At 45.3% G+C, this 288358-nt stretch overlaps 7 protein-coding genes across 17 annotated transcripts in view; 2 read left to right on the top strand and 5 right to left on the bottom strand.

Moving 5' to 3' along the window:
- TMEM140 (transmembrane protein 140) overlaps window positions 1-11328 on the top strand; it is a 16369-nt gene extending 5041 nt beyond the window's left edge. The window contains exons 1-2 of one of the 2 annotated variants that reach the window (XM_084787038.1): window positions 151-405; window positions 9911-11328. In XM_084787038.1, the coding sequence (XP_084643164.1) occupies window positions 9934-10491 (558 nt within the window). In that variant the 5' untranslated portion in view covers window positions 151-405; window positions 9911-9933 and the 3' untranslated portion in view covers window positions 10492-11328. Of the gene's footprint in view, window positions 1-150; window positions 406-9910 lie in introns of those variants that run through there. The other variant, XM_084787039.1, reaches the window with a different exon arrangement.
- On the bottom strand, window positions 11166-14931 carry CYREN (cell cycle regulator of NHEJ). 2 transcript variants are annotated; one of them, XM_084787041.1, is made up of 4 exons: window positions 14746-14931; window positions 14025-14277; window positions 13332-13426; window positions 11166-12152 (listed from the first exon to the last, which is right to left on the bottom strand). In XM_084787041.1, exons 3-4 carry the CDS (start codon window positions 13395-13397, stop codon window positions 11886-11888), a joined length of 333 nt encoding a protein of 110 aa, XP_084643167.1. In that variant the 5' UTR covers window positions 13398-13426; window positions 14025-14277; window positions 14746-14931; the 3' UTR covers window positions 11166-11885. The 2 variants fall into 2 exon arrangements, with proteins under 2 accessions (XP_084643167.1, XP_084643166.1); XM_084787040.1 differs by having other exon boundaries at window positions 13332-13407; window positions 14746-14927.
- Window positions 14932-17246: 2315 nt separating this feature from the next.
- WDR91 (WD repeat domain 91) lies at window positions 17247-48876 on the bottom strand. Of its 2 annotated transcripts, none has more exons than XM_084787806.1 (15): window positions 48692-48876; window positions 47382-47561; window positions 46439-46645; window positions 44563-44646; window positions 43402-43532; window positions 42340-42505; window positions 34290-34448; window positions 30616-30809; window positions 29700-29850; window positions 27623-27717; window positions 27337-27505; window positions 24056-24164; window positions 23292-23404; window positions 21358-21555; window positions 17247-18375 (listed from the first exon to the last, which is right to left on the bottom strand). In XM_084787806.1, exons 1-15 carry the CDS (start codon window positions 48812-48814, stop codon window positions 18211-18213), a joined length of 2244 nt encoding a protein of 747 aa, XP_084643932.1. In that variant the 5' UTR covers window positions 48815-48876; the 3' UTR covers window positions 17247-18210. The 2 variants fall into 2 exon arrangements, with proteins under 2 accessions (XP_084643932.1, XP_084643933.1); XM_084787807.1 differs by lacking the exon at window positions 48692-48876 and adding an exon at window positions 48431-48562.
- A 9241-nt stretch (window positions 48877-58117) lies between these two features.
- On the top strand, window positions 58118-80060 carry STRA8 (stimulated by retinoic acid 8). Its single transcript, XM_084784714.1, has 10 exons — window positions 58118-58199; window positions 58626-58783; window positions 65413-65610; window positions 70233-70308; window positions 70932-71016; window positions 73442-73660; window positions 75204-75489; window positions 75919-75992; window positions 77813-77924; window positions 79950-80060. Exons 3-10 carry the CDS (start codon window positions 65419-65421, stop codon window positions 80022-80024), a joined length of 1119 nt encoding a protein of 372 aa, XP_084640840.1. The 5' UTR covers window positions 58118-58199; window positions 58626-58783; window positions 65413-65418; the 3' UTR covers window positions 80025-80060.
- A 10499-nt stretch (window positions 80061-90559) lies between these two features.
- Window positions 90560-143872, bottom strand: LOC311600403 (solute carrier family 23 member 1-like). Its single transcript, XM_084787036.1, has 12 exons — window positions 143702-143872; window positions 138354-138500; window positions 136297-136454; window positions 109244-109403; window positions 104145-104326; window positions 103126-103246; window positions 102243-102399; window positions 100982-101235; window positions 93345-93509; window positions 92948-93056; window positions 92769-92864; window positions 90560-91256 (listed from the first exon to the last, which is right to left on the bottom strand). The coding sequence occupies exons 1-12, from the start codon at window positions 143741-143743 to the stop codon at window positions 91003-91005; spliced, it is 1845 nt and encodes a 614-aa protein (XP_084643162.1). The 5' UTR covers window positions 143744-143872; the 3' UTR covers window positions 90560-91002.
- Window positions 143873-160891: 17019 nt separating this feature from the next.
- LOC311599667 (uncharacterized protein) lies at window positions 160892-178668 on the bottom strand (the record flags this gene model as incomplete). The annotated part of the gene is made up of 4 exons (XM_084785682.1): window positions 178241-178668; window positions 176229-176456; window positions 162701-162859; window positions 160892-160986 (listed from the first exon to the last, which is right to left on the bottom strand). Exons 1-4 carry the CDS (start codon window positions 178299-178301, stop codon window positions 160892-160894), a joined length of 543 nt encoding a protein of 180 aa, XP_084641808.1. The 5' UTR covers window positions 178302-178668.
- An 871-nt stretch (window positions 178669-179539) lies between these two features.
- Window positions 179540-287711, bottom strand: CNOT4 (CCR4-NOT transcription complex subunit 4). 8 transcript variants are annotated; one of them, XM_084788102.1, is made up of 13 exons: window positions 287455-287711; window positions 237800-238065; window positions 235800-235997; window positions 228003-228089; window positions 227143-227244; window positions 226156-226281; window positions 222183-222316; window positions 214182-214239; window positions 211078-211327; window positions 209380-209589; window positions 209095-209244; window positions 181619-181831; window positions 179540-180907 (listed from the first exon to the last, which is right to left on the bottom strand). In XM_084788102.1, exons 2-13 carry the CDS (start codon window positions 237971-237973, stop codon window positions 180606-180608), a joined length of 2004 nt encoding a protein of 667 aa, XP_084644228.1. In that variant the 5' UTR covers window positions 237974-238065; window positions 287455-287711; the 3' UTR covers window positions 179540-180605. The 8 variants fall into 8 exon arrangements, with proteins under 8 accessions (XP_084644228.1, XP_084644226.1, XP_084644227.1 ...); XM_084788100.1 differs by having other exon boundaries at window positions 209095-209589; window positions 287455-287710; XM_084788101.1 differs by having other exon boundaries at window positions 209095-209589; window positions 222192-222316; window positions 287455-287710.
- Window positions 287712-288358: the final 647 nt, after the last annotated feature.

Here is a 288358-nt window from a genome sequence, read left to right as displayed (position 1 = left end):
TGTGGTACAATCAGGATCGCCTCCTCCCCGGCTCGCTGCTCAGGTAGTTTGCGGGCTCCAAGTGTGGGTCATGTGTTCCCGTGAGCAGCAAGGAGTTGTTTACGCGCTTCATTTCTGAAAAGTCATAAGACACGGACAAGTTAAAAAACGAAAGTGAAATCAGCTGATAGTGACATCAGTCAGCACAAATGTACCAAAGTTCAGAGGGCTGTTTACTTGAACCCCGCAGTGAACGCAGACAGGCGGGACGCAGCTGAGCTGAGTCGGCTTGCAGCCTCTCTCCTTTGCCCTGGTTTCTGGAGCCTGACATTAGAAAGCAGCCCAGGAGGGAATCCACTCCCCGACGCTGCTGATTTCCTGTGTCACCTTTTTGATGAGTAGTCGTGGGCTCTGGCCTTGGTTTTCGTAAGTACCTTCCCACTGTTCCACGGCGGGGGCAGAGGTGCTGTGGCTCACATACTTTCCGTTCTCGCAAGGCAGTACAGGGGGAAAGCTTGCCTTGCTTGTGTCTGTGGCTTCCTCTCTCCCCGGGGTGTGTTCAAGCCTTTACCTCTGTCCTGCCCTCATGCTCTTAAGCATCATTCTGTGTATCTCTGCCTCAAAAAAACGAGGAAGGTGACACTGGTCGATGCTTAGAGAAACACTCTGGCTAGCTGCAAGCAGCCGGGTCTTTGCGCAGCTTGTAAGCAGTAAAAAATACCTGTGGCTTTGGAACACACTGTTCCTCAGGAGGAGGCAGACAAAGAAAAACAAGTCACTCCAGCTACACTGACACCAAAGCTTGGAAACACAAAGGAAAGATCTGTGTTCTTGGATAAAGGAGCATTATTTTAAGACCTTAAGTTATAGACTGTTTTTTTTAACCCCCAAAGCAAATTCATAGGGACAGGGGGAGGGGAGGTTGTCCCTTGGAACAGATCTTGAGGTGCTTTGGTTTTGTTTTTAGTTTTTTTGAGCTGATTAATAACTTCCATTACACTTCTTTATCTGTAAAATCACAGAACTTGTGGAATGAGGAGAATCAAAGAGGAAAGAGGAGTCTTTCTTTTCAGCACAAGTGAAGTGCATTTTCAGTATATTCTTCCTCCCCGGGCTTCCTAATCTCAGCTCTGAGACTCAGCACCTGAAAGAGTGTCACACATCTCCTTTTCTAAGCTTCTTATTTCAGTCTCACATTATTGACTCTCTAAGGCTGCGGTGGCCTGTTTTTTATGAATCTCACTGTTCACAAACAGCACATAATGCTGGCAATATCCTAATGTAAACTTCACCCAGAAACACCATAGTGAGCAAGCATTAGGACTTTAATTCCCTCGTCCCTCTCTCCCGTGCGTCTCTCTATAGATGACGTACCAGCACACGGGCTTATGTATTGGCCGTCCCAAAAGTTGCTTCACTGTCCTGATGCGCCATAATTGACCTCAAATGCTGGGAACCAAAGCTGCCACCCCTCTTTATGCCTGATAGTGTGATGACTCACCCTGTGTACAAATCAGGGGGTCCGTTCCTGATACTGCTTTGGGATGGGTCTAAACGTGGGTTATTAGGGTCAAAATATAAACAAGCCCTAAATTCAGAGTCACCATATTAGAAAGCCAGTCTTGTCATTTGGAGAGTCACCGAGGGTGTTAGCTACAGTGTTTAGAGAGAAAAGTGTACCTTGGAGGCATTAGGAAAGATAGAATTTTTTTCATGTTATTTTCATTCTTTTGTAAATTATTTGTATCCCCTCATCCATGTTTATGCTGTGCAGTGTTTTTCTTAATGTTTGTATGAATATTTCATATATTAAGTGTTTTAATCATCTCATATTTATTGTAGATATTTTCCATGTTCATTGACTTAATTTTGTACTGGTTTTGCTAATGCATAGAAATCTCCATTTTAAGAAAAAATAGCTAAGTCAGTAATTTTCCTTGTAGTTTTGGTTTTCTTTTAGGTTCAGGATCTGCTTTCTCATTCATAAATCAAAGTTTATTATTCCTAGATTTTATTTTACACTGGTTCATTCTGAGTCCATGTGAAGTTCATTTGGGCATATGGCATGAGATGATGTCCTGAAATAGTTTGGAGTTTTGTTTTCTTTTCCTTTTTTTGGCTTGTTAATAATCAGCCATTTTAACATTAGCTGGTTAATGGAAAGCTATCTCTGCCCTCAAACCTGACATCTGTGGCACATACAGCTCTCCCCAGCCCTTTAATATGGAACCATCACATATTCCTTCCAGCTTCTCTCCCCTTCGCTTTGCCCTGTTTATTTCCTTCCCAAAGATTTTCAAAATTATCTCCTTAAAAGTCTATGTAGTGTATGTCTTGCAAATAGAGCACAAGCTTTGGGGGGGAGGGGAAGCATCTTGTTTGTCCCATGGTCTGATTTTCAGGGCCCCTGGCTCAGGGACCCCCCCAAACACATCAGTAGTGGGGTCAAGAGATGAAATCCTAGCCTGAGGAGAGAATTCATCTCCTCAGACTTGCAGGGAAGAGTGGCAGAACTCAAGAATCAGAACCAGGTCCTGGGAAGCCTGGTCCTCAGCCCATGAGTTGCTGCCCCTCAGCCTGAGGCCTCCCAATACACAGCGATGGAGATGGGGGCTCATTTTTAAGGATGGTTTTGGTTTTGTTTGTTTGTTTGTGGGGTTTTTGGGTTGTTTTGTTTTGTTTTGTTGTCTCCAAAGTTTCTGTAACCTTTGTTCCCTGCTGGGTTATCTTTTACCCAATGCTAATAAGCAGCAAAACAGTGGAACAAATAAGTTAATATTAAAGGAGCCATTTAGACAGTTACTTCAGTGGCTTACTGTCTGTGTCTTAGCCTAGACCATGTTTCTGGCTTTCTGTCACGGTCTCCTGGTATAGTCCTATCTCTGCTGGCCAAGCTATTTTTATTTATACGGCAGACTGATCATGAAACCAAATATTACAGCATTCCATAGAGGCCACCTACACAACTAAACACACCCAAGCAACAACACTGCCCTAGCCCATTTTTGAAAAATTAGGACACGAGCTCATATTTCTGCCAAAGGAAACACAACATATTTCCCATTCTCCTTCCTTTTTATTCCTGTGAGAGCCACACCTAAGCAACAAATGGTAATCTTAAACAACTTTAGCCAAAGCCAGTGACTCCCTCAGACAAGGGAATGGGCACCTTTGTTCCGCCTTCACTCACTACTCACTACACACTGCACCCTCTGCCTCCACCTAACTCTTGCCTCTGTTTCCCCTTCTCCCTCAAAATCACTGCTTTAGCCTCAGGATCATAGTACACGTGTGTACTTAGCATGTGCCCGGTACTGGTCCATTCATGGGAACACTAACTCAATCCCCCACAGCCCCATGCCGAGCCAGGAAGGAGCGACAGGAAAGGGACTTGAGTTGGTTGTGGGAAGAATGTTTTAGCTGAGCCAGAGGACAGTGGAACCAGTCAAGAAGATGAAAGAGGAAGGAGCTTATGAGAAGTCACGTGCGTTGCCACTGACATCCAGTCAACCAATCCTGACATCAAGGGGATGCTGAGTGTGTTCTAGATGCCATGAGCACCCTTGGGTGCTGAGGACAGAACAGAAAAAAATTAGATAGATAGATAGATAGATAGATAGATAGATAGATAGCTGAACATGGGTAAGGGATGGCACAGTTGGCTGTTGTTTGCCATGAGGACCTGAGTCTGATACTCAGCAGTCACATAAAAAGTCACGAGCACACAGTGGCCAGTGTTCGTAACCCTGGCACTTGGGTGGCAGAGACAGATGGATCCCTGCGGCTTACTGGGCGGCCAGCCTCACCTAATGGGTGGTGTCTGGGTCAATGAAAGACCCTGTCCCCAAAAATAAAGTAGATGGCATTCCTAAGGAAAGGAGGACACACCAAGCTGCCCTCAGGCTTCCACACATAAATGTGTACTTACACACGCAGGAACACACACATAAATGTGTACTTACACACGCAGGAACACACACATAAATGTGTACTTACACATGCAGGAACACACACATAAATGTGTACTTACACAAGCAGGAACCACACACATAAATGTGTACTTACACAAGCAGGAACCACACACCAGAACAACACAAGGCAAGCAAACCGAACAACAGAGAAAAGTCTTTGCTCCCCTGGGGTCAGGTTCAGCTGGGGTGACGAGTTTATGTCAGGGGCCATGCGTGCTGACGAGGATGGATGAGAGCTAGGCTGGGCTCATGGGAGAAGAGGATGTGTAGTTCCCAGAGTGCTAACCAAGGACTGTGTCCCTACAGACAGGCAGACATTTGAGCAGAGCCCTGAAGGGGTCGGGTGACAGTGACAAAAGTCCTGAGCTTGCCTTAAGTTTCCAGAAAATACCAGAGAAGCCACTGTGGTGACTGAGGGAGAAGACAGCCAGAGTTCTAGAAGTCTGAGAGGTAGGGTGTGTAGTGACGTATGGAGTGTCTTGGTGCTGAGGAAACAGAGAGAAGGCCAAAATATTTTTAATGCTGCCCAAGGAAAGAGAGCTCCTGAGTAGCAGAGGTCCTTCACCCTACTTGGAAGCTTGCTCAGGCCACATGAGCACCCGCCAGGCAGAGAACACGACACTGTTTACCAATAAAGGGACCAAATGTTAGCTATCTAGTGGGCATACTGCTGGAGAGAGTATGCCGACTCTGGGGACTTAGTCGACATAAACTTTATTCCTGTCTGCACAGTAAAGATTTTTGAAATGAATGGGCTGCGATCTCACAGGTGGTGGAAGAGGTGATGCCAAACCAAACCAAACCAAACCAAAACCCAGAAAAGCCAGAAACAGCATAGGGTTGTCCTGTGAGGTTAGCCTAGAGGGAGAAGATCAAGTTCACGGGGACGGAGTTAGGGACCCAGGCATTCATGTGGAGTCTGGGGAGTGGGGGAAGCTAGTGAGCCCTGCTCTCTGAAATCTAGGCCTGAGTTCCATGAGGAACTGAGGAAGGATCTGTGAAAGTTGCTTGTTTGTTTCTGTATAAGACAAAGAAGAGAAAAAGGCGTTCACGGGGCTCTCAAATGTGGGATTAGAACATGCAAGCTAGAGCAGTGAGGAGGGCTAGTGGCAGACAAAGTTATAAGTAAGCGTGTGACCAGGAGAGGCCGCCATGTTTACAGTGATGGAAACAGGTACCAGGTGGAGCTAGGCATGGAGTTGATGCTATACACCTTCCCTGTGGCAGGGAGCAACAGGCACTGTGAGCGGTCTGGAATTTCATTCTGAATCTTCAGCTCAGAGCAAGTGGTGCCTCAGCCATCCTAAGTAGAAAGCGAGTGTCCAAGGCAACTGTCTCACTGCTCACTCCATCCTTCTCCAGCGTTCCTCACAGGCGGAAGGCAGCTCGTCGTAAGAGCTGTGACTACAAAGCTATGCTGTTGAGAAGTTCGCTACTTCACTCATTTCTCATAGCTAACTGCTGTGTGTAGGTTCCCAGGGCTGGAGAGACGCTGTCATCAACCCTCAGGAATCCGGAGGGTTTTTGAAACAGTCTTCAGAGATCTGAGCGCTCTCTCTCTCTCTCTCTCTCTCTCTCTCTCTCTCTCTCTCTCTCTCTCTCTCTCTCTCTCTCTCTCCCCTTTAAAATGATTCTGACAAGAAACTAAGAGTGAAATTATTAAGTGGTCATGCCCCTTTCAGCCCCATTCTCCACAGGGATAATTCTAGAACTGCTTAAACAAACAAAACAAACTCAATCTCAACCTCCTCTTGCTAGTTCCAAAGCTAGGAAATCAGGCAGAAATCACAGCCTCCTGAGGCTGTTCTCACGCTGTGGCCCTCAGGGCTCAGTGCTGGGGGCTGCTGTAACAGGATGACTCTGCCTTATGGTGGCACAGTGACAAAAAAAAGCCTGCAGAGCACTCACATGGACCAGAAAATTAAAACCCAGGATGGCTCTTTTTCAGCAGTGTTGGGATCAAAGCTAAGGCCTTGCACACATTCAGAAAGTTGTTGTTAAAAAGCAAAAGAGAGAAAAAAAAAAAAAAAAGCAAAAGAGCTCCACAGGAGACAAGTGGTCACTACACATGAGAATGCTAACTTTACTGTCTGGGAAGGAAGCATTGAGTAGCAGTGACTCATCAATATCCAGGAGTAGATGATTCGAGAATATCCAACACTTGAGAGGATGAGGTAAGGCAGGCATTTGCCAGCAAGCAGCTCATGCCTCTACCACAGCTGCTGAGGAGGCTTGCTTTCCCCCAGTGCTCAAGACCAGCCTGGGCAGTGTAGTGACCTCATCTCAAAAATAAAGTGGGATTAAGAAGTTAAGCTGGAGCTCAGTGGATAAAGAGATAATTGCCAAGGCTGGCAAGTTCTACTCTCTGCATCCACACGGTGGAAGGAAAGAGCTGACTCTTGCCACCTGCCCTCTCTCCCTCACACATGTGCTATGGCCCACACACAGATTTTAAAAAGTGTACAGTCTTTTAAATTAAGCTGCTAGAAGGATAAATCTAGTCTCAAACATTTCACATAGCATTATCTGCAAGCTTATGAGGTAAATGATAAAGAATAAATTATTTTTTTTTAAAAAGACTAGCTTTAACAGCTCCAGGAAGCCCTTAAACACCATGGGAAATAATTGGCAGGACAGAACAAGACATGTATGCTACAACGACACAGGCGGCTGTGATCCTGACTGCCGAGCAGAGAGGAGACCAGCTAACTGGTCTCTTTGCCCAGAGTTATAGACGCCTTGTAATCTTCCTCCACACTCTGACGTTTGATAGGTTTCTGAAACCGGCACGCATTCCTCTACAGGAAGAGGTTGTCTAAAGGTGGTAGACGTGACTCAGCAGTCTCTAGAGCACCTTGCCCTTTGAAGGAAGCTCTGGCTTCTGTTACAGGAAACCAGGGCCCTTCCGTGCTGAGGATGGGGTTGCCAGGGCTGTGAGAAAAACAAGAGCACAGGGAAGGAGCTAGAAGAACATCATGGGTCTCCAACGAAATGTAAAGGTGCTGTGTGGCGAGGGAGCGAAGGGGTGGGGGCTGGGCACCAGCCTCGGAAGTCTACATTCCCAGCAGGAAGCCAGAGCCAGAGGCAGGAACGCTAAGGATGCTCTGCCCTCTTGCTGAGGTGTAACACACACAGTGTAAACCTGAGGGTGGCACAGGCCATTTTCATTAAAAACAAACAACCAACCAACCAACCCTACCAGGATAAAAGAGATGAAGGCTGTCCCTCAGGAATGCTGCATCCTATACATTCCAGCTTCTGGCCCACTCAAGGGAGTTGGAAAGAGGCTCGACCACAGGGAAGCAAGTGCAGGGGGACAAACAGACCTGAACCCCAGTAAAATTCAAGTTCTAGGACATTCCAGACAGTAGAGAAGCTCAAGTGCCAGGCATACCCTCCCTTTGAGGGCAGAGCAAAGTCGGAACAGGCCTCCTCCACATGCCCGGCGCTTGCTCCCGTTCCTCCAGTTTCTCACTCTCCACTGCAAACGCTTGGAATGTCAGGTGTGGTGGTACATGCCCATAATCACAGTGTTTCAGAAGAGAGGGCAAGAGGGTCATGGGGTGTGAGGCCCAACTTGTTCTTATTTCAGAACCAGCAAAACAAAACACTGAGCCACCAAAACCTTCAGTGGGTCAGTTGAGAAGACACGAAGCCACAAACAAAGGCTCCTGGTACCTGCCAGAGGCTGTGCTGCGGTGGCCATAGCCTCCTCTGGGAAGCCTAGTTCACTGCCTGACAGAGCTTGAAGGGTAGTGTTGTTTAACCTAGACACACGATTCAAACAGGAGCCTCCCGGTTCACATCCTGCCTGTTTCCTGGGCAGGGCAGGCTGGGCAAGCCTTATTTCCTACAGCATCTCTGGATAAACAGGGGTCCCACACCCAGAAATCCATGCAACATCCTGAAGTACCTAACCACTCTGAAAACACACATACAGACTTCGCAAAACTTCGCTAAGTGGGCAAAACCATTCAAAAGATGTTGGGAATTTGTCCATATCATGGCTACATGCATCCAAATTTCATCCTTCGAGCTCAGGGACAGGGACTGGAGCTGCCTTTTACAGTCTTGACGAATCCTTCTGTACTGAGCATCACTGCTTCAAGAATTCCTAGTACATTCAAACAAGGCATCCCCTGGCCCTACCCCTATGGGCCTTCAGCTGCTTCTGAGATGTCCCTGCTGGCCTTCTTTGGAGGGGAAGCCACCATGAGAGCCAGGAACTTGACAGGCTGCTCTGCAGCTGGATGGTATAGGTAGAGTGTGGGTTCAGACGTCAGGGTTCTAACTGTACCTGTCTACTGCCAGGTGGCTGCTAAAACTGCCCAATGAATCTCCACTGGACCATCTATTCAGGGCCTTTGAAAAAGTCCCTCCTCCCTCCCAATTCCCCCACCCCACCCCTTTAAGACCGAAAGTATTCTTTCTCTCTTAATTCCTTTGTGTTCTTGTAAAACCAATGTGATACACAGACAGAGACCAAAGTCTCTCCTCCATTGTGTGAGAGGAGCTGATCTACAGGGTCTGTGGTGTGGAGCTACCAATGCTGGGCTGTACCTAGCTCTATGGATTAGGCCCATCTGGGCCTTGGTGCTTGTGTCTCACAAGGTTGCCAACTCTGCATTCCTAGTCACTCCTGGTGTAAATACTTGTTTTATTCCTGAGTAGAAAATATTCATATAGAAGCCAGCATGCAGACTACTACTGCTTTAGAGGCAACTGGGAAATTCCTTCTGAATACAAACATAACAAAAATAATGCGTGTAGTAAAATAGACACTTCTGTGTACATCTAACGAGATGGCATTAGCAAAGTTTCTGTGGATCCATCTGGCAACGTATAGTAGGATCACTAAGACAGCGAGACAAACAGTTTGACTTCAATGTGTGCATGCGTGTGTATGTATGTATGTTTGGTTTTGGGTTTTTTTGAGACAGGGTCTCTCTACATGGCTCTGGTTGTCCTGGAACTCATGCTGTAGACCAGGCTGGCCTCAAACTCTGAGATCCACCTGCTTCTGCCTCTGAGTGCTGGGATTAAAGGTGTGTGTGGCCACACTCAACCTAGGAATTAAACATTGTGTAACCACTAGCCAAGTTCTGAAGAATATTCCAAGAACTATGAGAAATGGCCACAACAGTCGGTGAAAATCATTGTATTTACCAGTATGTCTTAAAAAAGTGGTCACATAGGAAAAATATTTGTGGGAATATGAACAGTGGTTTTACCAGGGTGGTAAGATAAAGGCTTATTTAAATTTTTTCCTTTAAGAAATATTTCCTGAATTTCCTAAAATAGATTAATGTTGTTATGGGGGCAGACAGGCATGTTATAAAATCAACAGTGTACATGGTGTGATTTCATCACAGGAGAGATTCAGTTCCCAAAATAGAGCAGGAGACACAGGCCACTGATCTTCTACCCAGGCTCACATCCAACCAACCGAGCCATGGAGCTTTGCTGACCGTGCACACCCAGACACCGATTTGACTGACATATAGCCTGGTTGGGGAGGTTTTTTTGTTGTTGTTGTTGTTTTGGTTTTTGTTTTTTTCCCCCAGTTCCCCAAGTAGCTGCCAGCAGCAAGGTGAAAGTTTCCTCCAGCTGCAGCTCCAACTAACTGCAGGCTTGCCCAGGCCCCTCCCCCCAACTCCACACCCACCCCTTGGAGGATCTGAGCTACTTCCTCACAGCCCTCCCTATGGCTTGTGGTACCCACGCCTCGGGAACACCGTTAACCTGAGTGAGGGTTCTGGCTCAGGCCACTTCAGGCTCTCCCAGCTGCCTGGGAAAGACAGTTCTTTCTGACCTCAAACCGGCGGGCCACAGAGGATGTGTGAGTGGGACCAGGCTGTGACCTGGGACTTCCTGTCTGGGTGAGGACAGAACAAACAGGAGCCTGTAAGCACGAAGGGACGAGGGAAGGGCGGGATACTCACTGCTGTGACCTTTTCCAGGTCCCTCTGCAACCGCAGAAGAAATGGTTCTCTCCAGGCCCTGGCGGGGCAAGTGGCTGCCCTTCGTGGGCATCATGATCGCCGTGGCCGTGGCCCTCTCCCTGATGTTCTACGCTCTCCTCTGGAAGGCTGGCAACCTCGCTGACCTACCTGACCTGAAGATCGGCTTCTACAACTTCTGTCTGTGGAAGGAGGACATGGGCGCCCTAGAGTGTTACAACTTCCCTGAGCTGGAGGTGCTGGGCATCCCTCAGGTTGGCCTAGCCCTGGCCAGGCTCGCTGTGTACGGGGCCCTGGTCCTCACAATCTTTGTCCCTCTGCCTCTCCTCCTTGCCCAGTGCAACAGTGATGAGGGAGAGTGGCAGCTAGCTGTGGGCTTCCTGGCGGCATCCTCCGTCCTGTTGGCCAGCGGACTGAGCCTCTTCCTCTCCTACGTGTGGAAGTGGCTCAGGCTCTCCTTCTTGGGGCCTGGCTTTCTAGCCCTGTGCCTGGCCCAGGCCTTACTCATCTTCTTGCTTATGGCCACAGTTTTGTTCCCTCCACGGAATAAGAAGGACGAGAGAACAGTTATTTCAGTCTAAAGGCTCATGGGAGGACCACAAGGGGTCAGCTCCAGCTGTGCTCCAAGGAGCCAGAGAACCTGTGGCTGGGCGGGTCCTCGCAGCCGCCTTGCTTTATAGCTTATGTTGATCTCAAGCTCAGGAAGATGGAGCCCCCCTCCCCCACCCTGCCCCCCACTGAGCAGAAGGGCTGTGGTGTCAAGGAGCACAGAGGCAGCTTGGATGGCTGGGGCACCTGCAGCTTCTTCCTGTCAAACGGTCTTTTCTTCATGACTCTGGAGGACTCTGAAGCCATGTAGCTAGCTCACCGGCACACGGATTCCCACTTTAATCGACTGTCCTGAGCGATCCTCACTATAGCCCCAGGAAGGTGGGAGAGCCTGATGGTCAGAGCCAGATTTCCAAGCTAGAGCTCTGGGATGGTTATGGCGACCAATGGGAGGCTCAGGAAGCTTCTGGCCCTCCAGTGATGAGCCACGCACCACAATTCTGGCCCTGAAGGTCCAGGAATGAAGCACAGGGCACAAAGAAAAGCCTCGCTGGCTTTGCGGGGTCCCCCTGAATGGGCCCCTGGACCTGACACCGGACGGGAATCAGCTGCCAAACCATTCTTGTAACCCAAGGATGCAGATGCAAACTGTGCCGATGCACTGAAGGTGAACAGGACTGAGTAGTCACCAAAAACACACGACACATCCCCTCACCTTACCCAGAACTGGAAAGGCGGAAGCGCCACTCTTATTATTGCACTGGGGCATCATCACATAGTTTTCAGTGTCTGTATAACAGAAAACCCACATTGCAACGAGTTCTTTGTTCTGTGCTCATCAAAAGCCAGTGAATACAAAGAAACATCGACTCTGGTGTCACCTTTTGTCCTCAGCGTCTCCTGTCCTACTCTCCCTTACGGGCTGTACAGGGACCAAGGTGGCGGCCCCAGGTGGAAGAAAGGTGACAGGTGGTGGGCAGGGCCTGTGTGGCTCACCAGTCTGATGGAGCACCCTGTTCCTAGACTGGCGGGGAGCTGTGGGCAGCTGCCAGCCTGGTTGGTTGGAGGGGAGGAAGCTGAAGTGTGTCGTGATACAGACTGTACATAGGCCCCTCTTTCAGGTGAGACCTGGCTGCCTAACTCGAATTCCAGTGTTCTCAGCCACTGTATTTATCTTTGCTTCCAGCAAGTGGGCCCAAGACATTTTTACTGGTACCTGAGTAAAACACAGGGTTGGGATTCCAGAGGGCAGGACAGGATAAGACTCTAATGTGATACAGTCCTGCATCCTGCAATGCCTCCCCCCACCAAGTCAGAAAAGCCCCCCAAGAACCGTGAAAGCCTCCTGGGCCTGGAAGTTGAGGGCAAAGCCTGGTTTTTGTGGGTGGCGGCGGCAGTTCTCTGCAGAAACAGTGAACAGTTCAAACTAACTGAAAAATATCTCCCTGACATACTTTAAGGCATCGTCTTCCTCTTTTTCCTCCTTTGGACTTCTGCTATGGGGAGGGTTGGAAGCTTCTGGCTCCTGGGGAGAGCTGAGGCCTAGGGCAGGCGAGCTGTCCCCACTGTCCTCTTCCTCACTGCTGCTCCCAGGGGAACTGGTGTGAGGGGACGCGGAGCAGGGGGCGGAGAGCTGCAGCTTATCAGCGGCCACCAGAGACGGCTGTTCCCTGGGCTTTTCCTGTTTTCGACCCTGCAGAGCAGAAGAAACGGCAGTTTCAAAGCCAGCAGCTTGTTTCCCTGAGGCACCAGTTTGTCTGACAACACTGTGAACATCCTCTGAGCCAACCGCAAAGCCAGCACAGCATGTGACCAGGCAGGGCTCTCCCCGCCCCGCCTCATGGGCACTCACACTTTCTTCACCCCACACCTCAGGATCAGGCCTTGCTGGTGACAGCGTCAGGCCTAGGCATGAGGAGGAAGGGCTGAGCAGAAGGAAAAGGGACCCAACTGAAAAACATGGCTGGAATGGCAAGGCACAAGAACACCAGGAGGCCGGCCGTGGTGGCGCACGCCTTTAATGCCAGCACTCGGGAGGCAGAGGCAGGTGGATTGCTGTGAGTTCGAGGCCAGCCTGGTCTACAAAGCGAGACCAGGACAGCCAAGGCTACACAGAGAGACCATGTCTCATTAAAAAAAATAAATAAATAAAAACAAAAACCAAAACAAAAAAACACCAGGAGCCCCAGGCTACAAAACGTGCTTCAAGGCCTAGCTGAGCCCCACGACTAGCTGGCCGCAGAGCCTCAGTTTCCCGGGGATAGCAGTGAGTCATATCACCTCAGCCTGGGTCACCATGAGCACTGAGAAGATGCGACGCTGCCTTAAAGCACATGGAAACTGAGAGTTCTCTGCGACTCCACGGCAGTGCCGCTCTTACGCCTTCAGGAAGCCAGGAAACTTCCGCAGCCTTCTGCTGAGGAGGGGAGCACTCCCTTTCTCAACGAGTAGCCTTCCCATGAGCACTGTGCCCCCACATACATATCAGTATAGTTACCCCCGGAGCCTGCTCTCCCTCACTCCCCACACCCCCCTAGTCTCCAAAGCTCACACGGGGAACATGGCTGAGAGGAGCGAGCAAGAGGAAGAAGTGGGATCCTGAGGCAGCCTAAGAACGCCTCTCTTGCCAGGAGCATGGACCTATGCTTGCTTTTTTTTTTTCAAGACAGGGATTAGGGTTTCTCTGTGTAGCCTTGGCTGTCCTGGACTCACTTTGTAGCTGAGGCTCGCCTCAAACTCACAGCGATCCACCTGCCTCTGCCTCCTGAGTGCTGGGATTAAAGGCGTGCGCCACCACACCCGGCTTCCTGTGCTTGCTTCTACCCATGAATCATCGCCAGCCGCAGGGGCAGAAGATGCAGGCCGGTGTTACCTCAATCAGGATCCCCAGGGCCACGTCTACCATTTCAGCTTCATTCATGCAGTACACGGTGTTCATGGGGGCGGCTCTGAAAGACAGACGCAAAGCTACAGCAGAGGACAAAGGGACTCACGAGGAGGTAGGAAAAGGAGGTACCCCCTACCCTGTTCTTCCCCACAGGGGGTCAGGGTCCCCCAGGGACAGGGCACAGGACCACCCACCCTCCATGGATTCCCTCACAAAGAACTGGGAACGGGAAGGGGATGATGGCAGGGTTCCCCCCTCCTGCTTGATAATGGCAACCCAAAACACTCCTAGCCCTGATTACCAGCGTTCACCTAACCCATCCACAGCGTCAGACTTCTTGACTGACTGTCCACAAAGCTCTGTCCACCGGAAATGCAGTTCGACACTCAGGTGTCTAGATTTCAGACTCACTGATCTTGCGTTCTTATGGTTTTTGTCCCCTGTGAGGAGCCTAGCACTTTGGACAACCGGCTCCTGAGGGCATGGTTTGTATACAGCGCTCACTGTGCCAACGGCTATATGGCAGGACCTCACCAGCACAGAGGCTCACATGGTGTTTCTCTGTGAGGGGACAGCTGAGACCTCAAGGCACTGCTGTCAGGATGCCACCCACCTCACTGCCCGGCCCACTCAAGCCAGGACAGCTACTAAGAAGACCCCTGACCCAGGCTGTCCCACCTTGTCGCTGCCCCAACACGCACAGCCGCCATCTTCCTCCTCGTCTTGGGTGCCTTCACTGGCACCACCTTTCTCTCATTCACAGGGGCTGTCATCCATGCGGGGAGGACCCTCTTCTTGGTCTCAGATTTTAGGGTTTCCATGGCTACAGTTCTCCACATTCAGTGACTTGCTTCTCTGGCATGGGACCAAATCTCACATCCTCTTGTCACACCAGGCTTCTGTGTCCCCAGTGGGCGCCGATCTTTGATGCCTGCAAGGAGGAACCAAGTCAGTAGATTCTTCTGTAAGTCAAAGCTTTTTCGGGTATCAGCAATAATTACTGTTCAGTGTAGGGCAGGCGTGAGGTGACCCTGAGGTGAACAGAGCCCAGAAGGCCAAGCTATGTGTAGTGTGTCAAATGAGGGAAGAGCAGCAGCTAGGACAATGCGGCCTGCAGACAAAGCTCTGTGTCCCACACAGGGAGCTGGGCCTACAAGAAATGCTTTCCTGTCACCTCTGCACCCCAAGAGGAAGGAAGAAAGGCGACTCTGGTCTCCTTTTCCTCTGCACCCCAAACAATCCACGACAACCTCTGTCACTTCTGACAACAAACTTCTCAGCTCTACAGTGATTGGTTACTAAAACCCTCATCGAGCCGTCAGCCAGATGCTGCCCGCCGCAGGGTCCCTGAAGCTCAGTGCCGTGGGGTCAGGCCGGGTGGATCCCTGGAAAATCTCACCCAGAAGGCACAAGCCGGGACCTCGTGCGCTACCCGGGAGCTGGCCGCGCCGCTCCCTCCCACCCGCAGAGGGCGCAGAGCCGCGGCCTGGGGACAGGCCCGCAACCGGAGAGGTCCGCACGGCGTCGCGGCTTCCGGAGATTCAGAACTGCGAATCCTGAACACATCCTACCTCCCGCCCCTTCCGGCCCCTGCGCGCTCCCGACACGCGCGCTCCCGACGGGCCGGCGCAGAGGCCTCCGGGTGCCCCCTGCAGACCACGGGCCTCATGCTCAGGCTCTGGGTTCTGTCCGCAGCTGCAGCTGGGGGGGCCGCTGTAGGATCTTAGAAAGTGCTCAGAGTCAGTAACTAGGGGAAAGAAAGAGGTCCTGCCAAGGGATCCCCAGGAAACCAAGTTTAACACGCCCCAAGAGACAGGAGGCGGGGTGCCTGACAGTTCAGGAAGAGAAATCGAACTCTAATTTACTAATGTTTTATATTCAGGTTGGCGGTCCTAGGTCTCCTCTGAAGAAGTGGAGGAGGCGCCACCAAGCTGCCCAGGTGTCAGAGGGGGCGAGGAGGACGGACAGTGTTCAGATAGACTCACTCCTGATTTAGCGCAGTCTGAGGTGGTCGGGAAAGGCGCCCAGGGAGACAACAACTGTCACGGGGAAGGTTCTTGTCTGGCATGCTTAAAGCAAAGGGAAACTCAGATCTGATTCCGTGTGCCCCCAAACGGAGAAATGAAGTCTTTGTTTTCTCAATGGCCTTCCCTGTCTCTTCTTGAATGTTTTTCTCTCCCTCGCTCCCTCCCTCCCTCTCCCTCAGATATTCATTCATTTATTGATTGATTGATTTAATGTATGTGAGTGCTCTGCATGTACACCTGCATGCCAGAAGACATTAGAGGGTATAGATGGTTGTGAGCCACCATGTGGTTGCTGGAGATTAAACTCTGGAAGAGCAGAGAGTGCTCTTAACCCCTGAGCCATCATCTCTCCAGCCCCGAAGTACCAACTCTCAATGGCATAAACCAATGGCTTCCAATACCCCAGAGAGCCCTTGAGGTCAGCTTTAGCTGCTCTTGAGCCAGGCCAGATTCCAGCCTTTCTGGGAAAGCAGGCCCTGGCTGTCAAGAAAGCAGCACTCGCCCTCACCTCACCATCCAATGGGGGATGGAAGGGCAAGTTTCCTTTCATTCTCGCCCCCCCCACGCCTCCCACACACACACCAAGACAGGGTTTCTCTGTGTAGCCGTGGTTGTCCTGGACTCCCTTTGTAGGCCAGGCTGGCCTCTGCCTCCCAAGTGCTGGGATTAAAGGTGTGTGCCATCACCCTCAGCTTCCTTTGATTCTTAATAATTTCCCCAACCCTGCACATTTCTTAAAACTTCTCCATGACCACCTAGCAAATAAAGCTTAAGACCAAAAACCTGTGTGTCTGCACACAGAGCCTGTTTCACGGAGAGACCCCAGGAGGAGTCAGGAACCAGTCTAGCAGACTTGCCTGTGCTGCAGATCAAGTTATGTAGTTGTTGGATACAGTAACAAATGCCAGTGAGCTTCAGTTAGTCAGCCCACATGTATTTATTGCTGTACTTCCCCAAATGCCGAGTTCCTGGGCATTTGAATGCCACAGAAGGGGACCTGGGATTCAGGACTCTGAGCACAGGAAGCAATGTGGATTTGCACCTGCCAGGCTTTCTGCATAAGCCAAGCCAGGTTCTCAGCCCCTGGGAGACTGGCTCAGGGTCTGCAGTTTGACCTGTCTCCTGGTCCTGCTCCATGTCACCTTCGCCCATGAGAGTAGGGGAGGAAGCCTTCCTATGGCTCTCAAGGATTCCAAACAGGCGCTCTGAAGGAAGGGCTAAGGGCTTGAGGATGTGTGCTCTTCCTGGGAGGGCCATGGCAAGAGGAAAAGGTTCTGGGGTGTTCCTTCTGCCTCTGAGCCTTAAAACCACCCCAGCAAGGTGTGGGGAGTACACCAGGAAGAAAGATCATGCCACAATGCAGAAAGAAACTTCAAAAGGAAAAGTTAAAACCATGGGCTCTTGACTCTAATGAAACCCAGGACCACAAATCTGTTGTCCAAGATCAAGTGTAGAAAAGGCAGGGCAAGAACTGATGTCTTTATGCCAGTCTGGAAATAAGCAATAGATAACTATGAGATGGCTTGTCATGGAGCCCGGCCCCCAGAGTTTGATCCTCCAAAGCCACATAAAGGTGGACGGAGAGAATCGAGTGTACCAAGTTATCTTCTGACCTCTGCTGTCATGTGCCTCCCACCCCCTACACACACACGCACACACACATACACCCACACCCACACACCAAAAATAAATAGGTAACTGCTATCTGGTTTTTCCTATATAGTTTTCCTTGAGCCCCACGAGGGAGCCCAGGCTCGTACACTCCTGCTTTTCCCAATGTAGGCACCTGGGAATGACCACACCCCAGGCCCCAGAGCCCACAAGTAGACTGGAGCCCAAAGAAGCTATCAAATGATTGTGCCAAGCAGTCATGTTCATGGAAACGGCATTCATTCCCTAGGTAGGTAACAAGGTCACCCCTGCCAAGTGTGGGAGGCCCAGGCCCAGGCATACCGACCCCACACTGCCTCTTTCATGAGGCTGGCCTTAGCAGAAGGATGGAGGGCTGACAATGGAGGATATCTTGTTCCTCCCCACTGTGGGAGAGCCTGACTTTTCAAGGTCCTCCCAAGTGAGAGAACAGAACACAGGAGTGTAGACGTAACTGATCCAGGCTCAGCTAAGCTAGGCAGAGGTGCAGGCAGCTGGTATAATTCAAGCTCAGAGATGTCAAGCTGGAAGAAGAAGGAGAGAGCCACTAAGCGAGATTGCTGGGCCCGCCAGACCCTGAGGGAGAGGGCAGCTGGAGGCCTCTGGAGAAGCCTCTTCCCCAAAGTCGAGCGCATTCAGGTTTCACAGAAGATGCTCTGATCTGGGCTACATCTCAACTCTGACAAGGCCACAGGGAACCAGATAGGGTTCTGCCAGAAACATGGCAGCCAAGGCTAGTGAGAGCTGAAGTATAAGAGCCAAGGCAGGGAGCCATGGCTATCACTAGGGCCAAGTGACTCACACATTCTAGAAAAAGACACCAAGTGACTGTAAGAGCATTATCTCTTATTTTTCCCCCCTTAAAAAAATGAAAATAAGCAATTATGTACAAATACTGTCAAGTCCTCCTGGTCTTTGAGCACAGTGTGCCACTATGGCTCCTCCTCAGCATCTGTCCTGTGCCCTGGAGCATGGCCTGCTCCAGCCACGGTTCAGAAGTCTCTGGAAGCACATGCAGCCCGCTGCACATCGCCTCCTCCAGGAGCTGCATCTGGATGACTGAGCCCCTTGGCGGTCTTTCCCTGAAGATCCACAGCCCTGGCAGTGTGGAGCAAGAAGCAGGCCTGTCCTTCCCTGTCTCGTCTCTTCTGCGACTCTGTTTCCAATGTGTCGCTCCAGGCAGGCCATCAGAGCTTATGGGCCAGGAGGGTAGTCAGCTTGATCTTGCCGTCCATGGAGGCCGTGAGGCACGTCCCACAGTCCATGGCGGTGCTCCAGTCCACAGTGACCACAGGGGCCCGGTGGCCACCCAGGCTCAGACAGCTCTCTAGAACTTTTTCGTCACTGCCCAGCTGCAGGACAGGAGCGAAAAGGCAACATTAGCAAACATCACTCACATACACACACACACACACACACACACACACACACACACACACACACTTACTTCACTTAGTGTCCAAAAACTACCTTGAGCCTGGGAATGCACACCCCAATCTGAGAATGTGCCCAGCCCACACCCCACCTTTCTGGAAAGCCTGTTTATACCTTTACTTACCTGGTTGTCATCAGTCTACCTCAAGTGGAAACCAAGACCCTGAGATGCTCTTCAGAAGACGGCATTTTGCTGCCTTGACCTAGCTATGGGCAAGCGCTCCTACATCTACTGCCTGTTCCCATGGTATCATGGTATCCAATCATCAATCAGCCGCCAGCTGCTGGCTGCCTCCAGACTGTGCACCTGTTCATTCATTCGAGGCACACTTCTCACTGTGCGCACGCAAACTTGGGGAGGGCAGCTCCATTAGCTCTATGGCCAGCTCCATTAGCTCAGATGGGGCCCGACACAAGAAGGCCTTGATGATGTGTGAACAGGGCTGCCCTCCAGCACCACACCCCCAACTACAACTGTGCACACGTGTGAAGGGTCAGATGCTGATGGGCACCGGGAAACAGCAACAAGATGACTGCTAGCAACACTATTCTGTACGACTCCTGTGAGCAAGGCAGCAGAGAGCATTTTGCCTTCATGACGAGATCACTGTCAAAGCCATCAGTGAAACTGGTTGTGGAAAGCGGAGATGGAGTCTGAAGTTTAGCAGATTCCCTACGTAACTAGAACCATCCATGACATGTAGGAGATTACAGGGGAAAAATCGGTCAACCTGTGTCTGATTATAGAGAGAGAGTCTGATCAGGAATCACAAACTGATGGGGCTAAAGGCTGCATGATTTAAAATAAAATGCATATACAACCATTCCTCCACATAGACAGCAAAGAACAGGTCTCCTGGAAGTCGGCTAAAACAAGCCTTAAAGGGGAGAGCTAAGCCCGGAACCTGTAGTGTCTTACAGTGTCTTGAAGGAGAGTCCTACATGAGAGATCACGCAGCTAACTGCAGAGGGGAGGGTGAGAACACAGCCATGCCCTCGGCAGAAAGAGGAGCCTGACTGATGGCAAACCCAGGACCCAGCAGGCATCAAGTCGGTGCGACACTCCCTGTTCCTCACCTCAGCACCCACTCAGCCCACACGCAGAGCCCCTCACTGGCCTCTACCAATCCTGGGGCCCAAAGCCTGCCCTCTTCTATGTTTCTGACCCTTCTCTTGCCAGTACAGACTTCAGCCTCCTTCTAGGTCTTCCAGAGAACTTGGGGTGCCCCCACCACCCCCGTGTTCTCCTCTGGCGACTGCTCAGGGCGTAGCTGTCTGCCACCTACTTTCAGTGTTGCCTAACTTGTGCAGGAGCCCCTGGAGAACACAGACCACACTTTCCATCTCCTTGGTCCACTCCACAGTACAGAGGTGCCCGGCCTGGCACGTAACTGCTGCTCAAAGCCCAAGCTGCTGACTGATGAGCACTGGCATTGAGACCCTGAGAGGACACCTTAGAGGACCCTTTAGTCTCACAGCGTAAATACTATCGGTAGAGACACAAAAGAGCACTGAAAGCAGAAGATGAACTCAGCACCAGACACAGCATCATCGTGGGCCTCGTCACTCACCCAGTGGACAACACGAGTAAAGGGGACGGTATTTGCAGCAGTTTCACCAGGGGACAAAAGCCCACATCAAAACTGAGCAGCTCTGACTTTAGGGGCTTTGTTTTGGTTGATGGTTTGGGGGTTTTGTTTGCTTGTTTGTTTGTTTGTTTGGTTGGTTGGTTGGTTTTTCTAGACAGAGTTTCTCTGTGTAGCCTTGGCTGTCCAAGACTCACTCTGTAGACCAGGCTAGCCTCGAACTCACAGGGATTGATCTGCCTGCCTATGCCTCCCAAGTGCTGGGATTAAAGGCATGCGCCACCACTCCTGGCTTTGGTTTTTGTTTTGTTTTGTTTGTTTGTTTTTTAAGTATAAACAGGAACAAAAACAATGTGGACAAGCTGGCAAGAATGCTCAGTGGGTAAAGAAATTTGCTGCCAAGACTGAGGGCATGAGTTCAATTCCCAGAAATCACAATCTCCAGAAATCATGTGGTGGAAGGAGAGAACTGACTCCCGCAGGCTCTCTTCACACACACACACACACACACACACACACACACACACACACACACACACACACCATGCACGTACCTACATACAAAAGTAGATAAAGACAAAATTACTGCATCCTTTAAAAAAAAAAGATGGCTCAGTGGTTAAGAGCACCTGCTGCTCTTGCCAAGGACTCAAGTCCAACTCCTAGCACTCATATAGGGTTTCACTTGTAACTCTAATTAAATGACATCTTACACTTTCTTTATGGTACCACCATACACAGGTGCATAAATACATACAGGACACAAACACACACACATAAATAAAGATAAAATACGTCTTTAAAAATAAAATCAAAACCATGTAGACAACTTGCATCCTAGCTTGACAAAAGATACCCACAAATTTCTGTCTCAGATGTAGACTTTGGTATACTTGACCCATAGGCCTCCCATAAAATAACCTTTTCTAAGTCAGTGATGAAAGCAACGTAGCTGGCTCAGACCCATGAGGTGCACTTCCCTGCCCACATTTACAAACCATTAGCCCTAGTTTATGACTTCGTTAGTATGTATGATTCCCAAGGAAAAAGACAAGCAAAGGGCAAAATCTTGTCAGCTGCAGGGCACTAGGCCACACACAGCTTTGCAGGGCACAGGACACAGGGCCACCACACTCAGCTATGCAAGGCACGGGGGCACAGGGCAGGGGACCACACTCAAGATATACAGGATACGGAGGCAGGGGCTCATACTCAGCTATGCCGGACTCGGGACACAGTCACTATCAGCTCAGATGAACCAAGCTGACCTCTGGAGAAACCCCTGCCCAGAAGTCCTCTTCCGCACCCGGTTACCTTGTAGATGATGCCCCCTGAGGCAGAGCACGTCAGCATGTAGTTGCCTTCTGAGTCGAAAGCAAAGAGCCGGCCCCTGGGAACTTGAACCTGCTTGTAGCCACTGTAGCCAGACAGGACAAAGGGGCCGGTGGCATCCGAAGGGAGGCTGTACTCAGACACCATGAGGCCACTCTTGTGGATGTTCCACTGGATGAACTGCAGATACAAGGCAAACAGGGACCCCCTCAGATAGTCACACAGAGGCCACTACGCAGACTCCCTCAGAGCCTCAGCCTCAGTGGTCACGACCCAGGCCTGGGAAGTGGAGCCAGGGCCAGCCCAGGGCAGTGATTGGCCAGTTCCACAGCCTTGAAAATGCCTTTCATGAGCAGGAAGCAGCACAGGGCTGTGGGGACCCGTTTACTCCTCAGTCTACTCCTCGCACCAATACGATTTTCCTCAGGGAGGAAAAATCTAGAAAACAATCAATAACCTTAGGTTTAATCCTCCTCTTTTCTCCAGTCTGCGTGCGTGCGTGCGTGCGTGCGTGCGTGCGTGCGTGCGTGCATGTGTGTGTGTGTGTGTGTGTGTGTGTGTGTGTGTGTGTGTGTGTGTTGGGAAGGGGGATGTTTCTAGTCACCTTTATCATCATCACTATTATTTCCTGTATTTATCAGAATTAGGTCCCAGTTGGATTTTTCGGACCTTAGAACAAAGTATACGGGGCAGGTGGACAGATTACAAACATATCCCAGTTTCTCGGTAGTACCGTCAATCACATGCTGAGCGATGTGTTTGGCATTCTGCTTGTGATATGGACAGCTAACAGCCCGTACTGTAGACAGGCCACTCTGCTTCCTTGGGAGGCCTACCCACATGCCAGGACATGCAGCTTTAACTTAAAAGCCCGACACAGAGTTTTCAAGGAAGAGTTGAAACAGGACACGGTGGTGCACACCTATAACCCCATTCCTAGGGGAGACTGAGGCAAGAGCATCTTGGAGCCCAGGAAGCTGAAGCCATCCTGGACAACACACTAAGATGCAGTCTCAACATAACTTAAGTCAATAATACATAAGTAAATGGATACAGTTAGGTGTGGTGGCTCACATCGTTATACCAGCACTTAGGAGGCCGAGGCAGGGTAGCCCCGTTTGAGGCCAGCTCTGGGCTACAGAGAAAGATATGATCTAATAAACAGACCAGACAAAAATTGGTTTTGTAGCCACTGTTTTCAGTGGAGAATACGAACAGTGTAAAATCCCATGGGTTCAGGAGGGGATATGAGACAGCTAAGTCCTTCTGCTACTGTGTCTAGCCCCATCGTCGTTCCAAGACCACTGCCATTCCCACTTCATAACATGCCCTTCCGCAGAGGAATCTACAAAGGACGTCGTCTTGCGAGACGGGGTAGAGATGGGGTGGGGGGTGGGGGCAGGGTGGGGTGGGGCTCCTTTTTACATCTCTGGGCTCTGCTCAGGCCTGTTTCCACCTAGGATGCTGACTCCAGCCCCTCGGCAAACCCCGTGCTTTGTCTTGTGACCGTGACCCAACCACACTCACCAAAGAATATCTTCCCCCAAACGCACTCTGCCTATGGTAGGATGAGTCACTTTGCCACAAGTAGGAAGAAGGACATGGGACGCCCATCTACAAAACTCACTGAACACCACAAAGATGCCTTGAGACAGACTTCTTGTTTGTTGGTTTGTTTTTCAAGACAGGGTCTCTCTGTGTAGTCTTGGCTGTCCTAGACTCACTTTGTAGTCCAGGCTGACCTCGAACTCACAGCGATCCGCCTGCCTCTGCCTCCTGAGTGCTGGGATTAAAGGCGTGCGCCACCACGCCCAGCTTGAGACAGACTTCTATGCCTCCTTATTTTACAGAACATAAAATGGAGGTCACAGGGCTCACGGACACTCCATCCACCACTCAGTGGGGCTGGCACCTACCTTGCCGTCCTCTCCGATGCTGTACACGGCGTTCTCGTCACAGCTGAATTCCACAGAGTACACCTCCCCGCAGTGCGCCTTCCAGCTCATGGCGCACTCGTGCTGCTGCATGTCTGAGAGAGCAAGCAGTGCTGAGTTCCAGAGCACACCTGGTGAGGCCTCCGTGCCCAGCGGGAGCCGGACCACACCCCCCGCCCCCACTCCCATGACAGCTGCTCTAGAGACCAGGGGCCCCCTGGACCAGAAAGTGCTGACCCTGCCAAGGCCACCAGCCTCTGAGCAGTCAGCTTCCTGGGTCAAAGGGAGCACTGGGGATCCTTAGGGACAGTTAGGGTTCACCTGGGGTCCTGTATGTGTGTAGGAAGACATAGGAATCCTTCCTACCAGACCTCTGTATCCACCCCAGGGCACCTTGGAGAACTATTACGTAGGAGTTACCTCGTCCCATTTTAGAGCCTAGGCCTATCTCCTTGGAACAGGGGACAAAGCACTTTACAGCAAGTGAACAGGGCTGCGATGTTCTCCTGTGGCCTCCCGCATTCCACACAGGTGACAAGGTCAAAGGACCACTGAGCCCTGTCCCCTGCCCCGTCCCACACCTACACACGGTAAGCACACAGGAGGTGACTGCTGTGGAGGTTTTGAGAACGCTAACCAAAGTCGAGCTGCAGAACACGCATTTGAAACGGGGCTTTCGCAATGGCCTCAGCAGCAGCCGGGTCATTTACAGAGGGGACAGGAATTGCCATAGCTCACTTATGTACCAAAGAGCCGGATGACGCCATCAGCCGCCCCCGTGACCAGCAGGTTCCCGTTGTGGTTGAAAGCTGTGCAGTTGATGGCAACGGGCTCCGGGTCCAGTGAGAACTGAAGCTGTGGGTACAAACAGACGCCCCGTTAGCAGAAGCGCCCAATGAAGGCGCGCGCTGGAGCCCCTACCAGGGCCTGCTCCTCCTGAGAGGCCATGCCACTGCGCCTGCAGACAGTCTAGTTTCGGCACTGAGGCCATAATCCATGCCCGGGCAATGATGAGTAACCCACATCCCAGCAGCCCACGCTTTCCTTCCCCAAGTGGACCCCAAGCTAAGTCTTACTGGACAAGCCTGTTGCCTGCAGGAGCTAAGAGTCCATCAACTGCCTTTCACTACAGGTAGCCGTGAGCGACAGAGGACACACACTGCTAAGACTCCAAAGAGCCGCATCCTTGGTGCAAGACTGAGCTAGAACTTCATAGAAAGTGCTAAGAAAATGCACCTCTCTGCCAAGCAAAACCACAGGCTGCTGTGGGTTTATATCTAAAATGGCAACCCTGGTGCTGTCTGAGAATGGATTTCAAAGTTGTCGGCTACAGGTGGAGCCCTGGGCACCTGGCAGAAGAGAAAGCAAATCTTTTCCAGAGAAATGCACCTCCCCCACACAATGAGGCTTGTATCCCCAAGGACAAAGGGCCAGAAAGGGGAACCTGAAACAGAAATTCACAGGACACGGGCAGACAAGGGGCGAGGAGCAGGAACCGGCAGACGGTTCAGAACTCCAGAGCTTTCCAAAGGGAGACTGGATCATGACCAAGCTGACCTGTGAGGATAGCGCAGCACTGCTGGGACTGAGAAACAGGGCCCGAACTCAATGTCCCCACATGCTCATAAGAAGATTGGGGACAGTGGGGAGGAGCTGCGCTCTGCTAAAGCTGATGAAATGATGTCAAGGAGACAGCAAAATGAAATAAAAGAGGAGTCCTAAGAAAATCAAATTGGTGTTCCAGAAGGCAAAAAAACCAACAGAAAACAAACAAACAAACAAACAAACAAACAAACAGAGAAATGTTAACACTGGAAAGAATATGACTAAGAATTTTCCAGAATGGGACAAAACCACAAATCCTCTCATTTAAGAAACAAAACAAATCCAAAGCCACAATTTTATTTGTTAACTGAGGCTGGACATTTTATTTTATTACTGTTAATATTTTCAGAGGCAGGGTCTCACGTATTGAGGCTAACCTAGAACTCCTAATTCCCCTGCCTCCACCTCCCAAGGGCTGAGGGTACAGGCATGCACCACCACACCTAGCCAAGAGTTTTAAAAAAATGCTTTTTAGCTTAGAAAATCCACATCGAGATACCCAGATAAGATCTTAACAGCCACAGACAGAGGTAGGTGGGCTGCACCTAGCCCCAACCTCTTCGTTTCAGCACAGGCTGCAAGAAGAGACAACAGAGCCAGAGAGCTGGAGAGTGGACCTGCTTCCAACTACAATACAGAATTCTAAGAAACTATGCACCCTGCGATTCCACACACATAAAGTTCGAAAGCCTGCCTAGAAGCAGAGACTGTGCTCTGTGTGGGTATATACCCATGTGCTAAGGCACCTGTTAAACTGTCAGGAGACAGCAACCCGAAGTCCAAGACAGGATCCCTGTGAAGGGAGAAAGGCGGGTCCATGAGCCGAAGGACTGATGGGACCAACGAGATGGTTCAGAGGGTAAAGGTGCTTGCCACCAAGCCTGACGACCTGAGTTCAATCCCTGAGACCCACAAGGTTGAAGACGAGCCCACCGGTTGTCCTTTGGTTTCCACATGAGTTTGTGTGTGTGTGCGCGCGCGCACACACACACACACACACACACACACACACACACACACACACACACAAATAAAATTAAATAATTAATTAAAATAAGTACCAGTAGAGCATGGCTTTAATCCCAGCATTTGGGAGGCAGAGGCAGGTGGATCTTTGTGAGTTCGAGGCCAGCCTGGTCTACAGAGCTAGGTCCAGGATAGCCAGGGCTACACAGAGATACCCTGCCTTGAAAAGCAGAACAAAACAAAACAAACAAAAAGAGGAAGCACTGGTGAGATGGTATTTCTAGTGATGAGCAGCTCATCTTATTGCTTTTCTCTTTGTACTACATCCTTTTTATGTAGTCACTATTTAAGGTAAAAACTGAACCCCTAAGTAACCAGACAGGTTACAAACCCCACTAAGAATATCAGCGGACTGCAAGAAGCCAGTAAGGAAGATGAGGACTAAACAGGTACAAGGACAGTGGCAGAGGTCCCCAGAGGGGCCTTCAGCTGTTCCACCAAGGGGTCCCACAGAGCATGTCCCTAGAGACACAGAAAAAGGGTCAGCTAGGTAGTACACTTCGGAGGTGGCACTGGCTGTGTGGGCAGAAGGGAAGGAGGGTTCTGGAAAGACACCCAACTTCTTTCTTTCTTTTTCTTTTTCTTTTTGGTTTTTTGAGACAGGTTTTCTCTGTGTAGCCTTTACTGTCCTGGACTCACTTTGTAGACCAGGCTGGCCTCGAACTCAACAGAGATCCACCTACCTCTGCCTCCCAGAGTGCTGGGAAGACACCCAGCATTTGAATGAGACATATTTGGCAGGGAATGGAAGGTAAGGGTCCAGGTGTGGACTCTAGGCTTGAGAGGCCTGTCAGATGTCCCCAGGGGGCACACGGCTATTTCTGCAAGCAGAAGCATTTAGAAATCGTTGTCTTTTAGATAGGCGCCCTCCAGGCCTGAGGGCTCCAGGAAACAAGGTGTGCAGCGTGTGTAAAGAACGCGTTACTTGTGAGCACTGAGGAGCCTCACTTAGCTACTTCACTAAGCACCACTGCTCTAAGCAAGTTAACATCACTTCCCTCTCCAAGGCTGTGGGAACAACTGTCAACACTGGTCCTCTGGAGGGAGCATGCCCTCAGCTGCTGGGAGGTCGCCATGTGCCAGGCTCCTTGCCGGCTGTCACCCCTGTCCTTCTGCCTGCTCCTGTGGTTCACACACAGCTTTGCATTCCTAGTGGGCCGTAGAGAGACCAGAGTCCTCTCCTAGAATGTAAGCTGCCCGGCCTGTTGGTGGGTTCCGGGTAACCTGAGTCACTGGCACAATTCTCTTGTTTATATGTCCAAACAAGGCATGATACTTTTGAACCTTTGAAACTTGGAAATGTTCCTAAAAATCAAATTCCTCAGATCGAAGCATTAAACAGGGTGCCCTCTATGTAGCATGCCCAGCCCGGGGAGACCCACAGGCGGTGCCGTACCTGCTGCTTCATGGTTTTTGTGTCCCACAGCAGCAGCTTGCCGGGAACCTGGTTCATGCCTTTGCTGCCAATATCCGGGGCCAAGGAGTCGGCCTGGGAGGCGAGGCTCGGAGCTGCGGCTGAACAGACGAAAGAGGCCCCATTGGGGCTACAGGCAAGAGACAGGATTCTGCAATACATACAGGTCGGGGTCAGACAATCACCACCACGGCCTCTGAGGTGAATCCCACTCCGGGAGGTGGGGCCCACAGAGCCACCTCAGCAACCTGAGGAGGCTCCCGCTCACCTGGGCATGTCATCGCTGATGCTGATTTCACAGAGGTTCTTCTTGGCTTCTGTATCATAAAGACGCACTGTCCCCACACCGCTGCCCAGCAGGAGCTGGAATGAGAAGAGGCTGGAGGCTGAGGAGGACAGCACAAGGGACAGGGAGGACTACCACAAGTGTCTGTCAGGGAGGACTAGCACAAGTGTCAGGGAGGACTAACACAAGTGTCAGGGAGGACTAACACAAGTGTCTGTCAGGGAAGACTACCTCAAGTGTCAGGGAGGACTACCACAAGTGTCTGTCAGGGAGGACTAGCACAAGTGTCAGGGAGGACTAGCACAAGTGTCAGGGAGGACTAACACAGGGAGAGAGGTCAGGCCCACTCATCATATGGTATAAAGCTGGGCAGGCTGCATGGGTGAGCTCCTTATCCACTTTTCCAGGCAGCCAGGGGAACTCTGGCTACAACAGAGCTCACTTAACATGCCGTGAGGAGGGGCTGGAGAGATGGCTCAGTGGTCAAGAGCACTGGCTGCTCTTCCAGAGGGCCTGGGTTCCATTCCCAGCACCTAGACAGCATCTCACGGCCACTTAGAACGGCAGTACCAGGGGATCTGATGCCATGTTCTGCTGCCCCAAGCACCAAACATATGTGCGGTGCACAGACACACATGCAGATAAACTGTAAAATAAAGATTAATTTTTCTTTCTTTCTTTCTTTTTTCCCTCTTTTTTGAGTTCTGAGACATGGCTTTTCTATGTAGCCCTGGCTGTCCTGGAACTCGCTCTGTAGACCAGGCTGGCCTCTAACTAGAGGGATCCATCTTCTTCTGCTTCCCAAGGGTGGGGACCACCAGCTGATTAATTTTTTTTTTAAGAATGTCATGAAGACATCAAAACCAACCAGTATTTTGCTGTGAAAGAAGGTGGGTATTGCTGAGGTAGGACTTCAGTAGAAGGTGATTAGACCACGGGGAGGCAGGTGAATCACCCTTAGGGGAGATTAATGATGGGCTCAAAGTGAACACATTCTCTCTTTTGAGAGTTGTAAAAGCAAGCTTTGCCCCTAATTCCCTTTCCGGTTTCTTTCCCTCTGACATGAGCTCCAGGCAGAGCGGTTCTGCACGAGAATAGGGCGGATGCTGGAACCATGTTGTTGAACCTACAGAACTGTGGACTACATAAACTTTTTTTCTTCATTAGATACCCAGCCTCAAGTATGTTGTTACAGCAACAGAAAACAGATTTATATGGTATCTGTAGAAGAGGAGAAACACTCAGAAATATTCTGGCTGGTGACCTAAGACCCTTCGATCTTTCCATCCTTCCTTGCAGCTTTAAATCTCATCTGTTCCAACCCTGCCTTCTTGCTCCTACTTTCTCTGCCCTTCCCTAGGTGCGGCTCCGGTTAGTCTTGGGGCTTCGGTGATTGTTCTGTTTGCCTTTGCAGAGACAGCTCTGGCTCTGGTTCCGTCAAGGCCTCCGGAAGTAACCCTCTGGGGCCTTAGGACTCATTTGGGTAAAAGTGTAGAAGAAATAACAAAAATTAATGCCAGGGCAGCTCAGGTCTGGGGTATCCCCAGGAATATTAGCTAGGTGATGGCCTCAGCACCAACGTGGCAAGTGCACACCAGTTCAGGGACAGCCCTGCGATGAGCGTCCTGCGAGGACAATCCCTTCCTGTGTTTTCGACACATTTGTAGAAAGCAGCACCTGTCTCTGGGGTTATAAGCAATCAATTTAACTCCTTAACTGCAAACCCTAACTCAAAAAGGAAGTTGAGTACGAAAGTGAGCACTGAGACACGCCTGGGCCCGTGGGAGGCACGAGCTAGGGCACAGCCCTCTCACCAACGTAGGCTGAGGCTCTTAGGGCCGGGACAGGCAGGTCTCAGCAAAAGAAGCACGTGTACTGATAATGTATCAGAAACAAGGACGGAGTGAGGAACGGGGAGCCAGGGTCTCCTGAGGCAGACCAGCAGACAGGATAGCCCCGGCATGGCGGAAGGGGAGGAGGCTCAGCTTACCTCCTCAGCTCACCCAGCCAAGAGCTTCTGAGAGCTTCTGAACTCTCTGCATGCCAGAGTGTCACTTACCAGTCTGTCTCGCTTGGTGGCCCACTCTAGAGAGAGCAGCGGTGACTTAGAAATGGAGGACGCTTTGGTCTGCAGGATGGGGTTGAAGGACCACACCTTGATGACCCCATCCACGTCTAAGCTGGCAACTCTCCTCCCTGAGCAGTCCACTCTGTGACAGGACGGAGTCGGGCGTTAGTGTCCCGGCCTCAGCCTCCCCGGCCAACACTGATATCACTTTCCCAACTTCCCAGATGCATTAAAAACAATGCTCAAGGCCTGTACTCAAAGAACACATGCAGACCACTCTAGAATCATTCAGGGACCGTCCTTCTGATAAAGTAAAGATGCTCATTGCGTAAGCCTGGGGAACTGACTTAGCTGTCTGGAGCCCACGTAAACGTGGAAGAGCCAATTCCCAAGAGCTGTCCTTTGACCTCTATGTGCACGTGTACATTTACACGCACATACGCACACATACACACAGGAAGAAATACATAAACAAACAAATAAATGGAATGCCAATACACAATGTGCCACTGGGAGGCTGTGCAGTGAGTGCAGGAGATGAACAGCCGTAGATTCCCAGAGGGTGTGGCCTCAGGGCACCTGCCTTCTGAGATTTGGAGCTCTCCCGTTAGGTTCAAGATCAACCCAAAGTCCAAGCACAGATCAGGGCTATTAAAACAGGAGCTGCCTGTGCCTTGAGGGCACACTCCCTCAGGCGGTGCTCTTTAAGGCCATGTTTTCACTGTGTTTAAACACAAACTAACGCATAGTAAACATTTCCACACAAGTGTGGACATAAAACGAATAAAAGCTTAACGGTCTGAGGGAAACCATTACAACAGCAGTGTCCAGCAAGACTCTACTGAGCCTTTCAAGGACACTTCGGGCCACCAGCTAGAATCCCAGCCCCCCCCACTCCCGGGCCCACCTGCAGTGCATGATGGATGAATGGTGCTCCCCATACTCCTCCTGGCTCAGCACTATGAAGGGCTGCTCCGGGCGGCCTCCCTCAGAGCCTGCTGTGGACACCCGGGTCAGCGACTCTACCGGCCCCGTGTAGAGCTCTAGGCAGGGCTCAGCCTCTGGGCCACAGCCTTCCGGCTTCTTCTCTGCACACTGTGACTGGCAAAGCAGGGACACGTCAGCTTTAGAAAGGATCTCCGCAATAGCAACATCCCGGTGACTATGGGTAGTCACTGCCACATGGGGTCGGCTCTAAGCTTGAGAGCTGTACACACAGCTCCCCTGGGAAGCGTTAGGGACCTGCTTCCTGGAAACCACAATCCCCTCCCAGGCCCTGATTTGGGGGAGGGCTGAGCCTGCCCTGTCTGATGGGACTTGGCACGGCTGGGTCCTGATGCAGGCCAAACAAAAGGTGACGTCTCAGTTAGGGTCACTACTGCTGTGATGAAACACCATGACCAAAGCAAGTTGAGGAGGTTTTATTTGGTTTTTGCTTCCACGTCACTTTGCAAAATAGATGGAAATCAGGACAGGAACTCAAGCAGGGCAGGAACCTGGAGGCGGAAGTGATGCACAGGCCAGGGAGGGGTGCTGCTTACTGGCTTGCTCTTCATGACTTGCTCACCTGCTGCTTCCTTATAGAATCTAGGACCACCTAGCCTATATCAATCATCACTGATTAAGAAAAATGCCTTATAGCAGTGGTTCTCAAACCATGGGTCACAACCGCCACAAGGGTCACATATCAGATATTACACTTTCGTAACAGTAACAAAATTATAGTTATGGAGTAACAACGAAATGATTTTATGGTTGGGTCACCACAGCATGAGGAGCTGTGTTAAAGAGCTGCAGTGCTGGGAAGGCTGAGGACCACTGCCCCACAGGCTCGCCTACAGCCCCATCTTATAGAGGCACTCCCTCTCATATGGCAGCAGCTTGTGTCAATCTGTCATCAAGCCAGCCAGCACAACTGATTCCTTGTCAACTTGACACACAAACACATCACTGCTAAGCCACCACCTTTCCTTTCTTGTTCACTGCCAAGATCACATATTAAGACATCACAATATAAGACATTACATACATTTAAAAAGTCCACAGCCTTACAAATTCAAACACTTTAAAGATATCTAGTCTCTTTTAAAATCCAAAGTCCTATAAAACTCCAAAATCTTTTTTTTTTTAAGCTTAAAAGTCTCTCAGCTGTGAACTCCTGTAAAAAAATAAAAACAAATTAAATACCTTCTTACCTCAAGAGGCAAGAACCAGCACAAAGTCATGAGAATCTGAACAAAGCAAAACCAAACTCCAACAGTGTAAATAGCTCAATGTCCAACATCTGGGATTCACGCATGATCTTCTGGGCTCCTCCCACGGGATCTCTCAGGCTCCATCCTCTGCAGCACACACACATATACACACACAGCTTGTCTTCTAGGCTCCGGCAGCCTCCACGCCAAGGCTGCTGTAGTTCTTGGTGGTCATCCATGCTCCTGGCATCTCCAAAACGCTGAATTCTTCTGCAGCATCTGGGCTGCACTTTCCCCATAGGCTGTCTTCATGGTGCCAAGCCTCAACTTCTCGGCATGATCCCGCCAATGCCTGGGCCTCCAACTGCTACTGAGGCTGCACCTTCCCCGATGGCCTCCCCTGGCCTGTCACAGGGCCAAGCCTCAGACTCTCTCCATGATCCCCTTCATGCCTTCAAAACCAGGACCACCTGGGTGACTCTTACACTACCACGTTCAGCTGCCCGGACAAGGCGCAACCTTGGCCGCCTTTGGAACACAGCGCCTGTGTGCTGACCCTCAGGAACACTTCCCAGAAGATGTGACCTCAGTGAGCAGGTCTCTTCTTAAGCACCATGAGTTTCTCAGCTCCAGCTGTGACCAGCGTCACTTGTCCCAGTAAGACAAGGGTTTCGCGTCAGCGGTTCTGGTCTCTTGTGAGTCACAGCTCACTCTTCAGCCCACAGAATCTCAATTCAAAACAGCAAATATACAATTGGCCCTGCTAATCTTTAAGTAACTCTCAGACTTCCCTCAGGCACATCACAAGCCAGGCCTCCATGTCTGCTCTGTCCTCAACACTCATTCCTCCCAAGCTCCCACAGAACAGCTCAGCAAGCTCTGGACACTCAATCGATCTTCTAGCCCAAAGTTCCAAAGTTCTTCCACAGTCCTCCCAAACACAGCATGGTCTGGTCTGTCACAGCAACGATCCTAGTACAAACCTCTGCCTCAGGGTGACTATCGCTGTGATGAAACACCATGACTTAAGCAAGCTGAGGAGGAAAAGGTATATGTATTTGGTTTATGCTACCACATTGCACTGTTTGGCATCAAAGGAGGTCAGGACAGGACCTCAAGCAGGGCAGGAACCTGGAGGCAGGAGCTGATGCAGAGGTGATGCAGGTGAGCTGCTGACGGCCTTGTTCTCTGTAACTTGCTCCAACCTGCCAGCCAAGAGTGGCGCCACCCACAAGGGCCTGGTCCCTCCCCCATCAATAACTAATTAAAAAAAAAATGTCCTACAGGCTTGCCTACAGCCCAATATTATGGAGGTGTTTTCTCCATCAAGGCTCCCTCCTCTCTGATGACTATAGATTGTCATCTAGCCAGCACAGGTAGGGAACTGAGCTAAATGGGGGTTGACTGTGGGTCGGAGTGGCTCACAGCTTACCCATAATTTACTTCCAGATGCTCTTATCATCACCCCTCTGTGAGAACTGGACTGAGGCAGAAGCTATCCATCTTCCCTGAGAGCAACCGCTGGCAGAGGGGAGAAGCTGGGTGTGAACTAGACCTGTCAAAGTGAAACCTGGGCCTGACAGTGCAGCCATGACAACTCACATATCCTCCTAACATGGGGACCAGGGAAACTGAGGCCAGTGGCCAGGTATGAAGAGAGGCCTGAGGACCTTAGCAACAGCCCCGCATCTGCCTCTCTGTGACACCGAGTGTCCTTCGCCATGATCCTGCAGGGCTCAGATGAACCCAAGACTTAGGGTGCACTGGCCACCTGGAGGCTCTGATACCCTTCCAGTTATCCCTCAGGGTTAGCAATCCCCTAACGGAGGAGCCTAGGGGGCGAAGGGGCTGTGGCGGGATGCCAAAAGCAGCCCGAACACTCCAGAACACCACAGTATGTGCTTGCCACCACCAGGCTGCTAGCACAAGGGCAAAACTGCCTTGAAATGGGCAAGAGGACCAATGGGGAGGAAGCTACCAAGAAGGTGAGGCGGCAGGTCGCTGACACCATCAGGAAGAACAGATGCAAGCTCTTCCTAGAGCAAGAGATCCTGTTTCCAAGGCTCCCAACAGGGAAGATATGGCTACAGCATCTTACATGGCTGGCAGCATAACAGCCACACAGCAGGGACTCCGGGGGAAGCCGAAGAAAGAGATGCTGTGTGGGCCACTGTGTCAGACTCTGAGGAGATCAAGTCTCAGGCTCTGGGCCATGCTGCCACACACAGGTCACCCATGGGAAGGGTGCTACCAGGAGAAAAGCAGGCAGAACAACCCAAATACCACAGTGTGATAAAAAACCCAGTCAGGCCAGAGCAGACCCTGGCTGACTGCAGAACTCAAGAGGAACCAGAGGATTCCCTCAGCAGCCCCGGGCACCCTATACCTGGGAGGAGGAGGTAGAGAGCAGCTCCCTCCTCTCCTTGCCATGGTCCTGCAGGCGCCGCTGTCGCTGCTGTGTCCAGCTGGCCTCCCCAGGGACTGGCCCGCTCAGAAGGCTCTTCCCATCCTTGGCCCCAGGCACTGGGTCCTTTCCCTTGGTAGCCTAGACGACAAGAGGCAGGCTGTGAAAAGTCTCTTTCAGGCTGTCCAGTAACTGCACTAGGAAGGATGCGAATGCAAAGGAGCAACTTCTCTCCTCAGTAGGCCCCAGGAAAAGCCCTCCCAGGCTGGCCTGGGCAGGGGGTTCATACGAGCCAGGCCTGAAGACTGAGCTTCTCGGCTGGGCATGGTGGCACTCGCCTATAATCCCAGAACACTGAGAACCAGAGGCGGGCGGACTGTTGTGAGTTTGAGGCCAGCCTGGTCTACCAAGCAAGTCCAGGACAGCCAAGGCTACACCAAGAAACACAAATAAACAAAATTAAAAAAAGACTGAGTTTCTTCTTGCTAGGGCACCTGCTAGCCTCTGCCTTCACTCTTGCCTAGACAGAGGCAGAGATAATCCCCCTTTGAGCCAAAAGAAATAATCAACTCTTGTTATAATGAAGGAGCCCAGTTCTTATAAGCATGCCAGGTCCTACACTGGGTAACATCGGCATTTATATGTATCAACATTTGGACAATATTAAACACACACATACACACACACACACACACACACACACACACACACACAAGTGCCAGTCTCCTCTATGGTGAAAACGAAACACAATACAGTCTGTTGTTTGGGGTCAACTACAGGACTAAACTGGCAATGGTGAACAAATAATAAATAGGCAGGGGGTTGGGGGTGGCACGCAGTGGCACAGCACTTGCCTAGCAGGCAAGAAGCCTTGGGTTCAATCTCAAAAACAGCAAAATAAAACAAACAAAAGCCAGGACCACTAAATCATTTAGTTTGAAAATGACTAAACTACTAGACATTATTTTTTAACAGAACTATCTAGAAACTCGAGGATGTCTGTGTCAGCTAAATTAGAAAGGAAAGACTGAAATTTTTTTCTATACAAAGAGCAATAAGGTCCAAACTTGCAGCAAGGGGATAAGTCTAGTAATCCCCATCTATCCACGACAGCCCATCCCTTCCCACAAGATACAGGAGGTGAAGACAACTGTGAGCAGCAAGTGCTAAGTAAGGCAGGGTAGCGCCCTGGAGGGCCAACCCTCATGACACAGGCCACCGTGCTCCTACCTACTGACCTGGAGGGCAAGGAGTAACTCCCAAAAGCTGTCCTCTGACCTCCACACCTGTGCAGCAGTGCATGCTGCATGTCCGTGTGTCTGTCTGCCTGTCTGTCGTTTCTCTCCCTCTGTCTTACACACACACACACACACACACACACACACACACAGTGCGATTCCATTTTATACACATGCTGGCAACCGCTCCAGGGCTAGGCACCAGATGCTGCTGGCGAGGCTGTGGAGAACCAGGAACTCTCATCCGCTCCTGACGGAAATATGAAATGATAAAACCCAAAAGGAGATAGTGGGAAAGAAAGAGTTCTTTACGTTATCTTTTCAACTGGCCTGTGAGGTGGAAAGTAGGTAAGAGCAAAAAGGCTAAAACATAAGTGAAGGTAAGCCCACAGTACAATGAAACAAATTCCAAAATGCTGGCCAAGATTTCCTGTATGGATAGGACAGGAAGTTAAAGTGATGGAAGATGCCGGGAGAGCTGTGCACTCACTAAATGGTAAACCTGCACAACAGGAGACTCAGCCTTTTTGAGAGTTTCTTTCACCCACTGAGCCTCCCTCACACCATACTCTCACTCATGTCCTCACACCATGTCCTCACACTTCACACTATACCCTCAAACCATGTCCTTTCACCATGTCCTCACACCTCACACCATGTCCTCACACCATACCCTGACACCATACCTTCACATCACGTCCTCATACTTCGCACCATGTCCTCACACCATACCTTCACACCATGTCCTCACACCTCACACCATGTCCCACCATACCCTCATATCATGTCCTCATACCTCACACCTTGTCCCTCCATACCCACACACCATTTCCCACCATGTCCTCACACCACATCCTCACACCATACCCTCACACCATGTCCTCACACCTCACACCATGTCCTCACCACACACCTCACACCATATCCTCACACCTCACACTATGTCCTAACACCTCATACCCTGTCTTCACACCATGTCCTCACACCTCACACCATGTCCTCACACCTCACACCATGTCCTCACACCTCACACCATGTCCTCACACCTCACACCATGTCCTCACACCTCACACTATGTCCTCACACCATGTCCTAACACCTCACACCATGTCTTCACACCATGTCCTAACTAACACTTCACACCATGTCCTCACACCTCACACCATGTCCTCACACCTCACATCATGTCCTAACACCCGCAGCAGCCAACACCCTGCCTGACTAATTATAATGAAACCAATGAGTGCAGGGCTGATGGCTAGATGAGGCCGCAGGAGCAGTGTCTGCAAGGACAATTCCGACAACAATCACTCCCATTCTATTACAGTCTGGGTGTTCCTTAACCAAGCTGAAGACCAGAACTGTTTGGTTTCATTTTGTTCAGGTCTCAGAGTATTTAGAATATCTTGGGATGTGACTCACGTGTAAACATAAAATGCATTTATGCTTCACATACATCTCATACACACAGCATAGAGTTAATCTTATACAATGTTTTTAAAGGGCTTGCCTATCATGTGCACAGCCCTGGATTTAGACGCTATTACTGAAAAACAATTAAACAAAAACAAGCTAACCCACCCTCAATACTCTGGCTTCCCCATTCCCAGACTACCACTGCCTGACCTGTACGAGCAGAACGTCTGAGCAATCATTACGCTGCCTATTTTGTTTACCAGAACGTAAAGGAAGTGGGAAATGGGCTCGCCACGGACTTACAAGAAGAGCTGGCTGGCTGTGCTCACGTGATAAAAAGACTCCACCAGGATGTGTGAAGAAAAGGGGATCCTAGCGCAGTGAGGCAGGGGCTGTGGCTCTGAGTGTGTATCTCAGCGTGTCCAAAGAAGAGATTTTAAAGGGAAAGGGCCCACAGGTGTGGGACGGCAGATCAGAAGCAGGAAATGCTGGCCACAGGACGTCCAGGAAGAAAGCAAACTGTTACAGATAGAGTGGTGCATCCAAGTCATAAAGGGTAACGCAAACCTATCCGAAGCTGTCAGAGATGGCTTAGCCGTGCAACCTGAGGACCTGAGATGAGCCCTATGACCCACAGTTTACAGATAAAATGCAATTAAGTAAAGCCTGGCATGGAAGTGTGTGCTTATAATCTCAGAGACAAGAGGCCCCTGGAGTTCGATGACCAGCCACTCTTATTTAGTGCGTTCCAGACCAGTGAGAGACACCATCTCAAAAAAAGGTGGATGGTGCCTGAGGAATGACACCTGAAGTTGTCCTCCAGCTTCCATGTACATACACACGTGCACTCACACACATGTGGACTCACACACACATGCATACACACACACACAGGCACTGGCACACACATGCATACACCCACAGGCACCTGCACACACAGGCATCCACACACATGTGCATCCACACACCTGAGCACTCACACACACATGCATACACACACACATGGGCACCCGCACACACATGAATCTACACACACTTCATTCGACACACAAAGTATTGGGTAAGCTAAATTACAGGTTGTGCAGAAGCCCTGACAATAATAGTAAGACATGGCTAACAAAGAAAGGAATGGGTCTATTATGGGTAAAGATTGCACAGCCGACTGATACCAGGCAAGGCGGAAGCACTTTGCATCTGCGGCTCTTCCCCACCCATCGTCACACATGGAGAATTCCCTATCAACCGTGTTCATGACCGTCCCCTCCAGATGAAAAGAAAGACACATGCCAGTCTGCTTATAAACCTTAAGCCCTTCCGCGGAGGGCAGGATGGGAAGCTGGGCCGCTCAGTTTCTAATCTAAGGATTAAAAATGTACCAGTGGGTGTAGATGGGCCCTGGGGAGATACGCGCAGTGGGAGGACATGTCTGTTCCTAAGATGGGCTTGGGAGAGATGGTATAAGGAAGGGGCCTGTTCAAGTGGGGAGCACTGCCGAGGACGAGGTCGGCCATGGTCACGTGCTTCTTCAGCTAATGATCCGAAACCACGGGAACAGTTGCCGAGAGGCAGGCACCACGCAGCAGCCACACTGCATCTCTACACGTGTCGCCTGTCCCATCTCTGTGTTAGCCATGGACCACTGCCTCACGACAAGAGGAGGTAAATGGTTGAGAGGGAGGCAGCGCTTTGTAACTCTCCTCTCTGCTCATTGGCCCGTTATGTCAAATAAGCAGCAGACTTTCTACTTTCAGTGTGTGGTGTTGAGGGTTGCCCAACTCAAATGGCCACGAATGCATAATACAGAGGCTGCAAGTTCTCCGGTGAGTCAAAGTCCCCTGTAACAGTCCCCTGCCCCAACCAGTCAATGCAGAGCACCCAGCAGGAAGACCCAGAGAGATGGAGGCGGGAGGGTAAAAGCACTTGTCACACAAGCCTGATGGCCTGATTTACATCTCCAGAGCCCATGGTGGAAGGAGACAATTGGTTCCTGCAAACTGTCCTCTGACCTCCACATATGTGTCATGTGTGTGCATTCATGGGCACATACACAATGATAATAATAACAATAATAGTATATTTTTTTAATCTTTAAAAAGAAAAAAAAACCAGCAGGAAATAAAAAGGGATCCTTCTGTCATGTGTGAGGAGGGTAGGGAGGTCATCCAATATGTTACCATGCTGGGGCCCCCAAATAAAACTACAAATGGGTATTAACAATGGGCATACAGTAAAACCAGAGGCCTTTCAACAAAAGCGTCATTGATACCAAGAGAACCACGGGCCTAAGTGTGACGTCTCAGCCACTGCTGAGGAAGAGCAGGCAGCACCCTTCTGCTCTAACCGTGGGGGTCATGAGATACCAATATGGCAGGTGTCTGTGGAAGGCAGCTGTCCATAAAGCACTTCAGTAAACAGGCGAGCATGTGTCTATCTATAAATGTGCAGCACAACTTAAAAAGAATGTTTTCTGTGACATAATTCATCACTGGAGGTTTTAAGGACTAACCTCATTAAAAAAAAAAATCCTAACTAGCATTGGGGCTGGAGAGATGGCTCAGTGGTTAACAACACTGGCCACTCTTGCAGAGGACACAGGTTAGGTTGCCAGAACACACATGGGGCCTCATAACTACCTATAATTCCAATCCTGGGGTGTCCAGGGTAGCCAACACCCTCTTCTGCCCTCTGCAGGCACCCCAGGCCTGTGTGTGTTGCACATAGGTACACGCTGGCCAACACACAGAAAACAAAAATGGACTTTTAAAAGGTCCTAACAAGTGGACTCATACAACATTCAAATGGCCTCAGTTCTCTCCAGTCTACCTGCAAGTTCTATCTACCTGGCTCCCAGCAGTTCAGGAGAGGTGATTTGCTCCTTTTGGACACAGACACTTGGTGACACTTGTCAATGTCGTGGTAGATACAGGAGGAATCCAAAATTCTTCCTAGAGAGCTGTCTCTCTTTGGTGAGAAACAGGCCTCGCCTGGAGGCCAAGGCCATCCAGAAGGCAGGAACTGTAGACAGGCGCCTTTCCCAACCCCGCCCAGCTCCCTGGTCCTCACTGCTGGTGCCAGCAGGGAGGAGGTAATTTGCAGAGGTTGAAGGTGCTTTGCTTTGTGGCAGTCAATTAAGGCTACCTCTGTAATAAGGTAATTGCCACCTGTGCCCCAGGGCTCACTAAATGGGTGCGAAAGGCCCAAAACTACCAGGGAAGGCTACAGCAGAGTAGAGGCCCCACATGCCTGCTGGTTGTTGACATGACCTGTGGGTTCTTGCTGTTACAGATCCCTAAGGACCTTGGGAACTGTGATTTTACAGTTATGTCCCCCCCCCCTACTCCCAATGTTGCCTCCAGATTTCTACTGAAAGCCTAGAGAGTGTGTGTTCACAATGGTGTGAAGCCCGATGTGAGAGCTCTGCCCTATAATCACAGCACGTAGAAAGCTGAGGCAGGGGGACTGCCAGTGTTTGGGACCAGACTAAGCTATACAGTATGGGACCCTATCTCAATATTATAATAATAATAATAACAACAACAACAATAATGATAATTCTACAAATGTTTTGGGAACAGTGACCATAATTTCTATGACATCACAAGCAGGCAAAATTTACAGTGCTATCTGTAAATGATATTTAAAGTAGAAAACTCTAATAATTTTATATGTTGCTCATTTAACAATAAAATACCATTTACATTTCTATGTGTTCATCCTTTAACAGCAAAAAAGAAAGAAGATGCTGGGCATGGTGGCACATGTCTGCAATCCCAGCACACAGGGAGGCAGAGGTAGGTGGATCTTAAGGTCAGCCTGGTCTACAAACACAGAAATCCTGTCTCAAAAGAAAGAAAGAAAGAAAGAAAGAAAGAAAGAAAGAAAGAAAGAAAGACAGACACACAGAGAGAGGAAAGAAGGAAGGAAGGAAGGAAAGAGGGAAGGAATAAATTCTAGGTTGGCCATGGTTAGAAAAGATTGAGCCTAACATGTGCAAGGCAAGCGAGTGTCAAGCCCAGTGTCTACGCCTCCCAAGTCCACAGAAATATGCTACCACACCACAGGAAGCACCCTCCACATTCTGCATTTGACACTGGTGAGAGAGAAATCTACCACAGTATCTAGACATCAAGTGTGACAAAAAGACAGAGACATTATAAAGTCCCCAGAGTGAGGAGCCCCAGATGTGTGTGTGTGTGGGGGGGGGGGGTTATCAAGTCATGGCAACAGGAGCAAACAGATAGTGGGGTGCCAGAGAAGCTCAGCACAGGAGGAGAAAGGCTGCTCTACACAAGAAGCCCCACTCTGGAGGACAAGCTAAGGTCTTGTTTTTGGCTCACATTTATACTTCCCCTCAGAATTTGTTCAAGGATGTTTTTCAGCTGGTTAACAACCAATCTCCCCCACACGGTGGCTTTACTTCTAAGGGGATGAATGTCCCCTGCTTTCTCACAAGTCTTTTTCTCATGCCCCACTTGTGATCTAAACAAAAAGCATGTTTATCTTTCCTCCACATGAGGTCTAAAACTCTGTGTCTATTAAACTTGCAGACACCTCGAGTATGCCACACCCCCACTGGGTGTCTCCAAAAGTGGTTAATTCTGACAGACTCCAACATGACAACCCCTCAGTGGGACTCCTGGCTGCTCTGGACATAGCTGGCATCAATGGCCTCTTACCATGTAACACCGAAATGAAGATCGACAGAGTCAGCAAATGCCAACATTTAAGTGAAAGCCACGGACTTAAGGATAGCTCTTTAATTTACCATTTGGCCAGACATTCGTCTGTATCACTCAAAATTCAAATTTCCAAAACCATCAGAATTCACACCAGAGCTACCTAAACACTCAAAACCCCTGGGTGTTCATAGGAAACCTAAGCAAGGGGACAGAGCCCTGCTCCCTGCTGCCACCTGACACTTCACTACTGGAGGGTGACAGACTTGGAGTTGTCACAGAGGCCCAGGGGAGCTGTAGGACAAAGCTATTCAGGGCTGGGAAGCCAAGAGCCAGGGTCTGAGGTTTGGCAAGATCCACTGTCATATGTCACATACTCTGCCGGCCACCTCGACAGCACACCCTGCACTGCCAGCCAGAGGCAACATGGCAAACGGGTTTATCAGGTGGATTTTTCTAGAGGGTTCCCCCCCAATTCCTCCTCTACAGTTTTATCTCTATGCTCATTCTGCAAAGATATCAGTGGTCTGTAAGGTCGCTGAAGGGGTGAGGGGTTTGGGGGAAAGGAGAAGGAAATGAGAAATGAATTTGGGGTCTCATGTCACATCCAGAGAGTTGGGGCTAAGAAGAGGACCCATGTGCAACAAGGAGTCCCGGTGAAGGTGAGAAAGAGACAACGCAAAGGTGGGGGCCCACACTTACCTGACTGCTGAACGGCTCTTTCTTGGCTGAACTCTGAGCCTGAGGGGGGCCTTGGGCAGGTGACAACCTTGAAGGGCTCTTCTTACTCTGAGGCAGCAATGAGGACAGGAAACCCACGCGCGGAGACTGGGAGAGGGAGGCGGTCCTCTGGCTGCACACCAGTGCGCTGGCCAAGTGAATACACCACAGCATTAGGGGCTGGAGGGGGACGAGAGGATCCAAGAACAGAACTGCTGGCTGAGCTTAGTGACAGGGACCTTGGCTTGGTTCTAAGACCCGGGCTCTTGGAAGATGGCTTGACCGTTTCCTGAACAAAGAGCCAGAAGCTCATCTTGCCCCAAAAGTGAAGTCTGTGGCTCTTCTTAGAGAGACATAGGAAAGCCCAGAGCTGCCCTGGCCTATGGCTGCTGGCCACAAGTGCTAGTGAGCACCTGACTGTGCAAGACAGGATGGGATACAAGACTTAGCATGAAAACAAACACACACAGACCCATAGGGGAGCTCATTATGTGTGACTGCCATTTACTATGCATTGGAATAGCTTGAGAATGAGGTTAAATAAAATATGCCACGGAGTTGAACTCTGTGTGTCTCCTTTTATTTTCTCTACACATCTAATAAATCTTCTCATTACATCTCTGACTGGCACTTGACTTCCAGCTACAGAGCTCAGACTTCTGCTTCAACCGGCTGTCTTTTTTTTTTTTTTTTTTAAAGATCACTCAAACTTGTCTCCCATATTGCCTTCCTCTTTACACCCTCCTGAGGAACATGGCGACCTATAGTGACTAGTCCTTCCATTCTATGAAGCAGCTTCCCTGGACCCCACCACCAGGGACCCTGACACTGCTGGGCAGTTCTCCGTCCCAGGAGAATAGGGACCTCACGCATATATCGTGGAACCAGCTGTGCCAAAGCCCTCTCCCGCAATTGTCCCTCAGCCGACACGGGGCACCGCCAACAAGGAAGCCGGTGTGAAGCTCACACCACACAGAGATCAGAGGACAGGAGAGTAGAGACAGCAGCCCTCCCTCCAGCCCATAAACCCTCAGGCACACTTACAGCTCTGAGTCCCCAAGGCGGTCCATACTGGAGACATAAGGTGGCAGCTTGTGCTGGACCAAGGCGTCTTCTTCCTCCTGCTGTTGCTCTTCCTTCTTGAGCCGGTGGACTTCAGCTTGCAATGCAAAGAGCTATGGAGGGGCAAAGCCCAGTTAGCCAGCGACCTCCCATGACCTCCCCTCTACTGAAGGAGCTTCCTAGACCGTAAAGAGCCGTAAAAAGCACGTCTGCTCATCAAACAATGGGAAAATGAAAGAGCTGCACCTCATAACAGACTTCTGAGAGTCAAAAAAAAAAAAAAAAAGCTGAACACCTTCGACATCCAAAACCTCTGTGGCTTTATTTTTTATTTATTTATTTATTTATTTTTAATCATTTAATTTAATTCCTTCTACCTCACTTGTTTCTTCCTGAATTCACTAAAGGGAAATCCTGCTTTGACGTTTAGAATCTACGAACTGAGCCTTTGAAACTTGCAGAGAAAAACACATTTTTAATGATTATGGTACTGCATCCTCCTTAGGCCTTGCCTGAAGACAAAGGCAACAGCCAAGAATCTCAAACCCCTTCCCCCCAAAATAGCTTATAAGCTTCCTTTTCCAAACAACATCACTGACAGAGAGCATCAAGCTGGGGAGAGTCCTTGAGCACAGGCGTCCCGGAGCTCTCCTTTTATCCAGTGTGTGGCTGAATCAGAACAATTTTACCTGGCTTATAAACAGTTCACGTGAGGCTACATAGGCTGAAGAGCAGGAAGACAGAGAGGTGGCTCCGCAGTTAAGAGTGAGTGCTGCTCTTACAGAGGACCCGCGTCAGCCAGACCTCACGTGTGTAACTCCAACTCCAAGGGTCTGACACCCTCTTCTGGCCTGCATGGGTACCCACACCCACATACCACACATGAAAAAAGCCAAGTGTTGCAAATGCACACTGCCTTTCTCTTCTTACAAGTCTGCCCTTGTCCCCATACTGCTCGCGTGCCACCCCTGACTGCAAACATTACTCTCACCTCTGGTTAGCACATCTGGAGCGGCCCCCAATCCCCAAGCGTAGTGATTCGCTTTCATCTGAGAACCTCTTCCTCTATACTTAACCAACTCCCCACGGCTACCCCAAAAGCAGAAGTGCTTCCCCAGAGAGCAAGCCCTGCTTAGAACGAACCTTCTGGCGCAGAGCCTCGTTTTCTTCTTGGACCTGGTTGGTCCTCTGGCACTCTGCATCGAAGTTCAGGATCACAGGGACCGGTGTGCAAAGTTAAAGAATAAATCTCTGCCCGCCACGACTCCAAAGTCCGCCCCAGCCAGACCTTTACATCTGACACACAGGGAAACAGAACTGGCACTGTGGACAGGAAAGAGGCTCCTCCAGTCGCTAGGCCTGCTACTCCAGACCACCTGACTCTTTTGGACTCAAGAGACACATGACAATCTGCCTGGCCAGCTCTTACGTAAGACATAAATCCAAACATGGGCATTCCCCCCCCCCCCAGTGTCAGCAGTAAAGAGCTGGTATCGGTGGACCTCACAGTCAAGGCTTTAGAGAGGTCCGTGCCCACGCCCAGCTAAAAGCATTGCTGGAAGCAGAATCTGCTGCTGAGCTTTTCCCTCTCCCTGGCAAAAAATTTAAATAGCTAAATCGCTCTGTAGATTATATAGCCACACACCAGCCCGTGAGCGCCCATAGGCCAGCTTAGGGTACTAGTCTTTCCCAACGGCTGCCCAGAGTTCCGATGGAAGCACAGAGCACAAAGCGGGTAGGGCCTGTCTTAGGGCAGCAAACTGTTAGCTGCGAAGTGCATGACCTAGTTTGCAGGGTCATGACCTGTTTTGCACTGAAAAGCTAATGAGCAACAGGTTCCAGCTGCCCTGGAGGGCCCATGTGGTCATGCTAAGTTCTCTGGAAAGGAAGAAGAGGAAGGAGGAGGAGTAGAAAAAGGCAGCTCTGCTAAAGGCTGGTTCACACTTATCCATGATATGGAAGGGACAGCAAAGGCAGGAGCCTCCATCAGAAAATGTCCCTCCCAGAGGTCAACACGGCTGCAGTGGGCAGGCCTCTACCACACCCAAATTTATCAATGCCTCACCAGGCAGTGCCGTTTCAAATGAGACTGTCTACTCCCCTAGATTTTCAGGCTAGAAAGCACGAACAATGACACTTATTCTCACATCAGATCTTGGGCCTTCAACAATATAGTTTTTGGCAGTGAGTTACAGTGACTTTTTTTTCTCTTTCTCTCTCTCTCTCTCTCTCTCTCTCTCTCTCTCTCTCTCTCTCTCTCTCTCTCCCTCCTTCCCCCTCCCCCCCGCCCCCCCTCCCCGCCACCTCTCAAAACACCCAAATACATAGTCTTAAAGCTACTATATATCTAGCAAGTTGAGGCACCCTGAGGTCACTGTCCACTGTCCCGCAAAGTACTCCAAACACAAACTCAGGCAGGAAGCTGAAGACCAAGAAGTGTTTTCATCTGCCACCAAACCCCAGTGAAGGCAAGTGACAGCGCGCGCACACACACACACACACACACACACACACACACACACACACCCCTAGAAACATGCACAGAGAGGGTACTCTCAAGGCTGGCTGCTCTTTTTTTTTTTTTTTTTTTGGTTTTTCGAGACAGGGTCTCTCTGTGTAGCCTTGGCCGTCCTGGACTCACTTTGTAGACCAGGCTGGCCTCGAACTCACAGTGCTGAGATTAAAGGCTTGCGCCACCCCACCACCACGCCCGGTCTTAGGCTGGCTGCTCTTAACCCTTGAGTTGACTGACTGGGCCAAGTAGCAGCAGCCAGAATTGCCAACTTCCCTGCCCACACATATCAGCTACTACTGACAGCCCAGATGCAGAACTAAGAATTATGACTCCCCGGACTCCTGACAAGAACACCCACAACAACAGCCCCTCACATGACACATGTCAGTGACCTGTGGGTATTCTGTGTAAGAAATGGCTGCACCACGAGCAGCAGCCACTGATCACAGTGTCTGGGGACCTCAGACCATGGACACAGTCACGGGCAGCAGAAAAAAGGATATGCATGCACTGAAACAGGACGCTCAGGAAGTTGTGCAGAGAAACAATGAAAGTGTCGGCCCACTGTCGAGAAAAGTAGGTAGCGAAGGTGGGGTTGGTGTCTGGGGACGGCAGGAAGGGCAAGACGAACCAGTCCTTCCATTCAGCCTGGTTCTGGAGCTCTGCGGCCTGCTTTGCGAAGAATTCCTGCGCCTTATCGTTTCTATTTGTCTGCCAAGATACAAAGGGGAAAGAGGCAAGTGTGCAACAGTAGCTACAAACTCCACAATAGGAAAGAAATCATCACCGTTTTTGACACCGAAGTTCTGGGGCTGCAGATGGCTCAGTTGGTAGAGCATCTGTCTCAAATGCACGGAGCCCTGGGTTCGATCCCCAGCGGCAAATAAAACCAGGCACACCTGTGTACCTAGCACTTGAAATACAGAGGCAGGAAGATCAGAAGTGCAAGGTCATACTCAGTTACATATCAGGTTTGAGGCCACCCTGGGACACATGAGACATGAATTCTGTTTCAAAAACAAAATTAAACTGAGGTTCTGGTAACAAATGCCATCCTAAAAACAAACCCCTGGTTGATGTTCAAATAATCTGAATTAGTTCTCCAAATCAGCTACATTTTGGGTTGTTTTTTCTTTGTTTGTTTGTTTTTATTTCCAAAACAGGGTTTTTCTGTGCATCCCTGGCTGTCCTGGAACTCACTCTGTAGACCAGGTTGGCCTGGAACTCATAGATTCACTTCCCTCTCTGCCTCCCGAGTGCTGGGATTAAAGGAATATGTCACCACCACCCGGCTACAGCCACGTATTTTCTATTATCCAAAAGCTTATATTCTCTAAAATGCTACACAAGTTTCCATGCTTAAAACCAAAGATCAGATGATGAACAGACAATGAGACATGGGGAACAGGGAACAGGGAACAGGGAACCGGCCCAAAACAAGAAGTACCTGGATCGTGTAGACAAGATAAAAGCGGAACAGGCTGGTTTTCAGCTTGTTGATAGTAGGTCGGTATATGTCCTCCAAGCGGCTGAAGAGCCTGCGTTCCAGGTAGCTCCAGTAATCCCGAAGGGCGGTTAAGTCATAGACCTGCATCAACTGCTGCAACTGGTCCACAATCTTGTCCACCTAGTGAGAGGCAGCATCGTTGGTCAAAACAAAAGGAAAACTCCCACCTCACTAACCGTAATACGGTTTCGTCTTCTTCCCACGGCTCCCAGATGTAAAAACAGTATACACCTGCCGGCAAGCTACAGAATGTCCAAGATACACTAACCTAACAGCTTCCAAATTATTATCGGCTTTGGCTCCAGGTGTTGGGTCTCCTTGACCAACTTGCCGATGTCACTTTTCAACTGCGGCCTTGATTGCCTCACATTATAAAAATAAATAAGAGCAAACAAGCATGAGACAATGCCCAGGCTCCTCCTCCCAGTCTCACAATTTCAGGATTCCAAGAAACACCCAGCCAGCCAAAGGCAAATCACACCAGAGCAGACAATCTGAAAAATGTTTTGCCTACCGGTCTGCAGCAGGCAGATGCTTTGCTTTGCCACCAAGTAACCACTAACCTGGCATGGCAGAAACCAAAATCCTACCTTCCTTCCAATGCCCCAGCTACCTCCCCAATCCATCTGACCAAGACCAATTTAACTCTGTACATATGAACATACAAATCATAAGCAAAGACGTTTCAAGCACCTTTCAGTGAAAAATATAACCAGAGAAGTTTGTGTTTTTAAAAGGTGCAGAGAGGTCTTTCTGAACTGCAGAAAGAAAACTGCCAATGATTCTTTGTAATGCCAAACTATACAACCCACCCACCCCCTCCCAGAGACCTTGAACCCAGCCAGCGTTCCGGGTGCAGCCCCCTTTGTCCCGGCTGCTCCAGAGAGACCCAGTATTTGAACATTTCTTTCTTCTGCCACAACTCAGCCTTGCGCTCAACCTCGGCTCTTAAAGCGGCACAGCCACGCCGGCCAACCACGGGCCAGCACCTGCTGAGAGGATGGAACGGCGTGAAGCCTTGGACCAGGAATCCGGGACCTGAGTCCCGATGCGTCTGACTCGCTGAACAACTTCAGGCAAGTCACGGCCCATCCCCGGCCTCAGTTCCTCCCATGTCAGCGAGGGCCAGACTCCAGACGTCTACAGTCCCCAACCACGCAGTGACAGCGCCGCCCTCGCCAGGGAGGGCAGTGTTGGAGCAGGAGGCCCGCTCCCCCGAGCCGCCTCCGTCGCCCCTGCGGGCCACTCACCCGGAACCCCTTCTCTTTGTCCGCCTTGATCTCGGCATCCAGCTGCCGCAGTGTGTGCGTGAAGCCACGGAACAGCAGGTACTCCCGGACCAGCTCGTCTGTGCGCTCCACCGCCTCCGCCATCGCTGCGCGCGCGCTCCGCTTAGGGACCCCAGAGAGAAGGGCGGAGGGGCGGGGCCTGGCGCGACGGGGCGGAGCATAGAGCGGGCATTTCGTACGTCACGCCACGGTCAGCCTACCCCCCGTGCGTCCCGCCTCCGCCGGCGCCCCGCCCCTCCACCCCTCTGACCCCGCCTCTCATTCTCAGCTAGGTCCCTGTAGTGCCTGTCTCTGCTCCCTGTAGTTTTCTGGTAACGCCACCGAGTGTCACCAGAGATGATGGCATCGTTGCCTCGGTCCAAGTACAGTAGGGCTGGACCTTGTGAACGTTCCAGATAGTCACGGGGCGGGAAGGGAGCGATGTTGCCAGCTTATTGGCATGACACTGCAGAATCTTTTGTCCTCTGCCCTCCTCTTACAAATAAAGAAAACTAGAGCCCTAACAGGTAAAGTGGCCAGAGTAATGCCAACTCCCAGAAACCCTACTTGCTTCCCTTTTTTTTTTCTTTAACTTTTCTGCGCGGGGGGGTGAGGGGGTGGGGGAGTAGCGGGGGCGAGGGTACTGAACCCAGGACCTCAGACATGCTTGGCAAGCAGGCAAGCATCCTAAGGCTGAGGGGCAGCCCCAGCTTTCTGTCGTTGGGTTTAGGTTTTTGTCACACACACTATTGCTCACACACGTCAAACTTACATTCAAAACTCCGCACCACCAGGCCAGGCCTATCTAGCCCTGAATTCCTGAATAGGAAGAGTTAACTAACTATGTGGCCTATGGTCCCAGTTTCTTGGTTGTTTTGTGTTTTCTTTTTAAAAATTGTACTTTTGTGAACATTTTTAAAACTCGGGCAGATTGTAAAACAACTTGCATTTGTTTTCTCTGAATGACTTTCAGTTCCACTTTTCTTTTCTTTTGATTTTTAGAAAAGTGTTTGAAAATTTTAAACCCAGTTGAAAAATTGGGTTGAAGTAGAGGCATACGCATTTTGCCTTATTTCTTCATCTTTGAAATGGCAATGATAATGTCCACTTTGCAGAGTCATAATGAATAGTTGATAATACAGTGCATGAAAGCAGGGCATGGTGGGGTATACTCCGGAGATGGAGCCAGGCGGATAGATCTCTGTGAGTTCAAGGCCAGCCAGGGCTACATACACAGACTCTAATTTTCACAATCCTACTGTCACTGCCCTCCTCAGAGCTGAGGTTGAAGTTACTTATGGGGACATCCAGCTTGTCACAAGGGTGCTGGGACCCAAATCTGGTCTCCATGCTTGGGGAGCAGCAGTCTTAACTACTGTGCGAGCTCCCCAGCCTCAATGTGAAGTTCTACAGTGACTGAGAAGCAGCCTTTCTGTGCCCTCTCTGCACCCTGACTGCACATCTTGCTCCAGCAGATTCCTAAAAGCCACACCTCCCAACACCATCATGTGGGAAGGATTGTAGGCTTTGTGAAAGCAGTCTTGGTGGGCTTTGCCCTTGGACACACCACGGACACTCCCTGAGATTAACCTTGAGATAGACTGGGTGGAGCCATCCTGGGCCTGGAATTCAGGAAGCCGACCTGGGGACTCCACCTGGACTATTGTGCCTCTGATCGACCCTCAATGAGAGAAGGAGACCGCCCCTTGCACGTGAGAGACAGGCAGGCGGAGGGGACAGAGAGAGGAGCAGCAGGGTCAGACCGGGCTTGAGCGCTCGTAGATCGGGAAGAGGATCAGCAAACAGGCCAGAGACACCTAGGGACCTGTCCTGTGGAACAGACACCAGAAGGCTCACTCTTTTTTCCCTTTAACCTTTTTTTCCCTTTAACCTTTTTTCCCTCTTGTGTAAGCTAGTTGGGTCGTATAATAAAGTTTAATTGGTAAGAAACAGAGCCAACACCATCACACTGGGGATTAGGTTTCAACATAAAATGTTCAGAGCGTTAACAGTTGACTTCTTACTGAGGCCTTCTCTGGCTACCCTGTACCAAATAGTATTCTTCTTGTCCCCCATGCCTACTTGTGTGTTTGTACCTAGAACTTACAACCATCCTACAAAGTCAGTGTTTTCCTCATTTAATGAACTGTCTGTCTCTCCATCAATTAAAGCATAAGCTGGATACATGAAAAGAGAGATTACCATCTGTCTTGCTTACTACTATATCCTCAGAGCATAAAATAGCATTTGGCTCATAGCACATGCACAGTAAATATTTATTGAGGGCAATGTCAGTGAGGGCCCAGCCACCTTCAAGCGAGGCTATTCTTGGAGAAAGCTGAGGAAGCGGAGATCCTGCCTCAGGTGGGAACTAAACCAAGGAGGTTTGAGCAGGCAACATGGGGACCCAGAACATGGCCGTACTATCTCACCCCCATAGAAGCATCTGATATCACCTTTATACTGATGGAGGCCTCCCTCCATCCCAGGCCTCTCTGCTGAGATCCCTGGGACCTTTCTATCCTGTAGGTGTCTCTAACTGACAGCACTAGCTCAACTCCAAGGCATTGTGTGGAGACTATACATTCAAACCTGTCCTTGATGCTCGCAAAACTACAGATAAAACAACAGCAACGTACAGTGCAGCACTCATACTGTAAGGATTTGACCCAGAGAAAGAAGACATATGTCTTTCACATTTAAAAACCAATGCACGGGCTGGAGAGATGGCTCAGTGGTTAAGAGCACTGCCTGCTCTTCCAAAGGACCCAGGTTCAATTCCCAGCACCCACAAGGCAGCTCACAACTGTCTGTAACTCCAAGATCTGACACTCTCATACTAAGGCACATTAAAATTAAATAAAATATTTAAAAACAAAAAACAAAACCAATGCACATGGGCTAGAGAGATGGCTCAGCTGTTAAGAGCACTGGCTGCTCTTGCAGAGGACCCCAAGTTCAGCTCCTAACGTTCATATAGAGCTAAATGAATATATCTGTAACTTTAGTTTCAAAGGTTCCGGTGACTTTTTCTGGCCTCAGTGGGCACCAGACACCACTGTGTGCAAACATACACAGTGCACATACATCTATGCAGGGGCACATTCTTGCACACGAAAATAAAAATAAATGAGCCCTTTTTAAAAAGTTAGATTCAAATGTTTTTCATAGAAACAAAAACCTGGGAATAATCTAGATGTCCTTTGACAACATGATTTATTTATGGAATGTCTTTGAAAAAGTGAAATTTAGACTTAAAGAAAAAGTGCTACTGGTTAACAGTCTGGGACATGAGAAGCCAAGGGGTGCCTTCATTAAAAGGGCAATGCAAAGGCTTCCTATGGTGGTCTGCATTTTAACTGGATGTGGACACGCGTATGTGTGATAAAACACACATACAGACACAAAGAGATCTCACTGTCGAAGGTTGGTCTGATGTATTTTAATGCTAATTAATAAAAGGCCATCACACCTGGGCAGGGCAAATGGGATAGTCGTGGCTAAGGTTCCTGGGCTGGGGGGGGGGGGGGGCAGAGGCAGAATCTTGGGAGGAAGAAGAGAGACCTGAGGAGAAGAAGGTTGTGCCATCACGGGTTAGGAGGAGGAGAAGCACATGGCCGGCATGCATGGAGATTTGGCCCAGATGAAGAACATTAGCAAGTATAAGGGATTATGGATGGGAGGTAGCTTGATAGAAATTATCAGAGGCAGATGGCATGGGAAGTAGTTTATGGGATTAATATCTGCCCTGCCCCAGATTAACTAAGGCTATTTTAAAATATAACAGGTGTCTTATTTTGTCTTCCCTGCCCCTCCCCCCCCAGAGCTGAGGACCCAACCCAGGGCCTTGCGCTTGCTAGGCAAGCGCTCTACCACTGAGCTAAATCCCCAACTCCTATAACAGGTGTCTTGATTGATTGCTAACAGGTAGAAAATACCAACATAATAATAAGTATAGGCCTATTATTAGGCCCTATTGGTAATATAACTGCAATATCTCCTATAATCATTAACTTAAAAATATCAATATTGGGGGCTGGAGAGATGGCTCAGAGGTTAAGAGAACTGTTTGCTCTTCCTCAGGTCCTGAACTCAATTCCCAGCAACTATACGGTAGCTCACAACCATCTAGAATGAGATCTGGTGCCCTCTTCTGGTTTGCAAGTGTACATGCAGGCAAAACACTATGTTAATAATCAGGCAACAATGCAGCCACCCTTGAAGGTCCTGATGACGGCGGGAAAACAGGCTACCCGACACCACCCCCTTGCCGGCCAGACTCAAGCCCTGTCACCTGTGCACCTTCTGCGCATGCGTATGTAACCCCCTCCCCCCCTCCCCCTTCTCCCCCCCCTCCCCTCTCCCTCTCTCTGCTCCCCTCTCCCCTCTCCCCTCTCCCACGTGTGTCTCCTGAGACGGTCTCTGTATTCCCCTGTTAAACCTCGGTACAGCTTTTAACACTGTCTACATAATAAATCTTTTTTAAAAATATCAATATCATGAGCGTGCCATTTTGCTTTATTTTGTAAGATGTTACCAATGAGAAAACCAAATAAAGATTGCATAGGTCTCTCTGTATTATTTATTGGGGTTGCATACTAATAGTTACTCTTAAAAAAATTTAATAATAGGCATGTATATGTTTGTTTGTCCTTGTGTTCACCCATTCACAAGTGCCCATGTTTGTCGAGGTCAGAGGTCAATGGGGTGTGTCTTCCTCAATTGCTTCTTCACCTCATTTTTAAAATTTTATTTATTTATTTATTTATTGAGACAAGATTTCTCTGTGTAGCCTTGGCTGTCCTGGACTCACTATGTAGACCAGGCTGGCCTCGAACTCAGAGTGATCCGCCTGCCTCTGCCTCCTGAGTGCTGGGATTAAAACTATGCACCACCATGCCCAGCCCGGCCAATCCCATTTTTTTTTTAAAGATGGGGTCTCTCACTGAACCTGAAACTGAACCAGTTAGCTAGACTAGTTAACCAGCAAGCCCCAGATATCCTGCCTCCACGTCCTCAGTGCTGGGATTCCAAACATGTACCACCACACCTGGCTTTTCATGTGGATGCCAGGGATCTGAACTCAGGTCCTCATTTTTGTACAGCAAGCACTTTACAAACTGACCCAGCTCCCCATCGCCATTAAAGGTATGAATTCCAGGAGCAACCCCATTACTTTAGGTGATATGTTTATGCTCTCTTCTACACGAACACACAAAAACTATTAACTATTATTTGTTGTAGGTAATAGATATGTTATATTTATAAGTGGTACCATAATTGTTATATTTTCTAATATTGTTCAAATTCCTTACTATAAATATATATTCAGCTTAATTATAAATATAATAAATGAAATACTCCATAGGAGCATCTCCATTTCCCACGATAGCTATATCTCTTTTTTTCTTTCTTTCTTGAGAGCGGGTTTCAGCACATGGTCCAGGCTGGCTCAGAATTCCATACATAAAGCATGCTGTTCTTGAACTCGCAGTGATCCTCCTGCCTCTGCCTCTTGCCTGAGTACTGCAATTATGGGGCTAAACCACCGTGCCTGACTCTGACAGCTAACTCAGTCAAAGCTCTTACCTAAGCCCCCACATTTTTACACATAAATAGCTGATAAACTAAAGCTTCCCATTTTATCTGTGTACATCTGTCTCGTTTGACCACAGTGGTGTGGGGAGTTGAGCAAAAGGCTTCATGTGCCCCAGGCAAGTGCTCTACTGCCAAGCTGCAGTCCAAGCCTCACGCTGGACTCTGCTGGGAGCCTCAGCCTGGATTCTGCTAATAGGGAAACAGACTGCTTTCTCTCAGATCCCAGACTGTTATCAAAACGTCCTGAGGATCAGGTCAGGCCAGAGTAGGAATCTGTCACTCTCTTAATTACCCCCGCCTTCCACCTCAAAGGCAGGACTCACCACTAGTCTACCGAGGGCAGCAAGCCCCCAATAAAGCTGTTAGGGTTGCCTTCAAGAACTGAGTCTATGAGTTTATGATCCTATAAAACGTATTACTTTCATTATAGAAACAATCTGAGTCTCCTAAGTTAATAGGAGACTTTGCAAAAAGCTCTCTCTGTGGAGGGCATCAGCCCTGTCTTCCAGGCCCCCCCCTCCTCCCCACCCGCAGTACTCTGGGCAGAGGTGCTCCCCCCTCTGCTCCTCCCCTCCCATTCCTTTTCCAGGAATCTCTCTTTCCCTTTGCCCTCCCGTCTTCACACCCCATCCCACTGTCTGTCAAGAGCCGCTCTGCTCCTTGGGAAATTGTCTGTCCCTTTGTATCGGGATCTGGGGACAGTGGCCCCTAGCTAGTGTATTCCACTGTCCTGTGAAGAGGGCAAGTAAACTAGTTCCCCATTCTCCAAATCCCCAAAATCACCCCAGCTTGCTCTGTGCCTTCAAGGCTTCCTTATCTTGTGCAACTGAAAAAAAAAAAACAAAAATCTTTCTCTCAGGCTGGAGAGATGGCTCAGTGGGTTAAGAGCACTGACTGCTCTTCCAGAGGTCCTGAGTTCAATTCCCAGCAACCACATGGTGGCTCACGACCCTCTATAATGTGATCTGATGCCCTCTTCTGGCCTGAAGGTGCACATGCAAGCAGAGCACTGTATACATAATAATAAATAAATAAATCTTTTTTAAAAATCTCTCTCTCTCCTCTCTCTCTCTCTCTCTCTCTCTCTCTCTCTATCTCTCTCTCTCTCTCTCACACACACACACACACACACACACACTTTCTCTCCCTCCTTTCTTCCTCTTCCTCTTCCTCTTTCTCCTCTTTCTTGCTCTTGGCCATCAGAGTCCCAGGCTCTCTAGCCTCTGGACCCCAGGGCTTAACACTAATGGCTCCCTCTACACTCAGACTTCAGTCTTAATTTGTCTTTTCTTTTCTTTCTTTCTTTTTCTTTTTCTTTTCTTTTCTTTTCTTTTTTTTTCTTCTGTTGTTGTTGTTTTGTTTTTTGTTTTTTTGAGACAAGGTTTCTCTGTGGACTGGCTATCCTGGACTCTCTTTGTAGACCAGGCTGGCCTTGAATGCATAGTGATCTGCCTGCCTCTGCTTCCCGAGTGCTGCAACTAAAGCCGTGCTCCACCAGGCCTGGCAAACTTTCAGTCTTGAACTGACATTTATTTCAGTGGCTCCTCTGGCTCGAGGCCTTTAGACATGAACTGAACCATGCTACTGGCATCCCAGGGTCTTGAACCTGGAAATGCCATGTCATGGGATTTCTTAGTCTTCATAATTATGTGAGCCATGTCCCCTGTTAAGTCCCCTTACCTACTTATAACGTTATCCATCAACTCAGGAGCCATCACTCTTTGTTTGCAGGATTTAAAAAAAAAAAAAAGATAGAGTCCTGGGCCTCCACACTTAAACAAATGAAATGGCTAGAAACCAATCAGAGAAAGATGGCTCAGCTGTTAAGAGCACTGACTGCTCCTGCAGAGGACCTGGGGTCAATTCCCAGCACCCACATGTAGGCTCACAATTGACTGTAACTCCCAGGGAATCTGACACCCTCTTCTGGCATCTGCCAGGCACATAAGCAGGCAAAACGCTCATACACATAAAAATTCTTTAAAATGTTAGTGTTTTTAAAAGCCAGGGGCCAAAGGACACAGAACTGAAGTGACCCTCTGAGTTAGTCTAACACAGGGGTGTTGAAAGGCTTCTGGTCCAGAAGGTGCTACCTGGATCCGGGAGGAAGGGTTGCTCTTAAACTGGGAAAAAGGGAACACAGTGTTTCAGGGTCGGACATGACACTGCAAGGATGAGGACATAGTCCAATGGACATATACTGGAGAGGTGTATTTTTAAATATTCTTTTTTTAATTGTGAGTATATGGTGTGTATGTACGGGTACCTACAGATGTTGGGTGTAGGTAGGACAGGAGCTATGTTACTTAGAAATAGAGGTGACAGAGGCTAGCGACAGTAGGGATATTACAGAATCATTGATGCTGAGGAGTGGCCCAAAGATATCATTTTCTTTTTAATTTTTAAATTTTTTTTCTTTTCTTTTTTTTTTTTTTTCAAGACAGGGTCTCTCTGTTTTAGCCTTGGTTGTCCTGGACTTGCTGGCCTCAAACTCACAGCAATCCACCTGCCTCTGCCTCCTGAGAGCTGGGATTTTTGTTTTTATGGTTTTTTGAGACAGGGTTTCTCTGTGTAGCCTTGGCTGTCCTACACTCACTTTGTAGACCAGGCTGGCCTCAAACTCACAGCAATCTGCCTGTTTCTGCCTGCTGAGTGCTGGGATTAAAGGCATGGGCCACCACGCCTGGCAAAGATCTCATTTTCAGTAAAGAAACCAGGCTGCCACCAGTGGGGTTAGAATGACCTCATCCCAGAATTATATTTCTTCCGAGTGCACAGATGCCTTCACTGGTTCCCGCACTCTCAGCAGCCCCAGCAGCACTCCCGGAGAGATCTGAGCGGAGCCAGGAGAAAGATCACAGATACAGGCCTGGGGACCACCCAAGAGACATCCCTCGGGTTCTCAGAAAGCCACACCAAAGGCTGCCTGAAAGTCAAAAGGGATAGGGCATGACTCAAGCAGAACTTTGAAGGAAAATGCTACATTTTAATTTGCCTCCAAGAGAGTAAGAAGCAGCTGCCCTTTGAATGCGCCTCATGTAACAAGTTTTTGGCAGAGAGCCTTGCTGCCGGACCTGTCCACAACATTTTTTTTTCCTGCATCACTCTGGCAATTTGCTACAGTGTCTTCCAGTCCTCCAGCTCCTGCTGCAGGGCCACCTCCCTACTAGTTTGGAAGGGGGATGGTAACAGGGTCTCCATTGGTCCCCACTCCTGTACCTCAAGTGCCAGTTCTGTTTCCTGTCAGGAACTAGAGCCTTACTTCCAAGCTCAGGTTAGGAGCCAATTTGAGGTAATGAATTGTCCTTCTCGACTTGCCTGCTTCTCGACTTGCCCGATTGCTGTGATTACAGCTGTGCCCCACCATGCCCACTGGACAGTTTTCACTTAGTTGTTTAAAATGTTACAATCCAACAAAACCATTTGAAAGACCACGTTGTGACTCAGCAGAGTCAATTTTTAAGGCACCCTGTCGCATACTTTAGATAGGGCCTTCTTTATAGCCAATCACAGTCACTGTGAGGTAGCTCCTGGATTGGAATATAACTTCTGGTAGCACTAAAGCTCTGGCTGCTTCTGCTACTTCAGGTGACCTCCGTTTAACCCCTGGGGGGTGGGGGGCGAGGCGGGAGGCGGTGACGAAGCCCCTCACCTCAGGTCAGACTGCAGGAGGCGCCCTCTCTCCTACTCGCAGGGTGAACCTCTCGCCTTCGAGGGAGCTTTTGCTGGCTTTCTTTGCTCCACAAGTGTATGGTGGCGCACCTAGTGTGCCAAACTGGTGTGGTAGCGTCGGGACCATTACAGAAATCTCACGATACAAGAGAAAGAGAGAAAGAAAAAGAGAAAGAAAGAAAGACTTAATGATAACAGCATATCTGATTTGAGGTGGAAAGTGAGTCGTCTCCTCAAGCTGGAGGAAACCTGTCGCTTGCTACATCCACAATTGAACACTTTCTCTCTTTTTTCTCTGCATTTTAATCCAACCTTTAATTCTCCATTCCCCTCTTCTATTCCTCTCATATCTTCGTTTTTTCTTCCTTTCCCCTGAGACAGGGCACTGCTACTGGGACCTCGAAGGTAACTTCTCTATCCCTCAAGAGAAAGTTCTAGATGGCTTTGCCCGGGTTGAGGGATGTAAGAAGCGGCGCTTGGCGCCCAGATGGGGTGAAAAGGTCAGCTCGCTCCTTCTACACGCTCGCACAACCTGGGGCAATTTGTTACAATGTATCCATCAGTGCCCACGCTCCTTCCTCATTGGCCCATCATCACGCGTCCCCATTGGTTGTGGGGTAGTGACAGGGCTGTGATTGGTCCCCAGCTCACTTTTCTGCCCCCCGGCAAGCGCCTCTCTTCACACTCCACGAAGGGCAGTCTGGAGTGACAGACCCGTCAGGGCTTCGAGCGACTTCCTGCGCGGTCCACGAGCGGCGGCGAGGGAGCAGCGGTGCAAGGTCCACAGCAGTGGCCTCGCTAAGGGTGAGTGCTTTCCTAGCAACTCGTGTCCTCGAGTGGAAGCGGGTGCTGGTGAGTGTGTGGACTGATTTAATGAAGGGTGGCCGCTTCGGGGAATATTTAATCTGTTCGCACAAGTGTGTGTGTGTGTCCGGCAATTCCCTGAGAAAGTGTGCATGCCACCTGTGACTCCTAGAGCAGGTATCTGTGTGTCACTCGGGAATCCGAAAGTATCTGTGTGTGTCACCCGTGACTCTGAGAACATTACGTGTCTCACTCACTATTCTTAGAGCATGTGTGTGTGTGTGTGTGTGTGTGTGAGAGAGAGAGAGAGAGAGAGAGAGAGAGAGAGAGAGAGAGAGAGAGAGAGAGAGAGAGAGAGAACCGCGATTCCTAGAGTATGTGGGGGGCGGGGAGAGTGTTCATGCACGACTCCTAAAGGATATATATGTATGTGTGTCACCCAAAGCTCCTAAAGCGTGTGGGGGTCACCGGCAATTCCTAGACAGTGTATGCGATTCCTAGAGCATGTGGGCGCGGGGAGGGGGTCACTAGCGACTCTTGGAGGATGTCTGTGTGCCACCCGCGGCTCTGAGAGAGTGTGGGGCCACTGGCGCCTCCTAGAGGATGTCTGTGTGCCACCCGCGGCTCCTAAAGCGTGTGGGGGGCGGGGTCACTGGCGACTCCTAGAGAATGTCTGTGTGCCACCCGCGGCTCTGAGAGAGTGTGGGGTCACTGGCGACTCCTAGAGGATGTCTGTGTGCCACCCGTGGCTCCTAGAGCGTGTGGGAGCCGGGTCCCTAGCGACTCCTAGAGGATGTAGTGTGCCACCCGTGGCTCCTAAAGTGTGTGTGTGGGGGGGTGGAGTCACGGGGGACTCCTAGAGGATGTCTGTGTGCCACCCGCGGCTCTGAGAGAGTGTGGGGTCACTGGCGACTCCTAGAGGATGTCTGTGTGCCACCCGTGGCTCCTAGAGCGTGTGGGAGCCGGGTCCCTAGCGACTCCTAGAGGATGTAGTGTGCCACCCGTGGCTCCTAAAGTGTGTGTGGGGGGGGGGGTGGAGTCACGGGGGACTCCTAGAGGATGTCTGTGTGCCACCCACGACTCCTAGAGCGTGAGGCGGGGCGGGGTCACTGGCGACTCCTAGAGGATGTCTGTGTGCCACCCGCAGCTCCTAGAGCGTGTGGGGAGCGGGGTCACTGGCGACTCCTAGAGGATGTAGTGTGCCACCCGCGGCTCCTAGAGCGAGGGGTGGGGGTCACTGGCGACTCCTACAGGATGGATGTGTGCCACCCACGACTCCTAGAGCGTGAGGCGGGGCGGGGTCACTGGCGACTCCTAGAGGATGGATGTGTGCCACCCATGACTCCTAGAGCGTGAGGCGGGGCGGGGTCACTGGCGACTCCTACAGGATGTTTGTGTGCCACCCACGACTCCTAGAGCGTGAGGCGGGGCGGGGTCACTGGTGACTCCTAGAGGATGTAGTGTGCCACCCGCGGCTCCTAGAGCGTGTGGGGAGCGGGGTCACTGGCGACTCCTAGAGGATGTCTGTGTGCCACCCGCGGCTCCTAGAGCGTGTGGGGAGCGGGGTCACTGGCGACTCCTAGAGGATGTCTGTGTGCCACCCGCGGCTCTGAGAGCGTGTGGGGAGCGGGGTCACTGGCGACTCCTAGAGGATGTAGTGTGCCACCCACGACTCCTAGAGCGAGGGGTGGGGGTCACTGGCGACTCCTAGAGGATGGATGTGTGCCACCCGCGGCTCCTAGAGCGTGTGGGGAGCGGGGTCACTGGCGACTCCTAGAGGATGTAGTGTGCCACCCGCGGCTCCTAGAGCGTGTGGGGAGCGGGGTCACTGGCGACTCCTAGAGGATGTCTGTGTGCCACCCGCGGCTCCTAGAGCGTGTGGGGGGCGGGGTCACTGGCGACTCCTAGAGGATGTCTGTGTGCCACCCGCGGCTCTGAGAGCGTGTGGGGAGCGGGGTCACTGGCGACTCCTAGAGGATGTAGTGTGCCACCCGCGGCTCCTAGAGCGAGGGGTGGGGGTCACTGGCGACTCCTAGAGGATGTAGTGTGCCACCCGCGGCTCCTAGAGCGTGAGGCGGGGCGGGGTCACTGGCGACTCCTACAGGATGGATGTGTGCCACCCGCGGCTCCTAGAGCGTGTGGGGAGCGGGGTCACTGGCGACTCCTAGAGGATGTCTGTGTGCCACCCACGACTCCTAGAGCGTGAGGCGGGGCGGGGTCACTGGCGACTCCTAGAGGATGGATGTGTGCCACCCGCGGCTCCTAGAGCGTGTGGGGAGCGGGGTCACTGGCGACTCCTAGAGGATGTCTGTGTGCCACCCGCGGCTCCTAGAGCGTGTGGGGAGCGGGGTCACTGGCGACTCCTAAAGGATGTCTGTGTGCCACCCGCGGCTCCTAGAGCGTGTGGGGGGCGGGGTCACTGGCGACTCCTAGAGGATGTCTGTGTGCCACCCGCGGCTCTGAGAGCGTGTGGGGAGCGGGGTCACTGGCGACTCCTAGAGGATGTAGTGTGCCACCCGCGGCTCCTAGAGCGTGTGGGGCGGAGTCACTGGCGACTCCTAGAGGATGTCTGTGTGCCACCCGTGGCTCCTAGAGAGTGTGTGTGGGGTCACTGGCGACTCCTAGAGGATGTCTGTGTGTTACCCGCGGCTCCTAGAGAGTGTGGGAGTCACTGGCTATTGAGAGAGAGAGAGAGAGAGAGAGAGAGAGAGAGAGAGAGAGAGAGAGAGAGAGAGAGAGAGAGAGCTATTCGAGACTCTTAGAGATGTGTGTCACCCATGTACCTTATAGCGTGTGTGTGTGTGACCCGCAACTCCAACACATTTGATGATGTTGGATTTTTTCTTCTTTTACCAAAACAAATAGGCATAGGGAATCAAATACACTATGGAGCATATTGTACCATCCTCCCTATTGTGTGATAATAAGAAAGTCCCCCACTCAAATATTTTTAAGAGATAATTTAAAATTAAAAGAATTGAAAGCTTTTCTGGAACTTAGAAAAAGAATGAGACCACCTATATTTATTTAACATAGGTAATTTTATAAATTAATTTAGTTTAGTTGCTTGTTCATTAGTTTTGCTTGTTTGGTTGAGACAGACAAGTGTCACCACATCTGGCTTTGGGGAACTTTATAAAATGTTAGTTCTGAGTTGGTATCAGGTAGAATTTGTATAGAAATTTTGGCTATGAAAAAAAAGGTGTTTTTTTTTGTTTTGGTTTTTTGGTTTTGGTTTGTTTGTTTGTTTGGCTGGACAATAGTGGCACAGATCTTTAATCCCAGTACTCAGGAGACAGAGGCAGGTGGATTTCTGTGAATTCAAGGCCAGTCTGGTTGACAGAGTGAGTTCCAGGACAGCCAGAGCTATGTAGTGAACTCAATCTTGAAAAGACAAAAGAGAAAAAAGAGAAGAAAGGCAAAAAAGCAAAGCACCATGTGGTTGCTGGGAATTGAACTCAGGACCTTTGGGAAAGCAGCCAGTGCTCTTAACCTCTGAGCCACCTCTCCAGCCCTGAGAGAGCAGATTTTCTTAACACACCTTAATCTGTGAGGACCTTTAAAAGAAAAGGCTTTAGGGTTCGTTCTGTGGTGACACTTGGGCACAGTCAGGAAGTGTTCTATCACTAAGCTACAGCCCCAGCTAAGATACTTTAAAGGTTTGTTTTATGTTTAGTTGTGCACATATGTGTTTGTGGAGGTGCTGTATATGGGGTAAGTGCAGGTGGGTGACAGTGCCCCTAGAAGCAAAAGGGTGGGACGCCCTGGAGCTGGAGGTAGCAGAGACTGACAATGCTAGGAATTGGACTTGGGTCCTCTGCAAGGCCAGCAAGCACTCTGAACCACTGAGCCACTAATACAGTTTATATATATACATATATATATATATATATATATATATATTTTTTTTTTTTTTTTTTTTTTTAAGATCACTACTTCCTAGTTGAGTGGGCACAGACACACTTGCAATGCCAGCATTCGGGATGCTTTGGCGGGAAGAGTTTGACTTCAAGGCTGTCTTAGGCCGGGCAGTAAGAGCCTGCCCTCCACCTACACAGTCACTGATGGATCAGAGCCTCACACTGTTGCCTTTCTGCTCGCTCTCCCATTCCTAGCACTGGGTTAACTCTGGACCTGCCTTCTCTTTCCCTACCCCCAGGAGATTTCTGTGTTGTTGTTTTTTTTCCTGTGTGGGACCACTCCAGGCAAATCACAGTTGCTTATTGATGTGGATCCAAGTGAATCACTGTCGCATCTGTGGGCTCACAGGGCAAGATGTGCTTAACCACGCCAGCTTTAGAACCCGAGCTCTGCCCTGGAACCGTGTAATGATGGAAGGAGAGAACTCACTCCATAGGACTGTCCTCTGACCTCCACACATGTGTGCCCCCCTCTCTCTCTCACACACACACATTAATAATGCTAAATCAAAAACAAAATGTAAAAAACATCAGCCTGGCCTCGCGCCGTGGCGCGTGCCGTTAGTTCCAGCCTCTGAGAGCTGAGACAGGAGGTCTCTGTGAGTTCAAGACCAGTTTGGTCAACATAGGGAGCTCCAACCCAGCCCCCTCAAAGTTTGGCCAGAAAAGTCTTAACCTAGGCTCCTGACAGGAGACACAGAAAACAGAATTCCAGGTCGGTAATAATAATTAGGAGAGACGATCTCTGGGGAGTCGCCGAAGTTCTAGCTGGGTGGTGACTGGGGGCAGCGTGCAGGACGCTGAAAAGCACTCAATTGTTCTTTGCTGTCTACCGCGGCCTTCATCCTCCTCCTCACGCAGAGTAAGAGGTCCCTCTCCCAGCTTCCTACCTAGCTCTGACCCGGGAGGAGAACGTAAGGTTGACGGAGGGTAGCTCTGATGTTGTGCACTCTTTTTGGTTTTTCAAGACAGGGTTTCTCTGTGTAGCCTTGGCTGTCCTAGACTCGCTTTGTAGACCAGGCTGGCTTCGAACTTACAGCAATCCTCCTGCCTCCGCCTCCCGAGTGCTGGCGTTAAAGGCGTGCTCCATCACGCCTGGCTTTTTCTCACTGGACCGTGGAAGACTGACATCCGCGGCAAAAGCAAGTAATGAGAAAGTCTTCCCCCTGTGGCGGAGACAAGAACTGCCGGTCCCTCCAGCGTCCGCCCCGCCCCACCCCCCCACCCCGCGCGCTCTCCCGCCACCCCCCCCCCCGCCACTCCCCGCGCCCCCCCCGCCCCCCACTCCCCCCCGCCCCCCACTCCCCGCGGGCCCCCCCCCGCCCCTCCGCCCCGCAGCCACGCAGACTGTCTAAGCTGTACCTTAGAGGGAATCCAAATCGTGGGCATCGACAGTGGGAAAGCTCAGATTTCCTACAAGTCGAGAGGGTTTGAGTGTGATTGTCCCATGACTCATGAGACAATTGAAAATCCTGGGAAGATTCTAGGACCGCTCGCTCACCTTGCCTTCATCTAAGCGGTGACTCCTATTAGTTTCTCCTCCATTGCTTAGAGTAGACTCTTTTCTGACACTGTAAGCGAATGTCACAACGTGAGGAGCCAACCACCTCATAAAGACCATGCCTCTGGTTACAATTGCAACTGAATTTCAGCCTGAGTTTATCAATCTCTCCCTCCGAGTGATTGAGACACGCTAAAGTTGGTCAGTCTCTCACCAGGCAGGGACCCCCCTGTGCTAAAGCACTGAGCTCAGTGAAGGGCAGGCATGGCAGGAACCTAGCATCCAACACTGAGCACCGCAGCACAACGGGAAAGATGATCGGGCGGGGGGTGGGGGGTGGGGGTGGGGCGGGAGCTCTATGCAGAAGGGTGAGCACTCTGGAGAAATGGACAGTGCTGGGGTGAGAGGCCTTTGACCAGGGCTTGAGGGTGTGGCTTGGTTGGTAGAAAGCTTATCTGGGTTCACAGAGGCCTGGGCTCTACCCTCAGTACTGCATGACGCCGGCTTACGGTGCACGCCAGGCATCTTAACACTTGGGAGGTAGAGGCAGGAGGATCAGACGTTCACGGAGATCTTCAGCTACAACGTGGGTTTAAGCCCAGCCTGGACTATGTGAAACCTCTTGGGGGGGGGGGGGAGAGGGAGGAAGAGGAGGAGGAGAAGGAAAGAAAAAGAAAAAGAAAAACCTTACATAGAATCACTCCACCAAAGGAAGGGGTCCTACTTTGAAAACTCGTGCCTCTTTCTTTCTGGGGAATATAGTACACGCAAGGAAAAGTTCACAGACCCACAGTGGACATCTTGATAAAGCGTCTTTGTTTTGTTTTGTTTTGTTTTTAATTGCCATTTGTAATCACTCCCTATGCTAAAGAAGGGTCACTCTTAAGGTTTCACACAATGTGGACCCCCAGGCTCTTCAGCTTTAAACACACTGGGTTTTTGAGATCCAGATGAAACCTTGGCTACAGAAAGGAATGTCTGGCGAGCCCCTGTAATGTGCTGGAATCTTGCTGGGGTAAGCCCCAGTGCCCCCCCAACCGGGAGTCCACTGTAAATGGTTTGTGAGTTTAGGAGGCAAACTTCAGGAGGACATTTGGGGTCACCTGTGCTTTACTGTGAGTGAGAGCGACCTTCTTTCTGTCTGCTCTGTCTTCCTCAATGCTGTATCTTTATTATTCGGGGCTAAAAAGAGATATATTATGTTGTAGATTATAATGGCCACCCCTGGAGAAGGCAACCAACCCAAAGATGAAGGGGCACTCCAGCCACTGATGCGGCTGCTGCAGCTTGAGCGCCGGGTGGCCCGCAGACGCCTGTCCCAGGCCCGCCATCGAGCCACCCTGGCCGGGCTCTTCGGCAAACTTAGGAGTACAGTTTACTGCCAGTCTGATCTCACAGCCTCCAAGGTACAGGGACTTGGGGGCGGTGAAACATTTCTCCACTTGGCGGGACTTCGGAAGGAGGGAAGGGCTGCCCTAGAGCTGCCTGCCCTGCTGCCTGTAGGCAAACTGTCAAAGCCGGGCTTCCCTGCCCGCCTGCAGCAGGCAGCCTGACATAGGAGGCAATTATGGGCCAGAGGGAGGCCGTATGGTTACTTGGTGAGCAACAGTCAGCTTACAACAAATGCTCCAGGACCCTGTACATCCATCTACACACACGCGCGCACACACACACACACACACACACACACACACACACACATGCATGCACACGTACACACGTACACACACACACACCATATCCACATATACAAGCATACACACATGCCTGTACCACACCACACACTAACACTCATGTGCAGGCTCAATGTATCTGTATCTCCCAGCACACACTATCTTTTCCTGCTCTTTTCGTTGATGCTAATGTTTGAGGCAGTCTCCAGGTAGCCCAGGCTGGCCTAGAACTTTCCAGAGAATAGGCCAGCCTTGAAATCACACTTTCCTCCCTTTGCCTCCCCAAAGCAGGGTAAAGACCATTACCCCAGATTCTTTGGTCAAATTATGCAAGGTTTATTTCTGTCAGACAAGGCTGTCTCCATAAAGTGGGGTTTGAAAACACAGCATTGAACACAGGAAAGGGAAGGAACAGTTTTTATATAGTCAACACTGGGAGATTTTCAAGGGTGGGGGTGTTTCCAGAGGAATTTTGGTTACGTAGGAACTTGGCTGAACGTTTTAAAATTATTTGGCAGCACATCTTCTGAGGATATATTCAAGGTGTGAGTCAAACACCAGAGGGTAGAGATCATGTCAAGTTTCAGAAACGGGTTAAAAAGCACTGTTGAGTTTAATTTTGCAGAAAACACAAATGACCTTGTTTTGACCTTACAGCAAAGTGGCCTCCATTCTTAAGATGGAGTCAGGCTGGTCCATAAGATGACAGGTGTGCACCAGCCGGCTCCTTTCCTTCTCAGCTATCCTTTTAACGGCTAACAAACAGTCCACTATTTTAAAAACAAAAACACAGTACACTCTTTAGCTGGCAGAGATTGGAGTGAGGCCTGGGTAGATGGGGTAGTGGCAGAAGAGGTCAAGTCCATGTGGTGAGAGCATCACAGGGGCTACAGTGAAGAGGTCCTGTGTTTCCTCACCTTCCTCACAGAGGCTGGGGGCGGGGAGAGGAAGGGAGGGGGAGACAGGGAGGGAAGGCAAGGCCAAAGAGAAGCTGTACTCCCACTCCAGGCCTGAGTCTCTTCCCACGTCTCGCTCTCTGAACTCTCTGTGGCCCTGTACGCAGTCCTAGCTAGGTAGCTTCCTTCCCGGGCTGGTCCCTTCAGCAGAGCAGCAATCATAAACTTTTAATGTTTCCTGTTACATTTGGGATGGGGGCGCAGGGGGAGGCATAGGAGGACAATGTAGGAGAGCTCCTGAGCAGGCCCAGGCCTCTGTGAAAAAATTTAAAAGGCAGCTCCTGGCCACTTTGCACAGTGCTCTGACGCCTGTAGTCTTCTCAGCTGTAGGAATCCCACACAGACCTCCCCCCCCCAGGCCGCCTTTGGAGAAAGGTGGGAGGCTGGAGAGTAGGGAAGGAAAGCAAACTTCAGAACCTCAGGGAGCAGGCGTGGGTCCTCTGCTGGGAAGCAGAGCTCTCCCCGGGGTGCATCCGCTTGCTTTGTGCTTCCGAGAGGCGTAGAAACCTAAGTCCCTGCCAGTGACTAGTGGAGAGGTGGGCACAGGCTAACAGGATGGCCAGCCGTAAAGCAGGCATCCGGTGAAGCAAGGGGACACTAACGGCTCCCTCACAGGTCTTGGTGGCTCTTCCAAGACTCCCAGGAAAAGATGGACGTTGCAGTCTTGCCACCATTTCCCAGAATGTCCGGCTGTCTATTTCTCACATCCCTGTTCACACCGTTCCCATTTTACAGACCAGGAGACTGAGGCTCTGAAAAGTTAAATTGCCTGTGTTGAATGGCACAGCCACAAGGGCCTCGGAACCCCGCTGTCTGGTGTTTTCTTTCTTTCTTTTCTTTCTTTCTTTCTTTCTTTCTTTCTTTGTTACTTGAGAGACAATCCGGGCTTCTGCATAAAAAAAAATTTTTTTTTCCTCTATGAGGCTGACGACTAACAAACATTTTTTTAGGTGTTTTCTTTTGTTTTTTAGTTCTCCAAGACTGCCATAACAAGACAGCTAACATGGGGTGGAGGTGCCTAAGACAATTCAGTTAATTGACAAGGTCGGGGTCCCACCCCCCTCTGACCACCTCAGAGGAATCCTTTATGCCTCTGCTAGCTTCCCTAGCCACGCAGCCACGTCTTTCTGCCTTCTTTCTGTGTCCCACTGTTCTATCTCTGTCCACATTTCTCCTTTTCATAAGGACATTGATCATACTGAATCAGGGACCGGGCCAAGAACTCCATTTTAGCATGGTTACCCTATCCCAAAATAAATAGCCACCATCATTGCTGCCAGGGGTAGGGACCAAAACATGTCTCTGTCTTTCTGGTTGGGGTTTGGGGGGGAAGATAATTCAATTAGAACAAAAATCCTACAGTGAGCCTATGAAAAGCACGCTGAAGGGCAGGAGAGAGTCCCATCCCCAGACCCCTCATGGCAGAGTGAGAGGAGCAGCCCCTGGCAGTCATCCTATCGTCCCTACATGGGCAATGTGACACACCCCATCATAAAATAAATGTTTGAAAATAGAAATGAAGACTAGAGAGATGGCTCCGAGGTTAAGAGCGCTGGCTGCTCTTTGAGAGGTCATGAGTTCATTTCCCGGCAACCACCTGGTGGCTCACAACCATCTATAATGAGATCTGGTGCCCTCTTCTGGAGAGCAGGCCTACATGTAGGCAAAACACTGTATACATAATAAATAAATCTTTTTTTTTTAATAGAGTTAAAAAAGAATGCAGTGAAAGAAATAGAAATGATATTACATGAAAAATACTCTAGAAAAAAATATCAATATCAATGTGTCTCACTTGCCTGATGCAGTAGGACTTTTACACGTCGGGGAGGGTGTATCTCAGGTGGTAGATTGCCTGCCTAGCATGAAGCCCTGTAAAGCCAGGCACCGAGCACGCCTGTAATCTCAGCACTCTGGAAGAACCAGAGGTCCAGGATGATTCTTGGATACACACACAGTATGTTGGAGTTTACCCCGGGCTACACAAGACCTGCCCTCAAAGAAAGAGAGGGAGAGAGGCCAGGGAAGAGCTGAGAGGTGCTTTTGAGGCCAGGCAGGCCACTGGCTCTGCAGCACAGTGCCAGAGCCGCAGACTGATATTGCTGCTCTAACAAAGCGCCCTCTTGTGGGGATCTTACGAAGCGCAGAAATGCAGCGCCTACAGCTCTGGAATCCAGAGTGTCTAAGTTCAAGGTGCCAGCTGACTTAATGTCCGGAGAGGGCTAGCATGTCTGCTTCTCAATACAGGGCATGCCCTCTATATGAAATCTCGCTGTGTCCTCTCATGGAAGAGGTGAACAGACTCCCTCGGGCCTCTTTTCTCAGGGGTCTGCTCTCATCACAACTGCCTCTTCGAAGACCCCCCCCCCCGCCCCGTTGATTATCTTCGGGTGAGGGTTGCGTTAAGCATATGCATTAAAAAGACAAATATGTAGACCCAAGTAGCCAGAGGATCATCTTGTCAGTGGCGTGTATAGGACAAAGGGCGGGCAGGCAGGGAAATTTTCCAAATTCAAATTCACAAAACATTTGCTATTTTTTAGAGCACATGAAATATGTTTAGATCACATAAAATATTTTAAATATTTTGTTCTTTAAAAAAAAAAAACAGGGTCTCATGTATCCTAGGCTGGCCTTGAACTCAATATGTAACTGACCTTGAGCTCCTAACATCCTCCTGCCTCTACCTACTGTGTTCTGGGGTTATAGACTTGTGCCACTATACCTGGCTACACAGAGTATGTGAATTTAGCAGCTAAATATTTTGAGAAAAGGCTATTGAGTTGCCCGTGGTCGAACTTGAGCAGAAGTCTAGTGGGCTCTTATGCGAGCCTGAGGTTGACAGTCAGCCTGCTGAGCCTCCTGGTCACAGTGTCTCACCCGCAAGCAGCCCATGCGGACATCCATGACGCTGCAGCCACTGCAGTCCTGTCCTCAACACGGCTTGTTTTCAGACACTTCGATATTTCAGTGAGCATCCATTTACAGACTGCAAGCACACCTCCATGCCTTCTATGCATTGCAGCAAACCTCCACCCCGCAGACAAGGCCAAGGATCCGTCCTGCCGTGAAGGAACATGGCCTCAATCTGAGAAGGCTTTTCCTGGGTCCATTTTTTTAAAAAAAATAGTCTCGCCCAGCATGGTAGCACGCGTCTTTAATCCCAGCATTCAGGAAGCAGAGACAGGCTGATCTCTGTGAGTTCGAGGCCAGCCTGGTCTATAGAGTGAGTCCAGGACAGCCAAGGCTACACAGAGAAACCCTGTCTCGAAAGAAAAAGAAAACAAAAACCAAAAAATAAAAAAATAAAAAGAAAATAAAATGCGCCGCTTAAGAGGAAAAAAAAAAGTCTCAGCAGCGAAAGGCTGCCTTCCCAAGCATGTCTGTCTGTGTCCTCAGTGGCAGGTACTGAATAAGGCGAAGATCCATATCCAGGGGCTGGAACAAACCTTGGATGCCATGCTGAAGCTCAAAGGCAAGAGACCCCCGACCCCCACCCCCAACCCTGACCCCCAACCCCACCCCCGACCCCGACCCCCAACTCCACCCCCGACCCCCAACCCCCAACCTCACCCCCACCCTCAACCCCGACCCCCAACCGCACCCCTGACCCCAACCCCTGACCCCCAACCCCACCCCACCCCCGACCCCGACCCTCACCCCCGGAGCAGGCTGCCTCAGGCTTGCTGCTGGAGGCAGAGGCTGGACTCCGCTCAACCCGCAGATACCTTACATTAGGACACGGCGTGTCGGTCGCTGTGCTTGGGCACGGCTGGCTCCCATCCCAGGGAACACTTGCAGCCTGGCAGCACGGGCATGGGTCCCCAGGCTGTGTGAGCTCTCTAATGGGACACTGCTAAAGGTACCTGACCTCGGCTTTGGGGACCAGAGAGGAGGTAGACCAGTTCTCGGCCTTTATGTCTCAGAAGTGGGAAAGGGACACCTCACTCTCGAAACCTGGGAGGGTCTAGGTTTTCTGTGCCCGCCCCCCTGCCCCCCCCCCCCAAACCACCATAGAATCCCTGAGCTAGGCGGGCAGGAGAGACCCGAAAGGTCTGGGTTTTCTCTTTATGACTCTCACCCTCATCTCCCTGATAGGAGCCTTCAACCTGGAAGATGGGAATGCCAACACCTTAGAGGAGGTCAAAGAAGAATATGCCAGAATGTACTCTGAGATTGACAGGTAAGCCCTGGCCGGCACCAGGAGCCGGAAGCAGACCACCGTAAGCAAGGCCGTCGGGGGCTGCTGCTCACCCACTTACAGCTGCCTCCTTCCCAGGAGAACCCCATTCTTCCTTTAGCCCAAGAACGTGGCTTGCAGAGTCGTTCTAAATGATCCATGCTCACTACAGAAACCAGAAAAGGGCAAAAAAGCATGAGACCTCTCTGAAAAATCCATGTCATATGAAAATGAAGACAGTACCAACTGTGGCATTTTCACATCTCATGGAAATAAAAGCCAAGTTAGGCTTCTCAAAGACAGAGCAGCCACGGTGTCTTAGGGGAAGGACGGGTGTTACAGGTGCAGAAGAGTCCTGGCTGAGTCATAGTCAAACTTGAGCAGAGAGAGTCTGGTTTGAGAAATGCCGTTCTGTTAGTTCCACTGTTGGTTACTTTTCTCCCCACTGTAACTCGGATGCCTGAGATGGCAGCTCAGAGGAGGAGGCCTTCCTTTGGCTCACAGCGGCAGAGCGCTCAGTCCCCCCAGGACAAGCAGGATAGTGTGGCAGCAGGAATGTGTGAAAGAGGAGGCCATTCACCTCACAGAAGACAGAGAGCAAAGAGAGGGATAGGAAAGGTCCAGGCCAGGGGTCCCGCTCAAACTAAGGCACCAGCCAAGGACAATACAGGCGGTAAACTTTAAACCCCTACCCAGAGCTAGCCAATGGACAGGACATTCTCCACAGTTGAGTGGAGAGTGGGGTATTACTTTCACACGTACTCTGGTGCCTCATATTTGACCACGTCCCCTGGAGGGGGAGGCCTGGTGGCACTCAGAGGAAGAACAGCAGGTTACCAAGAAGAGACTTGATACCCTATGAGCATATACAGGGGGAGGAAGTCCCCCTCAGTCACAGTCATAGGGGAGAGGAGTAAGGGGAAAATGGGAGGGAGGGAAGAATGGGAGGATACAAGGGATGGGATAACCATTGAGATGTAACAAGAATAAATTAATAAAATATTAAAAAAAAAAAAAAGAAAGGTCCAGGCTAACCTGGTCTACAAAACAAGTACAGGACAGCCAAGGCTACACAAGGAAACCCTGTCTCAAAAAAAAAAAAAAAAAAAGAAAAAAAAAGAAAGAAAGAAAGAAAGAAAGAAAAAAGACAAAGAAAGGTCCATGGATAAGATACACCCAAAGCCCCACCCCAATGGTCTACTTCCTCTAGCTAGGACCTACAATCTCAGTCTCAACACATGAGATTTGGGGGTGGGGTTGGGGGGGGGGCTTCAGATCCAAACCGTAACTGAAGTCAAGCTCTATTTTGAAGTTTCTCGTTGCCTGTGCTCTTCACGCATGTTGTGGAGGTTTGTTCTCTGCTCTGCCTTGCAGTCAAAAGGTGACGTAATGCCCCTTCCTTACACACAGACCCCTTAGGTTGAAGAACTCTGACAGCATCTTGAACTTGGGGGGGGGGACCTGTCAGGACCCTGTTGTCTCAGGGGCCCCATGGCATGTCCATCTCCAATGGCCTGATGTATGTCCAGGTTGACCTCTGATGAGTCCCACAGTGCAAGCCATGTTTTCCCTGTCCCAGAGAGGACTGCAAACTGCTCTGTGTTGCAGCCTATCAAGAGCTGCCTACATGAAGTGATCCTGTGGTCCAGGGTTTTTGGAGTGTGGATGCTTAGAACTTTGGCTTTCTTCTCTGTACATTTTCCCTCCCGTTTCCAGAATTTTATTTTATTTTCTAGGTCTATTTTTTTGTTTTATTTGTATTTTATATGGATGGTGTTTTGCTTGCATGTATGTCTGTGCACTGTGTGCATTTAGTATCCTTGAAGCCTGGGTGCTAGACCCCCAGAACTGGAGTTATAGATGGTTATGAACAGCCATGTGGGTGCTGGGAATTGAACCTGGGTCTTCTGGATGAGCAGTCAGTGCTTTCAAACATCGAGCTATCTCTCCAGTCCTGTTTTTCACTTTTTTTTTTTAAAACAATGAATGTGTCTTAGAGCCTTTGGGGAAAATTATTAACTATATATTACTGGATATAAAAATATTTCATATTAATTAAATCAACAACATAATATTAAATATTAACTATATTATAGCCTAGTGGAAAAATTTGTTTAAAAAGTTAATTATACCATGTAAAGACATTTAAAAATGTGTCAAGAAGAACCACCTCTAACCTCCCTCCATATAGACTTTATCATTAATTTTCTTGTTCACAGAAAAATAAAATGAGATAAGCATGTGGATTTTCCACTATAGCCTGTGAATGTGGTAGATGTGCCAGACGTCTTGTATTCCTAAGGGCTATTTGGTTATTACCTATATATTTGGGTTGCGTGGTTAGAAAAGTTGTGTCATGGGTTTCTGTGTGTGCATATTCCCTGGTGCTATTTGCCTAGCACCGCCTCGGTTCTGTGTTCTCCCGCAGTGCACTCCTAAGCATCTCCCCTCAGAACAGCCCAGCATGGCTCCCCACTGAGGCCGCCCCAGACGCTATGGAAGGAGTCAGGGGTGAAGAGAGAGAGGAGGAGGACCACCAAGAAGAGGAGAAAGAGGAGGAGGAGGAAGAGGAGGAGGAGGAGGAGAAGAAAGTGGATCTCTCGCAGTCCTCTGCCACTTTGATGCCGGACCTTGTGGAATTTGAACGGTGGGAACAGCTGGCGTGGACTGTTTCCTCACACAGGGCGAGTCTGTGGGGAAGGGGATGGATGCTCCAGCTGGGCCTGTGCGGCAGCCTCCCAGCATGCCGGAGTCAAACCAGGTTCCCAATCACCAAACTGCAGGGTTTCCTCGAGGGAAGCACCCGGCTGCAGATGGCTCAGGGGCTGAGCAAACACTGGGAAAGTTACATCTGTGTAGCAGATACAGCTTTTATGTAGAATGCGTGTTTGTCTGGGGTCCCTGGGCAGAGTGCTGCTGACACCAGTTGTTAAGTACTCACCCCTCCTTCCACGACAGACACAACCAGGCCACATCAGATCCTATAAAAAGATGGTGGCTGGCTTGTCCAAACTTCTAATGCCTCCTCCGCAGACCCTCCAGTGGCCATCTTGGCTTCCTGAGGCAAAGGCAGGAGGCAGGAGGTTCACTCCACAGCTGAGTCTTTTCTTCTTTTTTTTTTTTTTAATTTTTATTAATTTATTCTTATTACATCTCAATGGTTATCCCATCCCTTGTATCCTCCCAGTCTTCCCTCCCTCCCATTTTCCCCTTACTTCCCTCCCCTATGACTGTTCCTGAGGGGGATTACCTCCCCCTGTATATGCTCATAGGGTATCAAGTCTCTTCTTGGTAACCTGCTGTCCTTCCTCTGAGTGCCACCAGGTCTCCCCCTCCAGGGGACATGGTCATATGTGTGGCACCAGAGTACGTGAGAAAGTCATATCCCACTCTCCACTCAACTGTGGAGAGTGTTCTGCCCATTGGCTAGATCTAGGTAGGGATTTAAAGTTTACCGCCTGTATTGTCCTTGGATGGTGCCTTAGTTTGAGCGGGACCCCTGGGCCCAAATCTGCCTATCATAATGTTCTACTTGTAGGTTTCTAGGACCCTCTGGATCCTTCTACTTTGCCATTCTCCCATGCTTCTCTCATTTGCTCAACCATGTTCATAGCAGCCTTATTCATAATAGCCAGAACATGGAAACAGCCTAAGTGTCCATCAATAGAAGAGTGGATAAAGAAACTGTGGTACATATACACTATGGAATACTATTCAGCTATTAAAAACAAGGAATTCCCGAAATTTGTGGATAAATGGATTGAGCTAGAAATGATCATAATGAGTGAGTTAACCCAGAAGCAGAAAGACTCAAATGGTATATACTCACTTATATCTGCATACTAGCCCAAGGGGCATGTCCCACGAAAGCCTTCACTTACCAGGAAACTGAGTCTTTTCAAACTCGAAATTAAAGCAGGACTGTTAGCAGGGCCAGCCTCTTCATGGCCTCAAAACGCCCCCCAGAGTGAGGAGAGCCAAAGCAGCCATGCCTTGTACGAGGCAGAGTACTTCAAAAGCAGAAGTCGGAGTGACATCACTCTGTGGACTTCTGCACTCGTGGGGCCAAGGGAAGGCAGAGACAAAACTAAGCTGTCGGTGAACCAGGGAGTGGTAGCCATGTCTGGGAGCTGTGACCCGATCCTAAGGATCCAGCTACGGGTCTGAGGGACGCACCCCGTCTGTTTCAGGTACCTCAACTTTTACAAGCAGTCAATGGATCTCCTGACCATGAACAGCGTCATCTCCCCTCAGGAAGCGACTCTTCCCATCGTCTCTGCGGCCATCTCCCACCTGTGGCTGACCCTCTCTGAGGAGAAAAAAGCCAGCCTCCTGCGGGTGTGGGAACAGCAGCAGAGCAGCTTCTCCGAGCTCACTGAGGCCTGCCTGGAGATGACCTATGCAGAAGACAGTGTGAAGGACAGTGGGGTGGACAGCCAAGGAGCCAGCTGCTCAACAGAGTCCACCCCAGAAGAGGTGGGCAGACCCTGTGGGACAGTGCTTTGCCCTGACTTTCTTGATGCCCTTCAGTGGGTGACTCGTGAGAAGTCTTGTATATGTGCCTTCCACTGTGAGGATTAATATGAGTTTAACGTAGGGAGGGCCTTTCTAGCTCAGATCTGTGGGACAGGACACCAAGCTGATAAACAGGGGAGCATGGGCCCTTCCATGGCCGGGGGTGGGGGTGGGGTGTGGAGGAGAGCAGTGGTCCCCGGCTCTTTTTCTTCCTCTCTGTAACTCCCTGGGGAGATCACTGAGCCAGAGACCTTGAGTTTGAGGCTAGACTTTTGACACTCACGCCCTTTCAGTGTGCAGGATGTTAAGAAGCTCGCCGGCTGCCCCATGGCCCAGTAGCCCCGCGCGTGCAGCCGACTGCTGACACGGTCACTCTGTGCTTCCTTTCAGATCCTCTTTGAAGATGCTTTCGATGTGGCAAGTTTCCTGGACAAGAGTGAGGATCAGCATATGTCTAACATCAGGTGAGGAGGCTGGTATAGGAAAGAGTGTGAGACTGCACTCGGGTGAGTGCGTGGCGTAGTTGTGAACACAGGTGAAATGGTATGAGTGTGCATATAAGTGTGAGACTGTGTTAGTGTAAGTGCGAATGGGTGGGCACGAGTGTGTCATCCCTCGGGTCTGCAGCTCCTCTTGAGGAGACAGACACAGAGCCCCAAGAGGCAGGAATCCATCCGCCCTGGCCCAGGGCTGGCACACATCCAGCCACATTCTCAGGGTTCTTCTTGCCAGGTTGTCCCCAGCGTGTCTTGGTTCTGCAGTTGCCTGCTCTGGGCAGTCACAGCCCTGCTCCCGGTCTGTCCTGACACAACACACCTTAGAAACAACAGACACTATTGCTCAAGGTTCTGGAGGTTGGATGTTCAAGGTCAAGGCAGAAACAACATCTGGAAAAGGGCAGTTCTCTGTAGATGACACCTTCCCTGTGTAAGCAGATCTCTGGAGGTCCGTTTAGTAAGGGCCCTGACTCCTTTGCACCGTTCTGTGGGGTTAATGAGCTTCTGTCATTCAAACTTGTAGAAATATAAGTTTTGAGGGAAATGCTGGTCTATGAGGCAGGCAATAGCAGCCAACCTGGCAGAGATGAGGCACAGAGAACCCAGACCAACTTAAAAATAAGTTTTGAGTGGGATCTCTGAGATATACAAAGAGGGAGGCTGACAGAAACAAAGGAATGGGGCGGGGAGGAAAGAATAGCTGCCCCGAGGTGAGAAGATGTAAAAGTGGCATTTAGAAAAGCTCTAACGATGGGAGCTGGGGAGATGGCTCAGAGGTTAAGAGCACTGTCTGCTCTTCCAGAGGTCCTGAGTTCAATTCCCAGCAACCACATGGTGGCTCACAACCATCTATACTGGGATCTGATGCCCTCTTCTGGAGTGCAGGTGTACATACAGATAGAGCATTCATAAACAAAAAATAAATAAGTAAACGTTTAAAAAGAAGAAGAAGGAGGAAGAGGAAGAAGAGGAGGAGGAGGTTCATACCAGACACGGAGGCACACGCCTGTAATCCCAGCACTCTGGGAGGCAGAGGCAGGCAGATCTCTGTGAGTTTGAGGCCAGCCTGGTCTACAAAGCGAGTCCAGGACAGCCAGGGCTACACAGAGAAACCATGTCTCAAAAAGAAAAACAAAAACAAACAAACAAACAAAAACAAAACAAGAAGAGGAGGAGGAAGAAGAAGGTCTCATTCTGCTGAAAAGACAAAAAGAAACCTTTTAAAATGTCTTTTCCTGCCTTCCATAGGAAAGGGTTCCTGGGCTACCCGGAACCTCCTTCTAGGAGGAAGTGAGGGCAGGTCCACCTCACGGTATTAACACCTCTGTACTGCAAGGCACTGGTTGCACAGGGCTGCTCCCAGAGACAGACAGGAGGAAACCCATAAAACACAGCTGCTGTTTTCGTAAAGCTGAGGGCGGGAAGAACCCTGAGTGAGGCCCACTTTCAGGCTGAACCCACTCAGAGTTGGACCCCTTGCGCTGCCTCAGATGGCCCCAGAACCACAGGCCCTGCTGCAAGAGACCGAGAGCATGCCTCAGCACGTCACAGCTCAGAACACTACCATTAAGACACAAGAGGCAGGCTTGCCATAGTCACTTCCCAGGCCTCCCAGATACGGCATTTCAGTGAGGTGGTACACACGTCCCAGGAACAGCCCTAGGCTACTTGAGAACTCAACTGGGTGCTTAAAGGTTGCACAGGGAGCCGATGTTTAGGGCCCGGGTGGTGGCAAGCCCAGGTGAAAGGTTAGGATTCTAAACGGTTTCTGTTTCTTCTACTGTCAGCTCTGTGTTTTCCAACTGCAACTCAGAAAGTGTGGAGGAGAAATTTCAGCTTTACATACAGATTGTCGAGTTTTTTAAAGGCATCTGCTGTGTTAACACTCCGTTAAAGCAGGTAAGATGGAGTCGGGGCCGCGAAACCTCTGCCCATCACCTCTAGTGGGGAGGGTACCCTAGCCCACTCCGACTCCAGCCACCTCAGTGGCTTCCAGGCTCCCTGCCTCCTGTGCAATGGAGGATACCAGGGAAACTGAAGAAAGAGGCAGAGGCATGTCCTCCAGGACACTTAAGCACAGGAGCGCTTAGAAGCGAGGCCAGACCCCAGGGGCTGGCTCCTAGCAGGCACCCAGAAACATTGTGTGAGCTCTGTAGTCTTCTGCGAGTCTGCAGGAGTATTTCTGGTCAGCTTTTGAAGGCCAATATCTCTCTGAAAACTGACACTGTACCTGGTGGTGACATAAGTCCCAGAATCTTGGTTAGGAGGCTGTTCCTGAAACTCTCATTGTGGGGTGCTGTGACTGCACCACCAGGGGACAGGGCCTCTTCAGATGCACAGCCATGACCTTTCTTTTCTGCTGACCTAGCAAGACCTAGCTATTTGTTTAACTTAGTAATATAGCAATGACAAACATTTGCAATGAGGACACCATTTCCGTGGGCAGAGGTATCCTTTGGCCCCTTTCTCACTGGGTCCTCCTTTCTCCCTCCTCACACCACGTTCAGCTTCCACTCTTGAGGCCAGTGTCTGACCCTGCACTGTTTTCTTCTTCCCACCAAGCCTTGCATACCCATCCTGTAGCAACCAGCCCACACTTTCTGTGGGATGCAATTAAATTAGTACTTAAAAAGTACGCTTTGACTTTACCCCTCCCAAGCATCACCTTACGGTCTCATTAGCCATCCATAGTCAGCTTTATGAAGACGAGGTGTAGCGTAGAACTCATGCTTTGAAAGTTATGGGGCAGGAAGCCTTGTGCGCCTGTAAGCCGGTGGGAAAAGGGAACTTTCATTCCCTTTCCTGTTGCCCCTCCAGCGCTCGGCTGCCCCTTGTCATCTTCACGGGACAGGAGGGTTTGGATGAAGCTCCCTGTAGGCTTTCACACTGCGCTCTCTAAACACTGACTTAAAGTAGCAGAGATTCATGTCGTAATTCCGGCGGCCAGAAGCCTAAAATGGAGGGTTTACAGGGCAAGACTGCTCCTGGGAGCTCTAGCAGAGTCTTCCCGTGCCTTGCTAGTGCTCAGTGTCTCCAGAGCAGGCGGGGGCGGGGGGGGGGCTTACAAACCCCACATCTAGGTGTCACCCTTGGGAGGGCCAGCTCTCCTTACATGGTTGACTGCTATTAGGCTCCGTAAGGATCAACCTCGATCTGCAGGAAATGGCAAGGGTCGTTTTCCGCTTGGCAGAGAGAAGGAAATCAAAAACCCTGTGTTTGCTTCTAAGGAAAGAGACAGTAAGAGTCCTGAGAAGCTGCCTGGCATCTTTGAAAAGATGCTAAACACGCTTGGTATTTTGTCTTCCTTCCTTTCTCTTCCTTCCTTCTGTTCCTTTCCTTTAAGTATTTCTTTATAACAGGTAGCCCATCTACGCAGTATGAAATTCGAAACCTATCAAGAGATATTCAATAAAATCTTAGTCTCCCTCCTGTCCCTGCGCTTGCTTACTGTCATCCCACAGTGCTGCCCAGAGGCAACTCCCACAGCCGCTTCCTGCACACCCACTCAAAGGCAACACAAATGGCTGTCTCCTAAGGAAGTGCCTTGCCCTTAACTCCCCTCCTAGCAGTCTGTACCACAGATAAGGACCACCACATTTTTCTTTAAAGCCAGCCCCACGGCCCATTGCTGGGTGCATGATGCTGTAAGGTCTCCATATTCTGTAAGCAAGCATTTAGATAAAGCTTTAAGATTTTTCCCTCTGTTATGGGTGTGTGGAAACCCCCAGCATGGGGTGGAAGGCACCCCTTCCTGCCCTTCCTGGAAGTCAGAGGGTGTTTTATTGAACGAAAAGAGAATAACCATGCCTCCTACCTGGCATGAGGCTGAAGGTGAGAGGGAGGAAACTGGAGGATGCTGGGATCTTCTTATCTGCCCGGAAACCGTTAGTCCTGATTTTCAGCCTCTTGTTTACTGATCTGCAGGAGCCAGATCCTCTGGTGGATGATGACGTGATGCTGCTGAAGTGCCTGGAGACCTTTGATGATGAAGATCTGTGATGCTGAAGGGCTGGGAAGGAAAAGATTGAATGGGGGTGGGGAGGGTGCGGGCAGGGGTTTCGAGATTGAATGCTCATAGCTAGAGTTACACCACGGTGTCTTTCAAGACTCTTTGAGAACGACTGTTTCCAGAAGCCTTTTTGATGTTCTTAGTTTCTGGTTACCATAAAGTGTTATGAGAAGCATGCACTCGCCGTGTGGTTTGTTTGTTTGTTTGTTTGTTTGTTTTTGTTGTTGTTGTTTTGGGGGTTTTTTTGTTTCTTGGTTTTTTTTGTTTTTTGGGGGGGGCTTGTTGGACATAAGGGACGAGCGTGTTGCAGGACATAGACTCAACATGTCCCTATTCAGAGATAGCTGGAGAGATACCGTGTATGGCCCAGGCCCAGGCCATGAGCTTTTCTGGGAGATGATAGGCAGGATCCGCCCCTGTGGGTGACGTAATAGCAAGTCCTCTCAGCATGTCCTGGACTCAGGACTCTGCTGTGGTGGGTTCTCCAAAGCCCTCCAGCCCAGTTGCTCATCCTGTGTGTCCTGCGAGCCCAGGAACACTGGTCAGCTCAACCCTACACTTCGGGGCCACAGGATGGGACTCAATATTCCTGGTGCTTCTACTTCAGACTGCCCAGCTGGGTGCTGCAGAGACAGCTGGTGTAAGCGCTTTGGGCTGAGGCTCCTGGCCAGTGTGTGTGGATATCCTTGGGCTTGCACGTTAGCAGTGAGAGGGAATTTTGTGTCAACTTGATTAGGCTATGATACCCTTTATTTGGTCATACATCATTCTAGATGTTTCTGTGAATGTACTTTTTTTTAAAAAAAAAAAAATGAGATTGCCATTTAAATCAGTAGATATAGTATAGTAGATCATGCTCCCCAGTGCATTCAATTAAAGGCTTTAGTAACAAAAGAACGGTCCCTCAAAGGGGAGAGGACCTCCATGGCAGCTCTTCCTCACTAGGCAGACCCCACAGTGAATGTGGGAATTGTACCTCCGTGATAGCATGGACCAGCAGGGCAGAGTAAATCTCTCTCCACCTGTCTGTCCACAGACAAGTACATCCAGCTGGTCTGTCTCTCTGGTGTGCTCGACTAGAGAGTCTCCCTAGTCTCCTAAGATCCTGACACTAAGGTGATCTAGGATGCCTCCAGGTCCCTAGCTTTCACTAGAACCTTCAAAGAATCCCACTGCAAGTGTACAAGGGTCAGAGCTTTGCCTGATACTTCATGGCTTACAAATGACCGAACTAACTGGACATGGTGATGCACACCTTTAATACCAGCACTGGGGAGGCAGAGGCAGGTGGATCGCTGTGAGTTCGAGGCCAGCCTGGTCCACAAAATGAGTCCAGGACAGCCAAGGCTACACAGAGAAACCCTGTCTCCATAAAACAAAACAACAACAACAAAAAAAAACAGACAAACAAACGATCAAACCAAAGAGGCAGTAGGGGGCGCTTTCCAGATATCTAGGCAGCCAGGGGCTTTCCGCTCTTTGGTGGTCTGGTTTACATTGGAAATAAAAGAGAGTTGCTTAGCTACCTCCAGTCATTTTGCAAGCCCAGAATAGGCCAGCATGAGGAAAAGAAGACAGGAATGTCCCCCAGAGGAGCGCAGCCTGCCATGCTCTAAGCAGCCTTGCACCACTCTGGCCAGCCCCTCCCTCACTGCCCCAGGCCTGCCTTCATCCTCTTCAGTCCCAAGCTATGACTTCCTGGAGCAGAATGTGTCAGGAGCCCCTATGCACAGTAATGTAACAGGATGTTGAGGTACCCCTTGTCTTCAGAGCCATGTGGAATGATGTCCCCACTGTCATCTTCAAGCCCAGCATCCCTCTGTGCCCCTGCTCTCTCCCATAGACCCTTCTGGAGGTTACATAACTAGGGCGGAGTCACTGTGTCTTTGTTGCTTCCTCCCTGCCGAGGGACCATTCTTACATCAGTCAAGAGTCTTCTGATGGTGACTTTTCAGTGGGGTCGTTGTGGGGTGGGGAGGCAGGGAAGGGAGAGAGGTTACTCTAAGGATTGGTCACACGGCTGTGGGGCAGCAGGACCTGCAGGTCTGCAAGCCTTAGCCAGACAAAACTTACTCCCCAAACTCCATTCCACACTATGGCTTTCGACTTCCTGGATGCGCTCCACCCACACTCTCATACTTGCTGCTCCATAAAGCTGAGGGATTGTAGGTGTCGACTGCATCTTTCACGCGCCTTCCTAGGCTTCCTGTAAGTGTTTGCTTGCATGGCTGTGTGGTGCACACAGTGCAAGTTGATGGCCAGAGCCAACAGTCAGGAGTACCCTGTGGGATCTGTGCTGGTGTTGTTTCAACGGTTCTCTCAGGAGGTGGGGCGTCTGTCTCTTCCTCTGTGTGGCAGGAGCATCAGCAACGGGTGTGGCTGAATCTGCAAAACTAATAAGAAGAGAGTATCCAGTTGCCGTACCACCAAGTATGTTTCTGATTGGAGGAGAAATGTAAAAATCTTACGTCCTCTACTAAAGAATTAGGATGCCGTGGGAATATGAAAACAGCTCCTAGGACCCACAGCACTGGCCACACCTCCCCAGCTCCCAGATTCCTGTGCTGTAGATTGTAACCTCATATGGAGTCACCAATGGCAGGGTTCACATAACTTGAATGTGGGAGAGGTTAATCTCTCTCTCTCTGCTCTCTCCTCTCTCTCTTTCTCCTCTCTCTCTCTCCCTCTCTCTCTCTCTTCTCTTCTCTCTCTCTCTCCCTCTCTCTTCTCTTCTCTTCTCTCTCTCTCTCTCTCTCTCTCTCTCTCTCTCTCTCTCTCTCTCTCTCTCTCTCCCTCTCTCTCCCTCTCCATGCACATACACATACACACACACTGGCAACAGGGACATGGCTCTGTAGTTACAGTGTTAGTTGCTTTTGCAGAGGATCCCACATGCTGACTCACAACCACCCATAACTGCAGCTTCAAGGAATCCAGTCTCCTCTTCTGAACTCCCAAGGGCCCCAAGCACACCTGTGCCACACATACATACATGCAGGCAGAGCACTCAAACTCACATACATAAAGCACACCAGTGGCACACATACACACATACACGCAGAACACCTAAACTCACATAAAGTAAATCCATACAAAATTTTGAAACACTAAGAGGCTTCCGAACACGAGGTGATAAAAGTTCATTTGAAGTCACATAAGGGCTCTGAGGTGCTTCTGGAAGTGTCCAGCCATATTGTATCGTGTGGCTTCACTGTCGTTTGGCCTCTGAGCACTAACTACCTGCACACGCTGCCCTGCACGTTCCATCACACCGGCAGCATCAACAAACACCACCAAAAATACTTCCAAGAGCGTTATGTTATGAATTTCACTACTATCCCAGCACTTGGGAGGCAGAAGCAGGTGGATCACTGTGAGTTCAAGGCCAGCCTGGTCTACAAAGTGAGTCTAGGACAGTCAAGGCTACACAGACAAACCTTGTCTTGAAAAAAAAAATTCTGCTCTTATAGAAATACAATTCTTTAATTATAGAAAACAAGTACTTTTAATATTTTCCTATTGTCATTCTTCAACTGTATCAGATATTTATGTCTTTAGATTATGTTGCACAAGAATATTTGAATTTAAAAGTTGGTATTTTCCAGGTGTGGTGTCACACACCTTTAATCCCAGCACTCAAGAGGCAGAGGCAGATGGATTTCTGTGGGTTCAAGGCCAGCCTACTCTACATAGAGGGTTCTAGGGCAGCCAGAGACACATAATAGAGACCATGTCTCCAATAGATAAAAATGAAAATTGCTACTTGAGTTGCTGACTTTAGGGTGTGTGTGTGTGTGTGTGTGTGTGTGTGTGTGTGTGTGTGTGTGTGTGTGTACATGTATAGTGAAATAGATTCTGATTTAGAAATAGAACAGAATTTCCAGTGATTTTTGAAATGGCCTTAAATATAACTCCTGGCACTCTGTACTGTGTTTATATAGAGTGACATTCTCAACATTGATGATTACAAAATCAAAATATCATTCAACTCTGAAAAATATTGAAGCTATGCTGCACTCTGCAGTTTTGACTATTCATGAAGGATTCAGTTCTTTATGTAAAGCAAGTGCATCCATCTCCTCAGTATGCACCTTATCTTTCATCGTTAACACGCTGTAAAATTAAATGTACATCAAAGAATTGTTCTAAGATAAAAATTTCAGTGGCTTATTAAAAGTAAAAAAAAAAATAGAAGTTCAAGAGGCCTTGTCCTAGATCTTGCTAGGTGCTAATGATGAAGGCCCAGGACGAACGTGATGGACCAGGGAGGCTGGGACACTGTAAGTACCACAAGACCTGAAGACAGTCTACAGATTTTGACAGTGACCTTGGTCACAATGCCACAGATCAGCAGTTTCAGAGCACAGATGGTGTGATGTGGGAGGTAACTGGGCTGAGGGTGGCACTGAGAGAGTGCAGAGGCTGCCTCTAGTTGGACTAACTCTGCTTCTTCTGGCGCAGGTTTCACCAAGGTCATCACCCAGTGCTCACCCCACCCACGAGCTCTCACACACTAGTTAGCTAGTCAAGGGAGAAACACCACTTGGATCTACTCTGACCGAGTCTTTACAGAAGCACACTCTTGTGAAATGTCCCTCCTGCTTACTCTTTGCACCAAATTCCATTGTCCCTGGAGCCCTAAACCCCTGTGGCTGAGGGAGGCCCGGTGTTTTCCAATAGAGGGACTCAGTCCTGCATGGGCTTCCTAGTGACTGTGCTTTGAGGACACGCTTGGAAAACCAAGGCTGGCTGGCTGTTGGTGAGAGCATAGGGAAGTCTCAGAAGGAGAGGAAATGGCCTAATTGGGACAGGATGCAATGGCTGAAGCGATGGGGGATGTCTCTGCCCTTTGCTGGCTTGCAAGCTTCCTGGGCTCCCTCCAAGAAGCTAAGCCTGGCTCCTAGGTTTGCAACATAATTATTAATGCATGGAAGCCAGGGGCAGACCCTGCTACTTCAAGCCAACCATGCCACACCACTCGCAGTAAATAGGCTTTTAAAATGATAATATAATTTATAGCAGATTTGTATGCTTGCATAAAATATTAAAAATTAATGATACAAGAGGGAGCCCTTGAGCAGGAACCGGAAAATGCGCTCTGTATGCAGGAGAAAGCCAGCTTAGAAGAACCCAGCATTCTTTCAGAGGGACACCTGGGGATACAAGTCCAGAAAGTGGGAGGTGAAGAGACGCAGACATTTGTATGGTTCCCTGGAGATTTCTCAGTGAAACAGGAGGCTGTCCCTTGGGCAGGACAAGGGACAGAATGGAGAAAGGGACATGGGGGTGGAGGGAAAGCTAGAGACTTGAATTGACTTGGGAAGCAAGTTAGGGCCCACATGCAGTTCATGGTTGTGAACCTATGACCATGGGTCCAAGACCAAAGACGCCAGTTGTCTTCTCTCCAGGGACACTGTGAGCAGCAAAGAGCCAGCGAAGAATGGTTCTGATCAGTAAGGAGATTTAGCCAAGGGGCTGGCATGACGTTAGCACCCCAAGATCATTAAGAATGAAGATGGGGGTGACTAGGTGAATTCAGATACTCTAAGGAAGATGTTAACTCTTATATGACTTTCTCAGATTTTATGTAGATACACACACACACACACACACACACACACACACACACACACACAGCATGAAAGTTGGAGCAAAACTGTCTAGGAGAACAAAGGGGGCTAACAGGAGAGAAGAAGAGGAGAGAATGAGGAAGAACTATGAGGGAGAATGTATTCAACATACAGATACACTTCTATGAAAGTGTCCTTATATATTACAATACCATTATCAATGAATATACACACACAAGGAGCAAGTTTTTGTTTATTTTTTTGTTTTTTGTTTTTTGTTTTTGTTTTGTTTTTTTGGTTTTTTGAGACAGGGTTTCTCTGTGTAGCCTTGGCTGTCCTGGACTCACTTTGTAGACCAGGCTGGCCTCGAACTCACAGTGATCCACCTGCCTCTGCCTCCTGAGTGCTGGGATTAAAGGCGTGCACCATCATGCCCGGCAGGAGCAAGTTCTTAAAAATGCAAGAAGGTGACTGGATTGACCTTGGATTCTGCTTGGATAAAGAAGAGGGAAGGGACAATAAGTGAGGGGTGGGGAGACGGAAGATGCAAATACTGAAAGGGATTCTGGACTTGGGGAACCTAGAAGTCCTGATCAAGAAAATCAGGAAGTCAAAGAATTGCTCGAGAAGCTGGAGAGATGGTTTAGTTGTTAAGAGCACTAACTACTCTTGCAGAAGATTGGAATTCAGTTCCTAGCACCCATATCTGTCAGCTCACAACCTCCTGTCGCTACAGCCCCAGGGCATTTGACACCCTCTTCTGGCCTTGGGTACTCACGCGTGTAAATAAATAAATAAATAAAAATATTTATCTAAAAAATGCTTACCCAGATCTAGCCAATGGACAGGACATTCTCCACAGTTGAGTGGAGAGTGGGGTCTGACTTTCACACGTACTCTGGTGCCTCATATTTGACCATGTCCCCTGGAGGGGGAGGCCTGGTGGCACTCAGAGGAAGGATAGCAGGTTACCAAGAAGAGACTTGATACCCTATGAGCATATAAAGCGGGAGGAAATCCCCCTCAGGCACAGTCATAGGGGAGGGGAATAAGGGGAAAATGGGAGGGAGGGAAGAATGGGAGGATACAAGGGATGGGATTACCATTGAGATGTAACAAGAATAAATTAATTTTTAAAAAATTTAAAAATACATTTATTTGGAAAAATAAAAAATGCTGAAAATTGGTGAGTATAGAAGACACAGATGAGGGCAATCCAAAGTCCAGCCTGAGGGACTGGGAAGGACCATGGATGCTCAGGCACACAGAGGTCACGAGGCAAGAAAGGTGGACCCTGTGCATAAAATGCCACCACGTACCAAGACAATTTTTGCAAAGGGAGCCAGTGACCTGAACATTCATGTCTTTGGGGAAGGCGGGCCGGTGTGGAGCTGTCAACGGAAAGGGATATGAGTAGACAGTCTGACAGTGTGAGGGTTAACGCAAAAGAGCGGAGGTGTCAGGTGCAACCAGGAGCAAACGTTCTCAGCTTGACACAGGCTGGAGTCATCTGAGAGGAACAACATTCCAGCTTAGAACATCCCTTCAGAAGATCCAGCTGTGGGCAAGCCTGTAGAGCATTTCCTTACTTAGTGAGTGATGAGGGAGGGGCCAGCCCCTTGTGGGTGGGGCCATCCCTGGGCTGGTGGTCCTGGGTTGTATAGGAAAGCTGACTAAGCAAGGCATAGGAAGCAGGCTAGTAAACAGCACCCCTCCGTGGCCTCTGCATCAGCTCCTGCCTCCAGGTTCCTGGCCTGTTTGAGTTTCCGTCCTGACTTCCATCGACTGTGAAGACTGATGCGGAAGCATAATCCAGTTAAACCCTTTCCTTCCCAAGAGGCTTAGGTCATAGTGTTCCATCATAGCAATGGCGACCCTAACTAGGACACCATCGTCTGCTTTCTGCCCATTCCTCAGCCTCCATCAGCTTGACAAAGGCTACATCTCATGCGGTATCTAAGATGTTGGCAAAAAGAACAATACTACCAATTCTGTTAAAAACGATGGCCGGATTTTTGTAGGCTGACTACACATATGAAAGAACGGGAGGTGGAACAGCAATGCAAATGGAGGGCTGGCTGACTGTGGACCTCTGCTGACAGGGAAAGGGGCCTTGAACCAAGGAACACAGGCCCCTCTCGATGCTGGAAGAGCTTAGGCAGGAAGCATCTCCCTTGCAACTGCCAGAGGACGCAGCACCGCCCACAGCTAGAGTCGAGCCTCGTCAGACCTACTCCAGGCTCCTGACTTTCAGAACCGTAGAAGCAGCCGTGTGGTGGTAGAACTTCGTTAGGCCAGAAACCATGCAGGAACAGAAAAAGACCAAGTCCTCAAGCTGAACGCTTAACAAAAAGCAAGTGCGTGGGCCCCACACATGTGCTGTGCTCAAAAGAGCGAGGAACCAAGCTTCTGTGGCAGTCTCACTTCACCACTGCACACCTGTATGCCTAGCCGTACACCTGTATGCCTAGCCGTACACCTGCATGCCTAGCCACACACCTGCATGCCTAGCTGCACACCTGCATGCCTAGCCGCATACCTGTATGCCTAGCCACACACCTGCATGCCTAGCCTCACACCGCATGCCTAGCCGTACACCTGTATGCCTAGCCTCACACCGCATGCCTAGCCACACACCTGCATGCCTAGCCACACACCTGCATGCCTAGCCTCACACCTGTATGCCGAGCCACACACCTGCATGCCTAGCCGCACACCTGCATGCCTAGCCGCACACCGCATGCCTAGCTGCACACCTGCATGCCTAAGGCCATCATCTTTAGCTTTGATGGGGGGGAGGGTGTCAGGGTGGGGGAGGCAACAGGCAAGCAGCTGTAGGCTGGGAGGGAGGGAAGGGCAGGACAGGCACCTCCAACCTATGATATTGTCATCTACCCAGCTGGAGTTCAATGGCGAATGGTGAAACCAAGTTTGTTTGTTTGTTTGTTTTAAAAATCACACAAACAACAAAAAAATACAAATGTTTTAAGTGAGCTTATAGTTTTGTGTCAGGCCGCACACAGAGCTATCCCAGGCCACATGGGGCGTGTGCATGATGGTTAGGCCCCTCTGCCTCTTTGAGTATTCCCTAGGATCCCTCCTATGTTTCTGGGGCTGTTTTCTTGTTTCCTTCCCTCCTTTTGGGAAGCAAGAAATAAATCTCACCCTTCATTTTCTTTCTTTTAAAAACACGATTTTTATATTTATTTGTGTGTTTGTGTATATGTGTGTGGTGGTGGTGGCGGTCAGAGAGCAACTTGAGGAAGTCAGTTCTCTCCTTCCGTCACGTGGGGCCTGAAGACGGAAGTCAGCCTCAGCAAGCGCCTTTAGCTGCGGGGCATCTGGCTGGCCCCTGGCCAACTCCATGTTCCGAGTTCAGCTTTTCCAGTGGCTAAAAGGCCCCGGGAGCATCTCAGACTTTCGTGGTATCACCACTCCCTCACTTCGGTCACTTTGAAGCTGGAAATTCACAATGTTGTTGTTGAAATAGGATCTCACTATTGTAGCCCTGGCTGCCTGGAACTTGCCGCGTAGACCAGGCTGGCCTCAAACTCGCTGAAACGTCTACCTCAGAGATGTCAGGTGTGCGTTTCCACATTCAGCCTGGAATTTCCAGTTTTAGGTGGTAATCTTTCTTCCTCTTCCCCTCCCCCGCCCCAGCCGTTGTGATTCTGAAGTACTGTACTAATTGTTTTAGGGGATTGTGGCTGTTCTCTCCGAAGGGGCCTCCGTGGCAGTTCCAGAAGCGACAGGATGTGGCTCCATGTATGACAACAAGAGTCCTCAAGAGTGGCCTTTCCACCCCCACCGCCTGGTAATCATGGTTGGGATCACGCATCCCCATGTTTTTGAACTCGTGGATGAATGCTCAATCCCCAAGGTCCCTTCCCTATCCGCGGCAGCTGATGCCCTAGCTCAGCGCTCTGCCCTTCAGAATCCCACAGATTTTTTCCCCTCCTGGAGAAATGCTCCTGTGTTACTCCAGATACCCAGAAGCTTCGACCCAATCCTCCCCACCTGCTGATCTTTCCTCATCTCAGAGTCACTCAGAGAGTGAGGCTCTTGGGAATTTAACAGCGAAAATAAGCGGAAGAGAGAAGGCAGAGCTTCCGGGGCCCTCCATAACGTTGCCTTAGAGCAGGATGGATGGTGTCTGAATCTGCACACACTCGCCCCCTCCCAGCACACTTTCTTCCTGCTCAGTTTGATCATCGATTGGGCATCACCAAGCACTGATGGGAGTCAGTCAGTTCCTCCCACCCACTGCCGAGCAGACTGCCGACCTCAGCCCTTCCTTCTGAAGGTGGATTTGGTCCAGCAAAAAGAGTTCCTAGTGGGAAAGGTAGAATTAAGAGAGATGACTGACCCATTCTCTGGCTCATATGACTTAATGTCTATCAAAATTTGAAGACCAGAGCCTGATTCCCCCTGGGAAACAGTCGAGGGTTCTGATGGCTCCTGCAGCGTCTCGGAGCCTGAAGCCCTGCTCTCGAGGAGGGCCCGGTGCCTCCCTGAAACGGGTCTGCGGTCCACTACCCCATGGGGGTGAGGTCCAGGCAAAGACACTGAGGAGGAGCAGGAAAGTATGGCAGGCCTGTGGGAAGACTGAGGCACAGCAGGCACCCCAGTAGCCATGGGTCCTGTGTTAACTCTACCGAGATGTCCAGGCCACACGTCCTCAAGCTGGACACGTGCTGGAGGCAGGAGTCAATGTGTCAGGGGGGATGTTCCTATTGCTTTTTCACCTCAGCCTTGAGGAAATCAGCTCCAGGGAGAGTTGGGAGGCCACAGGTCCCCACCTCTGGGGGAAGGGAGCCAAAACAATTGTGTCAGTGTTTGTTTGCCTGTTTTTCCTGTGCTGAGGTTTGAACCTGGGTCCATATATATGCAACACAAGTTCTCGGTCACACAGCTACGCCCCCAGATTGCTTTTTACTTTTTATTTTGAGACAGGCTCTTGCCAAGTAGCCCCAGCTAACCTTAAAGTCAGTTTGCAGTGCAGACAAGATTGAGTCTATGGTCCTCTCGAGTAACTGGGACTACAGGCTGCCTGGCCCCATCACCTTTCAGTGAGCATCCTGCCCTGTTCCACCCCATGCCTCCTCCTCTTGACCTCACCAGAATATTGGCCAGTAGAGTAGAGACGCAGGTATTTATGTAGATCCCAGACCCATCATCCACACTGGAGCTAAAAGACGGCAGAATGACGCTGAGGCCAGCTCCATCATGTTTTTCACTGATGCTGTCTGGCCACCAGTGCCCGGGTGTGGGAGGTCCTGGGAAGGACCCCTGAGTGCCTATATGTGAACAGAGAGCCCTGCATTTTGCAGGCTCTGCAGGTGCCTGGCGGGGGTGGGTGGGGAGATGGGGGTGGGGCAGGGGGGGTGCGAAATTGTCTTCACATCTTGGTGTCAGACACAGTCCACAGATGCTTTCCAGAAGTCTGGGAACACAGAGTGAGCTGGCTTGCTCCCACCTCGTCCCCGCGGTGGTCTGTCCTGGGCCAGAAAGGAAGGATCTGGGCACAGGAAGATGTGCAGAACTTGGTGCCAATCCCCCAGGGAAGGGCGTAGACCTTTGAGGCCTTTGGCGTCTCCTCAGAATCCTCATGGATTTGACTCCATGCCAAAAGGCCTCTTTCCTCCAGGCTACCTGAGAAGTGGACAGCAAAGAAGTCAAGGCTGGGTCTCGACTGGGGGCACAGGTGCTTCTGGGGCCCCCGTAGGTGCGCATGCAGCCCCTTGGCGGCACCCAAGTGTGCGGCAGTCCCCTGCTTGCCCTTCCGCTCCTCCTCCAAGCCTCTGCGGGAACCACAGATCCCCTCTGCACGGTAGGCAATCTCAGAGCCCCTACTCATGTGGTACCCAGCCTTAGGCTCTGCCACGGAACCTCGGCGTTTCCCTCAGCTCCCAGGAGTGGACCTGCCCTCGTGTGCTTGTGGAATGCAGGCACGCTTTATGTTTGGTGGGGAGTGCAATGTGGAAAATGGAAAGCATAAAGCAGGTGCAGTCCCGGAAGTCCTTAAGAGAGGCTGGGGGTGGCGGGGGTGGGGGAGGGGGGTAGGACACAGAGGAGAGATGTGGGTGTGGATGTCTCCCCAGAAGCCACGGAGATGGATCTCTATGTTCTTCACTGTCAGCCTCCGCAGACCCTGCACCCTCAGCTCATCCCAGGCCTCGTTATCACCCCCCCCCCCCCCGTTTCCTCTATTAGCCTGTGGGTTTCTGGAAGGCAGGGGCACGGCTCACTTCTCTGGATATTCTCAGTGAGCAGCACCTGCTACATTCGTAGTAGACGGTTAGAAATAAAAATGAATGAATGAATGAGGGAATGAATGAATGAAGAGTGTGTGTGTGGTTTTCCCCACCAATTAACTTATTGTAGATTTAAGAGAGCCAAAGGCATCTCTTTTTCCTTTTGTGTCTGGTGTATCACCCATTTTAGGACCCTGCTAGGGCTGAACGGTATCCCTTGAAAAGTCATACATTGACAGCCTGCTCCTGAGGGTGTCAGCAATTGTCAGTACTTAAAGGGGTGAGGAAGTTACAAGGAGCCTGTTGTTAGAGGCCTCCGGTGCTCGCTTGCCTGCCTGCCTGCCTGTTAGCTTTTCTCTTTTGAGATAAGGTTTCATGCACCCTGGGCTTGCATGGAACTCACTAGATACTTGGAGATGAATGATCTGGAATGCCCGGTTCTCCTGCCTCCACCTCCCGGCGCTGGGGTCCCAAGTGTACACTGCAAGTAGCTTATGCATTGTGTGGACAGAAGCCAGAGCTCCGGACAATCCAGACAAGCCTCGACCACCAACTAAACAGTACCTCACCCCCAGCCCTGTCGCCTTTACCCAAAATGAGATTGCGGCGCACAGAGAGACTGCAGGAAAGGCAGCACAGAGCAAAGGCACTGTGAGGCCCCTCTGTAAGGCAAGAGGAAAAATCCTATGAGGAAGCAGCCTGACTCAGAGTTCCAGCCTGGGGGACTGAGAAGAATATGCTGTTTTGCTCACCCTATTCTGTGATGCTTTTCTGGGGGCAGCACAAGCTCACTAATCCAGGCCCAGGGACTACTCAGGGTGATCGGTGAACAGGCTGACAGAAGCTCTCCCACGGCCCCAACACCACCCAGATGCCCACAAGCTCAGCTGTGGGGTGCCTGCAGCCTCACCAGGGATGGTGTTGTCCAACACGAAGCCCAGAAATCCGCCAACAAACATGCCTGTGGTCAGGAGCACCTGCACCACCTGATCCAGCTGCAGGATCCCTGGGATGGGACAAAAGTGACAGTTGCAGGGACCAGCTCCCCAGCGGGTGCAGTGACAGTCCAGAGGAGACAAACGCTCTCACCTGTCTGCAACTTCTCGGGGTTCTTGTTCACCCAGTTGGGGACGGCGAGCCCACAGTAGATGGAGAAGCCAAACACAAAGAGGTTCCTGGATGAATTCATGTCCACATACTGTGGGAGAAAGGACCCCGCTGAGTTCACAGGGCCACAGACACCTTTACGCATGCGCACTGTGTCTGGTTCGGGGTCTGGGATTAGGATGCAGTTGTCTGTTTCTTTCTTGTGGGGGGAGTGGGGTCAGGGTGGCTCCTAGGACCAGGGATGCCCCCCTCTCCCTCTCTCCCCTCACCCTTAGCCCTCCCTCCTCATCTCCCCCCTTTCCCCTCCTCCTCCACGCGGCTCCATCCCTTGGACTCCTCTCAGGGTTGGGTGGCACCGCTGTTCACTGAGGAGCCTCACCTGAAGGTTGGAGATCCCCACGGCACTGATGACCCCAAACATGACAAGGAACATGCCTCCAATCACAGGGGTAGGGATGGTGGCAAACGCTGCCCCGATCTTCCCGAACATGCCCATCAGGAGTAGCACACAGCCCGCGGCGATAATCACCTTCCTGCTCCCGACCTGCACACCCAGAGACACCGGGCAGGAGCACCAGGTCAGGAAGACACCCTGGAAGCCTGCTCCTTCATCCCTCACACTGCTGTAGTGAACCGGAGAAGTGGCGCCATCTCTGATCCCCACCCCCACCCCCACCCCCAACCCCACCCCCACCCCCACGGCTCATACACTGGGCTAGAGAGAGACAAAGGAGGGCCTTGGTCCTGGCCTCAGCCCTCACCTCTCCGCCCTGTCTCTCTCCCACCTCTTGAACCTGTCACTAACCTCTCTGAAAGTCAGCTTCCACATCTACCACGTGAGATTAGGGATAGCGCACAGAGTTCAGTACAATAAAGGCATGTGAATATTTGGAATCATATATGTCAAACACACGGAATGGAATGCCCAATAAAGAGGAACTGGTCTTTGCAGGGGACAGAGGCGTAAGGCTCTGTTGCAGCATAGCATACCTCTGTGTGCTGCTTATGCTTGGCCCAGTCATGACGGATGTCTCGATTTCCTTACCACAGCATATAGTCCTCCTTAAAACTCCCCACGCCTACTCCTTGCCCAAAGCACTACGCAGATACACATCACCAGAGACACCGGTCACAAAAGGCCAGGGCAGGAAGGAAATCCAGAGGATGTCCTGTCCACACTTCTCGTTCTGTGGAAGAGAATACTGAAGTCCAAAGGAGAGAGAGAGAGAGGAAGCCACACAGGAGCCCCACGAAATGCCAGGGCCTCCTGTGCCCAGCACAGCAGAGTCATCGGCCCTCTAGGTTTTGTTTCTTTGTTGTTGTTGGTTTGTTTGCTTGTTTGTTTGTTTTTCGAGACAGGGTTTCTCTGTGTAGCCTTGGCTGTCCTGGACTCACTTTTGTAGACCAGGCTGGCCTCGAACTCACAGCGGTCCGCCTGCCTCTGCCTCCCGAGTGCTAGGATTAAAGGCGTGCGCCACCACGCCCAGCAGCCCTCGAGGTTTTATCCATAGGACGACACAGTTGCGGCTGTGTAGATGTGCGATTAACACAATGTCACCTCAATTCCTGTGTCATCCGACGCTCTGGAAATGGAGCATGTATGCTCTCAGCAGGAGGGACATGTGCCACCCCGCACCCCACCCCACCCCCCACCCCCACCTTCCTGCCTCTATGCCAAGCCTTCCCTGGGACTCCCCGGAGGGCTCTATCCCTGTGGGACCGTATGTTAAAATAAATCTCTTCTCCCTTAAGTTGCTCTTAGCCACAGTGTTTCATCACAGCAACGAAACGTGACTGACACAGACCACGCGAGCACTGCGCTAGGAGGCATGGCCAGCCACGAAAAGTCAAGTAGTATGTCTCCATTCACAGAAGCTCTCCAGGGCCCTCAGATCCATGCGGACAGGAAGCAGGAAAGGTTGTCGGGCTGCGGAGAGGAAGAGCTGGGGGTAGGGGGAGGCAGAGAAGAAGACTGGGGAGAAGGAACAGGAAAGAGAGCAAGAGAAGAGAAGCAAGGATGGGCTGGAGGAGAAGTGGGGCAGCGCCAAGGGCTGCACAATTCAGTACGCTTAGTGCTCCAGCACTGTGGGCTCACTGATTCCAGCACTCACAAGGCTGAAGCAGGATAAAGACATTTGAGGCTAGCCCGGGCTAGCCTGGGCTACATAGTGAAATCCTTTATCAAAATAATAGAGGGGAATAATGTCAAAACATATTATATGTATGAAATTGTATATAGTAAACTAATTAAAACATTTTTTTATCCAAAAAACGACCACACTAACCATTTGGAAATGGTTATAATGGTAAGTTTCATGTTTGTGAATTTTTACTACAGTAAAACAAAAACAAACAAACAAACAAAAACAAGAGAAAAAATAAAAATTAAAAAAAAAAAAAAAACCAAGAGAAACCTTCCTTCCCTTCACTAGAGGGTTTTAAAGCAAGGTCATGACGCGAACAGATCCACATCCTAACAGCAGCCTCCAGAAGAGGCACTTCATTACAATTACTCCTTAGATTTTTCTCAACAAGCAATTGCTGCAGACTATGATGAACTTTGATTTCTCCTTTGTCTGTACAGAGGTTCACTTAACATGCAGAACCTATCTGTACTGGGAGTTTTGGTTTCTTTTAAAACCCAGTTATGGCTGGGTTTTGACACACACCTTTAATCCCAGCGCTCGGGAGGCAGAGGCAGGCAGATCGCTGTGAGTTCAAGGCCAGCCTGGTCTACAAAGTGAGTCCAGGACAGCCAAGGCTACACAGAGAAACCTTGTCTCAAAAAAAAAATCCAGTTATGTTACATGAATATGTTTTTGTTTTAATCCCAGGTGTGGGATATGGGGCTGCTCCAGACTGCCCACAGCAGCAGACTGTTTGCCTCATGCGGGCTCAGAGAGGCATGATCTTTGCCAGCAGTGGATAGTTTAATTCTGGGGACTTTGAGAGGGAATAAATGCCAGAGCTCAGAAAGGAGATGGGGAGCTTCAAGGAAGAAGGGTGCTGCTCCCCCTGCTGCTCCCCTGCTGCCTCTCCTGCTGCTCCCCCTGCTGCTCCCCTGCTGCCCCCTGCTGCCCCCTGCTGTTCCCCTGCTACTCCCCCTGCTGCCTCCCCTGCTGCTCCCCTGCTGCCTCCCCTGCTGCTCCCCCTGCTCCTCCCCTGCTGCCTCCCCTGCTGCCTCCCCTGCTGCCTCCCCTGCTCCTCCCCTGCTGTTCCCCCTGCTCCTCCCCTGCTGTTCCCCCTGCTGTTCCCCCTGCTGCCTCCCCTGCTGCTCCCCCTGCTGCTCCTGGATGCCGTCATTGCAGTTTGATGAGAAGTTGGAGCTATCCTGAGATGAAGATTGGATTTACCCCCAGGAACCAGATGACCCTAACCAACAGGAAGTAGCTAAAGAGAACTCCTCCTCCTCTGCCCACTCTCCATCTTCTCTCCTACCTGTGTTGGGGTGTTGGAAGGGATTGGGGTGATGGGAGGTAGAGGTATAAAAACCCCAATACAATAGTTTAAAAACAAAAACAGCGCTAACACCGTCTCACACATCGTTTCCTGTCTCCAACTGGAATCGTCTTTGGTGTTTTTTCAAGACACGGTTTCTCTGGGGTCCTGGCTTTGGGGGGGGGGTGATTAGAGACAAGGTTTCTCCGTGTAGCCTTAACCTTCCTGGACTCACTGTGTAGACCAGGCTGGCCTCAAACTCACAGACCTTCACCTGCCTCTACCTCCCCAAGTGCTGGGATTACAGGCAGCGCCACTGCACCCGGCTAAGAGATGAAAATCTTCAGAGATTCCCCTGGCTCATCTCAGTACACGGCTTATTATGCCATGGAACCGGCTCGGAATGCGCACACAGGACACAGAGAAAGCCTTTCCCTCCCTCCTTCTCAATCGTTCTCCCTCTCAATCTAATTTTTCAAAGGTACCACTATGTATCCCCACCCCCACTATGCATCCCCACCCCCACTATGCATCCCCACCCCCACTATGCATCCCCACCCCCCGCTATGCATCCCCACCCCCCGCTATGCATCCCCACCCCCCGCTATGCATCCCCACCCCCCGCTATGCATCCCCACCCCCCACTATGCATCCCCACCCCCACTATGCATCCCCACCCCCCACTATGCATCCCCACCCCCACTATGCATCCCCACCCCCCACTATGCATCCCCACCCCCCCACTATGCATCCCCACCCCCCACTATGCATCCCCACCCCCGCTATGCATCCCCACCCCCCACTATGCATCCCCACCCCCGCTATGCATCCCCACCCCCCCACTATGCATCCCCACCCCCGCTATGCATCCCCACCCCCGCTATGCATCCCCACCCCCGCTATGCATCCCCACCCCCGCTATGCATCCCCACCCCCGCTATGCATCCCCACCCCCCCACTATGTATCCCCACCCCCGCTATGCATCCCCACCCCCGCTATGCATCCCCACCCCCGCTATGCATCCCCACCCCCCACTATGCATCCCCACCCCCGCTATGCATCCCCACCCCCGCTATGCATCCCCACCCCCGCTATGCATCCCCACCCCCGCTATGCATCCCCACCCCCCACTATGCATCCCCACCCCCCACTATGCATCCCCACCCCCGCTATGCATCCCCACCCCCCGCTATGCATCCCCACCCCCCACTATGCATCCCCACCCCCGCTATGCATCCCCACCCCCACCTGTGTGAGCAGGAGAGGCTGGAATTCTGGTGTGTAACGGCATGAAAACACTAAGCTAAGCTTCCAAATAGTTATATTGGTGAGTTTCTGTTTTTTGCTTTTCCCACAGTCAGAAAATAGTTTTAAAAGATATTTTAGTGTCAACTAAAGTCCACCAATGCAGCAAACAACGAACAGATTAAGAATTTGCTTATTCTTCGCTTTCCAGACTGAAGAGTCATCAGAAATACCGCCTTAGCAGTTGACTGTGCATACCACAGGTACAGACAATGGGTCTGTCAGGTTCAGCCTGTCATGCCAAAGGTCTCAATTAGGAGGACAGTCATCCCCAACCCCAGCAGCATGTGAGTGTGTCATGGAAACCCCAGTCACCTTTGGCCTCAGAACTGACATCTAGACAAACAGCCATGACATCCTAGAGAAGTGCCAGGAGCTCTGTGGCTTTCAGCCTGATCTCCCAACACACACACACACACACACACACACAGATACACACACACAGATACACACACACAGAACAGACATACACACAGACACACACACACACACACACACACAGAACAGACATACACACAGATACACACAGACACACAGACACACACAGACACAGACACACACACACAGACACACACAGACATACAAACACACACAGAAACATACACAGACACACAAACACACACAGACACAGACACACACACACAGACACACACATACACACAAACACACACAGAAACATACACAGACACACAAACACACACACAGACACACACACATAGATACACACACACAGAACAGACATACACATACACACAGACACACACACACAGACACACAGACACACACAGATACACACACACAGAACAGACATACACACAGACACACACAGACACACAAACACACACAGACACAGACACACACATACACACAAACACACACAGAAACATACACATACACACAAACAGACACACACACAGACACACACACACACACAGACACACACACACACACACAGAGACACACACACACAGAACAGACATACACACAGACATACACATACACACAAACACACACAGACACAGACACACACAGACAGACACACACATACACACAAACACACACAGAAACATACACAGACACACAAACACACACACACAGACACACACATAGATACACACACACAGAACAGACATACACATACACACAAACACACACACACAGATACACACACACAGATACACACACACAGAACAGACATACACACAGACATACACAAACACACACAGACACAGACACACACACACAGACACACAAACACACACAGAAACATACACATACACACAAACACACACACACAGACACATACACAGACACACACATACAAACACACACAGACGGAAACACACACACATACACACAAACACACACACACACACACAGAGACACACAGAACAGACATACACACAGACATACACAGACACACAAACACACACACACAGACACACAAACACACACACAGACACACACAAACACAGACATACACAAACACACACAGAGACACATACACAAACACAAACACACACAGGAACGAACGAAACCATTGTTGCAATGCCCGAAAAGGCCACAGGAGGGAGTGTGAGCCCATTAAAGCAAATGGTCTTTGCCCCGTCCACTCTCAGGGTTAATACAACCTCCTACTTGATTCTTAGCTTGCCTTGTACCTGTCCGTCTTTATTTCCTGCTTTTTCATCTCCCCTAAAAGGCCTCAGCTTAGAAACTATGCCCGCCAAATTTTGTTTTATTTATGAAATCTAAGTTTCTGTTCTCCACAGGATTGTTTCCTTTAACGGGAAGAAAACTGCTATTTCAAGGGTATCCAGCCCGCTGACTCTGACCGCCTTGGGAGAAGACCGAAGGCTCCAGGGTTGAGAGCAGCTGTGGAGGTGACTAGGGCTGAGGATTTGGTTGTGGATTTCAGCTCCAGCGGTAGCACAGGCCACTCGGGGTTCAGGGGTGCAAGGCCTCCAGGCTGCACACTGGGACCACGGAGGGAGGCATAAGACAAAGCAAGTTGGGACAGTGGCAGAGAGAGAACATTATAGTTTCCCACAGTGGGCAGAGCTCGTGTTGGGAACCTCTGCTAAGGTACGCTGAGATGTGGAGGGCAACACACGCCATTCTTTCAACATCCTGAGGACTCCTCCCTGGCATCCCTAGTAGGAAAGCAGAGGTGGGGGGTGGCGGCGAGGGGGGAAGAGGGGGAGGGTCGATGTTGAAGAGATGTTAAGTCAGAACTGGGCTCTAGAAACCAGACAGCCAAGTCATGGGTGGAGGAGAGAAGAGCAAGGTCCAGGTAAGAGAGACTGAGACCGTGAGGCCACACTGTGCAGGGGACAGTGACTCGGTGACACCAGGCAGGGAGCAAGGAGGACAGGCAGCGTCCCTGTAGAGAAAGTAGATGCCAGGACCAGCGAGAAGTTAAAAGACGACATGGGTGGCAAGGCAGGTTTGCTAAGGCAAGCGCTGCCGCAGGAGAATGGAGTGTGTGTGTGCTTCCGTGGCCTTTGAGAGAGTCAGGAGCCCTGGGGGCCTAAGGTGGGTCTAGCTAGGGGCAGCTGAATATTTAGGGCTGGGCTAAAGACCCACCATAACCAAAGAAGAACAAGCATTGACCTCAAGATCCTGACCCCTGCAGAGCTAGCCGTGTCCTGAGTCCCTAGGCCAGTGGTTGTCAGCCTTCCTAACACTGCAACTCGTTAATACAGTTCCTCACGTTGTGGTGACCCCCACCCCCACCCCAACCATAAAATTATTTCATTGTCACTTCATAACTGTAAATTTGCTATTGCTATGAACAGTAATGTGTATATCTGATATGCCGGATATGTGGTATGCCAGCCCAAAAGGGTTATGACTCAGGTTGAGAATCACTGTTTTAGGCCATGAGTATGCAAAGAGACTTTGCAGAGATGCCTGAGCTGGGCATGATGAGTCAGGCACAATCTCCTGCATCGCACTGGTGGTCCAGCAGAACTTCACATGTGTTTGTAAGCAGACCACTTTCCACATCTGTCACTGGGGAGGACGGAAGAAGGGGCCACAGCCTAGGGACAGGGCAGCCTGTAGAAAAGGCACCCCCCCCCAGGAGTATTTCTCTGTCCACACCTCTGCTTGCGCTCCCTTCAATCCTCGTCTCATTTCTGACTGCCGGATCAGCAGGGTGACATTTGTCTAAAAGCCAGTCCCCGTGACCTCTCCAGCTACGAGAAACTACTTTGCAGAGACCCAGCCTCCCACACCGCCCCCACCAGAGCCTCCATCAGCAGCCTTACCCTGGTGATGCCCAGGGCCCCGACGTTCTCGCTGTAGGACGTGGTCCCATTTCCGGTGCCCCAGGCCCCTGCCATCAGGCAGCCAAGGCCCTCAATGCCAATGCCTCGGTTGATGGCATGCTTCGGAGGAGGCGGGGCCCCAACCAGCCGAGCGCAGGCGTGGTAATCGCCCACCGACTCTACCATGGAGGAGATCACTCCAGCGATGATTCCGAAGACGCCAGCCAGGCTGATCGTGGGAAGGCCCCACTGTCCTGTGGAGGTAACGCAAGGAGAATGGCTGGGCGGAGAATTCTGCTAGACCCTAAGGCTTTTTTTTCCCCAGACCGGTCTCCTGAAGCCTTTCAAGCCTGGGAAGTCTGGAGGCTTGGGCAGCTCGGGCCCTGCCCTCCTACCTGGAAACCGAGATCATCAGGCACAAGACGGTAGAAGTAGAGGCTCCTTCAAAGCAAGCCTCGGAGCTGTTGGAAGCTAGAAGTCTCTCCTAGAAAGACATCTTTATATCCACAAACCAGACAGGCCCATCCTTCAGCTCTGGTTATTTTCATATACTTCATGGTGAGACCAGAAGTGGCCTAAAGGAAGCTATGGTCTCCCCCAAAATATTCTACCTCAGCCCTAAGTCTCCTTCAGGTGAGCTCCCCTAAACCTATCAGAAGACCCACAGATCTTCCTGGGAGTCAAGGTCTCTCTCTCATCTTCCCAATTCCCCAAGGCCAAGGGGTTCCGGGCACCATGGAGTAGGGTTAGGGTCTTAGGCTGGCTCTGAGGAAGCTCTTGGAATAAGGACTTTTGTCCTACTGTTGCCAGGGGCTTTTTAGACAGCCTGGGCTTAGTGGGTAACGTGTACAATCCCAGCTTCTCAGGAGGCTGAGGCAGGAGGATCACACGTTCAAGGGTTGCCTGGACTGCTAAGTGAACTCAAGGTCAGCTTGAGGAGCTTAGCAGTACTTTGCCTTAAAATAAAAAGTAAAACAAGGCTGTATCTCAGAGATCTGGTAGCTGTGGAGCGAACACGGATCCCCACTATCTCTCTCTCACACACACACACACACACACACACACACACACACACACACACACACACACCTTAGAACGACCTGGAATCTCCCTCCTCTCCCTCTTCTCTTAGGATCAGATACGGTCTCTCTGGGGCCCATCTCCCCTAACCTTTTTCTGCCCGCCACCCAGTGCCCCGAACCCCACAGACAGTTCCAGGAAACACGCATCCCAAACAGTTAGGACACCCATTTCTCCTCACCTGGGTAAGGGAAGCGAAACCAGGGGGCCTGGCTCAGTACACTGCCTTTGGTGTCCGTTCGGGCCATGTATCCGTACGCCGTGGGGGACTCAGGGAGGGTGTTGGTGACAGTGAGCACAAAGCAGAAGAGCCATGAGATGCACAGGGCCAGCAGCACCTGCCAAAAGGAGCTGCCCTTCACACTCTGCCTGCCCCACCCCTCCGTGTGTGTGTGTGTGTGTGTGTGTGTGTGCGTGTGTGTGTGTGTGTGTGTGTGTAGGGGTGGGGGTGGGGGTGGGGGTGGCGCTCTGATGTGACCCTGCTGCCGAGAATGGGAATTTGCCGATAAATTAACACAATAAGGGAACAGACTGGAAACAGAGGCAGAAAGTTCACTGTGGAAAGAGACCCTTGGGCAGAGCCTGCGACAGCGACAACAGGCTCACAGCCTGGCTCTCACACTGTGTCCTTATCTTCATCTGTGCCCAGAACACCTGGCGGGTTCTCCCATTGGGAGAGCACTGTGCAAAAAGAAGTTGTTCCTTCTAGGACTCAGAAAGAAACATGTGGGAACACCTTTTCCAGAGGAAGCCCTGGAGAAGGAGGTGCCCATGAGTTATTCGAGGTGAAGCTGCCATTCCCAGGACTTGGCTATGAGGACAGCTGTAGAGCTAAGGCTGTCTGCCCCCCACAGTGCTCAGAGTAGGGACCTGAGATGCTATGCCACCTGTGTGTGCGACACACACAGATGACACACACACACATAGAACACACACACGTGCACACACACACACACACCCCTTCCAAAACCCCTGGTTTTGGAGCTAGCCAGGCACAGGGAGGTTGCCCTACAAGCTCCAGTAAGCTACCCGAGAGGGACAGGAGGGTGGAGGGTGGTTCTTACAGGGAAGACCTGAAACAGGTTGAACTTGGAGATGTGACACTTCTTCTGCCCTCCACAAACAGGCACGGGAACCATGACGTTCTTGAGGTACTGAGAGAACAGGACAATGAGGAAGATGGTCCTGAAAGAGAAACAGGTGACCACGCCTACTTGGCTGGCTGGGTTCCTCACGGTGGTGGGGACTAGGTCCCCTGTGTGCTAGGAATGGGCCAGGGAGCTGAGCCATCGTATCAGTGGTATCAGTGCTTTGCCGAGTCCCCATGGAAAGAAACCACAGGCAAAAGTCCTGCCATCCCTGAAGCGGGCTTGAGCCGCATGAGGAGATTCTGCTGGCTGAAGGAAAATAGCGGCCTAAGAGACTCCCATCTGGGAATCTGAGAGAAACGAGGCACTGGTAGCAGGGTCAAGCCAGCCATTAGAGCCACTGGGGCCGGAGTCAGCGATGTCTTCCTGACAGTTCTACACCCCTGACGCCCCTCACATCTCCCCTCAGACCACAAGGGGCAGGGTGAACGGGACTACACCCCTAAGCTTACTGTGAATGCTGGAGGCGTCATCTCCCCTGAAGTTTCCTTGAGCCTCCTTGGCTGTCATCACATCGCAGACACCCCAGCCCCGTGTACATACAGCGCCATTTGACTCACACTGTCTCCCAGATTCACAGGTTCTCAGACCTCAGTCTTCTCTCACAGACTACAACACCCTGGCAAGCTGGGGCCTTTGTACCATTCTCGGCTCAGTGAAACCCTAGCTGGCAAGGGACCAGTAGAGTCAAGCTTTTATAAACACCACACTACTGTGATAAACTGGTTGTCTGTGCGAATCAATAAGATTAGAACATCAAACAGTAATAATAGATTTCAAGTATCAACTTGATTCTTTTTAAGGTATAATAATCCCCATGGAAGTATTTATAAGCCACGAGGGTTTGCCAATATCCTGAATTCCCTGATGTATTTAGCAGCTAATCCTCCACCAAACAGGACTGAGAAAGCCTGCCTTTCCCAGAGGATACTTACAGGGCAGAAATCCCCCAGTGGATCCCAGCGTCATTGCCAGCAGAGTCGAAGAGAGGCAGAGCCACCAGAGAAATGGTTGGAGCGATGGTCAAGGGGCCGATGAAACGCATGAGAAAGCCAATGAGACCGGAGAAGCCCACCAGGATCTGGACACAGGAAGCTACCATGACGGCGCCCTGCAACTGAAGGAGACACGTGGGCCTCAGCAGGGGCCAGGCCGTCCTGCAATGCACAGCGTGATTACACCTAGGGAGTGCTTTCCCAGGCTGTGCAGAGGCAAAGGAACTCTGATCTCGCTGTTCCACTTAACTGCCGCCTTCCGGGAAACAGGCTTCACAGTGGTACATGGGGCGGCAATGTCGAGGAAGACCCTACACGAGGGCAGCGGGGTATCTTGCTTCTCTGGCTTTCTGCTCTTTCACTTTCTGCAGCAAGTGGTCGGAAACCTTTCCCATCAACGGCCAGTTGGAATAGTTTAGGCACACGCTACCACTTGGGCAGTGTTGCAGTGTTCGCAGGCAAGATGAGACCAAATAAGCCAGCCGGGTTTCATGAGAACTTAATTTCCAGGCAATGAAATAGGAATTTCACATAATTATTTTTTGCTTTTCAAGACAGGGTTTCTCTGAGTAGCCCTGGTTCTCCTGGACTCTCTTTGCAGCCCTTGCCTGTCTTGGAACTCACTCTGTAGACCAGGCTGGCCTCAAACTCATACACTCTGTAGACCAGGCTGGCCTCAAACTCATAGAGATCTATCTGCCTCTGTCTCCCAAGTGCTGGGATTGAAAGCGTGCACCACCACGCCTGGCTTCCCGTATAATTTTGATGTGTCAAGGTATGTTATTCTTCCTTCTGTGTTTCTGAAAATGACCGCTTGAAGTGTAATGTCACTCTTAGCCTGTGGTCTATTGAGGAACAGTTAACAGGCCAGGTCTGCGTTGTATATGTCCTGAACTATTGGGTGCAGTGAGTATGTTTCCCCTCTTTGCTTTGATGGTGTGGATGGTAACTCTTCCATTTTAAAATCTTTTCTTTTGAGACAGGGTCTCACGATGGCCAAGCTAATCCTGAATTCACTGTGTAGCTAACGATGTCTCTGAACTTGGGATTCTCCTGCCCTCATCTCCAGAGTGCTGGCATCACATCTGATCTATGCGCTGCTGAGGGTCACAGCCATGCTGAGGCTACACGCATGTGAGGCGGACACTCTACCAACTGGGATGCCCTATTTTTATAGAGCCATTGTTAACTTTTTCAAATATGAATACATTGCGACTATGTCTTGGAAGAGAAAATACCCTATAGGCTCATGTGCTTGAACACCTGGTTGCCAGCTGATGGTGCTATTTGGGAGGCCATGCAACCTTTGGGATGTGAGACTTTTGGGGCTACAGTGGGGAGGGGAGAGCCATTAAAGCTCAGTCTTGGTTTCTCTCTCTCTCCTCTCTCTCTCTCTCTCTCTCTCTCTCTCTCTCTCTCTCTCTCTCTCTCTCTCTCCCCTCCTCCTCCCCCTCCCCCTCCCTCCTGATCCCTCAAGCAGTAAGCAAGTCACACTACAGGTTCCTACTACCAAAGCCTGTGCACACTTTCCCCACATGATAGGCTGTGTCCCCTAAACTGTGAGCCAAGGGAAACCCTCTCTCTTAACTTGCTTCTCTTAGGTGTGTTGTCACAGCAACGAGAGAAGTAACTAAGCTTATTTAAGAGACCCCATGAATAACAGGTTGTATGGACTTGTGCCAAATCGTCTGACTCTTAAAAACTCCATCATCTGCTTTCTACACTATTTCATCAAATATCTGCTTGCTCATTTTCTACACTCTTTTGTCTTTAATATAGATTGTAGCCTATCTCCCTGTGGCTGATACTAATTTATTTATCTACTTCTATGGATTAAATTGTGCCTCTCCAAAATTCATACATTGATGCCCCAATTGCATTATGATAGTGGTTGAAAATGGGAGCTTTGGAGGGTCACTGGGTAATGGGGCCAAGAGGAGGAAGCCTCTATAGCAATGTTAACATGTTTTTAAGAAAACGAGGCCATCTTCCCTGCTGGTTACCTTTAACAGTGTGGGAACGAGCTGGGCGGGTTGCTAGGGAGAATCAGTGGACTCACCCAGCGGCAGACAACACTGTGCCACAATACCAACATTTTCTGTGATGTGAGCCTGTTAGTGATACAGGCATGACTGCTGTGGGGTACCAGCCACTCTCTGCTTGGATCTGAAAGACCATTCATGCGTGGTACTGCACATCTGGTAAAAGCCATGGCGGGAGGTCATAGACCCTGAGGGGAGTGACTGCTGCTGTGCTAGATGGACACGTTATCAAACTGTCTAATAGATGCCTGTGTTCACAGCCACAGATTTCTGTACCTGGGGAAAGAATGATGACTTTTTTTTTTCTCAGTGCTTTGAAAGTTTGGCATTATCTTATAGGCCCTGGTATTGCTAGTAAAAAGCATGCTAAGGATCTGTTTCCTATTCTTTTGTAGGTCATATTTTAAATGTCATATTATTTGTACATATGTGTATGCATGTAGCAGAGGTTAATATCAGTGTCTTCCTAAATTCTATCCCACCTCACTTCCCTCTCTCTCTCTCTTCCTCCTCTCTCACCCACCCCCTTCTTTTTCCAGGATCTCACTATGTAGTCCAGGCTAGCCTCTGCTTCCCAGGTGAAGGCATGCATCACCACATCCAGCGCCTCCTTACTGTTTGGAAGAAGGCTTCTTACGGAACCTGGAGCTCTCTGATTGGCTGGCAAGACTGACCAGTAATCCCAGATCCTTCTCGCTCCTCCTCCCAGGCGCATGCTGCCATGCCCAGCTTTTTTATGTGGGTGTTAGGGATCCAAACTCAGGTCCTCATGTTTGTGTTTTACCCACTGAGCCACCGAGCCACTGAACTGCCTTCCAGTCCTGCTTTACTTTCCTGCTGCTCTCAATACCCTTTGCATTTGGTGTTTCATCACCAGTCTAGCTGTGGGCTGATGTGTGGCTATTCCACTTAGGACTTCCTATGCTCTTCTTTGGTCTGTGTATTTACCAGCTCTAAACTATTCATCTTTCCCTCTCTTTAATATTGCTGCCTCTCTGTTTTCTCCAACATGAGATCCTGGTAGATGCATGTTGGGTTTTCTGTTTAGCCCACATTTCATACCCTCAGTTTCAAGTTTTCCACCGTCTATCACTCCTAGCCACATTCTTGAGTATTCCCCTAGCTGACCTCTCACCTGTTCATCTCCTTTTGGCTCTGTCTAAATCCTGTTTAACCACCAGGTTCACTCTAAAACAGCATTTGAGAACACCATTTTATGCATTGGCAATGCGAGAAGTGGGGCTCCAACTGCCATGACACTAGAAGATAAAGTTATTATTGGTCACCTCTCCTAAGTCTTTTACCTTTTTTCCTCTCCTTTCTACAACTATTTCTTTTTTTTTTTTATTCATTCACTCACATTACATCTCAATGGTTATCCCGTCCCTTATATCCTCCCATTCCTCCCTCCTTCCCACTTTCACCCTATTCCACTCCCCTATGACTGTGACTGAGGGGAACTCCTCCTCCTGTATATGCTCATAGGGTATCAAGTCTCTTCTTGGTAGCCTACTATCCTTCCTCTGAGTGCCACTGGGCCTCCCTATCAAGGGGATGTGGTCAAATATGGGGCACCAGAGTTCATGTGAAAGTCAGTCCCCACTCTCCACTCAACTATGGAGAACGTCCTGACCATTGGCTAGATCTGGGTAGGGGTTCAATGTTTACTGCATGTATTGTCCTTGGTTGGTGCCTTCTACAACTATTTTTCTAAAAACAGAATCTCTGTTCACTTTTCTTGGGCAGTTCCTTCAGCCTCAGTGTGTCTGCTGTCCTGTGGCTGCTCTCACCTGTGACTGCTGACCACTTGCAGCAGCTTCAGGACCTGAGATGGATGTAAGGCAGCAAACACAGACACAGGGGTGGGGGTGGGGGTCCCATTCCATCCCAAGAGTAAACTAAACAGCCCAGCGCTGAACAATTGATGCCAAGAGGTTGGTGTGAAAGGCTCTCTCTGTCACGCAATGCTGTGGGAAAGCTTGGCTGGCAGAAAGAGCTAATGGTGTAGCTCAGACAGGGCTGGCTTTGTGGCTTGTTGTGCTGAGATTCTTCAGGACAGTGTTAGGGAAATGAAAGTGACAGGCCACCCTAGGCCACTGAAACCCAGCCCTAGACCCTGTGTTGTCCAGTAGGAGTCTGCACTTTCTGTGACTGGCTAAGAAGGAAAATGTTCGAAATTGTGAGCACCACCTATGGCTTCTGCCTCATATTATTTGCTCAAGCAACCTTTTTGGAATAGAAAAATCATTCTTAGTCCATGGCAATAAGAGAACGGGCCACAGAGGCTGGAGAGACGGCTCAGTTGTTAGAAGCACCCGCTTCTCTTACAGCAGACCCAGGTTTGTTTCCTAGCAACTATGTGGTGGCTAACAACCACCATGTTCCAGGAGATCTGAAGCCCTCTTCTGGCCTATGATGTACTGCATGCATGTGGTATGCATACATACAGGCAGGGAAACCACTGGAGCATGTAAGAATAAAAACTAAAACAAGCCATAGATGAGATTTTTGTCCAAGACCCATAGTTTGCTGACTTCTGCTTTAGGGCTCCCTGCGTGTCACCAATACACACACACACACACACACACACACACACACACACACACACACACACCAATGCTTTAAAGAAAATAGGAATGTCACTTGCACAGTGCCTCCATGGAACCCTCAAAAGTGGTCCCAAGAAGACCCATCTATCCTCTGTTCCCACGCTCCCCATCCAGGCAGCTCCAAATCCTCTCCTGCCTCTCACGATGCTTTCTTTTCATTTTCTTACTGGAGTGTTTCTTGCTCTCCCTCCTAACGCATGCATATGCGCGTGCACACACACACAAACATGCACACGCACATACATGCACACATATCATTGGAATGCTGGCTTCTTGAGGAACCAGACCCTTGTCTGTGCCAATGGAGTAAGTGAAACATCTTCCTACAGGGAGTTGGATGATACATGTTGAGCAAGCGTATCAACTCTGTAGCCGGCTCTCCCGTTACCTCTCGGATCCTCTTCTGCCACTCCTCAGTGAATTCAGGAGAGCTGGTGTTCACCTGGCTGGCATTGAGAGTCCACTCTGGGCATTTCCAGGCAGGAAGGGAGAGCATGGCCAGCGAGGGTGCCACGAAAGCAAAGGTCCCTCCTTGGAGAATGGGCAGCCTGAAGGAAGGCAAAGATGTGGTTACCACCAAGATCCTCCCACACCGGCCTGCTGCAAGCTCCAAAGGGCTTTCTAGTCCAATTCCTAGCACCGTGGCAATGCATGGTCCCTGCTCCTTCAGCTGTAGGGGACTCCTGCTGAGTTCCAAAGCGACACCATGAAGCCTGTGTCCCTTTGGACACTTCGCAGCAGTGGGAAGGGGAAAGACACCCAGACCCAGATACATTGTCAGGAGGAGGGATTCGGGACCTGAAGAACTGTGTGATGCCAGCGTGCAACTTGGAGAACACAGTAGGCACTAATCTCCACCCCAGGCCCAGAGCGTCCTTCCCCGGCCCCAGCACAGTGCCCACCACACAGTTCTCCGTCTCAGATCCCCAACAAGCTATTTCCACGCTGTTGAGAGTTGTACAGCCTCAAATCTGAGATGCTGGCCTCCTTTATACTCCTATGAACCAAGGGCAATCGCAGGCCTCTGCCCTCAGTGTCCTTATCACAACGGGCCTGAGGGCCATTCTCACATGCGTCACCTCCGGACCCTTCTGACTCCTGGGAATCTTGTCCCTCTAGCCTCTGTGGCAGCTTGCAGTGCTAACCCAGACCACACAGAAGCCCATGCAGTAAGCCCCCCTCAGCACCTTGGTCTCACCTACCTCCTCCTCATCATCCCTGGACATTAAAATGTGGGGGTATAGAGTTCTCTGCCATCTTAAATGCAGTTGTCACTGGAACCTACTGAATCTTGGTACTTTTGTGGGGGTGAGTACAGGTGTGGGTGATGCATAGGAACATGTCTGTCTACACGGAGGCCTGAGGACTATCCTGAGTGTGGTTCCTTAGACACTACTCAATTTTTTTTTTTTTTTTTTTAGCCACCCGTTCCTGTCTCCTCAAGCTGGGAATTACAAGTACCCCTCACCACAGCTGAGTTTCTGTTTGGTTGGTTGGTTGGTTGGTTGGTTAGTTGGTTGGTTGTTGGTTGGTTGGTTGGGATTTTTGTGGTGGTTGTTGGTTTTATTGGGGGGTTGTTGTTTCTCTTGTTTATGTGGGTTCTGGAAAGTAAAAAGACTCACTATTGATCTCCAAGTTCAGGCAAGGCCAACATGCTGTTAAAGTTTAGACCAAAAACCTCGCCATCAAGTTTCAAAATAAGATAGATCGCATGGTACAGACAGGGCTGGAACACACGATGGTGCTGTGTTAATACATGTACATGAATGTCGGTGTATAACTGTCATCCCTTTAGAATCCTAAAGCTTAGCATCTGGACAGAAAGGGCAAAGACGTACATTGTTGTGTGGAGGGTAAGCGTAGGGTACGTGACACAAGACACGGAACTCACAGTTCAGTGTTCAGCCGGAACCCCGCATAGCTGACTCACTGAGGACTTGCCATGTGGCAGGCATTAGGTGCTGGGATCAGAGCTATGATGGAGAGGCAGCACCCACTTGTACAGTCATCCACCCTTACCCCTGGTTTTGTTTTCCACGGCTTCAGTTACATATGGTCAAGTGACCTCAAAGAGATCACTTGCATGGTAAGGCAGCATAATTATTATCAGTGTTCTACTTTATTACTGGCTGTAATGCTAATTGCCTACTGTGCTATTTATAAGTCAAGCTCTGTCACTGGCACACATGGATAGAAAAGAACAGAGCATCACAGAGTTCAGTATTAAGTGCAGCTCTGAGTGGCCAGTGGGGTTTGGTGACTCATCCCTTCAGATAAAGAGGAGCCAGCTCTACTCTTGCTGCCCTGGCCCCACCGAGTGACCATTCACAAGAACTGGCCCTGTCTGGTCCCTATAAACACTGATTACACTTCCAAACAAACGATCCACCATAGGAGCGGGTCCCTGGGTCCTGGCCATTGCATTATCACCGGAGCCCAGGAGGACAGAGTTCCCTCCTGCAACGAAACTGCCACCACTTAAAGCTTGCAGACGCTTAAAAAATTTCATTTTATAGGTATGTAATAAAACTTTCAGAAATATCCACTGGAATTACATTAAGCCATCAAAGGTGTGCATTTGTTTGTGTAATTTTATGGCCATTTTTACTATTTATAAACTCATTGTACAATTTCAATATTGCCAAAATCTAATTCTAACAATTCTTGCCTAAGGCTGGTAAATTTATCTTTAAAAAAAAATTTGTTTGTGCATATGCACACGTGTGTGTGGTGGTGAGGCCATGACCAACAGAAATCAATTCTCTTCTTCTACCATGTGGGTCTTGGGGATCAAACCCAGGTCACGAGGCTTGGTTCGCAAGCGCTTTTACCCACTGAGCCATTTTTATTCTGGCCCTCGATTTCATTTTTTAAAAAAGTATTTTCTAGGCTGGAAAGATACCTCAGCAGCTGTGGGCACCTGCTTCTTATCCAGAGGACCCAAATTTAGTCCCCACACCCACGTAGGGCAGTTCTCACTGCCTACAGCTTCCATCTATGTTGGCGCCAGTGGCGTGTTAGTGGGCCAACTCCTGATGTGTTTCTCCGTGCCTGTGGTGCCACGACGCGCATTAGGCAGATGGCCTCACTTTTATGGAGGAATGTTGATTCCTGTAGAAACCTATCTTTCTACTGTCGTGGTGGGATCGACTTCAGGGCTCTACACCTCGGTCTTCATTTTGTTCTCGCTCTGTTAGCTTTGACTGAGTGGACATGCACTCAGTGTCCCTGACATATATATTAATTTTGTGCTTGTTTATGGTTCGTCTTGTTCTAAGCCGGGGTCAGGGGGCATGCCAACATGGGAGGGCACAGCAAGGACTTACCACAGTATCTTCAGTCCCATTCTCCACTCCATCTTTTCTACCTCCAATTCATATAAACATCACAGGACGAGTGGTCCGACCTCAGATGGGTGGGTCTGTACCAGTCTCCACTGTTATTGTTATAACTCTCCATGGAAAACACAGGCCGACTTGATCTGTCCACTCTATCTTTCCTCCACTACATGTGCGTGCAGTGAATGATATGCATACATGTTTTTGAAGGTGCATGCACATATGTATGTATACATGCACCCTCTGTGGGTGCTGCATACACGTGGAACATGGACATACATGTAGGGGAAATAAAATAAATATTTTAAAGAATGGAGAATCCTTAAGATCTTGTTTTCCTCACCTAAATATGAATAAAAAGTTCTCTCTATAACAGATAGTGGAGACAACCTGAGGCTTAGCCTCTAAGCCTCAAAGGGGTAAGTTAACTATATTAACATATTAATTATTAACTAAATTAACACATGTTCTGATCTTTGGTGGAGAAAAATCCCTCTCCTCTGGGTTGGCCAAACTATAAATAAATTAAATATCCCCTATTAATTTCTATTCCCTAGTTCCTTTGGAATACAGAGAGCTGGGGTCGTGGTCTGTAAGCCTAAGTGCCCAGTCCCATGACACAGTGCCCATCATGACAGAAACATGAACACAAGTGTGAGTCCGTCCCCAGTGGCTCCTCATTCCAACCTCAAACTCACTATGTAGCTGAGGATGACCTTGAACTACTGATCCCTCCTGCCTCTACTTAAGTGTTGGGGTTACAAATATGCACCTCAGGACTGAAGGTAGGGTCCCCAGAATGCTATACAAGTGCCATAGCCTCTGTAACTTCCTAAGCAAAGCCACCCATGTCTTGCCTTTGCTGTCACATCCCTTAAACTACAACAGTATTATGCTCGCTGCGCTGCCTCAGTTGTTTATTCATATATTTGATTCCTCTAAAAATGTGTATGTACGTGTGCCTGTGTAAGGAGATATACACACACACACACACACACACACACACACACACACACACACACACACACGAGTGCAGCACCCATGGAGGCCAGAAAGGTGCATTGGCTGTCCTAACTAGTTACAGTTGTTACTAACATGCTGGGAACTGAACTCAGCGCCTCTGCAAGAACAGCAGTCATGTTTAATTACTGAGTCGGCTCTCCAGCTCTGGATTTCTTTTTTGAGAGCCTCATTTCCTTGAGAGGAAGAATCGTAAATAAGTTCCAGCACTAACTGATCGCAGACAGTCATGAGGCAAAAGGATAAAACCAACTAGTTACAGTGAGTCCAGGATAGCCAAGGCTACGCAAAGAAACCCTGTCTCGAAAAAAACAACAATAACAAACAAAAAACTAGTTACAGCCATTTCAGGAGTCCCCTGAGGAAGCTATAGCTACAGGAGAAAACTGACAGCAATGGAGACCCAGGAGTTCCTTGACCTCCAACAAGTCTTTATCTTAGAAGTTAGATCTAGGCAGCATGGCGGGGCACGCCTGTAATCCCAGCACTTGAGAGGCAGAGGCAGGCGAATCTCTGTGAGTCAGAGGCCAGCCTGGTCTATAAAGTGAGTCCAGGACAGCCAAGGCTGCACAGAGAAAAGGAGAAGGAAGAGGAGGAGGAGGAGGAGGAGGAGGAGAAGGAGGAGAAAAAGAAAGAAAGGAAGGAAGAACGAAAGATCCCCCAAGATGGAAGGTCTGAGGCGGGCGTGGTTGCGCACGCCTTTAATCCCAGTACTTGGGAGGCAGAGGCAGGCGGATCGCTGTGAGTTCAAGGCCAGCCTGGTCTACAAAGTGAGTCCAGGACAGCCAAGGCTACACAGAGAGACCCTGTCTGGAAAAAACAAAAACAAAAACAAACAAACAAAAAAGGAAGGTCTGTGAACATTGTCCCCCACTTCCCAACTGTTTACTTCTGTGGAAGCTAATATGACTTAGTGCATAGGCTAAAAGTTGGTACTGTCCCTAATTTAATTTGTTTCATCCTTAGCCTCAATCTGATGGCAGGAGAGGAGGCCTCTGGGAAGGAACTAAGTTTAAATGAAGTTATGCAATGAGGCCCCCAAGAGAAGATTGGTATCTGTATGAGGAAAAGAAACAAGATGAGAGCTTTTTCTACCCTGTGGGGACCCAGCACAAAGACTGCCACCTGGAAGCCAGAAAATGGTTCTCACCAGAGCTGAACCATGCATACACCCCGATCTCAGACATCCAAAGCAGAACTATGAGAAAAACACAGCTCTGTTGGGTGAACAGAAGTGTCCAGGAGGCAAAAAAAAAAAAAAAAAAAAAAAAAAAAAATGGCACACAGGGGTAAAAATTCTATCATGATGACTGATTGGCTGGTTAGAATTTCCTGGTGGTTGCGGCTGGGGAGATGGCTCTGGCTGCCCAGAATTGAAGGCCTGATCCCTCACAGAAGTGACCCCACGGTGCTGTCCTCTGATGCTTACACATATTGCCCGGTCAACAACAACAACAATAAAACAATGAAAAAACCAGCACCTTCCTGAGGTGGAGAGCGGATGGGCAGCACTGTGCTCTGACAGACATGGTCTGTCTTAAGATCACCAAGTAGCCCTTCAGTGCTCCCCTCTGCCTCTCCCACGACATCCTTGTGACTGTCAGGTAAAACTTCAGGGACTGTATTAATTTATCCCAGTGCCAGTTGTCACCGATCCAAAAGCCAAAAAATGTCATCAAACAGGCTCAGGAGCCTACAGCAGAGATGCCCTCATCTTTCTGCACCTGACTACACGGTGTCTCCACCGGTGCTTTTGAAAACACCTTGATTTAGTTCAAGGCCAGCCTGGTCTACAAAGCGAGTCCAGGATAGTCAAAGCTACACAGAGAAACCCTATCTCGAAAAACCAAAAGAAGCAGGAGGAGGAGGAGGAGGAGGAGGAGGAGGAGGAGGAGGAGGAGGAGGAGGAGGAGAAGAAGAAGAAGAAGAAGAAGAAGAAGAAGAAGAAGAAGAAGAAGAAGAAGAAGGAAACACCTTGCCTTATAACTGTCTTCTGTTGTGTAACGAGAAAAACTACATGAAACCACTTCCACATTAAAGGGTTATTCTGAGCAGTCCAAATCCACATTCCTGGGCAACGGGTGACTGACCGGTTGGCTCCAGAACAGATTCTCTGACTCCCTTTAAGGTCTACACTGGCAGGGGTTTAATCACTCAGTCTATGGTGCTTTCCTGTGGCAGCCGGAGCAGACCACGACACCTCCCAACCCAGACCCAACGGGAAACAACTGAGCCACTTCAGCTCTTGCTACTTGAAGGGACTCCAGGCATCCTGAGCGTGGCAAGCAGGGCTCTGGCAGGCCGCGCCCTTCTCCCCTTCCCTCTGCCTTCCTAAAAACCACCAGATTCCATTCCTAAAGCTAGGCCCCAAGCTCTGTTCTTCTATTCCCGGCCACTTGCTTCTCCTGAGGCTGATGACCAAGGGCCTGCTATCAAAGTATTGATGTCCAGCAAATCAGAAGCCCCCTTTGGTTCACCTTATTAACATGCCCGATTAAAAGTAAGCACCTCATCCTAACGTGGGGTTTCCCCTTTCATCTTACTGCCATTTTAATATGTGCCACGTCCACCTCCTTTCTATCTGGAGGCAGCCAGTCCTCTGTTATTGCCCCCCTTTACTGGGCAAACACCCCTTCCTCCTTTTCCTTGCTCCCTTCCCCTTCTCCCTCACCCTCTATGACCTGTTCTTTGTCTCTTATCTCTGCCCTTTGTCTCTCTGGGGCAAATAAATCGCCGTTGTGCTGAGAACTTGGTCTTGGAGGTCCCCCAATACCAGTCCCTTTCAGTACCTGTTTGCTTTTCTATACAATAGGACTAACACGTATCCTTGCTTCCGGCAGTGTAGGGGAAGTTATGTGTTCATAGATCATACAGCACATGCACACGTATCATCATGACTGTTATTTTTACATGGAAGAGGAACAAATCAGGTCATGGGCTGGGCCAGGGCCTGGCCCTGGTGTTCAGACTGCAGCCCCACTTCACCTGCAGGGACTCACACAGTAGGCCCAGCGCTTCCTCCTTCCTCACATCCGTCCCGGTGGTTTCTCCTTGTTTCCATCCCAGAGAGGGGAGGTGTTAGGAAACAAAGTACAAGTAAGTATTGGTGATGACAGAAAGGGCAGGCTCTGCCCATCTCAAAGTAGCTGGCAAAGCCTGAGAGGAGACAGGAGAGAGCTGAGGTGCCGGAGGGGCTAGGCTGCTCTTGAAGTAACCTAGAGAGTGACTAAATGTGTCAAAGACGTCTCTTCCATATTTTGTTGGTACCCACAAGGAATGCAGAAAAATACAAACATGTTGGGCATCACAGTAGAGCAGAAAACAATGTTCAGGTGCAACTACAGCATTGGTAAGGACAGTCCCTGATCATCTGACATGTGTGTTATCCTCCAGACCAGAACGTCACGAGTGACCTCACCGTCCTAAGTCCAAGATACACTGCCATGATAAATTGACTAAGAGACCATGGTCGTCCCTCCCTCCCTCTGCCAGCCTCTCTTGATTTCCTATCATTAATATGCCTGTCATGTGCAGCTCTGTTAAAAACCTCCAGACCCTGAGGTTCTGACTTCCCAGCACCTCCCTGGGAGGAACCAAGAAGTTGTGATAAGACTCCAGATGATGCTGATGCAGCCGCCCAGGGTCCACCCCGTCTCTGTCTCGGAGCTGAGAGTCTCGGCTCATGAGATAAAAAGGGAAGGGGTCCTCTTGAGACTTTGAAGATTCTGGGCCACGCTCAGCCACTTGATAAGAAGTTTAAGTGGGTTGAGAAAATGAGAGTAGGAGAAGCTACCCATGATGAGGAACAGGAGCCAGCAAGATGGCACCTGTCGCCAAGCCTGATGACCTAAGTTATCCCCCCGGGACCCACATGGTGAGAGGAAATAACCGGCTCCTGCAAGTGGTCCTCTGACCCATGATGTGTGTTACAATCCTCCTCCCAACAATAAATAAATGTAACTTTTAAATATAAAAAAAATGAAGGGGATATTTTGTCAAATCACACTGTCCAAGGAACTATAAGCTCAGTAGCTTGTAGTTGTGACTTTACAGTAGAGTAAGAAATAAACAGAACTTGGGCTGGAAAGATGGCTCAGAGGTTAAGAGCACCATCTGTTCTTCAGAAGGCCCCGAGTTCAATTCCCAGCAACCACATGGTGGTTCACAACCACCTGTTATGTGATCTGGTGCCTTCTTGTGGTAGGCAGAATACTGTATAAATAATAAATAAATCTTTAAAAAGAAAGAAAGAAAGGAAGGAAGGAAGGAAGAAAAGAAAGAAAGAAAGAGAACAGAACAGAAGGTCACTGGTCCTAGGAGCTAGCAGAACACAAGCAAAGCATCCCAAACGCTCCAGGGACTGTTTCCAAAACTGAAAGTGAAAGTTTAAGTGGGAAGAAAAGCGACTGTTGATACCCAAGCGTCGCCAACAGGAGGAGCAAAGGGTCCTGGTGGATCTGCTCACTATGACTCAGTGAGTCCCGCCCAGTCAGTGGAAGGCAGACAGCAACCCAGCCTGACTCTGGCCTGTGCAGAATCTTACAGCAAGAAGAGAAAATTCCCTTGGTCTGAAGGCTTAGAGAGAAATTTTCCATATGAAACAAGTAAAAGAGTAGAGGTGCTCACAAAATATAGAAGAAGGCATACTTTTAAATGACTTTGGAACAGTCTTTTTGAAAATAAAACTCAGGGGTGAAGAGTGCCCTCTGCTCTTCCAGAGGTCCTGAGTTCAATTCCCAGCAGCCACGTGGTGACTCACAACCATCTATAATGAGATCTGATGTCCTCTTCTGCAGATAAAGCACGAATATACAACAAATAAATAAATCTTTAAAAAAATAAAAATAAAACTCTATTGGAAAACAAATGATGGTTTGCACAGATGAAGCATATGTATACAATATGTTCCTTAAAACAGAAATTCAACATTACAAAGCTGCCAGATTTCCAAAGTTAATCTATTGATGTAACACAAATGTTACCAAAAACCCAAGATGTTTTATTTTACTCAGTAAAATGCTTTGGAGATTAACTTGGAATTACAGATTGAATAACAAAATGCCCAACCCCCCACCCCCCAAAAAAAAGTCTGCAATAAAGTTATTAATTTTAAAATGTTGAGGTACAAGATGGAGAGATGGCTCAGTCCTTAAGACTGTTTGTTGTGTGCATATGGGATAGTCGTCTAGATTCTCGCAGGCATGTAAATAATTTGGATTGCCCCCCCCCACCTTTAACTCCTGTAGTGGGGGGAGCAGAGACAGAAAATTTGGTAAGACTTGCTGGTGCCTGCCTCCCTAGGTGAACTCACGTGATCTCCAGGTTCAATCTCCCTGCCTCCAAGGGACAAGGCAGATTCATAGAGGAGGCCACATGGCACCTCCCTCTGGCTTCTGGTGGAGTCAAGTGTGGTCAAGGAAACCCATGTGCATATACCACACAGACAGACAGACAGACAGACAGACACACACACACACACACACACACACACACATACACACACACACACGATTATTCAGTTTCTTCTGAAATTAAAGCCTTCTGTCTTGGAGGGAAACTTAAAAAAAAAATTGCAGGGAAGTGAAACATGAAATACTTCAAGACAATTCATTTAGACAGGAAGTACACAACTCAAAATAGCTTCAGGAAATCCCTGAAACTGACCAGATCCACTGGGACCCTGTTGGCTTAGTTTATTAACAATTAAACTTTATTATACAACCCAACTAGCATATACAAGAAGGAAAAAAAAAGGTTAAAGGGACAGAAGATTAAAACCTCCTGGAATCCGTTCGGCAGGACGGGTCCTTAGGTGTCTCAGTCCCACGAGCTGGTCCGGGCCTTTCCTCTCTCTCCGCGCCTTCTTCCTCTCTCCTCCTACCTCTTCCCAGTCATATGCAAAGGGCGGTCCCTTCTCCCTTCGAGGGTCAATTAGGAAAACAATAGCCACGGTGGGGTTCCTAGGTAGGCTTCCTGAATTCCAAGCCCAGGAAGGCTCCAAACAGTCTCTCACAAGGTATTCATGGTGTGCCCCAAGGGTAAAGCCCGTCAAGACTGCTTCCACCTGCGACAAAGCTTAATCTATCCTACACCTCACCCTTCTCTAAAAAATTAAGAACTATATACACATATATACATATATACATATATACATACTCATCAGGAATCAAGAACATAACAAAGTCCTTTTATACTTGTTATCCTAAGGGAAAGTATACCACTATCTTACCAAAGAGAGTCTTTTTCTTTCATGAGAAACTGTAATTATTAATCTACTAAAGCTTCTAGTAACACTGTGGCTATCTAGTCTTCAATCCCATCAGAGACCCAAGAAGGAAAATCTATCTAATAAAGGAAGTGCTGGCAGGCAACTTCCAAGTTGCAGAGTACAGAGAGAGCAGACTGCCTGGATAGTCACCGAATTTTCTCCTTCATTGGGGCAATCAGTCTTCAGCCTTTCGGCCCAAAACATCCAACGAACTGCTTTTTGAAGCAGGAAATCCGACGGTCTGGTCCATCTATTCTCTTTAAAGCTGGACAGTCATCTTTCCAGCATCATTGTTGATCGTTGCAGACAGTCAGCCTGTCATCAGCCGTAGAGATAAGAGCAGTAGCAGAGCAGTTTTTCCGTCTAGTGACCATTCTGTCACCAGCGTCTCTTGAAGCCCCCATCTTCAATGATGCAAATGGAGAGGCGGCCAGGAGCGGATGTCTCTCTCTGTCAGGAAAGCCCTCATCATTAAATGCCATATTCTGTGGATCTCTGAAGAGTTTGAAGAGCAAATCTATCTATTCTTACAGTTATCAATCTATTCCTTTGAAGACATAGACAAGCTATTAAACAAACCTGCTCTATAACAAAGTGAGTATCTAATAGGATTTCTACGTAACTAAATACCAACTTTTATCCCCGATGATTTCAAACAGTTTTTTATAAGACATTAGTGGTACATGAATAATACATCAAATAAACATTGAACAAAAAGAACGTAAATTTCTGACATACAATATACAATATTTTGTCAACATATAACATACAATACATAAGGCAAAAATGAATGGAGTATACAATTTAAGTTCATATCAATGTGAAGCAAAAGTTGAAGTCTTAAATTTCCATCAATCAAAAGTCTTAAATTTCCATCAATCTACAATACCAATGTAGAAATTTTTAAGTTAGTAGATTCAATAATCTACCTTTTATTCTACAATCCTGTATCCTCCCTTCCTTCCCCCCTTTTTCTTAATATTAAAAGGGATAGAAAGTAAGAGAGAAAGAAAGATAGAAGAAAGAAATCCCCAAATGAACTTTTATTAATTGTAAATAACCCCGTTAGGCAAAGATGAGCATTGGTAACCCACCAAAAATACACATCCCACCTACTGGGAATGGGGGCGTCGTGTTTTTAAAATTATTTGATGTTGTTTAAGAGAAAAATATTTTTTGGGTACCCAAGAAAAATAATATATTGGCCAAGCGCTGGAAAAGCTAGTTGTTTTTTGTTCAGTCCTTTTGGGATCGATCTTTTTGGCTAGCCGATTTATTGTTAATATGTATGTAATTTTTGGAAGAAGCAGTAGTGTCAGAGGCAGAAGTTTGATCTTTATAATTGTTTTGTTTTTTGTTTTGAAAGTAAGCAGACTTTATAAATTATTAGTACAGGTATGTTAGTACATATATAATTTTTAAGGGAACATCATTTGAGGCATCTTGTTCGAGGTGCCAGAGGCATGTTTTTGGGGTTAAATCACCCATGTTGTTTGTTGTTTTTAGTATTGTCTTGTTTTTTGTAAATACAGGGCTCTACCTGTATATACACCAATAGGACAGAAGAGGGCATTAGTTTTCCAAGCTGTAAGGAACAATGTCAAGTTGTTAAGAACCAGGTAGCTCTTAAGATTTACTTGTTATATGGTTAGATTTAATCTTTATAAGTTTAGTTGGTAGCCATATATTTTTATTTTTTGTGGAAACATACGCATACCCACGACCCCATTTTAAAACTACTGTAGGTTTTTATTTTATACTTTTTAAGTTTTTGAAGAATATTGGTTGTCTTAATTTTTTAGTTTTTTTTATTATCCAATGTCTCTCCGCAGCTGACGTCTTTTTATCATTTACATTAAGAAAATTTAGAGTCAACAAAGCATTATTTAATCGATCTCTGGGTGTCTTTACCCTTTTTTTTTGTTTAATAAGCATTTTTTTTAAGGTACGATTAGCTCTTTTTACAACTGTTTGTCCTGTGGGATTGTGAGGTATACCAGTAACATGTTTTATATTATAATACATAAAGAAGTTTTTTATCTTAAGGGACACATATGTAGGAGCATTGTCAGTCTTAATTTGTGTAGGTATTTCTATAAATGTCATTATTTCTAGTAAATGAGTAATCACACAGTCAGCCTTTTTAGAACTTAAGGCAGTTGTCCATTGAAAACTTGAATAGGTATCAATGGTATGATGCACATATCTCATTTTTTTAAATTTTGTAAAATGAAACACATCCATCTGTCAAATTTTATTTCTTTTGTTACCCCTAGGGTTAATTTCAGTAGGTAATGGTAGTTGACTATATAAGGAACATGTAGGACATTTATTAATTATTTTTCTAGCTTGTTGTCAAGTGATAGAAAATCTTTTTTTTAACCCCTTACCATTGACATGATGTTTTTTGTGAAATTTGGAGGCTTTGAATACATTACCTATCAATAATTTGTCGATCTCTTTATTTTTTTTTGTCAATGGACCTGGTAAACCTGTATGGGATCGAATATGAGTAATATACAAGGGATAATTTTTGTTTTTGATGACCTGTTGTAGCTCTATAAATAAAGTAGTCAATTTTGTGTTATCAGGAGTAAATTTAGCAGTTTTTATATGTAAAACAACCTTTTTAGTATATTGAGAGTCAGTAATTATATTAAGAGGTTTAGGAAAATCTAACAAAACCATAAGGATAGCATATAATTTTGATTTTTGAACTGATGTAAAGGGGCTTTTAATCACCTTGGTCATTTTTTCAGACTTATAACCAGCCATACCTGATTTATTTGCATCAGTGAAAAAGGTGGGTGCCCCTGAAATTGGTGACCTCTTTACAATACTTGGAAGGATCCAATTAGTTCTTTTTATAAACTGTATACGTTTGTTTTTTGGGTATCTATTGTTAATGTCTCCCAAATAATTACTACAAGCTTTTTGTCAATTTTTATTAATTACCCATAGTGACATAATCTCAGAATCAGTAAGAGGCACTACAATTTTCGCCGGGTCCATCCCTGACAGTTGACGCAACCTTATTTTTCTCTTTGTAATCAATTTAGAAATTTTTTCTATATATGTTTTTAATTTTTTGTTTTGTTTATTTGGCAGGAATATCCATTTTATAATCCGGTCTTCCCTTTGTATGAGAAGCCCAGTAGGAGAATGTTTTGAAGGCAAAATAACCAAAATGTAACCAAGTTCAGGATCAATTTTATCCACATATGTCTTTTGAAGTTTTTGTTTCACCAGAATTAACTCCTTTTTTGCTTTAGCAGTTAAACACCTAGGACTGTTTAAATCCGAATCCCCTTGTAAAATCTGAAACAAGTTACTTAACTCATAGGTAGCTAACTCGATTGTAGGCCTTAACCAGGTAATATCGCCCAATAATCTCTGAAAGTCATTAAGAGTTTGTAATTGATCTCTACGGATCTGTACCTTTTGTGGTCGAATTTTTTGTTCAGTTATTTTATAGCCTAAATAGGTAATTGAATCTCCTCTTTGTATTTTTTCCACCGCAATCTGTAATCCCCAGCATGGCAGAATTCTTTGTGCTTCCTGAAACATTTTTTCTGTAATACTAGGATCAGAATCAGCTAGCAGAATATCATCCATGTAATGATATATGATAGATTGAGGAAACAGCTTACGAAGTATTTCTAAAGGTTGTTGTACAAAATACTGGCATAAAGTTGGGCTATTTAACATTCTCTGTGGAAGTACCTTCCAATGATATTTCTTTATTGGAGAATTACTGTTCAGAGTAGGTACTGAGAAAGCAAACCTTTCCCTGTCCTTCTCGTGTAGAGGTATGGTAAAAAAACAATCTTTTAAATCAATTGTAATTATATGTCAAGACCGAGGTAATAAGGAAGGCAAAGGAATTCCAGGTTGAAGCGAACCCATGGGTTGAATCACCTTGTTTATGGCCCTCAAATCTGTTATCATTCTCCAACCACCTGATTTCTTTTTTACCACAAACACAGGGGAATTCCAGGGACTGGAAGATTCTTCGATGTGTTGAGCCTCCAGCTGTTCTTGCACTAAACCGTGAAGCGCCTGTAACTTTTCTTTTGTTAAGGGTCACTGCTCCTGTCATACAGGTCTGTTTGAAATCCATTTTAGGGGCAAGGCGGTTGGTATCTCAGCAGTGGCCCCTCTTATAAATTTTGACACTCTAAACCTGAAGAATTCTGAGGTTGGACAATGGGCATAGCTGGTGGTCGCCTCTGATCACTTACATTAATCTCTTCCCTAGAAGCGCATACCAATTTACCCATTGTTTTAACCTTCTTTATCCCAGTATTTGCAGGAATAGTAATCTGAGTACCCCATTGCTGTAAAAGGTCTCTTCCCCATAGATTTATAGGAATGTCAGCCACATAGGGTTTTAGCCTCCCTATCTGCCCATCTGGTCTCACACACTCAAGCCACTGTACACTTTGTTTTATTTGAGATAACTTGTCAATTCTTACAATTTTTGTATAAACCTTTTTAAGTGGCCAAGTTTGGTTCCAAGACTTCTGGCAAATGATGGAGACGTCAGCTTCACTGTCTACCAAGCCTTTTATTTTAATACCATTTAATTGTATAATTAACTTAGGTCTCTGATCATTAATTACTGTTTGTCAGAACACACGGGTCTCTGTGCTCTCGAACGCACCAGTTCTTTTTACTGGAGCGGCTTTGCCCTTAATGTAAGGAAACAGTAGGAGTTGAGCAATCCTATCCCCGGCATCAATTTTTATTTCCTTTTTTACACATACTAAGATTTTTATTTTCCCTTTAGAATCTCCATCTATAATACCAGGATGCACAATAAAACCTTGAGAAGTCAGCCCGCTTTTTTTTAGAACCAATTTTACTGTGTCTGAAGGCAAAGGTCCAAAAACACCAGTATTTAATTTGTAACATTCAACCTGAGGAGTTAGGGTAAGAGACATATTTGAAGCCAGATCCAAGGCTGTACTGTCTTTAGTAGCATGCATTAGATCGCTAACACTCAGTTCCCGTTTTTCTGTGGGTTTGTCACTTCTTGACTGGCCAAAGGAATTTGGCTGGCATTGTTTACGGGGGCCCGAGCCGATGGCCCCCTCCTGTCGTTTTTCGTCGGCAAGATATTGTCTTGTACATCTCGCTTAGATTGACAATCCCGAGCCCAGTGTTTCCCTTTTTCACAGCGACTACAGTACCCTGGGAGTCTTGGTACCTCATTACCATCATAACCAGAACCCCCCTGTTCTCTTCTATAAGTTACGTTTTCTCCTGGGTTAGTGCGCCTTCTATTTTTATAGTTTTTTTGTACATGACCGATTTGACCGTAATTAAAGCACCGAGTATTATGATATCTGGGCTCTCTGACTAAAGCTTGTCCCACAATATTATTTTGATATTCCTGAGAGTTGATATTAACTGTCTCTTTTACCCAGTCATCTAATGGAGCGCCTCTTTCCTTTAACGGTCTAAGCACCTTCTTACATTTAGCATTTGCATTTTTATAAGCCATGATAAGTTTTAATGTCTTTTTGTTATCAGAATCTGGCATCGTCTTATCCATAGCAGATCCTAATCTCTGCAAAAATTTTGTAAAGGGCTCCAGAGGTCCTTGGAACACCTTAGTAAAAGGAATAGTTGTTTTCCCAGGTTTCTCTACCAGCTCCCAAGCTCTCAAGGCTGCCTTACGACATTGTTTAATCACTCTATCGTCAGCTTGAATTTGTTTTCTCATGTTAGTATATGGTCCATCACCAAGTAACTGATCTCTATTAATATTTATTTCCTGTGTGATATTTTTTTGTTCTATTTTTATAGCCTCTGTTCGCCACCATGATAACCACTGTAACTGTTGTGCTGCTTCCAATACCGCTGAAACTAAATTTTTCCAATCTTGGGGAACAAGTCTATTCTGATAGGCCCAGCTGTTTAACGTTTGTTTAACGAAGTTAGAATGCATACCATATCTGATGATGGATTCCTTAAAATGTTTTAAATCCATCATGTCTACAGGACACCAGGCTATTTCGTCATGACCCTCAGCACCATTTGGCTCGATTACATGTCTTACAGTGACTGGAAAAGCTGAAGGTGCCTGGGTGACTGTGGAAGTATCCTCCACTGGTACATTTACTTCCAAAGACCTTTTGGTCGGTCTGGCTTCCTTTGTCTCTGGTTTTTGACCTTTTTCACCCTTTTTAACCAAAGGTGTCTTTTGCTTTTCCAGCCCTTCCACTTTTTTTTGTATTTTGTCTATTTGTTCAGTCAAGTCAGTAATTTTTTTCAAAAGGATAGAGCTTATTGACTCTTTTTGATTTTTCTGGCTTTCCGGTCTCTCTATTTTCTGTCCTTCATCACTACCAAATGCCAAAAATTCTATCCGTTTTCCCATCCCTTCATTTTTATACCTCAGCCTTTCTATCTGTCCAGTCAAATCTGCAATCTTTTCCAAAAGGATAGAACTTACTGACCCTTCCGGCTTTTTTATGCCATTAGCCTGTCTTTTAATCCTTCTAAGCATGAAATATTGTAATAAAAGGACAATGAGAAAACAAAGAATCCCCTCTAAGTATAATGCAGGAAAGAGTTTTGCAACAGCAGTTGCAATTTTGTCAATATCCTGAAACAACATTTCTATCCCGTGGAATACTGAATCTTCCCTCATATCATTAGGGATTGTGGAACCCATCGGGCCCCACGTTGGGCGCCAGATGTTGGCTTAGTTTATTAACAATTAAACTTTATTATACAACCCAACTAGCATATACAAGAAGGAAAAAAAAAGGTTAAAGGGACAGAAGATTAAAACCTCCTGGAATCCGTTCGGCAGGACGGGTCCTTAGGTGTCTCAGTCCCACGAGCTGGTCCGGGCCTTTCCTCTCTCTCCGCGCCTTCTTCCTCTCTCCTCCTACCTCTTCCCAGTCATATGCAAAGGGCGGTCCCTTCTCCCTTCGAGGGTCAATTAGGAAAACAATAGCCACGGTGGGGTTCCTAGGTAGGCTTCCTGAATTCCAAGCCCAGGAAGGCTCCAAACAGTCTCTCACAAGGTATTCATGGTGTGCCCCAAGGGTAAAGCCCGTCAAGACTGCTTCCACCTGCGACAAAGCTTAATCTATCCTACAGGACCCTCCCTTCACAGTCAAATATAAATAGTAAGGATGGCTGGGAGTCACGCTCAGACCAGCCAAGCTTCTGGAAGAGACCTACGGAGCTGCTTGAAGCAGCTCAGACCAAGTGAGCCACCCGGAAAGACCCTCTCCACGCTGCTGAGCTGCCGGCAGACTGTGCAGTAGTGGGCTCCAGGTTCCTAGCTTTGTGAGCTGTCCCCACCATTGCTGTGGTGCGCTGTGGGGATGCAGCTGTCTCTGAGTAATTTCTGCTCCTGTGAGTAACCCTCACCTATATTCCTGTAAGGAACCCCAATAAAGCATTCACTCACCCAGTTGGACTTGGGGTGTGTCCATGCTCTGGTCTGTTGTCAGTTCCCTATCAGGAATGAGTGGACATTTGTTCATAATATTTTACACACACACACACACACATACACACACAGAATCAGATTCTAGTTGAAGACAGGATTATTGTCTATGGAGAGATTCCTAGGATACATAAAAATTTAAGGGCTGGAAAGATAGGGAGGTACCTGCTGCCAACCTGATTGCCCAAGTTGGATCCCTGGATGGAAAGAACTGACCACCCCACAGTGCCCTCTTGGTGCCTGCACATCCGCTAGGGCAGCTCCCCATGCCCCACTAAATAAGTAAATAACATGTAAGTTAAAAACTAGCATAAATAGGCCGGGCGTGGTGTTGCATGTCTTTTCCCAGTACTTGGGAGGCAGAGGTAAGTGGATCTCTGTGAGTTCAAGGCCAGCCTGATCTAAAAAGGGAATCCAGCATATCAAGCAATATGTTTATTTTTTAAAAAAACTGGGAAGATTATGGCTTAAAATGTAAGGTGTGGTTGTACCTGTCTAGTACTATCTTGAATGGTATTTTTTAATCCATTTTTATAATTTCCAATACATAGGATATGTATTGGCAAGCAGAAACATAAAAAATGTGTTTATCTTAAAGAAATGAAACAAAATGTATTTCATCATTACAAGAAAAAAGAACTTAGTCTTAAGTGCACAAAACACTATTCTCTGTGAGAAATGAATAATTATTCAATAAATAAAGCTGAGAAAATTGGTGCTTAGGGTAAAAGTGATTATTTTTAACTGTGGAAACATAAAACCTTTAGTGTACAAAAGTCTTTGTTAAAATTAAAGATACATAAAATATTTATGATAATTAATGAAGACAAAAATGTAATATTCTTAATATATATTTAGATAATATATGTCAATTGAATTTCTGGTTTTAAAAAAGGAAAACATTGATGTATGAATAAAATTTCCCCCTCTTGAGAGGGGCATAAGTCCCAAGCATAAAGAGAATAGAATAGGAAACAATTGCACTAAATTTTGGCAACTGAAAAGCAGATGGTGAGCATTGCCATGTCTGCCAGCCCCTGGCAAACAGGTCGCACACAGGAACAGAAGAGTGACAGTGTTCTAAAAGGTCTCACTAAATAGGCCCCAATGGGGATAAACACAGCTGTGACAAAGCACCAGCGGGTGTCTCGGCAGGGGTCTTGAGGTCTGTTGTATGGAAAGAGCAAAGCACAGGGTCTCCGGGCAGGAAGACAGCGAGCAGAGCTGCCTGTGGGGGATGGAGGGAGACCATCTCGACACAGGCCCTCGCGTCAGTGTGTATACTAAAACCTCCAGCTCATAATCTTCTGGACAGCTCCTGTCCCTCCAGGCACGAGACTGAGATCTTCTTCTGTCTATTACAGCAGCATAGCATGGGAAGGGGAGAGATGCTGAGAATCAGACTTCCCTAGCCCCACTACGGCGCCTACAACCAAGGGCAGCTTGAACTGTGGCCCCTGTAGTCCGGTGATGGGCGTGCCGGCATGTTGGGCTATCGTGAAGGCCAAAGACCCACTTCAGGCTCAGAACTTCTCGTCAGTCTCTTAGAACAGTAGTTCTGAATATCAGCTGATAAAAAATTAGCTTTTAAAAACTTTAAAAACATTACTCCTCAGGAGTTCAAAGTCATTCTTGGCTTTCTAAAAAAAAAAAAAAAAATTCACTTATTATTTATATAAGATTCTGCCCACATGAGGGCCTGCCCCCACAAAAAAAGTCACCAGGTCTCATTACGGATGGTTGTGAGCCACTAATGGTTGCTGGGAATTGAACTTGGGACCCTTGGGACCCTTGGAAAAGTAGACTGTGCTCTTAACCTCTGAGTCATCTCTTTAGCCCCGCCCCCCCATCCTTGGCTTTTTAACAAGTTCCTTTCTTTAAAAAAGAAAAAGAAGAAAAAATAATAAAATTCCCACTTATACCTAAAAGACTTTTCAACCATAAATCAAAATTCAGACAACAAATATAGCTCTTGAAACAATATTGCAAAAATGAACTTAGCAGAAGACTTTAAAAATGAAATTGTAACTTCTTCCCTCCAAATAACAAAGATACATAGGCATATAAAGAAGAAATAAAAGATAAAGAAAGTTAGAGCATTAGTCCATGGAAATCCAATATCTGAATAATAAAAGTTTCAGAAAGAAATTCATAGCCACTAAGAAGCCAGTATTTATATGTAGAAACATATTATTTAATATAAAGTACAATGTATGAAAATACACTTGAACCGTGAATTCTAAATAGAAATTAACAGGACTAAAGTTATAAAACAAAGGCACAAAAGCTACAGAATCTCGGAGTTGAAGGTCGATCCAGATTCCAATTGTGGGAGTGAAGGCGTGTTAGCAGACACCTTGGGATTCTTAAAAATCATGTGGCATGCTAGAAGATGATGTAATATTTTCAAAAATCTGAAAGAAAACTACTTCTCACCAAAATTTCTATGCCCAGCCAAAGTATCAGTTGAGGGTGAGACTAAAACCACAGTCGTTTTACACAGTTTACGCCCCACACGTTATGTCATGAATTGTGTATCAGAAGAAGGAGAAGGGGGCTGGAGAGATGGCTCAGCGGTTAAGAGCACTGGCTGCTCTTCCAGAGGTCCTGAGTTCAATTCCCAGCACCCACATGGTGGCTCACAACCATCTATAATGTGATCGGATACCCTCTTCAGGCCTGTAGATGTACACGCAGGCAGAGCACTGTATACATAAAAATAAATAAATATTTAAAGAAGAAGGAGAAGGAAACATGGAAACAAGACCCAACAGAAACCTGACATAAAGTGGATTTCCTGACGAGGGAGAGGGGGCATTTCAGGATGACAAAGGAGCACCAAGAACAGACAGAAACTATCCCAGAGCATATCAGAGAGTTCCAGAAGGGCTGAGAAGAATCAAACTGATAGACTATGTAATGTAAATAAATGGGAGTCTTAGGAAGAGATTTAGACAATAAGCTAAGTGTTCAGAATTTAACTAGAAATAAGTACATAGTAAGTTAAGTGTGTTAAAAGCTAAAGGCTGGGCAGGGAATTCACTATGTGAGCCAACTCCAAGTATCATTACAGTGCAATCACTGAAAACTGATCTCTGCTGGGCAGGTTTTGTGCCTTTGCTTTATAACTTTAGTCCTGTTATTTTCTATTTAGAAGTCACAGTTCAAGGTAGGAGCACAGAAAGTATGCTTGTGTATGGTAGGGTAAGGGATTGAGAAGGAAAATCAAGGCGGAAATAGTCATATCAGCACACCATCAGCAACGCCTAAAGTGGAAGTACATCACTTAGAGGCTTGAGGCAAATACTAAGCAAGCAGCTAAGAAGGGTGAGCGTTGTCTCCATGTGCCTAGAACCGAAGAGGAAAATCCTCCACGTGCAAGGGGAAGTCTGCTTGTCTTCTGTAAACCAGCTGCAGCCAGCCATGGTGATACACCAATAATCCCCACACTAAGTAGTCTGGGGCAGGAGCACTGTGGCTCCAGGCCAGCCTGGGCAACATAGAGGAGCGTTTTTTTTTTTTTAATAAAACAAACATAAACCATCGCTTGCCACTATCCTAAGTGTATCCCCACCACTCCGTGTTGGCAATGGGTTTTGCTCCGCCATCCTGCCCTGTGTCTCTTCTGCTCTGTTCCAAGGATGCCTGACCTCGTTCCTTCTCTGTTGATGAGCTTTTACGATGCTCATAAGAGACAGAGGTGAACAGCACATACGGTCACAAAAGAATCTCAGGCCAGAGCCTCAAACAGAGCTCTCAGCCTCCACGGACGCTGAAGAAACAGCCACTGGTCATCTGCTCTCAAGTACAGGTGAGAGAGTGCAGGCTCTGGTAACACGCTCTGATGCTAATCTCTAAAAATGTGAATAGTCTGTCTATCAGCTACGTCTCCCACAGGGCAGGGGTGGGAGGTGACTGCCTCTGATGTGAACTATGGTGGCAGCAATTTGATCACTTCCCCTTGGCAGGCACACAGAGGAAGGGGATGCAGGCTATCCTGATGAGACCCAAAAGGCTGTGGTCAGAGGGTGGGGGAGGAGGGCCCCCATGTCAGAGGTCTAGGGCAAGGTAATGGGGCAGAAGAGGGAGGGTAGGAACAGGAAGCTAACAATCGGGATATAATATGAACAAATTATAATACATAAAAAAAATTTAACAAGTTTAAAAAATGTGAATGGGGAGGCAGAGGCAGGCGGATCGCTGTGAGTACAAGGCCAGACTGGAGTACAAAATGAGTCCAGAGCAGCCAAGGCTACACAGAGAAACCCTGTCTTTAAAAAAAAAAAACAAAAATAAAAAACAAACAAAAACCAAAAGTGCAAATGGTAAAAAAAATAATAATGATAATAATAAATAAATAAAAATAAAAGAAAAAGAAAAAGAGAAAAGAAAAAAAAACATATATATACCTTAAATCCTAGCACTCGGGAGGCAGAGGAGGCAGGATTCTCTATGACTTCAAGGCTATCCTGGTCTACAGATCTAGTTCCAGGATAGCCAGAGCTACACAGTGAAACCCTATCTTAAAAAACCCCCACAAATCCAAAACTCAAAAAAAAAAAAGCAAATGGTTATCATCTTTCCTGGTCATAAAGTAGTCCATGTACTCTGAAGGCAAGTAGATGCATAGTCACATTGAATAAATAACCTTTTCTGGGTTTTTTTCCCCAGTTTTATTTAATTGGCCTCCTGAGGATGGGTGGCAGAGCCTCGGTTGCTGGGGGGGTGGGGGCAGTGCTGCCAGGGTCCAAGTTCTGAACATGTGAGGTCTAAAGCACCCAGGCTCAGAATTGTTTGTTCCCTTGGCGATAGGCCAAGCCAAAACCAAGACAGAGAGGGGCTGGAGAGATGGCTCAGCAGTTAAGAGCACTGGCTGCTCTTCCAGAGGACGAGGCTTCAATCCCCAGCACCCATATGGCAGCTCACAACTGCCTGTAACTCCAGTTCCAGGAGATCTGCATCTTCAGACATACACGCAGGAAAAACATCAATGCACATAAGATAAAAATAAATAAATCTTTAAATTAAAAAAAAAAGGAAGACGGCGAGATTGCCTGAAACCACTTCAGAAGAAATCCCCCAGTTTAAATTATAATTAGTGTCAGAGAGAGAGAAGCTACACACAACCAACCTCTTATTTCCTCAGAGATTGCCCTAAACTCATGTCCTGTATGATGAAGGGTTTTGTTTCATTTTATAACCTGAGTGGGTTTCAGAAGTGAGTGGTTAAGTCAGGGCATACACAGGAGAGCCCCTGAGCTGTGCCATAGAAGCCAGGAGAACTGGAGAGGGTTTCAGCAGTTAGCCCCGGGCCAGGAACGGCCTTCCTAGCTCTCCAGCCAGGTGCTGGGATGGATATCTGCTCTTGGAATTCTCTTACCATTGGGTAACAAGACTTGACTTGTTTTTCGGAAATCTTACTGCAACACCAGCGTTTGTGTAGGAAAACACTGCATTTATCTACTGACCAGCAGATTAGCCAAACCTACTTGGCCTTTGATTCATTCCTAAACTCATTACCACAATCTGTCATTCTGGGCCAGTTACTCATCAGGCCCTGACGGGAAGCCCATTTCTGTCCACTCCCTCATAGCCTAGTGATGTCATCATGACCTGCTTTGTGACTTCATGTCCTAGGGTGCAAATTCCTTGAGCCCTGACTCCTGCGTGTGAGGCTTAAAGAACACCCAGAAGGCTAGGTGGGTAGGAAGGGAGGAGACACTGACGACGTGGCCGTGTGAGAGAGACACTGACTCACAGCCATGACAACATGGCCGCGGCATCATGACTTCATGGCTGTAGTCACTGGTGCAAGGTCTTCACAAAAGCATCCAGCCATGGGGATGCTAAGAGAAGCAGAAAGCTGTGGATGGGGGGAAGGGATTGTGTGGCCATGCTCCAGTGGATAGCTCCACACGCAAGCCCAGCCAGGCAGTTCTGCTTAAACCAGGTGGGTCAAAACACAAAAACAGAACAAAACAAAAAGCCATAACTTGATAAGAGCAGAGGGCTGGTGGGACAGCGTGTGGGGCGGGGGTGGGGGAGGGTGGGGAGGGTGGGGAGGGAATATGTCACCAGAATCTATATACATGTATGAAACTGTCAAGGAATAAATTAAGCTTTTACAACCCTAGTAATATTTTCAGTAATGATGTGCCTGTACCGCTCCCTATAAAATTTGCAAAGCAAGGGGTGTCAGCCATTATTTATGCATTCTCTTTTCACTGTCACCTTTACGTCCTACATACTGCGTCAGCGTTCCAAAGCAGTGAGAAATTTCAGGTTTTTAATGAGGGGAAGCTGAGTCAAGATACATTTTGTTACAACGGACTGCGATGTATTTATATGGTTTGAGACCAGCAAAATGCCTGTGTGGGGGGAAGTTTATTGTGCAATCCTCGTGTTACCATGCTTTCAGAACAGTCCTACTGCCGCAATGCCGACTCACTCAATGTTGAGACACAAAGGTACAGGAGGACCACAGGTGGCGTCAGAGGATGCCAAGGCGTCCTCTAGCCCATGGCCCCGCCATGTGGGAGAAGAAAGGGGTGGGCTGGGAAACAGGACTGGGCAACAGTGAAGAGCCAGCTGGACTGTAAAACCATAAAACACAAGGGCAGTAGCATAGGTGACCGTTAGTTAAATGATAATTTTTAGAGTAATATTACGTTTGGAGATTTTTGCTATTTGTGATCCGTATTTGCTTTTTTTTTTAAGATTATAGTTTGGGGCTGGGGCTAAGTGGGTAGGAGAGATTGCAGTGAAAGCAAGAGGCTGAGCTCCAATCCTCAGCACACATACACACACACACACACACACACACACACACACACACGTAAATAAAATAGACCTGGATGTGGTGGCTCACACCTTTAATCCCAATACTTGGGAGGCAGAGGCAGGCCCAAGACTCTCCATGACTCCAAGCCTAGTCTGGTCTACAAAAGAAGCTCCAGGACAGCCAGGGCTATTATGCAGAGAAACCCTGTCTCAAAAAGCATACACACACACACACACACACACACACACACACACACACACACACACATATTTATTGTTATTGATTACTTTTTTCTTTATACATATTCTCAGTTTTACGCGACTTTGTATTAATTTTCTGTGCTTTTTTTTTTAAAGATGACACCAAAAACTACAGCAGTTCAGCTGTACAAAACTGGCTATCTGTTCTCAGGACAAGGTGCTAAGGAAATAGCAAAGGCAGGAAGCACTGGACACAAATGGACTTGGCCAAAGGAGGTGAACAGAAAGGTCAAAAGGTTCCTCAGAGAGAAATTCCCAGCTAGTGCCAGCAGCCCCCGCCCCTCTGCCCTCCACACTGTGAGCGTCCGGACCTGCCCACACCTCCCTGCAAATTGCTTTCACATTCTCGTCTCTTTGTTTTGAGTGGTGAGGCACAGAGTTTAAGCACGGTTGTCTGAGTTTAGAGTTCCCCATTGGGGTCTACTGGACTCCTCAGTGAGCGTACATCTGAAGACAGTGACTACCAAGCAGCCGTCAATAGTCACTAGTTCATCAGTAAAAAAGTAAGGCCCCGTGAGAGCCTCCTGCATCCGTGACCTACTCGTGGTAGAGACAGTCTCCAGTGAATGGTTCAGGCAACACCAAGTTCATGATCTTAACGGTTGTGTTGAGTCTAGAGAATGTCGTTTCGCGGCCCTTTATAGCTCCTAGCTCCCACATACGTCCAAGGCCCTCTTTTGTAAACTTCCCTAAGCCTCAGAGACGTCTACTAATTTACCGTAACAGTTTGACTGACGTGATGGATGTTCAGATAGTTAGTCAGCCAGTACCTGTGAGGGTGTTTCCAGGAAGAATTGGCCAATAAATCAACAGCCTTTCACCAGTACGGGAAGGCGTCAACCCATCAACCCGTTGTTAGAAAATCAAAACAAAAAGAAGATGAGTGGGAGAATTTACTCTTTTTCTCCCCTTAGGTTGGGTTGTCCTGTCTTCTTATGCCTCCAGCATCTCCGTGCCCCTGGTCCCCCGGATTTTAAACTCCCAACAGTACTCACGCCACAGGCTCCCTACCCCGACTCAGCCACAAAGCTTCACAACTGGACTTAGCCCGGTTAGATCACGTTTCCCCAAGTCTCCTGGGATCCTCTGCTTAAAGGGTCCTTGCCTCTTCCTGAGCCTGCCTGTCTGTGGAAAGCCCGCAGTGAGGAGCTGTTATAGCCAGGGGTGGCTGCTAAGGGGACTCTGTTCTTGCCAGGTGGAACCTGAAAGTTACAGCATGGAGTGCCCCTGTTGACGCAGGCGTCTATTTGTGATTTGGACCAAAGACTGAGGGAGGAAGCCACAGGATGGAGGCCGGGCCTCTCTGCACTGCCAGGCCCCACACTGAGCTGCAAAGAGTCAGAGAAATCTCAGCTCAACTCTGGCCTGTCAGGTAGGGTGACGGGTTCATGGTTCAGTTAACAGTTTGTCATCCTGATTTATAACATTCTACCATCAGCCATGGAGTGTCTGACTCTTTTTTTTTTTTACATTTTTTAAAATTAATTTATTCTTGTTATGAGTGTCTGAGTCTTAACCGGATTATTCCTATCAAAGGCCTCACAGATATTAGGGACAGGCCTGAGAAGAAAGAAAACTCTGGGGGCTAAGGAGAGAGCTCAGTCCATAGTGTGCTTCTTACACAACATAAAAACTTGAAGCTCCTCCCCCCCTCCCATTAAAAAAAAAAGGCTAGATGTAGGGGGCACACTTGCAATCCCAGCAGGGGAAGGTGAGCACAGGTGGATCCCTGGGGCTTGATGGCTGGCCTCGCCTACTTGGAGGGATCCAGGCCACTGAGAGACCCTGTCTCAAAACAAAAATAACTGAGGAACAGCACCTGAAGTTGTGTTTGGGCCTCTGTACATGCATACAAATGTGCATATGTGCCGGAACATACATGTAGATTCAGATGAACATACATGCACATAAGCACGTGACAGGGGGAAGAGAGGGAGAGAGCAAGAGAGAGACAGAGACAAAGACAGAGACACACAGAGACAGAGAGACACAGAGAGAGAGAGATAGAGAGAAACAGACACACACACAGAGAGAGAGGAGGGGGGAGAGAGAGCCCTGTGGCATCCGAGTCCCTGGTTTATCATGTCCCCTGCCTTTCTCTCAGCTTAATCATATAAACTGGTGAACAACACATTTCCCCCTAAGCTAATAAGGAATTCTGTTACCCTCAACCGAGCATCCTGGTTTACCACTTACGCATGCCCACAACCAGCTACCTGTCATCCCAGCAGCGTCCAAATAGACCTCACTGATACCATAGCAAGTAGAACTCAAAAAAATCCGTGGAGAGCAATTTTACCTACCTGACCCCTAAAAACACTTGCAAGAGGGTGCAGATGCCGGAGACGAAGAAAATGGTGCTGATGAGGTAGCTTTGGGTCAGGGGGTCATGCTGCAGGCACAGGTCCTTAGCCAGGATGAGCGGCACAGCCACGAGGCCCCCCAGGGCTGTGAGGAAGTGCTACAAGCAGAACAGAAGGAGGTGGGCCTGGAGATGCTGTTGGCTGCATCGTCATCCCCCAAAGCCGAAGTGCATCCTCCCCAAGGATGCCCTCCCATGCCCAGAAGTGAACACCCTGTAGCTGGTCCCTGAGGTGCCTGACAGTGAGGGGCAGGCAAAGATGCAGGCAAGGAATAAGCACTGGGAAGTTCTGCCCTAAGAAGCTGAGACCCAGCCAAAGGGGCTGGGCTGTGAACACAAGGTCGCTGCATTGGGAACTGATGGCCTGAGAAAGAAACTAAGTCAGGGACGTGAGCTCTGAGGGATAAAACAGGACCAAAGTGGGGCCTAAAGAGTAAGCTCATGCAGGGCCTGGTGTTGCACGTCTTTAACCCCAAGACTTGGGAGGAAAGGCAATCAGATCTCTGTGAGTTCAAGGCCAGACTGGTCTACAAAGTGAGTCCAGGACACTCAGGGCTATTACACAGAGAAACCCAGTCTCTGAAAACAAAAACAAAAACAACAAAGACAAAACAAAAAAGAATAAGATCACAGCAAGGGTGGGTGGGCGTGAGCAAGGAAGACCCCCATGGTGAGCTTGGGGCTATTGGCAAAAGGTTCACTGAGCCCCACCTGGCAGGACAGAATAGGGCCAAAGTTCAGAGCAGGCTAGAAGTCACAGCACGCAACCTCGGGTACCAAGGGGATAAACTGGACGGATGTAGGTTATAGAGAGACACACAGGAGATAGGTAGCAATCAATATGGTACAGGAATGAGCCACCTCAGAACAGCCAGTCTGAGCAGGCGTAGGGGATTTCTCTCTTGGGCTGCAGCTAGATTTGTTTGGGGTTCATACTAAGTGTCCTGGATGTTGGTCCAGACCCACACAAATTTGACCCTTTGCTTGAATCCCTCTCTTGTACCCCTATTCTTCCTTCTCCTCTTCCTGGAAATAAAGAGCTCAAAATCTTCTAATCATATGAGTAGGGAATAGCTGAAGGGTAGGCAGGTGAGAAACAACCAACCAGGTTGCTTTAAAGGGCAGCCAGCTCTGGCTCCTGGCTCCTCACTGAGCCGAGTCTCAAAGGGACCAGTCAGCCAATGGCTTACCTACCAGATGGCTGCCCTCAATGAATGTTCTGGGATGATCCAAAAACTATGACCAGCACTGCTCTTTGACAGATGGGTAGGAGCATGGGGAGCTTGCTTATTCCCCACATGTACAAATGTCCGAACCAGCCAAGCTGGTTTGGCTGCCCCCACGGAAGGGGATAAGAGAGTTGTCAGAAAAAGAAAACACATTCTGATGATCTCTCCTTCCTCCCATGAGCTCTTGGACAACCACGTGAGTTTAGCCCTTTCTAGCCCCCTTCTGGTGAGACTGTGGAGTGAACACAGGGCCCCACGCACTGGGCAAACAGAACGGCTGAGCCATCCTCCACCCCTGGCCAGACTGTAAAAGCCCCACATAGACACTTCTTTGGCCTGCCTGCAGCTAGAAGCCACAGCACTCTCCAGGCCTAGAGTCCACTCACGTTTCCTTTTCCATCGTACACACTGTCCAGCAACAGTGGTGAAGCCCACCTATCAGGGTTAACTCCCTCCTGTCATCAAATGAGCCTCTTAAAAGCTGAAGCGGAGAGCCTGCTGACAGGAGCGCCTCTGTGCTCAGCTGGCACCTCCCCGCCTTCTCAGGTAGAGCTGCACCTAAGTGAAGGGGTCCTTTAGCCAAGTGAGTCACCTCAGAACGGTGGAGCGTATTTTTCTAATCGTCAACACCCATCCTCCCACGTTGAGGGAGAGCTCTGGGATCATCGATATAGAAGCTACAGAGGCAGCTGAGGTTGGCCCTAATTTGATTTGCAGCTGTTAGATACAGAACTTCCTCGGGCCCAGTGCTGGCTGGGTGGTCCCTTACCTGGATCCCTAGGAAGATGCAGAGGTACCATGGTGGGCTATCCAGGATGCCATAGGCCAGGTGGCTGCTGCCAGAACCCTTCTGCTGCCCAGCCTGCTTCTTGCCTTGGCCTTCAGCGTGGGAGCTGAGGACATCGTCACCCCATTGCTGAGACAGGAAAAGAGCACGTGTGAACACTCCTGGAGAAAACAACTGCACCGCCTGCTCTCAGCTGCATGGTGGGGCATCCCTTTAGACACGATGGCCAGCTGAGGCCAACAGAGACAGAGAAAAAAAACACTAGTGCCCCCCTGTTCCCTCCCTTAGGCATCTGTGTTAATGAATCTTAAGTCTTGGGCTGTAGAAAGGCAGCGGGGGGAGGGGAGGTTGTTCACCCAAAGCCTTGGCAGAGAAACAGCTTTGCCAGGGAGGAGATGGAAGCCCGTCTTAAGGTCAAAAAGTAGATAGATTGACTCTCAGAGATGGAGGCTGGGCCCCTATGGCTGAAGACACCACCTGCTTCGGACTCTGAACTTTTATGATTCGAGCTGCTCTGAGCTGAGAGTCTACTTCATACAACCTATTGACTGTATTGCTTATTCACCTTGGGCTAATAAATTCTATTTCTGTCTCAATATTCTTATCTATATAAATCTAGGTGGTTAAGAAAACTACTTTGCAGTATAAAGCACATAGTCTAGGGCTTGACACAGCACAACTGCCCGATAAATATTAGCTATTGTGTTCACTCTTCCCTGCTTTGCATGGCAGGGATGACGTGTGCTTGTGGCTGACATCGAGACAACTGATTGTATTGTAGGCACATGGGAACACTGTCTCTTGTGTGGCCGGAGGATCAGGTCATTCCAGCTGAAGTGCCCCAGGGGAGTCCCCAGGCCCTGGCCAGACCACAGAGTTCAGGCTCTATGCAATGGCACAGCCAAGGCTGCCCTGAGGGTAGTGTGGGCAGCAGGAGACAGTCCTGAAAAGGCTATTGAAGTCACTTACTCCAGACCCCCTTCCACATTTAAGGGTCCTACACTGCAACCCACCTCAGGGACCATCCTCTGGAACAGTGTTGGCTCATGAGCTTGGGGACTAGCATTAAGCTCTTTTGGTCTTTGTGCTCCTTCCTTCACAGGAGGATTTAAAATATTTGTGGATTACCTTAGGACAAACATGAGTCATGTATTAAAGGCTCTCAGTGCATTTTTTTAATGTGAGTATTTATTTGGCAATATTGGGTCAAACATCGAGCCTCCCCTATGTTAGGTACACTGTGCTGGGTCCCAACTTCCTTAGACGAGGAAAGGTAAGCACAGTTTCAGATCAAGAACTGGTCAGCTATTCTTACTGGCTCCAAAAAGTGGTCCCCAGGGAACAGTGTTCAATATGCCCTGCCTCCATTACTGGAAGCCTCTCTTTCCAAGGCCAGCCATAGCCTGAAAATAGCAAATGGAAAATTCCACAAGGAATCATATTTATAAGCTTTATATTTTAAGTATTTATTTTTATTATTTTTAAGTTGAGTGTGTGTGTGTGTGTGTGTATGTGAGGTGTGCGTGCATGTGTGCGTGTGTGTGTGTGTGTGTGTGTGTGTGTGTATACACATGAGTAAAAGTGCCCATGGAGGCCAGTTAAGCATCTCAGACGTTGGGTCCCTCTGCAAGAGCAGCACACTCTCAGCCCAAGCCTCCTCCCCAGCCCTAAGCCTTCTGCTTTAAACCGCACCATTCTGAGCAGTGCAATGGGACTGTCCACTAACCTTTCCATGCTGCCTGGGAAGGGAACTGTCCTTTTGTCTAAAGTGACCGTTGTTTGCATGCTACCTTCTGGCTATTTGCTAATTGGCTGTTCCAACTGCCTGAGAATCACAGGACTCGGGGTCAAGCAGTGAGAACCCCAACACACAAGAGGACTGTGAGAGGAGGCACAGGAACATAAAACACAGAAAGACACATTGATGCCATGTGGCAGCATTGCAGGACATACAGAAGGAAGTGCACACATGCACACACACATATCACATATATATATATATGAACACATATATATATACAAACATATAAGAGAAATGATGTGCTTCAGCACTAACTACCTGGAATTTCGGGAAGAAATCTACTATAATGGCAACTACTGTTTTCTAAGTGAGGTCTCTCAACCTCGGCACTACTGACGTTTGGACTGGTTTTTCTGTGCTGTGCTCTGTGGGGCTGGAGGTGGCTGACCTATGCACTGTATTATGTTCAGCACCATTCCTGGCTAAGAGCAGTAACCACTTTCCCCCAAAAAAAATCTAACTTAGGGGAAGTGCAGGCTGGAGAGGAGGTGGATGTAAAGGGATAGGTCACACTGTGTCACACTGTGAAGTATGGAGGGTGAAGAAAGCCAGACTCTCCATGGGGGCAGAATACAAAACTGGCACATACCCATGAGTGTGTGCATAAGATTATTGTGTAATTCAAATGCTGCTTTCTGTTCCCTCCCCATCTCTGAACAATCCTTGTTCTGAGGCTCTCCTGTCTCAACGTCAATGCTCCCCATTTGCCCCCTGAAATGCCAATAAAGCAGCATATAGCCAATCGCTGAGCAGAGGAGAGAATAGGGCTGACCTTCCTGCCAGCCACGGGAGGAGGAGTTAGAGGAGGAAGTAGGTGATTGCAGACAGGGGAGCAGAGGTCCAAGTGACATCAGGCGAGGAGCTGGAGCTGGGGGAGGAAAAGCTACAGAGGGCAAGGATCTCTGAGATGTACGCTGGAAGGAAACCAGATTAGTTTAAAGGGTTAAGAATAGAGTAATAGGTGCTGGAGAGATGGCTCAGAGGTTAAGAGCATTGTTTACTCTTCCAGAGGTCCTGAGTTCAATTCCCAGCAACCACATGGTGGATCACAACCATCTATAATGAGATCTGGTGCCCTCTTCTGGCCTGCAGGTGTATATGCAGCTAGAGCACTGTATACATAATAAATAAATCTTAAAAAAAAAAAAAAGAATAGAGTAATAACCACTCAGTTGTGTTCTGAGGCTTATTATTAACCAAATATAATAGAATCTCAATTATTTGTGTGATGGCTGGGTTAAGAGAGAAACTGAGAAACAAATACAGTTTGTTTGTTTTTTAAATAGCTTTACCACATGAGCCCCTCATTACTGGTAATGAAGAAAGCCCAGTTTGGCACATCGAGGGAGCCATGCGTCGGTTTCATATTCCTTAGTATGCGGTCTGCTGAGCTAGCCTCAGCCCTGCTCTGGAGAACTATTTTGTTCCAAGATAAAATACTTGCTCAAAATTTTTCCTCTTTATGCCATGTCCCCCTGATTACTCTGACCCACTGAGAAGGACATTTTAAGGATGGCTGACAGACCAAAGACTATACTGCACTTTCTAAAGCAGTACATATGGACGTGACCCTCAGGGCGCCGCAGACGTTTTATTGCCCCTGCTGTGGGTGATAAGCCTTGCAACTGAGCTGTGCAGTCTGCCCAGAAAAACATAAGGAAGAATTACAAGAAAAAAAAAAATCAACAGGCGTCACATACACTATTGTCCTCACTGGCTTCTAAATTGGTGGTAAAAGTTGAAAAATGATGGATAAGATGATGATATTGTCTAGCTAGAAAGTCGCAAGGAAACAGAAAACAAATCAGATCAGTGCTAAACAGTCCTTCCTGAGATCCAAACACTTTCAGCCCATGGGACAAATCGAACAGTGAGAAGGAAGAAATGATAGTAAAAGGACTGAACAGGACAGAGGTGGTGAGTGGCACCCAGCTTGCCAGGGTGCGCGAGACTATGCTTGCTGGGGAATTAATAAGGAAGAAAATTCATCCAGGCCCTCTGACTGGACCAGACGTTGGTGCATTCACTGAGCTTTGATATGGAATATGACTTCTCAGCAGGTAGCTGGGGCTCTGGCAGAGCTAGGTGACCTAGGCTATGATGCAAGTTGGGCTTGTGAAATACTAAAGCAATCAAGAAGGGCTGATAAGAAGAGGCAAGAGAAGGGGCCTGTCAAGGTTTCTTAAGAAGCTTAGGGTTCTTGTCTGGAGCTGGGGTTTCTAGGGAGAAAACTGCCAGAAACTCAAATGCTGTAGTTGCTGCCTTTTGGAAAGCTTCAAGGCCCAGAACAGGCCACCAAAGGGGTAGATGGGCCATGTTGGTGAGCCCCAGTGTGTCAGCTGTTATGGAGGAAGGAGCTCTGGGAGGTGGGAACCACAACAGCCCTCTCCTTAAAGGAGTGCCCTGAGGGTGAGGACCATGCAGAGGGACCGGAGGCCATGCCTAGAGCTGCAGATGTACTTGTCTCCTACTGATGTGCTAGATAGTATGGCTTAGGTAGATGCCGGAACGAGGTGACCACAGGGACATCAAGGGGGATGGATACCAGCTAATGGGTGCAGAGGTAGAATGGTGCACAGATTAGACAGACAGGAAGGCAGGCAGACAGACAGACGGATAGGCAGGCAGACAGACAGACGGACAGGCAGGCAGGCAGACAGACAGGCAGGCAGACGGACGGACGGACGGACGGACAGGCGGGCGGGCGGGCGGGCGGGCGGACGGACGGACGGACGGACAGACAGGCAGGCAGGCAGGCAGGCAGGCAGGCAGGCGGACGGACAGGTAGGCAGGCAGGCAGGCAGACAGGCAGGCAGGCAGGCAGACAGACAGACAGGCAGACAGGCAGGCAGGCAGACAGACAGGCAGGCAGGCAGGCAGACAGACAGATAGGCAGGCAGGCAGGCAGGCAGACAGACAGACAGGCAGGCAGGCAGGCAGGCAGACAGACAGACAGGCAGATAAAATAAAGATGAGAGAGACAAAGTAGGCAATGCCAAAGGCGAGGGTCTCCACTCATCCTGCCCTGTTATCTTTCAGTGACCAAAAGGGTGGTGGGACCAGGGTTCCAAGACTAGCTAGAGAGGCTTCCATGAGGATCCTCTGGCCAGACTTATCTGGGCCTTGGGTTTTTTTTTAGTTTTGTTTTGTTTTGCTTTTATAAAACAGAAAGAGAAGCACCTGTTCCACTCGGTTGTCAGTAAGAAAACCTGGCTCTCTCTGCTTCCCTTTGTTTGACTCAGAGCTTTGGAAAGAAAGCCTAGCCTGAGGCTGAGAGGCTGGGGAAAACAGGTCCCTAGCCTGAGACCACTGGTGAGGAGAGCTTAAGCAATCCAGGCATGGGCAGTAAGCCTGCCCCGCCTTCCATCTCTTCCCCATGCCTTCCTTTTATTCACAGTTCAAGGCTCAGAGAAAGCCCGCCTGAGGGTGGCTGGGGGTAACAGGCCCCAGGGAGCCAAGGAGGGAGGAAGGAAAGGGATTGGGGGCAGAGCTCTTGCCTTGTTCCCCTCCGTCCCCCACCAGCACTCACCAGGCCGTTGTGGGGCTCACAGCTGCTGATGCCAGAGATCATGGCAACCAGGGGGAGTTCTCCTTCTGTCTTCCCGCCAAGAAACAAGACAGAGAATACCAGCAAAGCTGACCGGTGCTCCAAGATAGGAGGACTGGTGAAGGGCCTGACTCAGAGGGCAGACCCAGAGGGAGTTGCTCACAGCATCTACCCTCGTTCTGATGCTTCCTCCAAACGCTAGATGCCAAGGTGTGCCAGACTTGAAAAAAAAATGCTTCCTGGTTTGATAAGTTTTGTGGGCGCGAGAATAATTCTCAGGACCAGGACACGGGGCCATGACTCAACTCTTTCAGAAGGCCAGGTTCCCAGAGAAGGCGGAGGGAGGTGAACAGATTTACAAGTAAGCTTTTGGTTTCCTAACCTGAAAACTGATCGAGATGGCACAGAACTCACTAAGAAGCTAACGCGACCTGTGGGGTTGGTGCACGAATGAGATGATTAGTGAGAGAAAGAATATTACGTGTTCTGGGCACTCTGCCTCTGAGGCTCATGAGTGGAGGCGAAGGCTTAGGGCAGGGGTTCTCGCCCTGTGGGTCACAACCCTTTGGGGGGGGGGAGGTCCAACAACCCTTTCACAGGGGTAATCTTAGGCCATGAGAAAACAACAGATAGTCACACTATGATTCACAATAGTAGCAAAATTACAGTTAGGAAGTAGCAACAAAAATAATTTTACAGTTGGGGGTCATCACAACATGAGGGTCTCAGCATTAGGAAGGTTGGGAACCACCGGCCTAGAGGCTCAGTAAGAACTGGAGGAAGGGGCTGGAGAGATGGCTCAGAGGTTAGGAGCTCCGCCTGCTCTTCCAAAGGTCCTGAGTTCAATTCCCAGCCAACCACATGGTGGCTCACAACCACCTATAATGTGATCTGATGTCCTCTTCTAGTGTGGAGGTGTACATGCAGGCAGAGCACTGTATAATAATAAATAAATAAATCTTTAAAAAAAAAGAAAAAAAAAAGAACTGGAGGAAACAGTGCTGAGCCTTCAGCACTGGTCTCTGTAAGACACAGAAAAGCCTGGAGCTGCTTTTAGAGGGAGCCAGAGGGCAGAGTTGCTCTCCTGCCCAGGGGACTTGGAAGGACCTCTCCAAAAACTTGCTCACCCCCAACCCCATGAAAGCTAAGCCTAGCAAGCGGCAGTAGCTACTCCAGGGGGTAGAATATTCTGAGGTAGGTGGCCCTGCTTCCCACCATTCGGAGCACATGTCAGGAGCCACAGAAAGTTCCACCAGAGTTGGCCCAAGAGCAAGTCCCAGGGAAAGCACAATAGGACGCTGGGAGAGGAGGGGCTCGGTCTGCCTTGAACTGTGACAGAAAGCCCAAGATCCAAAAATCAATAACACTAACTGGCTGTCCTCCAAGGACCTGACTCCACACACCCTACAGCTTTATATGTGCTGGTCCGTGTTTGTCTTGTTTAATTTGAGGACAAACTGAGCATGTGCGTGCTCGTGTCACAAGCTGCACCCCAGGGCCTCTGGGAAGGATGCTGACTACGTGAGCATTCTGGGCTACGTCCCTGGCCCCTTCTGCACTATCCCTTTTTTCTTTTATGTTCCTTTCTTTTCTTTCTTGTTTATTTGTGCACATGTGTGGGGTGTGAGTGTGATCAACATCGGGTACCCTTCTCCGTCACTTTCCACCTTATTTATTGAGCCCAGAGGCAGCCCGTTTTGTTAGTCTGGCTAGCCAGCTTGCTCTGGGGAACGCCCTGTCTACCTCTCCTGAGCACTGGGATTACAGAGGGGCCACCACACACACCCAGCATTTATGTGGGTGCTAGGTATCTGAGCTCCAGTCCTCACATTTGCATGTCACATGCTTTTCTCACTGAGGCACCCCTCGCCCTCATAGGTGTAACAATTATATAGTAAATAGAAACAAGTGGTGCGGCTAAGAACTTAAACTGTGTTCTCCTTTTCAGTAGCTACCAGCTTTGTTTTCCTTCTTCTGGGACACACACACACAAATACACACGGATATGCAAAGACACAGATACAGATGCATACGCACACACACACATACACACACATGCACAAAGCCATACACACAGAGACACACAAATGCACACACAGAGACACAGATACATACACAGATATGGACACACGCACAGACATACACACACATACACACACACACACACATACACACACATGCACAAAGCCATACACACAGAGACACACAAATACATACACAGATACGGACACACGCACAGACACACACGATTCTTTGAACTCATTTCTGTAGAACACTGACATCTCACCCAAGCTGCCTAACAGGAGCGGCCACAATAGGCGGTTTGCTGCTCATCTGGTGCAAGTAACTGCTTTTGATCACCTGTCAGCCCGTCTCCAGGTCCACAGTCCTGGGAGGTAGAAATCTAACTACAACAACCAAAAGGGCTAGAAAGGAAGTAAGACTTGGAGAAGAAAGACATCGGTCGACCTCTGCCATTCTCACTCCTGGTTAGTGACACCAGCGTCTAGCGAGTGACCCCAGTCCTCATCCTGAGCCCATCCAGGCATCCTTGGTCTCCCAAATCCTTGCAACTCCTTTCCTATGTGAGTCCAACACTCTTCAATGGCAGGAACTACGCTAACCTCATCCGGGCCTATGTTTTGGCCCCTCTTCCTACTCTGTATCAGTTTCTATGTATATGACATCACAGCCTTCTTCCTGTCCATGATTTGGATAAAGTCTTAAAACAAGAGCCGGGCGGTGGAGGTGCACTCCTTTAATCCCAGCACTTGGGAGGCAGAAGCAGACGGATCGCTGTGAGTTCAAGGCCAGCCTGGTCTACAAAGCGAGTCCAGGACAGCCAAAGCTACACAGAGAAACCCTGTCTCAAAAAACAAACAAACAAAAAAGTCTTAAAACAAAAGTTAGTCCTGCAGCCCCTTAAACAAACAGCAAAACCCTTCCATACTCCCCTGAGTCATAAGGATAAAATGAAACTCTTCCTCACGCAACTGTGGCTGTGTCTCAGGACTTCTTTCCTCTAAGCCTGTGGCTCACCACTTCCTGTACCTACACCTGCGTCTGGCACACACACAAGTGGATTCAATCAAATTGCCCAGGGTTACTCTGCTCCTCTTAATCATTAAATTGTCTCTCAGATCTCTTAAGCCAGATCTTTGTCCCACAAGAGGTAGATTTAAGCATCCACTTCCTCCTTCTAAGGCTCTCGTTGTAAAACAGTGGGGAGCCTGCTCAGTATAGTGTTCAGCACAGAAGGACAAAGGGCTTGAGTTCTCTGGGGCACTGATGTGAGAAGCAGGGCACGAGCTGGCCATGGTGGTGAACACCTTTATCCCACCACTGGGGAGACAAAGACAAGTCAATCTCTGTGAGTTTGAAGCCGGTCTGGTCTACAGAGTGAGTTCCAGGTCAGCCAGAGCTACATTGTGAGACTTAATTAATTAATTTAAAAAGGCAGCAGTGGTGTCACACAGCTGTAATCCAGAGGATACCCCTGGGGCTCACCTGCCAGTCTGAGGGCCAGGACATCCAGAGGGCAGAAAATTGAGATAATGCAGTGCTGGATGGCGTTCCCCACCCCACCCCACCCCCGAGAAGCTATTGCTATGTTCCCTTCTCCTTTGTTTTTGTTTTTAAGATTTATTTATTTACTAAGTATACAGTGTTTTGCCTGCACATACACCTGTATGCCAGAAGAGGGCACCAGATCTCATTATAAATGGTTGTGAGCCACCATGCAGTTCCCAGCCACTGCGTGGTTGCTGGCAATTGAACTCAGGACCTTTGCCAATGCTCCTAACCCCTGAGCCATCTATGCAGACCCTGACCCCATCCCCTTTGTGATGGTCTCTGACATCTCCTTTTTCCAAAACAGGAGGTCTTTGAAAAGGAACAAGGACTATTTATTGACAGAAAATGTTCCCATGCCTTTCATTTTTGGCAGCATGGTAGAAAAGATGATCAGGCTTGGGGTTGAGAGGGCAAGGACAGAAGGTGCTGGGCACTGAAGAGGAAAATGAGCACACACACACACACACACACACACACACACACACAGAGAGAGAGAGAGAGAGAGAGACAGAGACAGAGACAGAGACAGAGACAGAGACAGAGACAGAGACAGTGTGTGTGTGTGTGTGTGTGTGTGTGTGTGTGTGTGTGTGTGTGTGTGTGTGTTTGGGAATGTCACTCACTGAGCTTCATGGATGGAGGTGCTCTAAAGAGAAGGGCAACTCAGTGCAGGCGCTACCAACCCTTGCCAGGCACCCAGCTCGGAGGCCCAGGCCACTGGCTGGAAATTTCCCAGGAGGAACTACGCATTTGCTTCCACTGCCCTCCTGGGGATGCCTTGGTTTGCTTCTGTTTCTCAAGATGATGAAAGTGTGATGTGCTAGGCCTTTGTCTGCCCTCCATCGCCCGTCCAGGACAATCTTGGTTTCTGTTCCAAGCCCTCTGGGCACGTGATTGATGGAGAAACCTCCCTGGTGGCCCAGTTCATCCAACCAAGGCTCTGAGCAGGGTTCTGGGTACATGCTGACTCCTAAGGTGCAGTTTGAGAGTCCTGGGAAATCAAGTCAAGACAGAGGCAGACTCATAAGTGTTAACCTCACTGGCAAGGTCACGTTCACTGGCCACAGGGCCATCGGTGGGGTTCTCTGAGAGTGCATGTATTTTGAAGATGGGGGTGGGGAAGGGTTGATGAACTGGAAATGGTGAGCTTAGCCTGGAAAAATCAAAGTGTCTCTCAATACTAGATTCAGCTGTAAACATTTTGAGGATCCAGAGACCATCAATGACACATCTGGCAAGTGAAAGCACCTTGGGAATAACATGATTATCTTGGCATTGGGGTCAAGGGCAGAGACAGGTGAACAAGGCAGGAGGAGCCAGGCTGTGACAAGCCTTTGAAGAGTCCCTGCTTCCTCACTGAAGTAAACAGAGGTTCACAAACAGAAGCTGCTTCTGCCAGCAGAACCTTCCACAGAGGTGTTTAACCAGCGAGGACTCCAACAACCATGAATAACTAGGAATGTTGCAGGTCCAGAGCCAAATTGTCTTGGGCTATCTTTAGTCCTTTTACAAGCTATGTCTTTGTCCTCCTCTGTTGGTGGTGACCTGACAGCTTTGTGACCATTCCATCATTTGAGATGCTCAAACAGAGCACGGATGTTCCACTGGAAGGTGTTAACTTAGCAGACAGGCAGCTTCCACTAACTCCAAAGCCATGAGCACCATCAAAAGGCATTCAAGGTCGCTAACAGGCTTCCCCGGTTTCCTGGAGGCCATCTTTCTGCTGTCCATCAACGTACTTGAAAGTGTCTTGATTCATGACTGTCTTTGTGGTTACTATTAAAAACTTCATGATGCCACCTTGGAGTGTGGAATTTGAGGTAACCTAAATCTATGTTCCTGGACTGTGGTCACTCAAATTTGGCTCCAGAATAAGCTATTTCTTTCTCTTTTTTTCTTTTATTTTTTTTTATCACCTTTGAAGTAAGAGTTGTGTTTTTGCATTGACACTTAGCTCCAGCAGGATTCCTCCTCCTACTGGCTTACACATGCCATTACACAAGGCAGCCCAACTCCGGGAGAGCCCTGGCCGTTTTGCCTCTTGATTGTGAAATTCATTTATATTTTTTCACGTGTCTTTTGTTTTTATTTTGAAGCTGATTTTGTGCAGTTCAGGATAGTCTAACCCACCATGTGGCCAAGACTTACCCTGAACCATGATCTTCTTGCCTCTACTTCCCTGATGCTGGGATTACAAGGACACACAACCACAGCCCGTTTATGCGGCACTGGAGACTGAACGCGGGGCTTCATGAACGCTAAGAAAGCACCCTTTCCACTTAGCTATATCTCCAGCCCTCTACGTCAGTAAATGCATCAGAAAACCTTGCCCTAGATACTAAAATATAAACAGCCTGGTGTTCAATGCTGTCACGCAAACCCAGTAATTAGCTTAACACTTGCTCCAAGAAAGCCACGTCTTCCTATGAGAAAAATAAAGCAGACAGGTAGAAAAATGTTTAGATGTTTTCAGAAGCTGGCAACATCTCGCTTAGCACTTAGAGTGGTGGCTGCTCTTTCAGAGGACATGCAGGCCTGGATTCAGTTCTCAGCACCCTTGACTGGCAGCTTGCAGGCCCCTGTGGTTGCTGGGGCTTCTCTGAGTATGAGCAGGTATCCACACAGATGCAGACAGATGCACGTTAGGAAAAACAAGTCATTTTAAAAAGGGTTTGGACCTCTCCAAAATAAATGGTGTGTGCTCTACCCGGCTTTGTAGGTGGCAGCTTTATGAAGGCAGGGGGGGGGGGGGGAGAAGTATGGAAATGAGAGGGCGGGGCAACTCGGGGCTGGAGGCTCCCAAAAGGCTGTGTCCCCTTGGCAGCGGCTCTCATCACAATTCAACAGTTTGTTCTGTTGTGGGCAGTCAGGGCTTGGGACAAGTGTTTTCAGGGTTTGCGCCTCTTAATCCAAAGAACCGAAAATAAGAGCCACACGGGTTTGCAAAAGAAGCATAAAACAACTTTATTTGGAACAAACTGAGGGCGCAGATAAAAAGGGGGCACACTGTCATGACTAACAGCCGGCTACAGGAAAGAGTAAGCTCAAAGGCCCTGACTGCTGCTCAGGCATGCAACACAGACGGTTCTCTATTTGGATTGGTAATCGATAATACATTAACTTTTCCCACTGTGTGTCTCTTCCCATGGTGCATCTGGTTTTAATATATACATACCCAATTGTGTATAGGCATAAATGTTAAGTGGAGTGTCTCTCTAAAAGTTTCCCAGAGGACCATAAGCTGGTTCCTGGAGTACCCCTGACAGGATGACCATCAAAGTCTAGTGAGGTTCCAGAACTTTCTTGGGAGGACGAAGGTCACGTGTATACTATCCTTGTATATATCCACACAGACCTTAGCCCCGACGTATTGTTCTTTTAAGCTTCTTATTTGAAAGCAGTTCTATATAAAAGGACCATCGCCTCTATATCAGCAACGTCACAGCAAATGTTAATTGTGCTGGAATTTTTTTACAGGGTCTCTCTATGTCACCCTGGCTGTCCTAGACTCGCTTTGTAGACCAAGCCGGCCTCGAACTCACAGCGATCCCGATCCGCCTGCCTCTGCCTCCCAAGTGCTGGGATTAAAGCCTGCACCACCACGTCCAGCTGTGCTGGAAACTCAGCTAACAAGAGGCTTCGGTGGGACTCTGGAGTGTGGCGCTTACTTTTCTTCCCATGTCCTTATAAGGTTGCCTGTCTTTCTATCACACCTCAGCATCAGCGAGCCTGCCTGGGTGCTGCACAGTAGAAGCCTCTGAGGGTCCCACACAGCCATGAGAGGGTTTTGTTTTATTTTATTTTATTTTTTTATGCTGCTTCTCATTCAGGCAGGGGCTCTGAGCTGAAAAACCCAGGGTTAGGTAGGTCTCTGTCCGACTCCTTTCAGCTCGTCTGTATCAGACCACTGGGCTCCATGGCTTCCCTTTGTGAGCGGAGGGTGCCCATCAACAGGCAGCTCAGTACTAGCTTGTCCCCCAGGAGGACAGTGCTGCTGTGTGCAGTCCCCGCATGAACACACTGTGGACACACAGATCCCAGCTGAGCCATTGCCTCTTGATTTTTCCACGAAATCTACTTCCCAGTGACTTCTGGTCCCTCCGTGGATGGCTCCCCCAGAGAAGCGAGAACATTCTGCCACCATCCTGGCTCTCTCTGTCTTCTGCATCACATGCTTGCATCAGGAGAAGGTGCCATGGTCCCACAGTCAGTGCTGGGCCTTTGGGTGCAGGAACTCGGAAGGAGGCCGGGCAACTGAGCTCCACCCACGTTTCCCACATATTTCTGCTCAGAATCATCTTTCAGTTTGGGCACCAGCAGAAACAATACTCCAGATGAGGAGGTGACTGGCTGGTAGGACAGGGCTGTAGGCAGTGTGTTTTCTCAGCCAGGCTCTCTCAGGCAGTGCGTTCCCTCAGCCAGGCTCTCTCCATTTGTACCTCACTCTGTTTGTTTGTTTGTTTGTTTGTTTGTTTTTGTTTTCGAGACAGGGTTTCTCTGTGTAGCCTTGGCTGTCCTGGACTCACTCTATAGACCAGGCTGGCCTCAAACTCACAGCGATCCACCTGTCTCTGCCTCCCGAGTGCTGGGATTAAAGGCGTGCGCCACTATGCGCGGCTTGTACCGCACTCTGAAGTCACATGCAGTTACTGCCTGCCCTGTGACATACTGAGACTGCATTCAGAATACACGACTGTATTCTCTAGATTGGTCCAGTAATTCTTTCTCTTCTCAAGTTTGGGGGTGAGAGGTGAGATAGAAGCAGAACTTTTGACCCATCACCTGTCAGAGCCTCAGGAAATCAAGAACAGGGCCACAGTGCCACCCAGTGGAAAAATAAAAGCCAGCAGCCTTCCACCTAGAAGGCAGACTAAGCTGGCCTGCCCTACTTTCTAGAAGTAGGGTTGGGCCCTGTCTATGGTGCTGTCATTCTGGGATGCTGTCTGGACCAAATGGGAGGGAAGCTTAGCATGGACCATCTCTGTTCCTGAGCCAAGGCCTATGTCCCTGACTGTTATTAAGTCTACCGAGGAGCAGCCAGGAGAGAAATGACACCTTCCTTGGCGCCATACCAACTAGTAACAGAAATCCAAAAGAGAGCATTGTTTGAAATGTGTACCCTGGGCTGAGGAGATGGTTCCGTGAGTAAAGCACTGGCCATGCAGGTGTGACGGTCAGAATTTGGATCCTCGGCACCTATGAAAATTCTCGATGAATTCGGAAGCCCGCCTGTGATCCCAGTACTTGGGATGAGGAGACAGGGGGGCCCCAGAACAAGCTAGCTAGGTATATTAGCCAAGATGGCAAGCTTGAGGCTCGAGGGAGAAATCCTACCTCAGTGAATACAGTGGAGAGCGGCTGGAGAAAACAGACATAAACCCTTGGCCCCCACATGCACACACACACACACACACACACACACACACACACACACACACACTCACACTCACACTCACACACACACACTCACACACACTCACACACTCACACTCACATACACACACTCACACACACACACTCACACACACACTCACACACACTCACACCGGCACACAAGTGCACACACATGTGAACATACGCCACACACATGAAAAAAATCTTAATGATTATTCCTTCCCCATTTCCCCCTTCCTTCCACCCATCAACCTTACAACACATGCTACAAAACTCAGCTATTGTGTGGTACGATCCAGGTGGTGAGTGTACCAAAGTCAGCAGAAACAGACACACATCCCGCCCTTATGGAATTCACCATCTGGTGGGAGAGAAAGACGTTAATCAAGGAAGTGTGAGGATCAGTATATACCCCCTGGCCGAGATGAGAGGTAGAGCTCTCCTTTTTGAGCGAGGTCACACGCTCAAGTCGCGTACTCGGATGTGAGGATGCCAATAAACGTGGCCACAGTAAAAGGTTTCTAGACATTACATGACCAAAAATTAATTCAAAAATTAAAACTGTAAATAATTGGAGCCCTTGCTGTCGGTGTTCGCCTGTAACAGTGTATGGCTTCACTGCAGCCTTGGCTCTGAGCACACAACAAGTCACTTTGCGTGCTGTGTCGCACCACGCAATGCCAGCGAACGCCTGTCTGAGACTATTGTATTACACAGAGTGAAGCATGTTTACTGTACATACAAAGCTCTCTGCTGTTACAGAAACACATAGCTCAATTATGAAAAGTCATTTACTATTTTTTTTCTACCATTATCCCTCAGCGTACAAGCATCAGATTTGTACACCTTTAGGTTGTATTGTGTTTGAATGTTTGATTTTTTAAAATGCTATTCGAGGGCTGGAGAGATGTCTCAGTGGATAGGAGCACCATCCTGTTTTTTGAGACAGGGTTTCTCTGTGTAGCTTTGGCTGTCCTGGACTCGTTTTGTAGACCAGGCTGGCCTCGAACTCACAGCACTCCGCCTGCCTCTGCCTCCCGACTGCTGGGATTAAAGGCGTGCGCCACCACACCTGGCAAGAGTTGATTCTTTATGCAAAAAATAAACAAGCACCCATCTCATCACTATCCAAACTTGGATTTGTTTTTAATAAACAACAATTATATCTATATGTACATATATATTTGTTTTAAGATGAACGTATCACTCGCCATCAGCAAATTTATGACTGATATACTTACTTTATGCACTTATAGACCCAGGGTTACGTGACAGTTGGGGTCCTGAGTGGAAGTGGCTCAGGACGCTGCTGCAGAAGAGCAGCGAGAGGTGCTGTCGCGCTTCATCGTGGGAACCCAGAGACGGCTGGATTGACATATGTGTTTGGAGGAGGGAGCTAGCGGCACAGGCTCGGGGGCAGTGGGAGGCAGGAGCCCAGTGGAGAGAGTGGACGGGAGCCCAGTGCTGTCGGCGGCAGGAAAGGCGCTACAGCACGTGAGCTGGCCGGCCATGTGGAGACTCTCATATTGCATCTGAGGAGCGAGAGGAGGCCGTTGACGCATTTGTGTTGACTGGGAGTGAAGGTGGAGTGGAGAATGTGAGAGATCATGTGATACTCCTGGGATGTTTGATAGGGTACAAGATGCTTTTATGGAACTAGGGGAAAGTGAGAAAGGGCTAGCACTGGTGCGGGAGAACATGAACGAAGCCACTGGGGTTAAGATGGTTTTTGAAACATTCAAATGGACGTCAAGCCGTCTACACCGCCAGAAGACCTCCTGTAAGCCAGCCAAGTCATGCATGTCAGCCTCGAGACTCCGCTTGGTACAAGCGACAGCTGAAGCCACCACGTGAATGATGAGGCTCTGGTGAAAAGTGTTGAATGAGGGGTGAACAAGAGGTCACGTATGTGATAGTAACATGTAAGAGTAGCCTCAGGCGGGCATGGTGGCGCACGCCTGTAATCCCAGGACTCAGAGAGGGAGCTAGAGGCAGGCAGATCACTGTGAGTTCGAGGCCAGCCTGGTCTACAAAGTAAGTCCAGGACAGCTAGGGCCACACAGAGAAACCCTGTCTCAAAACAACAAAACAAAAAACCCAGTGTCCTCAAGATGCATAGTTATCTCAGAAACTGTGGGTGTGGGAAGAGTGACTTGGATCCCACTGTCTTAGCCGGGGTTCTGGCCACTATGACTGCTTTATAATAGGATTGTCACAGGGGGATGGTAGAGACCAAGTGCTGGAGAGATGGCTCAGAGTGAGTGTGCTTGCTGCTCTTCCAGCAAACCAAGCACAGAACAGCATTCACTTCAGATGGAACATAACTACCGACAACTGGAGCTCCGGGGGAATCTGATGCCCTCTTCTGGCCCTAGTGGGCACTACACACACAGGTCACATAACCACTCACAGGCTCATACATACCCATTCATAAAAGTAATAAATAAATTTAAAAAAATGCTTCTCAGGCCAGTACCCTTCTTTGGGCTCAGGGTGTAGCTCAGTTGCTAGAGTGTTGCCTAGCATACACAAAGCCCAGGGTTCTCTTCCCAGCACTACATGAAACCAACCATGATGCCAGATGCCCGTAGTCCCAGCACTTGGCCTGTAGATGCAGAAGGTTCGGAAGTTCAAGGCCATCCTCAGCAACATGGTGAACTTCAGGCCAGCCTGGAATACATAAGTCCCTATCTGTGGGCTGGAATTCAGTGTGGGGACGTAGTGGGACTGCAGAAACTCGTGGGGTGGGGGGGGGCTGTGCGGCCGTGCCCAGCTCCCAGTATACCTTTCCAGGACCTGCCCTGCTCTGCAGCCCTCTAGAGACCACCCAGGGTGCAGTCCCACACAGGAGGCGCTGAAGTGGGCTCTTCAGCGGGAGGCTTATGAGTGCGGAAGTCCGGGGGCCATGGAACCTCTCCCTGCCCTACTAAGCCCTGTACCCATCACCCTCTGAGTGGCAGCTAGGGGTTTCCAGGTAACACCCCACCCCCTGGTGTGTGGTGGCACATGCCTGTCACCCCAAGACTTGTAAGGCAAGAGACAAGAAACTTGCAAGTTCAAGGACAGCCTGGGCTGTATAGTGAGACACTGTCTCAAAAAGCGAAACACAAAAACCAAGAGCTTCTCCTGACATCCTCAGCTCCAAAGGCCAGACCGTTGGCCAGATGGCAGTATTGGCTATTCATGCCTCCTCGAGCAGCAGAGGGCCTGGCTTTTCCTGCTGTGGGCAGAGACTCCCTTTGTAAGCCCTGACTTCTGACCCCCAGGCTCCACCCACCCCTAGACTACTCTGGTAGCTGGGCCTGAACCCTAAAGGTGCAGGAACGGCCAGGCCCCTCCAGAACCCGACCCCCAGCACCTACCCTCAGCACCACCACACCTGAGGAGCTCCATTGACTAGGCTTTGTCCCCTAGGAGCTCCACCTGCCAGGCCCTGCACACCCAGACTTTCTTAAAGGCTGGCTAGGCCCTACCCTACAGGAAAAAAAAAAAATCCCACCAATTCCTAAATTTGCCTCAATATCAGACCACATAATCCCTTCAATCCCAGGCTACTCCAAAAACCTGTTGTTCCCCCCCACACACTCCCCCCTCCCCGCCCCCATAAGAAACCCTTACATAAACCCTGTCTTCCACAAAGCTCTCTGCTGATTCTCGCCCGAGCAGGAGCAGCCACCATCCTGTGTTTTTCCCTCCAAATAAATCTCTTGTGTGGTATCCCTTGGCTCCTCACTGCTAGGATACCTTTCCCCTCAGAGCTGGAACACTTTCGTGCAGTGCGGGTCATGCTGCAGTCAAGGAATTGGTAGTGGCCTCGGGCGAGCCCAGCAGCAAAACAAGGGTGCTGGGGTTAGGGTAGTTTCTTCTGCCCCATTTTTGTTGGTGTCCTCCAGCCCTGCCTGGAAGTCTCCTCCCAGAGACCTCTCCACACAGTCCCACAGAGGTGGCCTTGCTTCCTGCAGCATCCTTCTTGCTTCTTCTGGAAGGGCTGACAGGAGCTACACTAGGTTCCTGCCATGTTGGCTCTGTTTATTAACAATTAAACTTTATTGTACAACCCAACTAGCTTACACAAGAAGGAAAAAAAGGTTAAAGGGACAGAAGAATGAACCTTCCGGTACCCGTTCCACAGGACGGGTCCTTAGGTATTTCTCCGTCCCGCGTGCTAGTCCGGCCGCTCGCTCCTCTCCGCGCGCCCTCCCTCTCTCAACCTCTTGTTTTTTCTTCTCCCCACCTTCCCAGTCACATGCAAAGGGCGCTTTCCTTCTCCCTTCGAGGGTCAATTAGGAAAACAATAGCCACGGTGGGGTTCCCAGGTAGGCTTCCTGAATTCCAAGCCCAGGAAGGCTCCAAACAGTCTGTCACAAGGTATTCATGGTGTGCCCCAAGGGTAAAGCCCGCCAAGACTGCTTCCACCTGTGACAAAACTTAATCTTTCCCACACTGCCACAGTCCTGTGATCACACCCAAGAAGTCCTGGGTCACGTGGCTCTCAACAAGAGGCATCCTCTCTGGGCTCTGCAATGAGGATGGCATGGTAGGTAGGGAGCTGCCACCCACCCACTGGTTCCTCACCGGGCCCCGGTCCTAGTCTTTTCTAATTTGAGCTAGAAAATACATACCTTCCAACGGGGGTCAGCCTCCATAAAACGGCCTTCATGCTGACACTGGAAAGATCCCTCTCGGTTGCCAGGTGATGTATCTTAAGGAAGCTGCAGTAAGAAGCCGGGTTCAGCCAGGTGTGGGCACACGCCTTTAATCCCAGCACTCGGGAGGCAGAGGCAGGCGGATCACTGTGAGTTCGAGGCCAGCCTGGTCTACAAAGTGAGTCCAGGACAGCCAAGGCTACACAGAGAAACCCTGTCTTGAAAAACCGAAAATAAAAAAAAAAAAAAAAAAAAAGAAGAAGCGGGGTTCGCTGACAGCGTTGTTGAGGACCGAGGATGGCTCTTTCCCTGTGAGGCTTCGGAAGGAGACACGCTGGTTGTCACTAAATAGGAGCAGCAGGGAACGATGCAACCCTGAAGACCACAGACCCAGAGCATCTCCAGGGCTCGAGTACAAATGCAGGTCCTACGTGCCACGTGTCTCCTTACAGGAATGATAAAATCAAGCCAGCAAGCTGCTCCATGTGCTGTCATCCAGCCTTGACAAACATACCTTAAAAACAGCCTGACAGGCAATTTTCACTTTCCCCTTGGAATTCAGCATAGGGAGGCCAGACCTTGACGGATAACCACCATCTTATCACTGATTTCCTCACCTTTATCTCTGCCTCAGAGCCCTGGCGTGTGTGCAAGCAGATGCTCAGTGCAAACCCCTAAGAGATGCTTACTCTCTACCTCTCAAGCAGAGAGATGGAAGGCAGATGTGGAAAGGCAGTAAGAAAGTACCCAGCACAGCCACTGAAGGATGGCCCGCGTAAAATTACTCATAGCAATTGATGAAAGGCAGGCCTGGTGTCGTGATCAACAAAACGAGAGTCTTGAAAGCAGTGTGTGTTCAATACTGTACCACACGGCGGCCAGGGACAAGTGGAAGGCAGCTCCTAACGTGTCCAGAATCTTCCCAGTGATGCTAACCTTAGCGCTGAGACTGAGGCCGGAAGGCAGGCCCAAGCCTAGGCCGTAGTTCCTCTCATATTAATCCTTTTTCTTCATTGAAGCCAACAAAACCAACGAGCAAAATAGGAGGTTTCATGCATTCTGTGTGGGAAGGGCCTGTGGAACCTGTGGAACCAACTGCTGGACATGCAAGACTCCGTGATCCTCAGACTGTGGTGTGAGAAAGGCTTAGAGCCCCCCTCCCAACAGAAGCTAGCTTAGGGACCAGCTATGTCATGAAGACCAGAGAGCCACACACCAGGAAGGTACGTGCCACTGTTTCCTCCTTCCTTCCTTCCTCTTTCCTTCTTCCTTCCTCTTTCCCTCCCTTTCTTCCTTTTTGCGATACAAGGACTTCCTGTATAGCTCAGGCTGGTCTTGAACTCCTGATCCTTCTGCACCTTGAGTATTGGGATTATAGACAAGCACCCCACAGCCAGCTCTTGCTAGTTTCCCCCCTATTTTGTTCCCTGCCCAGGCAACTTTCTCAATCATCCAACTATTGTCGTACATGCCATCTGATAGGGGGAAGCAGCAGCAATCTGCTATAACCCAGAGCCAATAACTATGGGCGACTTTTTATCCCTTGGGCAGGAAGTCAATACAGTGAACCCGAGAGCAGGAACCTGGAGCATAATCCATGGAAGAATGCAGCTTACTGGTCTGCAGAAATGGGGGGGGGGGCCGGCATTTTCTTGATTGCTAATGAATTTAGGAGAGCCTAGCTCACTGCGGATAGTACTATCCCTAAGGAGATTAGTAGATATGGCTGGAGAGGTGGCTCAGTGGTTAAGGACACATAGTGCTCATCCAGAGGACCAGGGTTTGGTCCCCAAGACTCATAAGAAGCAGTTCCCAAACACCTGTAACTCCAGGATACCCCTGGCCTTCTGGGACAAAGACAGACAGACAGACAGACAGACAGACAGACAGACAGACACACACACACACACACACACACACACACACACACACACACACACACTCACTCACTCACACACGTAAAATTTAAAAGGTCAGTGGAGCATAGGCTGGCGAGTCAGCCAGTTAGCCAGCCTGAAGCTACTGTTTTTTCTTCAGGTCTAAAGCCGGGCAGAGTTCATCTAACGAGGGCCCGATTCAAGAGTTAACATCGTGAAACGTAAATGGACAAAGTAGAAGAAAAATTAAAAGGGACTATGGATGGGAACTGGCCACGGAACTAGTGCTTAAACGGAAGCCCTGCACAGCTTTCCCTTGAAATGTCATCCGCTCCTACAGCAGATGCGGCAGCGACGTGGGCTTTTCCGGATCTCTGACATGAAGGAGCTTGCTCCAGGGAGCCGCTCTCCGCGCCTGCAACTTCGCTCGCTCGCTCGCTCGCTTGCTCGCTAGGCAGGCTCTGCTCATCCTGACAGTGTTGATGGGGTTGGGAAAGTCGCCAGCTTCTCGTCATCGCCAGCAGATTTCTTAATTAACTTGCCGATACTGTCAGCGTTTTGGAGTGGAGCCCTTCCTCCGCTATTTTTAGGGGCTTGTACTAGGAGCCCACCTGTCATTTAGCTGGCCTGTCTTAATGAGTGACACGCATAAGGGCACTACGGATCTAACAGAAAGGAACACTGCCTGGTGAGGCTCCGAGAAGGGGCTCTCCTCACAGCGTTAGGACTCCTCTTCCCGTCCCCAGGGTTCTCGGAACAGCTCCGGGCCTTAAAAACGACCTCAGGGCGGAGGGGGTGGAGGGTGGGGGCAAATCAACATTCAGTGCCAAAGAGGACCAAGTCCCAGTGTGCACTGGCTAATTTGGCTACATTCCCAGGCCCTACACAGCATCCATGCCCCTGCCCAGTCATCGGGTGACTGGATCCCACAGCCACAAGATATCAGAATGTGAGAAACGGGAAGAGTTTCCAAAAACACTTATTCTGAAGTCACTGACTCCAACACCTCATGCTACAGTCCAGAAGAGCTGGTGACTTTTTAAAAATATATTTTATTAATTTATTCATATTACATCTCAATTGTTATCCCATCCCTTGTATCCTCCCATTCCTCCCTCCCTCCCATTTTCCCCCTACTCCCCTCCCCTATGACTGTGAATGAGGGGGACCTCCTCCCCCTGTATATGCTCATAGGGTATCAAGTCTCTTCTTGGTAGCCTGCTGTCCTTCCTCTGAGTGGCACCAGGCCTCCCCATCCAGGGGACGTGGCCAAATATGTGGCACCAGGGTGAGCCGGTGATTTTTAAAAATTGACTTTTTATTGATTCTTTGTGAATTTCACATTGTGCACCCGATCCCAACCATCTCCCTGTCCCTTTGTATCTGCCCTCTGGCCTTGCAACCTCCCCCCACAAAAGAAAACAAGAAACTAAAATTAAAAAACTAAAACTAAAATAAAAAAGAACCCAAATAAAAAACAAACAAAAACCATCTCGTTGTGGGAGCTGCAGTGTGTCACAGTGTGTCACACAGTCTGCCCTTGTCCACAACACTTCTTTACTTATAAATGTTCATGGCAGTGAGTCACTGGTCTGGTTCGAGGCCTCTGGCTTCATCTACACTGTCAATGCTGGATCCTCACCAGGGCTCCTCTCAGGTGTTGTTGGCAGGTGACTTCTAACTTATGCAGCAATCACACGGGCGGTGACAGGCTGGAAGCCTAACTGAGCAGGATCCAGGTTTGCCAACACCCAACGAATCAAGTCAATCAATGTTCCTGTCAGCAAAGAAGATAAGGAGATGGGAAATCTCACTCATATAGTTGAGAAATTAGTCTTCACTGACTAGCCTGTCTGTACAGTTGCCATTCAAGGGAAACGGTTAAAGCACCTTTCATGATGGTGAAACCATGGGGGACAAAGAGGATAATGCTCATCGTCCTGGCTAATTGTTGTCAGCTGGACCCAACCTAGCGTCGCCTGGAAACTGGGAACCTCAACTGAAGACTGAACTGTGGCAGGGCTGTGAGACACTTCTGTTTGATTGCTAATTAATGTAGGAAGGTTCAGTCCACTGTGGGCGGTGCTAGCCCTAGGCAGGTGGGCCTAGGACTTGTAAGAAAGCTAACAGAGCACTGGGCAGGGAGGCAGCCACAGTGGGACCCACGCTTTCTGCTCCAGGCTCCTGCTCTGCTTACCTTCAGTGATAGACTGTGACTTGGAAATATAAGATGAAATAAGCCCATGCCTCTCCTAAGTCGCTTTTTATAGGAGTGTTTTGTCACAGCAACAGAAGGAGACTATTAACTTATGAACCAGAAAATGGCTGAATAACTCTGGTACGAAAACACTGCTACAGTAGAATTTTTTTAAATTACAACAAATTTAACGAGAAAGCAGGCAAGAGAATTCAGCCAGTTTCCACCAACTCAGATATTAAAGAAAGCAGCAAAAAATGCAGAAAGCTCTGGTTATCACAGTAGCAGTTGTATGCCCCGCCCCCGCCCCGTCCCTCCCACTGCCCCGCCCCCGCCCCGCCCCGCCCCGCCCCCCTGCCCCAGGCCTGCTTCAGTTCCCCGGGACCAAAAGAGGAAAGCGCCCCTCTCCACTGATCCTTAATCCTAAAAAAATACAGGTATTCCCCACTATATAGGCTAGCTATAATAACATGCCTTAACACATATGGGTGTATTACTGTTACCCTGAGTGAATTAATAATACCTAAACATCCCAATAACACCTTCATTGAACAACAGGCACAGAAAATTATAAATTCAATTGGAAAGAAGTTTAGGCAATTTTTCTATTGGTCAACGATCTAAATAATGTTATTTGTAAGTTGTTAACATTCGGGCAACGGTGAGAACTGTCTGTGCTATTTTTTGAAACTCTCTAGAGCATAAACATCATTAGTTTTATACTGTCTTAGTTTCTTGTCCTGTCGTGTGATAAATTACTGAGAAGCAACTTAAGGGAGAAAGGTTTATTTTGCCGGCGGGGCAAGGTAAAGCTCAGCGGCTTTTCTTACAGTCCAGGGAGGTAGGTGATGTCATCCCCACAACGAGGAGTTTCCCACTGTGGGGGTTTGAATGATGTGGGCCTTGTCTGTAGGCTGGAGAACGCTCCCCGCCCCCACACCCGTAAGCTTCGTGCTCGGAGACAGGTGAGCCGACCCCCTGTTGGCAACAGGCCACCAGACCCAAATGTGTTAAAAGATAGTTCCTTGCAGACCCTAACCCACACAAAAGGTGTCAAAAGCTGGCTCTTTGAAGAAAAACATATCAAAGGTGCCCTGGAGCCGAGTTCTCGGGAAGTGTCCTGGGAGTGTCTCCTGCTCTTCAAATACGCTTAGTTTAAAAACCCAGGGGCTGGAAGGTTGAGCAGCGCACCCCCATCCCTTCCCCATAGCCTTCTGCCCTTTTTAAAGCTTAGTGAATTAAAATCTAGTTGTTTGGCTCTTTTTGTCTTTATTTTAATAAAGTGTAGTCTGACCTTTCGCAAGCCAGAGGCCCCTTCCCCCTCTAGAAGGGACGCAGATTTCTCTTGTCTCAACCAGGCTGGGAGCAACTGCTATGCGCTGCCTCCCTGTCCAGAGGTCTCCTTCATGACGGGTTCTCAGGACCGAGCAATCTTCAGCTAGACTCCAGAAGGCTGAAAAAAAAAAAAAAAAAAAAACAAAAAAAACAACAACAACCCTGCAGCTAGATTCTCAGCCCGGCCTCCCGGAGAAACGAGCCCACAGAATGGAGCTCTTTGGGAGGTTTGGCCTTGTTAGAGGAGGTGTGCCACTGGGAGTGCACTTTGAGGTTTTAAAATCATATGTGCCAGGCCGGGTGTGGTGGCGCACGCCTTTAATCGCAGCACTCGGGAGGCAGAGGCAGGAGGATCGCTGTGAGTTCGAGGCCAGCCTGGTCTACAAAGTGAGTCCAGGATGGCCAAGGCTACACAGAGAAACCCTGTCTCGAAAAACCAAAAAAAAAAAGAAAGAAAAAAGAAAAAAAAAAAAGAAAAAGAAAAAGAAAAGACAAAATCACATGTGCCATCTCTCTCTCTTCCACCCCCCCCCCACCACTCCCCTTTCAGTTTGTGGATAAGGATGTGAGCTCTCAGACAATGCTCCCTCACAGTGTCTGCCTGCTGCCACGCCCTGCACCATGTAGTCATGAACTCAGAACTCTGAAGCTGTAAGCCCCAAATCAACCACTTCTTCTACGAGTTGCCTTAGTCGTGGTATTTTGCCATGGCAACAGATAAGTAACTAAGAGGCCACTTCAACTAAAATAAGACAGCGCCCCCTCCCCCCACCTCTCCCCCTCTCCCTCCCACCGGTCCCCACCCCTGCGGAACAGGCATGGGGGCTTCTCCCAGAGGATTCTGCATTTTGCTATAAGTTTTGCTGGCAATTAGCACTAACCATCACAGGCCAGAATTAAAACAACAGAGTAAAAAAAAAATGACCCAAACTATATATTAGCTACATTTTAATGCTAGCATGTGGAAGTGATGGGTTCTTGGCATTTTTAAAGGCTATGTTTCTTCTGTTTTCCACATTACACAGTTCTGACATGAAACCAGTGTTCGCTTTGCCCAGAAAGTGTCCAAACCCTAGCGGCACCGCCTCCCAGCTACCGAGCTTCACTTTTAACTCACAGAAACTGACTCAAGAAAAGAAATGCTTCCTCGTTGGAAAGATTTGGTCAAGGTGAAATGATTATGTCATTAAGGCTGTACCATGGCCATTCCTGGATGATTCAAGAGCTACTATCTGAATATTTTTGGAAACAGATGTAAGACTGGTTGTTTTGGTGATTTTTTTTTTAATGGTGCCTACACCTGTAGTCTCCAGGTCCAGCAATGAAATGTACGACACTTCAGAAACCCTACCACATGGCTTGCCCAACAATAATATTTTTCTAGAAGCAACATTTTCACTTCTTTTTTTAAAAAATAATTTTTATTTAATTTTTTAAAAATTTATCTGCATTGGTGTGAGGGTGTCAGATCTTGGAGTTACAGACAGTTGTGAGCTGCCATGTGGGTGCTGGGAATTGAACCTGGGACCTTTGGAAGAGCAGACAGTGCTCTTAACCACTGAGCAAACTCTCCAGCCCCATTTTCACTTCTTGGTCGTCTTTCCCTCTTACTATTGGCGCTGTGACATGCAGAGTGTCTTTGAACCTGTTTTTAAGGTTGAACGTTTATAAGTATGAAATAAGACAGGATGTTTTCCTCTGCATCCTGTTCCTTTTCAGCCACAGAACGGCTTTATGAAACTGGTCTGATATTATGCAGCTACAACTTTTATTATTGTTGTCAAATTACATTTACTTTCTGTTGGGTTTTGTTTGTTTTGTTTTTTTAGAGACAGGGTTTCTCTTTGTAGACCAGGCTGTCCTGAAACTCATTCTGTAGATCAGACAGGCTTTGAAATCAGAGAGATCCACCTGCCTCCGCCTCCTGAGTGCTGGAACTAAAAGCATGTGCCACTCACTGCACCTGGATGCGTTCACTTTTTAAATTACATTTTTCTTTCCTTTTTAGTCAACAAATGACAATTGTATCTACCTATGGCTTTAGAGTGATGTTACGGTTATGTGCTCACACCACGGAATTAGGAAATCAAGATAAGCAATAGAACCACAACTCAGGTATTTGTTTCTTTTGTGTGTGTGTGTATAGGTGTGTAGTGTGTGTGTGTGTGTGTGTGTGTGTGTGTGTGTGTGTGATAGAGGCCAGAGGCTGGCTAGGTCAGGGGCCCTCGGGGAGAATCTACTACTATTCTCCTACATGGACAAGTTCTTATCTTTATAGCCAGAGACTAGTGCATCTTTCATCTCTCATCAGAGACACTTGTTTGTTTGTTGTTGTTGATTTGTTTTGTTTTGTTTTTGCAGTAGGTGGTGGTTGACATAGACACAGACACCAACCTTCAGTCTCCATTCAGACAATAAGAGGCTGTGGCCTGTTCATCTCCAAATAAGACATGAATGTCACATCCCCTCCTCCAGGGTCCAGGAGTCCTTGAGGGAGAGGGCACGGGGAGAGCGTAAGAGCCAGAGGGAGGGCTCTGCAATGACGTAATAGTGGAGGGAGGGCTCTGCAATGACGTAATAGTGGAGGGAGGGCTCTGCAATGACGTAATAGTGGCAGTTCACACACGAACTCACAGCTCCTAGAAATGCATGCACAGGACTTGAATAGTTCCCCACCCCCCAGCCAGACTCCCAGCACGGATTGAGAAGGATGTGCCGCCCCAGCCCTACCTGGGGACCTCCTGGCAGCAGGTGGACACTGTGGAGAAAGAATCAGTCTTCTTCAGGATGTGGGCCCTGAGAGCCTGTCTGTCCATGCTCCAGTGCGAGCTTGCATGCATACACACAAAGAAACATACAAACACACACAGACACACACACGCTCACACTCACACACACATACACATGCTCACACTCTCGTGCGCGAGCGCTCACACACACAGACATGGGATAGGCGAGAGAACGAGAGAACTAAAGGGGAGGAAATATGGGCTGGATTGGATCTAAATGCATTATATGAATATATTTTAACTTAAAAAAGAAGAGGTTAAGTGCTGTTCCTCATACACACCAGCCCTGGATCCACAAGGCCAGACAGGGCCTTGGTGGAATGCATGCATGGCAGAGGAGAACCAGGAAGGAGTTTACAGCCTCACCTTCCTCGTGCCCCAGAACTAGACAGAATATGGAGGGTTGCGGAGACCAACAGCTCCCATCTGCCCGTACCCAAGCACCGAGTGGCGCAGGCTAGAGCAGGAAGGATCTGAGAGTGTCACCTTTCAATTCAACCAACAGTTCGCTCCCTAAGTAATCGTTACTTTCTGTTACCTAATCTCCACCCCTACATATGTGTCTCGTGGCGGTTTTGCTGTCTGTGTTTTCCTCGGCTAGTTTTCAGCACTGCCGTGTGTGTTTCCTCACTCAGTCTATGACCAGCCGTTCTTTACAACCCCTTCCGCCCTTATCTCATATGCTCCCTTAGCCCTGTCTCCTCCTCTTTCTCCTCCTCTTTTTACTCCTTAATTTAACTTTTCATTTCTACATCTCAATGTCTTTTCTTTGCAAAGTTGAGCTTCTACTTCACCTTTCTCCTGCCCAGCCTGCTTTCCCTCCCAACCCTAATCTTCTGTTTTGTTTAAGAGACAGGGTCTCACTGTGTAGTCCTGGCTGTCCTGGAACTCACAGGCTGGCCTCAAGCCCACAGAGATCTGCCTGCCTCTGTGCCCCGAGTGTGGGGTGCCACCCTACCTTCCAATCCCTACTGAAGCAGGAAGGATGGCTGCTGTTACTGTCTGGTGCAGTACTTGTGTCGTGGGGGATATCCAGCAGCTGTGGTTGTTCTCAACAACCCTGAGCAACAAAATCCAGATGTGTAAAGCAAGTCACAGTGCAGCAACATAAAACACACACACACACACACACACACACACGCAACATTACTTCTTCAGGAAATATTAATCTTATAATATTGGCTTTTAATGAGAGTAAGTTAGATGGGATTCAAAATAATCAATATGTTCAAAGAAAGTACAGGAAAATAAGCTCTTAATTGAGAACACAAATAGCTAACTGAAATAAGAAAAAATGATGCAAAATACTAAAAGGGAATTCAACAAAGAGAGAAATACTGAAGGAAAACCAGTCTCAAATGCTGGGACTAAGAAACACAAAATCTCGGGGAAAGTCTCACCAATAGATCAGGAGAGGACAGACTGTGTGGGCTGGAAGACAAGGCGGGGAAATGCACATGATCAAAGAGGGCGAAACAGTAAGAAGAGTCAGCAGAACACAAGATATGTAGACTACAGTATACAAAAGCCAAACCTATGATAACAGATGCAGAAAAAGAGGGTTCTCACTCTAAAGACGTAGACAATATTTTTTAAAAATATTTATTTATTTATTTATTTTATGTATGTGAGTGCTCTATCAGCGTGTACACCTGCAGACCAGAAGTGGGCATCAGATCTCATTACAGATGGTTCCGAGCCATCACGTGGTTGCTGGGAACTGAACTCAGGATCTCTGGAAGAGCTGGTAGTGCTCTTAACTGCTGAGCCATCTCTCCAGCCCTAGAAAGGATTTTTAAAAGAATCATCAGGGCAGGAGAGACGGCCTGGGAGGTGGGAGGGCTAAGAATAATGACCACTGCTACAGAAGATCCGAGATCAGTTCCCGGAACTCATGTCAGGAGGCTCACAACCAGCTGTAACTCCTCCAGGGGACCTGGCACTCTCTTCTGACCTCCATGGGCACCTTCAGGCAGATACACACACACACACACACACACACACACACCCCAAATAAATATTAAAAAGAAGACAGAGGAGAAGGAGAAGAACCACAGCACTGGAGAGATGGCGCAGTGATTAAGAGCACTGGCTACTGCTTGCAGAGGACCAGGTTCAATTACTCCCCACGCACCCACATGGTGACTCGGTACAACCATCTGTAACATCAGTTCCGGGGATTCATGCCCTCTTCTGGCCACCTCTGGAACTGCATGTATGTGGTGTCCAGACATACATGGAGACAAAACACCCATATACATAAGAGTAAATACATCTTTAAAAAATTAACATACCATTTGTCCACAAATTTCAGAAATTCCTTGTTTTTAATAGCTGGGTGGTATTCCATAGTGTAAATGTACCACAGTTTCTTTATCCATTCTTTTACTGAGGGACACTTAGGCTGTTTCCGTGTTCTGGCTATTATGAATAAGGCCGCTATGAACATGGTTGAGCATATGTCCCTGTTGTGTGCTGGAGCATCTTCTGGGTATATTCCAAGGAGTGGAATAGCTGGGTCTTGAGGAAGCCCTATTCCCAGTTTTCTGAGAAAGCGCCAGATAGATTTCCAAATGATCATAATGAGTGAGTTAACCCAGAAGCGGAGAGACTCAAATGGTATATACTCACTTATAACTGGACACTAGCCCAAAGGGCAGGTCTCATGAAAGTCTTCACTTACCAGGAAAGTGGGATAGAGGTGAGGACATCCTATTGGGACTCTAGGTGAGAGATATATAGGAAATAGGGAAATAGAAGGATCCAGAGGGTCCTAGAAACCTACAAGAAGAACACTATGATGGGCAGATCTGGGCCCAGGGGTTCTGCTCAATCTAATGTGTCTCTGGGCCCAGCTGAGGAGCTATTAGCAACTGACTATTGCTGTGGGTATGGTTGCTAGTAAATTGTCCAGGTTCATGCAGGTGACAAGACTTGGACTCAGTGGGTTAGGAGGAGGAAGAAGAGGAGGACATGACAGTGGGAGGAGGCTGTTGGGTGGCCCAGAGGGAAAGAGGGGAGGAGTCGGGTGTAGATCTGACCAAGATGCACTGTATATATGTATAAAATTATCAAAGAATAAAAAAATTAAAAAGCTTGAAGAAATACTTATGCCATTCTCCTGCTTGAGCCGATGATTTTTCTTAGCACTGAGAAACATGTCTTTCCACTTCAGCACTCAGTAAATGCATGCCCAGTAGATAAATACACATACATTGTACTGGATAGAAAGTTAGATTCTCTGGGAATGTGAGGATGCGCTGGAAGGTCCCCAAAGGGCTCCTTGAGTCCTGGGTTCCATAACACAATTTGGCTTTCCTGCTACACACTCAGGAGGGGCATCGGTGTGCACGTGCGCGTGCGCACACACAGCAGTTGTTACCATACCATGTGGTTAAGATTAGTAACTCTTCAATGTCAAATATAATCAAGGTAATTGCCCAAGCTGTCAGCTTGATTGTCTGAGGCAATCAAACCCCAAGCCTCAGCATCTCCCAAGAGGGCTTTTTGGAAAAGCTCAAACCACTGAAACAGAAGATCTTGCAGGGAACCTGCAGGTGTCTCTCCCAGGCCTGAGGTTCGGGGCACAATGTGGCGGCCTGGATGGGCTGCCCGGAAGACAATCCAGTAACACTAGAGAAACCTACTCTTCTGCTCAGATCTCCAAGCACCGACATAAAACAAAGCCGGTGTATTTCAGAGGGAGAAGCCCACAAAGGCACTCAGCAGGAAGTCACCACAGCAGCACCTGCGTGGCACTTTGGTTCTCGGGCTCACTCATTTGCAGCAGCCACAGGAGCAGAGTGATCGCAGAACATGGGTGAAGAAACAGAGGCCAAAAGTAGGGCTGGCTCTTCTTCCCAAGGCCGGTGAGCCAGTGAGTGGTGACTCGTTTCCCGGCTACAGGCTGTGGACCAGGGGCTGGTTTAGAGCTTCCTAGTCAGGCAGCAGGACTCAGCAGATGACCCGGTGCCACTACTCACAAATGAATGCTGGATGACAGAAGGATTTCCACGTCATTTAGTTCAGCCTTGCTTCTGAGTAACAAGTTTTCCCTTTACCTCTGTTCTCACCTGGCTGAGTGCCCGCCAGTGCCCCTTGGTAAAGGAACCTTCTGGAGGTGGAGCCTTGTGGGGAGTCCTTAGGCAGCTGGAGGCGCAGCACTAAACATGGGTTTGAGAGCCTTAAGTCTTTTCTTTTGCTCTAATTTGATGTTTGTTCTATGGCAGAGGCTGTTTGGTCACTGTTCACTCTGTCCAGGATGTGTGTCCTTCCCCAGAGACAGCAAATGGAACTCCATCTGAGGCCAAAAGGAACTCTTTCTAAGTTAATTCTCAAAATTTTTTATCTTTTATTTATTTATTTATTTATTTATTTTAATTTATGAGACAGGGGTTTCTCTGTGTATCCTTGGCTGTCCTGGACTCACTTTGTAGACCAGGCTGGCCTTGAACTCACAGAGATCTGCTTGCCTCTGCCTCCTGAGTGCTGGGATTACAGACGTGCACCACCGGCTTCAAGTATTTTTGTAAGCACAGCACAGAACTGACATATGCTAATCCTTGGCCTTGCTTCCTTCCTTAACTGGACCTCTCTTGAATTTTTTTCAGTCTTACTGGGTCCTGCAAAACTGTCCGATCCCTCTTCAACAAGCCTAATTCCCTCCAGCCAGTGATGTCTGTCTTATACAGGCAGTAACAGGATGTTTAATTAGTACTAACATGCATTGAGCTGGTAAAATGCTAAGTCCTGGATACAGATTCTTGCATTCCAGCCTCCCACAACTCTAACAGTTGTTAGAGTTATAAACTCTAGAGTTATAGTCCTTGTTAGCCTGGGGTTTACAGGTTCTCCGTACATCCTACCTGGCCCAGTGTCACCAAACTGGCAAACGGTGACACTGGCCACGATACCCATGCTGCTTGAACTGTGGCCATCTGAAGCATTCACTGCAGACTCCCACCTGTTCCTTCTTTGTCCTTCCTCCTGCCTCTAGTTCAACCATCGCAACCCCTCACACACTGCACGTGGACAGGTTGTGGCCCAGGTCTTAACCCTCACCGCTCAAATCATGTGGTGCTAGCTTGCATTACTGTCACTGCTGTGTACACTCAGCCCTCAGAGACATCACAATTATTGTCCCACACACCTGTCACACTTGGGACCAAACAGAATTGCTTGTGGCTATTAAAGCCACGACTCACTGGGCACACGCTCTCCTCATTCATCGTGTGCCAGGAAACAAGGGCTTCTCTCAGCTGCGCGCACCCGGATCCTTGTGGCAGGACCTAGCAGAGCTACAATGAATGAGCGTGAAGACTTGTTTTTCAGTTTCTCCTTCTAAATTATGCTGTAATGAACATCTTGATTGTAGGAAGCACTGGGGTAAAGTGAATGGGCCACGTATCCTCCCTATATGGCTGCACCAATTTATCATCACAGCGAAGATGAGACAGTCACTTCTAAACTTCACCTATTCTCTCTCTCTCTCTCTGTCTCTCTCTCTCTCTCTGTCTCTCTCTCTCTCCCTCCCTCCCTCCCTCCCTCTCTCTCTCTCTCTCTCTCTCCCTTTCTTTTTTTCCACTCTGCAGACCAGGCTGGCCTCAAATGCTTCCCAAGTGCTGTGATTATGTTTCTTGAACACAAGAGCCAAACATGCTCAGCGATCCTATTTTGCATGTTGTTTTTGGGCAATTTTTATTGCTTTTTTTCCCCCCTGGCTTTTCAAGACAGAGTTTCTCTGTGTAACAGCCCTGGCTGTCCTGGAACTCTCTCTGTAGATCAGGCTGGCCTTGAACTCACAGCCATCCACCTGCCTCTACCTCCCTGAGTGCTGGGATTTAAAGTGTGCACCACCACTGCCTGGCTCAACTTTTATTACGTTAAAACAAAGCAAAAGATGGTTTTATGGGACTCATCTACACAGCCGGGGTCTACACTCAGTCTACAGATATTCTCCAATCTGTGGTCTCATTTTAAGGTGCTTTGTTTTAGAACACTCTTAAAATGTGTTTTCTTTTTGGTGATGTGCATCTTTCACATGACATGGTAGCCACAGAACTGTTTCATGGCCTTCCACATCACCCGCACAGGCACCCTAGGAGAGAGCCATCATGTTTCACTGCCAAGCCTTCCTATAGCACAGCAAGTGCCTTCTCCTTGCTCGATAGATGTTTACTGACTAAAGAAAAGAGGGTGGATGAGAATATTATGAAGAAAATATAGGCATCCTTAGAAGAAAATCAATATATAGAATATGGCTTTTAAATCTTTTAAATTTTGCACCTGTTTTTTAAAAATATTTTTAATTGAATATTTATTCAATATTTTTATTGAATATTTATCTTCTTGGTAGTCTGCTATCCTTCCTCTGAGTGCCATTGGGCCTCCCCATCAAGGGGGCATGCTTGCACCTGTTTTTAAAGTCTAGCTGCTACTAATTTGTGCAACAACCCCCAGATTATCATAAAATAATCTTGGGGGCCACACAGGTGTGAACTTAACTAGTGGTGTCTTCCCTGCATAGTAGGCTATGTAACCTCTGTGCACCCAGACTGTGGGCATCAATCCCGACCCACACAGCAGCCATTAAGGGTACCTCTGCTGCCCACCCTGTATGAGCTAGGCAGGGTGCCTGATGGGACACCCCAATGGCCCAAGCCTAGCTGCCTGTCACTTCTCTTTGCCAGAAGTTCTGCTACCTCTTGCCTTTCTTTTCCCCCCAAGACTGACCGTTTCTGGACAATGCTGTTTTTATAACCGTGCTTCCTTCAGCTCTGCATGAGCGGTGGTGCCTCTTGCAGCCTGCCAATTCTTATCAGTCCCCTTACCTTCTTCTCCCCAGGGCTGCACATTTCTATGTTCTCAAGTTCCTGACCCCATTTTCTGCCTCTCCATTATACTGAATTGATGGGACCTTAATGCTTCCTGTCTTTAACTCAGAACCACGCATTTCTCTTGCTACTGTCCTGCAGGGGAAAGGCCCTCTTCCTAAAACTGAGCCTACACACATGCTCCTGACTCTAATTCAGCTGTGTTGTTCAGTTCTTCCCAAATAACCACCTCCTCTAATTTCTAGTAGGCTCACGGACTCCTTGACGTGCACACAGGCTGCCATTACCACTGTCAGGCAGCTCACTGTCTGAAATTCTTTAACTCCTGGTATCTTCACTTCCCCATCTACTGCAGTTAGCTGCCAGCCCCTCCACCACCTGTCCTTCAAAGATCATCAGGGATCTCTTGCCAATAAATTTTAATATCACTCCATCCCTCAAAACTCTCTTCCTTCTCAGTCAATCAGAAGAACGTTAGGAACGATGCCAAGCTCTGGGTATACTCAGCTGTCCCTTGAGACTCTGTGTGTGTGTGTGCCTGTGTGTGTGTGTGTGTGTGTGTGTGCCTGTGTGTGTGTATGTGTGTGTGTATCTGTGTGTGTGTGTGTGTGTGTGTGTGTGTGTGTGTGTGTGTACACACAGAGTAACTCTCCTGGGACTATCAGAGTCTATGGAAGTTCACCAGACCCTTTATTTAAAAATGCCTTAGTGTTTGCCTATAATTTATGCACATCCTCCCTGACCCTTTGAAGTCACGTCTTACCATGACTTTAGGTCAACATACGTCTAGTGTGATATGAAGTCTGTGTGAACGGTTGCATTGTACTGTTTAAGGAATGACACAGAAGTCTACACATTCAGTTCAGAGGAACTGCTTTTCTTAGCATTTCTGCAGCTGCATCTCCTGGTGTAGAATCCACCGGTACCTTGGGTCAAACTGTAGACATGGAGAACCAAGTTACAGTATAATAAAGGCACATCATATAAAGTATAAGTGGAAATAGGACCACTAAATTAGTGGAGTTTGAGGACAATCTTCAAGCAGATGGCCGGGAGTGAGGACAGGAAAGGTGTATACATTCTGGGCTGAGAGAACAGATCTGCTAGGAACACAGGTACAGACAACATCAAACAGTCAATTCTCTTTAGGGGAGGAGGGGCCCAGGGTCCTGTACAGTCCCAGGCTCCAGATTGGTGGATCTGCACTGGGAAGGTATTAGGGGAGAGAAAGTCTGTGTGTGGGGGTGGCGGTGGTTTGACAAGGAAGCTGGTGACCCACTGCAGACACTCGGAAGCACAGGCGCTAGCTTGTCTGTCTCAGCCAATCATCAGCTTCATTGCATGACACTGCATCAGTTTTTGAATCATTGTCCACAGCATCCCAGGGATGGCACTCGGGTGAAATGTAGACGGTGTGTCCGGGAGATGCCGTCATTCTCCAGGTGGCTGTGGTCCCGTAGGTGGCTGCTGCCAAAGGTGGTGTCTTGGTAGCTTCTTCCCAGAGTCCTCCTGAGCGTCTTGACCTGTGCAGCAGGGAGCTGAGGGTACTTTGCTGATGGTTTTCTGTATCCCTTGCATTTCCAAAGCTGAAAGCCTTTCCCACCTGTTCCTTCTCTGGGTTCTGATGAAATCCGACACCAACGCCATTTTCAGTAACTTGTGAAAACCCATCATCTTTCAGCTTGGTCTTCACTTTCAACCACTTCATTCTATTTCCCACCAGGCTCCTGTCTCTCCTTATAGAGCAAATTCCAGAAACCTTAATTTACACCCGGCCCGTGGGAACCTCAAGCCAACAATTCCCCAGGTAAGAACTGTGTTCTTTTTGAACTACAATAGTTTTTTGTTTTTTTGGGTTTTTTTGAGATGTCATTTCATTTAAGCACAATACATGAATTATTCCAACAGCCTGGCCTGAGAGCTCAGCTATTGTGTATTTCATTCCAAAATCAGGGCAAACATTTTGGAAGTCTCCGTGTGCCAAGAAAATGTAACAATTCCGGGACTATAACGGGTAATGGGCTAGATGTGGTGGTGTCTGCTCTCAAGGAGCCAACAGGACCTGGGAGAAACCCAAGAGGGCTGTGAAACAGTGTGTCTTCCATGCGCCGTGACTAGTAACTTGCCAAAGAATTTTTAGCACTTTTGAACTCTCCTTCTTTCCATCCCCAACCCCCTTGTCAAAATCTTCACCTGGACCATTTATCTGGCTTTCTAGACTTAACCACAACTAGGACAGTTTCCTAATGTGGTGAAACACACACACAGATGCACAGTTTCAGTTCCTAGGGGTATAGACAGTTCTCTGTAGCCAAACCCAGATCCCCTGGAGTTCTTTCATTGACCCAGAGAACATTCCCCGCCCCTTCCCTATTTGCCACGCCCACTGAGGGCTGTGCATTCATTCACAAAACACAATCCTACCACTATCCTAGGCATGCTCCAAGCATCACCTTTGTTCAGGGTCCTCCCTAGCTCCCCACCAGCCAGGCCTCGGTCTGTCTGGAGCTCTCTTCCTTCTGTCCTTCTGAAATGCATCCTAATTCCTAACAAAAACAATGACCGAGTCTTTACACCCTTCACTCATGCTCACTGAGCCCAACGTGGGGGAAATGGCATCTATCTGCCTGCCACCCTTATCGCCATCAGTTTCACACACAAGCCACCAAGCTGGCCAGGCCCTTGGAGCAAAGCCGCAGATGAAAGCTGGATGAGTTAACAGTTCCAGTGCTGCTACAAAAGTTGTGACCTGCGCCCCACTCCCCAGCCCCCCACAATACACAAATGCTGGGCCTGTTCATTGGCATTTTGCACGACGGGATTCCTGCTACTGCTGTGATCTGAGAAGTGCTTCTGGACTGTAATAAACCAAGCACATGAGCGATGTTTTTGCTTTTAGAATGTTCAAATTATCCAGACGGCATACCCAAAGACCGTTGCACTGTTCATTTCTAATAAGCTCGGCCTGCTCCCTTCAACCATGAGGGACAGCTTGTAAGGCACAGTTATCTCCCAAAGAGGGCTGGCTGTGAGCCTTGTGCCCAGTTCCTAAAGTGATTTCTAAAAAATCACATACTCGCTTCCTCCAGTCAGTTTCTTAGAAATATATGTTCCAGGGGACTCCCTCCTCCTGTTAGTAAACTGCTGATCAAGTCCTTAACAGAGTGATGGCTTTTGTGACAAAACTGTACTTTCTAAGTCATTCATGTTAAAACTACTTCATTTTAATAGAATCCTGACTTAGGCAGGTGCAAATCTATCTTAAAATTACTTTAAGTTCCATGTGTTTTCATTCAAAGGCTTACATAACTTAATGCAGGTTTTAAATCAAATTATATGAAAAGCTCATGCACAGTATACCTATGACCCCTGTGGATGGGAAAGCTACTGTACTCACTGAATTTAGATGGCTATTGTAGCATAGTCCCCATGGAAATGCACAGTCTATGGTATTACTTGTGCTCAAAACACAATTTCCATACAGTTAACAGCTGGCTATTTTTTCTTCTGCTACAACCTCCAGAATTGCTCTGATTTGGTGAGGTCTAGGAAATGACCCACATCCACCTGATCTGCAGCCCTCCCTAAAACCACATAAGATGCGCCTTTAACATCCAGCTTACAATTTAATAAATCCTCTGTATGACTGCCTTTCATAAACTACTGACTGCCCATCAAAAGAATTTCATTTAAAAAAATGTTATTTAAAAAAGAAATATTCTCAAGGTTGAAAAAAGTGACAAAGAAAGTAGGTGCTGAAAGCCCACTAACAGAAGACAAAGTTGCCTCTTGGCTCTGAGATAAAGCATGGCCCCATGGCGTGTAGAATCAGAACACAAATGCTGAGATGACAGGTCAAACTTACATATCTGATTGCATTTCGGCTCCAAAGTCTGCCAAAATGGGGTGGGGGTGGGAGTGCCTAGAAAGGCTGGTGAAGAGTCACGGCTGATTTGAGGAAGTCCAACCTTTACCAGTCGACAGGCAGAGCTGCGAGACACCATCCCACTTAACTTCACAAACTCCTCAAAAGCACAGAGCCTGGTAGAAGCAGGCACCTCAAGCCAGGGATAGAGTGGCCGGGGTGAGCCGGCTGTAATGAAAGAAGCAGTTACGGGAACTTAGTTAAACAGTAACCCATATCCATCCCCCAACTCCACCACAGAGGTGAGAACAGAGAGGACCTCCCGCACAGCAGCTCTGAAATGCTAGTCAGACCCGGAAAGGTCCTTTAAGACTCGTCTCTCCGGATTCTAGGCAGCAAAGACAAGGCCTGTCGACTCTGACAACAGGGACTCCCTGGTAGAAAACACCAGGTCTTCCAACAGTGAAGTTCAAAGCTAAAAACTTACTTATGTTTTCAAATATTTCAGTCACATTTTTTGGTCTTGCTCCTAAGCAGATAAGCAACTATTAAAAGCATCTAAGAAGCTACTAACTTGGAAGACAAAGGTCAAAGCAGACAAATGAAACCATCTTGGTGAAAGACTGGAACAAGAAAGCAATAAAGTCAAAAATAAAAATATAAAATAAAAAAATAAAAAAAGAATGCCGGGCGTGGTGGCACATGCCTTTAATCTCCGCATTTGGGAGGCAGAGGCAGGAGGATTGCTGTGAGTTTGAGGCCAGCCTGGTCTATAAAGAGAGTCCAGGATAGCCAAGGCTACACAGAGAAACCCTGTCTTGAAAAACCAAAAATAAAATAAAATAAAATAAAAATAAAGAATAAAGAAAGCAATAAAGTGAGGGAGGCTTCCTAGTTAGTGGCGCACAAGGCAGGGATGGCAAACTAGCGAAAGGCAAGCACAAGAAATGGTTCACACCTCGTATTTCAGTATTGAGATTTTTTTCCCCCTTTGAAGAGAGTCAAGAAAGTAGTTAGCACAAGAAACTCAAAATAAATATATAAATAAATAAATAGAAGAAAAGAAAAGAAAAGAAAGAAAGAAAACTCACTAGTGAAGCAACTCCAGATTTCCCAGAGCTGGCCACGGTGGGCAGATTCTAAAAGCTCACTGTGTCCAGAACGAAGAGCCACCCTGAGGACAACAGCACAGTAGACAGGAGGGAGAAGCCAGACTGCATATAAGCTGGTGGGAGTGGCTGCTCTGGCTTTTCACCAGTGACACTGCAAACAAGCTGACAGAGCAACGCCTGCAAACTTCTGAAGAGAACCCTGTACCCATCAGGCCACCTGCCCAAATGAAGAATGTTAATTTCAGACACATACATTTCAAAAACGGGGTTTTTTCCCCCCCTGCCTTTTCTCAAGAAATTACGAGAATACATCATTCCAGCAAAGTATGACGTTGGAGGGAGAAAAGGCCAAGGGAACAAGAATCAGAATGTAAGTAAAAGAGGACCCAAGAAGATGGTGTGGTGTGTGTGTGTGTGTGTGTGTGTGTGTGTGTGTGTGTGTGTGTGTGTGTGTGTGTGTTTGTGCGCGCGCTCGCGCGCCCGCGCGTGTGAGAACGGGGGAACTTAGGAATGCCTACATACACCAACACCAGATCCACTCGACTGACAGTCACCGCGCCGCTGTCCATATCAAGGCTCCCACCGCTCCCTAAGCACAGGCTGTTTGCCACTTTGGTCCAGGCACTTCCTGTACTCCTCAGACGTTGTCCCAGTCCCTCATGTCTGTTCTCTCACCGTGCCTCCATCAGTCACAATCCCCCCTTCCCCGCAAGCTCAGGCACAGACAACAGCAAGCTCCTTCAGAGCGCCCTTCCACTGAGGGCTAAGCACCCAGGACTGGCCTCACACAGCAGACCTGAGAGATACTCCAGGACTCACTGTGACCTGACCCACGGTCTTCAGGCGTCTCAAACAGCGCAGAAGCTAACCCCAAAGCAGAACCCAGAGCCTCCAGCTCACCTTCCAAAGCCCTTACAGAGACTGCAGCGTGGCTTTCCTGCCGCTGCTGAGACTGGTTCATCACGCAGCTTTTACAAACTCTACACTTTATTACGCAGGGATCTAACTTAGCAAGGGAGTCAAGGCTTGGGAGTCAAGGCCCCGCAGTCGGACACGCTGCAATCTCCCAGGCTGTTTTCAATTGCGCAAGGCACACAGGCCACAGCTATTTCTGGAACAGTAGCCGCACCTTTACAGAGGAGGCATGATTCATGGAACAGACACACAATCACGGCAAGGAAGGCTTTCACCTTTTCAGAAAAAGCAGCATTTTTACAGCTATAGCAGCTGAAGGACTCCGCCATTTGTTTCCTCGGTGTTGTGTAGTGCACCATGAAGGTTCAGGTAACTTAAGTCAAAGGTCACAGGACGCAGCCCACAGCAACCAATACTCTCCTTTCACATCAATGCAATATCTTGATTACTTTTCCAAAATGTGCTACTCCTATCCTCTTGTTTAGCCTGTACTTGTGGTGGTATTTGAGAATATGCTATTTATTATCTAAAATATCATTTTCTTTACTTCTTTTTTTTTTTGGATAGGGTCTCACTCTATAACCCAGGTTGGCCTGAACTCATGGCAATCCTCCTGTCTCAGCCTCTTGAGTGCTAAGACTATAGGTGTGTACAACAAAACAAACTGCTTTCTTTAAATGAGGTAAAGATAAGACTAAGGGGGAAAAAAGTCAACCCTGGAATACAGCATATACAACTTCCCTCTGCTCTGTCTTGTAGCAGACGCCCTGTGGACACTGCTCTGCAGTCTAAGTAAGATACACAGACTGCACAATTCCTTGGGTCCTGGGAGGAAACATTCAAACCCGTCTTCCCCTCTTTCAGTCAGTGCCTCCGTCACCAGGCGCTCCCCGCACTGGCTGGCCGCACTAAGCGTATCTGGACGTCCGCCCAGGGCTTCTGGGTCTCTTCCCGCTACTCCTCTGGACCCATCTCATCAGTGTGTCAGCATCCTACCCAGTCCTGGCAAGCAGCCGCAGCTGGGAAGGTCTGCTCTGCATTTGCAACAGCCTGGTAGGGGTCTGGCTAGTGAAAGCCACTGAAGAGGAGCTGCAGAGGGCAAGAGGGCTCATCTTTAAAACTAGCGGTGACTGACAAAAACAACTTTTACTTTGTTTTCTAATTTCTTCAAAACCATCCTCTATAGCTGAAGATGTAAAATTTAGCAGTAACTCAAATGGCATTGTATCATAAAATATTTTAAAATAACACATAACAACTGGAAAAACAACAATCACCCAAGGGTCACCATCAAGTTTTCTGTTTTATTTAAGATTTTAGTTTGAATTCTGAAGAAAGAGGTACATTTCCTTGTTTTTAGTTTTAGCATCAGGTTATAACCAAGTTTGTTTTCTTTTTTCCTGTCTTTTCAATACTGCACAAATGTCCAGAAACTACAGGGTTAAGTAAAAGCTGCAGGCAAAGAGGTCAGAGATTTGCTCCTGTTGGTGATCAGATGGTCCAAGAGCAGTGCTGGCTCAGAGTGCCCTGTCAGGTGGACTTAAGGTCAAAGGGGAAAAAAAAAAAAGATTCTGATGGAGGAGAAAGACTGAGGAAATCATTTATAATTCAGCTCTTATATTATGGATAGGATTAAATCTGTGAATATTTTTTCCTTTAAAATATATGAATGTAAATCTAATGCCAAAATTTTTCTCCTTAAACAATTACTTCTCCCTCCTTATAAAGTCTTTAGCAATGGGCCATCACTACTACAATCAATTTATCTTGCCATCAACTTCCAATAAACCCTTTGCTTAATAACACAATTGAGTCCTCCCCATCAATTCAATAAAGAATTTAAAATTAAAAGCATTTTTCCTGCAATAGTGAAAAGCTGAATACAAGTTGGATGCCAGGACCGCAGCTTTCCCCTATGAATTTAGCAATCTCAATTAAATCAGCCTGGTTTTCAAGTCTGCAGTTGATAATGCATTTACTTGACCTTTCCTATAGATTAATCGTCGTTTTCTGCTAAGCAGATTATGTCATTATTATGAGCGACAGACAAACAGTAATTTTCTAAGTATTGAGACTGCCATTTGATTTTCTTTTTCCTCTGCTTAAAAAGGCATTTGCCCCCCAGAAACATTCAACAGGGTCACTCACTCAAATGCTGGACCAACTGAAACTTTTTACAATTAAAGAAAGGATGGTAAAGACGCTGTGATCGCATGGCATCTGGGGTGGGGAGAAAAAAACCCATCAGGAACTGGATTCTTCAGAATGTAAGAGATGAGAAGGAAGCTGTGAGTGGGCGGAGGGAGGAAAAGGGGCGGGACAAACCGCGCCCTTTGAATTTCCTCTTGGCTTAGTGACGGTCCAGCGTCGAGCTCTGTAGCAGGTCTGTGGGGGTTTTGCTGGGGGGCCGGAAGGCCGTCTGGAATCCTGGGGGTGGGGAGTGGAATGGGGAAGGATTTGAAGGAGGTGGGTAGGGATTCCAACTGGCTCTGTGCAGAGGGATCTGTGTGCTGAAGGGGGCGCTGTGGTGGCTCTGTGCCGGGGCAGCGCTGGGGCCGTCCATCTCTGTGAGGGCCTGTAGGGATTTTAGCCAGTGTGGAGGATTGTCGTCTTGAATAGAGTCTAAATTGTTTCCTGAAGATGCTGGAATACCTACAGAGGGAACAGGAGACAAAAAAAAAAAGAAAAGAAAAAGAAAACGTTGAGTTTGTAAGGAAAGAGCACCAAGTAACTCAGATAAACCTTAAAGTGTGATTGTTTACCCAAGAAATAAAAGAAATTACAATTTCAAATTTCCAAATGAAACTTTTCAATCTCCTTGTCCTTTAGCCACCCTCCCTGTTCTCCAGCAATGACCAAGATTTATCGTTACACGTGAACTCTCCTTAAACTTAGTCCCTTATTTTCAGAGGCGGAACAGGAAAACAAAAACAAAAACAAAAACCAACCAAACAAAAAACAACCCCCAAAACAAACTCCTCCCCCCAAAAGTAAATAATGTGTTTCCCCATTGTGCCTGCCCTTTTCTAGCAGGGATCCGTACACAGACAGCCTTATATAGAGAGCTTTATAAAGAGTGGAGTATGTTTCTCTTAAGATGTCTCAGTCACAGCCTTTTGTACTTTGAGGCCTACAAAATACACACATGCTGCCAGACATTAACACCTACTTAGACCAAAAGGAGCAACTGAGGCACTAACGCCTCAGAACACCACTAGGCCGACAGGTTCACCATGACCCTAAGAGTGAATGAAGCAGGCTTTGTCAAGAGGAAGTTAAGTGTCAGAGAGGCCCCTGTTCTGACTTCATCTATGCTGGAAACCACACTGATGCCTGTGAGTGGAGCTGAAGGGAGAAAGTTACCTGTGATGATGGCTGGGTCTGTCCAGCTGCCAGGGCTGTCCCAACTCACGCTGTCGGTGGTGGCAGTGTTGGACGTTGGTGCACTGTGGTTGGCGTTGGAGGGGGAAGAAGAATTGGGCAGTCCACCAAAGTTGATGTTAATGTTGGGTAGAAGTGCCCTTAGCCCGTCCTGCCATTCCTTCATATTTAAACTCTCTACAGAACTGTTGTTGTCTGGGAGATTTACCAACAAAAAAATGAAAGATAAAAAAAAAATAAAAAGCTGACGTTAGAAACATATGTTGTTCTTCAGCGGTTAAGCGGGAGAGGAATTACTCTTTCTTTACTGAGCGTTTATGGGTCATTCTAGGGAGACAAACTGCATTAGGACTGTGCTTGTGAGCGCAGGGACATCAAGTGAGGGCCAGGGAAGCTCTCTTAGGCTGAAGGGAGGGGCCTCCTGGTCTCTTTCTAGCCTCCTACATGTGTGCAAATCAACAATCCAGCTGCAAGACTAAACGCCCTAGAGACAAGCCAGCACCAGCTACTAGATAAATTTTTAGTCAGAGAGGCATTTAGCCAGCAAAGCTGATGTACACCATTAAGAATAAGCCAACATTAAAAGGAAGCGAAGTTCTCCTGATTATAAAATTGGTAATGCATTTCAAGGGAGAATAAACAGACTTCTGAACTTGGAAAGGACATTTTCCCTGAAGAACGGCAAGCAAGGGGCTGGTCTCCTCTTGGTGGAGCTGGTCCCCACTTCTGCCTGCTCTGTTCTGCCCTGCTCTCCAGCTCTGCTAGGCACACAGAGTGTGAGCCATGGGGTCCTACATATGGGCAGTGTCAAACAGAAGGCACTGCCGATGCAGACACAGATCTGCGTCAACTGGGCCTTAAACTGATGGGTTACTATTGTTGAAGGTAAAATCTAACAACTTAGAATAATTATTTTATTGAAAATAAGAATGAATCAAATAACCAACTACAGTTTTTGAAAAGCAAAAAAAAATCTCTTTCTCCAGAACTGATCAGCAATCAACACGGAGGGTGATGACAACAGTGACAATGGCCATGATCTTTGGAAAATTCAGAATTTTCAAATTTTGCTTTGCCCCATCACTGATCTATGCCAGCTTCTACTAGGTTTCAGCAAGTAAAGCACTTCAAGGTACTAATCTTCTTTATAAGAGACAAACACAACCAAAGTCAAGGAAGATCACCTCTGAACTTGACAGAATGGAATAAAAAGCACTCTACAACTAGGTAAACAAAACAACGGGCATGGGGAGAATTCCTCAAACAATTTTACCTCTCAGCTTATACCTGCACAGCACTTTCACTTGCACTATGCTGTACAATTCACGAGGCACCTGCATGTTAGTGATTTAATCTGATCCTCACAACAACCCTGTGAGGTAGGCAGGGGGAGGGGTCTGCACTTAACAGAGACCAGACAAGGACAATGTCTGTCTTCTAGTCCTTGCAGTGCATGTCTAAATCCTAGGCAGCACTCCACAGGGGAGTGAGGCAGGAGGACCATGGCAACATGGCAAAGAGAAAATAGCTGCCCATGTTTATAGAACTCATTTTTGGTAAACTGAATCCAGTCACTAAGGGGTATATTTGGAAAAAAAATTAATAGCAAGCTCTCTCTTGGTCTAGTTTGTATAGACTATTAGCTGATTTTTTTTTTTTAATGAATCAAATATTTAAGGCCCTATGAGGCCCACAATTAAAGAGACAAAAAAGAAAGATGGAAGTATCATGGGCTTGTCTATCAGGGATGATGGGCAGGACAGAGAAATAACACACCTCAAAGAACAGACTAAACTTTGTAGTCAGGAGGACGCACGCCATGCCTTGTGTTACTGAAGGTCAGAGTCCCTTGTGAGCTGGGTAAACAGTCTATCACTGAGCTCCACCCCAAGCCCCAAGAAGCCACACCCCTTGTGAGCCAGGCTCTCGTGTATCTCAGGCTGGCCTTGAAATCCCTCTGGAGACAAGGATGATTGATCCTCTGGAGTACTGGGATTACATACCAGGACTCCATCATGCTGGGGCGCAAACCCGGGGCCTCCTGCATGCCACGCAACCCACCAGTCCCCAGCGGGAAAGGTCCTACCTGAGAGTCTAATTGTCAACATCTCCCTCTAGGTCCATACTTTTCACTAGGTATACACAAGATCCTCGGATAAAGACTGAAACCCTTACACATGTGTTAAATTACAAGAAGGTTTGGTGGGTAAGGCACAGTCTAGTTTCTAAAGCAGTAGAGCTGGAAGGAGAATAAACTAAGAGTGGCATTCTACAGAGCAAAGCTGAGCGAACTCTAAGAAAGTTTTGAAACCTTCATGGAAGGGAAACAAAACCCCTTGGAAATAAAGTGATGCTGTGCAGCTAACTACAAGGGCAGGACTCCCGGATGGCAAATGCCCCTGTCTGCGTGATCCAGGGCACTGAGACGCGCAAGCCAACGACTGGCTTCTCTCTCCCCTACCTACGCATAGTATGTTCTTAACGATTATTTTGCATTTGCCAAGAAACTGAAAAACACTTACCTCCACTTACAGAGTAACACAGTCAGGAAAATGTACTATGAAGTGGTACATCACATAGTCAAAAGGCAGCAAAGCGGGGCTCTAGGAGAGCCCTGTATCTTACATCTTGGCTTTGCTATGAACCAAGGACTATTTTTGAAAAGCAAATAAATAAAGTTTACTTTTTCTTTCTTTTCAATCAAAGGCTATTTGTTCCTCTGACTGCAAAATAATACAATCCAGCCATAGTGTTAGTCAAACACAAGTCATCTGTGGAACACGCCACACAACGGGAACCCATAATCTTCCCCATATCATTTGATTTTAAGGTAGCTTGGGAAGCAACTACCTACTTTATAATGTTTAACAGTCCTTACTGAAAAACAACAAACAACATCTCCCCATACGCACACTCAGAACAAAGCAGGTGCCTGAAAGTCCGGGGAGCCTGAGAGAGAGAGAGAGAGAGAGAGAGAGAGGGGGGGGGGGGGGGGAGAGAATAGTGTGGCCTCCTGTGGAGATGGGTGGGGGAGGGGCATCACACACCACGGGACCCAGGGCTTAGCTCTTGAAATGGGAACCTATTCTAAAGAGCTTAGAAGAAAAGTTTACCTCTCAGCCTTCTCTACTGCTGAGCTCAGTGCTATTGCAAAGAGAGGAAACCAGTTAATCCCAACCTCATCAAAACAGTTTGACCTGGATTAGTTTCGATTGTAGAATCTAGTAAGTCAATTCCTGGTGTTAGGCGAGTGTCTGTCACTGAGACAACACCCTGGCTTGGCATTGGGTTTAATCCATGCCCAGCACTGTGGACACCACACTACAATCCTTGTTGATAGCTGTCCTACACAGTGTGGGATGCTCACCAGCACCATGCCCTCCAGCTGTGACAATCCAGTGACTCTGCAGTAGACACTGTAAGTGTCACAGGAGGGAGGTGGGAGCAAAGTCACCCATTAGAACCACTGACAACACATGGTGTCTCCTTTGCTTCTGAGGCTCCAATCATACAGTCTCCCTCCAAACGTTATCAACACTGGACCACTGACTGGATCTGATGTAACTAATTATCTTTTAAGGATTCACACTAGGAATTAATTTACTGCAAGAAGCCAGCAGGTCTACTGAAGGGAAGCCTGGGCTGCAGAAGGCGGCACCAGGGCTATCTGTCAATATACCTTGAATGGGTATCATACTTAGTCTCTACTGCCTTCCCCATGTGGTGGCTAGATCCAGGAGAGACGAGAAGGGAAAAAAGCACATTCATTTCTCAACAAATGACTAACAATAAATGCTTCTCTATTGGTCACTTTCCAGTGAGCCAAGGCAGCAGACTTCCTATTTGCCAGGAACCGGCCTGGTGTTCAGGACTCTTCTTAGGAACTTAGCCAAAGCAGCCACCGTGCCCACAGAGGTGCTGTGTGGCCAACCTGCTTTGCATGTCTGCCATAAACAATCCACAAGCACAACTTGAAAAGACCGAGCAAGGGATAATGAAAAACCAAGTCACTGAATGTATTTTATGGTAAAAGGACACTCATTTAATCAGTGCTGGCAGGGCTGCCTGTAAACATATTGACCTTATCAACTAAGGTGCTGTGATACACTTTAAGTTCCCAGACACACCTGGTTCCCTAGCTTTTATGCTTCGGTGGGAGCAGCTGCATCACAAATTTGGCCCTAACCCTTAGGTTTCAAATGTAGACTGCAGTATGGGTCCAGAAGCCTTCACATCCCATCTGAGAAGTCATTGCTGAGTCCAAATCAGAGAGCAGTCCTGAAATTTCATCCTTTTCTCTTCAAGCATTCCCATGGTCACCCCACAAAGCACCCACATGTGAATGATTTTCTTTTCCTCCAAATTGTACTCATCGCGGCCCCTACATCTTGCATTTTCAGTGGGGCCAGTCTCTGGCCTGCTGTTGTCAGTGTGCCATTTCACTCCGGTTTGGGGATCAATGTTTATTGCATCAAAACCTAATTCCCTAACTTCAACAGCTTTATCATGTACCTCAGATATAAATGACTATGCCAAACCAAACTTTAAACGATAGAAAAATTGTCATATTAGAACTTCAGCTTTGTATATGGGCAAGAGGTCCTTCAGGATAGCAGCAGAATGACTGTAACTTATTGATTAAACATATCCCTGGGGTGGTCAAAAAATTCTTCCAGAGAGAAATACAATCAGCCCATTTATATGATAAGGGTTTATACTTAAATTTCTAGGACTATGTTTATTATAAATCAAGACAGGCCAGTATGGCAGAGCTGAGTTACCTGGGCTCAAGACAAAATCTCAAGGAAAAGCAGATTTTAGGCGAGAGTTTTAAGGGAAATGTCAGGATATTTAGAAGTCAATCTTTTATTATGTCAGCATGCAAAAGTTCAAATGGCACATAAACGGGGAGCCTGGGTCAGCTGGACATGCTTTGCGCTTTTTAGAATTTCCTGTCATCCTACTTGACTAGATTTTTTCCTAGAACTCTTCAATTAAACTTCCCACAGTCTCCTAAAAAGCTTTTTTTTTTTTACCCAGATCATTCTAGATGTGTGAGCAACACTCATCTTGGTGTCTTACAATTTTTCCCCTTATTTCAAGATAGCTGTGTAGACTTGAAGACCCTATTTTTTTTTTAACGTATATCATGCAATTAACAAATGGCTCTTTCCAAAAACAAACAAATCTTTCTGAAGCCAAGTGTAAATTTGGCAGAGGGGTGGGGGATGGGAGGTGTGGGGGAGTGGTGTCCAAGAAGCTTCCCTCAATGTAAACAAAATCCTATGCCTCAGTATTGTTTAAAGAGAAAATGGTAACTTTTTTTTTTTTTGAGACAGGGTCTTATTATGTAGCCCTGGCTGACCTAGAATTCACTATGTAGAGCAAACTAGCCTCATAGAGAGCTGCCCACCTCTGCCTCCCAAGTACTGGGACTATAAGTACTTGCCACCATGCACAGCCTTTGTAAGGAACATTTTATCAGTTTTCTACTCCAGAGACCTCTCTCTCACTCTGTTCTGTGTCCTCATTACTTCATGGCTAACAGTCTAGTGAGGCTAAGTAGCAGGTTTGTTTTACAAATGAGGAAGCTGAGCAGCCTCCAGTCCTTTAAAGAACTCACCCAAGTTTATATAATTTAAAGATGTCAGCATCAGTAACCAAAATCAGTTTCACTTTAAAAGATTCGTTTTTGTAAAAGTCACTACCAACCAGTGCTGGTTCAGGCAGGATTTGTGAGTTCCATACAGACAAGAAGGCAGACATGTTGCCTAAGCAGAGCGTGCAACACTGCAGTAGAAACCAACAGGTTCTATGAGGTACAAATAAGGAAGTGAGTGATCCCGCCATTCACAGATGGGATCACTGGTGCCAGGAGCATCAGGGAAGAGGGAAGAGCCTCCTGTGCAGAACAGAGATAGGCAGGTGGTCACGAAAGCACATAAGCAGGTGTGCTTTAGAGTGTGCATTTTCCTGATCTAGAATGTTCCTGTAAGGATCTATAAGCCCACTTAGGAGGAGAATAAGATCATCTTGAGAACAAGAAGGTGTGCAGAAGGTTTGTCAAGGATGACTCTGTGTAACCCTGTACATAAGCGAAGAAAACACTGATGTAGCCACCAGTGGTGGTGCGCACTTGTCATCTCAGCAGCCGAGGAAGGGGGAAGAAGCAAATGGAGCACCAGTATGCTGAGGCCAGCTCGTCTACAAAGTCGGTCTCAGGCCAGCAGGGTACCCAGCACCCAGCACGCTACAAGTGATCACAGAATCACCGGAAGGAACCTGCATCAGAAAATATGACATAGAGCTCAGTGAAGGAGGGGAGGGGAGGGGAGGCAAGGGGCAGGAGAGGGAGAGCCAGGGAGGACAGGGAGAGGGAGAGATAGACAGATCTGTCTAGGAAATCCACAGAGGCTGAGGAGACATGAAGCTCCCAGACAAGCGCTTCGAAGGGCATGAAACTGAGCATAGGCTCTGAGCAGGTTAGGGAAAGCCCCGTGGGGGGCACACAGACCACATGGCATGCACCCAACAAGACATGGAGCCCACCAGAGCACTCACCAGAACATGGTTTCCCTAAACAGATTACAAAACTGCAGCCATGCAGGGTGTCAACCACTCTAACAACCTGTGAGGCCTGAACCTGCTCAAGAAAATAAACCCGATAAAATGGCCCCTGAATGTCCTTCCCAAGACAGTAAGAAGGATGGGAACCCTATTCTGCCCAACAAGAGAACCAGTTACCTACCGAAAAGTTCAGGCTCTCTGGGATTTACGATGTTAGTAAAGAAGAGCAAAACGCCAGTTCTTAGATGGCAAGTACCTTGGCTATTTTATCACTGCCACAGTGGACTGTAACCATTCTCACATTTGCTGTTTCCTAACGGTCTCTGAGTTCCTTCCTGGTTTGGTAAATACTATCCAACCCTCACTAGGCATGAGAATGAATGGCACGGAACAGTGTGCTTCCAGGTTGGTCAATAACTTTCCAAGCCAGGCAGTGGACACACATGCCTTTGATCCCAGCACTGGGAGGCAGAAGCAGGTGGATCTCTGAGTTTGAGGCCAGCCTAGTCTACAGAGCTAGTTTTAGGCCAGCCAAGGCTACACAGAGAAACCCTGACTCAAAAAAACAAGAAGGAAAAAAAAAAAAAAGAATAACTTTTCCAAAATAGGTCTGAAAAAAGACGGGTGAAGTTTATTCCCATGTGGGAGCAATGGTTCACACGTTACAGAATTTTAGCTATGCACAATAAATGTTTAATAATACTAATAAGGAAATGAAAATGAGATGGCATATTAAGAAGTCAGTTGTATGAGGAAAAGCTGATGAGATTTAGAAAGATTAGCAGAGATGGAATAGATACGTTATATATTTGTAATTGAAGACTCTTGTAATTCTTGTGGATTAAAATTATAATCCATAATAATCTAATGCATGCTAATGGCAAGAAAAGGCTGTGTGTGAAATAACGAAAAAAAAAAATAGGAAAAGCCTCTGTTCGGTCTTAGGTTATTAGCATTAAGCCACAGGAAAAGGCAGAGATCTTATCCCAGTGTTTACTCCCATCCATCTTATTTGGTAATAGCAGGCTCTCCTAGCCAAAAGCACAGGTTAGGCACTATGAAGCGGGAGATGCAGAGGCTGGTCAAAGGCATCTGCTACAGTGAAGAATGCATCCTAGGCTACCGGTCCTCACAGACACGACTGTAGAGCCAGTGCTGAGAGACAAGGCACACATGAGCAACAGGCGGACTGCAGAAATGGCACACCTGAGAGACAAGGCACACATGAGCAACAGGCGGACTGCAGAAATGGCACACCTGAGAGACAAGGCACACATGAGCAACAGGCGGACTGTAGAAATGGCACACCTGAGAGACAAGGCACACATGAGCAACAGGCGGACTGTAGAAATGGTACACCTGAGAGACAAGGCACACATGAGCAACAGGCGGACTGTAGAAATGGCACACCTGAGAGACAAGGCACACATGAGCAACAGGCGGACTGTAGAAATGGCACACCTGAGAGACAAGGCACACATGAGCAACAGGCGGACTGCGGAAATAACACACCTGAGAAACAAGGCACACATGAGCAACAGGCAGACTGCGGAAATGGCACGCCTGAATTCTTCAACAACTGAACCCCACAATGGCTCTGCACTGCTTATTTTTCAAGACGTTTCTCTAGGAAACTGGCAACATTTTGTCAAGAACTGTAGTTCCCTTGTAACTAAAATATTCAACAAGTTAAACTTATTTTGAAATTGAACAGGCAGTCACGGAGGTATGCTCTCCTGACAACTGCTTTCGGAGAAAGTATGCTCTTCCTCCATGCCGTGACTTACTCCTCTTAGATTGCCTGCCCGAATCTCAGGCTGTTAGCTCGTCTTTCATCACTCTGACATTATCAATCCCCAGAGTAGAATTCAGTGACTAATGAGAGCCAAAAAGACTTCCCATAAAGAACAAATGTTTGGGTCGGCTCTTTCGTGTCAGAGTATAGTGCATCTTGAATTCAGCAGTCCATGCTGTTTCTAATGATTCCTTTGGGGTAAAGATGGTTGAGGACAGCATGAGCTTAGACAAATTTATGCAGAACTGTAGATATCGTGTCAGCCTCTGTCATACTTCTTGGTGGGTTTAACTCCACCGTTTTCCTGTATACTTAACAAAATGTCCAAAAGTGTAAACTATGGAAACAAAAAGCCACTTGTATAGATGTCAAAATCAAGAGTGAAAACCATACCTCTTCTTAAAATCTTTGCATTCTTCCCACACAGTAAGATAGTCATTAACAGCATTTATCTGTCACCTTATAATTATGTCCTCCTTTCTTACAGCAAACTTGTAAGATGGGGACATATAGACAGAACACACTCCAACTAGATCAAATCCAGTAACAGAAAATATATCAAATACACATTCCTGTTTTTTAAAGAAAGCATCAGGAGAGCAGAGGAGCGGGGAAACTTTTAAGTATCTAGTAATGTGCATGGGAAAAGACATAATGATTTTACTTAGCAGACTCTAATAAGAAAATCTGGGGCTGGAGAGATGGCTCAGAGGATAAGAGCACTGGCTGCTCTTCCAAAGGTTCTGAGTTCAATTCCCAGCAACCACATGGTGGCTCACAAGCATCTGTAATGAGATTTGGCGTCCTCTTCTGGTGTGTAGGTGTACATGCAGGCAGAACACTGTATACACAATAAATAAATAAATCTTTAAAGAAAAAAAAAAAGGTCTAAAAACCCCATGGAAACAGATATGCATGTCTAAGAGAAACAGCACAACCTTAGCTGAGCCACAAATGAGTCTGAGTTCCCTCTTTTTTTCTCAAAGATTCTTTTATAAAAGCATAAATGTAAGACCGAGTACTGGCAGTAGGAATGGCTTTAATGAAAAAGCAAATCTAGGAGGGGCGGGGGTTGGGAAAAAAAAAGAAAAAAAAAGAAAAAGCAAATCTACTATCTGACGACCAGCCAATTACTGCCATCAGATGTAAGATCGCCTTAAGAAAGGCATTGGCATACATTACCGAGAGCTACAGAGACTGGTTATCAAATATGTGAATGGTTGAACTAAAGATCCAACATACATCCAATAGGAACAGATAAAAAGATTTTGGTTTAACTGGGGGCGGGGGGAGGGGTAGGATTGCAATTACAAGTCTTCCTAAGGAACTCCTAACTAGTAAGACAAAGTTCTTAAACAACTTATCAGTAAAGATTCTGAAAGTTCAAATATTTTATAGAAGCCTTTGGAACTGTGTCCAACTCAGTAAAGACCAACATTGTGTGTGTGTGTGTGTGTGTGTGTGTGTGTGTGTACACATCAAATAAGCAATAGGATGGAAAGTGGCAGCACTGTAAAACGGTACGTGGTGGTGGTGGTGGGAGGGTGTGGGAAAGGAATAAAAGGGATATAACCTGCAGTGGAGTTACAGGGGAGATCGTAACCAGGTAAGGAAAAAGTAGGTTACAATTCAAGTTCACTCTGACTAGATGATTCCAAAGCTAAGCTCTCACACAAAGTATGTCCACGCTTTGAGGTTCCTAAAGCAACATCACCCCCAAACACACTGTGCAGGTGGACTGTCTCCACCCTGTCCCCACGCCTGCATACTAGGCACACCATTCTGCTAGCTTCACGTCCCAGCTGAATGACTGAAGCATGGCTATTCCCAATAAAGTCAGCAACAGCTTTTGATTGTTCCGTGTCAATAAAGCATTTTTTTTATTTGGGGTACACATTTCTCTTCAGTTTTGCATTCAGATTAAATATTTTTGCTGACTTTGCAGCAATTCCCAATGGTTTTATGTCTATTAAGTTTTCTAAGACTTCTGATGTTCATAATTTGTATAATTAAAGAGATTTTCCAACGATCTACAAGTAAAGCCACTAAAGCTATGCCTTTATTGCATTTTGAGTGCGCAGCTCACTTTTATTACAACAGTGAAGATGAGTCAGTCTCATCTGATTCTAAAGCGCCTCCTACAAGCGTGCATATAAGGTTATCTTAAGGGCTCATAAATTCACAAAAATCTCAAATGAAACAACTAAAGTTATTCATTTTTCCAGAACATTATTTTAACTGGCAAATTCAAAACTTGTTATGAACTGCATGCTTTAAGTATTTCTAGGCATTAAAATGGTTTACTTTATTGTAATTTCATTAAAAAAAAAAACCCCACCTCAGAACATGGTCATTACTTTATAGTAAAACAGCATGCAATGGGCATAGTTGTGGTACAACAAGTGACACACACACCTCCAGATGTAGTTTAACAGACCACTCGCACACCCCACAAGTTTCTCACTGTAAAGTTTTGCAAACCAAGAGACATTTCTTAAGGTTTGAGATTGGCTACTATATCAAAGGCTCATTTTCTGAAATAAACATGTATATATTGAAATTTCACTAATTATGTGCAATGTGTGTTATAAGAGGGAAAAGCCTAGAGGAAAGAAGTGAAAGAAGACAAGTTGAAAGTTATTCCAAAGACAAAACCAGAACAGGAGAAGCTGCAGGAAAGGACACAGACCAGTAGTTTTGAGGGGAGGGATGTATGAAGAGTACAGAGGTCACTACAACCATGGTGGGCGTATGGCATTCACAGTTGTCTTAATTCTGTACAGTGCACAGCGGCACAAGTGAGCAGGTCTCATATAAACTATGGGCTCTGGGTGACAGTGCTGTACCAGTGCAGGTTCATCAGCTGGAAGATGCTGACAACGGAGGAGGCCGTGCATGTCTAGGGGCATGGAGGACACAGACATTTTCCGGTTCAGCTGTGAAACTAAAGTGGCTCTATGCAAACAGATTGTTTTGCTTTTCCTTCCTCTTATTTATTTACTAGGGTAAAATGAAACCTTTTCTGCTTCTAATTTTTAAGTGATGTTTCAATGTAAAGAACATGGAAATTCTTCAACAGACAGACAATGACCTGGTGTGCCATACATTTTTAAGTATTAAATTGATCTCTCTCTCTCTCTCTCTCCCTCTCTCTTTCACACATACACGCGCACACATACACACACATGTACACATACACATACCCGTACACAGAGTCAGTCCATACTAATAAGAACATATCCTCTCCCGTCTACAAAAGGCAATCCTGTGCAGGACAGCATTTCAAAAGACTCTGATGAATTTAAAGACTTTTATGCTTACCACCAGTCCACTAAAAAGACTTTATTTTAAAATCACTTAAAAATATGTATTTATGTAAGTGTTCATCCTTAGTTATGATTTATTATAGTTGAATTTGGAACAGATTGCCAGAGATGGTCTTGACAGAACCAATTCTCAGTCAATATTCAAGCTCACTGAAAAAGAAGGCAGGAAGGAAAGAGGGAAGGAAGATTAGATGAATGCATTTTAAATATAAGACAGAAACTGCAATTTTTATTTCAGATATTCTGGAGCTTCACACTGAATTAGAACTAATGTTTTAGTGGAAAAAATTGTAAGTATTACAAGATTTTTAAAGAATACCTTAAAAACTTGTCTTAACTGAATACCAAAACCTTCCAATGTCAAGAGTCTGTTGGTTCAACACTTAACAATTCAGTGTCTGCTCTTTAGTCAATTCCCAAACCTAGACTATGCCTTCTGTTCAAATATGTTGTTTTAATTCAAAAGATAAAGGAAGAAAAGAATACGAACACTTAAAAAATAAAAATGCATTCTGGAAATACACTAGGTGCAGGACGGTTCCGGCTAACGGTGTTTACTGAGTGACACTAGCAGTTCTTACGGGCACCATTCTCTCTTCTAACAGGAAAAGCCTAGACTATCGGCTCCAGTGGAGAAAGTACACCAAGGGCGAACACTAGGGCCGAGTTATGGCACTGGGGTGTAGCTCAGTTGATAGAGCGCTTGCCTAGCACACGCAAGGCCCTGGGTTGAGTCCCAGACTATATAAAAGCAGACACGTTAGCACATGCCTGTAATCCCAACATTCAAATGATGAATAAGTTCAAGGTCTTCTTGCTGAATAGTGAATTTAAAGTCAGCCTCTGTCTCAAAATAAAATATAAATAAGTTAAGAAGAGCTAGTTGTGACTTTTCCTACTAATTGCAGTAAATTATATGGAACAAGAAATGATTCTTTGTCCAAAGAAAGGAAAAAATAAAGATGAGAGCACAAGACGTCAGAATAGTATATAAGTGTTTAAAAATTAAAATCTGGAATTGTTATAACCTAAGCAGTATATTTAGGGATTATTTAAACCCATATTTATTTTAATAAATAAATTTAAGTAAATTTAAAAATAGACCAAAGCCAGGAGTACTGGCGCATGCCTATAATCCCAGCGCTCTGAGAGGCAGAGGCAGGTGGATCTCTCTGAGTTTGAGGCCAGCCTGGTCTACAGAGCAAATTCCAGGCCAGCCAGGGCTTAAAAAAGTGTAAACCTCTCTCAAAACAGTAAAAGGAGGACAAAATTTGACATGCCAGGTTTTCAGAGTATCTGGCAGGTCTGACTTTGAGCACGTAAAGATCACAGGTTTATAAGTGAACAATTTAAAAGGGGTTAGGAAATAACCCTGACAGACAATCTTTCCTTAATGAGCATTAAGAAGTATGGAAGACGGCCGGGCTTGGTAGCACACGCCTTGGAGGCAGAGGCAGGAGGATCACTGTGAGTTCGAGGCCAGCCTGGTCTACAAAGCGAGTCCAGGACAGCCAAGACTACACAGAGAAACCCTGTCTCGGGAAAAAAAAAAAAAAAAGTAGTAGTAGTAGTAAGGAGGATAAAGCATTGATCCATAATCACTGTGAGGTTGCTTTTCCTTATTTGGGGGGCAGGGGGCACTAGAGATCAAACATAGGGCCTTGCACAAGTACAATAATTATGGATTTTAAAATAAAAACTATTATTTTAATAGCAAACACACAAGTGGACCAATAGCATGCAACTAACACTCAGCTTAAGGTGAACACAGTATGTTCCTACTTGGCTGATGACTTTACAACCCAGGGCCTGGTTTACCTTTATTTAGCTGGGTAGTCAGCTTAGAGGTGTAACAAAGAGAGAGAAAAAATGAAAACAAGAAAACAAAACAAAAACAAAAATAAAAAATAACCCACACAGCTTTGTGGATCCAAACTTCTAGCCAAAGGCTACATGTAATGTGCTGAGGTGTCAAGCAATTGCAGTGACGTTTCAGACCCCTTAGTTCTGTTCTGAGACCAACAGCAATGTAAATACGGAGTCAAGTCATTTGCCTTATCAGGAAATAGCAGCACGCTGTTACAGTTGACTGGAGGCAGCTTCCTTGACTTTTTTCCTTTGGAGATGCTGATGGTATTGCCATCTATGAAACCTTGTGCAGTTTTTCCTGTGTCAGTATGCTAATAGCAACAATGTCCTTCACTGAAAAACCCAGCAAAGCAGCTCTCAGTCCACAAGGTGTGGCACAGGGTCTGGCATCTTCAAAGCTGAAAGTGAGAGCAGGCCTTTAGTACTGCTGCGATGTACCTTAGCGCCATCACCACACAGGCGTTGGGGGCTTTGCTTGATTGTTTCATAGGCACAGAGATCAGCAGTCTAGTGGTAATGCGTGCTGGTCCTAAGTGCTCTTTGGTACTGAAGAAGAGTCCTGTGTAAATTAAATTCCACAACTTTTTAATCTTTATTTTCATTTTGACATAGGTGATTATATAATGAAGTTTACATGAAGAACCCTTGAAAGGCTGTAGCTTTCCCCCCACGTCTTCAAGTTCCTCCAAGGTAACTGGGCCACACTTTGCTCGACAGCCTGTACTGCTGGGCCATGGACATTTTGAAAGCCTTCTTTATTTTCAGCTGAAAGCCCTTGACTTGAGAAAACTTCTAGAACAGTTAAACATTAAGACACGACATTTAGTGAGGAAACACGTCCAGAATCTTTAAGTTTTTTTTCCAGTGAGTCGTATGTATGAAAGAAAACTCAGAATCTTAATGTTCTTTTCTCCAGTGAGTTGTGTATATAAAAGAAAATACAGACAGGACTAAAGGCACTCTAAATTGGTGTTTGACTGTGACTACCAAAAACAAACAATCAAACAAAACCAAAACAATAACAAAAAGCAAAAACAAACAATTCTTCTGAGACTAGATTAGTATTCAATCCTTATAAGGAAGATTGCTAAAGATTATGGTATCTATTAGAACTTGTGCTTGTAATAGAAATCTTCAAAAATTTTTTTTCAAAGGTTTTTCTAAAGAGTGACATAGGACGGTCTTATTTAGTAATAAATTTTGATAAGAAAAGGTTATAAAAATCTTTACTTCAAAAAAGCAAAAACAGAAAGACTGTGATCAGGATGAGCTGGGAACAAGTTCTACAACCTCACTGCATTTAAACAATATTAAAAAATACTTTATAAAAAGAAAAAGACAATATATATACATATATATGTATATGTGTGTGTATATATATACATATATATTATTTGTTTGTGTGTGTGTGTTGGGGGGTTCAAGACAGGATTTCTCTGTGTAGCCTTGGCTGTACTGGACTCACTTTGTAGACCAGGCTGGTCTCAAACTCACAGTGATCCATCTGCCTCTGCCTTTCTGAGTGGTAGGATTACAGGCAAAAGACAAAATATTTTTAAAAGACAGATTAATCCCAAATATATTAGTGAAGTGAGACACATCAGGAACAAATCCATGAGAAGTCATAGAAAACAGCACAAGAATATAGCCATCAGGTAAAGGATTTACATAGAACCTGCACATGCACACAGGCACTACTCTCACAAGCCTCGTGCACACACACACACACACAAGGATCAAACAGTATATAGCACACCCTGGCTAAGTAAAGCCTTTCATGCATGATGCTAAGTAAGCATCCTCAAGACAGTAAGATTGCTGTCAAAATTTCAAGACTGTGCAGGCAGATGTTCCTAGAAGAAATCAAAGATCTCTAGCCCTTAGCATTGGGCTTGTTTTACTGAGGAAGGGAGTTGAGGGTGGGGATGAAAACTTTCAAAGCAAGCTTAAGTTGAAGTGGTACCACTGTGAAGAGACGTGTCTTAAAGTTTGATATTTATTTACCTTTTAGCTTACTTGGCGAAATACTGAATCTATACATAGCCATTAGCATATTGTCCCAACAACAAAGAGGCCAGAATGCTCACTAACAATGAGTTAATTAAAGAGCAGTATTGGGCCAGTGTCCTGTAGATATGTAAATAGTTAGTTCTTCTGTATATGAATTTCACATCTAGAAAAAGAAAAGCATGAGTACTTTAAAAGCTTTATAAAGTATACAGTGGGAGCGAGTTTGTGGGGTAACAGCCCAACCGTGGGTCTGCTTAAAGCAGCATAGCAACACTGTTCTACGGTCAGTCGGGAACTTCTGGGAATCTTTAGAATAATCCAAACTGTGTGAAATGGCGATGAGTTAAATCAATAGTTGTCTAGGAAGAGGGGTCAATAGGAAGCTAAAAAGAATGGATGGGCTCTTGAAGTCAACCCTTCATACTATCTTATAGACGCTCTGGGTACCTGAGTCAAGCCTTCAAGTGGCTTAAATTGCTTAGGCTCATCTTAGCTCTAGGTACCTAATAGGTATAAAGTATATTATACCTTATACCTAGCAATGAAAACTGGTGTGATGGTTGGTTTTGCCACTTGAGGAAATCTAAAGTCACACGGGGAGGAGGCTCAGTGAGTCTAGACCACTGTGGCCTGGGGCCACACCAGTGGGGGATTTTTTTTGGATCACATTAACTGATGGGGGAGATCTAGTCTAAAAGTAGGTAGTGCCATTCCTTGAATTTATATACTGAGTGTATAAAAGTGGAGCACACTGGCTGGGTTTAATGTCCTGACTATGATGAAGTGTGACAACAGTTGCAAGCTCCTGCACTATAACTCGCCTGAGCGATGAGCTTTAACTTGGAAATGTGAGCAAACTCCCCATTTCCTAAGTTGCCTCTGTCAAGGTATTTTATTGGAGCAACAGAAATGAAACTAAAACAGATAGTAATCTTAATTCTCCTAGAAGCAAATCACAGGCCAGTAAAGAGATCGAAGAGCAGTGTTTTCTCAATCAGCATGTACATTTCACAAATGTAGTATTGTTGAGCAATGTGTCCCAGCTGATGTCTCATTCTACATATATGGAAGCAAATCCAGTTATCTTAAAAGACACTCATTCCAGAAAACTAGGGCTGCTTCCGAACTAGGATATTTGCTGGTAATTAGATGAATACACACACACACACACACACACACACACACACACACACACACACACACACCCCTTCAGTCTGCTCTAGTACACTTAAGTACCTTTAGTAAAGATTACCAACCTAAGTATACAAAATATAAGGACCAAAAGAATATTAGCCTCCAAATTTGTAGATTTTATTTGTTCATACAGTATAATCTTATTGGAGGAAAATTACTAAAATATTTTTATTGTCTTCTTTGGTGACATTGTTCTCTTGACTCCTCTGACGTGCTCCTAACTTGCTAAGTAGAATGACCTGATGCAACTGCGTTTAGTATTTGCCTTTGTAAGTGAAAAAACCTATGCTGGGGCTTTCTGGTTTGCTTCTCATATTGGAGATTCTGGTTTACCTCTGGGCTCGGTAACAGAGTCACCATACCCCACACCTGCCCTATCCTAATGCTCTCAGATCCCAATATTACAGTTTCTTTGCACATTCTGCGATTTCTCAGCCTGACTCATCTCACCATTGCTTTTCCCAGCCCGTCCCCCGTCCCAGCACTCCCCTTTATGTTCTACCACTCTTTCAGGAAGTTTGCCTTTGGATCATTTCAACTTATAGGAAACCAAACTTGAGATTCTACAGGCAATACGATGCTCTCTACAAGTCAGATCAACTCCATACTCTCAAAAAAGAATAAGAGGAAAACAGGATAGAGACCATACAGGGTTACAAAAGCAAACTGTTCTACAAGCATAGAATCTACTACTTTTTCCTGCTTCTCCTTCATTAGTTAGCACTGAGGTCATCACACTGACCATAATCTCACCTGTCATCCATTGAACACTATCCTGTTCTTTGCCATGAAATCTAAAGTCACTGAATTCCCTCCCAAAGCCTTATACCATAGGCTTGCAGGAAATGCCTTACTGACCTCTTCTTGACTACAAGATTATGTAGTCCTGACTGTCCTGGAACTCACGCTGTGGACCAGACTGGCCTTGATATCACAGGGATCCACCAGCTTCTGCATTGGGTTTAAAAGTGTGTGGTACCACACCTGGATAGTCACTCTCTTGTTTGTTTTTTCCACACCTGAACTTTAAGTTAAACCAAAGATCATTTTAAAAGCACATATACTAGAACTATGTGAAAATTTGTAACAGAATCCTATTTTTACACGATTCTTTAATAAATATATCCCAAATCTCTAAAGGAAACCTCATCTTGCAATTTTTCCCCTCATTTTATTGTCATGAGGCAGACCTGCAAACCCTGCACTCCAGAGGCTGAGATAGACAGGGGGTAGTGAATTTGAGGCCAGCCTGGGATACATATGACCCTGTCTTTTAAAAAATGGAAGCAAGAGTTATTAAGCCTCAGCTGGCAAAGCACGAAACCCTGGGTTCAATGTTTGACACTATGTAAAAGTGGGCATGGTGAAACATGACTATAATCAACTGAGAAGGTGAAGGCAGAAGGATTAGAAATACAAAGTCATCCTCAGCAATATAGTGAGTTTGAGTCCAGCTGGAATGATGATGATGATGATGTAAAGAGATCAGTAAGGTATTTTCTATTAACCTGTGTTGTAAGTGATGTGGAAGTTGAGTCAGTGATTTTAGATTTCATATAAAAGAACAGGCTAGTGTCCAATGAATGACAATGAGATCCTGGTTTTTTGTTTTTTGTTTTTTTAATCTAGCTTCTATTTTGAACTATTTTATGTAATTTTGGTTTTAAAAGGTCACTAGATATGTAACCAAATCTAGTCTAGTCTAAGCCATTTTTCTGCACTGGCCAACAATGGCATCCTGATACTGGATTTTAATTTGTCCTAATTGCAACGAAATACCTTACCAAATTATTCCTCTTAAAATGCTGCAATAGTGTCACACCATGTCAAGACCCTTCAGCATCCGCCTCACCACAGAGACTACGCTTTGCTCCTTCACTCTCAAGGCTTTAGCTTATTTGGACCCACACCGTCTGGCACATCTGCGTTCCAGTCCCTCTGGTCAGTGGCTGAGCTCTCCTTTATTGGGCCATCTTTCCCTTTTCCTCTTCAGAAGCAACAACATCCCACTTTTTATAAGACAAGCTCCTTTTCTAACTCCTGCTGTTTTGTTTTGAAATCAGCACAATGCCTGGCTTGCTCAGTAAACATGCATGTGTGAATGCTTGCATACACTGCAGCACTTACCCAACCTGAGGAGGCATTCAGCAAGGGGAAGAGAGACAGCTCTAAGAGCAGATGTACTGGCTTACCATCAGATATCTGGCTTTGGCTATTGCATAGAATACAGATTATTATTTCAATTAAAAAGAAAAGGCTACTATGTTTTCATTTGTTAAACCAATTAAACAAATTTGAGAAAGCTTCACGATCAAAAAAGAAAAAAACATCTAAAACCTTACAAACCAACACCAGATGAAGTCCCCCCCTTCCCCCCCCACCCCCGCCACACACACAGAGGACAGCAGTGCTCAGTTTCATGGGATTCAGAACAGATGAAGCTTCCAAACCCCTCCCCCCCCCGCCCCACCTACACAGAGGACATAGCAGTGCCCAGTTTCATGGGATTCAGAAGCTCCTATAATGTTCTTCTTTCTCAAGTCTTTTTGCAACAATTTGTCTCTGAACCTATGAACCTGTGTCAGAGCAGAAGAAAGTTCTGGCTGTTTTGAAGGTACTTGGAACAACATACAAATAAACTATGTCAGTACAAGTATGCACAGACAAACATACACTGAAGTTGTTTACTTTGAAGAAACACACAGTGAAATAACTCAGTCTCTAAGATCCTGAGACATGCGCATATACATGTATAACAGAGAATGGCATTCTTTTCTTAGATTTTAGAACTGAGGCATCAGTGTGTGGCACCCTCTGTTGGCCCTGTCAGAGCAGCTGCTGAGAGGATTAAGGGGTGAGCCTAGGACTCTGTGGCTACTGTGGTAAGAGTATAAGAGGTTGACATGATAACAACTGGTATCTGTATGTTTTATTCAATCTTGCATCCTTCCAGATCTAGCTCCAGTCACTTTATAGAACAATAATATTTAAATTCATGTATTGCTGAAATAAAAGGGAGAATGTACCAAAGTACCACCAAAAGAGAACAAAATTAGAATGAAAAGAAAACTATTATTTATCAAAACATTTTCTATTGGGATTGTTGAGAAAATAAAAGGGCATTTCACATCTCAGAAGTAAGAGTCAGTCAGAGCAGGAATCTATTTCCTTTAGGGGCTAAAGGCATTTCAAGGCAGTCATTTATTTCTTAGCCATTTGAAACCTTTTGGAAAGGGAGAATGTCACCAAACTCTTTATCAATCTAGAAACTACGGATCTTCCTTAGAAAAACAACAACAACCACCACCAACCAACACACACACACACACACACACACACACACACACACACACACACACACACCCCATTTCATATATACCTTTCAAGAGCTTGGGACTCCAGGTTAAAAATCCCTGTGTTAAGGAAAATTGTCACTTCTATAATGGTTTAAAAAGTGCAATATATATTAAGAAGTATCCCAGTGGTAAGATTCACATTCAAGAATGTACTGACAAACCTGAGTTTCTTAGAATGTCTCATTCTTTCTACCATTTTAGATAAATTTGCCCACCACATAAAATGGCACTTTTGTGTACTGCACAATTTCTTCTGTGCTTTAGTGTAAAATATGGCTTTTAAAAACAGTATTAAGCAAAAGGGGGAGGCCTTATGGGTCTAGAAATTATAAACAAACAAAACATAATTTAAAAGTAAGTTTTTAGCCATTCTACATAAAAGTTGTAATGCTGAGTTCTAACTGCCTAAGAAGCACTTCCCCAATTCATGGCATGTCAGCAGTAGAGGAGGGCAGGGTCAGCAGGGAGACGACGGCCTTGGGGCTCTTACGGGGACTATGGGCAAGTTTGAGAAAACTTCGGACAACCTTTCTGTAAAATCATGAAAGAAAGAGAACAGAGAAAGATAAGGACAGAAGCTTCGCTCAGCAGCATCCCTCATAGCACAGGAGCCAATCACCCTCTGTGACCGTGTAAGAAAAGGGAGCCAATGAAAGACTCACTTGAAAGCTAAGATCTAGTAAGCACCATTACAAGAAGCCAGATTTCCAGTAACAAAGGCCGGAAGCCCTAGCCCCACAGATAGCAAAATCTTAGTCAAATGCAAACCGTAACTGAAGCAAGCTATGACTAACAGCTGAAGTTTAATAAGTATACAGTATTGTTCTGGTATTTTCTAAGACAGTGGCTTTCTTATAATGTTGCTGTAAATTTACTTTTAAGTGCAAGCTATAGATTGATATTTATGCTGAACTCTAAAAACATAACTTATATGGGTAAAAAATTGGTCAATTCTGTGACCTCAACCAGATAAAAAAAAAAATCTAAGAATAAATTTCCACTTTATTCCACTATACCTCAGAATGAAGCCATTTATTTTGTTATATGTAACAGGAAATTACCATATTTTGTATTCAAAAGTAACCCAGAAATGCCAATGCTATATAACATTAGCATCATCTTCAAATAAGATGGTTTACTATTAAGATCATGTTAACTTAAGATTTAACATAATATTAAGTTTTCTTTTTTTTTTCTTTTTTTTTTTTTTTTTGGTATTCACAGTACCCTTTCACATTGTTTTAAACAAATTAAGGCATACTTTAAAAATTTTTTTTAAATCTCAAGAAGTCTGGCTTTCTCTTTCTCCCCACATGCTTTTAGACAAATTAAGGTGATGTTTTTTAAAATCAACTTTTGTCCACTACTCATAACTAAGTTCAGTTTATTCAGGAAGTTTTGCATTATCAAAAGCATCAGTTTACATTATGCCCTATAAAGCACTCCACTCTTCTGTGGTTACCTAAGTATCCATTACAGCTCCTACAGCCTCAGGCACAGGACACCCAGGGGCCCTCTCCGCTGTAAGTCTTATCCTGGCCAGGTACTTTTATCACATGTCAATTATTTAACAATGAAACTTCCAAACAGATCCCACTGAACTATTGTTTGCTTAATAAAAATGTGACACTACTATGGCTACTACTTACACACAATGTTTACCCCATGTTCAAGTTTCTAATAAGTCAACTACAAGTTGAAATTCTGTTTTTGAGGCATTTCCTGGTATACTAGGCAGTGCATTAGAAAAGAGATTATATTGCATTTAGGCCATAATAATTACCTTTTAACCATCTATGTATAATTAACAACCATTCAAAAAGAAAAGTGCAAATGTGCAAATGAGAAAGAACAAAACAGTTTGTATACATGTAATGCATAATATATGATATAAATCTAGGCAACTAAAAACAACAGCTGACAACATCTTTCTGAGCATTAAATGACACCACCAATTTTGTTTTATATGTATTCTTTCTTTCAAGAATTCCAAGAATGCAACAGACATTATCTTAATGCTTCAAAAATTTCAGGAGTAGAATATTACCAGTTTTTTCACAAACCAAAAAACAAAGAACTACCATTACTTTTGCATATTTCCAATAATAGGTCAAAATAAGAACAGGTCTAGCTAATCTCCTCTGGGATCTTAATTAGTATTCTAAGTTTATTTGTATGAGTTAAAAATGGTATCACTCATGAGAAACAATGCCAAAATTATTATGCTAATAAATTATGTTAAAGGCCCAATAAAGAAATACTTTAGCAACTATGAGGTACACGCTAGTTGTAGGCATGAGGAACGTTTATATTGGCTCTTTTGAGTGTATACATTAAATGCAAAGTCAGAAAGGAACCATGCAAAAATCCAGTTGCCCATGCAAGCACCCCGAGTCTAATCCTCTCCTTTCCTTTCAGTTCTGTTGTCAGGCCACAGTAGTGTGGAGACTTGTAGGCTGCTGTCCTTGTTGTAATGAATGGGAAGAGGCTGACAGTGGCATGGTCGAAACCTTCACCTCTTCTTCCCCTGTGGAAAAGTCAGTCATGGTCTAGTTACGGGTGACTAGATTTGTTAACAGTCCCTTTAAAAATGATTTCAATATTTGGAATATTGATACATATATAAAATACATGCTTAATGGTTGGAATCTGGGTGTAAAACAACACATGAATTTAAAAATATTAACTTAAGTATCTAAAAAGTAAACTCTAAACACACCCTTATTTTAAGGTAAAACCGATTTAAATTAGAAATATACTACCAAAAATAAATAAACAAGAGGGGGGTGGGGTAGAGGGAGAAAAGATGGAAGACCAGGAAAGCCATTCTTTTCCAAGCCAATTGGAACCTTATATAGATATTCCTTAGCAGTAAGTACTAGTTTGGGGGGAAAAATTAAGACTTGACTTACATGAGAGAAAACTGATTTTAAAAGGAAAATTATAAATCCATGTTTCAAAGACATAAGTCAAATATTAGGAAACAATTAGATGCTAGACACAGTTATTAACTGATTAAATTAACGTATGGCATCTGAAATTTTTTACTATGTACTTTTAAAGTAATTAGAAAATAGTAAGTATTAACAGTACAATGATCCAATTGACTGAAAAGTAAGATGACTACTTCTAGTCAGAAAACTATATGTGAATAAGACTGGTCTCCTAATTGTAATTGAATTTCACTATAATTAACTTACTTTACACATGATACAAAACTCAACAGTTAGTGTGAAAAGTTACTATAAAAACAAACTTTAAAGAAAAATGCCCTCTGACAGTTAAAATCTAAATTGATAAATCCAAAACCTAAGGAATTTCAATTATTTTTTTAATATCTTGAAACAACACTGCTTATACGCTTACACTTACTAATGTTTGTTTTCCAAATAATTTTCATCATTATGTAATAAAAACACTTTAGCAAAGAAATCTTTGAAAAATAAATCTGCAAACTGTTTGCAAAGACAGTTTAACTGACAAACTGCAGAAAAAGAGCCTTTCGATCCATTGAACAAGTCATTCCAATTAGCAATCTCTCTTAAACCCTCAAGAACATAGCAAGGATGCTGTGCCAAGGCAAAGTTAAACCCCATTCATTGGTGAGAACATAGATAGTAATAAGGACCTAAGCAAGAGACTGATTTTCATGTTAATGAGCATCATTCTGCTTTCTTTGTGTTCGTTTGCTGTGTATTCGTCATATGACTAGGCTGGGTCAATTTGTCTCATGAAGAAATACTGATTTAAAAAAAAAAAAAGAATTTACAAGTAGGTGAGAGCAAAAGTCAAGTACTACTGAGAGAAAGCCAGGCTGAAGCACATACCAGCGGTCTTCAATTGTGAAGGAGAGCATCAGTGTTGTAAAGAAAAAATACTTCCATTACTGATTTTGAAATCTGGGCTGTGAGCCTAACTTACTATCTGAACATGAACCATAAATTATTTGTTTCCTGAATTCAGCATTGACTTTCCTAAAATGAGAGAACTGAACAAAGCAAATAACTTTTTAGAGCTAAAGTACACGGTTTCAATAATGAAACATGTCCAAATAAATGCCTTCTACCTACTTACTAATCAAAACTCCTCACTAGGAATATTCTAAAAATCTTGTGAACTTAGCAAACCAGATGCGCAAGCGCAGACAACACTGCTAAAAACAGACAAATACTAAAAGAATAATCAATTTAAAACACAAAAATGTCATCAGTGAGACACAGAATGGAAGCTGAATTTCTGTCACATGGCTGGCAATTGTTCTGCCCATGATAGGTTTCAGATATATCAGTGTTTTTATAATTAACCGAAACAAACCTAAAATAAAAATTTAAATACAAATATATAGTAAACAGATGTGGTATCTGCATGACATAGTGGCTACCACCTCTAATTTGCTCCTACAGGTCAGGACCCTACTTTGGCTCTACATAGCTGAAGAGTAAGTATATGTACCTTTCTTTCCTAGGACAGAATTAGTTTGAAGCAAGTATATTTTAGGAGGCCCCACAAGCAGTGTTAAGTCTCCACTAATGAGGCACTACAGCTCTGCAGAACAGGGCACCATGATAAAAACTAGGGGATGCAAAGCTGAGTTCCTCGCAGTCATCCAATTCGAATACACTTGGACTTAAGGGACACAGATACTTCCTAGGTAAAGTGTTCTAAACTAGATGCATTACAAATATACAGCTTTTCAATTTTTTTCATTTATAATAGTTACTGAAAATCCTAAATCATCTAGTTATAATTATATAACTATTCTAAGGCTTATTAGCACATTAATTTTTGAGACATCTGTCAAATATTGACTAGCTCTAACAGGATTCTAGAGTGACTCTTAACAATTTTAAATATTTTTGTAAATTAAAACTAAGTTTCTCTAGTCTTCAGTACTTTAAAAATAATATAATAACAAGTTTAGTTACAAGTCACCATTTAAACATCAAGTAAGAATCATAGCCAAAAATCGAAAATCTGGAATAAACTTTCCCACCCCATACAGAATACAGTAATGACTCAGAATTAAAGCTGGTGACTTCATTTTTAGCATCTCTGAAAAAAAGTTTTCAATGCTCTGTGGTTGAGTATAGGCAAAGGGAGGAAAAACCTCACAGGATAGAATTATAATTTAATGATATATTAAAAATTAAGTATCTATTTTAATTGAAGACAGAGAGAGAGAGAGAGAGAGAGAGAGAGAGAGAGAGAGAGAGAGAGAGAGAGAACAACAACAAAAGGAAAAAAAACACTGAAAAGGTCTGCACTTAAACAAAAAATATCTCATTGCTAATATTCCAAAATATCTACTGTTTGAAACAGCTGGAAACGGCCTTGATAACGTCTCAGGAACTGGGAGGACAGACGCCTGGTGAGGGTAGACACGTGGTGGGTTCATAGGGAGCCGATAAGTATGGCTAGAACAAAGTACAAACATCGTGTGCACGCTGCTCTCGCCTTAGCTCCTTGCCTAGCTCATCCCTACAATTTAAAAAGCAACTCTTGTTACAGACACAGCTCTGCTTCCTGTAGTGGCAAACGGTATCTGCCTCTATGCCCTTGTTCAGGACGTTTCTGTCAACATAAAAGACTGTTCTCTTTTGTTGCTAACCCAACTGTCTTTCAAGATACCACATTAACAGATCAATTCCTACCTTCTTCAAAAACTTCTCCCCAACAGTGAGCAACTACACTGCTTCTCAGATTTCAGGATCACACACACAGTTAGTGCCACTTTTGCCTAAGATTTGCATTTTAACTCTGCAAGTATCCTAACAACTACCTGAAATACCATCTGCATTTTATCTTTTGTATTCCCCACATGATCTAGTTCATTGTTGGGTAAAGGGGAAGTGAAATGTTAAACATAATTGGCTCATTATTATTATTTTTTTAATATTTGGCATATTTAAGGGGAACTGTTTACCTTTTAACATTAAGACCGGTTAAAAGGCACACTACTAAAAATTATTGAAATTCTAACTTATTGAAAGAAAGCAATTTCAAACAAAATGACATTCTAGTATGCTATGTTGAAAGGGAAGAAAGGAGAAAGGCATGTAGAAATTGACGTCTTAGTGGATGTCACAAGGAAAACACTGAAAAATGCTATCCTGGATTCCCTACAACCTAGTAATTCCCTAAGACCTCATAATTCAATGCACAAGTATCATGAACCCACCAAATGTGCAAATTACTACAGCAGGTTATCTCCAATAAATGTGAATTAAGGTCACTGTTTCAACTGCTAAACTTCACTATATCCATAACAACAAACTGAGGCCTCACTTCTTATCTAGAACATAAAATGTTGGTGGCCCTAAGGGAATATAGCCAATGATTACTGATATGGCTCTAAGTCTACCTATCAAAGCTGGCTGAAAACGAGAGCATGGGCACCTTACTGTAATACCTCTATGCCAACGACACACCCTAAAGGCATGACAAGGGATGAAACAAATCATTGTGTAAGTCCACAACAGGTTGAGAACTATTCTGCTCTACTTGAAGAGAATCAGGAGGGAACATGCTTTATCGCATTACCACTGAAGCCCAAATTAAACGACAACAGTTAACCAGAATGACTTCTTTCCAATACTTCATTTTAAAATGTTACACAGGATCTTAAAACCCCAAAACGCTGAAACCTTGAAGGGCAGCAACACAAAACCAGAAGTGATCTGGCATTAAACTTTTATCTTCTTCATCCTAGTTTATTGTTCCCAGAAATAAAAACATAGCAAACAAACAGGGTAAAATCTCTCCTAAACAATTTTCCACAGAAAGTGTGTCTGTGACATATAATATGCTTAAAAAACACTGATAATTAAAGTTCTCAAGTATCACATTATATACCCATATGGCAAGTTTTGGTGTGTGCATGTATGTATCAGTCAAAATAAGTAATTGCTATAGCAATTAGAGTGGCTTTATCCCTCATGCTCTCATTAATTTTGATTTTAAAAAATTGTAACCACTTTACTTCTAGAATCTAACACAATATATTTTTTATTATGGTGTTGGCCTTTATAGCACAATAATTTCAGAGCCCATCTTTTCTTTTTCATGTTTATATTTTATCTGACAGTTTGGTGACTACCTATTGAATAAAATGCTTCCAAACAATAAGTAGGTATAATACTCCACCATCCTTATAAAGCTCCATATTACAAGGCATTCATTTAATCAAAAAAAATTTTTTTAGGTTAAAAATGCAAGGATTTTCATAGAAATTTCTAAGACTATAATTGTGTACTCTTGTTACCCAGTAGCTGTTCCCTAACCACCCAGCAACCTGAAGACATGAACGATACACATTTTCTCAGAGGCTTTAAATGAACCTACCTGCTATGGGGATCCCTCCCAGACCTGTGTTGTGCTGTGGCGGGAGATTCAAGTCCAAGAAATTACTATTTGAGGTGGGGTTTGCTGTGTGGTTCAAGTGCATGATGCTATTGCGTGGAAAGGCCATCCAAGGATAGCGGGCTGCCTGGCCTGGAAAACCAAACGAATTATAAACTGCTCGGTGCTGCTGAAATTGAGGGAACCTCTGTGGCAAGACTGAAAAGGTACTATTAAGAGAGTTGGCATTTGCAGGTGCAGCAGAATGTAGGAATCCAGAGCCTGGACCTTTGGCGGTTGTAGTGTGTGAGGAGTTCTGAAGAGATGTGGGCGAAAGGGAAGGTTGGTCTTGGACGGACAGTTCCTTCTCAATCAGGTCTGCTAAGGCTTTTCGAGTGACGTCAAAGGGATCAAAACCCAAGTCATCCTCTGGTTGTTTAGAAGAACCAAAGCCAAATGCTGCTTGCCAGTCTGTAGATGATGATACCGGGATTGTTTCTGTTGGGAAGAAAAATAGTGATCAATACAAAATAAAGAGTCTCTTTCCACAATTATGTTAAACATGCTATATTACAAAAGAAAAGCAAACATGCAAAAACTATGCAGAACCTCATAAATTTCTATCAGTGCTCTCACTGTTAAATTATTAAGTTCAAGTCATGAATGATCTAGATTGATTGTGCTGACCAGGAGGAAAAACTCCCCTGCCATCTAGATGACATCCAACCATTCACCATCAAAACCAGCACGCCATTTAAGCAAAGTAATATAGTCTCAAAGATTTTAGCTAGTAAGGCTTTTCTTACATTGTATACTAAGACAAATTAACTATAAATCTACTGATATGTTTTTAATAGTCTATGTCACCAGTGCTATTGCACATTAATTTATGTCATCTTTCACACTGATAAAGTATAAATGAGGGAAAAGAGACTCTGCTTGGCCAGTCACTGCACATCAAGCCTGCTTGGCACCCCTGAAACCAGCACCGCAAAGATGGAAAGCCAAGCCTCATCAAGGAAGAGAGTGTAACCTGTCTCAAGTCTTCCTTCAGTCTAGTTTTCATCTCTAAATGTGATGTGGTAAAGACACCCAAGGTCCTGAATGTGGCTGGCATTGTGCCCTGGATAGTAATTAAAACAATTTCTAAAAGGGTAAAAGTGTAACTTTCATACAAATATAAACCATGTCAAAACTCTAAAAATAAAATAGCAAGAAAGTGGCAGAATTTAGTTTTTACTACTGAATTTACTTACTTGTCAATTAGACAACTGAGGGAAGATCTTTTTGGTTTTAAAGATTTATTTATTTATTTATTTATTTATTTATTTATTTATTATATAGTGCTCTGCCTGTGTGTATATCTGCAGGTCAGAGGGGCAATCAGATCACATTGTACATGGTTGTGAGCCACCATGTGGCTGCTGGGAATTGAAGCCAGCAACTCCTGAAGAGCAGTCAGTGCTCTTAACCTCTGAGCCATCTCTCCAGCCCCTGAGAGAAGATCTTAAATTTGATTGTATAAACAGAAATCTGACTTTAAAAGTTAGGTCCTCAGTTTCTCCCGAAGCAGTAAGCTTTTTTGTTTTTGTTTTATTTTGTTTTTCCCTTTTGGATTTTCTAGACAAAGGTTCCTCTGTGTAGCCCTTGCTGTCCTGGAACTGCAGATGAGGCCAGCCTCAAACTCACAGAGATCTCTGCTGAGATTAAAAACATGAGCCACCATACCCAGCCAGAGCAATGACATTTTATTTGAGAAAATATAACAAATGATTTCTATAGAAATCTGTTCTCTAATACAGTAATTTCTAGGCAACACAATTTACATACTAATTCCATGTAGTTTAAATAATCTACATTTTTAAAAAAACTGTAAATTGAGAGGAAAAAAAAAAAAAAGACAGAAGTATATCAACCAAAACGTCTCCCAGCAGCCTGCCAAGTTCTAGGAATCTGACTATTATTCTAGGCAACGTTGTTACACACCTGATGTGAAGAGACTCTGTGGCTCTGGAGCTGTAGGCCAATCACTGGGTGTCTGTGGAGAGCTGGGAAAAGGAGGAAGCCCACTTGGTATAGGGTTGGGGTGGCGAAAATTGTCTGAGAATAATGACTGTGACTCTGTTACTGCCCCTTCAAAAGGAGACCTTGCACTGTGATTGGATGAGCTGATGGGGATGACAGGATTGGATTTTGATAGACCAGGTGGTGGTGAAGGCGTATCACTGTTAGATATCTAAATTAAACACAAAACAAAACAAAACAAAAAACCAGGAAGAATTGGTTGTAAGTTTATATCTTAATAGCCACAATTTAAAGCATTTGCAAATAAATGGTTTCAAATACTAGTCTTCAAACCAGAACACAAGACTTTTTAAACAAAGTATGAAATTTCAGAAAAGTAAGCAATTGGCTAACATTTTGCGGGTGGGGGTACAGCAGTGTGTGACTGTGAAGACTAGGCTGGCCTCATGTTCTTTCACAGTCTTGCTCCTTGTACTGTCCAGTTCTCCTGCCCACCTTGAATTCTTACTGTCTAGGACGCCATGATAGAGCAATTGTTCAAGAGTGAAAACCTTTAGGAGCAAAAATAAATGATCAGGAATGCTCAAACTGACTCCTTTTGCAAACTAGATGGTTTTAAGTATTTTGGTTTTTAGCCAAGATAAAGGAGATCTAACCAAGGTTTTCCCAAACAATCATTAAAAAATAATTCTGAAAGCTGGAATATACGAATGGATAAGACGTGATGTTCAATCCCAGCACCAAAAACAAAAAGACAACACAAACAACAACCAACTAACCAAATAAACAAAAAGGAAAAAAAAAAAGAGAAAACCCCATATTTATAATAAGGCTAACTTTTTATGTTATTCTCATATTTAAACTCCACGCTCTGAGAGACAGTCATATGCCTTTCCTCCTCTATCCGTGCACAATTTATACAAAATGTTTTGGTAAAATGAAAAGCATGACTAAGATTACTGCAAGTTTATCTAATGTCACCAATGTTCACAGAGGAACACATGAAACATTATTCTGAGATGACGCCAATATATGCTGTTTTGATCAACTCAATACTACTAATGAGAGTTAACAAGGGAAGAAGGGTACTTAAATCCTTGTCATAGGGTTGGGAATGTAACTGCACAGTTGCCTAGTATACATAAGGCACCTAAGTTCAATTCCTAGCAGCACACCAAAAACAAAAAACAAACAAAAACAAAAAAACAAAAAAACAAAAAAATTCAACCCTTCCATAGCAGAAACATCAGTTCAAAATGTGTTACGGCTGTGTTTGCTTTGTTTTGTTGTGTTTGTGTGTGTTCCCGAGTATGTGCACACATGTGTAAGTGCATACGAAGGCCAGAATGTGTCCTGGGCACCTTCCTGTGTCTTCTCTGCTTTAGTTGTTGAGACAGGTCTCTTACTGAGCCTGGAGGCCACCTAGGCAGCTGTGTTGCCTCTGCCTACCCTGCCGTCCTCATGCTGAATCTACAGACATGTTCTGCTGCGGTGCTCAGTTTTTATGTGAGGACCTGAAGTACGAGCCTGATTTTGCCTATGAGAAGGTATAACGCATGAAGATACCACTTGGTGATGGCAAGAGAAATGGTGTATTTCAAAAAGAAAAGTAACATTTCTAACTGTTGAAGAGCTTAAGTATTTTCTAAAATAGAATTTTCTAAATCTGGTATCAAAACATGATGTGATCAAAGTATGATCATGGGTACCAAATATTATGATTCTTGGACATAACTTAAAAGTAATATAGTACTCTGGTTGACAAACACTGCTCAGCATGGTTATACATGGGAAACGAAGGCAAGCGAGTGAGCAGCTTAAGGCCAGCTTCAGCTACATAGCAAATACAAACAAAGCCAGCTTGTAAGACCATCTCAAAATCAAAGAAAAAAAAAACAAAAACAAAAAAACTTCGACACTGACTATATGCTAAATATTACATCTTTGTAACTACTTTTAACTTGTTTTTTAAGAAAAATTTTAAGATTTATTTTATTTTATACGTATGAATGTTTTGTCTGTGTGTAAGTATATTTACCATGTGTGTGCCTGGCGTCCATAGAGATCAAAACAGGGTATTGGGTCCCTTGAACTAATGGTAGAATGGTTGTGAGCCACTACATAGTACTGGGTATCAAACCTGGGTCCTCTGCAAGAGCAACACGTCTTCTAACTACTGTGTCATTTCTCCAGTCCCAACTACTTTTAGCCCATTAAAAAATTAGCCAGGCATTAGGGTGCACGCCTTTAATCTCAGCACTCAGAGAGGCAGAGGCAGGCGGATCTCTGTGAGTTCCAGACCAGTCTGGTCTACAAAAGCGAGTCCAGGACAGCCAAGGCTACACAGAGAAACCCTGTCTTAAAAACAAAACAAAAATAATGGAGAACCTGAATCCTCAGTGTTCACATAAGAAGCCAGGTGTGGAGGCCCATGTCTATAACCTAGTGCTGGGAAGACAAGGCACGCTGAACCCCAGGGCTCAGCTGGCGATCAAAACTAGCATGGTAAGCTCCAGGTTCACTCAATGACCCTACCGCAAAAAAAAATAAATTAAAACATTAACATGGGTGGGGCCAGAAAGATGCTTCAGCAGATAAAAATGCCTTCCATCCCGAGTCTAATCCCCAGGATTCATGTGGGAGGAGAGATATAACTCTCACAGGTGGCCACCCGAACCTCCGCTCAAGAGCTATGGATTGTGAGCATATCCCACAAAATAAACAGCAACGAAGTAAGAACTCAGAAGGCAAGCTAGCTGCAGCCATTGTATGAAATCAAAACAACCAACAACTGTAGCAGGCTTGAAGGATGGTACACTATTATACTGTACAACAGTATGTGGCTATCAATGTAACTCTGAAAGAAGAGACTAACTAATGTATTATGCATTCTATTAAAAAAAAGGAAGCTAACAATAATACATTTAAAAAAGCAGCCCATCAAGGAATTTTAAATTGTATCATTATTTAAAGTACGTTTCAATTTGGAAAATTTTTGCTTGCATACAACACTTTTCTTTCAGGGTACAGCAGCTAAATGAAAAGATATTTTATCTAAATCTTACCTGTTGGGAATTATCACCATTCCCTATACTGAGAGAATCTGAAGGTTTGTCAATGGGGCTGTAAAAGAAAACAAACTGAGTAAAAGGAAGAGTAAATCATTCTAGTACGACTTAAAAACAAAGACCTCCTCAAAGTAAAAAAGCAAAATACACTTTGTCATCTTAATGTTTTTGAGACACTATGATGCAAGACCCCACGTAAGATGCTAAGGGTTCAAAAGTACAAGGGAACGTCTCATCCTTCTCTACCCCCTTAAAAAGAAATCATCATTAGTTCCCAACACTTACGGCTACAGTAAATGACTCACATGGAGGGGAAGAAGACAGACGAGCTGCCTAGAGCTGCTGTGATGCAGGCTGGGGATGCAGTTCAATAGGACAGCACCTGGCTAGTGTGTAAAAGGGCCTGAGGCCAGTCCCTGGGACTGCAAAACCCAAACCGGACACTATTCCACTTAGTACATAATAAACCTTAGTCACCACTTAGTTCTGTGCATGCAAAAAATACATTCATTATAGGTTTTGAAGCACTGATTAACTTATTTTTTCTATATGTTTGACAGAGGACCAAGAATATGGAAATGTTCTCTACAGGTTTTTATAATCCATACATTTCTTTTAATATTTCTATGTACATTAATCCTGTCTCTAGGAACAGAAGGCATGTGTACATATTACACATATACAAGCAAGATAAAGGATATATTTTAATAAAAACAAATTTTTGATAAAATATTAGCATTTCCCTTCATACGGAGTACAATGGTTAAGACAAATTGTAAATTGAAGTCCATTTTAAAGTGTCTCACCCAAAGACAAAATAAAACTCCCTACTACAGCACTAACCTAAGGACACAATTTCTGTAATCCCAATTAGTTCAAAGTATGAGCAAAAAGCATTACTAAAAGAAATACAGAAGCAAATTAAGACTACAGATTTCTTCAAATTATCTTATTCAGCATAAAGTCACCTTACAAACAGGTACCACCATTAACTGCTCTATACGAACTTCAGGGCTAATACCCAGCCTGAATCCCAACTGCATCTTCAACAGAGATGCTGCTAGACACACTACTCTGGTAGACTGTCCACTAGGGTCAGCTATTGAACTGTTTAAAACTATGAATGTAACATATATATAATTCCTGATTGTTTTAGGGTTCTTCTTGCTGTAGGTAGTTTATTGTATATATGTATAATAATATAAATGTATATGTAAAAATTTTTAATTAAAAATTGTAAAAAAAAGACAGAAAATGTTTAAAAGATTTAGAAACCAAATAGAGAAGTGGAAGAAAAGAACACAAAAGGTAGGAATGGCATAGGTCAAATGACTTCATATAATAGGGAACACATTAGTTTAAACAACAAAAAATACAGTTTGAATTAACAAAGAAAGATAAGGACAGAAAAAGAGAGAAAGGCCAGAAGGAAGAGTTAAATGAGCAATAGTATCAACTTTTTAAAAAAAAACATGTATTTGTTTGTGATTGTGCACATGTACAGACAGCACACGGAGAACAGAGGACAGCTGGAGTCGGTTCTCTCTGCCATACTCATTCAAGTGCACAAACACATACAAATAAATATCACTTCCAGAAAAAGTATGTATAAACCCCTATAGATAAAGTGTATTAACACATTTTCATTAAAAAAAAAAGTTTTCCTAACACATTTTAGAATTCTATTCCAAGAGTCAGTATCTTTAAATTAATCTGAACAATTGAAATCAAGTGCTGGGGAACTCTTCAAAAACTAACTATATAAGCATGTGTTTATTTTATTTATTTGAAGCATAAAGCACACATACCATCATTATTTCTAGATATTATGGCTCTCTTAGTATAAATTCAAACACCTGGCATGCTAGCTGGCTTTCTGTCAATTTGATACTAGCTAGGGTCATCTGGGAAGAAGGAACCTCAGCTGAGAAATGCCTCCATCAGACTGGCCTGCAGGATATTCTGTAGGGCTTTGTTTTGGTTGTTAATTTGTTTTGATTAATGGTGTGGGAGGGCCCAGCCTGGAGACCACTCCTAGGCAGATGGTCTTGGGTTGTATAAAAAAAGAAAATCAAGATAAGTAAGCAATGAACAACAAGTCAGTAAGCAGCGTTCCTCCATGGTCTTTGGCTTCAGTTCCTGCCTCAGATCCTGCCGTGACTTTCCCTTCATAAACTAAACTAACTGTTTCCTCAAGCTGTAAAATTCTGCTCATGGTGTTTATCTCAGTAACAAAAGGCAAACTATAAAGAAAGATGCCAATATATGAACAATTCCAAATTTCAATGACAGGTTGTTATATACACAAATGCACATATACTGTTACTAAATAAATATATTTTATTTATTTAGATACATTTATTTAAATAAATTCATTTTCATTTTTTATGTTTACCAAAGTCTTAAAAAACTTGGGAGATATTTAAATGCTTGGACCACAAATGATTTAAATGAATGACACGCAAAATTTGCATTCACAGAGTACATTTTATTTTGCATAGGCTTCAAATAGACATCGACATTTAAACCACTACTATGTTATTAAAATATGGCCAACTTTTAAGTGGCACAATTAACTCTTTAAAAGCAAGAAAATAAATGCCTCAGCAACTCTGGAAGTGTTTGTAGCTGGGCAAATGCTTTAATTGGTTTTCTCATAACCTCTAAAGCTACTTAACATAGAAAATAAATGTCTCAATAACCACAGGCACAAAGAATTAATTATTTTCCTTCTTTCCTTTGTTTTTCTTTGTTGTTGTTGTTGTTGTTGTTGTTTGAGACAGGGTCTCTCACACAGTCTTGTGACTCACTATGTAGACAAAGATGGTCTTGAACTCACAAAGATCCACCTGTCTCTGCCTCCTGAGTGCTGAGATTATAGGTGTGCACCACCACACCTGGTTAAGAGTTATTCTTAATATCAAAGGTGAAAGACATCTAAAGATGTGACAAGCTTTCCTATACAGCAGAAAAAGCCTTCATTTATTCATTTTCATCTTCTATTTCTGCAATGAAGTTTAACTTTTTTAAAAAGATAATATATATTTAAGTTGAGTTAAATACACAGTTGCTTTTTTGATGTACCTCATCTTCTAGGATATAAGGACCTGAAGAATCTCAGCTTTAAAATAAAAGTTACTTGTGCATTTATGTGTGTTATATACACCTCTGTGTGAGCGCCTGTGTGTACGTGTGGAGGCCAGAGGAGGAAGTGGGTGGCTTGCCTTATCACTCTGCACCTAGGCATTTTAGGGATCTCTGCAAAGACATTCCCCTTCTCTTATGAGCAGACAATTTTCAATCTCCTGTTTTATTTTTGCATAAAACTCAGAGACATTTACTAGTAATTAAGTGTCTCCACTAAAATGCCCAGCATAAGGTTACAGGTATGCTTGAGATGAACTCAAATCTTCATGCTTTTGTAACAAACACCATTACCTGCTGAACCATTTCCTCAGTCCCTCAATGCTCTATCTTCAGCCATGCCTCTCCTGACTCACTAAGTGAAAAATAAAACACAATGGCTCCTTTTTAATATAAAAGTACCTCAAATGCGGTTGGGGTTCAGATAAACAGGGGGCACTGGATTCCCTGCCCAAACAGCAGGTGCCTGTTTGCCTAGGTCTTTTAGCTACCTTTCATTCAAACCTAAAGCTTAATCTCAGGGTGGAAAAATGCAGGCCATGCTGCATGACTGAGCACACGCATTGGAGGGAGTGGACATAAAGAAGCCTCCCTGAGTACTCAGCAAATGAGGAGGAGGGGGAAGGGATCCTCACAGGAATTTCAGAATGAGCGTTTTCCTGGACTGCGGTGGTGCAGGCTTTTATTCCCAGCACTTGGGGAGTCAGAGGCAGGATGATCTCTGAATTTGAGGTTAGCCTGGTCTACAGAGTGAGTTCTGGGACACCTAGCACTACACAGAGAAACCCTGTCTGAAAAAACAAAAAGAAAAAAAGAAAGAAGACGGAAAAAACAGAAAGACAGAAGGAGAAGAAGAAAGAAAGAAAAAGGAGGAAGAAGGAGAAGGAAAAGGAGGGGGAAGGAGGAAGAAGAGGAGGGGAGAAAGAAGCAGAGGAAGAGGACAATGATGGCCCATCGGCCTGCCTGTCACTTTGAACTGGTTCCCTACCTTACAGGATCATAAACTGCTTCACTTTTACCGCTGAGTCTCTGGTACTACTTACTATGAAGTGGGGAGGTCCAATTACCCCCAAAATTTCATCTAACTTTATACACAGATCCTTTAAATCAGTGGCCTTAGTAATTTTTTTTAAACTACAGACAATTTAGGTGGAGTAAGATCACTCAGATCACTTAATAGCTCCCCACCATGTGTGTACATGTGCAGTAACTACATTTAAATCAGAATGGGACTGACAGAAACTGAAAGACAGAATTCAAAGCAGAAAACCAAATTAGTCAATTAGTCAATTGCAATTAGTCAATTTTAATGTTAAGTATCCAAGTTTTTCAGAGTATTGCTCATTTAATTAATAAATAGCTCTGAGTTTTATGCAAAAATAAAAATGAAGGTTTTAAGTTGTTTGTCTACAGTAGAAGAGCAGAGTCTTTCTGTAGACCCATAGAACGCAGGCCAGCTTTGCGGCTCCTGTCCACAGTGAGAGCCACTGTTCTCTAAGTTCACCTCCAGCACTCCAGCTGGCAGCCCAGCAATGTCTCCATATAAAAACAATGGACATGTAAAATTTTGCATAACATTTCAGAGTTCACAGATATCTTAACATCTATTCATGCTTTAACAAGCTCTGCTTGAAAGTATCTTGTACATTTTGGACAAATTATACCTTTTTTTTTTTTTTTTAGCCTTAGAGATACAAGTAATGCAAAGGAATCTAGAGACCGGGATTAATGCGCCAAGTTCTTCCAGTGCAATCCATATGTAAGGCACTCGGATGGCACCTGTCCATCAGAGGGCACTTAATGTTCAGTAGGAATGTAGTCGTGCTATTCCAAAAGCGAACTGGGAGATGGTGGTCAGTGGTGAAGGGTCTAGTACACACAAGGCCATGGATTTGACACACACCACCACAAACAGATGAATAGCTATGGCGGTGGTAGTAGTAACAACAATACACACTTCCTTTCCATAGAATAAAAGCCAATAAATTCCTATAGAAGTTTTCCTTTCAATACCTTTACTAGCTAATATACTAGTGCCCTCTATTTGTGGTTGAAGGAGGCTTAAAACACTATCAATTCTTTTGGAAGTTACACTCTAGCATGCTTCAACAGATTTTCAGTCAAAATACATATGGTTATGACATGGTTTCATTTAATTGAATTAATGTGCCTAATAGTAAACCCTTTTCTTGCAATTTCTCCTTTAAAATGGCAGGGATTTTGGTCAGAATCTGGTCTCTAGAGCTCACTTGTGTGAAATACTTGCTAACACTTAATTCGGTGTTAGTTTTCTTATTTGTCGCACAGGACTAGTAAGATTAAATAAGCACATCACATTTTATCTACATCTTCCTTTCACTTCAGTCTGATCTTAACATCTCCATTTTCCCACACTGATCAAGCCATGACCACCCATGCTGTGCGGTTTGCACACTCTGTGACTCTTCTCACTAGGCCCATTTAGTGTCTACAGCACAGTCGCCCAGCCAGGTACCATTTCCTTATAATCTTCAGTTGTTACACAAATAATGTCTCAATCTACATGAAAGCTCCAGGCTATAAAACACAATACCTATCCTTATACATTACAATTACATGGCTTCCTGGTTTTCTGTTCTCAGCACTTGAATTCCATCATTTTAAAGCAACATAATCATAGAAAAAAACTATGCTAATAATGGCAGTGGTGTATATAAATGCAGGTATAACAGACATGTTTATAACAGACATGTTTACTGTAAAAATCTCATTCCTTTATCAAGCACCACAGAAGTGTTAGGTAATGAGGACATGGTGCATCATCTAGAAAGAGTAGTACAAACATCAAAGGAGAGGTGTTGGGGGGTGGTCTGATGTATTTTGATGCTAATTAGTGCTTACTGTCTCTGACCAACCTTTTGCTTAATAAAAAGCCATCCCACCTGGGCAGGGCAAAGGAGATAGGTAGGGCTAGGAGAGAGAGGAATTCTAGGAAGAAGGACACCTCCACGAGGAGAAGGAGATCTGAAGTGAAGGGAGGAAGGGGGCCATGGGTTAGCTGGAGGAGAAGCACATGGCCCGAGGCATGGATGGAGAATCCAGCCCAGATGAAGAACATTAGCAAGTATATGGGATTATGGATGGGAGGTAGCTTGATAGAAGTTATTAGAAGCAGATGGCATGGGATTGAGACAGGGAGCCCATGCCTGCCCCACTATGGGAGGCAATTTATAGAATTGATATCTGCCCTACCCCAGGTTAACTAAGGCTATCTTTTTTTGTTTGTTTGGTTTTGGTTTTTTCGAGACAGGGTTTCTCTGTGTAGCCTTGGCTATCCTGGACTCGCTTTGTAGTCCAGGCTGGCCTCGAACTCACAGCGATCCACCTGCCTCTGCCTCCCGAGTGCTGGGATTAAAGGCGTGTGCCACCACGCCCGGCAACTAAGGCTATCTTAAAATATAACAAGTGTCTGTGTCTTGATTCATTGCTAGCCAGGCCTACAGATAATACTTGTAATTTTAAAAAAATAGAGAGGGTCAGTTTGTTCAACCCAAAAGATATGGTTTCATTCAGCTTCTATTCTTAACTTCAATGTAAATAAACCTCACATTATTTAATATAGTGACTTTCTGTTTTATGCTCAATTCTACCTATACAGCTATATACATTATGTGTAGATGCACACACACACACACAAAAACTCCACTCACATTTAAATAGTATTTAATATTTAAATAATCTTTTGCGTCAAAGAGAATAAACATCTCCTTTAATATTTTAAACCCAAGAACATGTTTGAAGAAAGACTGACAATAATTTTTATTGATATATTTGAAAACTAGTTATTTTTCTAGATACTAGGCTCTACTATTTAAAGTTGAACATTAAAACATCACTTAAAGAATATTTAGGATATAATAAAATCCCAAAACTATTATTTAACTATATCATTTTCTGATAACTTTTAGCAAAGTACAGTTTAATACATGAAGACCATCACACGAGCAAGAAACTTTGTACTAAAAATTATAAAATGTATTTAAACACTCAATCAGTATCCCTTACCCAAACCATGTTAGAGGTAGAAGACAGAGAGGTTATTTGTTCTCAGAGGTTAGACTGAATATGTGATACATCCTCACAGGGTGTAACATCAGTGCTTCCCCAGACTAAACAGCCACGCACACTTGTAACCCAAACACACAACACTTTAGGTAACTACCACTTTCTCTTTTATAATATGTTTTCTCCTTTATTACGTCAGTGAGAAACATTAAATTAGGTAGCAAGAGTTTTCTATACCTAATACTCCTTCCCTACCCAACACAGGGTTCGTATTTTGTACAAGCCAGAGAAAGCCAAGAACTTGCTATGTAGCTCAGACTCTGACCTCAAACTTGTAATCCTCTTGCACCTGCCCGATTAGAGATGTGAAAACTGTACCAAGCTCTCTGATTTTCTTTCAACATGAAAGGTGTTCCTGGGCACAAGTTAGTTTGTAAATGAGAGCCAAAAGTGAAGGCATCAAGAAGCCAAGTGTTACCAGAGAGCAGTGAGCAGCAGAAATTCAAACTTAGCCATGGCTTGAATCTCAGAAACCAGAGCGGGCAGAGGCAGGAGGATCTCTATGAGTTCAATGCTAGCCTGTTCTACATAGTGAGTTCCAGGAGAGTAGGCGCTACTTTGTAAGACCCTGCCTCAAAATGAAATAAAATAAAAATCACACTCAAAAGGTATGACCTAGCACTTCAATATAGCTGAAGATGGTGCAGAAATGATAGATCTTGTTATGAATTTTGCCTAAAAAACATACACGATGAAAAGAGTGACAAACAGGAGGGAAAGACATCTGACTGGAATAATATCAGTACTTACGTATCATACCTCTGCAATGGTGTCACTTTGTTCTTATTTTTATCAACTGAACCCGTAGATAGCTGAAGAAAATTGGGATTTAATTTATATAACTCTTGGAGTAGCTTCTGTTCATACTCTTGGTGTTTACCCGCCTAATAAAAGAAGAAATTAAAACTGCAGTGGGATTCAAACAAACAAACACGTTCTGGTATGAAATACTTGGTTACTTTCTGAATTATTAAAAGCACCATAAATAGAACATTAGAGTTTTTTTTCACGGAGTCAAAGAAACATGAGGATGACGCTCCCAAAGTTCTAAACCAACAAGCTATTCCAGTCAAGTTATACTGCAGATCCTCCACAGCCCACAGTGCCCCAGCAGCACCACAGGCGAGAACTACAGCAGTGGACCAGAAGGAGGCCGCTGAGATGCCACAGAGGGCAAAGGTACCTGAGTTTATCCCTGAAAAACACATATGGTCAGAGAGAACCAAATCCCTGCAAGCTATCCTCTGGCCTCCACATATGTGTTGTGTCACGTGTGCATGTGCATGCGCATGCGCACGTGCGCGCACAAACACACACACACACACACACACACACACACACACACGAATAAATACATACAATACAAAATTTTAAACTACTTCGTTTCTTTCACACAACTAAGCCCTATAACAGGTCATTCCTGAGTTTTGTGAAGCCCAGTTAGCTTTCATTGTTAACTTGACACATCAAAAATCACCCAAGAAGGGAGTGCCAGTTGAGGAACTGCCAGACCACAGTGGTCTATGGGGGTTATCTTCATTGTTAATTGGTATAGGAGGCCCTGGACCAGCCCGCTGTGGACAATACTATTCCTGGGCTAGAAAAGAAAACTAGTGTGTGCTGGGCGTGGTGGCGTACACCTGTAGTCCCAGCACTTGGGAGGCAGAGGCAGGTGGATCGCTGTGAGTTCGAGGCCAGCCTGGTCTACAAAGTAAGTCTAGGACAGCCAAGGCAACACAGAGAAACCTTGTCTTGAAAAACAAAAAGAAAGAAAGAAAGAAAGAAAGAAAGAAAGAAAGAAAGAAAGAAAGAAAGAAAGAAAGAAAGAAGGAAGGAAGGAAAACTAGCATGTATAAGCAGAGCAGCAGGAAAGCAGGTAGCATTCCTCCGTGAGTTCTTGCCCTGACTTCCCTAAAGGTGAACTAAAATCTGTGCACTGAAATACACCCCCTTTTCTCCCACAAATTGCTTTTGGCCACACTGTTTGCCACAGCAAGTAGAAGGAAAGTACAACACTCTGGTCTTAGTTAGAGATCTACAACACAGTGAATCCAGAGTTTTCTTCCATTTTTTCTTTGTCTTGACACCAAGTACAACTGCCATTAATTTGTTTCTAGTCTCTACTTTCTCTCTACTAATAACATATAAAATTGATGTATTAAACTGTAAACCAGGAGTGCAGCATTTACCGCCAGCCTCTTGTTTTATACACACTGCTTCACTGGGACACAATCTGGCTCCCCGCTCACACAGTGTCCACATGCTTTCTTGCTACAGGGCTGGAGTGAAGTGTTAGGGATAGCGGAGCACAGCGACAGATGCCGCACAGCCTAGGAATCCTAGAAGACTTATGAGGCTGGCCTTTACAGAAAATGTGCTGGCACCCGCTACACTGTAGTTGGGGTAGCTTTCTATCAAAAGGCAATGTCACAAATGGTATAGGAGAAATCAAGCAAAGATTCGCTATAGAAGTAAACTGTAAACAAAAATAAATGGCAATGAAAACGTCTTCTGAATGGCTTTTTACCATCTGCATGTGTGTCTTACTATGGGAACATTGACTGTATTAGGACTGTGTCTTATCTAAGTGCTGTGGCAAAATGAAAATACAACAAAATAAAATGCAATAGGGAGGGAGGGTAGTGCCATCTACCTGAGCACAAACAACTACCTCATTTGCAGCACGCATTGCACTGCTCCCTCCTCTAACACTCACACTGGTTGCTCAATTTTGAGTATATAGCAACAAGGAAAAATAATTTGTGGGTTTTGCAACAATACAATTTGCTCAAATTATCTTTCTATAGTGAGAAGTATTTCAGCAAAGAAACTATCAAAATAATTCTTTAACATAAAAAGAATACACTATGCATGAGTTTTAAGATATTTTAGATGTGAAATTTTTCATTTATAAAACATGAACCACCTACAAAGTTCTGTGATCAATACTGAAGGAACTATTATGGCTCAGCCTGATACACACGTAATTATGGTGTAGTTCATACATGCAGTTAAAATCCCACCATATGCATTTTTCACCTACAGATTTTCATGAGATCAACTTGGATTTGGAAATCCTTAGACAAATTTTCACTGTAACAGTGTTAAGTATGCAGATGTTACTTAAAATCCAATTTGAAATGCTATCTAGATTTCATCCAATAAGTTTAACCCAGGAGCTAGGAGATGACTCAGTAGGCAAAATGCTGCTATGCAAACATGTGAGCTCAGGGCTCGTGTGTGTGTGTGTGTGTGTGTGTGTGTGTGTGTGTGTGTGTGTGTGTGTGTGTGTGTGTGTGTGTGAACAAAACAGAACATACATGGAGAAGACAGTAGGACAGTAGGGCCCTCTTATCACCCAGTCTCACCAAACAGACCTTGTCTCAAAATTTAAGGCGGAGAGCCATCTAGAAAGGCACTCCATGTGTTTCTCTGGTTTCCCCGACACTTGTAAAGGGGAGGGCACCTGCACACGCTCATATATGCCTTACACAAGTGCACACATACTCAGAATTCTAAGTCTTATTTTTCAAATCACTCATAAACAAACAAAACGTTTAAAAGCACTAATTGAAAAGATGTACTTTGCCCTGTTGAATATCATTATTTTTAACTGTTTTTTGAATTTCAAAGACAATACTGTCAAGAACCACCAAGTTGTTTATTATAATGGGACTTAATCCGCATTAACTACAAATCAAGAGACAAAACTTCATGCTGTTTTTCAATCTGCCTTTAAAGGAGCTCATATTTTTGTAGTTTGACCTGGAATAGAAAGTAGCAAGGAATGCCCCCCACCTTCTAAATGAGAAGTATTTCTGCAAAAGTCCAGCAAAAGATTCAGCAACAATCTGAAGTCCTCATATACAAAAGGGAACTGCAGCATTGTGCTTTGGTATAATCCTCATTTTAATATGCCGTATGGTCAACATTTTTACTTGTAAAAGCATGTTTATACTATAAACTGAAAGGAGACAGGAGAAGAGGAAATGTAAAAGGGAAGATAGGATATTAAGCCCTCAAGTCACCTTTTATAGGACACTGACTACTCTGTGAACACTTTCAAAGGAGAGTCACTGCATGAAAATGCGACCAGCATCATTGGACAGATTACTATTTCCTAGAATACTCTATAAAGAATAGATCTTGAACCAAAACAAACAAAAGCAACAACAAAAAACCCAACAGAAGCTGGGGATGGTGGTGGCTTTAATCCCAGAACTCTGGAAGCACAGGCAGGCAGATCTCTGTGAGTTTGAGGCCAGCCTGGTCTACACAGAGCAAGTTCCAGGACAGCCAAAACTACACACAGAAACTCTATCTTGAAAACCCAAAATCCAATCAAACATCCAACCAAACAAAAACTCCAAGTACTAGAAGACTTTAACTCCTTGGCCTTCATACTGCTGACATTCTCCTTAAAGCAGACTCCCCAACAGTGCTTCCTGTGGTCAGCTTAGTTTCCTCTAGAATAGATGCTTAGCACAGTACAGTAAAGCCTCTGCAACATTTTGCAACAAATGAGCTTGCTGATTTTCTAACTTAACTGACTCAGACTCATTTTGTTGTAACCATGTCCACCGAAGACATTTTATAAGAGACTTTGGGAAATGCTACTTTAAAGTAATGTTGGTTTTTTTCAAAAACGCAAATCTTTGTCTTTACAATTTTAACTTTAAAACTCCTTTTTGTACTAAATTGGTAAGTCACATGAGTTTACTACCTGCATTTCCTCTTTTGTGAAGCTGGCTGCCTCATCTCCCAATTCATGTAGATACATGCAGTCAGGCTTTGGGCACTGCATATTCTTTAAGAAGTAACTGCAGTATTTCGTTGTACCTAAAGATGCCTGTAGGAAAAAGAGGGGAGCAGGGAAAAGAAGACTCAAAATATGAATTGATAGCACAATGTGAATTCCTATGATTGATGTTTTTGCTTCACATAAGATTAGACACAGCAGAACAAAACAGGACTGAGAACACTAGGGAGCTGAACTATTTCTGGTAGAGTTACTATAGACATTTACTTAGGAAATCTAGAGAAAACAGACAAGGGTTCCAGAATCTACAAATCAAATCTTCTCTCGGCATCAGGAGTAGGTATTTAAGTAGCTCCATACCGAAGAAGGGAAGTCCCCCTTTTCCTGCTAGCTATGCCGTCCTTCTTCCATTTACATTGATTGGGAACATGCCGGAACATAAGGCAAAGATCAGGTGTTTAATGACAACAAATCAAAACTATTATCTGTTTCTGATGAGAACAGTTCTGGTTTCATAAAATAAGAAATACATGAAAGCTAACATTTTGGGGGTGGGGGGTTCAGGACAAGGTTTCTCTCTGTAGCCTTGGCTGTCCTGGACTCACTTTGTAGACCAGGCTGGCCTTGAACTCACAGCGATCCACCTGCCTCTGCCTCCCGAGTGCTGGGACTGAAGGTGTGTGCCACCACGCCCAGCTGAAAGTTAACATTTTTAAAGGATGATCCTCTAAAAATGTGTATTCCTACCCAGTAAATAAAATAGGGCCCTTCTAAGTTACTATTGAATTATTTGTGTATCATTAGTTATTATGGAAATCTAAAAGGCAATCTTTAATTTAAATGCCTTCAAAGTTACCATTTAAATGCCAGGCACTCCTCTACTTTCTAATCTTATTCTTTCCTCTTAAAAGACCAGAAAGGGGGGAAAAAAAATCAAGAGAAACACATTACCTTAAGAGTCCTGCCATCTACCACCACATTGTTAACACACTGTATTGCTCTGAGAGCATCTTCTGACCGTATATAGGTTACGTAAGCACTGGCACTCGGACCCTAAAGCAAAGCACATTCCATTCCAAATTATTAGTTTCAAATTAATATTGAAAAAGAAAATTCCTTTACAACCTGTTTATGAAATTCTATAGCTGTTTTGTTTACTACTACTATTGTTGTTAAAAATCATGGCAATAATTAAAAGCAGTAGCTTTTTATATAATGCCGCTCCTTTTAATAGCTCATTTAAGAGCTATAAGTGGATTATAACATAGATAAATAAAATAGTATCTTTCCTTGCCTTTTTCCCCTTACCCTATTTTTTTTTTAAAGTAACTTGACAGACTTGTGAAACTTAACAAAAACGTTTAAAAGTGAAAATTTAAAATAATAGATTTAAAGACAATATATCAAAATAGACATTCTGAGAAATAAACATGATCTATACAAGTTGTTAACTACTGCCAGTATGACAATGTTGCTGTATTAAGTTTTCAGTATCCAAAATTATTACTGATTATAAATTGTTATCTAATTACCAGGTTGCTTGGTAGCAGACTAAGTAAGTCCTCACCACCACCACCCTTTAACCCATCCGTTATTTTTATTTTCTATTTCCCTTTTATTCTATCAAGTAATTCACTCTAAGTCCTGAGGGATCAAGTAAACACAAAAGCTCCCCAGCCCACCAACAGCAATGTCACTTAACCTCCTTTGACCCTCAAGCTTTCTGACTGCAGAAAGCAGGTTATCCTTCTGACAGGCCAGGTCAAGCCCAGACCTAGGGAAGAAAGGCAAAAATCCCTATAATGAGTTACCTGTGAGCCTGCATATGATGTGCTATTATTGATGACAACTTTATGTATTTTACCAAACTTCCCAAAATATTCTGGTCGTTTTAAAACCTATAAAAGAAGAAGAAATAAGGCATAAACTGTCCCCATTTTAATCACCTTTATCCTGATAATGGGAACATTCACCATCCCTTGTCAATGAAAAGCACAGAGGTCATTTTAAAGTTTCCAATAATGGAACTGTCTCCTAAGTATGTTTATGTAGCTGACTCATGGGGCATTTTATTTTATGTTATTTCATTTTTTGGTTTTTCTAGACAAGGTTTCTCTGTGTAGCGTTGGCTGTCCTGTGCTCACTTTGTAGACCAGGCTGGCCTCAAACTCACAGCAATCTGCCTGCCTCTGCCGCCTGAGTGCTGGGATTAAAGGCATGTGCCACCATGTCAAGCTTAAAGAGTCTTAAGAGCTACCTTTTTTCAAACACTAAATAGAAACTGGGACTTATGAAGTCTGAATTATTATGTTCTAATATTTGTATTAATAATCTATTCTATTACCTTAACAGAATTTAACTGCATTGTCACTCATAGGTAATTTTTATGAGGTAATGATCAAAACAATGATCAAAATCATATTTGAGAAGAGAGACAAAGAACAGGCATAAGCAGTGACATTTATGTCTCATAAATCTATTGTATATTACACTATGGCATGATTACTAAATCCCAAATATGTAACAGTGTCTCCTCAACGTTTAGTGTTTTATGATTTATCACTGTGTACATAATTTCCTATTTCAGTAAATTTTATTATGTTGTAACTGTCTCAAAGGTTGTTCCTCCCTGAAGTCTTTGCTGCTAAGTTACATTTGGAGAACGAACTTGCATTTCTTCCCCTAGTACCTTAGCTACTTCCTAGTGTTCACTTGTCCTCCTATCTCTCTTACCGATGCTATTCTGTGATCACTACAGTAGACTTTTAGATTTCCTTACAAACTTACAAACCCTGGCTAATGTGATCAGAATATTATGACACAAAATCTTTCCCATAACTTGTAATTACCTCAACATTAAATTTTGTTCTTCTCCTAGAACTTTACAGACAGCAACCTCTTCCTCAATGAACAGTCTGTATTGTGCCAGTAAGTCTCAACAGTATTCAACTTAATACAAACTAATCTCACTGTATTTGGGTGTTTATAAATATAAGGTTATATACAGCCAATTTTCATGGATTAAAAGGTAACTACACTGGTTTTCCACTTCTTTTTTTCCTACCTAGACTCCTTGACTGATAGAACAGTAATAGTAGCTAATGAAATGACACCTCATCCCCAGACAGCTTCAGGGCTAAAGGATGGAGAAGAAAATAGTTTGAAAGGGGGTTTTCTGGCCAGTAGAATTTAAAACTGAGTTCAACATTGCAGCTGGAAAAATACCAATTCAGGTAAGTTAAAGCACCTGCTCCCCAAGGCTGGCAGCACACAGCTGCGCTGCATCAGCAGCTCTTAGTGAGTTTATAGCAGCAGTTCTCAATGAAGGAAGCACTAAAGGGGCTTTCAATGGGGGGGGGGGTGACTTTAAAGTAAGAGGGAAACACTCCTAGCATTTAGAGGATAAAAGCCAGGGGGATTCCTCCATGGGCCAAACTAGCCCTACCCAACCGTGGCTCCTGTATACTTTCTGAATGTCCCACAAGACATGCATGTAGCTATGAGGCCTGGCTATAGTTAAGGGAAGCTTGAAGCTTCATATTATTAAACATATTTTCTCATAATACTGACATAAACTGAATTCATAGATAATATGTAATTAAGATAAGACTATACTTTGAAATTGTACTAGCTTTTACAGAAATCACATCATTTCATGGTATTTCAGTTGCCAAAACATATACCTGTAAAAATCTGTAATTTTAACTGCCATATTTAGTGATTAAAAACACTACCCCAAGAAACTGAATATTAACACAAATCATTTGAGACAAGTTAAAAAAGAAACACAGCTCCAATAGGTCTAAGGCCTAAGAACTGACACAGTAAACTCCAAAATGATACTAAGTGCTTCTAGCTTGAAAGGCCACAGAGCACAGTAGGTTTGCGAGTGCCCACGCCAAAGCACGCATATGCAGAAAAGGCCTTCTCATGGTTGTCTTCCTGCATGTGTCTGCTTTGGAATACATAGGAGAGAGTATACCATCAAGAGCTCATTTTTAACTGTCTTAGGGATTATTTAAAACACTGAATTGTTCTTGCTAGCCTTTTCAAAGAAATTGGAATGTCTTTTGGGGATTCTGTTCATACTTTTTGTTTTTTATCTAAGTGTCCTATCTATATGTATACTTCTTGACTTGTTTCAAAGATTTCTTCATCCCTGTCTTTTTGAAGGTGTTATATGCTATGGGTGTTTTTATTTCTCTCTTCTGTGAAACATGCTGTCTCCTGGAAACTAGAATATAGGCATCCCACCTGGTCCAGGAGTGTTTAGCCACAGAAGAAATCAGGAGCTTAGACCAGAGCTTACACTAGAGCTTAGACCAGAGCTTAGACCAGAGCTTAGACCAGAGCTTAGACCAGAGCTTAGACTAGCCCAAGGGAACGTGTGTCATTTCCTCTCAGACAGGAGCACAGTGCCTCTGGGCCCAGGCAGGCAATCTAACATGAAGCCACAGAGTGTGCCAGTCCTTCTGAGGGACCTGAGTGTTACTCTGAGTAAGAGAGAAAGGTGGAAAAAGACTTTAAGGAAATGAAGGCTTCCGTCTGTCTGGCTGTGGGCAGAGTGCAGGCTTACAGCAGTAAAGGCAAGGGCAAATCCAACGACCATTATTTAGGAAGCAGGGTGCCTGCATCAAACATTGTTGGTGGGTTGAGTACAATTATTAAGAAATCATTAAGAAAAAGATAGGTAATATTTCATTCAAGAAAAGTCGTTTCTGGTTGTATATTAGAAGTAATTTGGGGGCTTTGGGAAGTTATCAATACAGGCCTTTCCCCAAAATATTCTGATTCAAACACTCTATACCACATAAGAATGCATAGGAAAATACAAATGAATATGATCTAACAAAACAAAAACCAAGGGGGGAAAAAAAGGAAGATATGGTTTATAATATTATTTTTTTTTTAAGTGGGCAATGAACCACTTTTAGAATTGAAGACACTGATTTATGGAAATACTTTCTGGCAAACATTTGGGAATAATACTTTCATGGCAAACAATATAGATATAATATTACATTGACATGTCCAGATGAAGGCCAGAATGGTATTTTCAGAGCACAAATCTAGCATGTCATTCTACTGAAAACATTCAATAGCTTTCCACTGCCTTCAGGATAAAATGCAAAGTCTTCAGCATGGCTAACAAAGCTCTCATAATTAAGTGTAACTCTACTTACCCCAACCACATTTCTCATCACTAACTCCAGCCTTTCAGACCAAGATTACATAAAGAGGCATGTCTCACTCAACAACACCTGGACATTCCCTCTGCGCGAAGCACTTTACCCCAAAGATAGCAAAGACCATATACCTTCCCTGCAATGGTCTGCTGCTATCCCCAACTGCCACTAAAGTAAAGCAATGCTCCTCATCCAGGACTCTTGTTACCTCTGCAAAAAAGCAGGCACTGTTTTGTATACTGTGAATGCCCAGTGCCTTACTCAATAGATTTAAAAAAAAAAACTGAAATTGTTAGTATTAAGAGAAAAAATTACATAAAGATCTAGGTGTGGTAGCTTGTAACACAGAAGGCTAAAGCAGGGGGATTTTCAAGAGTTCAAGACCAGTATGGGCAATAAATAGACTCTGTCTCAAAAGAAAAACAAAAACATGAATGTGTACTACAGTAACACTGACAGGCCTCCTAAGTACCAGCAAATGACCAGCAGTTGATATGAGAGATAGGCTATTACAGCAAATGAAATTCAAACAATTTAAACATTCCATATTAACGCAAACACTAGATCTTTACCTAAACAACTGATAAAACAGAGAAAGAAGTATTCTTTGGGAACACAGCTAAGTATTCATGGACACTAAGAAAAGCAAAACCGTGGCAGTTAGATGCTACATGCGTCAATGATGAATGGATGGATGAAGCAATCATCAGTACAGAACACCCCAGAATAGCAGATCTATCATAACAAACAAGCTGCTTGCCTTGCCTTTGCCTCAGTTTACAGTGTATAAAATGAAATGGTTGTGCAGACTCTTAATTCCTCAAATGAAATACTCTCTAGGGCTACCACATACCTGGGATACTAATTTGACCTTATTTGCTGCCTAGCTAATAGTATTAATTCTCAAAGCTGATCTTAATTATCCTTTCCTTGGAAAGTTTGTCGGTTTGTTTGTTTTTGTGTGTGTTTTGCCTGCATACATGTAGGCTCACCATGTGCGTGCACTGCCCTCAGGGACCAGAAGAGGATGGCGAGATCCTTAGAACTGGAGTTAAAGATGACTGTGAACTATCACGTAGAGGCTGGGAACAGAATTTGGGTCCTCTACAAGAGCAGTAAGTGCTCTTAATTGCTGAACCATCTCTCCAGCCTTCTACTTCTCTTTTTATAAGTACTCAAGAGTGTGTGAACACTTGATTTCTGTCTTCTCCACTAGCCTGTAAACTTGATATGAGTAAAGTCTGGCTTGCTATCTAATTTATCTTCAGTATCAAACACTGTATGTATTTACAAAATTCAAATTTTAATAAAAATGAATAGCTCCATAAACCTGAAATCTTAGGACTTTTAAGATATATAATTACCTGTTAATTGGCGTCAAATTACCATAGCTTTTAAAAATGTTTTCCTACTGACAAATAAAAGAACACACTTGATAATCAATCTACTTCTAGTGAGGCTCCACATTGCTTCCAATACTAAAGCTGGCTAAACTAAAGATAGACAAACAAACAAAAGGCAAATTCACACTGAAAGCTCTCAAATCAAGATGAAAGTCCCAGAAGTTATTGAAGTAGCAATTTCAGAAAGGCAAAGTAATCAAAAAGATTAGGAAAAAGTAACAAAGGACAGAAAGGACCAGAGAGGTGGCTCACAGGGAAAGCTCCTGCTGTGCACACCCGACAGCCTGAGTTCTATCCCTGGAGCCCACATTAAGGTGAAGGAAGAGGGCCGGCTCCATGGTTCTCCTGTAATACCCACATCATGAATGTGTGCCCCTCAGTAACATGCACGCATGCCATGCACGCATGCACAAATAACAGTTTCAGAGGCAGAATTAAAAGGGACAGAGAGACAATTAGTGCGGAATTTTAGTCATATTCAAGGAAAGTGGTCAAAAGAGGTGGAATTGTGTCTACCTGAGGAAAGTAGAAAAGTAGAAGCTTACAAACAAAATGGAAGGAGTGAGTGACTGCTGAAGTGACACTGTGGATCTAAAATGAACTCTTTCCTTAATATTCCTTATTGAAACCCTTTCTCTCTGAGTATTTTATTTTTGTTTCTCGGGATGACGTCCTACTTCCTTAGCTCAGGAAGGCCTGGCACTCATTAAGTAGCCAGGTTGGGCCCAAAGTCATGGCCCTTTTGCTTTAATAGCCTGACTGTGCACATTACAGGTACGACTTCTTGGCCAACCCCTGTGAAAAGAAGCAAGTCTCCTGTATATGATGTAAAACGCTACTGCCAAGTTCCCTGGACCTAGAATCCTAGTAATTCTTTGTGTGGTGGCAGCAGAGGGCAGGACAGGGCCATGACCATGTACCATGGTACAACAGGGAGGTCAAAGGACAGCTCTGCAGAGTTGATCCTCTCCTACCATTACATGGGATCCAAGGATTGAACTCAAGTCTAAGGCTTCCACAGCAAGCAACCCTACCCCTTGAACCATCTTGCTGGCCCAGATCCTAGTAATTCCTGAGTTGCATCCATTTTTAATGCTCATGATAGGTTCTTCCAAGTAATAGTTCCCTGAGATTCTCCTCTATTGATTTGCAGGCATTTTAAAGCCTTAGTGTAAACCCATAAATCCATGACTATAGTCTAGTCTTGTACAGAAAGAGACAGATAAGAAGTTATTCCCACAAACAAACCATATGCTGAAGGCTTGGTCTGTAGCCTAATCAGTGATCAATTTCCTGATGGACTCATAACTGAAGGGATTACTGGGAGGTGGTAGAAACTATGGCAAGTGGGCCCATGAAGATCAAATGGGTCACTGAGGTGTGCCTTTCAAAAGTATCTTGTTCCCAGCCTTTTATTTTGCCTGCCTTTCTGCCTATTGGCTACATGGCACGAGTAGCCTCCTCCCACATTCAGCTGCCAGCAGGATAGTCTGTCTAACCTCAGGCAGACAGCAATCAAGCACGTTAACAACAGCCTGAAGCTCGGACAGAAACTTGTTTTAAGTGCACCCCCACTGCCCCGCCAGGTATTTGCCACAGTGAAAAGCTACTGAAAACAGCCTAAGTGAGTGCATTACCACAGAGCTAATCTCCAGCATCATGAGGAACGTTACCTCAAACAGTTTTCAAGGATTTATTCTAGAAGACTCTCCAAATTCAGTGCTATCCTACTAAAGCAAACATGCTAACTGATACTAGCTTCAATTTTCCCTCCCAAGAGCCTTGTCAACACTTCATAGCATAGTGGAATTAAAAACTGGCAGGCACATATCCAAAGCCCGCAAGGAAGTATGAGCTCAGAGTGATGTCGATGAGACTAACTGAAGAAGGAAAAAAGAGAAAGGTTAAGAGTCATCAAGTAGGAAATTGAAGCACAAAAACAAACAAACAAACAAAAATAACTTGATCTTTTATTTCACTTAGTCAAATTCTCCTTCTTTCCCTAAAACTGGCTCCAAATGACCAAGTAAAGAATGATGGCACAGTATAACACTTCTAAGTGAGCAAGAGTTACCACGTGGGGAGCACTAAGATGCTCAGCTCGTAAAGGCACTCACTGTTAGGCCTGATGACCTGACTTCAACCCCCAGAACCTACAAAGGGAAAGTAGAGAAGTGAGCCCTGAAAACTCCTGACCTCCACACATGTACCAGAGCACACACACTGCTATGTGGGCAGCTCATTAAAATTACTTAGTGTGATTCATGTAACTGTGTCTCCAATTACTTGGTCCATACAGCTACAAAAAAGAGAAAAAAAGAAAACAAAACAAAACAAAAAAAACCAAAAAAACAATTCACAACTCACGTTAACCTTAAGCGTGTCATTATTCATTTTCACAGGCTATCATCACTAAAAGGGACTTTTAGTTCAAGCCCTTAGTTTCACAATTGAAGAAACTGAAGCCTAGAAAGATTAAGGCAAGCCTAAGAGCACAATTGGCCAATGTTTCTTTTCTTGTTGTTGTTTGTTTTTTGAGACAAGGTCTCTCTCTGTAGCCCTGGCTGTCCTGTAACTCTCTCTGTAGTCCAGGCTGGCCTTCAACTCAGGTATCTGGCTGCTTCTGCCTCCTGAGTGCTGGGATTATAGGACTGACCACCACCCTACAGTTCTGGCCACTGGTTCTTCTGTTTCTGTTTGGTTTGGTTTTGGTTTTTTGAGACAGGGTTTCTCCGTGTAACAGAGCCCTGCCTGTCCTGGATTGGATTTGTAGACCAAGCTGGCCTAGACATCTGACAGCCTCTTCCTCCTGAGTTCTCAGATTAAAGGCGTGTGCCACGACACCCAGATAGCCACTGGTTCTTAAATATTATTAAAATTATTTTTACATTCATACTTCCTCCCAAGATTTATTATTGCAGAGGAGTCTTACATTTTATTAGGATCAACTATTATTTTCAAATAAGATATGCGAACACAGAAGACTACCACACAGCAATAAAAGCAGAAAAGGACTTACTTCTGGGTCGGCAAGGCGCTGGGACAGACCTACAACAAAGACGAGATTTTTTTGTACAACACGTACACTAGCCAAATGTTTTCGATTTTCTGAAATTTTCTGCTTTCTCTCATTTTGTTTCTGTTTTTTCTCATTCTTTATCCTTTGCAATTCTTCCTGGGAAAGTGGTTTATAAACTGCTGGGTCTTCTGGATATGGCTATAAGTATAATAAACAAGGTGAAGTTAGCATTAAATAAACAGAAAAACTGCATAAATGATATATATATATATATATATACAATTCTGAGTGGCAAGTGTGATTGTTAGTTTCTCTTCTGATTTTTCAATTGCTTTAAAAATATTTTTATTAAGAGTTCTAAAACTTATTTTTTAAAGCTTAGCAGAGACTACTTTCAGCATAAATATCAAAACAACAATCTAGGTATTCCCCTAACACCTTCTCACGCAGTTCTTAGATGATTATGCTTCTTGGCTGCTGTGTAAAAGGCAAAGAAGATAATTCTTTCAACAAAATATGGATTTTTATATGTTATAATCAACAAACATTTAAGGAAATCCTAGTATGTGCTAAAATACTACGTAAGTTATATGCTTGTTTGTATATGCTGGTGTGTGCATAGTGGAGGCCTCTGCCTCACTTCTTTGAAGCAGGTTTCTCACTGAATCTGGAGGTCACTGGATGGCTGTCCTAGCAGGCCAGCGAGCTCTAAGATCATTCCCTAGCGCTCAGGTGGAAGGTCAGAGAAACACTCCTGATTTTTACATGGATAGTCAGGATCCAACTTAGGAGTACAGAGTAGGTACCTGACCTACTAAGCCACGTCCTCAGCCCATATCCTTTTTTATTTTGTTTGTTTGTTTGTTTTAAAATATATTCCTAGTCTAATAGGAAGAGATATGGAACATAAATATTTAGACTCTGGCTCAAGAGTTCAAATTTATTTCTAACATTATTGACTAAGTGTCTTTAAACAACTCAATCCCTAAACCTTCAGTATAAAGTACAAAAAAACACTAAAATTTAATGTAAAGATTAAGTAATGCCCATAAAACAATTATAATTATCATTGTGCCCTCAAAAAACACTTGCAGTTTCTGCTGCATGTTTTTGTCTTTTCCTTCTCAAGATCATAGTATTTTCCTTCCTACAGCTAGCACCAAGGCCACTGGCAGACCAAGCATGTGGACTCAGAATGCCAGGCTTTGAAGCCCAGCAACCTGATGTAAGGCCATGCAGCCACTCCGCCCTAGCCTTCTCAGCTGTAAAATGGGATCTTAGCCAGAGGGCTTCTACAGATGTAAAAAGAGAGATAATGATTAAAATATGCTCCACACATAGGTAAGTACTACAGCATCAGTTATTGGTACTACTAATAACATGATAAATGGAAGACAATTACATAAAACTGAGTATAAAGATCCCAGGGAAGATGTAATAATTCATTTTCATTGTCAGTCTGACTGGATTTAGAATCATACAGAGGCATATCTCTACGGGTGTTTCCAGAAGACTAACTGAAGAGGGAAGACCCACCTTGATGTGGGTGGCACCATCCCATGGGCTGGGTTGCACAACTGAATAAAAGAGGCAACAGTCAGCTGACTGGCAGAATGCCCTTTTCTGCTTCTTAACCCTGGTAAATGCCTCTCCTATTAAGTACTAAAAGACAAAAGTGAAATAACCCCACATACAGACCATGGTTTTCTAGCTCCACATTATCATATCCACACTCATTAGTTCCTTACCAATCCTCTTAATCAGCAAGCACCAGGACTTCGTCTATGTTTTTGGTCAGAGACTGTAGGACTTTACAGATGCCACATAGCTCACTAACACAGCAAAGGCAGCACCTGACCCCTTCTAGTTCATTGCTCCTTAAAGACGGCACAATGTTTGTTGTAAAAGCAATCACTCGTACTCATGGGGAATGAATTATACAGTCAATACTGGACAAGAAAGAACCTATATACAAAATAAAGCTGGTTTGCAGCACTTACCTTTCTACATGCAGGACAAAGCCCATTCTCATCAGTGCGAATTCGATGCCAACAAAACCGGCATATCTGGTAGCCACAGGTGCAAGGGAAAAAGTTGATATCGTCTATCTCCAAGGGCTCCATGCAGAGAGGGCATTCCACAGGGTCTTCCTTGGCATCAGGACTGCGAGACATTTTCACGCTTGTTTGACAGCAGCAAAAGTTTATAATAACTTAAGGGAGAAGGAAATTCAGCACTGAGAGCTAAAATGTAGAACTCTGAAGACCTGCATGAGAAAAAATTTAAAACATACCATTTACTACAGGAAAAATATCAACTTTTGCTATAATCAAAATCTATGAATATCAAGAAAAAAGAACTGGAATTAATTAGTTTTAGATGCAGCAGAAATGTAAAAGATTCCCATATTTTTCCAGCTAAGACATTTAATACTGATCTAAACACTACTTATAACACATTTTAAGAAAAATACAATAAACTTTACAAGAACTCTGAGAGCAATGAGACGGCTCTGTGGGTAAGAGCTGACTACACAACCCTAACAACCCGAGGGCTATCACCAGAGTCCAGAGGGGAGAGAGCCAACTCCTTAAAGTTTTCCTTTGACCTCTACACAACATACACACACACCATGCCATGTGCATGCCAACATACTCACTCTCTTTCTACACACACACACCATGCCATGTGCATGCCAACATACTCACTCTCTTTCTACACACACACACCATGCCATGTGCATGCCAACATACTCACTCTCTTTCTACACACACACACCATGCCATGTGCATGCCAACATACTCTCTTTCTACACACACACACACCATGACACTCTCATGCTAACATACTCGTTCTCTTTTGTAATAATACTAAGTTTAAAACCATGCATACTGTCAGGCGGTGGTGGTGCACACCTTTAATCCAAGCACTTGGGAGGCAGAGGCAGGTGGATACTTGTGAGTTCAAGGCCAGCCTGGTCCACAAAGTGAGTCCAGGACAGCCACGGCTACACAGAGAGACCCTGCCGTGAAAAATAAAACAAAACAAAAAACACATACTGAACTGTTTCTTTCACTTAAAAGTTAGTACTACTTCTGCCTATCTAAAGGAACATAACATAATTATGATATGCCAAAATGTATCACAATTTACAAAAAGGCCCCCAAACTAAGATTTAATCACCTATAGTTACATATTACTAAAAATTATAGCTCAAAACTAAGCAACATGCCATAACTGTTTACAACTATGTGATGCTATGCCAGTGAAAACTGCTAAGCATAGTTTTATAAAATATTCTTGTAAGAGGTGCTACAAAAAGCCTGTAAGAAATAGTAAGAGAACAAATTGACTTTTCTATCCCAATCATGTTTTGTGAAATATGAATTCTTATTAAGGTATAGAGAGGTGAAAACCACAGTTAACAATTTCATGCTAAAGGGTAAGCTGAAATAATTATTTGCAGTTGAAAATGGAAAAGCTGTAAACTAACCTACGTCTTGATGCACTTCCCCATCACAATGGTTTAAAAACAACACACACAACAAAACAGAGTGATTCTAAAAGTTACACTGAAGAGAGTATGAGAATAAATGACATTGCTGAGGGGAAAGTGTGTTGATTAACTCTATCAGATAGATACTCAACTGTCTTCTATGAAGCTGTAACTTCTTACTGCACAAAAGTAGTGAAAACATCAAGAACTAAATCAGTAAGAAATAGGCCCATGAATAAACAATAAAAATTTTTTAAATTTAATTTTAATTTTTAACAGAAATCACACTACAAATCAATACAGTGGAATGGACCATTTCATAAACAATAAAAAAGCACTGGTACATATCTAACTTACACTACAATAAAATAATTCCCCTGTGCAGTGGTGACATGGGCCTTTAATCCCAACACTGGGTCTGTGCATTAGAGGCTAGTCTGGTCTAGACAAAGAATTTCAGGACAGCCAGGGCTACACAGAGAAACCATGTCTCCAAAAAAACCCCAAAATAAATAAAGTAACAACCAAAGGTGACTGGAGATTTATCTGGTATAATAAATTACTGAAATGTTGGAAAAACAAATAGGTGGGTTTTTCTTCCTCCACTTAAGCTCGATCACCCAAAATGAGAAGCCATATAAAGGTACAGTTGGCAGCCGGGCACAGTGGCACACACCTATAATCCCAACACCCGGGAGGCAGAGGCAGGCAGATCTGTGAGCTCAAGGCCAGCCTGTTCTACAAAGTGCGTCCAGGACAGCCAGAGCTACACAGAGAAACCCTGTCTTGGAAAACAAAAACCAAAACCAAAACAACAACAACAACAACAACAACAAAGTAAAAACAAACGAACAGCCAGGTGTGGTGTTGAACTGACTTTAATCCCAGCACTTGGGAGGCAGAGGCAGGTGGATCTCTGAGAGTCCAAGGCCAGCCTGGTCTACAAAGAGAAACCCTGTCTAGGCAAGGGGGTGGGAAAAGAAAGGAAGGACAGACATAGCAATTTAGTAAATTTGTATAAGCTGACTCAGATAGAGATCTATTCTTTAAGATGGGGCAGGAGAGACGGCTCAGAGGTTAAGAGCACTGGCTGCTCTTCCAAAGGTCCTAAATTCAATTCCCAGCAACCACATGGTGGCTCACAACCATCTATAATGAGATCTGGTGCCCTCTTCTGGCATGCAGGTGTACATGCAGGCAGAGCACTATACAAATAAATAATAAATCTTTTTTAAAAACTTGTCAAAGAGTTTAAAAAGAACAAGCTGGAGAATTACTATCTCTTTCTCTACACAAAAAGCCTTGTATATATAAACTTAAGTTTCAGTAAGAAAATAAGAGAAGGAGGTTGACATAAAAGTAGACATCTTTTGTTACTGAACTGATTAAAAATGTTAGTTTTAAAATTCAAGTAGCCAAACCAAGGGGTGGGGGTCGTTTTCATTTCCTTGAGAAAATGTCCAACTTTGGTGGTTAGATGGGAGAGGGTAGTGGTGGTTAAATGGTGTTTTCTGTTTCCCATAGTTTCAATTCGGAGTGACCAAGTTGAAATTAGCTGTATACTCCTTGTTTCACATAAAGAAAACTAACTGGAAAATTCAGAGCTACAGGTGAGGTGATGTGTTCCTGGAATGTCTTCCTAAGAGTCTATAATTTTATTTCAAATTTAAAGTTAAAAAAAGAAAGACAGAAAAGCACATGGTATTTATAAACAATCCAACATTACTAGTTTGTAAATCTGAATAGCCACTTTCTCCCTGTTTAATAAACTGAGGATGCAGAATAGACTGCTCCTGAGTAAGTTGAGCGTCCAAAACTCTACAGTTTTTCTATAGAAAACAGGCTCTTATATATCTATCAACAAGAAACTAAACTGAAATCTTAGGAAGAAGGAGGGAGCGTGGGAACAGGAAGAGCAAGGGGATTACAAATTGAGAGGTAATGTGGTATAAAAACAAATAAAATATTTAATGCAAAACTGATATCTTACTTCTAATATCTTTGACTTTAAAATTCTTTTCGTGTGTGTGTGTGTGTGTGTGTGTGTGTGTGTGTGTGTGTGTGTGTTGGCGCGGTGGGGAAGGGTGGTGCGTTGATGACAGGTCTCTCTATGTAGCCCTAGCTGTCCTGAAACTCACTGTGTAGACCAGACTGTTCTGGAAGTTAGAGATCTCTGCCTGTCTCTGCCTCCTGAATGCTGAGATTAAAGGCATGTGCCACCATGCCCAACTCTTAAGATTTTTTTTTAACTCCACACTATTACCATTTTAGTGAAGTAATATATCGGTTGCTGAGAAGGAAACAATATATTGAGGCTTAGAAATATAAAATCTTTCTAGAAAGTATACTACAACAAATAGAAGATGAACTGAAAAACACTTTCAGGTTTTGGTTGTGTGTGTGTGTGTGTGTGTATTTTGTTTTGTTTTTTAAGACAGGGTTTCTCTTGTCTGGCTTCAAACTCAGAGATCAGCCTGCCTCTGCCTCTCAGTGCTGGGATTAAAGGCGTGTGCCACCATGCCCAGCTGTGTGTTTTTATTTTAAAGGTTTATAAGACATTTATATTGAGAGAGAAGGAAAGGACAAAGTAGCAAGAGGTACCACAAGTTAAAAGTGACTTCATCTGAATACTTGTAGCACTAAAGAGAGATTCCACACAAGCAGATAATCAAATGTTATCCAAGAATGATTGAATATATGTGAGTAATCCAACATTTGAAGAAAAAGCTAATTTCCAGCTCATCTCTTCCACTAAGCAGACATATGATCCAAAGTTCTAGGACTTGATTTACTTATGTCAAAAACTACAAAGAGGGGCCAGCAAGATGGCTCAGAGAGTAGAGGCTTGCCCCCAAGCCTAAGGACCTGGACTTGATCCATGGAAGCCATAGAAGAGGTAAAACAACTTCAGCTGGTGGTGGATACAAGCAAACACATATGCACAGTGAAAATACACACAGAAATTTAAGTTTTTAAAAACTATTTTAAAGGGTATTTCTGCCAAAGGAGGAAAATATCCCAGAAAATCGAAAGTTAAAGAGACAATGAAGAAAGAACTTGGTTTAAAAAACAAACAAACAAATAAAACTAAATAAAAAAAAGTAAATAGAATCACATACAAAGTGTCAGAATCTAACCTGTTGGACTAAAAAGTAATAGTAATAAATAAAAACTACATCCAGGTCTAAAAGGGAGTCCAGGATAGTCAAGGCTACAGACAGAAACTCTGTCTGGAAAAAAGCAAAAAACAAACAAACAAACAAAACAGAAAACAAAAAACAAAAACATTATTAAATTAAAAAATAAAAACTAGCAAATAGCAACATGTAGGTAGGAGTAAAATAAGCTAAAACACTTTTTCCCCCTCGAGACAGGGTTAACCAAGAGGACCACCCAACATCATGATGGCCCAGGCAGGTGGGCACCGCTACAATGAACAAGTATGTGGCTGAGAGATGGGAGAGAAAGAAAAGCAGAACAATTTGTGCACTATGAAGAGAAGTGGAACCAGAGATTCGAGGGTGGTGAAGAACAGCCTGACATGAGTAGCCTGAGCTGCCACCTGAGGCCATGGTGATGTCCCGGGTCATGCTAGGTCTGTGGCCCTGCAGCAGCAGGAGTCTGTTACTACCAAAAGGCCATTAAGACTGGTCTGGGTTGCCATCTGGGGCCAAGATGATGTCAAAGGGCTGTTAAGAGCTGGCCCCAATGACCTGAGCACAAGAGAGCTGGCTCCACCCTTCACAAGCTGCAGTACTTGGGAAAGCTGGCCCCACACCAAATTTGCTGTACAATGGAGTGGGCATAAGAGGAGAAATTGACTCCTCCCTCCTTGTTGCATTCAGCACTCAGGAAAGCTGGCTCCAGCCCTCATCCACTGTATGGTGGTGTAAGCGCAGGAGAACCTGCCCACCTGCTGCATCCAGCCTCAGCCGGCGGGAGAGCCTACCCCTTGCCAGCTACAATACTCAGGATAGCATGCCCCATACCTCACCTGGACAACACAGTAGAGCTGACCGTGGTGGCCTGGACACAGGTGAGCAAGCCCAGAGGGTGGGAGCTCTGGAGAGCTAGTCCTACTCTCACCTGGGCATTATTAGAGGGCTGGCCCCAAGGGCATGAGAGAGGGTGAGCTGGCCTGCCCTTCACTGGCCTTGAGGTGTCAGGCAGAGAGCAGCTTCCCCCGCCCCCTCCCCGAACCCCGCCACTCCTCCACCCCACCACACCCACACCTGGGCGGCATAGGAACCAACTCAGCTACCACCCAGGCCCAGATCCAGGGCTCTGAGCTTGAGCTGGCGCACTCCAACATCTACCCCATCTATGAACTGCTGGGGCCAGTCCAACAAAATGGAAGCTGCAGCATCTCCATGATATCCAGGAGAGTACCAGCGGGGAGCCAGTTTTGATAGTGCAGCAGAAGCCGAGGTCTCGGAACAGAACCAGGCTAATGACTCAGTGTAATAACATTTATTTGCAAGTAAAGCTGTTTGGGCAAAAAGGCATGACACACCGTTGCACACTGCAACTACCATGGCAAGATTTTTGTTTGGGTTTGTTTTCTTTTGTGGGGTGGGTTGCAAGGGCAGAGGAGGACCATGAAGGGACAGGGAGATGAGCAGGACTGGGGTGCCTGATGTGAAGTTCACAAAGAACCAATCGAAAGGTTTAAAAAAACGATTATGTGTGTATATATAATATACCAAACTAATATTCACATAAGAAAACGTTTCTCTAAGCATAACGGCCAGAAGTTGTGTGCATTCCTGTAATGCCAGCACCTGAGAGGCAGTGGCCAGGTTAGGCTACACACAGCAAAGCAGTCTCAAAACCAAATCACTATTGCCCAGAGGTTCAGGATTTCCCTGACATACCCAAAGCCCTGGGTTTTATCCAAGAATAACACAGCAAATTAAAACAAAACAAATAACAGCCAAAACCAAGCAAACAGAAAAAGAAAGAAGAAATTATATAAGAAATTAGATGGATTCTAATTGTGAAACATATTTCGTCCATTATCATGCCCAAATAAAAGAAGTGGGGCAAAGCTTTAAATCCATGGCAACGCAAAACTATTCAACCAACTCAAATGTTGTGTTTCCAACCTACAAAGTAATAGTCAATACATGGGTTTTACTATTCGTTAAAGTACCAACAGTAAATAACAGCATCCATATTGGTTAGCTCACAGCCTTCTGTTACTGCAGTTCCAGGAGATCTTTCACTCTCTTCTGGTCTCCATGGGCAGTCACATACACACAAATAAATAAAAATATTTTTGTGCCATGTGTGGTGACATTTGCCTTTAATCTCGGCACTTGGGAGGCAGAGTGGCACCCTGATCTACACAGAAAGAGTTCCAAGCCAGCCAGGACTACACACCAGACTATCGCAAAAAAAGGGCGGGGGTAAAACAGCTGGGTGGTGTATGCCTTTAATCTTAACACTCAAGAGGCAAAGGTAGGTAGATCTCTGAGTCCAAGGCTAGCCTGGTCCACAGAGCAAGTTCCAGGACAGCCAGAGATATACAGAGAAACTTTGTCTTGAAAAATGGAAGGAAGGATGGAAGGAAGGAAGGAAACAAAGAAGGAAGGAAGAGGAAAAGATGGAAATTAAACAATTTATCTGCAAATTTCACAAAAAGCTCAATGTGGTAGCATACACTTACATTCCTAGCAGCCAGGGTGCTGAAGGAGGACTGCAGAGATTTCAAAGCCAATCTAGGCTACAGAGCAAGATCTTGTCTCAAATACAAAAATTTCCACAAACTTGAAGAAATTTGATGATTAGACAAACATAAAGAAATTACAATACTGGATAACTACACAATAAATAACTATATAACAGACACAATAAAAATAAGACCTTTCTGAATCCTACATGGTCTAAGTATCATTAGATCTCAAAATATTCATAAATACCAGTTAAATATCTTCAAAATGTAATGTCGGAGTCTCAGAAGCATCTAAGTAATCTTAATATATAAAACTAAAATGGGAGAAATTTACCACTAAAATTATAATTGGGTAGTTTCATATTTCATGGAAGAAGAAATTTTTGTCAAAATGAAGCCCAGTATTTTGTAGAACTCATATAAACTAGTAATAAATAGAAAAACTAGTGGCTGGGCTACGAGTTGGTTGGTAGAGCGCTTGTAAGTTGCACACAAGGTATGGGGTTCAGTTTCTAGCACTATACTGGCTGGGCACAGTGGGTACACTGTGTATAATCCCAGCATTCAGGAGATGTGGACAGTAAAATCAAAGTTCTCAGAAGTTCATCATCCTCAGTGACATACAGATTTCAAAAACAGCCTGGGAGACCTTGACTCAAAAGCAACAACTAAAGAAATTTGGTAGTACAAAGAAGAATAAAATTGAAAATGAAATATACACAGCGAGAAATCAAAGTTCAAGAAAATGAAGGTCTGGAAAACAAGTTTTGACAAGAAAAAATGAATAGTTTAAACACAGTACTGAGTTTGAAATAATGAAGGAAAAATACCAGGTTTAACTAAAAAAGAAAATGGTTTATAAGATGATAGTAGAGAGAAAAGGGAAGAAAAGAAATGAACAAATACCCAAAGTGAATAATTAAAATTAAGATGATATATAGTTACAGTTACAAGTAGTTATGATATTTATGAACTTTTGTAATATAATTATAATCTCCCTATGTAAAAAATACAACAATCATATTCCATTACATTACTATAGAAAATACAGAGTACTAATGAAAAAAATTAAAGAATGAAAACAGTGCTGCGAACAGTTAAAATGAAAGACTTTAAACAGTGGGAGGTGGTAGGTAGCACATGCCTTTAGTCTAAAAACTCAAGGCAGAGGCAGGCAAATCCCTGAGTTCGAGGCCAGCCCGGTCTAGAATGAGTTCCAGGCAGGCAAGGCTACACAGAGAAGACCTGTCTTGAAAACCAAAAACCAAAAACCAAAAACCCAAACCCAAAACAAACAAACAAAAAAGGCTCTAAATATCTGTAAACTATGCAGTACACTTAAAAAATTAAGAAATAACGTAAACTTATCATTGTGACTAGAACATCAGCAGTTTATTATCTAACCAATGTTCCAAAACTAGACAAATTATGTGAATAGTTGGTAAGACCTGCAATACTTCTAGAAGCATTAACAAACAAAACTGAGGGAAAGGCTGCAGAGAGATGATCAGCAGTTAAGAGCACATAATGAATGCTCTTGCAAACGACCAGTGTTTCTTTCCCAGAACAGACGGAAGCTGGGTAGTTAGAAACCACTTGCATTCCAGCTTAAGGAAATGCCCTCTTCTACATTCTGTGGGCTCTGCATTCACATTTACAAAGACCATGACATACACACATAATTAAAAAACAAAAATAAATCTTTTTTAAAAACCACTTCAATAGAGCAGAAGTATATAAGAAATTCACTAAGCACAGATACACATTTACAAGAGAACCACAGACTCTGCCTGATGTTTCTAATAACCCAGACAACAACCCTGCTAAGTAAAGAAAATATGCTCTAGTTACAAAATTAGATTTATAAGATTATGTTCCCTTAAAAAGGCTAAAATCTTGTTACACTGAACAACCATAAGCATGTAGTACTTTGTATTTAGTAATTAAAATGACAAGTGGAAAAGGAACAAGAATAGGGAAGCAGAGGAAAATAAAGCTCCAGGAAACCAGACAATAAATCTAATAGTAAAATCCTAACAAAGAAGCTTAACAGAGTTAAGCTATTCTAAACACAGTATTAGCAAAACCAAATCTAATCACATTATAGAGTTCTCAGAAGTGCAAGAATTTTGTTGAGTCAAAATCATGCATAACCTCAATAAATCATAACAAAATAATATCCATCTCAAGAAAGTCTAAGAAGTAACTTGAAAAACAAGACTATTTCCTCTTTATAAAATTCCTCAATACTAAAGCCAGACGTAACTCTCACGCCTGTAACTTCGTCATTGGTAGAGAAAGACAGCCAGTCCCACAGTCTCCTTAGTCAGCTAGTGTAGAGAAAATGAAGAGACTGAGATTGAGGCAGAGTATTTCTCTCAAGGGAATAAGATGAAGGACAATAAAGAAACATACCTCCACACCTGTAATCCCAGCACTCGGGAGGCAGAGGCAGGTGGGTTGCTGTGAGTTCGAGGCCAGCCTGGTCTACAAAGCAAGTCTAGGATAGTCAGGGCTACAGAGAGAGACCCTGTCTCGAAAAAAAAGAAAAGAAAGACAAACACCTAATCCTCCTCTGGCCTCCACATGTTATTCATGGGCACATGCACCTTCTCATACACAAACACACACAAAAATTGTAAAGCACTTCATAAACTAGGGATAAAAAGATAATCCTTTTCACATGGTAATTAATACATACTCTAATACAATCTAAAATTAGGACAAATACAAATTCTATCATTAACATTATTTCAGAAGCTATGACCATGGAGGGGAGGAATAGAGACATTATTACAAGTATAACAAATCTTTAAAAGCATCAGTAAATACTAAAATTGCATGTTAGTAAATTTAACATTTAAAAGGAAATGCCTAGATATTAGGAAAGTAAATTTCTAAAATGGACAGGGTAGTGACATATACCTTTAATCCTAGCACCTGGATAACTGAGTTAGAGGGCAACTTGGTCTACAGAGCAAGTTCCAGGACAGTCAGAGAAACCTTGTCTCAAAAAGAAAGAAAGAAAGGGGGGAGAGGAGGAGAAAATCCAGTTATCCTCTATATGTTAATGCAATTTAACTTGCTTTAAAATATCACCTTTCAGGCTGGAGCAACAGCTTAAGAGAACTAGGTATTCTTGCAGAGGCCTGGAGGTCAGGTCCTAACACCCTATACCAGATAACTTACAAACACCCGTAACTCCAGCTCCAAGGACTTTAACACCCTTTTCTTGCCTCTGAGGATACCTGCATGCAAATGCACATACATGCATGCATGCTCGTAAATTAAAAATAAATAAATATCTAGAAAAACATGTCAAACTTAGACAAGCTCTTCCAAACAACAGAGGAAAAGGAAACTACTCAGCAAGAACCTTCACAGATGAGCATGGCAGGTGATACTAATCCAGCACTTAAGAGGCAGAGCGGTAGGCCTGGGGGTGGTGGCACACACTGTCAGCTCCACCACTGGAAAGGCAGAGACAGAAGGGTCTCTGAGAAACCCTGTCTTGAAAAACCAAAAAAGAAGAAGAGGAAGAGGAGGAAGAGGAGGAGGAGGAGGAGGAGGAAGAGGAGGAAGCAGCAGTAGCAGCAACAGGAGGAGGAAGATCAGGAGTTCAATATCAGTCAGGGCTACATGAAAACTCCATCTCCAAAACACAAACATATTATATTTTGAGCAAATTAGAAATAAAAAGATATTGTCCTCAGTATGATTTAAAAAAAAAAAAAAACAACCCGCAAGTCTATATGCCAAATACTCTCCTTAAAGTCAGGAGTGTCTACCTGAAAAACACTGGGTTAATTCTGTTGCTATTGCTTAATACTAGAGAATCTTAACAGATATTTTGAAATCTGAATTCAATAAAACATTACAATAAAGTTGAAATTTATTAAACTTTTAATGTTAAGTTTTAACTTACCATAAGATTGTATTATATATAAAACAAAAATGTATTTTATAATTATATAATACAGTATGTATGATTATATATGCATGTTTATATGTGTATGTATATATACATAATTACACACATACACACACACCCCTAATTAATTGTCTTAATGTGGACTTACAAACTTACTGAAGATAACCTAAATCTAAGAACACAATCAGAAGTGGATGTTGGATCCGTTAGCCACCACAGGGGTGCTGAGAACTGAACCCAGGATCTCTGCAAGAGCATCAAGTACTCTTAACCACTGAGACTTCTCCCCAGTCCTCAACACTAACTATTCTTAATTCTTTCAAGTGAAGGATTTTAGACAATTAGGAGGCTTCTATCAAAACACCAGAAAGGACTGTGAGGGAGAAGGTGTGGTGAGACTGGAACCCAGAGTGCAACTGCTACAGAAGAAGTAAAGCAACTTCTGCAAAATACTCTCCTATAATATGATCCAGGAGTTTTCCAAAAACAAAAAGCCACGTCACAGAGAGGCATGCTCACACTCATGTTCATAGCAGCACTATTCCTAACCGTCAGAAGGTAGGAACAAACCAAATGTGCCTTGAAGAATGGGTAAAGGAAATGTGTATTTACATACATTGCTATCTTGTGCGGCCCTGAGGTGGAGAAGGTGTCCATGTCATGTGGATACCTCAGTTTTCTAGGTGAAAGCAGATCTGGAGATTGGCTTGACAACAAAATGAACACCTGTGATCTAGCTAGCTTCTGCTGTGGACTCAGCACAGCCAGGATCCATCTGAGCAAGTCTCACCTGGGGAACTGGTTGGTTAGATTGGCCTTTGGAACTATTTTCTTGATAGGTGGCCTCAGCCCACCATGGGTGGGTTTTTCCCTAAATGGGGTTCTGGACCATGTCAGTGGTGCTATAAAATCTATAGAAAGTAGTAATAAGTCAATCATTTTCTTCAGACTTGAAGGAGTGTGAAATAAGTCACAGTATATTAACAAACAATTTAAGAATTCAAATATTTTGATAATCGATTTTAAAAATGGATTGGTTATACTGTCAACTTCCTAGTTAAAACTTAAGCTCTTCCACTTCAAAAAAAGGTTGGAGACACAGTTCAGGTGGTAGTGTTTGCCTAGCACGCTTAAAAGCCCTGGGTTCAATCTCCAGCCTTGCATACAAGAGAACCATGTGCTGACACAAACTGTAACCCCAAAACTTGGTAGGCAGAAACAACAGAACCAGAAGTAAGGTAATCCTCAGCTATACAACGAATTTGAAGCACCCTGGAATACGTGAGACCCTAGCTCAAAAACAAACAAGCAGTTGTTTTTAAAAGACATGTCTGCTCTGAAAAGTTCCAACATTGTGAACAGTCTTAGTGCAATAAAACAGAAAAAGTAATCTAAAAGCAGTATTTCTTGAATTAAAAAAAAAAAAGTAACAGAAAAACTACTATAATCACTATAAACAAATAAAATTTTTGCAATTAGTGATAAACCCTGGGAAGCAAAATAAACCCAAAGTATTTACAAATGAATCAAATAAAATATTAAATGTTTAATGATAAATTTAACAAGGGATGTTAAGTACATCTACGTTAAATGACAAAATGCTGGACAAAACTAATGAACAAAAGCCTGGTGTTAAAGACCACACAGGTATATATATATGAAATGTCAGGTACATATATACATATATGAAATGTCAGGTGAGTATCCCTTATCAAAATTACTTTAGGCCAAATGTGTTTCAGATTTTAAACGTTTTTGGACTTTGAAATAAATATGTGTGTGTGTGTGTGTGTGTGTGTGTGTGTGTGTGTGTGTGTGTGTGTGTGTATTTAAGTATTTGAGGGACAAAATTCAAGCCTGAAGACAAAATTTATTTATTTTCATGCTCAATTTATACAAACAGCATGACTGGGACCCACTCTATAGGATGGATGTTGTGGAATTCTGTGGCACTTTATTCACACTTAACAATATTCAGATTTAGTGGGTAAAGGTGCTTGCTGCCTAACACCTTAAGTTTGGATCTCAGAACTAACATGATGTAGATAAAAACTAATTTCTGTAAAGTTGTCCTTTGAATGCACAAAATAAATAAATGTAAAAGGAAGTTTTTTCTTTTGTTTGGAGCATTTCAAGTTAGGAATGCTCAACCCCTATTTTTGTTTACACAAGTTATACCTCAGTAAAATGAAAGGGGAGTTCCATATTCCTACTACTGCTTTTCATGTTAGTAATTTGTTCTCTTGTGACCTAAAATTAATTATTTCTACACCCAAAGACCAATTATTTAATTCCATGATAACTAGCAATGACAAAACACAATTCTTACAACAATAAGTTTTCTGGACCTACCCATGCGCATCTGGTTTTTTAGAAGAAAAAAAATCAAACTGAGCACTGAGAATTTGGATTCTTGCAAGCCCTTAATACAATTAACATCTTTCTTTTGCATCAGTCGGGTTATGGCTCTCACAGTAAATTTTCTTCTGCACAAAAGCACAAAAGGCCTGTACGTATACAACAATGCTCCTGTTTCAAAGTACTGCTATAAGAAGCAATGTTGTAATCAGCATTCCATAATGCTAACTGTTTTCACTTACATGACTTTAACTAGTACCCTTAATGCTCTAAAATGGTTCTATGTGACCACATATAACTTTCACCATGACTTTGATCAATGATTAACAATTTTTTTTCAAAGGACAGATTACAAGTATTTCAAGATTGGAAAAATACACATAATACCTGCTTCAATAGTCTTTAACACACACACACACACACACACACACACACACACACACACACCAAAAAAACAAACAAAAAACCCTTATTTTTAGCTTAGGGCCTCACTAAAACAGAGCCTGGACAGGAGCCTGCAAGCCATAGTTTACTGACCCCTGATTTTGATCATGTCTGCAAATGCCTATAAAGACATATACTCCAGAATGATACATGGTATGTTATGTGCCAGTCACAGCTTCTTATTGGACAATCTAGAGTGTAAGATAAATTTTATTTTATTTTCACATGCTATCTTAATTCCCAACATGACTAGATAACTGAAACATTTTAAAACAGAATTGAAGGCTAGTGTAGCTTATGAACTATTTTAAAGGTGATAATCAGTACTACTGAGCTTTGTTAACATTCATAACTCTGAGTACTTTTATCCAACAAACCTGAGGCATCCAACCATCACTAATGTAATTCAGAGCCACAGAAAAAAATACCATCCCTCCTCATCTCAGTGTACAGCCCATTTATTTCTGCCTTACCCATAAAATCTTTAGGTAACAAAAGGAAAACAATAAAAAATATTAAAAATTTCCTGGCGTGGTGGTGCACACCTTTAATCCCAGCACTTAAAAGGCAGAAGCATGTGGTTTCTGTGAGTTCAAGGCCAGCCTGGTCTATTACACAGAGAAGCCCTGTCTTGAAAAAACAAAAAATAAAAATAAAAAACTAAAAAAAAATTTTTTTAAATTAACTTTCAATATTTTCTTAACAAGATTTTTTTTTGGGGGTCTGGAGAGACAGCTCACCAGTTAAGAGCAGGTACTGTTTTTGTTCAATCCTAGCATCTACAACCAAGTAATTCAGAACCACCTGGCTGTCACCTTCTTCTGGGCTCCTCAGGCAATTGCATTCACATGCACCTACTTAAAATGTATATAAATAATCCTACTGCACACTCGTTTTACTGTAGCTTTTTTAAATCCCTTCTAGAATTCTCTCTCACTCCTGGGAGCCTCTACCCACACCATATGCGTGTGCGCACACTACAACTGCCACTTCCACACCATATGCGTGTGCGCACACTACAACTGCCACTTCCACACCATATGCGTGTGCGCACACTACAACTGCCACGTTCACATCATAAGCCACTGGACTTACGAAAGACTATTAATTCAAAATTAATATTATTACTCAATAGTCATTCTCCTTCTCCCTTCTTTTTTACCTCCAGAGCTGAGGACCGAACCCAGGGCCTTGTGCTTAGCGAGCAGTGCTCTATCACTGAGCTAAATCCCCAACCCCCTCTTTCTCCCTTCTATTGGTAGAATCTCCAGAGTTTCAGCTAAGCACATTTGGCTAACCTACGGAAGATCCTATATAGGCAAAGACATTAGGCCACTAAGCTTAAGCAAAAGGATGTGACAAAGCAATATGTGCAACCTCCCAATCTCTTAAGTGCATAGCTTCTTGCCTATTGAGTGACAAGCACCAAATAGTGAAATCCCAAAGAGAATGGCAGAGCTAATTAACAACTTAAAGACCCCTAGAGGCTCTTGTTGAGAATAAGCCAATCTTGCCAGCCCTTTCCTTATAACCTCTGAACTGCTAGGTGAAAGAAAATCAGCTATCTTTTTTATGTCACTGTATTTAGAGTCTCCTTATTGCAGCCACTTCATATGTGTACCCTTTCTAAATTTTTCATATAATTTGCTTTCCAGCGCTAGGAATCAAACCCAGGGTCTCCCACATGCTGGGCAGATGCTCTACCACTAAACTGATACTTCTGATCCCTTATATAAATATATAAAAACATCAAACTGTGGAGTTTAAAAAGAAACAGAACTGGGAGATTTACCTACCCCCACTCTACCACCAGGTCACCACCATCATTTTATTTAAAAATTAAGCTATATTATACAACTTCCATCTATGTCAGCAGTACACATGTACACATACTTTACAACAAGAGCAAATACACAAAGCATACAGGGTACTTTGAAAAGAACAGTGTCTCTTTAAACATATTCAGGCTAATTAAATTGTTTAAGGTATCAGTATATTTTGTTTTTAAAATAAAGTGAAATGAAAACCACTAAATTTCACAAGCATGCCTCATTCTTATATTTTTTATTTCAATTATGCTAAACACATAAAAACACTTTCAGCATTCTCTATAATTTCTATCAATGACAGAAGGAAGACGTATAGAGATTTAAAATCTACTGTAAAAAATCTGTGTGATTTACATGCTGCTCCATCTCATGAATGAGTTTGTTACTGTGCCTTAAATATCAAGAAATGCCATGTTTCGAAGGTATAATTTTTCCAGTTCCTGTTCCTCAGCAGCCATCCACCATTTTTTAGACAGGGTTTCTCATTGGCCTAGTACTCAAACACAGGCCAGGCTGACTGACCAGTGAAACCCAGGCAGCCAAGTTTTTCATCTCTCCAGCGCTAGGATTACAAGTGTACAACACTATGATTGGTTCTTTCCCATGATGCTTGGACTCAAACTCAGGTTCTAACAAGCAATTTAAAAACTGAGCCATTACCTAAGAACCTACTTGTATCTTTCTCCACTGATGAATTTTCTAGAGAACTGAAGTTCATCATTTTTAAAACACTTAAGTGCAAACTGGGTGTACTGGCATATGCCTGCCTATAACCCCAACACTGGGAAGGCTAAAGCAGAAGGACGAGAAAGGATGAGAATTTTAAGGCTAACCTTGGCTACATGGTGAGTTCAAGGTCAGACTGGGAGAAAAGAGACTTTATTGCAAAATACCCTAAACTTTAGGTCCTAAAGTAAATATAAAAATAAATAAAACAGCTAATCCTATCTATAGATAGACATCTACTATGTCAAATATAGTGCCGGGCATTTATAATGATGCTGGTAATTGTCTGAAGAGAATGTTAATAATTAATATTGACTGTATCCTCAGTGCCCCTCACTCTATTTACACAGGAAAATTTCTTTGAGATGTAAACCCTTATCAGCCAAAATCTAAACAAAGTTATGCAAACTACTGTGGTACTCTAGTCCATGCTGAGTGAGACTAGTTTCTCATCACACTGAGTCAACTTTCATTAGTCAACAGCCTAAAATGCAAATATATAAAATCTTCAGGAAGTCTAAACATCACAGGAGAACACAAGGTGAAATTTTTTAAAATGAAGGTGAAGGGAGAAAATGTTGGTGCTTTAACTAAGTTACACAATACTTCTTTTCCACTTTCTTGTCAAAATTTCAAGTCAACTGCTAACTTAGAAAAATAATACAAGTCTAGAAGCAGTTAAGAAAGCTTGCTGCTCTGCAGAGGACCTGAGCTCAGTTCTCAGCACCCAAGTGGATGCTGACAACTGCCTAGAACTGCAGTTCCAGACGACCTAATGCCCTCTTCTCTGGCCTCCACACTCACATGCGAACATCCACATCCACATATGCACAGTTAAAAGATAAAATAAATCCTACGTAGATACAGGTTGGTAGACAGACAGACAGACAGACAGACAGACAGACAGACAGATGTGGTGGGAAGAGGGCCCACAGGCTCATTATTTGAATGATAGGCTCCTAGTTGCTGGGTCTGTTTTGGGAAGGATTAGGAGGTGTGCCTTGCTGGAGAAAGTGTCACTGGGGTGGGCTTTGAGGGCTCAAAAGCCTGCGCCAGGCCTGGTCTTGTTCCTTCTGGCTCCTCCTTAGGAATGAGATGTGACCCCCCAGCTACTGCTCCAGCACCACACCTGCTGCCTACCCCAAACCATGGTGTCCATGAATTCATTCTCTAAAACTGTAAGCTTTCTTTTGTAAGTTGCCTTGGCCATGGTGTCTTCACAGCAACAGAACAATCACTAAGACAATTACTTATGCTTGATGTGTTTCTTCCAATTGGAAGTAATCTATATAGACTGCAGACAAAAGAATAAACACTTTCCACTCTCAAACCATGAAGAACATGACTAGAAATTTGCCTCAATCTTCATATATCTATTCCTCCCTTTACTTTAGCTTATAGAAAAAAAGTATAAATGTTCTACCTTTCCTCATAGCAAATTAGTATGGAGTTCACTGTATGCTGCAATAGTGGCGCCTTAAAACCCAATGCCTAGGCTAAGAGTATAGATTAGTAGTAGAGCATTTGCCTAACGTGTGAGGCCCTGGATTTGAGACCCAGCACAGGAGTGGAAAGACTTACCCCTAGTAGCATTACCTATGAGCACCTTCGATCCTAAACCTACACAGAGAAAGCTGGGTGTCCTGTTCTCTGACTCTCTGCCTTAGTCACTTACAACAGGGGCTCTCACAAACTATGGAGCCCAAGCCCCAGTGATCCTGCTGTCTCCACACTGCAAAGTGGCTGAGGCTGCAGGTGCACACATGGTCATGCTCAAATTTTTATATATGTGCTGAAGATTTGAACTCCGGTCCACATGCTTGTACAGCAAGCATTTTACCATATACTCCATCTCCTGAGCCCCATCATAGCCTTTTGATTCATCTCTCATTTCCGTACACCTCTATTACTGCATGTATGTCTGTATGAGGGTGCCAGGTCCCCTACAGACAGTTGAACACTGCCATGTGGGTGCTGGGAATTGAACCTAGGTCCTCTAGAAGAACAGCCAGTGCTGTGAACCACTAAGTCATTTCTCCAACCCCTCTAAGCAGACTTTTACACCTGATCTATAATACTAATTCTATATATTAGCCCCCAAAATGAAAACATGATCCACAATGTATATATGTCCATAAATATATTTTTCATAGTAGCCAAAAATGAAGAAAAAAAGTCTACCATATAAACGAATAAACAAATCTCTCAATAGAATACCAAAAACTGCTATTTTAAAAAAGCCGATAATAAACACAGTATGAACAAATGTGAAATGTATTATGCTCAGTACAAGAAGACAGTCACAAAATTATCCCACTTACATAAACAAGCAAAACTATGCTCTGATGACAGAGCTGAACAAACAATCTGGGTGATAAATACTGTAGCAATATGAAGCGCATCTCAGGTGACAGAAATGTTCTAAATCTTGGCTGAGGTGTGGGCTATGCAGGTGTACAAATCTACCACATGTTTAACACAAAACTTGTTTCACTGTATATAAGGTCTCAAATTTAAATACAATTTACAAAATCTTTACAGGCTTAAGCATACACCATTAGAGTTTGACTGTACAACTCAGCCATAAAGATTTGAATGGAACTAAAGCCCTGAGGAGGGAGAGCAGTCTCCTGGGGCATACCTTACCACAAGTCCAGAGCCTTCAGCCAGTCTCCTACACAGCTACTGGTCAGCAGAAGTAGGAGAGGTGAGGAAACAAAGAAAAAATCCTGGCTGGCTAGAAAAGGTCAGAGTGTCAAGGTGGCTCAGGAGAGGTGCTCCTTGCCAAGCCTGATGGCAAAAGTTTGATCCCTGAGGACCCCATGGTACAAGGAGAGTACAGTCCCATGCCCTGTCATCTCTCTGGCTTCCACATGCACACGTAGCACATTTGCATTGCATACATATAAATAGGTGTAAAAACTTGTTTTTTAAAAGTCAGTATGTGCCAGGAGTGGTAGTGCATGCCTTTAATCTCAGTACTCAGGAGGCAGAGGAAGGCAGAACTCTATGAGTTCAAGGCTAGCCTGGTCTACAAAGTGAGTCCTGGACAGCCAAGGTTACACAGAGAAATCTTGTCTCGAAAAGTCAAATAAATAAATAAATACATACATACATACATACATACAATTATAATAAAATAAAAGTCAGTATACTAGCCAGGCATGGTGGCACATGCCTTTAATCCCAACACTTGAAAAACAGAGTTCTGTGAGTTCGAGGCTAGCCTGGTCTACAAAATGAGTCTGGGACAGCCAAGGGCCACACAAAGAAACCCTGACTCAAAAAACAAACAAACAAACAAACAAACAAACAAAAAACCAACCAAACAAAACAGGAAAGAAGGAAGGAAGAAAGGAAGGAAGGAAGGAAGGAAGGAAGGAAGGAAGAAGATAAAAGTCATTATGCTTGGCCAAACAATTCCAACAGACAGACAGACAGACAGACAGACACAGACACACACAGACACACACAGACACACACAGACACACACACACCCCTACCTACTGGAAATAAATTGATCTTTTAAGACACTACCTTTTATCAAACCTGAGCATCTGCAAATAGTGTTAGATTTAACCATTTGGCAAATTACTTATTTTCATGAAAACTGTGACATGTCTAAAAGCAGCATTTTCACAACTAGGACTAAAATTGGAAATGAGTACCAGAAAAGAAATTATGGTGGTAGAATCATGTGAAAAGGTGATCTTAGGCCATGAAGTGACGTGCTGTGTGTGTGTGTTGGAGAGTTAATGCTGGAGACTAAACCCAAGTCTTGTGCACACTAAGTACAAGCTCTACCACTCATCTATACTGCCAGCCCAGACAAAATGTTCTGAGAAGCAAAATTATCAAGAGATAAAGTTATAGTACAAACTAGTAGCCTGCAAAATTGCTAACAAATATTTCTTTCATGACTTTGAACTCTACATTGGCCTTGGGTACAATTAAGTGCTTCATTTCTTCAAAACTGTCTAATGTCACAAACCTACATGCTAGTCTACACCTAGTCAAAGGAGACTATATCTATGTCAAACCTCATCAGTGACTCTCAGTATACACAGGTCATAACTTCAATATGCAATAGATTTATTATGAAAACTGAAAAAAAGTTAAATTAATTACACTAAAAGACAAGAATGCGTTTGTTTGTTTGTTTGGTTGGTTGGTTTTTCAAGACAGGATTTCTCTGTGTAGCCTTAGCTATCCTGAATTCACTTTGTAGACTTGTCAGGCCTCAAATGCATAGCGAGTTTAGGACAGCCAGGGCTGTTATACAGAGAAACCCTGTCTCGAAAAACCTTTAAAAAAAAAAATGAAAGGAGAAAGGAGAAAACCAACTCCATGAGTTTGTCCCCTGACTTCCACACATGAGCAAGCCATGACACATGCACCCGAACGCATATCACACAACAATAACGAGAAGGAGGGCTACAGAAATGCTTAGTGGTTAAGGACACACATGTTGCTCTTACAGAGGGCTGAGTTCAGTTCCCAGCACCCACACTGTATGGCTTAAAACTATCTATAAATCCAGCTCCAGGAGACTTGTCACTTGGTTTTGAACTCCACAAGCATATATCCACACACAGACAAATACACATACAAATAATTAAAAATATGAATAAAAATTTAAGATAACAATAAGAAAAAGTATAGCTCTACTAATGTTCTTGGCTAAATAAAAACTAATAAGCAGAACAAAAATATATTTTTATTTACTTACCAGCAAAATATATTACTAACATGGCAAAGAATTAAAAAGCAATTTTCTAAACTATCTCAATCAAAGACAGATTTAAGCAGTGTGTGAAACTGCAGATAAAAATAGCCTATTATTCTATTCAGAATCTAGAAGGGCATAAGACAAAAGAACAATGCCTTCTGTTCTGAGAGTAGGATAGTAATACTCTTCAAGGCTTTCCTTCCAAGAACACTCTATTTCATTATGCTTATAACCAATCATAATTTTTTAAACTGGCTCTGACTCAATACATCAGTGCATAGCACAGAAGGCTGCATTATTAATAAATGCTCTGGTTAAGAGTCAACAGTGTTAGGACACCTGCCTAATATGCTCAAGGACCTGAGTTCCATCTCTATAACCGCAGGGTTGGAAAGCCAACATGTTTGTGACTTACTTCTTAAGCCTTATTCCTATTAAATTCCTAAAATATAATAAAACATAAATATAAAACTGCTACTCTAAGCAAAACATTTTAAAGTAAACCATTTAAGGAAAGCACTAAAATTGGCATTATACGTATCTGAAAATCAACACAATAGAAAAGTCCACACTAATGACTATATCCTCCAATCAAATAACTTTATGCCTGGAAATTTAGTCTAAGTTAATAGTTTAACTATGAGAAATGCTGGCTGTTTCAATTTTGCCTAGCAGTTATTACATTTTGTTTCCAGACAGGGTTTCTCTGTGTAGCCTTGGCTGTCCTGGACTCACTATGTAGACCAGGCTAGCCTCGAACTCACAGAGATCTGCCTGCCTCTACCTCCCTGAGTGCTGGAATTACAGGTGTGCGTTACTACACCCAGTTCAGTTATTACATTTTCATAGTCAATTTAAAGGAGTTAAAAATCTGGGTTAAAACAGTACAAAGACCTGAATTTGGAACATCCAAACTGACATGCTATATTCCCCAGATGTTTTCTGGGTGATTTCTTTAAAAATGGAATCTATAAGTTGTTTGGTTTTTTTTAATCTATAAAATTAAGCTTTATCAAAGCCAAAAGAATGCCAAAAGTAAATCATTTCATGTTTTAAAATCTCATCTTTAGACAATAGAGAGACCCTGTCTCAAAAATCCAGGAACAAAAACAAACAAACAAACAAACAAACAAACAGAATTTCATCACTAGAAAAGGAAAGTTTCAACAAAAACACCATCTCCAGGAAAGATAATATATATAATATAAAAGGATGGAAAGAATTCTGGGCTTCAGAGTTAACAATCCCACAACAGCAAAGAGAACTGCCTTACAATTTGTTTATACAACACCTAAGCAATAAAGCTTCAATCTTTCATCCAATTTACAAAGACTACAAGTGGGAAATTAAAATTAAGCAGATCATGACAAAAGCTGTACAGCGTAAAAAATATGGTTGTCTAAAATGGATGAATCAAACTCTTGACAAAATCTTGGTGTGCATTATTTGAGGTAGGAAAAAAGAACTTCATAAAGCCCAGAACATACTAATGTCAGACATGATGGCACATGCTTGTGGTTCCAGCTATACCTGGAACACACCAGGCAATCACAGTGGTTGAGACCTATAACCTCAGAACTTGGGAGAAAGAGGTGGGAAGATGTCTGCAAGTTTGAGACCAGCCTGGTCTACATAGCAAGAAGGCTACTTAGTGAGACCCTGTTTGCAAAGGAATAAAATGAGTAAAATAAGGCTCCCAGGAAGAAACATGAGCAGCTTCAGTTTGAGGAGAGTGATGCTTACTACAGACTCATAACTGGTCAAAGTGCTGAGAATAAAAACTGAGCTGTTGAATGTTCAGCCATAATTGGACATCTGTGCCATCACCCTCCTCTTCTAAAGGTCAGGAACTCTACTGAAGAAGAAATGGAAAAACAACAATATCGGAACCAAATGATGGTGAGAAATGTAAAATGCTGTTTTTAGGACATACCATGGCTGTTGCACCCATGAATTCACAGTAGCAGTGGCTACCTATATGAGACTTGCACAAGACCTTCAGAAGAGTGAGCCCACACCACTCCATCATGGACAGGTAGCTCACCCTTCCCAGAAGAGAGAGAGGTAGTTAGTTAGCTAACGGCTGTATTGGGGGAAGGGAAGTCACATTCATTGATGGGGCAGCAACTGGTAAGCTGCTCCTAATTATATCCCCTACTCATCCTCATGCAAGCAGCCCTAATTAAGTCCCATGGGGTGGGCACAGGCACACATCCACATGGGGGGGGGTGCACATAAAAGTGTAATGAAGACATGGGAAGAAAAGGCACTATGGGAAATGGAGGGGAATATGAGAAGGTAGTAAGGAGAAATGATCAAAATACATTGTGTGGGGGTAGGGTGGGGGTGGGTGCATAGAAAATTGTGAAAGATCTAAAATAATTTTTTAACTGAATCAACAAAACTAAATGTTCATTTTGGAGTATAAAACAAAAATATTCCCAACAAAACTATTCTAATAAGAATGAGGAAGCTTGGCAGTGGTGATATGGGTCTTTATTTCCAGCACTCAGGAGGCAGAGGCAGGTGGATCTCTGACTTTGAGGCCAGCTTGGTCTACAGTGTGAGTCCAGGACAACCAAGGCTAAACAGAGAGACCTTGTCTCGAAAAACAACAACAGCAAAGAAAGAGGGGGGGAGGAAGGGAGGGAGGGAGGGAGGAAGGGAGGAAGGAAGGGAGGGAGGGAGGAAGGGAGGAAGGAAGGGAGGGAGGGAGGGAGGGAGGGAGGGAGGGAGGAAGGGAGGATGGACTGGGACGAGAAGCTGGAGAGAGGACCAAGCAGTTCAGAGCACCTATTGCTCTTGCCGACAACACGGGTTCTTTCCCACCCACACTGGGCAGCTACAGCCATCAGATGCGGCTGTCCTTTTCTCACACCTGAGGGCATTGCATCAATGGAGTGCACAAATATTTATTCAGGAACACATACACACGTAAAATAGGGTAAAGCTTTATAAAATGAGGAGAGCTGGAGGAAAGGCTCAGAGATTAAGGACTTGTTGCACCCCCATGGCAGCTCATGACCATTTCTAAGTCTAATTCCTCAGTTTCATGCCCTCTTCTGGCCTCTGTGGGCACCAGGCACACACATGGTATATATACATGCATGCAGCAAAATACTTATACACATTAAAAAAAAAATCTAAAAATAAAAACATGAGAGAAAGCCAGGCATGGTGGTGTACACCTGCAATCCCAGGACTAGGGGAGGCAGAAGCAGACAGGTCTCTGTGAGTTCCAGGACAGCCTGGTCTACAAAGAGTGTCCAGGACAGCCACGGCTACACAGAGAAGCCCTGTCTCAAAAAAAAATTTTTTTTTGAAAAAAAAAAAAAAAGGAGGGAGGGGGCTTAATGTTGCTATACTGACCAATAAATAGGTTTAAAGTAACTTTATATATAAGATAATCTGTTCATCAAGTCTATTTGGAGGTGGGGGTGGAGGAGAGAGAAAAATGCTTGAAAAAAAAAATGTCAGTGGAGGACATGTCTCCATACAAACCAAAGTTCAGGAGAGGAATGTTTTCTTAAACAGTAGACTATCATCAAACTCTATAGCTATAGAAATCTGAAAGAGATAAACAACTTTGCAGAGAAAAAGAGGTCACCAGGAAATGCGCAAATCAACAATCAACCAGGCAACAAACATGGTAATTAATATACATAACCACACTGCCTCATCATCATAACTATAAAGGGTACAAAGTGGCTGCTAAAAATGCTGCTTGTAGATAGATTTATCCTATGTCCTCCACTTTATTTCTCAAAGCATATAATACAGTATGTGATAAGTAGAATATACTAATGTCATAGTAACTTTAAATAGTGTTTTTAAAATGCAACTAGGAATGGTGACCCGCATCTGTAGTTTGAGGAGGGTTAAGGCCAGCCTGACTACATATTTAAAACATCCCTCAAACAATATAAACGATTTACAAGCAAAAGGCAAAATAAAAACATTGACAGAAAACAACCAAGTGAACTTTTAACAATCGTTATCTTTGAAGAGTCTTTGAGTTCATCATTTTCATTTCTTTATCACTTTTTCTTATGCCCATTTAATTTCCCAGTCCTACAGAAATATTTTTACTTTTACTAACTGTGTGATGAAATGGATACACAAAAATAAGATTTCCACTAACTTCCAACTCTACGTCTCAGAACACTGACTGGTGGCAACTGCTGTAGTGCACTCTTTCAGACATGCACACAATTTCATGTAAAACACACTCAAGAACACATGTCTTACCACACCTTTCTTTCACTGAAAACATTAGAGACTGGTACCTTGGTCTCAACTTGCCTTGGCTGTCCTGGACTTGCTTTATAGACCAGGCTGACCTCGAACTCACAGCGATCCATCTTCCTCTGCCTCCAGAGTGCTGGGATTAAAGGCGGGCACCACCATGCCCGGCTTCAACTTTCATACTTAACACACACTGGAAGCTCTTCTATCCTGAGAGGCACTCCTACTTCATTCTTAACATAACATACCCCATTACATGGTCACACAAAATTTAACAAATGTCTTATTTCCGAGCCCATACTGTTTAACATGTATATTCATGTACTCTCTAAAATTTATTTTACTAAACAATAAAAACCACTGAAATTATCAAACTTACATGTTTATGAGGGAAGCAGACACAAGAGGCTGACATTTTATATCAGTATGTTACCTTGATATATTAAAATTATCGCATGTATTTATAATAATCAGATATGTTTATACTAACATGTGTGACTATTTTTATTAATAGGTGTGGTTTAAGCATTTTCCTATAGATATGCTAGCATTTACTAATACACTAACAAACATATTTGCCAATATTCTCTCTAGTCCTTATAGATTTTATTTGAGACAAGGTCTCACTATGTAGCTTATGTTGGCCTAGGAATTCCTTTGTAGCACAGGCCAACCTCAAACTCCAAACCTTCTTGCCTAAATCTGCGAGACGCTGGAGTACAACTATGATTTAACACAGCTGACTAACATTCTAACTTTTTTACATTTCTATTTTTTAACTTTTTATTGATTCTTTGTGAATTTCACACTATGCACCGCAATCCCACTCATCTCCCTGTCTCCTCATATCCACTCTTTACCCAAAATAAAACACAAAGAGGGAAAAAGAAAAACAAAACAATGACAACTGCAGAGAAAACTATCTCATCATGGAAGCTGTAGTGTGTCACGAAGTGTCCCACAGTATATCCCTCTGTCCACACATCTTCACTTGCAAATGTTCATTGCAGTAAGTCACTGGTCTGGTTCTGTGACACCATTAATATTGATCCTCACCAGGACTCCTGGTTATCCTGTTGTTGCCCTGTGTCATGAAGACCTTGCAGTTTTGGATCAGCAGGACTGGCCCTTTCTGTTATCCCTGCCATTCATAGATGATATGGATTCGGGAGCAGACCAACTCAGAGCCCTGGATCCGGGCCTAGTGGGTAACTAGGTGATCAGTGTTCCAGCTCTCCCTTATTCGCACCACCACTGCTCTGTCTAGGTCACCACTGCTACCATCAGCTGGAAGCAGGGTAACTCTCTTGCTCTCATGCCCACAAGGCCGCCCCTCCACCTCCACAGCCAGCTCCACTGCGCTGCCCAGGCAAGGTGTGGAGCCCATGCTCCCAAGTGCTGCAGCCTGCAAGTGGCCGGCTTACCCATGCCTTAATCATTAGGGCCAGCTCTGCTGTGCTGCCCAGGTGAGGTACAGGGAGTGCTACAGCTGGTAAGGAACAGAGCCGCAAGTGGCCAAGAGGATGGAGGTCCTCATGCCCACACCATGTCACAGCAGACAGGTGGCAGGGCCACCTATCTCCCTCTCTTGCCCTCAGGGCTGGCTCACCTGAACCCTCTTGAGCAGCACTAGCCCTAGTGTGCTGCCCAGGTGAGATGCAGGGCCTGTTCTCCCAAGTACTGCAGCTCGTGAGGGCCAGGGCCAGTTTACCCACTCTCATCTCTCCCTATGGCCTCCAGTGGAGATGGGCAAGGGAGCATAACATTATTTCCTGACTATTTTATTTTGGGAGCACATTCACACTGTGGTCAGTCTTTCCTTGTACCGTGAGGGCTCCAGCATCAAACTATGGTTGTAAGGCTTGGCAGCACCTTTACCTTTGCCAGCCCTTAACATCTGCCCTTCATAGTGAGATTGGGGTCTATGTGTGTCCATGTGTGTGCAGATGCCCAAGAAGCCAACTCATCCCCTAACACTGGAGTTGCACGTGGTTGTGAGGCATCCCATGTGGGTGCTGAAAACCAAACTCTCTCTATTCCTGTGAAAGAACAGCCACTTTTATATACATTTTGAAACTGACAGAAGAATCCCAATAATAAAAATGCTAGGAAAAGCCAGGCATGGTGGCGCACACCTTTAATCCCAACACTCAGGAGGCAGAGACAGGCAGATTGCTGTGAGTTTGAGGCCAGCCTGATCTACAAAGCGAATCCAGGACAGCTAAGATAACATAGAGAAACCCTGTCTTGGAAAACAAAAAACAAAAAACAAAAAACAAAACAAAACAAGAAGCTAGGAAATAAATACAAAGTAACCTTTTAAAGTATTAGAAAGAAATCAAACTGAAAATTTCTCCCACAATATGATGAAATTTTGACCAAATTTATTAAAAAATATGTTCCTGAAAATACCAACACAATTGGCAAATCTGACAATTGGTCTGTGGAGTAACTGACATGAAGCTAGAGTATTTACAGAACCAATTTCTAGGAATGAAAGTTTAATCAAAACACGTTTTTGTTTTGACATTGTCAAAGTATTAAACAAAACACTGTAGCAATCCACATTCTCTGTAAAGCCAAACAATTGAATCCTTTACACTCTAACATGTAAGCACTGCAATAATTTTGAATATTTGAATATTTATAATTTGAGAGTGAATATACTTTATAATGAAAAATTCCTTTAAAAGTAAATTATGGCCAGGCAGGGTGGCGCACACCTTTAATCCCAGCACTCAGGAGACAGAAGCAGGTGGATAGCTGTGAGTTTGAGGCCAGCCTGGTCTACAAAGTGGGTCCAGTACAGCCAAGACTACACAGAGAAACCCTGTCTTGAAAAACCAAAAAATTTTTTAAAAGAAAGAAAAGTAAATTATGAAAAAAAAAAAGTTAAAAAGAAAAAAGTAAATTATGAGGAAATATGTGATATTTATATAATAAAGGTCTAAGTATAAAAACTGTCTTTAAACTACTAAGAACTATCTAAAAAACATGTTCACACATTTTGAAAAATCAAAATAGCCTGAAAATAATAAATGGATGTTTATTTTAGGGTTTTGAATTTAAGAATTCTTTCTTGAGATTTTTCTCCAGAGTGATTATTATGGTGATTTTCTGTGACAAAAAGTTCTAGTAGCCTAAGAATAAAAATCAGAGCTCTCTGTAACACACAGGCCTTTGATTTCCTGTCACTGGCCCACCCAGTTTTCTGTTGTCCAGGGCCAAAACGGGATCATAATCTTTGTTTCAGCATTTTCCACCATCCTCTAAATCTGGTCATTACATCCCACTGACTTCATTTCTTCAAGAAATCTTTTTTGGTCTCCATTTCATCTGGATTACTAATATAAAACTGAATCTGCACTGACTCTTATGATCTCTATTCTAGAATTCACATATTGTATAGTTGTCTAATTTTCGTCAAATTAAAGTTTGTCAAAAGTGATCAGACATACTGTTTAGCTATTTTGTCAAAAAATACTGATTCTGATTCACCATGAGTAAGGAATATTGTATTTCTAATAAATGCCTATGTGATGCCCATGCTTTAAAGTACACTCAAGCCAGGCACGGTGGCTCACGTCTTTAATGCCAACACTCGGGAGGCAGAGGCAGGTGGATTTCTGTGAGTTCCAGGCCAGCCTGATCTACAAGTGAGTGGAGGACAGTCAAGGCTACACAGAGAAACCCTGTCTTGGAAAACCAAAAATAAAAAATATAAATAAATAAATAAAGTACACTCAAGTCACTCTTCGGATTAAGAACCTTTTGAACTGGGGCTAGAGAGATGTTCCAGTTAGGGGCACTGGCTGGTCTTCCAGTGGCCAGGGTTTAATTCTCTGCTCAAATTTAAATTCTTTCTTTCTTATACTGCCTAACCTTGCTGTCCTCACTCTCGTTGCTGGCTGCACATGTTCATTTTGGCTCTGTAGTCCTCTAGTATAGATGTGTTCCTTGGATTGTCTTAAACTTTCCTTACCATTCATTCAAGTATTATCTTCACAACTCTAAGTGAATCAATTTTATTCACATTCCTTGGCTACTGGCTTTCTGAATTTTGACAATACTCTCCACTGTGGCTCTGCTGTCTGCTGTTCTATACTATCAGAACTACTTCACAAAAGCATCCCTCTTGTATCCCAGGAAACGCCTTAGGGATGCATATTTCTCTCTCATTTATTTCCCAACAATGTGCTTAATATTTAGTTGATACCCAGCACATAAGTGCATTAGCTTAAGCACAGCACTCAGGAAGCAGAGTAGGATTGCTCTCTATGAGTTTAGGGACAGCCTGGTCTATACAACAAGTTCCAAGTCAGTCAAGGCTATATAGTGAGACCCTGCCTCAAAAAACAAAAACAAAAAGATGAAATTATTCAGGGCTAGGTATGTAAATTAGTAATGCAGCACTTGTCTGGCACATAAAAGACCTTGGGCTCAAATCAAACCAAACCCCCCCACCCCCCCCAACAAAAGAGGGGGGGGGAGAAAGAGAGAGGAGGAGAGAGGAGAGGGGTGTGGGGGAGGGGAGGTAGGGAGGTGGAAGGAGGAGAGAACAAGTTAAAAAAAAAAAACTTAACCAGGATGAGAACAGATAATCCGGTTACTCCTATAACACTAAAGATGTAGAAGCCATAATTAATAAGCTTTCCAAACAGAAATCCCTTAGCCCAGCCAACTTCTTGGATAAACTTTATCAAAAATGAAATAATTCATTTTTTGCTAAATCAGCTGGGGAGATAACTCAATGGTAACGTGCTTGGTTGGCCTGTGCAAAGCTCTGGGTCTGATCCCCAGTAGTACAAAAAAAAAATTAATAATCATAGTAACAATAATGACAAAGATTACAAACAGAAAAGGGAAGGGAGGGAGAGAACTTCAAATCAATATCCCTCATGAACTTAGATACAAAAATCTTGAATAAAATGTTATTAGCTGAAAATCCAGGGATGTACAAGGAAGACTGTAAACCATAACAAAATGAGATTTGTTCCAGCTATGCAAGGCTGACTCAACTTCTTTTTCTTTTCTTCTCTTTCTTTCTTTCTTTCTTTCTTTTTTTTTTTAATTTTAAAAATTGCAGGTGTATGGGTGTTTTGGCTACAAGTGTGTCTGTGTACCAAGTGCATATCTGGTGCCTGCAGAGCCAGAAGAGGATGCTGGATCCCCTGGAACTGGAGTTATGGGACAGTTCTAAGGTGCTACAAGGGTGCTGACCATCAAACCCAGGTCCTCTGGAAGAGCAGCAAGTACTCTTAATCACTAAGACATCCATCTCTCCACCCCTTCCTCAACTCCTGGGGGTAAAAAAGACACAATGGATCTAGAAAAAAAGACACGATGGATCTAGAGATTCATCAGTTGGCAAAAAGTGCTCGCTGCTCTTCCAGGGAGCTGAGTTTGGTTCTCAGGACTCATGCAGACCAGCTCACAGCCACCTTTAAATACAGCTCCAAGCAACATGACACTGCCTTCCGGTCTCCAGAAGCACTGCATGTATGCAGCATGCAGACACACACACACACACACACACACACACACACACACACACACACTATAAAGCAAAAATTAATATTTAAAAGATCTCAATTCCTGATAACAAATCTCACTAGGTTTGGGGGCACAGGTCAGTAGTAAAGAGCACTTGCCTAGCATATGTAAGGCCCGGGTTTGGGGAGGGAAGGGGGAGAGCACATCTCTGAACAAACTAGGAAAAGAAGGCTAACTTCCTCAACTTGGCAACAACAGCTTTAAAGAAAAAAAAAGGCACAACTAAGAAGCTAACATCATACTTAATGATAAAAAGTTATCTTTCCTCCTAAATTCTGGTTCAAAGCGAAGACAGTTGTTCTTACAAGTCTTATTCAACAGTTATGGAATGCTACATAATAAAGCATAAAGTAAAAAGCAAACCAGATTAGGGATTTTTTTTTTCAAAATCCTTATTTACAGATAGTATAACTAGTTAGTTAGAAAACTTTTTTCACTGCACTAAGTAAGTTCAAGGTGGTAACAAGATTCAAAATCAATATACAAAAGTTAAGCATATTTCTATACCACAACAAAAATGTCTTTATAATGCTCAAAGAAACTGAAGCCTGTACACTGGTTATTCTTGTTAGCTTGATTGAATTTGTAATCACTTCGGAGACATCTATGAGTGTGTTCCCTGAGAGGCCTCACTGAGAAGGAAGATCCACCCTAAAGGTGGCCCACCATGCCATGGGTTAGGGTGTCCAGCTTAATAAAAAGAGGGAAAGGACACAGATTGAGTGCCAGCATTCATCACCTTGCTTCCTTCCTAACTGGACACAGTATGGCCAGCTACCTCCTGCTCCTGCTGCCACGGCTTCCCTGCATCAACTACCTCCTTTCTAACTGCGAGCTCCAATGCACAGCAACAAGGTAAGCAGTGTGCCTGCAGTGGCTCCGGCCTGTACTCCACTACTCAGGGAAGCTACGGTAGGGGGATCAAGGCCAGGCTGCACATCTCACCAAGAGCCTCCTTGAAAATCAGTTAAGAAAGAAAGTAAAAGAAAAGCTTCAAGCAGGGCGGTGGTGGCGCACGCCTTTAATCCCAGCACTCGGGAGGCAGAGGCAGGCGGATCGCTGTGAGTTTGAAGCCAGCCTGGTCTACAAAGTGAGTCCAGGACAGCCAAGGCTACACAGAAAGACCCTGTCTCAAAAAATAAATAAATAAATAAATAAATAAATAAATAAATAAATAAAAGCTTCAGATATGGCTCAGTGGTAGAGTGCATACTTGTGCTTGTGGTGTCCTTAGCTATATATGACCTATGCTGATAAAAGAAATAAAAGATTTAAATAACTCAAAAGTCTTACCATGCTTACTGACTAGAAGACCTAACACAGTAAAGATACCAATCATCCCCAAATTCAGCTACAGGAATAATGCAATTCCTAGAAAAAATAAGTAAACCAGAAAGGCTTTTGCAAATAAAGATGGGGCTTATAAAATTTATGTGGGAAGAGGAAGTCCTAGGAGACCTAAAGCAGTTTTGTAAATCAGTCTAGTGAGAGAATTATTCTTCCCGATGTTAAGGCTTGCATCCCAATGTGGTACTGATGGAGTGAGAACAAGAAAGATACACAGACTGATGGTACACAGTAGAAATCCCAGAAAAAGTCTGCTCAAATATGTTCAACCAACTTTTCACAGCTTTACCCACACAATTCAATGGAGGAAAGAAAGCCTTCATAACAATGATGCTGGAGCAATGATGCTGGGGTGTGTAATCTTACGACTGAGGAAGTAGTAAGCCAACTTGAAATGGACCACACATTTAAACATAAAGTATGGAGGTGATGCATGCCTATAATCCTAATACTTAGGACTCTGAAGCAGGCAGACTGGAAGTTCAAGGCCTGAATGTGTGACATAGGAAGACATTCTCTGATCACCATACATACCACCACACATAAAATAAATAAATCTCCACCTCTGGTCCTTCTAACCCCCATTAATTTAAAGAAAAAATGTTCAGAACTCAGCATTAGATAAAGGGTGCTTAGAGAACACAAAAGTCTTATCTACAAAAGGAAAATCTGGAGATCATCAAAACATTTTTTTCATGAAAAAACAAACAAACAAACAAACCCAATTAGTGTAGTACGAGGTTAGAAACCAGTGCATGATAGACAAGCATTCCACCACTGAGCAGAGCTAACACCCCCTGTCCCAAACTTAAAGCTCTCGAGACCAGCCTTGTCTACAGAGACAGTTCCAGGAGAGCCAGGGCCTCACAAAACAAAACAAAAGCCTTTCTTGAAAATAAAGAAAACCAAAGGAAAGAACAGGACAGGACAGGAAACATTTGCAAACTACTTTTTTGTGTATGATACAGGGTCTCACTCTATACCCTTGGCTGACCTGGAACTCACTAAACTGCCCAGGCTGGCCTCAAATTGGAACTTTTTTTTTTTTTTTTTTTTTTGCCACCTCAGTCTCCTCAGTACTAGGATTATAAGTAGGAGTACCATAGCCAACTTGCAAACTAGATTTTTAACAAAGGATTTCTATCTACAATATACAAGGAATGCTCAAAACTCAACAGGAAAAAGTCAATGCAACTGGAAAACAGGCAAAAAAATTTTTTTTCTTTCACAAGCAGCCAATAACTATAGAGAAAAATGTCTCCTGAGTTTGTGGGACATGCACTCTTAGCACTCCGGAGGTAAAAGGATTGTGAATTCAAGGCTAGCCTGAGTGAGAACTCAGACTTCCAAACAAACCAAATTTTTCAGTATCTTTAGCTACTGGGGATCTCAAACCACATTAAAATATAATTACACACCTATCAGAATGACTACCATAAGAACAGTGACAAGATATCTTAATGTCTTCCTATCACTGTGATAAAATACCCTGAGCAAATGTAATTTAAGGGAGACAGGATTTGTTTAAACTCAGTTTAATATGCAGTCCCTTATGGTGCGGTAGTCAAGACGGCAAAAGTTTGAGCCAGCAGTCACACTCTGTCTTCTCCTAATTAGAAGAGCAATGTAATCATGCTGATCAGCTCCCCTGTTCTACTTGTACAGTCCAGGACCTCGTCAGGGAATGGCTCCACCACCCTAAGTACATGGGTCTATCCACCTCAGTTAAAGCATGCCCAAAGGCCCTTCTCCCACTCGATTCTAGACTCTGTGAAGTTGACAATAAGCACTAACCATCAAATACAACAGAGAAACAAACAGATAATCTACAAAATGAGGTAAAATGTGTGTAAACTATGAAGCTGTCAAAGATTTAATATGTAGAATACATAAGGAAGTCAATTAAAATCAGCAAGACACATGGAAAAATACTATCACCAATCACATGGAGCTGGGTACAAAGCTCAGTTGGTAGAGTGTTTGCCCAGCATGCACATATCTCTGAGTTCAATCCTCAACACCATCACATGAAACGAGGTGTACTAGAGAGTGCATGGAATCCTAGCACAAGAGGTGAAGGTAGAATGATCAGAATTCCAAGGTCAACTTTAGTTATACCTGGGATACAGGTGACCATGCTGTGTGTAGCACAATTATTAACAGAGACATTTTCAATGAAATAAGCACTTTTCAGGTCAGTGGCCAAAGTTTTCAGGAGACCTCCTGAAATTCTAATCTTTGTCAGTTTTAGTGGTATCCACAACTTTTCATTTCCTGTGGAAATATAAACAAATCCGTGTCCTCAAAACAAAACTTTTGCTGGCATCCACTCTGATATTAACACATACTTACAGTATACAGACCCATTTAATTCCAGTTTTTGTTTTTTCTATAACCCAGTGTTTCTTAGCTGCTGTTGTTCCTTTCTCATTAACATTCAGAAAATCTGCTAGCAGAGCACTATTTAGTCTATCCCTGGGGGGAGGGGGGCCTTTATTCTTCCTTTTTGTTCTATAAACATTTCCTTTAAGGTGTGATTAGATCTTTCTACAACTGCTTGTCCTGTGTTTGAACAATTGGCACAGCCTGAGGTTGTTTTTGATGCCCTGTTTGTCAACACCTTCCTCAGGAACACCTACCATTTCACCCCTTATTTCATTATGGGCTGTCCCTGGGATTGCAGGAATATTCATCTAAGTATCCCACTGTTGTAAAAGATCCCTTCCCTATAAATGTATGGGTATGTCAGCCATATAATGCCTTAACTTTCCTTTGACCTTTTGGTCTCAAACATTTAATCCGTTGTACACTTTATCTAAGATAACTTTCCAATTCTAGAAACTGGGTATAAATCTTGTGAGGTGGCCATTTTGAATTACAATATTTGGGGGAAGTAACAGTTCCATCAGCTCCAGTATCCACTACATCTTCTATTTCAATACCATTTGCTTGCAATTTTAATTTTGGACTCTGATCACTAACAACTGTTTGCCAGAAAATAAATATGTTTTCCAGTACTTCCAAACTCTCCTGTTCTTCCTACTGGAGCAGCTTTGCCTTTTGATGGGGAACAGTAGCAGCTGATCAACCCTATCACCTATGTTAAACTGCATCTCTCTTTTTACACAAGCCATAATTTTAACTTCTTTGAAATCTTCATCTATAATTCCTGGATATACAATGAATCTTTGGGAAGTCGATCCACTCCTTCCCAAGATCATCAAAACTGTCCCTAAGGGCAAAAGACCATAAACTCCAGTAGCTTTTTTTATAATACTGAATTTTTGGGGCTAGAGTAAGATGTTTATCTGTAACCAGGTCTAGAACCACACTGCCTGCCATAGCATGAATAAAATCTCCAATGCCAAGTGAAGGTTTCTTGGTCTACATGTTACTCCTTGGCTGAAATGGCTTGTAATTTTGCTGTGGGGCATGTAACCAGGCCCTAATGCCATTTACTGGTGGTAAGAAATTACTTTGAATATCTCTTTTGGATCTGTGTTCCTGCACCCAATGACAGCCTTTGCCACATGACATACACAACCCCAGTAGGTTAGGTGTTCTTTCTGTTTGAGATTTAGGAAAGCTACTGCCCCTAGAAACAGCTCTTTCACTTTTCTGGCACCAAATACTGTATTTCTCTCATTTAACACATCAGGTATTTTGATATCTAAGGCTTTTGGTTTGGTCAGTCTCTTTGTAAATGACCATATTTCCCACAACTGAAGCAGCAGGCGTTTTGATATTGAAGACCTCTAGTTGTAGCTTGATCTACTATACTAGCATGATACAAGTTAAGACCCTGTCACACTCCTGATCCACTCCTCCATAGGTGCTGCCTTTGCCTTTCATGACCTAATAACCTTTTTGCATTCTGTATTTGCATTTTCAAATGCCAACGACTCAATTAGCACTTGTCTGGAATTAGGGTCTGAAATGGCTTTGTTCACAGCTGAGACTAATCTTTGTAAAACATCAGTGAAGGCTTCTCCAGAGCCTTGTATAATCTTTGTAAATCCCTGACTCCTCAATTTTGTCCCAAGCTCTTAAAGCCACTAAGTGACATTGTCTATAGTACCATCATCAAATTGAATCTGTTCTTGTGTATCAGAGTAGTGCCCTTTACCCAGCAACTTTTCTCTTACTGTATTCACTCCCCTCTATTTATTTCACTCTTCAATATAGGCAGCGTCTTCCCTCCACCATGTTAGCCACTTCATCTACGGACTGCTCTAGTACAGCTGTCACCAGCCCCTTCCTCTAGTCTGGGGGAATAATTCTATTCTGAGTACCCCAGTGAATTAGAATCTGTTTCACATAAGGCAAGTGCATCTCATGAAATCATGGCCTCTTTAAAACGCCTCAGAGCTATCATTTCTTATAAAATGCCATCCTGTCCTGTCGTGACCTTGTTCCACACCATTAGCATGCATATGCAGTACAACTACTGGGGAAGCTGATGGCACTCTCATAATCCAGGTTGCCCCTTCTCTAACTCTGGCAGTGCAGTTGGTTCAAGATTAAACCTTTCACTCCAAACTGTTTCATCAGATTGTCCTCCTGCTTTTTCAGCCCAGTTTCTTTCCCTCCTTAATCCTGTAGGAAATTCACACTCTCTTGCTCAGTCACCAGGAGTGAGGCTTTTTGTTCTCTCTTTTCCAGTGCTCCTCACATCCCAAGGGCTTCCACCTCCACCTACAACCTCTCCAATTGTACGAACAACCCTGCAACCTTTTCAGCGATCTGCCTGCCTCTGCCTCCCGAGTGCTGGGATTAAAGACATGAGCCACCACGCCCGGCTCCTCCTTTTTTCTGTTTTGTTCACTGATCTATCAAGAGACCTATATAGAATTGCAAGCAAATGGTATTGAAATAGAAGGTTTAGTGTGAGTTCAAGGCCAGCCTGGTCTACAAAGTGAGTCAAAGACAGCCAAGGTTACACAGAAAAACCATGTCTCAAAAAACCAAAAGAAAAAAGAAATCCTCTGTCCATACAATGTCAAGTACTTCGGTGCCACAAAAATAGTCAAAATGGTCTTGTAGGACTGGGGTTGTAGCTCAGTGGCAGAATACTTGCCTAGCATGTGTGAGACTGTTGGTTCAATCTCCAGAACTGGAGGGAAAAAAACCCCCAAAACTTTCCACTGAATAATATTTTATTCCTGACTTTACTCCTGATTTAAACCCTCCATCAACAAAAAGAATGATTCCTTCTATCAACCACAACTACATATTGCTGCCTTAGTTCAAAACACTTGATCATCATTTTCCATCTTATCTATCCAATTTTGTTTTCTATTACTCCCTGATTCAAAAGAATACCAACAAGCCAGTTCTATGATTATTCCTCAAACACACTGCCTGTATTTCCATTTGCCTAAATAGCTACTGGAAACATATACATCCAGCTCCTAGGAAAACAACAACAACAAAGCAAACCAAAACAAGAAAAAGTGTATTGAATACAAAGATTTAACTTAAAATTGAAAGTTTCTTGATTCTTTCAAATGTATTCTAACAGCAAACCTTTATCCAGGGCTTACTATGTACCAAACATCATTTTTAATGTATTAGTTCATTTATTGCAGAAAATAAACCTAGGTCTTTTTTATAAGTGATAAAACTGAGATTCAGTTAAATAACTGTCCTAGGTTAGGAAGTGAATTGTAAGTGGCAGAACCAAGATTCACACTGTCTGATTCTATCCAATATTGCATCTACCTGAAGAAACAATGAATAAAAAAATAAATAAAAACCCAAAATATTCAAAGGACTCATATTGAAAACCACAGGCTAATTGAACACAATTCTCAACTATTAAAAAAATATCTCAGAGCTGAAAAGAGTACTAGCTGTTCTTCCAGAGGACCCAGGTTCAATTCCCATCACCTACAGTCTTGGAGAATCCAATATCTCTTCTGGTCTCTGTAGGCACCAACATACATACAATACACAAATATATAGATAAGTAAACACCCATTCATCATCTAAGACTGGGCATGGTGATATGCATCTTTATTTCCAGCACTGGGAAGGCAAAGGCAGGTGGACCCTCTGTGAGTCTAAGACTAACCTAGTCTACATAGTGAGTTCCAACCTAGCTGGGGCTAGATAATGAGAACCTTGCTTAAAAAAAAAAAAAAATCAAAAACAAAAAACCAAAAAGCATCTAAGTTAGTCCTTCATTGCAAGTACTTAAAAAACAGTATTTTCTTTAGTATCATGACAGTTTTTTTTAATTTTTTCAAATATTTTGGTTTTACTTATAAGTGTGTGTATGAGATGGGGGGCAGAGAGAGAGGGAGGGGGAGGGGAGAGAGGGAGAGAGAGAGAGAGAGAGAGAGAGAGAGAGAGAGAGAGAGAATATGAACAGAGTCCAGAAGTCCCAGGCAGTTGTTAACTATCTAACACAGGCACTGGGAACCTATAGCTCCTCTGGAAGAGCAGAAAATGCTTTTATCCGCTGAGCCATCTCTCCAGCTTTTAAATTTACTTTTAATTTACATACTGCAAGCTTTTAAAATTATTTTTTTTCTTCTTTTGACACAGGGCCTCACTCCATAGTTTCGAACTCAGTGTGTAGATCAGGCTGTCTTCAGTCTTCCTTGCTCTGCCTCCTGGTGGCTAGATTACAACAAGCATGCCCTAACACTCCTGGTTCTAGAGTTCAGTAATATGTAATAAAAAGTACAGTCTAGGGCTAAGGATGTGGCTCACTGGCAAAACACATGATTAGTGCATGTGAGGAACCCCCAGTATCAAAATTGAAAAAGAAAAGAGCAGCCGGCGGTGGTGGCGCATCCCTTTAATCCCAGCACTTGGGAGGCAGAGGTAGGCTGATCGCTGTGAATTCAAGGCTAGCCTGGTCTACAATGCAAGTCCAGAACAGCCAAGACTGCACAGAGAAACCCTGTCTCAAAAAAACAAACCAAAAAAAGAAGGAAAAAAAAAAGAGCATATTGGGGCTGGCAAGTTGGCTCAGCTCTTAAGAGCACAACAGTCTGCTCTTCCAAAGGTCCTGAGTTTGATTCCCAGCAACCACATGGTGGCTCACAACCATCTATAGTGAGATTTGGTGCCCTCTTCTGGTGTGCAGGTGTACCTGTAGGCAGAACATTGTATATGTAGTAAATAAATAAATCTTTAAAAAAAAAAAAGCATGTAATAATCTTCAAGAGTCTCTTGTTGCCTTAAAATTATTATTAAGAGCTGGGTGCAGTGGCACACACTTGTAATCCCAGCACAGAGGCAGGCAGATCTCTGTGAGTTCAAGGCTAGCCTAGTCTACAAAGCGAGTCTAGGACAGCCAAGGCTGCACTGAGAAACCCTGTCTGAAAAAAAAAAAAAAAGAAAGAAAAGAAAAAGAAAAACTTTGAGTTTTAGTCTATCAGCTTTGACAATGATCTGTAATGTGAAGGCCGGTATGGAACGTCCCACTACACTACCACGTTAGTGCTCCAGTTTCAGAGCTGGGATCATTTTAAGATTTGAAATTAGGGATATCAACTTGTATTTCTCAATAATGTACTAATTACATCTTGGTTTTTATCATTATCAATATTAAACAAATGCTACAAGACTCATGGAATTAAGGTAGATCCTAACTTTTCTAACACAAGAAATAAAATGACTGGTAAAAATAAGTATAAATTTAAAATTCTAAGCACCTTGGGTTTCTGACAGTTTCAGCCTTGACTGTCAGAATCTTTAAGATCTATAAGTTAAATACAGCATAAGAATAATACCTTAGATAGTAAACGAACCAAGAAATAAAATTAAATATATTTATTATTCATCTACCATTTGAAAGCTACAGTACAAAGTGAGGGGCTGGAGAGATGGTTCAGCAGTTAGGAGTACTGGCTAGCCTTGAAGTGGTCCCAGGTTTGACTGTCAGCACCCACCCAAAGATCACAGCCAACTGTCCAGGGGATCTGACACCATAGTCTGACCTCTACACAGGGACCAGGCACATACATAGTGAACAGACATGCATACAAAGCAAAACATTCACACAAAACAAAAATATAAAATTTAAAAATAAATAACACAAAATGAGCTGGGTGTAGTATCCTACGCTTTAATCCCAACACTTGCGAGGTGGAGGGAGGAGCAGGAGTTGAAGGGTTATCCTCTGCTACAAAGTAACTTTCAGGAGCTGGCAAGATGGCTCATTAAATAAAGACACTTATGACCAAACCTGATGACCCAAGTTTGACCCTGGAATCCAAATAACTCCCAAGAGCTGTTCTCTGAACTCCACATGTGCCCCCATGGAATGCATACACACAATAAATAAATAAAGTAATTTTTAAGTGATTTTTTTTCAGGCTAACCTAGACACATAAGTTACTGTCTCCAGAAAGATGCAAAGGGCTGGGGTGTAAATCAGTAGTACAGCGCGTGTTAGCATGAGCCAAGACAAGGAGGAAAGAGGAAAGAGAAGGGGAGAGAACTGTAAAATGTGAAAATTTCCTTTACAAAATGAAGCATGCTGCCTAGAAATACACAATATTTAGAGTGGTCTTAATGAGGATCAACACACTGAATAAAATACTTTCAAGGGTCTCAGAACAGCAACATCATGTGTGCACATGCAAGCATGCACGCACGTGTGCACGCATGCACACAACGTCCTCGTCTTATACTCTATCCTGCTGACCTTAAAATTCTATACATCCTTAAGGGAAGTTGGCGCCTTCAATATTTAATACCCTTATTCATCAGAATTTTCTGCCATTCTTTTGGTCTCATCAAGCTGTCCCAATAATTATCGAAATATAAGCCATCTTCTAACTTATCTGTACTAATAAACACATAGAAGCAAATGAGATAAAAAGTTCTTATTGTAAAAAAGTGAGCAAGCACCAAGGCACACACTTGTAACCCCAACACTGCAGGAGACACAGGTAGGAGGATCACCCTAAGTTCAGCACATTTTGTAGCTCTACAAAGTAAAAGTCTGTCTTAGGGCCAGGGGGGAAGGAGGAGTTTTACTTTTTACTATCTTAATGTTTCTTTGTTTCCTCACTATCCCCCAGTAGATGAATGTATAAAATGATTTTTAAAAACTGATTTTCTTTTTTAGGTTATTTAAATAACAATGTTTCCAAAACCTTGCTTCTACTTTAGCCAATTATATTGGCCAATAGTCCCAGCTGTACACCAGCCTGGATAATGAGACTACCAATGCACAGGTAAGGGAATGGCCTTGTATTAAAAATTGCGGTTTCCTATAAAAGACAAGTACAACACATTTCCTTAGTCCTATGTTCTAATCTAAGCCTGCTGTCACTCAGGGACTTAGGGAGCTGCAGAAAAGAGACTCTAGGGCAGGAGGGATGGCTCGGCTATTCACTGCCCTTGTAGAGGACCTAAACTCAGTTTCCAATACCTACATCAGGAGACCATGACCACCTCCAACTCCCTCTTCTGGCTCCAAAGACACCTATACACACTTAGGACATATACATGTACACACATATACACATAAAATAAATCTTTAAACAACAACAACAACAACAACAAAAGACAACTTACTGCCAAATCCTGCAGAATTTCTACTTTCGTGCTGTAACACTCCTCAGAATAGCTTTTCAACTGGTCTTTAATATTTCAACAAAACTCAGCCATTAACCCCAGATTACTGCACAGTACTGGAAGAACAACTGATCATTCTAAAAACCAGCACCATGCAATTCCTGACCCTTACCACGTATTTTTGGTGCGTGGTTTTTTTGTTGTTGTTCTGGAGAGGGGAGGGGCTTCTTAAATGCTCTGCACTTTTAATTCAACTTTATTCTTCATACACCAAGCATATACTTCATAATCCAACTCTACTTTACTTATACAAAATAATCTACTACAATTCCCCCAGATGAACACTTTCTTCCAGAACATTCCACCTTCTTACATCCCCCTGACATCATGCTGAGCCCATCACCAAGGGCTGCCCATGCTTCTATCCCCCACATGGAGGTGTGGAAGTTCCTCTGGAGATACTCTGGAGTCCAGAGTCCATCTTCTTCATTTTGTCTGACCCCTACAACGTAAAGACAACACACTCGAACTTATACATTATATACATCATCTGACTACTGCCCTGGACGGCGCTCGGTATACTACTCTAAAGCATTCTTGTCAAGATAAACACAAACTGTCGCTTTCCAGCACGTGGGTCTCAATCTGCACTCAGCCATTTGAAAAGCTGACTGCATGCTCCTGATTAAAATTCAAAGTATTTTATTACGTCAAAAGAGTTCTAGTACAAAAGAAAACAATGTGATGACTAGGATTTGATTCAAAGTGGTCATGGCAAAGAGCAGCAAGAAGAAAGGTAAAAAGAGTGGGGCAGAGATGAACCGATCTTTGTGGCTCAGTGTCAAGCTCCATCACAGTCCACAGCTACATCACAGTCCATAGCTACTTCCTATTTGTTGAAATTTTTTCAGTTTTTTGTTTGTTTGTTTTTGGGTTTTTGTGTGGGTTTTTTGTTTGATTGTTTTTGTTTCTTGGGTTTTTTTTAGGGGGGGTTCAAGACAGGGTTTCTTTGTGTAGCCTTGGCTGTCCTAGACTAACTTTATAGGACGGGCTGGCCTCGAACTCACAGAGATCCGCCTGCCTCTGCCTCCCAAGGGCTGGGATTAAAGCACTTGGGCTTTTATTTTTTATTTTTAAAAAACTACTTGGGCTGGGAAAATAGCTGAGTGATAGAGTTCTTAGCACACATAAGCTCTAAATTCAAATCCCAGCCCCCTGCCCCCGATTTTTAAAAAATGTGATACTGTCTTAACTTCATTTTAAATATACACAAAACATATAATAATACCCTTTTCCAGCCGAGCATGGTGGCACATGTCTATGATCCCAGCATTCTGGGAGACAGCGGCAGGTGGATCTCTGTGAATTCAAGGCCAGCCTGGTCTATAAAGGGAGTCCAGGACAGCCAAGGCTACACAGAAAAACCCTGTCTCAAAAAACCAAATTAATTAATTTTTAGTGCCCTTCTTCAGGTTTGTTTTTGTTTTTTGTTTTTCTGTTGTGGATACCGGTGCATTGAACTGGGTCTGGGACAAACAAAATGTATAGTTTGGTTTTTTTAAAGCAGGGTCTTACTATTAAACCCCAAGTCAGCCTCTAAGTACTGACATTACAGGTCTATAGTACCATGCCTAGCTACAATTACTGGGGTGTGTGTGTGTGTGTGTGTGTGTGTGTGTGTGTGTGCGCGCGCGCGCGCGCGCTTGTGAGTGCATGTGTCTTGAATTCAAGAGCATGGTGCCTCACTCTAGAGCAGACAGGATTACATATCTGTACCACCAGGCCTAGACTGTAATTAAATACACTGACCATAAAAGAAAGGTTTCTAAAAAGATCCAATTTGACAGGGAACTTGCAGCATCTTTATTCTTTTCTGCAAGTTAAGCAAAGTAAACTGGAGGCATATATATCAAAATGTACGAAATCTCCATGAGAAGCAAAGTTAATCTTGTCACCTAAGCAATATTGTCTGTATTACACATTTTTATTCACTCCTGAAATCCACAAAATGGTCTAGACAATTGCTAAAAGTTTTTTTAAACTAAGAAAAGTCATAAGAATAATATGGGAAGCAGAAAAGGTTCTGGTTTTGGTTGTTTTTGTTTGTTTTGTTTTGGACTCTCTTTGTAAACTATGCTGGCATATCCTATGACAGATATCCTACTGTCTCTACCTCCCCGAGTGCTGGGATACAAGCATGCACCACCAAGCCCAGCTCAGAAAAGCTTTGTTAAATGGAGAAAAAGCTGCTACAACCAAGGCTGAATGACCTAAATCAGCCAATGTCAATTCAGTAAATTCACAATCTAAAGACACCTGATACCCTAACAGGAAATGAATTAAACAGATTCTAAATGAGCAGAAAATAACATCTTACTGAGAAACAGAAAAACAAGCTTAAGAATGTCTAGCTACTGGCTCAGACAATGTATCTGTTATTGTTAGGGAATACCCCAACCCGTGGGTAGTCAGGTACAGCTGCCATTCAAACTTAATCCCTGCTTTTCCTGCACCATCATTTGCTAATTCCTTCAGTGATATAACACCTAGTATTTTAAGCAACGTTTTGGGTTGAATTTTGAAGTTTAAGTTTACTGTTGAGTTTTTCCTACCTGAACCTTTGTTTTGTTCTATTTGAGACACTTTGTAGCCCTGGCTGACCTCAAACTCAAAAATCCACCTGCCTCTGCCTCCCAAATGCTGGGACTGAAGGTATGTGCCACTATGCCTGGCATTTATTAATCATTGTTTTTACATACTGGCTTTGCACACATGTGAATTTGATCATTTTAATTTCTAATTCTAGTCCATACCTGCTTAACTTCTTAAGAGATGGGATTTTTAGTGACCATGCCAAACAAAAAGTTTTTGAGCAGATATCTAAAACATATGTTCTGCAAGTAGCAAGGTTTATCTAGTAACAAAACATCATCTACATATCATTTAATCCAAGAAGCTTGAAACAGGAGAATTTTCCTATATGAACAGTTTAATAACAAAGAATCCATCCTCACAAATATACTGAGACAAAAAAGGAAACCATCACAAACCCCCTTACACTTTTGCATATTACTTTAGGCTTTCCTCTTCCAATAAAAGAAATCCATGCTATTAAATGACAACATGATGCAGCTAAGTAGTTTGCTGCATAAGCACAAAGCCTGAAATGTGTTCCTCAGCATAGAAAGACTAAACGAAACTATAAGGGGCCAAAAAATAATGCTGAAATTGTCCATAAGCAACCCTGGGGGGACGACAAAACAAACAAATAAAGAAACTCACCAAACTTAAAAGACCCACAGTGGGAGAGGGTGGCTTACATGGCATTTACCTTACAAGTGTGAGGATCTGAGCTCTGTCTTTACAACTCACTGGGCATGGTGTGCACTTGCAATCCCACCCCTGGCCAGGCAAAGACAAGAACCCTGTGATTTAACGGTCAGTCAATCTAGCCTAATTGGAGAGTTTCAAATCAATGAGGGACTCTGTCCACATTCCTAAAGTTCACACCTGAAGTTGCTCTCTGGCCAGGTCACACACATGAATCTGTATGAACACACAAACGCACACACGCAGAGGCTTTTTTTTTCAATTGTGAAGGAACAGTGTGCCAGAGCCCACTAGATAACTACCATGGGAAAATCTGGCATTCACTACACAATCTTTCAACTAAAGACGTCTACAAAATGAGATTAAAAATCATTTGGAAATAAACTGTGTAAATACCCACAACTTGATCAAAGAAGCAAATTATTTGTGAACTCTCAACTTTAGAGAAACAAAAATACATTAAATCTTTAAGTTACCATGTTTCCTGCAACTTTCTTTTCAAGAATGGGCATTTGTAGACCTTTCTTAATAACTCTGAGGGAACATAAAGTTTATAAAATGTGAGAATGTGTTACAAGTTCTATCTGATACATGCTATTCCAATGGGATGAAAACCATTTACAAGTTCCATTTAGATTAAAAAAAATCCCCTGGGAAATGTATGTAGTACATTCTAGTTATACTGTTTCTAGAACAGCAAAAGCCGCTATAACCTATTTCCCTACTGCTTTTGTTTCAAAACCAACTGAGTTCACTATAACTTCCTTCACAAAAAGTCAAGGCAATACTATAGGTAGTGACAGAACTATTTGAGTTTTCGGCAGACTGAAGCTTTCACAAATTTAACCTACCTCGCAGTCTACAAAAACAATAACATAGTTCAATCAAGAGTTACTTGCAGTCACATTAAAAAAAATAATCTTTAAAATGAAGAGTGCAGCCTCATTTTAAAAGAGGGAATACAGAAGAAGGAAAAGAAACCCTTCTAAAACCAAATTGCTTAAATGAATTGTTTTTCATTCTATTAAAACATAAAATCCTTTTTACAATAACATTCTCCTGAAAGCTACTGTCTAACACGCCAAAGCTCCACGGTCCAGGCTTGTACCACACAAAATAAATAAGTAAAACTCCCCTAACGCTGAGTGCGTCCTTAGGCAATGCCTTGTCTTTTACACAGCACTTAGTTACCCAGTACTAGCTACACAGTAGCTCACACTGTAGTTCCAGCCCAAGGAAGCCGAAGCAGGATGGGCTGCCCTGTGCTCGAAGGCAGCTTATTCTACAGTCAGTTTCAGGATAGCCTGAGCTACAGTGAAGACCTTGTTTCAGAACAACAGAAGCAAGCCATCTCTGGTACCTCCATCTAGAAGGAAGTGGGCCAGTGTCACAAAACAGCTTCATTTTGTATTTTGCTGCTTGACTATATCTCTCATCCTAATCAAATTAAAGATTTATCTATGCACCTTTTGGAAAAATTATATACTAAGCCAACTTTAAGTAATTCATTTTAAAAACCTTATACAATCTATTCATTTGAAGGCTTCAACTATTCAGTTTGGCAAAGAAAAGCATTCAAGTATGAAGCTGCCATGTTGAAAATGCTACAAATAAAAACTACACAAAAATATTTATCAATTTCAGCCTACTTCCTCCTATCAATGTGTCAAAGAACTTTTTACATCTTCTCTACATATCCTAAAGACCCCTACGTAAATTCACTTTTATTTCAAAAGGCTAGAAGCAAGACTTTGATGACCCCAGTAGAGAAGGAGGAAAACTTGCTTAAGATATTAACTGAGCAAATATTTTACAAAAGAAAAAAAGTATTAAAAATTACTCATCCCCTTCTACCAGACAAACAGTCCTCTCTTAGAACGTGCTGCTTACAGTTCAGCCAACCAGGAGTGCCAAGAGTACCCAAACAAGACTGTCCAGAGTGACAAGCTTTCTATCAGCATCTATCTACTCTTTATTTAAGTTAAAGACAAGTTATTGATGAGCTAAATAGGAAGTATTATTTCCTTTTTTAAGTTCAAGGTATAGATAAAGACAAAGTTTGCTATATCAGTTACTTCCAATTCTCAGAAGAATACAGATTTACTCAGCTTTGCCAAACAGGGAGCTCTGGCCAGGCATGGCAAGGCACACTTATCACTAGGATGAAGAGGTAGGCGGATGTCTACAAGTTCAAGGCCAGCCTGATATACCTTGCCAATCAGGGCTACATAAAGATCCTGTCATAGCTGGGCATGGTGGCCCATGCCTGTAGTCCCAGCATTAAGGGAGGCAGAGGCAGATGGATCACTTTGAGCCTGATCTACAAAGCGAATCTAGGAGGACAGCCAAGGCTACACAGAAAAACTCTGTCTCAAAAACAAACAAACAAAAAAGACTCTGCCTAAAAAAGAAAGGAGAGAGAGAGAAAGAGAGAGAGAGAGAGAAACAGAAAGAAGCAAGCTTTACAGCTTTTCTAACCTTAGTTTATATTTTTAAAGACTTCTTTGCAATAACTGAATATAACATCAAATATAAGAATATTCAAGTTTTACAAGGTAAAATATATAAAACTTACACTAACTCAGTAATGTACAGAAGTGACTAGAGGAACTGCATTTGTATTTACACTTAAGCTGTTACTGATTTTGCAGTATGTCCAATAAGAAACATACTGCATCATGAGATTGTTACTGTGAGTTTAAAATATTTTTACATATATATTAAGAATGCAATGTCTTATGTTTAAACTTGACATGTGTGTATCTGACCTACATAATCCTATTTGCTTTTCTGGCAATTCTTTATTTCACTGAGGTGTATTATAGCGAAGGCTCTGACTTCTCATTATGCAAACTGGTACCTTTCAATTCTGCTTTTCCTAAACCATAGAGGCCATAAGCCATCCTTGTTCTTGAGTTTCTAGTTCTTACTGCAAGTAATAAGAGCTAAGTACCCTTGAAAGCATGCATATGCACAGCTTTGTGACTTCTTTTCTCAGTCCCCTTCTTTTCTATGAAAAAAAAAAGGAATTTAAGTTTACCCCCAAATATCTACTTCTCTTTTGCATACATACCCAATGCGTTTTTCCATACAACTTATTCTGATATCTCCTATCCTAGAAATGTTAAAAGAGGGAACTTTCCAGATCGAAAGAGAGAAGGGGGGAAAAAAGTCAGTTTTACACTAGCCAGACAGGAAATCTCCACCCAAATAAGTGTTATCAATTAACATAAACATCAATATAACGGAGCCAATAATCAATATAAAAGGAATGTGTAACCACATATAATCAAAATATCATTTGTATTTGCATGTGGTGTTCAGGGATGAAGTGTGTGTCAGATTCATCTTGTTTGAAATGCTAGGCTAATCTTTATGGGTATAATCAGAGACAACATCAAGTGTCCTGGGGAAAGGCAATTCAGGAGAATGCTGAGTGGCATGGAGAAGGGCAAAAATGAAAAAGAGAGGTAAAACGCCGTGGTCCAAAAGACCCGCATGAGCAACAAATAGCTCACAAAATGCAAAGCATCCCTTTCCTGAGTAGCCTGAAGAAAGATCTTTTCTCTTAACGTTAATAATACCCCACCTCACTTCATTCACTTCCCAACCTCTTTTACTTTTCAAGTAACAACACGGGGCATCTCCTCTTTTCTGGAAGTGTGTGCTCAAAAGAATCTGCATAGGGAAGAGGGAAGGAACGACAATTCTCAAGAAGGATGAGAAACAGGTGGGTTACACGGAGCAACGGGGCAGCAGCAAGATTTAGATACTCACGGGGTGGCTTTAAGATGACAGATGGAGTTAAAGGAGACTGCACGTCGGAATCAGCTCGGGTCTGGCAGACAGACTGGGGGCTGACTGCAAGCACTAGAGGGGGGCAGAGGCTAGATCCTGAGCGGTATTAGTGGAGGGGAGGGGGGCCTCCCCACACACACACAAAAAAAGACAGAATACTCAAGCACCAAGCAGGACGGGTGGGCAATGAGCAGCAGCACCCGTCAGAGTGGAAGTGATAGCTCTGCCTCAGGAGACCGGGGCCAGTAGGAAAGGACGTCAGAGGGGAACGGGGGGCTGGGGAAACAAGAAGGAGCGACTCCTAAGGATACTCTTGCCAGAAAAATGCGGGGGAAAGCTGGCGATTGGAAGCCCTCTTGAGTCCCCAATTGAAGAAATTCTCGAAGGAGAGAGCTGGCGCTCGCCGCCGCGCTGCCTCCAGCCCGGCTGCCTTTTCCTGGTGGTAACTGCTGTGGCGTAGAGGGGAGAGGGAGGAAGAGGAGAAGGAGGAGGAGGAGGAGGAGGAGGAGGCAGCCGGAGGAGGAGGAGGAGGGTGAAGACGAGGCGGGGGGTGGGGAGAAGGGGGGTGCGGCCTGCACAGTCCCAGCGAAGCCTCCGCTCTCTCGTAGCCGGTCAGCCCCGGGTTTCCCCTAAGCCCAGCCCCGCAGACACTCACCCGCCTGCCTTGCCTCGCTTTTCTCTTAGCCGGACTCCACGCGTTGCCGAGTCCTCACAGGAGACCAATGAACGGGAGTCGGCGAAAAAACTCTTCAGAACCGGGCCTGACTGCTTCAGTGAGTCCGACCTTTACGGCTGAGAGAGAGACTCTCAGCTTTCGGTGGGTTCCACAGCTAGACGGGCCACCATCTTACATTAGGGTAAGACTCCTCCGGCCTCCGGTGCGCAGGCGCATGCCGATCCGGCTGGGAGGGGCGGGGGAGGGGCGGGACGAGCGGCAGGCGGCCGAGTGGGAGGTTGCGGCGGACTGGTCCGCTGCACCCTGGGAGTTGTAGTCCTCGGAGAGTAACTGCCCCGGGGCAGGCTGGGAATTGAAGTCATCACTGGAGAAGGCGCTCGGGAGCTCGTACTCACGTGGCTATTGGAGCTCCGGCTTTCTTCTTGTTTTGCTTCCTCCTCTGCCCGCGTGTACGGCTACAGTGTCATGTGGTCGGTGGTTTTCATTAATGTTTGCTGAAATGTGGGAAACCAAAACTCTACGAAACTTAGCTGATCTGAAGGGAGCGAGGGCATCTCTTTTTCTGCCCCTCCTTCCATAGATGGGTATCTGACAGGGGCGTTATGGAAGTGGAATCAGGTTAAGAATTGCAAGAGCGCGGGATTTGATCGAGCGTGGGGATTTCATACTTTTTGGGAAAGTGAGCATTAATTCGTTCCTCGGTCTTTGAGCGTCCTGCCAGCAGCACGCGTAATCTCTTCCTTACGGTAAAATCGCCAGTGAAGAAATAGCTGAATTGTCAGATGCACGTTTCTCCAGAGAACTCGAGTAAGCAGTAGCCTGTGTTGCTGTTTATGTGAACTGCATGCGGACTTCACTGCACACTATTGTTGGCTGCCATCCA

This window comes from Acomys minous, assembly GCF_964271855.1.
Source record: "Acomys minous genome assembly, chromosome: 6".
Taxonomy (NCBI): domain Eukaryota; kingdom Metazoa; phylum Chordata; class Mammalia; order Rodentia; family Muridae; genus Acomys; species Acomys minous.
The sequence above is the reverse complement of the archived record's forward strand: the minus strand, read 5'-3'. Positions and strand labels throughout refer to the sequence as shown.

What these genes read in the sequence shown, in the direction of transcription:
- CYREN (XM_084787040.1), bottom strand. Translation starts at nt 14,185, where the DNA reads ATGTGGAGAACTGTAGCCATGGAAACCCTAAAATCTGAGACCAAGAAG. An exon ending in CGTGTTGGGGCAGCGACAAG is followed by an intron (nt 13,408 to 14,024) that starts GTGGGACAGCCT and finishes TCTGTCTTTCAG; the next exon opens with AGCCGCCCCCATGAACACCG. An exon ending in CCCTGGGGATCCTGATTGAG is followed by an intron (nt 12,153 to 13,331) that starts GTAACACCGGCC and finishes TCTGCTCTGCAG; the next exon opens with GGTCGAAAACAGGAAAAGCC.
- WDR91 (XM_084787806.1), bottom strand. Translation starts at nt 48,814, where the DNA reads ATGGCGGAGGCGGTGGAGCGCACAGACGAGCTGGTCCGGGAGTACCTG. An exon ending in CAAAAACCATGAAGCAGCAG is followed by an intron (nt 24,165 to 27,336) that starts GTACGGCACCGC and finishes TTGTACCCACAG; the next exon opens with CTTCAGTTCTCACTGGACCC. An exon ending in TGGCGTCATCCGGCTCTTTG is followed by an intron (nt 23,405 to 24,055) that starts GTACATAAGTGA and finishes TTGCTCTCTCAG; the next exon opens with ACATGCAGCAGCACGAGTGC.
- STRA8 (XM_084784714.1), top strand. Translation starts at nt 65,419, where the DNA reads ATGGCCACCCCTGGAGAAGGCAACCAACCCAAAGATGAAGGGGCACTC. An exon ending in CTGATCTCACAGCCTCCAAG is followed by an intron (nt 65,611 to 70,232) that starts GTACAGGGACTT and finishes CTGTGTCCTCAG; the next exon opens with TGGCAGGTACTGAATAAGGC. An exon ending in ATGTACTCTGAGATTGACAG is followed by an intron (nt 71,017 to 73,441) that starts GTAAGCCCTGGC and finishes GTTCTCCCGCAG; the next exon opens with TGCACTCCTAAGCATCTCCC.
- LOC311600403 (XM_084787036.1), bottom strand. Translation starts at nt 143,743, where the DNA reads ATGATCTCTGGCATCAGCAGCTGTGAGCCCCACAACGGCCTG. An exon ending in GGCAGAAGAGGATCCGAGAG is followed by an intron (nt 104,327 to 109,243) that starts GTAACGGGAGAG and finishes TGTCTCCTTCAG; the next exon opens with TTGCAGGGCGCCGTCATGGT. An exon ending in GTTGGACAACACCATCCCTG is followed by an intron (nt 91,257 to 92,768) that starts GTGAGGCTGCAG and finishes TCCACTTCTCAG; the next exon opens with GTAGCCTGGAGGAAAGAGGC.
- CNOT4 (XM_084788100.1), bottom strand. Translation starts at nt 237,973, where the DNA reads ATGTCTCGCAGTCCTGATGCCAAGGAAGACCCTGTGGAATGCCCTCTC. An exon ending in CATCATATGCAGGCTCACAG is followed by an intron (nt 227,245 to 228,002) that starts GTAACTCATTAT and finishes GCTTTGCTTTAG; the next exon opens with GGTCCGAGTGCCAGTGCTTA. An exon ending in TCACAAAAGAGGAAATGCAG is followed by an intron (nt 222,317 to 226,155) that starts GTAGTAAACTCA and finishes TTCTTTTATTAG; the next exon opens with GCGGGTAAACACCAAGAGTA.